Here is a 243,793-nt window from a genome sequence, read left to right as displayed (position 1 = left end):
CGGCCATTACCCACGGGAGGAGAGTTTGGAGGGAGACGAGCAGGTCTGGCTCCCCTGCTTTTATTTTCTATTTGCGTCTGTCTGAGAACTGTCGCCTCCGCCAGAGTCATTGTTTACCAAGGGAGGTTCCCAGCTTCCCCACCCCTCACCCCTGCCCGGGACTCTCAGCCCTGTGGGAGGGAGGCAGAGAGGACAGATGGATCTGGACAGCTCTACAGAGGCCAATTTATGGCTTCCATCCTGGCCATGTGCTGACCAGCAGTTGGGAAGTTCTTCCTTTGGTCTGACCACAGTATGCCACTTGGAGACAGCAGTGGGCCGAGGTCTCCACTGAGTCAGTCTGACTCAGCCGCAAGTTCCCATGAGGGTCTTCACACCAGGATGCTCACCTCCCCGTCATGGGCAGGATGTGGGTATCTGCTGCCCCCCAGAACAGCTGCTCCCCAAAAGAAATGCTGCTTTCTGTTTCCTTTCTTCTCTCTGTCTGTACGCTCTGTCAACGCTCTCTCTCTCTCTCTTTCTCTCTCTCTCTCCTTTCTCTCTCTCTGCAGCATTGAGGGTGGAACTCAGGACTTCATTCTTGCTACCAAGAATGAAGCACTCTACCACTTGAGCCATACCCCCAGTACTGGGTCTTGAACTCAGGGCCTGGGTGCTGTCCCTTAGCTTTTTTCATTCAAGGCTGGCACCCTACCACGTGAGTCACAGCTTCATGCCTGGCTTTTTGGTAGTTCATTGGAGATTAGAGTCCTCTGAATTTGCTTCCCTGGCTGGCTTCAAACTCTGATCCTCAGCTCTCAGCCTCTTGTGTAGCTAGGATGACAGGCGTGATCCATGGGTGCCCTGCTTTCTCTTTTTCTTTTTTTTTTTCTTAAACTGAAATGTAGACAATTTACTATTGTTTAACAGAAGAAAATAACAACTTTCAACTTTAACAAAGAAAAACAAATCTAAAACCATCTTGTCACATCTAAACCGTGTATATAGCTGTGAACCAGGCATGTATTCGAGACCCAGGACAGAGACAAGGCCTCTGGGATCCAGGAGGACAGGGAAAGGGGCTGAACCCCTGTTTTTCCTTTTCTTTTTTGTGTGTGTGCCAGTCCTGGGGCTAGAACTCTTTGCCTGGGCAATGTCCCTGAGTCTCTTTGTGCTCAAGGCTAGCGCTCCACCACTTGAGCCACAGCACCACGTCCAGCTTTTTTGAGTAGTTTATTGGAAATGAGAGTCTCACAGACTTTCCTGCTCTGGCTGGCCTCAAACTACAATCCTCAGACCTCAGCCTCCTGAGTAGCGAGGATGGCAGACCTTGAGGTACCAGGACCCAGCTCTAAATTCTCCTTCGATCTCTGAGATTTCAGTCAACTCCTTGCCCCTTTCTGTGCTGGTTCCTTTAACTCTAAAACAGACACTATGATAACATAGTGTTCTGAGAGGGTTCAGGTGCTGGCTAAAGAAAGCCAAGCTGGTAAGCTGCTCAGGGTCCCCCAGGCATAGAAGATGGAGGATTTTGGTGTCTCCATTTCAGACAGCACTCCAGGCTCTCTTGGGTCAGTCCCAGCCTTCTGAAATATTCTCTGGTTTTGGCTTGGTTTGGTTTGGTTTTGCCAATCCTAGGGCTTGAATTCAGGGCCTGGGCGCTGTCCCTCAGCTCTTCAGCTCAAGGCTAGCACTCTACCACTTGAGCCACAGCGCCACTTCTGGCTTTTTCTGCCTATGTGGTGCTGAGGAATCAAACCCAGGGTCTCATGCATGCAAGGCAAACGCTCTTCCACTGAGCCACCTTCTCCGCCCCCCTTTGTTAAAGTAGTTTATTGTTGGGTGCCACTGGCTCACGCCTGTAATCCAGCTACTCAGGAGGCTGAGAGCTGAGGATCGCAGTTCAAAGCCAACCTGGGCAGGAAAGTCCTTGAGATTCTTATCTCCAGTGAACCACCAGAAAATGGGAAGTGGTGCTGTGGCTCAAGTGGTAGAGCACTTGCCTTGAGCTGAAGAGCTGAGGGACAGCGCCCAGACCCTGAGTTCAAGCCCCGTGACTGACAAAAAGAAAAGTCTCATGGACTTTCCTGCCCGGGCTGGCTTTGAACCCTGATCCTCAGAGCTCAGCCTCCTGAGTAAGCTAGGATGACAGGTGTGAACCTGTTCAGGATTCTACAGGAATCCTTCAGGCCTGGGATTACAGAAAAGCAGTGCATCCTGGGAAAGGCCAGAGGGGCCTGGGAAACGGGAGCAGCGGGGGTGGGTGAGGGACTTCTGGGGTCCCATGCAGACAGGCACAAGAACTTGTCACGGTGACCGTGACCGCGCCTCCCCAGGGGCCTCTCCTCCCAGAGGAGCCTTCCTGTCCCACCGTCCCTTTCCCTTGTGGGTACATTATTAGTCAGACTTCCTCCACAGAGTCTCACTGTGTGTTGGGGGGAGGCAGGGAGGGGAACCTGTCCCCAGCTGCCAGGTGGGGGTCGCAGAATGTGTCAGCAGGACCCCAAGGCAAGGCCACCCACATTTCCCATCCCCTCCTCCAGCCCCAGCCTTCTCTCTGAACTTGTAGCCAGTCTTGAGCAAGAAATGCTAAGCAAGAGCGTTCAGGCCCTGAGTTCAAGCCCCAGGACTGACATGTTTTTGTTTTTGTTTTTTGCCAGTCCTGGGGCTTGAACTCAGGGCCTGGGCGCTGTCCCTGAGCCTCGTTGTGCTCAAGGCTAGCGCTCTACCACTTGAGCCACAGCACTATTTCTGCCTTTTTCTGAGTGGTTAATTGGGGATAAGAGTCTCACGGTCTTTCCTGCCCAGGCTGGCTTGGAACCATGATCCTCAGAACTCAGCCTCCTGAGGAAGCTAGGATTACAGGTGTGAGCCACCAGTGTCCCACACATTAAAAGTTAAAATAGGCAGTTCTTCTTTGGCTCTTTCTTTTTTGCCAGTCCCTGGGCTTGAACTCAGGGCCTGGGCACTGTCCTTGAGCTTCTTTTGCTCAAGGCTAGCACTCTGACACTTGAGCCACAGCACCACTTCTGGCTTTTTCTGTGTATGTGGTACTGAGGGATTGAACCCAGGGCTTCATGCATGCTAGGCAAGCACTCTACCACTGAGCCACCTTCCCAGCCCTTCCTTGACTCTTAAGGTGCGGATGGTGGCTGTGTCCCCCAGACCTGAGAGGGGCAGCCAGCCCCCCACAGAGCTGGGCAGATGCAGCATACAACTCTAGGGCAGCCATGCATTAGGGCAGAACCAACCTGTGCCAAGCCTGGCCCCGCTCTCTGCCCTTCCCTAATGGATCACACTCTGCTCCCACGTGCTGAAGGCTAGTCCTGCTGCGTGCCTTTGCGTTGCACGTCTCCACTGCTGGGAGTGAGTCCTTGCTCACAGTTGTGTCTGCCTAGCTACCCTGCAAAAGCTAAATGGACAAACCCAGCACCGGTGCTCACACCTGTAATCCCAGACACTCTGAGGATCACGATTCAAAAACCAGTCCGGGCAAGGAAAGGCCGTGAGACTTTTTAGCCCCAAAGGAATGACTAAAAGGCTGGAAGTGGAGAGCTAGGTCAAGTGGTAGAGCACCAGCCTGCAGGGGAAAAGTTTTGAGATGGCACCCAGGCCTGGAGTTCAAACCCCAATAATGATGAGAGAAAGAAAGAAAAAGAAAGAAAGAAAGAAAGAAAGAAAGAAAGAAAGAAAGAAAGAAAGAAAGAAAGAAAGAAAGAAAGAAGGAAGGAAGGAAGGAAGAAAGGAAGAAAGAAGGAAGGAAAGGAAGAAAGAAGGAAGGAAAGGAAGAAAGAAGGAAGGGAAGGAAGGAAGGAAGGGAGGAAGAAAGGAAGGAAAGGAAGAAAGGAAGAAAGGAAGGAAGGAAAGGAAGGAAGGAAGGGAGGGAGGGAGGAGAGGGAGGAAAGGGAGGGAAGGGAGGGAGGGAAGGAAGGAAGGAAGGAAGGGAGGGAGGGAGGAAAGGGAAGGGAAGGAGGGAGGGAGGGAAGGAAGGAAGGAAGAAAGAAAGAAAGAAAGAAAGAAAGAAAGAAAGAAAGAAAGAAAGAAAGAAAGAAGGAAGAAAAGGAAGGAAGGAAGGAAAGGAAGGAAGGAAGGAAGGAAGGGAGGGAGGGAAGGAAGGAGGGAGGGAGGGAAAGGAGGGAGGGAGGGAGGGAGGGAAGGAAGGAAGGAAGGAAGGAAGGAAGGAAGGAAGGAAGGAAGGAAGGAAGGAAGGGAGGAAAGGGAAGGGAAGGAGGGAGGGAGGGAGGGAAGGAAGGAAGGAAGGAAGGAAGGAAGGAAGGAAGGAAGGAAGGAAGGAAGGAAGGAAGGAAGGGAGGAAGGAAGGAACTTAGTGAACCGAGCCTGCATGTAGAGGCCAGTGGGTCTGTTTGGGAGGGCAGAGGAGATGTCTGGCCCCCACAGAGCGCCGACTCGGGGTCCCCAGGGCTGAGAGGATGGGCTGGCGGCCGGGGCAGCTCTTGCAGGCAGGAGCTCGTGGGGGAGGCTGGCACTATTTTTAGGTTGCTGTTGCATTTGAGAGACAAGGACGCTTCAGGCTACGAGTCCTCTTCTTCCACTGCCATGTCACCGCCACCACGCACACCCCAGTTCCTGGTCTGGGGCGCCCCCTGGGTCCCCCAGGGGTCACAGGCAGGAACCAGGAAACAGAGCAGTGGCGTCTTCAGCTCCCCATATGCAAACATGGAGGAGAGGTCATTTCCATATCATTTGCACACGGCCCTGCTTCCCCAGAGAAGGAGGCCCCTTTCAGAAAACTCTAGAAGCAACGCGTTTATCCTCCTGGCAATCAGGGGATGAGGACCCAGTCAGAAAGCATGTGGGCCAGGTATAATGGTGCACACCTGTAGTCCCAGCTACTCTGGAGCTGAGATCTGAAGATGCTGTTTTAAAGCCAGCTAGGGCAGGAAAGTCCACGATATTCTTTTTTCTTTCTTTCTTTCTTTTTCTTTTTGGTCAGTCATGGGGCTTGACCTCTGGGCCTGGGCGCTGTCCCTGAGCTCTTTAGCTCAAGGCTAGAGCTCTACCACTGGAGCCACAGCGCCACTTCCAGTTTTCTGAGTGGTTAACTGGAGATAAGAGTCTCACAGACTTTTCTACCCGGGCTGCCTTTGAACCGTGATCCTCAGATCTCAGCCTCCTGAGTAGCTAGAATTTCAGGTGAGAGCCACCAACATACGGCTCTCAGTCCACAAGATTTTTATTTCCAATGAAACACACACACACACACACACACACACACACACACACACACACACACACACACACAAGCTGGAAGTGGAGCTGTGGCTCAAAGCACCAGCTTTGAATGAAAAATCTCAGGGACAGAACGCAGGCCCTGAGTTCAACCCCCAGGACTGGCACAGAAATGCATAAATAGGTAGAATTAAATTTCATAGTATATTCAGCACAATATATTCAAACTTTCCTCATTTCCATGTGTAGAACCATATAGTAAGCTGAGATAAATCCTTCTTTCCATGTTAGGTAGTGTGTGTGTGTGTGTGTGTGTGTGTGTGTGTGTGTGTGTGTGTGTGTGTGTGTGTGTGTGTACCTATTCTGGGGCTTGAACGCAGGGCCTGGGTGCTGTCCCTGAGCTTTTTCACTCAAGACCAGCCTTCCACCACTTGAGCCACAGCTCCACTGTGAACTTTTTTAGTGATTAATTGGAGATAATAGGTCTCACAAATTTTCCTGCCTGGGCTGGCTTTGAACTAGGATCCTCAGATCTCAGCCTCTGGAATTGCTGGGATGACAGGCGTGAGCCACCAGCACTCAGCTCTGTAGTACTTAGGCCCATTTCCTTTCAGGTCCTGAGGCCTGTCCTGGGACCCTGGCGAAAGGAGCTCTAGAAGAAAATGGTTCCCAGGGACACAGGAGAAGGTTCGGCAATTGATTAGTGGTGTCTTGAGCAGGCCGACAGGTGCATGGGGTGGCTATGGGTTTAGACAGGTGCATAGGGTGGCTATGCATTTAGACAGGTGCATGGGGGGCTATGCATTTAGACAGGTGCATGGGGTGGCTATGGGTTTAGACAGGTGCATAGGGTGGCTATGCGTTTGCCTGCAGCAGGTGTTCACCCCTACCCACACCCTTTCCAATCCTATTCACGTCACCCCACTTGGGAGTCACCACCTGTGCCAGGCTGTGTTCAGTGCTTTCCCTTCCCGTTTGGTCATGCCACTAGCAAGCTAGCAGGGCGGCTGTCCCTGGGGTGTAGCCCTGCGCCCTCCCCTCCCCTCCCCTCCCTGTGGAAACTGGCCTGTGTGGGTCATCCTGACCCTGAGACTGTGAACTTTGTTTGTGTTTTGTCCCAAGGTCTCTTTGTCCCAGAGCGAAACAATAACATGAAAGTACTTCCTGAGCCAGATTTAGCCCGGCCAGCCCCCCTGCGCCAGCCCACGCCCACAGAGCCTCCTGTCTGGACCAGGGCCTCCCCATTCTTGTCCAGACAATGAGAGGCTAAAATTAGGCCAAATAAGGAACTAGAAGTCAGGCACTGGTGCTCATGCCTGGAATCCTAGCTACTCTGGAGGCTGAGGATTAAGGATCAAAGTTCAAAGGGAGACAAACTGGAGAGACTCTTATCTCTAGTTAACCAGCTAAAAGCTGTGGCTCAAGTGGGTTGAGCTAAGGGGGAAAAAATGGGAGGCCCAATAATAATAATAGTACTAGTAATAATAATATGCTTGGTTCAGAATTTGTGAAAGAGGAACCAAGGCTGAAAAAATCACTAGAACAGTAAGAAATTGAACCAATTGTTCAAGAATAAACAGATCTGGCTGGGTGCCGGTGGCTCACGCCTGTAATCCTAGCTACTCAGCAGACTGAGACCTGAGGATCACAGTTCAAAGCCAGCCCAAGCATGAAAGTCTGGGAGACTCTTTTCTCCAATAAACCACTCAGAAAACTAGAAGAGGTGCTGTGGCTCCAGTGGTAGAGCGCTCGCCTTGAGCTGAAGAGCTGAGGGACAGCGCCCAGGCCCAGAGTTCAGGCCCCACGACTGACAAAAAGAAAAATAAAAGAATAAACAGATCTGAATTCCTCCCAAGGCCTAAATTCAAGCCCCTGGACTGGCACAAAAAGAAGAAAGAGAGGGCTGGGAAGTTGGCTCAGTGGTAGAAGTGCTTGCCTTGCTTGCTTGAGGCCCTGGGTTCGATTCCTCAGCACCACATAAGCAAAAAAGAAGAAAAGCTGGAAAGTGGCGCTGTGGCTCAAGTGGTAGAGCACTAGCCTTGAGCTGAAGAGCTGAGGGACAGCGCCCAGGCCCAGAGTTCAGGCCCCACGACCGGACCAAAAAAAAAAAAGAAGAAAGAGAAGGAGGAGGAGGAAGGGGAGAAGGGGAAAGAGGAGACAAAGGAGAAGGAGATCAAGGAGAGGAGAAGTTTGAGGAGGAAAAGAGGAGGAAGAGAAGAGGAAGAGGGAGAAGAGGAGAGGACAAGGAGGAACCCCACTGAAGAATTCCACGCCATCCTGACATCTCAGGTGGGAGCACCCTCCAGCACGCCCGGGGATCACGGTGTGCAGCAGGGCCAGGCTTTGGGCCTTCACCTCTCTGGCCCTCTGCTGTCCCAAGGAGAGCAAGCAGGGGTGAGAAGCAGAGGGACAGGCCCGGCTCCTGCCCTCGGCCCACACTGGCCCTGGGCATGTCACACGGCTGCCCTGCAGCTGATCTTCCCTGCCACCAGGACAGACACCTGCCCACCTCCAGCAGAGGCCCTGCGCCGGCCATCACACAGGAACCTTGTGAGTGTGTGTGTGTGGGGGGCGGAGGTGTAGGAGCTCCGTGAGGTCTCATTTACATGAGATTTACACGGGATTTACATGGGCTCATCTCATGCCTGGATGCACAGGGCTCTGGGTGGCTCCCGAGGGACAACAAAGGAGTGTACACTCCATGCTCACCACATGCCCCCAAAAAAGCTGTGGAGCCCCTGCAAGTCTCTTGGTCACCGTGGAAGGGGGCAGGGGGCGGGGGACGGGAAGTAAATGCTGGTGGCAGGGGTAAGCATGCATCATTCCAGCTCTGCCAGAACTGATCAGAAGCTGGGCTGGTGGTTGGATAAGAGGGGGGACTGTCCCAAGTGTCTTACACACACACACACACACACACACACACACACACCTCTTCCAGCAGTGGCTGCTACTAGTACAGAGAAGGCCTCTCAGGACCACATGGACTCCTTTTCTTGTGGCACGGTGGTTTGGGGTGCCCACCTCGATTAGGGCTCAGCCTCCTCCCCACCAGGGCGCCAGGACATTAGAGAAGGAAGGGGGCGGTACAGGCGCTAGGGGGGCTGGGGATGCATGGCTGGGGGGGGTCTGGTCCCCCAGCAACAGAAGCCACCCAGTGGTCACCCAGTCTCACCACGATCCGCCCCCCCCCCGGCCCGGGACAGCTGGCACGAAGGCAGAGAGCAGGCACAGGTAAATAAATAGCTTGTTTATTAGTAATATGTGACATTATTATTAAAGTGCATTGAGAAGATGCAGGGGCGGAGGCCCCCGACACAGCTGGACAAAGGCCTGGGACCGAGGGGCCTCCAGCCGCCCCCTGGACACGGGGCCCAGGCCAACCCCAGGAGAAGTTTTCACAGTTTAGCCTAAGTTACGGCATGTCCTGAGCTGAAGGGGGGTGGGGTGGGGGGAGGCGAGGAGCATGGAAGCACAGCCCCTGGGGAAGGGGGGCCCGAAGGGAAGGGAGGGGGGCCTCCCTGCCCCCCCAACCCCCAATGCCAGGGGCAGAGTCCTGGGACCTTCCCCAATGGACCCGGCTCCTTCCTTGAAATGACCACGGCCCAACTGAGGGCTTTAATTTCCCTGTCTCCCTTCCCCCCACCCCCACCCCTCCTCTATTCACCCCTACCCTAAGGGGGGGGGAGAGGGGAGGGCTTGCACCCTCAGACTGGATTCCCAGGACAGAGGCTGCTCACCCTGGCACCCTCCAGACCCGTGCCCTTTACGCCAGCCTGTGACCCGCCCCCCACCCTTCCCAGCCCCTTCCTCTCCTCCCCCCACCCCTACCCCCCCCACCTGTAGTTTTGGTATTTCATACAGATGCAATCGGAAGAAATAGCTATACGTGAAATAGGCCTAACGTAAAAATAGAGCTTTTTTTTTTTTTTCGTGGGTTTTCTTTTTTGCTTTTTTTCTCTCTCCCCCCACCCCACCCCACCCCCATCCTTCAATCCGGAAAGCAAAAACATCCTTCAATAAACATGCAAGGCGCTGTCTGGTGGCACCAAGCTGGGCACAAAGGCCAGGCGGGAGCTATTAGCCACCCAGAACCCAAAAAACCACGGGGGGCAAAGGAAAGGCGGCCTCAAACCTCAGCCCCCAAAGTCTAGATATGCTGAAGTGGGGGGCGGGGCTCCAGCTAGCCTTTCCCAAACCCCAGGTTGGGCAGGAGAATCATTGCATTCAGTTAAAGGGGAGGACTTCAGGGGAAAATAGCCTCCAGAAAATAAAAAGTCTTGGATCTCTGATGTCCCCAGCGCCTCCTGGGACACCCCCCACCCTCCCTCCCCCCAACCCCCCTCCCTGCCCTCACCCCACCTGGCCCAACAGCCGCCCGCGGCTGGACAGCTCCAGGCCTTTTGCCTCCTCTGGGCCATTCAGTCTCCGTGGAAGAGCTGATGGTTGGGCCTGTGGCTTCTGAGGCCAGCGGGCTATGAGCAGGAGATGTTTGGGGGACCCCCCCCCACACTCCGTGGGCTGTGGGAGTCTGGGCTCTGCCCAGCTCTTGCAGGCCTAGTGGAAGAGCAGGCCCAGAGTGAGCGTAGGCAGGATGCCCAGCCAGAGAGAGGCGGCCAGGACCCCTGCGCGGCCCATCAGCTGCTCGGCCAGGGCGCGGCCCTCGGGCAGCAGCTCCCAGTGCTGGGCTTCGCGGAGGTAGGAGCCCTCCTGGGCCTCGCAGCGGTAGTGGCCGTACTGCCGGGCCGTGAGGTTCTCGATGAACAGGATGCAGTTGGGGCTCTGGTGGCCCGGCTCACAGCTCTGCTCCACACTCTCCTCGTGACGCCAGGAGTAGGTGGCGTGGCGTGACTCCATGGGGCAGCTGAGGTAGTAGCGGGAGTTCTGGGCCAGTGATACCTTCTGCAGTGGAGCTTCGTCTGGGGTGGTAGGGAAGTGGGAGTGGGGGGAAGCAACTTGAAAAGGAGCTCAAGGCACCAAGGCTTCTTTTTTTTTTTTTTTCTGTTGTTGGTCGTGGGGCCTGAACTCTGGGCCTGGGCGCTGTCCCTCAGCTCTTCAGCTCAAGGCGAGCGCTCTACCACTTGAGCCACAGCGCCACTTCTGGCGTTTTTCTGCCTATGTGTGGTACTGAGGAATGGAACCCAGGGCCTCATGCATGCAAGGCAAGCGCTCTACCACGGAGCCACCTTCCCAGGCCCCTGGGCTCCTTGTTTTACTCAAGGCTAGCACTCTGCCACTTGAGCCACAGCATCATTTCTGACTTTTTTTTCTGGAGGTAAGAAGTCTCATGCACTTTCCTGCCCAGGCTGGCTTTGAACCACGATCCTCAGATCTCAGTCTTCTAAGTAACTAAGGTTAGAGGCATGAGCCACTGGCGCCCAGTTCCAAGGCTTCTAAATAAAGAGGAGGGCCTGTTTTACAACGTCATTCCCCGCATCTCCCTCCTCCTGACTGGCTGGGCACCGTAGCTCATGCCTGTAATTCCAGCTGAGATCTGATGATCATGGTTCAAACCCAGCCCTTTAGCATGAACAGTCCAGGAGACTCTTATGTTCAATTAACCAGAAAAAAAAAATAATAGTAAGGAAAAGTAGAACTGTAGCTCAGGGGGTAAAGCACTAACCTTGAGCAAAAAAAAAAAAAAAGCTAAGGGACAGCACCCAGGCCTTGAGTTCAAGCCCTGGCACTGGTACACGTACACACACACTACACGTACACACACATACACACACACACACACACACAGATCCTACACTTACCCTGTGGTTCCCTCAGCAGAACTGGGTCCCACCTCATCTGCCCAGGGTCCCCAGGTTGGGGCCAGATCAGCCTCAAACCAGCACAATCGGAGAGTATCTTCCCCCCCCCCCCAAGCTGAGGCCCAGAGGCAGGGCAGATACCTGGTTTGGGACTGGGACATTCTTTGTGTGGCTCAGCTGGGTTAATAGCCTGCAGCACTGGACTGAGGGTAGAAGCAGATGGTAAGACGATGTGCCCCCTTGCAGCTCCCCCCCCCTTCTCCCCCCCCCCTTCCGGGACACAAAGGGCCTGGGCAAGGTACCGGTGGGAGCTGTAGATGGATATACAGCGGTCCTGGTCCCAGCCGCAGTACGGGTCTCTGGACATGAGGCAGCCATGGCAGCCACCGCCGTACACGTCACACAGGTCCAGTGGCACCTGGCTCACCTCCCACTGGGAGCCCACGAACAGCTTCCGCTGCCCAGGAGAAAGAGCGAGTCCCTAGCATCAGGCCCTGCAGGGTTCCCAGTGCCCAGGCCACAGAGGACCTTGCTACCCAGCAGGCTCCGGGGCTCAGAGCCGGGCACTGGGGGCTCACACCTGTCACCTAGTTAGTTACTCAGGAGGCAGAGATGTGAGGATCATGGTTGGAAGCCAACCAGGGGAAGAGAAATCTGTGAGACTCTTTTTTTGGTTACATCGTGGGGCTTGAACTCTGGGCCTGGACGCTGTCCCCGAGCTCTTCATCTCAAGGTAAGTGCTCTACCACTTTGAGCCACAGCGCCACTTCTGGTTTTCTGGTGGCTCATTGGAGATAAGAGAGTCTCACAGACTTGCTTGTCCAGGCTGGCTTTGAACTGCGATCCTCCGATCTCAGCCTCCTGAATAGCTAGGATGACAGGTGTGAGCCAGCAGCCAGGCTTCTGTGAGACACTTTATCTCTTAACAAAACAGCCAAAAGCCAGAAATGGAGCTGCGGCTCAAGTGGTAGAACAAAGCTTTGAGTGAAAACGCTCAGGGACAGCATCCAGGCCCTGAGTTCAAAAGACAGGGCCGGGGGGGGGGGGGGGGGGGCGGGGCTGGTGGGGAGGCCCTGTGGGAGGAGGTGGGGGGGAGGGGGAGCTCACCCTGTCAGCATCCAGGGACATGGTTTGAATGGCGGCCGCCCGGCGGAAAGGCTGGATCTCCATGATGTTGAACACGAGTCTGTGTTCCTGTTCTCCTGCTTCTACCACCTTGTGGATGGTGCCTCTGTCTGTGGGTGGGTGGGTGGGGGGCAGAGGATCAGTGGGTGGGGGTGGGCCACTAGGGGAGTCCAACTCCAAACCAGGAGGTGCCTGTATCCTAGATACTTCAGGAGGCTGACATCTGAGGATCATGGTTCGAAGCCAGCGAGGGCAGGAAAGTCCCCAGGAGACTCTTATCTCCAATTCCCCACTCAAAAACCAGAAGTGGCGCTGTGGCTCAAGTGGTAGAGCGCTAGCCTTGAGCACGGAGAGGCTCAGGGACAGTGCCCAGGCCCCGAGTTCAAGCCCCACAGCCAACCAAAACAAAACACACCAAAAATACCAGAACCAGGCCTGGTCTCTTCCAGGCTGTGCCAGCAGGGGTAGATGCGGGGTGGGAAGGGCAAGAAAGACACAGGACTGGCGTAGAGTAGGAAGGAGGGCACGGAACCCAAGGGCAATCTAGAAGCTTCCGGTCTAGAGAAGAACCCTAATATGCCTGGGGCTGCAGCCTTAGGGACAAACCAAGACTGAGCACACCATCCGTGACCCCATTTACCTGTCCCCGGCCCTTCTTGGGGGGACAGGTATCTCCCCCACATCGCAGCTAAGGAAGGGAGGCTCAGCAAAGCCAAGCCATTCGCTCAAGGTCACACAGCTGGTGAAAGGCAAAGATGCCAACAAAACACAGATCGAGGGGCGGGGAGGGAGGGGACCCCCAGCCCTCAACTTCCTCCACCTGGCCCCGGCTTGCTTGCCGGCCCCTTTGGGGACACAGGCCCATGACGTCAACTGCTTACTTGGGAAGAATGTGGACATTTCCGGGGAAGTCGTGAAGATGGATCCCAGACAGGCTTCTCCTCGTTTCCCCTCATTGCTCTGCCTTATATAAGCGAGTGCATCTGTCACAGCAGAGCTGTGGACACGGGCCTCGCTTACTGGCTATGCTGCAGGCTTTGTCTGCATCGCCTAGGTTTGGGGTGTATGTGTGTGTGTGAGTGTATGTGTGTGTGTTTCCAGGATGGCCTTCTTTTGTTCTAAGATCCAATCCCCAGCACTTAAGTCTTGGGGGATATTTTAATTTCCACGGAATCTCACAGCTGAAAAGAACTTCAGATTCCATTTAAGTGCTCCCAAGGTCGTAGAACTGGGCTACTGCCTGCAAGAACGGTGCTCCCTGGAGCTACCTGCCCAAGGCTAATGGGGATCCTGACCCTCAGCTCTCCTAATCCCATATCACCTGCTGTCCCAGTTTCTAGAACCATCTTCCCTCTCTCCCTCCCTTCCTCTCTTCTTCCCCATTTCCCAGGGTGTCACCCGGGGCCCCTAAAAAAAGCAATCAGATGATCCACTTTGGAGCAGGTTCTAGAATGCCCACCTGCAGAGTCTTCCTGAACCTTGCCAAAGCCCCCAGCCTGGGTGCATGCGCACACAGAGGTGTACACGTTCACACATGCACATGTGCATGCACGTATGCCTGCACCTCCTTCCAATCAGCCTGGGGACATTATCCTTCCCCTCCCAGAGAACTTCCCAGTCTCCAGAGCCTCCGTTCCCGACGGAAGACTCCAGAGAATTTTATTTTATATCATTTTATGTAATGTGGCCTCACTATTTCCAAATGCTGCAGGCTCCAACATGATTCCTCTCCGTGGGCCTCAAGGAGGACAGAGACACTTTCCCTAATCCTGGAGCGTGCAGGAAGGGACTGCATGGGAGCCCTGGCCCTGAGCCCCATGGCTTTTCCTGGGGGGCTGCTGCCCTGAGCCCAGCCCCGTGGGATCCTGTCCTCCCCTGCTTCCCAATGCCCTATGGGAAATCCCTCTCCTAGAGGATTCCGGGAGCCACTCGATGGTCTTAGGGCCTGGGCTTACACTCAGGCCACCACAGGCCTGGGCCAGGCAACTTGGGAGGTAAAGGGACAATCCAGGGCCGAGGCCTGGGGTGCTCAGGTACCAGAGGTGTAAGGCCCCCTTCCAGTCTTCAAGAAGGCCTATGCCTGGGCACCCAGCTGGCTCTACCCAGCTCTGAGGCTTCTCTCTGTCTAGTGGCTGTGCAGAGGGCACCCAGGGGGTGAGGGGGGGGCGCCATCCGGAGCTCCTCTCTTCTGCTGCACTAAATCCTCTGCTCAAATTGACTCTAAAGGCTTTCCTCTTACTGGGCGCCAGTGGCTCACGCCTGTCATCCTAGCTACTCAGGAGGCTGAGATCTGAGGATCGTGATTTGAAGTCAGCCCAGGCGGTAAACAAGACTCTTTTATCCAAGTAATCAGCAAAAAGCTAGAAGTGTGTCTCAAAGGGTAGAGCACCAGCCTTGAGCAAAATAAAAACCTCAGGGACAGCGGCTGGGCATTGAGTTCAAACCCAGGTGGTGGACGTATACACACACACACACACACACACACACACACACACACACACACGCAAACACCAACACAATCCCAAATTCAGGCAGAAGTTCCAGGGCCCTCATTCTACTTGGAAGATCCTTCCAGAAGGCCTGAAGGCCAGAAGGCCAGGCCCTTGCACCTGGCTTCCAGATCTGTCTCCACTACCTTCTTCCCCAAGTCCAACATTGAGACCAAAGCCGCACCAGGCTTTGGCTCACTCACTCTGCTTCTGCCTCAAATCCCACGTCAGGCTCTCCTCCTATCCTAGCAGGTCTTTCCCATTTCCCTCTGCCCCACCTCCTCCAGGAAGTCCTCCAGGCCTGCTTCATCAACCACAGCCACACACACAGCCCAAGCAAATGCTACTTCCATGATCCTTTCCACCGCTCATCCTTTCTACTGGTCGTAAGCATCTTCACTAAGAAGCCAGAAGGCCCTAGGGCAGCCTCACCTGTGGTTAGGTAAAGCACGCGGAAGGTCTCCCCGTGGCTGGCTTGCATGCGGTGGACGACCACTTTCTGGTAATGGTACTTAGAGTGGAACAATGGCGTCTTTAGGGGTCCCATGGGCTCCACCCTCTGAGCCACCTCGGGGTGGCTGTCGGCCACCTGGAAGGTCTCGGTAGGGATGGGATGCTGGTCTGGGAGGCACTGGGAAGGAAAAGAGGCTCAGATCAGTGGGGGTGCCTGGGAGCTGGGGTGCAGGTGGGGCTGAGTGGGGCCTGAGCCCCGGCTCACCTTGCCAGGTCGAGGGTTAGGAAGGCCCGCGTGGTAGCCCTTGAGTGAGGACGTGCGGAAAACCCGGTCGATGTCACCGAGGGAATACACGCACACGGCCGAGTAGTTCCTGCAGGGACATGGGGACCGCCATCACTGGGGGAAAGGAGGGGCTCAGGATCCCCTACCTCCACGTCACAGGCCAGCCCAGGCCCCTGAGCAGAGACTATCCACGGCCCAGCCCCAGGGGCCTGGGATACATCGAAATGAGGGAGGGAAGCCGGGGGCCGGGTGGCTCCCGCCTGCCATCCCAGCTAGTCAGGAGGCTGAGAGATCTGAGGATTGCGGTTCGAAGCCAGCCCAGGAAGAAAGAAAATCAAGGACAGTGCCAGGCCCTGCGTTTAAGCCCCAAGGTCTGCACACAAAAATGAATAACTGAGCAAAGAAATAAATGAATAAATGGGGGGGGGGGGAGGGAAGGACAGACAGGAGGAAAGAGAGGGAAGAGTAGGAGGGAAGTTCAACCTAGTATCTCTCGGGCTAAAACCACGACCTTCAGTTCTGGGATGGCATTGCCCAGCTCCCAGGCCACCTGTTTTACCCAACCCAGTGTGGATGGGGGTACGGATATCCCAGAAGCCCTGATGCTCACCCCCTTCCCCCCCCCAGCGGCCGCCCCACCCACACAGGGGCCAGAACGAGACCTTCGTTCTCCTACCACACCTAGGACTTTTTTCGGTTTTCTTGCCTGCCTTGTTTTCAATCAATGAAAGTGATTAAGGAGTGTGAATTAGGGAGCAGGCTCAGCGCCTGAGCAGGTGTCATCGCACCCCGAAGAGTCCTGGGGGGCCATTCCCAGGGCCCAGCTCTGGCTCTGAGCACACGCAAGGCAGGACACACAGGTGTCCTGATGATCACACCCCACGGATTGACTCCTGAATGCAATTGAATACACATCACAGCTGTGGGGCTGAGGTGTGTGTGTGTTGGGGGGAGCATGTCTGTCATCCCAGCTACCCAGGAAGATGAGATCTGAGATTGAGGCTCCAAGTCCATGAGAGTCTTCTCTCCAGGGAACCAGCAAAAAGACAATAGAAATACTGATCAAACAAAACCCATGGCACTGACACCACACGCACACACGCACGCACGGCCTGGGCCTTGGCCAGCAGGGGCAGGCTGAGCGGGTGGGGATGGGCTCACCAGGGGTTGGAGAAGACGCCATAGACCCGGGTGTTTCTCCACTGGCCACTGGGGTCAGGGAGCAAGAAGACGTCCTGCAGCCGGTTGAAGTTCTTGTTGGTGGCGGCGTCGCTACACACCAGCATGGCTTTCAGGAACGTGTTCCATTTGGACACCGACAGGGAGCTCTCACCTCCCTGGTCCCCCTAGAAAGGCCGAGAGCAGAGAAGGCCCCTGAGCACCTGCCTGGGGCTCCAGTGCATGCTTGGGGCTCCAGTGCATGCGTGGGGCTACTGCACATGCGTGGGGCTACTGCGCATGCTTGAGGCAAACCTGCTGCTAGGCGTGCCGGCCTATGGCCCACAAGAAGATGGGCTGGGAGGACTGGGAGGGGGCTGAGGAAGAGGCATGGGCCTGGCTGATCCAGGCTCAGGGTGGATCAATGTGTTAAGAACCCTGATCCTCCCACCTCAGCCTCCTGAGTGGCTGGGATGACAGGCGTGTGCCACCAGCCCAGGCTAACTTTGCTTCCGTTGTGTACGGGCGGCCACCCATGGCCTGGCCGCTCACCCTGCACAACTGAGCCACGCGCGACACGTTGAGAGGAGCCTCGGGGTTCTTGTCCGGGTTGTCCTCTCGGAAGAAGTAGTAGATCTTGTCGTCGTAAGCCTGGTCTTGGTGCACCACCGTGGCCTTGATGAACTGGGGGTCTGCAGGGAGGGGCAGGTGGGGGTTCAGGAGTGGTTATAAGGACCAGGGGGACCCATCCCCCACCGACTCCCTCCTGCACCCCACCCACCATTCACCTAACACAAGCCCAGGGCAGCTGAGACTTAAGAGTCAGACTGGGGGCACCAGGCCCAGCACCCAAAGGACAGGGAAACTCTGTGGCCCCACCCACACCCGTGTGCTATGTTGCTCCCTTCTTACGGTGACATCATGGGCCCAGGAGCAATGACTTCATGCCTGGGGACTTGGGGCAGGGAGAGAGGGGGAGAAGGGCAATGTCCCTAGGGACACTTACGTCACTTTGTGACTAATTGGCAGAGCCTTAATGAACAGAGGGATAGGCTGTCCATCCGTGAGCTCAGCAGCGAGTTGAACCTGGGCTCTGGGCCCTCACTCTGGGAGAAGCCACCCTGTCTCCATGCCTTTTATTTGTGTGTGTGGTGGGGGGGGGGCTTGAACTCAGGGCCTGGGCACGGTCCCTGAGCTGCTTCTTTTGCTCAAGGCTAGCACTCTACCACTAGAGCTACAGCTCCACTTCTGGCTCTGTGTGTGCGTGCGTGCGTGCGTGCGTGCGTGCGTGCGTGCGTGTGTGTGTGTGTGTGTGTGTGTGTGTGTGTGTGTGTGTGTGTTTCACTGGAGATAAGTCTCAGACTTTCCTGCCCTGGCTGTCTTGGAAGCATGATCCTCAGAGCTCAGCCTCCTGACTAGCTGGGATTATAGGCGTGAGCCACCAGCCTCTCAGCATATGTTTATCTCAACAGCGTCTCTGCTCTTCTAACCCAAACCCCTCAGCCTGGGCCTGCCTTCTGGCTTTCCTGAACAGTTCAGAACACACCTGCAAGCTAGCTGCTGGTGGCTCACGCCTGTAATTCTAGCTATTCAAAAGGCTGAGATCTGAGGATCACAGTTCAAAGCCAGCCAGGGCAGGAAAGTCCATGAGACTCTTTACCTCCAATGAACGACTCAAAAAGCGGAAGTGGCGCTGTGGCTCAAGTGGTAGAGCGCTGGCCTTAAGCTGAAGAGCTCAGGGACAGCACCCAGGCCCAGAGTTCCAGCCCCACGACCAACACACACACAAAACACAAACACAAACCATGCCCCCCCCAAACCCCCCATCCAGATTCAGCCCAGCCCAGGGCTCCAACTCACTCTGCATGACCGTGTCGCTGGTGTACAGTTCGCTCTCGCCACGGATTCGGCGGAATCGGGGTATCTTCCCATTGTACTCCTGCTTCCGAATGGTGGAGTAGACCTCGTCCCCTGGGGGTGTGAGGGGCGTGGCCTCAGGACAGGGCTCCTCCCAGGCCTGGGCGTGGCCTTAGAACAGCCCCACCCACAACTGGGCATATCCCACGATCACTCCACCCAACCTGGGCGTGGCCTCTGGACAGGGCTCCGCCCAACCCCTCCCCTGCCCACCCTTTAGGACGGGGGCAGCAGCTCCCTCCCTGGGTCACCCTACCTTCAAACAGGACCAAGGAGTTTTCCTCTGGGCTGAACGGGGCGTAACCTCTCATCTCCCCAAGCGCCATCACAGAACCATTCACCTGGGGGACAATGGCCTTGTGATCTCCCGGACTCTGCCCACCAGGAGGACTAGTGTCTTCTGGGACATTCTGCCCAGGATGAGGCCCACCCAGGGGGGATCCCTGCACCCAGGAAAGCAGTGGCTTCTCTGGCAGAGGGGACCAGGGTGGGGTACAGAGGGGGTTATCTTGCTCACCAGGTTCCAGCAACTAGGGCGCCGCGCATTGGTGCCACAAATCAGCAGACCCTCACTCCGCCTTTCTATGAGTGTGATGTAGTTCTCGCAGTCCTGCATAGAGAAAGAGGGTGAACAAGGAGATGGGGGGGTTGGAGTGAAGAGGGACCAAGAGCCTCTAACTCAGAAAAGAAGACATCAGAAGGGCTGAACAAGCCAGGCACTGGCGGCTCACACCTGTCACCCTGGCTACTCAGGAGGCTGAAATCTGAGGATCGGGGTTCAAAGCCAGCCCAGGCAGGAAAGTCTGAGAGACTCTGATTTCCAATTAACCACCAGAAAACCTGAAGTGGTGCTGTGGCTCAAAGTGCTAGAGCACTAGCCTTGAGCAAAAAACTCAAGGACAGCACCTAAGCCCTGAGTTCAAGCCCCTCAACTGAAAGGAAAATAAAGGGGGTTGAACAAGCCAGGCACTGGTGGCTCACACCTGTAATCCTAGCTATCCAGGAGGCTGAGATCTGAGGATTGACGTTGGAAGCCAGCCCCAGCAGATACATCTAAGAGACTCATTGGAGAACAAACCAACCCCTGGGGGTGGGGGTGGGGGGGAACTGCAGGTGGAACTGTGGCTCAAGTAATACAGTGCTATGCAGCCTTGAGGATAAAAGCCAAGAGAAAGCTAAGCGCTGGTGGCTTACGCCTATAATGCTAGCTACTCGGGAGGCTGAGATCCGTTTAAAGTCAGCCCTGGCAGGAAAGTCTGAGAGACTCTTATCTCCAATTAACCGCCAGAAAACCGGAAGTTGGCGCTGTGGCTCAAGTGGTAGAGTGCTCGCCTTAAGCTGAAGAGCCGAGGGACAGCGCCCAGGCCCAGAGTTCAAGCCCCACAACTGATGGAAAAAAAAAAAAAAAAAGCCAACAGAAAGTTCCAGGCTCTGAGTTCAAGCCTCAGGACCAACACAAAACAAAACAAAAAGAAACAAAAACCTTTCCTATCAGTCTGGGGACTCAGGGCAGACTCTTCCTCCTCCTCCTTCAGATTCTCCTCTCGTCCCAAGGGATACTGACCCTGCCCATGCTGTGCCCACACTCACCCGCTTGTCCTGGCAGGACCCCTTGGTGGAGCCAATGTTCACCTAGGGGAAAGGGAGAGGAACATGAATTTACTCTTCTAGGGGGTGGCAAGACGCCCCTAAATGCTGTCCATGCCGCCTCAGGCCACCCCTGCATGAGACTCAAAGGGACAAGGAGATTTCCCATCATCCCATAGGCTGTCCAGTGTGGTACTGGGCACGGCTGTGTCAGAAGACCAGGAGCCAGGCACCGCCTGTAATCCCAGCTACTCGGGAGGCTGAGATCTGAGGCTCGAGGTTCAAAGCCAGCTCAGGCAGGAAAATCTGTGAGACTCTTATCTCCAAGGAACCAATAGAAAACCGGAAGTGGAGCTGTAGCTCCAAGGAGTAGAGCACTAGCCTTGAGCAAAAGAACTCAGGAGCAGCGCCCAGGCCTTGAGTTCCAGCCCCAAAAAGAATGCCCCAATCTGAACTATATTTGGGAACCATATGTGGGCTGTGGAGGTCAGGGTCCAGTTCAGGAAGAGGGGGTCAGCTCCTTCATAACCCCTCCCATGCCCGGTGGGGGTGGGGGTAAGAGGGGAAGCCGGGAAGGGAAGGGAAGGGGGGGAGGGGAAGGGGTGGGGGGGAGGGGAAGGGGGAGGGGAAGGGGCAGGGGGGGAGGGGAAGGGGCAGGGGGAAGGGAAGGGGGGAGGGGAAGGGACGGGGGAGGGGAAGGGGCGGGGGAGGGGAAGGGGCGGGGGAGGGGAAGGGGCGGGGGGGGGGGGGAAGGGGTGGGGGGGGAAGGGAAGGGGCAGGCTCACGGTGTGCACGGAGGCGTTCTTGCCCTCGGGAAAGTCGAAGAGGTAGATCTTGCTGCGCCCACCCACCCACACGGAGGTGCTGCCGGGTTCGTGGAAAAGCACGGTGTGGGGCTCAGCCTGGCCAAAATCCACCCGATCCTGCCCTGCATGGCGTGAAGAGGTAACAGGAAGAAAGCAACGTTGAGGTTGGGCCCTGAGCACCCCCGATTTAAGCGTCTTAAATTCCCAGGAATTAGTGAAGAACCCCACATTCTCCTCCTTTAAGATGCCCTGTAGGCTTGCCCCAGCCCTGCCATGGGTACAAGATCGGGGCTAGATCTGTAGGATAGAAATCCTCCATTCCCGCTGGGAAAGCACAGTCATGGGGTGGAAGCACGTGTGGAAGGCGGTGAGGAGGGGGTCCCTCTGAATCAGGGGCTTGGGACAGCACCTCCCAAGCCAGACTCCGGCACACCCCACCCCTATCCTAGCTTTGCCCACTGAGGTGCCCCTTCCGGGAGAGAGTCTGGAACACAGCACACAGACTGAGTTTTTCCATAGAAGGGCTGACCAGGACACAAATGTTTGTCCCCAAAAAAAGAAACTCGCAGCCACCACCTCCCTGGAGAACGCACTGTCTCATCTCCGGCGTGACATTGTTGCGGTTGTCCTGATTGCAGGGCTAAATGCCGGGGCTGGGCTAGCCTGGGGCTGTGCCCTCAGCAATCAGCCACCCCCAGCGGCTTCCCACCTCCGGAATTGGGTCTGACCAGTGTTTTTCCAGCTGCAGTAAACTCTAGAACAACAAGCCAGGACTTGGGACACCCACACAGGACGTGCCCGAAGCCCAGACAGAGAAAAGCTGCCATTTCCTCAACATCTTCCCCAGATCTTGTTGGTCGTGGGTGGGGCTTGAACTCGGCCTGGGCACTTGTCCCTCAGCTCTTCAGCTCAAGGCTAACGCTCTACCGCTTGAGCCACAGTGCCAGGAGTGCTGAGGAATCAAACCCAGGTATTCATGCGTGCTAGGCAATCACTCTACCACCAAGCCACCTTCCCAGCCCACTTCTGGCTTTTTCTGTGTAAGTGGTGCTGAGGATTCGAACCCAGGGCTTCATGCATGTGAGGCAAGCGCTCTACCACTGAGCCACCTTCAACAGCCCCTCCCCCGAGTCTTTCTTGCTGTCATTTGAACCACTCCTGACATCCTACTGTGTGGCTGGAACTGTCTGGGCTCTCTCCAGAGGATGGAAAGAAAGGACACAGACATGGCCCATGGGGGCGGGGGTGCCAAGTTTGCAGCCATCAGCTCAGCCCGGCTCTTCTGGTATATTCTGCAGACAGCTGACACAGCAGTTCAGGAGAAAACAGACACCATTACTCCCCTCCCCGCTGCCCAGCTACCAAAATTACCTCCAATTCACCTGAGACAGAAAGGTCAAGGGGTAGCCAGGCACTGATGGCTCACGCCTGCCATCCCAGCTACGCAGGGGGGCTCAGAGCTGAGGATCACGGTTCAAAGCCAGCCCAGGGCAGGAAAGTCTGGGAGACTCTTATCTCCATCGAACCATAAAAAGCCAGAGGTGGAGCTGTGGCTCAAAGTGGTAGAGCACCAGCCTTGAGCACAAAAGGTATGGGACAGCACCTAGGCTCTGAGTTTAAACCCCAGTATTAGGAGTGTGTACACACACACACACACACACACACACACACACACACACACACACACACACACACACACACACACAAGGCAAAGTGTTGAGCGTTCAGCATATGCTGTCATCGATGGCCCCAGCTGGATGCAGAGGGTGTACAATCTGCAGAAGCCCCGAGCCTCTCTCCCATCACCCTGCACAGCCAGCCTGGTGGAGCGGGGGAGAGGTTCACACGTGTGTCTTGCAGAGGTTGGCCCCAGGAGACCACCCCAGTCCCAGAGGGCCAGCATCTGCACCAGCCTCAGTGGAAAAGCCAGAGGAGGCCAATGTACAACTCTACCCATGAGGACCCTGGACAGCTCCTCTGGGGGGGAGGGGGATCACTGGACTGTCAAAGGGAGTGAGTCAAATCTGATGGAGGAAGTTGAGGGCGGGTGACTCAAGCCTGTCATCCTAGCTATTCAGGAGGCTGAGATCTGAGGCTCGAGATTAGAAGCCAGCCTGGGCAGGCAACTCCGTGAGACCCTCATGCCTAATAAATCACCAGAAAACCAGAAGTGGTGCTGTGGCTCAAGTGGTAGAGTGCTAGCCTTGAGCTAAAGAGCTCAGGGACAGTGCGCAGATCCAGAGTTCAAGCCCCATGACCGACAAAAAAAAAAAGAAGTGGAGCTGTGGCCCAAGTGGTAGGATGCCAGCCATAAGCCAAGAAAAAAAAAGCTCAGGGACAGTACCCTGGTCCTGAGTTCAAGCCCCGTGTCCAGCAGGTGAGCGCATGCACGTGCACGCACACACACGTGTGCACACACACACACACAAATCCTGGCTGCAAGATGGAGGAGAGGGGAGGCAGGGATGGGTGGCCCCATTTTGTAGAGAAATAAGCACCCCCAAGAAGTCACCTCTGGTGACCCCCGGGCTCCTGCCCTTGCCCACTCGGTGCCTGGCAATGGGTATGGAGAGAGGGTGATGGCGCAGCTCGGCCCCAGGACAAGACCTTGGCACAGTCTCTGGCGGCTCCTGCACTGCCTGAGACCCTCAAAGAGCCTGATTGTGCCCGGAAAGTGTCAAAGCCACAGCCGCGCCATGAATACATGAAAGGAACCTTTGTTCCGGTCAGCAGGAGCGGCTGGGGGTGGGGAGGGCTGGAAAGGGGGATCAGGGGGACAGGGGGGGCGGGAGGGCTGCCTGGAAGTGAGGACCAGGATCTGTGGCCCTTTTGGATCAAGGCTAAGAGGGCCGGGGCCGAGGGGGCTGAGCTTGGCCTTCCGGGCTATGTGTAGGCAGGGCCGGTGCAAGGCCAGGCCAAGGGAGTTAAGTGGCAGGCCCCCTTAAACTCTGCTCTTTTTATTGCCTAGTGGAGCCAAAAGGGACGGAGAGGCAGATAAAAGCTTCTATGGGCCAGGAATGGGGTGGGGGAGGGAGGCGCACGGAGGAGGGCCGAGCCACGTGCTACGCGCCTGCAGACCAGCCCGCCAGCGCCCTAAAGAGAAAAGGGAAGGTGGGCCGGGTGCGATCAGGGGAGGGGAGGCCCTCACCCACTGCCCAGTCCCCCAGCTCCCAGACTCCCCTGCTTCCTATCCTGCATATCTAAAAGGAGCACCGTCTGGCACCGGGCTCCCCCCCCCCCCAACACACACACACAGCCTGATGCATTAGTGACTAAGTGGTAGCTAAAAGCTCCCAGAATAACCAGGGGTTCGGGCAGGGGAGGGGGCGAGGGGGCACAGAAGGAGGACAAGGACCTGAGGCAGGGCCCCACCCCCGTGCGATGCTCACTCTACCGCATAGGGAACCAAAAAAAAAAAAAAAAAAAAAACCACAACACAGTCTAGAGACTCCCACAACCCCATCTCAACTCCGTGACCAGACCCTGAGGACTCAGCTTTAGCCCCCGCCAGATAGGAGAGATGGTGGGGTTATGACAAGCGTTCTGATGCTGTTGAAGAAAAGATGATCTGGTTTCTCTGGAGGGGCAGAAGGAAGGGGACACATCATCCTGCTATCCCAGACCAACGACAATTCTCCATCTCTGAGGGTGGGTTTCCCCCAAAGCAGGCCTGGCAGAGCCCCCCCGGCCTTCTCCATCCACTCCAGGTCTCTGGGTCACCCACTATCTGATCCTGCGGTCCCCAGTCGCTTGCAAGAGGAAGGAAGGAGGCGTAGAGGAGGAAGGGCCGAGCCCTGGGGGCGGGGCTGACAAAGCTGGACCTCCATCTGACCTAGTCACCCCAACAGGCTTTGAATGCCAGAGTCCCGGGGAGGCCGAGAATGGCAGGAATGTAGGGCAGCCTGGCAGCCAAGGCCTGGGGCCATCCAGGCCTAGGAGTTTGGCCAACCCCAAGATGGGGGACCAGTTATGTGGGGAAGAAGCCTCGATCCATGGTTTTGTGCCACAAGGCCACGCTGCCACATCCAGCCATGCCCTCACCCAATTGGTCACCCACTGGCAGCGCGAGGAGAGTGAATGGCCCCATGGGACCTGGGGACTTGCCCACAGACTCCGGAGGAAATCCAAACAGCCACCAGGCTGATGAGGCTCAGAGACCAGAGAGGCTACGACACTCTAGCCAAAGGCACGCAACACCACTTCACTGTGATTGTCCAGGGCCAGTGTGTGTGTGTGTGTGTGTGTGTGTGTGTGTGTTTGTGTGTGTGTGTGTGTGTGTGTGTGTGTGTGTGTGTGTGTGTGCGCACGCGCATGCGCGCACGCAGGACTGGGACTCAAACTGAAGGCCTGGAGCTCTTGTTAAGCTTTTTCACTCAAGACTGGCCACACTTGTAATCCTAGCCGTTCAGGAGGCTGAGATCTGAGGATCTGGGTTCGAAGCCACCCCAGAGAGTAAAGTCCATGAGACTCTTATCTCCAATGAGCCAGCAAAAAGCCAGAAGTGGAGGTGTGGCTCAAGTGGTAGAGCACTAGTTTTGTTGTGGTCATTGTTGTGGAAGTACTAGGGCTTGAACTCAGGACCTGGGCACTGTCCCTGAGCTTCTTTTGCTCAAGGCTGGCGCTCTACCACATAAGCCATATCTCTACTTCCAGCTTTTTTTCCCCCCTTTTTCTGGTTCATTGGGAAATAAGAGTCTCATGGGCTTTCCTGATTGGGCCAGTTTCAAACTGAAGATCCTCAGATCTCAGCTTCCTGAGTAGCCGGGATTACAGGCATGAGCCACCGGTGTGCTTGACTAGGAAAGCCAGCTTTGGGAGAGCAGAGTGGAACAGGATTCTGGACCTCAGGTGGGGAGACAATCCTGGCACGGAGCCCAGTGGAGAAAGAGAGGCTCCCAACACAAACCCAAGGAGGCTGGAAGCCACAGACAAACACCATGACTTTATCTTCCACCACAAAGTAGAGCCAAGGTCAGCTGGTGACTCCCTCAAACAGCGTGGGCAGAGATGCCAGGCCTGCTCTGCATCTGGGAGCCCGGGGCTAGGGTGGGGAGAAGGCAGAGGGTGGCCATACCAGCCAAGTAGGGAGGAAGGAGGCAGGTGCAAGATTGTGCAGAAACTCAAGGTTCCTGGTCTGAGTCTTGGCCAAGCCAGGAAGGCAGTATGGGCGTGGCCAGCCCACACAGCCCTGGACACAGCGCTGAGCCTGGGCTGGGCCAAAGGCCTCAAGCTCTAAGTAATCAGATCTGCCAGCGAAGTAGGAACGGGCGCAGGTGGCTCACGCCTGTCATCCTAGCTACTCGGGAGGCTGAGATCTAAGGATCACAGTTCAAAACCAGCCCAGGCAGGAAAGTCCATGAGACTCTTATCTCCAATGAACCACTAGAAAACCGGAAGTGGCTCAAAATGGTAGAGTGCTCTAAAGAGCTCAGGGACGGCGCCCAGGCCCTGAGTTCAAGCCCCACAAGTGACAAAACAAAAACAAAGCTGACTTCAGTGCTACCTACGCAGCCTGGCCAACAGTGAAGGTGAGCCTTCCCAGATCGCACAGCGTGTGTCTTCCACACTGTTCCCACCCAAGCCGGCCCTGGCCAAAACACGCCAACCCCTGGATCCTCAGCTCAGGAATCCACCATGACTCCTGACGGCCCATCCAAGCAGGACTCAACTCCCAGGAGCGGGGCCGTCCAGGCTTACCTTATCTCTGAGCACCTCTCACCCACCCCCTGCTCTCCTGCCTTCCTGGGCTGCCCCAGCCCCCCCCCCCCCTCCTCTGCAGACATGGTCTCTCCTGTTCTTGAAGATCTAGCCTCCATACACCTGCTGCGGGAAGCGATGCACACTCTCCCCCACTCATGCCTCCGTCCTGACCTTTTGCCATCTGCCATCTGCCAAGCCTGGAGCGTGGTGCTCTACCACAGAGACCTGGCCCCCCACTCACTCCACCACCAGTCCAGTTCCAGGGCTGGACGAGAAGGGGGCAGTTTGGCCAGGTGCCGGTAGCTCATGCCTGTCACCCTAGCTACTCAGGAGGCTTGAGACCTGAGGATCGTGGTTTGAAGCCAGCCTGGACAGGAAAGCCTGTGAGACTCTTATCTCCAATGCACCATCCAGAAAAGCCCGAAATGGAGAGCTGTGACTCAAGTGGTAGAGCACTAGCTTTGAGTGAGAAAGCTAAAGGACAGCGTCCAGACTGAGTTCAAGTCCCGAGACTGGCACGCGCGCACACACACACACACACACACACACACACACACACACACAGAGGTAAGGGTAAGCTTGGACAGTACGAAGGGTTAGCACAGGGTGGGCAGGGCCCCCTGGTTTGAGAAGTAGAGATCTTAGCCCTGCCCCTTCCCCTTTCTCTAGCCCGGCTTCTTTTCCACCTGTACTTCCGTGTACTGGCATCTTCTGATAACTCCTCACGGTCTGAGGCCTTACTCCCCACATCGTGTTGGCCTCCAACCTGAGAAGCAGGAGGCCTCCACCCCTCCAGCCTCCAGGGCCTCTACCATGGGCTCCCAGCAGGAGCTGACTGCAGGTTCAGGTGTGGGCTGGGGGCTTTCAGGCCTCCACGGGGAGGGTCCCCCGGAGACTGGCTCAAAGCCCCAAGGCCCTGATTAGTAGTGGGGTGGGTACAGGAGGCACTGAAGGATCTGCTTAATCCCAGGCTGCTGTGGCGGTTAAACCCAGATTAGCCTGAGCCGTGACACAGATCAATCTGCCCCTGAGACCCGCCTGCAGCCATCCCGAGGAGGGCCGGAGAGGTACATGGGAGCTGGTTCAATCCAGCTTTGAGGACAAGACTTTCCAGATGGGAGTAGCTGCTGGGTGCAGAAAGCTCAGGGCAGAAAGAATCTGGACTTAGTTGGGCACTGGTGGCTCACGCCTGTCATCCTAGCTACTCAGGAGGCTGAGATCTGAGGATCGCGGTTCAATGCCAGCCCAGGAAGGGAAGTCCGTAAGACTCTTATCTCCAGAGAAGAGAAAAAAACAGAAGTGGCGCTGTGGCTCAAGTGGTAGAGTGCTAGCCTGGAGCAAAAAGCTCAGGGACAGTGCCCAGGTCCTGAGTTCAAGCCCTAGGCTGACTATGAAAAAGGACACCAGGAGCCCCAATTTTCAGACAGGCACAAAGGTAGCCAGAATAACCTCTCCAAGGTCAAAAGGCTGGACCAGCCACAGACTCAGGGCAGAAAAATTCAGCCCTGACGCCAATCTTTATCATCCCCAGGCCTCAGTTTCCCCATCTGGGGACTGTGTGGTAGGACGAGGTGACCGGTGACATTTCTCTCCTGACACCCTCAGCTCGGCGTCACCAGCCTCGGTGGCTTGAGGTCACCCCAGAAAGCTCAGGGGGGAACTGAGAAAGAACACAGAGTTTCCACATCACAGAAAGGAGCAGGGGGGGGTGGTTGGGGTGCGCAGAGGGCCTCCCAACGGCTGTAATGGGGGGCTGGGGAGGTCAGGATGGTGGGAAGACACAGGGCCAGGCCACCATGAGGTGGTGTTCTAAGTGGGATAGCCTGGAGAAGAGACATTAGGGCCGGGAGGAGGAGCAGGCTATACCCTGCACAGTGCCTGAGGCGTAGGGAGCGAGGCCCCGCTTTTCTTTCTGGCCTGCCTGGGGTATGCTGGGGCACACCTGGCAGCTTCTTGGACAGGGCCAGAAAGGGGGGGGGCCCTTCCTCAGAAGGAGGAAGGTGGAGGGGGTGGGGGGGGGGAAACAGCCAGGGCCTGGCCAAAAAAGGAAAAGAAAAAAAAAACACAAAGCCAAAGGGGAAGTGGTGTCAGCCTCTTGTGACACAGCCAGCCAGGGGTGAAGTAAGAGGTGTGTGTGGGGGGAGGTGGGTGGCGGGGTGAGGGGGGGCGGGATCTGGGCTACGGACATCCATCCAAGGGGCCAAACACTCCCGCTACTCTGCTCCCTGGGCTCTGCTTCTCCTCCCCATCTAGCCTTGGATCCCCACAAAGAAGAGGTGCCTGGGATTCCCCGCCCCCCCTCAGCCCAGACAGTGGTCTACCCTCGCTGAGGGACCAGGAAGGGGGAGGTAGACATGGCAAAGGTGCCCCTCCCCCACCCAGGGTCAGTAAGGGGAGGGGCTGGGGCTAGAACCCCTCTCTAAGCAAAGCCGGGTCTCCCACCAGGAAAGAGGCCCTGCCACGGGGGCCTTCCCCTGGGGCCAGCAGCCTCTTTCCTACTGGGGGGCTAGCAGTGGGATGATAAATGGTCCAGCTCAGAAAACTTCTCCTAAACCAGGCACCAGTGGCTCACACCTGTAATCCCAGCTACTCAGGAGGCTGAGATCCAAGAAGCCAGGTTTGAAGGCAAATCCCACTTTGACAAATGTGAGAGACTCTTCTCTCCCATGTACCACCAAAAAGCCAGAAGCGGAGCCGTGGCTCAAGTGGTAGAGCGCTAGCCTCAAGTGAAAAAGCTCAGGGGCAGTGCCTGAGTTCAAGTTCCAAGTCGAAGATGAAGAAAAAAGAAAGAAAACTTCTTGTTTCCAGACCCAAGCTGACTCAACACCTTTCTGTCTGCCTCTCCCTCTTTCCATCTGTCTATTTCTGTCTGTCATTCTGTCTCTCTGAGACTCTCATATCTCCTCTCTGAATTCTTAACCACAAGATTTTTGTTGTTGTTATTGTTGATGATGATCGTAGGGCTCGAACTCAGGGCCTAGGCACTGTCCCTGACTCTTTCCAATCAAGGCTAGCACTCTATTACTTTAAGCCACAGCTCCACTGACAGTTTTCCGGTTGTTAACCAGAGATAAGAGTCTCATGGCTTTTCCTGTCCAGGCTGGCTTTTGAACTGCAATCCTCAGATCTCAGCCTCCTGAATAGCCAGGATGATGGGTGTGAGCCCTTGGCGCCTGGCTTAGCCACAAATTTTGGGGTGTGAAATACTGTCCTTCCTCCCACCCCCTTCCCTCCCCTAGTCAACTCACCCTCCTGGTCTCTCAGCTTTTCTAACCTGCCCCAGCCCTCACAGCCCAGCCACCAGGCCGGCCTGTAACATACCCGCCACATTGTACAAGTTTATGTACAAAAGTTTATCTGCTCAAGTCTCCCTCGCCACTCCCTCAGCACAAAGGGCACCAACGCAAATGGTTTCCCAGTCTGAAGCCCAGACCTAGAACCAGCACAAATTTGGCTACAGAAAATATCTGCTGAATGACTACGCCTACCCTCAGGCCACAAGCCAGTGCACTTCCCCCCAGTGATGCTGGTCTTCAAACCCATGAAATTATGACTCAAAGATTTCCCCTGACCTCCCAGGCTTCAATTACTCAGAAACTGCTAAGGTAGGGATGTGTGTGTGTGTGTGTGTGTGTGTGTGTGTGTGTGTGTGTGTGTGTGTCTTGAACCCAGGGCCTGGATACTGTTGATGCTCTACTACTTAAGCTCCAGCTCTACTTGTCTTTTTGGTGGTTAATTGGAGATAAACGTCTCACAGAGGGCTGGGAAGATGGCTCAGTGGTTGAATGCTTGCCTTGCATGCATGAGGCCCTGAGTTCGATTCCTCAGCACCACATAGAACAGAAAAAGCTGAAAGTGGCGCTGTGGCTCAAGTGGTAGAGCACTAGCCTTGAGCTGAAGAGCTGAGGGACAGCGCCCAGACCCAGAGTTGAAGCCCCATGACTGACCCAAAAAAAAAAAAAAAATCTCACAGACTTCCCAGCCTGCACTAGCTTTGAACCATGATCCTTAGATCTCAGCCTCCTGAGTAGTTGGGATGACAGCGTGAGCCATCAGCTTACCGGCTTAGAGCTTGGAATCTGCTAAGATTTGAACAGGCCACAGAGTCTGCCCAGCCCTTTTTACTCCTAAGTAATCCTAAACCTTATCCCAGTCTCTCTGGGTATTTGGGAAAAACTAAGGCTCAGAGTCACACAGCTGAATCAAGACAGAATTCAGTTTCTCATTACCCATTTCTTTCTATTCTCCATCCAGGATCCTCTGAGACCTATATGCAAGAATCTTTACTATAGGACAGAGCCATCACGGAGCTTGATAGGAAGCTTCTGGAAGCCAGGCTCTGTTGGCTTATGCCTATCTTCCTATCTACTCAGGAGGCTGAGATCTAAGGATTAAGGCTCAAAGCCAGGGAAATCTGAGAGACTCTGATCTCCCATTAACTAGCCAAAAAAAGCCAGAAGTGGAGTTGTAGCACAAGTGGTAGAGTGCCAGCTCTTGAGCAGAAAAACTTGGGGGGGTGCCCCAGGCCCTGAGACAAACCCCAGGACTGGCAGAAAAAGAAAGCAGGTTTCTGGAGCTATCACTAAACATCGCTTGAAGCTTAGGAAATTCCCCTTTTCCTCCTGGGAACTGCCCCCCTCCCTGCCTCTTTCTTCCAGGGGAGAAGTTCACCTTAAAGGTGATAAATACATCCCAGTCCCCCCCACCCCTCATGGGGCCAAGGATTTCCACTGGAAATGCTGATGCTTGGGGAGCCCCAGCTCTGACCTCATCCCCAGGAGAGGTGACAACCCCACACCCCCAGCCCCAGGGATTAGCTCCACAAATGGCTTCCCAGCAGCTACCAAATCAACAATAACATCCTGTTGTTTAATTGGATCAGAGAGGGCAGGGAGTGACTAGAGACTGTTTTTCCTCTGAGGTAAGGAAGAGGTGTGTGTGTGCTCCCTTCACCTCTGACCTCTGACCTGGGGAGGGGGTCAGGCTCTGCCTGCACTGTTCCATCTCCTCCAACCACCCAGCCATGCCAACCTCCCGTGGCCTTTGCTTCGTGGCCCAGCTGGAGGCCAAAGACAGCACCGTAACTGACATCTGTGTTTGCAATCACGCAGGGAGACCCTCAGATCATTCCTATTCTGGCAAGCTCTGAGGGGCAAGGACATGGGGTACAGCTCAAGGACACACCGGGCAGGTCTGTACTGACACCACCCTGGTTGCCAGGCCTTTGTCAGACTGCAGAGAACTGCGATCGCCCCAACCAAGACAGGAGGAGACTCCCCAGACCCCCAGCTCGAAATCTTTCCCCTAAAACTTAAGGATCAAAGTGGCAGAGAGTAAAAAACAGGTGCTGGGGGCTCACGCCTGTCATCCTAACTACTCAGGAGATCCCAGGATCTAAGTCCATGAGACTTTATCTCCAATAAAAACTACTCAGAAAAAGCCAGAAGTGGAGTTGTGGCTCAAGTAATAGAGCACTAGCTTTGAGTTAAAAAAAAAAAGCTTAGGGACAGCACCCAGGCCCCAAGTTCAAATCCTAGGACTGCGTGCATGCACACGTGTGTGCACGTGTACACACACACACACACACACAAGAACTTTCTATACCTATTTCAGGCCCTACACTTGTCCTGGTTCAAAACTAAAATTCTAGCTTACACCTTATAAAGAAACGGCTTTGGGAGGCTTGGTGGAGCCTGGGAAGTTCCCCACTCCTGGCTTTACCCTTCCCGAACTCAGTTCTGACCGACTGCCATGTGTCACCCTGCAGGAGACAGGAGACAGTTGTCAACCGGGCACATTGTCACCAGCTGGTGGCTGGGGGGAGGCGGGGGGGGGGGGAGGTGAATGGTGGAGTTTGTCTGGTCAGTTGGGACACCTGGAATTCTTGATCAGACGATTCTTCTATGGGATTGCTGAATGGCTGAGGGACCCAGGAGGGGTGGGGGGGGTGGACCCCGGGGGTGGGGGTGGGTTAACAGTCAACACCAGGGTGGACACTGCGGTGAACTGCGGGCAGCAGAAAGGGGACAGAGAGCTGGTTGGAAAAGTGGGTAAGACAGTTTGAAAGCAGCTGGAAATAGCCCCAGGGTGGAGACTAAGTGCCAGCGCTGCGGAGGTATGCATTAAATACTAAGCAGAGGGTGTGCATTAAGTGTGTGGGAGGGAGGGGGTCAAGGGAAGAGTTTAGGGGTGAGGTGAGTGCATACCCTAAAGGGAGGAGGATGCTTCCAGAACGCTGATTAAAAAACCATTTGTTCCCTTCCGGAGGGGAGGGAGGAAGACAGCTCGTATTTACACTGTGGCATCTGACATAATAGCCAAAGGAGAAGGAGGCAAGTTGGAAGATTCTGGGAGGGGCTGGCACCACTCAGAGCTGTGCGGGAGTCGCGGATGAGGGTCCGTCCGGCTCAGCTGCTGGACACCACGGCATTTACGGTTGGAGATCCACCTGCAGTCCCTTGTCCTGAGTGTGCCCCTGCGCCCAGGCCCGGTCCTGCGCGGCGGGGAGACCCCCCTGCAGCGGGTGGCCGCCGCTGCCCAGTGACCTTGGGCGAGTCTGGCTTCCTGGGCCACTGCGGCAGTCCGGGCCACTCTGGGGTTTTGTCTGTGTGTGTGTGTGGTTTTATTTTTTTCCCCTCTGCTAAGAATACCTGCCCCAGATTCGGCTCCCGCTCCCGCCCTCCCCGCACACGGCCGGAGGCGATCCAAAGGCTCCCGCAGCGGGTGAGGGGTAACAACCCGGGCCAGCACCCCGGGAGAGTCCCCCTCCACCCCGCAGAGGGGCCACGCCAGGATCCGGGGGGCGGGGGGACAGAGCTGGGAGTGGGGGGGGCGCTGGAACGCACTGCAGCTCTCCGTCCCATTCACCGTCCGGGGACCTAAACTGAGGCACGGGTCCCCCAGGTCCCCAGCGCGCGCGCCCCGGGGTCCCCACGGCCTCGCCGCCCCACCCCAGGGGACGACTGCCCCCCCCAGCCCGCGCCGACCTGGGGGGGGTGGCGAGTGCCACGTGCGGGCAGGGGGTGGGGCCGGTCCCGGCCCTGCGGGGACGGCGCGCGGGCTGCCCCCCCCACCCCGCCCCGCACCGGAGCGCGGCCCGCCCCGCGTCCCCCCCCTCCCGCCCGGGCCGCGCTCCGGGCCGGGGTGGGCGGCGGGGTCTTTGTTCCCGCAGCCCGGGAGCGCCGCGGCGGCGGGTCCGCCCCGCACCCCCAGCAGCCCGGCCTCCAGCCCAGCCCGCCAAGCGGAGAAAGCCAGCCAGGGTCCCGCGTGGACGATCCCGCCGCGGGGAGGCCGCTCCGGGCCCCGGGCTGCGGGCGCTGCGGCGGCGGCTCCGCACTTGGCGAGTCGGAGCCGGGCAGGGGCGGGGGCCGCGGGCCGACCGCGCGCTGCGGCGCCGCACACACGCGCGGGCACACGCGGGCACAGGTGCGCGCGCACCACACACCCACGTGCACACGCACTCCTCCTCCTCTCCCCCCACTCCGGGCGCGCTGGCACGCACCGTCCCGCACACACCCGCGCGTGCACACGTGCATACTCACACGCGCGCGCCCCGGACCCCTGGCGACCCCCGCGGGGGAGACCTCCCCCCAACCCCGGCCCCGCAGCGCCGCACGCGCGCGCGCGCGCTCACCCGGGATGAACCGCACACGCCCGTCCGCCCCGCGCCCGCCGGCCCCGCCTACCTCTCCAGACCGTGGCGATGCGGGGTCCGCTCCGCGGGTGGCCCCGGGCGGGGGTCTCCCCGAGCAGCAGCAGCAGCAGCAGCAGCACCGGCAGCGGCCGGGGCCCCGACCGAGGCGGCGCCGGGCTGGGGACGCGGGCGCGCGGCGCGCCGGGGGCGGCTGGTCCCGGAGGCGGCGGCGGCGGCGTCATCCCGCGGCCCCGGAGCCACCGCGGCCGGCGAGCAGCCGAGACTGAGCCGGCGCCCGGCCGCGGGCTGAACCAGGCGCCGGGGGGGGCGGAGCGAGGCCTGACCCCGCCCCGCCCCGCCCGCCCGCCCCGCCTTCCCCCGGCTCCGGGGCGCCCGCAGCCGAGCCCCCCGGTGCCACCTGGCCGCCCAGCCCGGCCGGCCGGCCGAGCCAGATCCCCGGTCCTCTGCGGGTCACCCCAGAGCGGCTCCTAGCTCCCCAACCTGCACCCGGGAAACGATCTTCAACCTGGGCACCCCAGAAAACCACCTTCAACCTGCGCCCCGGAAAGCCATCGGCCTTGCGAGTGCTTAGCTGGACCTTCTCTTAGAGTCCGTAGACCACCCGGCTCGGCCCAACTCCAGCTAAGTGATCTGTACTCTCAGAACTTCCCGGGTTGGGGAGATGGGTGGGGGAGAGGGAAAACAGCCCCTAAATGCCACTATCCCCCCCACATACACCTGGGGAGGGGGCAGGCCTATACAGCACCCCAAGATTGCTTCTGTGTGTTTGTGAGAACACTGGGATTTTTTTTTTTTTCATCCTTTTTTTTCCCCATCTTGGCCTGACTCCTTCCCCTCCCTCTCCTTTCTCCTCCTTTCCCCAGCCAGCAGCCTTCTGGGCTGCCTCCCCCCAGCCAGCTGGTGTACGCTCAGAAAAAAACCTAAACTCATTTCCATGTGAGCACAGGGGGATATAATTAGGAAGGCCCCTTCCCCAAGTAGAGAGAGAAAACATCCTTCATTCCCCCCCCCCAAAACACCTTCCTGTCAAGGAGACAGGGTCAGAACAGATCCAGGGCCTGGGCCTAACCCTTAGAAGTCCTTATGCAGGCCTTGCTGGAGATCTAGCCCCGAATGTACTGTTTTGAGAGGAGGCCAAGTGAAGAGGAGGCAGCTAGCGACAGGGAGGTTTGACCTTCAGAACCCACAGACCTAGACTTGATGCACGCACTGCAGACATCAGCAAAGATGCTGGGCAGGATGCCCTGGCCCCAGTGCAGTCGTCTGTCCAGCTCAATAGCCAAGAAAAGTTTTGCTTCCAGGAATTTTAGCTTCGCCATTCCGCATTTTGCTTCTAACTGTCCCCTCCTGCCTTCCTGAGGGTCCCTGCCACTCCCCCGCCCCCAACAAGGTACCCTAGAAGGTGAAATTAAATCCCCAGTCCTCCTGGAGCAAGAGGGAAGGAGGGAGGAAAGAAGAGAGAGAAAGAGAGAGAGAGAGAGAGAGAGAGAGAGAGAGAGAGAGAGAGAGAGAGAGAGAGAGAAAGAGAGAGAGAGAGAGAGAGAGTACAGGGCTAGCTCCCTGAGCTTTTCCAGATTCATGATGCCCAGGGAGGAAGCTGTGGGCAGACTGCTGAGGCCTGAAAGCAAACAGTAGCATAGTGGCTATGGGCGAGATTAGCCTGGGCTAGCCTCACAGAATACCATAGGATGCTCATGAATCCCCTACTGCACAAGCCTAGCCCCCAATGTCTTCCCTGGCTTTGAAAAGTTAAGACAAATTAAGAACTCCTTAGGCTGGGAATTGCTGGCTCAAACCTGTAACCCTAACTACCCAGGAGGCTGAAATCAGAGGACAGTGGTTCAAAGCCAGCCCAGGCAGACAGGTCCCCAATTAACCAGCAAAAAGTTGAAAGTGGCTGTACTTTTGCCTTGAATGAAAAGGCTAAAGGACAGTACCCAAACCCTGAGTTCAAGCCCCAGGACTGCTTCACCCCTAAAAAAAAAAAAGAAAGAAAGAAAGAAAAAATAAGTCCTTTATTTTAAGAACTAAGAATCAAGCCGGGCGCCAGTGGCTCACACCTGCAGTCTTAGCTACTCTATTCAGGAGGCTGAGATCTGGGGTTCAATGCCAGCCCCAGGGAAGCTAAGTCCATGAGACTTATCTCCAATTAACCACCAGAAAACTGGAAGTGGTGCTATGGTTCAAGTAGTAGAGTGCTAGCCCTGAGCAAAAAAGCTCAGGGACAGTGCCCAGGTCCTGAGTTCAAGCCCCAGGACTGACAAAAGAGAGAGAGAGAGAGAGAGAGAGAGAGAGCAAAAAAGCTCAGGGACAGTGCCCAGGTCCTGAGTTCAAGCCCCAGGACTGACAAAAGAGAGAGAGAGAGAGAGAGAGAGAGAGAGAGAGAGAGAGAGAGAGAGAGAGAGAGAGAGAGAGAGAGAGAGAGAGAGAGAGAACTGAGAAGCAAACATTCATAATAAAAACATTACCCACATGCACAGACTCAGAATGCAGCCCACACTCACCCACACCCTCCCTGCCATCCTACATTTTCTTCTCTCACTCAGGGAGGAGCAGAGCTCCAGTTTAGAGAAGCTGAGACACAAGGGGAGAGAGAGGGACCCGGACCCCAAGTCATATGGAGAATGCTGGAACCAAAATGCAAAGCCTGATCTTGTGCATGGGAGAAGGATTGCTAACGTTGCCATTTCTACAAGCTACATTTCTTTACATGCTGATTCTTCTTTTATTTTCACACTAACCAGGAGACGGGCGCTCTACTTCATTCCCACATGCAACACCATTTACAAACTAGGAAATTAAGGCACAGAAAGGAGATGGATATACCAGCATCACTAGGCTGCTCAGAGGCAGCGCTGGGACCCAAGCTCATCCTCGGTTGCTCTGATATCTTCTGTCTGTGGCTGCCGTCTAGGTCCAGGTGACCGTTAGAAGGACCCAGACAGGGCCCAAGTCACCAGGTCTGGGGTAGAAGGGCAGGCCTGCTCAGCCTTCTGAGCAACAGAACAATTAATGGAAATGAGGAGAGAAGCCAAGAAATTTCTTTTTTTCTAAGCTTGGTGTTGGTGTTAGTGGGTGGAGGGGAGGTAGTAGGGTGGTACCATCTTTTTCCCAGGCCAGCCAGCCTGGGCACAAAGGGCCAGGGATGGATGGGAGCCCACTCCCATTTGGCCATAAGCAGCAGCTCCATTGGAGAAAGGCAGCTAGACTATTGAGCAACACAAGGGAACAAGTACCATTACCAAATGTCTGGGCACGGAATTTTCTGCCCTAGGCAGAAAAGCTGATGCTTTTCTCTAGGTGCATTTTTATGTGATTGGCCATGGCCTAAATTGTGAAGACCTAAGTGTTTTCAACTATGTGAAGTTATAGCCAGGAAAGTAAAACTCCACAGGGCAAGCCAGGCACTGGTAGCTCATACCTGTCAATTCTAGCTACTCAGGAGGCTGAGATCTGAGGATCTGGATTCAAAGTTAGCCTGGGCAGGAAAGTCCTTGAGACTCTTCAATTAAGCACCAAAAGAAAAAAAAAAGGCAGGAAGTGGAGCTCTGACTCAGAAAGTTCAAGGATGGTTGGGTACTGGTGGCCCATGCCTATTATCCTAGCTATTCAGGAGGCTGAGATCTGAGGATCAAGGTTCAAAGCCAGCCTGGGCAGGGGAAAAAAAAAGCCTGTGAAACTTATCTCCAATTAACTACTAAGAAAAAACTGGAAGTAGCACTCTGGCTCAAGTGGTAGAGCACTAGCTTAAGAGAAAAAAGAGAAAGAAAAAAACCAAAAACTCAGGGACAGCACCCAAGCCCTGAGTTCAAGCCCCTGGACCAGCAAAAAAAAAAAAAAAAAATCCACAGGGGATTGGCAGAGAGAGATAGAGAAAGAGGGAGGGGGAAGAGAGAGAAAAAGAGAAGGGGAGGGGAGAGAAGCAGGAAGGGAAGAAGGGAGGAAGGGAGGAAGGGAGAGAGATTCAAGTTCATTATCAGTGTACTGGGCTCACCTAAAAACCGCAGGCTGGGGACTGCATGGCTTGGACTTGTGGCTAAAGCGCCACCTAGTGTCCGCTCCAGAGCAGTAGCGTATAACAGACTAGATACTAAATATTCCTACAGCTTTCTGGAGGTTTATAAATACCTCCCTCCACCCAACCTTTCAAGCCCCAAGCCCTTCTCTGAGCCTCCATTCTCAAGCCCAAGGCCTGGGGCAGAGCACATCCCATGAAAGTCACATGGAACCTGTCCTGGAGTCTAACAAACATCGCCTGACTAGATGAAGCTAGCACAAGACAAGGTCCCAGATTGGCCAGTAAGTGAAGTTTGGCAGGGCCCCGCCCCAGGCCAGGCCTCAGCTCTCTGGATTACAAAAAAAAAAAAAAAAGGAGGAGCCAAAGATTTCCTGATGCATCTACAACAGAGATGGACCATCCTACCTTCTGCATTTCCTTGGACTGTGAAACTGGGGGTTGTTCATTTGCAGAACCAAGAACTAGTGGCTCACACCGAGCATTCTGCCTACTCAGAAGGCTGAGAGTTGGTTCAAAGCCAACCCTGGCAGAAAAGTCCATGAGACTCTTATCTCCAATTAACTAGCTCCATAGAAGTGGAGCTGTGGCACAAGTAAGAACACCAGCTTGGGCTGAAAAAGATACCTAACCCGTGACTTCATGACCCAGGACCAGTACAACAACAACAAAAAAAAAAAGCCTGGCATTGGTGGCTCACGCCTGTCATGCTAGCTACTCAGGAGGCTGAGATCTGAGGATCTGGATTCAAAGACAGCCTGGGCAGGAAAGTCCATGAGACTCGTATCTCTAATAACTCAGAAAAAGCCAGAAGTGGCGCTGTGACTCAAGTGGTAGAGCACTAGCCTTGAACAAAAAGCTCAGGGACAAAGCTCAGGCCTAGAGTTCAAGCCCCAGTAACCAGCAAAATTAAAAAGCTGGGCATCAATGGCTCATGTCAGTATTCTAGCTACTCAGGAGGCTGAGATCTCAGGGTCACAGTTTGAAATCAGGAAAGTCCATGACAGGAAAGTCCATGAGAGTCTTACCTACAATACATTATCAAAAAAGCCAGAAGCAGAGCTGTGGCTCGAGGGATAGAGCCTAGCTTTGAGCAAAAGCCGCTCAGGGACAGCACCCAGGACCAGCACACACACACACACACACACACACACACACACACGTATCCAGTCCAGCCTAGGAGTCCCAGTAGAGGCCATTCACAGGGCACCCTGAGGTCTGACACAGCCTTCTTCCCTGGAAAGATGCCCAAATCATTTAGGAATCTCTAAATCGGCCCCCTAAGGCCACATTGTGTCTAACTCTTCTTTCATAAATACTGCCTGTCATGAGCCTAGAGTTCATCTCCTTTAAAATCTACTCTTTTGTCAGGACAAATAACCCTATCTCTAAATGGGTATTTCAAGAAGCTTTCATGGAAATCTCTCTAATCTCTGTTGATTTCTAGAATATGATCATTCACTCTCATTTAACGTGTGTGTGTGTGTGTGTGTGTGTGTGTGTGTGTGTGTGTGTGTGTGTGTGTATCAGTATAGGTGCTTGAACTCAGGGTCTGGGAACTGTCTCTTAGCTTTTTCACTCTATCACTTGAGCCACAGCTCTACTTCTGGCTCTTTGGTGGCTAATTGGAGATATGAGTCTCACGGACTTTCCTGCCCTAGCTTGGAACCCTGGTCCTCAGATCTCAGCTTCCTGAGCAGCTAGGATGACAAGCATGAGCCACCAGTGCCCGGCCTAGGCTCCTGGGTTTCTAAGACAGGCTCCTTCTAGCATATTCCCTAGCCGATCTTCAACAGCCTGGTATGTGATGCACACATTTTCAATCCTCACTTATATAAATGGGGGGAAAAAATCGAACAGGACCTGTCTGAGGCTCCCCGAAGTTCAGCGGTATGAGGACAAATGATTCAAACCTCTGGGCTGACTTCAGAGCTTCTTGGTTAAGCTGCCACTTCCAGAATGAGCGATTAGCCAACTCCACAGCTGAGGTAGATTGCATGATGCCAGGCCCCAGACCCGATGTGAGGGCATTAATTGGGCTCCTGGCTGGTACAGTTACCCAGGTTTGGGAAAGGCTGGATCCCATGACAGTCTCTACAAAGAAGTGATCTTCTGCCCCGGCTGTCAGAGAGAGCCATTGAAATGGTTCTGGAGGGTACTGAGGGTACTCAGCTTTTGCCAGGGTAGAGGAGACCAACATCCGGGTCATTGAGAAAGACATCTCAAGCATGGAGGAAGTTGAATTCCATCACTAGCAACGGCAGAGTCTTTTGGAGAAAGGTAAGGCTGGGCCTAAGGACGGAACCCAGACCAAGATCTCAGGGGAACCCCCAAACTGTTGGAGAGTCAGGAAAAAGCCAGCAGAGAAAAGCCTCGAATTAAAAAAAAACGCCCAACAGCCTCGCCAAACGTTCACTGCCAAGGCCTGCGGCAGAGGAAATAAAAAGCCACCTCAGGGCAGGGATCTGAGAGGTTGGTCTGCTGCCCAGGCCAGATGGGGTTGAGGTGAGGAGCAGAACTAGGGCCCGTGTGCCCAGCATTTGGGCCAGCCCAGCCCCATGTCAGCCCAGCCACATTTTGAGTTATATCAGGAGAAAGGATCTGTTCTGAAAGCTCGCCCATCTCTGCATATTTGCATATTCTATTTTGGGGTCTCTCTTCCTTTTTTTTTTTTCCCCTCCCCTTGAGCTTCCTAGACAAATTCTCGTGATCCATTCCAAGTTCACCTCTGCTGAACTTCAGAGACTCTCACATCCTGTTTGCCCCCTCAAACTGCCGCTTTCTCCCCCGTCAGCAAGCATCTCAGGGTTTTCTGCCCACCACACCCTCCCCCTGCCTGCCTGGTAGTCAGGCTTTTGACCTCTGGCTCCAAGGCATCCTGTCTCCAAGGTCACAGCTGCATCCATCAAGGTCAAAACCAGCCCTTTCCTTACTGGATTCATCTGTAGTAGCTGCCACTGACCTCACCCTCTTTTCCAGATCCTTCCATCCCTCTACTTTGATGACATCTCGGTGTGTGTGTGTTTCCAGAAACAGACCCTCCCTCCCCCTCTCTCTCTCTCCTCTCGAACAGTCATGCCTTCCTATAGTCTAACTCCTTAGTGGGCATCTTCTTTCCTCCATTTCCCTGAAGAGCTAGAATTACCTTAGCCAAGGAAATAGGACCAGCCTTGAACATAAAACTTCCTGAGCACTATCTCCACCCAAGGACACTCACCTGACTGGAAACCGTCCAGCCTGGCTGTCCCCTAACACCCCAGGTACCAAATGTCCAAAACGGGTCCTAGATCCCCCATCTCCCCACTCAGCACCCTCTCCCTGCTCACAGCCTGCCTCCTCCTCTCTCCCCCGCCCCCAGAACTGGGTCCATCCTGCTTCACACTTCTCACTCTCTCCCAACTCCTCCTTCCAGTCCCCCCCCCCTGCTGCTGCAGCTCCGGAGGTCCCCGCCATCTGGAGACGGCGAACCTTCTAAGTGGTCGCCCACCCTGCCGCACATCCCACTGACTCAGCCTCTACACAGCTGCCAGCTTGTATCTCACACACAAATCACGTCCCCACTGCCCTGCCTACAGCTATTCCAGGGGGACGTTGGCAGCGTGTGTGTGTGTGCATGCACGCGTGCGCATGCGTGCACACGTGCACCTGCGTGCTGGTCCTAGGGTTTGAACTCAGGGCTTGGAATGCTGTCCTGGCTTGAACTCAGGGCCTGGATGTGATCCTTAATGTTTCTTTGGCTCAAGGTTAGTGCTCTACCACTTGAGCCACAGGGCCACTGTGTGTGTGTGTGTGTGTGTGTGTGTGTGTGTGTGTGTGTGTGTGTGTGTGTGCTTAATTGGAGATCAGAGTCTCAAGGACTTTCCTGCCTGAGGGCTGACTTTGAACCTCAATCCACAGATCTCAGCCTCTTGAGTAGCTGGGATTACAGGCATGAGCCATCGGCGCCACATCCAGTGACTGCTCTAAAATCCACATTGGCTCTCTTCCCTGGTTGAAATTCTGGCTCCCTAACTGCCAACCCCCCCAGTTTTGAGGGTGAGTACCACTTCCTTACATGGCCCCTGTCACTGCAGGAACCATATCGCTCCCGACTCCCTTTGCACTCAGCACACAACCTCTGCCCCGATTCTCCTCCACCCTCCAGATCTCAGCTTTCTCCCAGCGCTTCTCCCAAGTTCCCTTTCCTGGAAGCCCTCCCCCGACTCCCACACCCCAAACAGCCCCTGGCCTTCCCTCGCCCAGTTCTCATCACATGCCATCCATGGAGCTCTGAGAGCTGGATGCCTTCCCATCTACCTGGCTCAAGGCCCCATCATGTTCATTCAGAGGCTAAAAGGGGCATAGGTAGGAGGGAGGCCCTTGGCCCTTGGCAAGCTCCATGTTCGCTGGGCCACTGTATCAGTCCCAGGATCCACGGTTTCAAATATGGCCACAGAGCCAGGCATCAGTGCTTCACGCCTGTCATGCTAGCTACTCAGGAGGCTGAGATCTGAGGATTGCAGTTCGAAGCCAACCCCAGGCAGGTAAGTCTATGAGATTCTTACGTCCAATGAAATACCAGAAAAACTGGAAGTGGAGGTGTGCCTCAAGTAGGAGGCAAAAAAAGCTCAGAAACAGTGCTCAGGCCCCAATTTCAAGCCCCAGTACAGGCACAAAAGGAGAGAAGGGGCGGGGGGGGGGGGAGAAAGCAACCATGGGGGCTGGGAAGGTGGCTCAGTGGTAGAGCACTTGCCTTGCAGGCATGAGGCCCTGGGTTCGATTCCTCAGCACTATATACACAGAAAAAGCCAGAAGTGGCACTGTGGCTCAAGTGGTAGAGCACTAGCCTTGAGCTGAAGAGCTAAGGGACAGCGCCCAGGCCCAGAGTTCAAGCTCCACGACCAGCAAAATACAACAAAAAAAAGCAACCACGGCCACAGGAAGCAAAGCCAATGTGCCAAGCCTCCAGAGGAAAGAACTGACAAAAGAGGGAAACTATGGGTTCGGCTCAGTTCCAAGAAGCCGTGTAACTGGCATCAGAAGTAGGTTTCATTGGAAGGGTAATAGGAAACACAGCAATGGAGGGACAAAGGGGAAGCTGATGCAGCAGTGGTGCTCACTGGACACGAAAATGAACCATACAACTTGTGGGAGGGAGGGAGACACTGGGAGAGAGGGAGAGAAGGCGTGATTGTCCAAAAAGAAATGTACTCATTACCTGACTGTCACCCCTCTGTCCATAATAATTTTAAAAATAATTTTTAAAAACATGTATGAAAGAAAAAAGGTGAGCTGGGCACCAGTGGCTCACGCCTGTCATCCTAGCTACTCAAGAGGCTGAGATCTGAGGATTGAGGTTCAAAGCCAGCCTGGGCAGGAAAGTCTATGAGACTCTTATCTCCAATGAACCACCAGAAAACCGGAAGTGTCGCTGTGGCACAAGTGGTAGAGCGCTCGCCTTGAGCTGAATTGCTGAGGGACAGCGCCCAGGCCCGGAGTTCAAGCCCCATGATGAAAAAAGAAAAATTGGTTTCAGCAATATTTTCCCAAATATTCCATAGCATCATGGGTCAGAGAACAGGGGTGAGGGGTGCAGAGTCATGTGCAATTCTGGGGCAGACTGCACACGAGGAAGGGAAGGGCTCTCCCAGCCCTCTCTTGCTACCTTGGGTCCATGAGGATACCACTGCCCGCATTCCTACCAATGAGCAGGAGGCATTAAGTTCGTGGACAGAGCCTCCTGACTTTGCTATTGACCGCTGAGGCCCCCAGGGTCAGGAAAGTTCTTCTGCCACTATACACAGCTTTCCATGCGAATCCTAGGACTGAGAAGAAAATGCAGACTTTGCAAATTCTGCCGAGGGGGTGAGGAATGGTGGGCTGCTGGATCATAGCTGACACACAGCGTTCTTCAAGGGCACTGATAAACTGGAGGTCATCCACAAAAAAGGACACGGGGCCATCAGGAGGGCAGGCCAGAGGCTCACCAATCATTGCTGGTCTCTGACTGAAATCCTTCCACCACCACCACTCCCCCCCCCCCCCCCCACACACACACACACACGACACAGGCCTGTTCTGCATGGCTCCTTAGAGCAGAAAGATTAAGGTCTGTTGTCCTAACTAATCAGGTAGGCTGAGATCTGAGGATCACAGTTCAAGGCCAACCAAGGCAGGAAAGTCCAGGAGAATCTCATCTCCAGTGAACCACCAAAAAGCTAGAAGTACAGCTGTGGCACAAGTGGTAGAGCATCAGCCTTGAGTGAAAAGCTAAGGGACAGTGCCCAGGCCCTGAGTTCAGGCTCCAAGGCTGGCACACGCCAATTATAATGATGATGATGATGATGATGATGAATAAGTAAGAGGTAGGTTTAGGGTAAGCTTTTTGTTCCAGGGGATAGCAGAGGCCAACCAATCATGACTGGAGATGGCGTGGATGGATTGGATTGGATTCCAAGTGCCTTTCCCCCCAGGTCTTGTCCCAAATGAACCCAAACATGTGAGAGACCAAGGAACCTGGGACATGGTACAGGGGACAGAGCGCACAGCCAGAGGCAAGGTGGTGGCCCTGGTCTTGCTGGCACTGTGGTTCGGGTTGTGGTTCGGATCTTCCACAGCTCTTGTACTGACACCTTCTGGACAGGGGAAGCCCTGCTGCTCATGACTGGCATTGGTACAAGAATAAGCAAAGCAACAGCCGGGCGCTGGTGGCTCACGCCTGTAATCCTAGCTACTCAGGAGGCTGAGATCTGAGGATCATGGTTCAAAGCCAGCCTGGGCATGAAAGTCTGTAAGACTCCTATCTCTTAAGGAGCCACCAAAAAGTTAGAAGGGGGAGCTATGGCTCAAGGGGTAGAGTGCTAGCTTTGAGTGAAAAGGCTCAGGGACAGTGCTCAGGCCGAGTTCAAGGCCCAGGACTGGCGTGTGCGCATGCGCGTGCGCACATACTAATAAGCATTGAAGAACATGGCATAGAGGAGATCAGGATAGAGACAAAGACCCTTTCAGAAGGCTTGGGGAAGCAGGGAGGTCATCTGCAGGGATAGCACCCCTGACCTCACATCCCCTGGCTGCTCCGAGTGGGGGACATCTCAGAAGCATGAGCCTCTCTTGGCAACAGAACAGCCACCCTAAAAAAATGGCAGCAGCATGGGTGGGTCCCCCCAAACCACCAGCATCTGGAGGGAAGGAGGGCTACTGGTAGAAACTTGCCCCCAAGGCCAACATGGCTACCACACAGCCTGCCAGGGATCCTCTGTTCTCTCTGTTCTCTGCCTAGACCCAGGGGCCGGCCCTGCTCCAATGGCACACGCCCTGCCTCCCCCCCCCCCCGCACCCCGCCTCTACCAGCTCACGCCAGCCAGCACCCCCAAGCACAGGACAAAGCTGGAGAGTTGAGAGTCAGGTGTATTTGGGGGAGGTGGGAGGGAGCTTTGTGAGCGCCTCTTGCTCAGGTCTTGCTCAGGCTGAGCCGGGGCTTCATCATGGGGTTCACGGGGCTCCCCCGGCAAAGATGAGCTCCAGGGCCGCCTGGATGTCGCCCCCAGTGGCCTGCAGGGCCCGCAGACTCAGCTCATCATCCTGGATGCCCATGTCACGCAGCTGCTGCAGCTGAGGCCGCCACTGGCTCTGTGGAAAGACCCAGAAGGCAGAAGGCAGTTAACAGCAAGGAAGGGAGGTAGGAGGCCCCAGGAATAGGGCTGGCTGAAAAGATAGGCTTGGGGAGCCGGGCGCTGGTGGCTCACGCCTGTAATCCTAGCTACTCAGGAGGCTGAGATCTGAGGATCGCAGTTCAAAGCCAGCCCGGGCAGGAGAGACCGTGAGACTCCTATCTCCAATAAACCACCAGAAAACCGGAAGTGGCGCTGTAGCTCAAGTGGTAGAGCGCTCGCCTTGAGCTGAAGAGCTAAGGGACAGCGCCCAGGCCCAGAGTTCAAGCCCCATGACCAACAAAAAAAAAAAAGATAGGCTTGGGGTTTAAGAGAGGAAACGCCATGTTTTTCAGCAAAAGAAATCAAGAGAGGGCTGGGGATGTGGCTCAAGTGATGGAGCGCCTGCTCCAGGTCCTGAGTTCAAGTCCCAGGACTACCAAAGGGGGCGAAAAATCAAACAGAAGGCACAAATTATTCAATGTTTAAATGGGAAAAGATTACTTTTTCTCCTCTATCTGCACATGCGTGTGCATACACACACACACACACACACACACAAATGAGAGGGAGATAATTCTGTCAGTCGTGGGGCTTGAACTCTGGGCCTGGGCGCTGTCCCTCAGCCCTTCAGCTCAAGGGGAGCACTCTACCACTTGAGCCACAGCGCCACCTCTTGTATTCTGGTGATTGAGTGGAGATAAGAGTCTACGGTCTTTGTCCTGCCCTGGCTGGCTTTGAACCTCGATCCTCAGATCTCAGCCTCCTGAGTAGCTAGGATTACAGGTGTGAGCCACCGGCACCCGCAAATGCATGAGATCTTATCTCCAGAAAAAGCTGGAAAAAGCTGAACGTGGTACTGTGGCTCAGTTGGTAGAGCACTTGCTTTGAACAAAAGATGTAAAGATGTTCAGGGACAGCACTCAAGCCCTACAACCAGAAAAAAAAAAAAAAAAAAGGAAAAAAGAAAGCTAAGGACGTGCTTCAAGTGGAAGAGCACCTGCCCAGCAAGCTAGAGTTCAAACCCTAGTACTGACAAAGAAACAAAAACCCAAACGAAACAAAGCCTCCCACTGAAACCAGAAAACAAATACAAATAACTAGTTGCATTTTCCAACACCCACTCCTACCCCAAGACAACCAATTTCACATCCTTTGAGAAAATACATTTATTCCTATGTTTATCCTTTTCTTATCCTGTTCTACATCCTCCCTTACCCCTTTGGGTTATGTTTTTGTTTTTGTTTTCCCCCCTCTTTCATGCGATCAATTTATCCCAGAGAAGTTCCCAGGCTGGCACACAGAGTGGCACTGGGGTTTGAACTCAGCCTCACCCTAGTTAGGCAGGAGCTCTAGTGCTGAGCCACACCTCCAGCCCTGTTTTCCCTCTGGTTATTTCTGAGATAGGGTCTCCCTTCCCATCTGGGTGTATGCCTGGACTTCAATTCGCCGACTGTAGGCTTCTTGTTATCTATAGGCTTCTTGTAATGTGCCGGGGTTCACAGGCATGTACAATCACATGCAGCTTCCCTCCCGTGACCTTTCTTTTTTTTTTTTTAATTTAATTTAATTTTATTTGTGAACATACTGTATAGAGGGGTTACAATTACATGGGCAGGATAATGCATACATTTCTTACCAAGCATTGCAGCCTCCTCCTTTGTTTACCCTTCACATCCCTTCCCAGCCTCCCCCCTCCTCCTGTGACCTTTCTGCCGTGACCTTTCTGCCTAGGTTGGCCTCAAACTGTCATCCTCTCGATCTCAGCCTCCTACACAGCTTGGGAGGACAATCACTATGCCCAGCTATGGGCTGAGAATGCGGGGTGGGGAGTGGAAGCTAGTGGAGGAGGGTCTCCTGAACTTTTCTTTCTTTTTGCCAGTCCTGGGGTTTGAACTCAGGGTCTGGGCACTGTCCCTGAGCTTCTTTTGCTCAAGGCTAGCACTCTACCACTTGAGCCACAGCACCACTTCTGGCTTTTTCTGTGTATGTGGTACTGAGGAATCCAACCCAGGGCTTCATGCATGCCAGGCAAGTACTCTACCACTGAGCCACCTTCCCAGCCCCTCTCCTGAACCTTTCTGCTCAGGCTGCCTTGAACTAAAATTCCCCCAATATTTTAGCCACCCCAGTAGTTGAGGGCTACAGGCATGAGTCAAACACCTTAGCCAGACTTTTGGGGGTTTTGTTTTTCTTTTACACAGGCTCTTACTATGTAGCTCAGATGGGCCTTGAACTTGACATCTTCCTGATTCAACTTCCCAGGTACTAAGATTAAAGGTATATGCCTCCATACCCAGCAACAGTCAGTCATGGGGCTTGGACTCTGGGCCTGGGCGCTGTCCCTCAGCTCTTCAGCTCAAGGCCAGTGCTCTACTACTTGAGCCACAGTGCCACTTTTGGTTTTCTGGTGGTTTATTGGAGATAACCGTTTAATGGACTTTCCTGCCTAGACTGGCTTTGAACCTCAATCCTCAGATCTCAGCCTCCTGAGTAGCTAGGATTACAGGCATGAGCCACCATGCCTGGCACAAAGAACTTATTTAATAATCATATAATATTCTTTTTTTTTTTTTTGGGTTCGGTTGTGGGGCCTGAACTCTGAGCCTGGGCACTGTCCCTCAGCTCTTCAGCTCAAGGCTAGCACTCTACCACTTGAGCCACAGCACCACTTCCGGCTTTTTTCTTTTTGCTTATGTGGTGGTGAGGAATCGAACCCAGGGCCTCATGCATGCAAGGCAAGCACTCTGCCACTGAGCCACCTTCCCAGCCCCATCATATAATATTCTAACTCAATCTTTTGGCATGGTAAGTAATGCCCCAGAGACGATGCAACTATCATTTTCTACACATGCACACATTTTCCTGGTCAAATTCTGAGAAATGGGACTGCTGGGAACTACACTGACCTTACAGATATCTGAACTTCCTTTTCAAGAACAGCTTGCTCATATCCTTTGCTCACTTTTCATTGGAATTACAGGGCTGAAATTTCTAGACCTCTATACATCAGGAAGACTTTGCAGCTTACCGTTGGCCTCTAGACTTGGCTGATGGGAATTGGTTTTGTTTTTCTATCTCTTTTTAGACTTTACTTTTTTGTACCAGTCCTGGGACTTGAACTCAAGGCCTGGGCTGGGCACTGTCCTTGAGCTTTTTTGCTCAAGGCCAGCACTCTTATCAGTTGAGCCACAGCTCCATTTTGGGCCTTTTGGTGGCTAATTGGAGACAGTCTCATGGACTTTCCTGTCCTGGACTAGGATCCTCAGATCTCAGCCTCCTGAGTTGCTAGGATTATAGGCATGAGCCACCAGTTTGTTTTCTGGACTTGCTTTGTCAGGCAGTTTTCAAATTCACAAACTCCAAGTGTATTCACTTTTATTTGTTGGCTCTTGGGATTCTAAGTTTCAGCCATGAAAGGCCTTCTCTACTGTAAGGATTTCAAGAGACCCACATTTCTTTCCAGTATCTTCCTGGCTTCATCAATAGCTACCTCATGAGCAGAGGGAAATGCATGCCCACATGTGGAGAGAGAAGGCAGGGAAGGCTCTGAGTGAGACCCAGCCAAGAAAGCAGGCATGGAACTCACTCTGAGCCCCAGAACCTGGATCCAGGGATGCAAGCCCAGAATAAATGTGTACAATGCTTAGTTGGTGCTCATTGAGTGAATGAATGAATGAATGAATGAATACTTGACTACAACAATGATTACCCAAGTCAAGAAATGAAGGGCTAGGTGCCGGTAGCTTAGGCCTGTCATCCTCGCTACTCAGGAGGCTGAGATCTAAGGATCTCAGTTCACAGTCAGCCCAGGCAGGAAAGTCTGTGGAGACTCTTATTCCTCATTAAATAGAAGAAAGACAGACATAGACCTGTGGCTCAAGTAGTAGAGTGCCGGCCTTGAACAAAAAAGGTAAGGGAGCTGGGTGCCAGTGGCTCACACATGTAATCCTAGCTACTCAGGAGGCTGTGATTTGAGGATTGCAATTCAAAGCCAGCCTGGGCAGGAAAGCCTGTGACACTTTTTCTTCTTGGGGGGTCCGGTCGTGGGGGCCTGAACTCTGGGCCTGGGCGCTGTCCCTCAGCTCTTCAGCTCAAGGCGAGCGCTCTACCACTTGAGCCACAGCACCACTTCTGGCTTTTTTCTTTTTGCTTATGTGGTGCTGAGGAATCGAACCCAGGGCCTCATGCATGCAAGGCAAGCGCTCTACCATCTTCCCAGCCCCAAGTCCGTGACACTTTTATCTCCAATAAACCACCAGAAAACTGGAAGTGGCGCTGTGGCTCAAGTAGTAGAGTGCTAGCCTTGAGCTGAAGAGCTCAGGGAGAGCGCCCAGGCCCAGAGTTCAAGTCCCATGACTGATTAAAAAAAAAAAAAAAAGAAAGAAAGAAAGCTAAGGGAACAACATCCTGTCTTGAGGTTAAGCCCTAAGACTGGCACAAAAACTAAACAGGGAGTAGAGGTATGGCTCGGGTGGCAGAATGCCAGCAGGAGCATTATGTGCTGAGTTTGAGTCCCAGTTTTGGGATAGGAGGGGGAGGGAACAAACCCAAAGAGTCTTCACGGAACCCAGGAAGTATGGCAGACTGACCTGGAGGCTGGGCTGCCCAGAGGCCTGCAGGGCATGCTGGAGGGCCTGGCTGAAGAGGTCGTTGGTAATGGGTGTCCCTGACTGGACACCAGAGGACATCGGAGAGGTCCCCGAGGAATGGCCCTGGAGACAAACGTGCAGTCAGAGTGGCCCTCAGAGCCAGCTCAGCCTCCCGAGTTACCACCGAGCTCACACGACCCACAATACTCCTGGGGAACTTCACTCCCATGGGGCCGCTGTAGCCCAAAAGCTACACAGGCAGGAAATGGGTCCATTCTCTTCTACTCCAGGGAAACAGACACGGAGCCCCCAAGCCCCAGACAAGACCCTAGGGCCTTAGGACTGGTGGGGGGCCAGCTGTGGAAGCAACGATGCCTAAACTCTACTAAGGATGAAGACACAGGGGCTGGCCAGGCCTGGGCTAAACCCTTTGGTGGCCCCGACTGCAGGGTTCTTTTGAGAGCAGATCTAGCACTAGGGTTAGCAAAGGCTCCCGGGGGGGGGGGGGCGGGGGAAAACACCCCCTTAAGGCCCGTCCTTGCCCTCACCAGGCCTCTCTCTTACCTGGGTGCCGGGGGTGGGTGTGTGGGAGCTGCTCTCGGGCGTGCTGGCCAGGGCCAGCGCGGTGGCTAGCTCGCTCTGGGTTATGGGCCGGGGCCCCGCTGCCCCGCTGTATCCCAGAGAGGCTGGACGGGAGCTGGGTGTGCTGCTAGAGGGCGTGGAGCGGGTGCTCTGGAAAAGATGGCACCCAAAATCAGGGGCGAGGCAGCGAGAAGGTCGCAAGAGAATGCCACCCCCACGTCAAAACAGCCGAGGCGATCCTCCAAGCCCCCAAAGGAATATTAGTATGGCATGAATATGACTCCCCACAGCCCCCCCCCACCCCAGGAGAGCCCAGTGCTACACTTCCCAGCCCTGGGAGTGCCGGATCCCAGGGAGAGCTCCCTTCTCCCCCCAAGGACCAGCAGTTGGCCACTCACGGGGTGGAAGTCATCCTCCTCGTCTGAGAGCCCTTCGAACAGGAAGCCACCTGGAGGAGAGGGAACAGACTCCAAGAGGGAGAACAGGAAGGCCCAGGCGCGGCTCCAGATCACAGCTCAAGCTCCTCTCCAAATTCCTACCTCCTCACTCCCGTTGGAAAATTACAGGACAGATGCACTTCCTGACTCAAACCGAGCGCTCCCAAGGAACGCCCTCTGCCAACGCTATACATAGCCGCCGAGGAAAGCGAATCCCTGGGCCTTTACCAGCTCCCTGGGGGCCTCACCTGGCATCTCCCGGTACGAGCTGGATGGCACGCTCCGGGAAGAGGAGTCAGCTCCCGGCATCGGGGTGCTGCCTGCTACCGAGTGCAGAACCAAGATGATGGCATTGACCAATGCTGGGTGAGCGGGCACCAACCTAGATTGGGGGGGGAAGGGGAAGAACAAGCACTTTGGCTCAGGTCACATGACTCAGAAGCGAAGAACAAGCCAAGTGCGGTGGCTCATGCCTGCCATCCAAGCTATTCCAGAGGTTGAGATCTGAGGATCGTGGCTTAAAACCAGCCCAGACAGGACAGTCCATGAGACTCTCTTGAACTCTGGGCCTGGGAGCTGTCCCTGAGCTCTTCAGCTCAAGGTGAGTGCTCTACCACTTGAGCCACAACTCCACTTCCGGTTTTCTGGTGGTTCAACGGAGGTAAGAGTCTCACGGACTTTCCTGCCCGGGCTGGCTTTGAACTGAGATTCTCAGATCTCAGCTTCCTGAGTAGCTAGGATTACAGGCGTGAGCCACTGGCCCCTGGCTGAGGTAGAAGCTCAAGTGGTAGAGCTCTAGCCTTGAGTTAAAAAGCTAAAGGAGTTCAAGCCCAAGGGTCAGCGCCCCCCAAAAAAGAGAAAAGAAAAGAAACAAAGAACATCCTTGTTTAGAATCATCCAGCTTTTGAGATCTGCTATAGATCTGTCACGTCTGCTTCAAGCAAGGCATGATGGGAAACAGACAGGTAGGCCCAAGGTGCAGTATTCATGTCTATGGTTGCCTGGTGCAACCATAGACAGTACCCCACCCCCTTTTTTTTTTGATTGACAGGAAAAGTTCATTGGGGTACACTCCCAGGTGAACTCCCTGGTCAGGATCAGATAGGGTACACAGAGTCTGGTTGTAGCAGGGTTTAATAAAGGGCCAGGGTCAGCAGGAACTTTTAGCACGTAACTTGTTTTGCAAGTCTGAATGGTTTTGGACCAGTACCCCCGAAGAATGACTGGGACAGTGATGTATAAGGAAATGGCTTTTCTCGGCTGCCTCTGCCCTCCAGCAGCCTGATGACAGCCCCTTTTTTATCCTAGGGGACAGAGCCTCTGCTGTCCCTTCCACACCTAACACTCGATTTCTTTTCCTAGCTTAAAATCTGTGAAAGGTTCCTATTAGTTGGGTGTGGTAGCTCATACCTGTAATCTGAGAAACTCAAGAGGCTGAGAAAGCCAGCCACGAAACTCTTATCTAAAAAAGCCGTAGGTGGAGATGTGGCTCAAGTGGTAGAGTGCCGGCCTTGACCACAATACCTCAGGGACAGCACCCAGGCTGTCCCTGGGTGCAGGACCCCCAGATCTCCCCAAAGAGGGGAAGGAATGTGGAGACCAGAATGCACGAGGGCTGATGCTGAAACAATGATGGCCAATCCATGCCTAGGCAGCGATCAGCTCTGGGCTCTAGAGCCTGACTTCCACAGAATGAAGCCTCGCAGCTCCTGGCACATGGATCCCTCCCCTTGAACGAATGTGGCTGTGTGCTGGCCCTCCACACAGCTTTGCCACATTCATAGTCAGAAGGCAGACTAGACACGGACAGGGTGAGCACCACTCCCAGAGCAGAATCTAGCGACAATGAGGCGGAAGTGATACTTACGTATCCAGCATGTTGGGGTCAGCGAAGACAGAGAAGAGGTCTTTGTCCTGGAGGACCCCTGAAAATGAGCAGAGAGCCCCTCAGACAGAGGGATGGATCCAAGAGGGATGCCCATCTTATTTTTGGTGCTGGTCTTATTTTTGGTCAAGGCCTGGGCACTATCACTGAGCTCTTTTGCTCAAGGCTAGCGCTCTATCACTTGAGCCACAGGGCCACTTGCAGTTTTCTGGTAGTTCACTGGAGGTAAGAGTCTCAGAATTTCCTGCCCTGAGATGGCTTTGAACCCCAATCCTCAAATCTCAGCCTCCTGAGTAGCTAGGATAACAGGCATAAACCACTGGAGCATGACTACCCACTTTTTTATACAGTGTACACTGGTTATAATGACTGCATTTCCATCCTTCTTCTCTCTGTTTCTGTGTCCCCTCTTGTCCTCTCTACTACATGATGAAGCACATCTTGATGATTCCATCTTTCTCCAAGACCAGTGAGATTCCCACCCCGCTCCAAAAAAAAGGGTAGTCAGAATCTCTTTAGGGCCAATGCCTTCTCATTTTGTTTCCCTGGATCTTCGCCTGTGCTTACCCAGAGCAATGGGGTCACTGCTGAGGCCTGGGGTCGCCACAATGATCTGATCCAGCGATTCCTTATTGCTGAGCATCTTAAAAACCTGCAAGAAAAATGGGTGTGTGGGGGGGGGAGTGGTTTACTCTTCCAACTAGCCTACCTTTCATCAAATGCCCACTGCTAAAGAACTTCCTCAAGGCAGGCCTTGTGGCTCAAGCCTATAATCCAAGCTACTCAGGAGGCTAAGATCTGAGAAGGAAAGTCTGAAGCCAATGGGGCAAAAGAGTCCAGGAAGCTGGGCACCGGTGGTTCATGCCTGTCATCCTAGCTACTCAGGAGACTGAGATCTGGGGATCATGGTCCAAAGCCAGTCTGGGCAGGAAAGTCTGTGAGACTCTTTATCTCCAATTAATCACCAGAAAATCGGAAGTGGCACTGTGGTTCGAGTAGTAGAGCCCTAGCCTCGAGCTGAATTGCTCAGGGACAGTGTTCAGGCCCAGAGTTCAAGCCTACAACCACCACCAACAACAATGAAAAAAGGAAAAAGAAAAAAGAAAAAAGAAGTCTATGAGGCTCTTATTTCCAATTAAGTACCCCAAAAGCCAGATATGGAGCTGTGGCTCAAAATGGTAGACCATTAGCCTTGAGCACAAAAATTCAGGAACAGTGCCCAGGCCGAGTTCAAGCCTCAGAATTGGCACAAAAAGAAAGAAAAAAAGAGGACAGGAAGGAGGGAGAAAAGAAGGGAGAGAGGGAGTTAAAGAGGGAGGGGGGAAAAAGGGAGGGGGAACAGAAAAAGATGAGAGAGAGAGGGAAAGAGAGAGGGAGAGAAGGAAGGAGGGAGAGGGAGGGAAAGAGGAAGTAGGAGGGTGACAGAGGGAGGGAAGGAAAAGAGAGGAAGGGAGAGGGGAGGGGGGGGGCCGGGGTAAGAGGAGAGGGAAAGGAAGGAAGCAAATCCACAGTAAACCTCCTCCACCCCATATTCCCAATACTTCTAAAATAAAATCTTGCACGAGAAGGCCAATAACAAAAGCTCCCCTAAGCCCTCCCCCATCTGTACACAATTACATCTGTTGGTGGGAAGTTCACGCTGTACTAATGCTGGGTTAATTCGGCCCGTCAATTCTCCCACAGAGAGACAGCAGCCCATTTCCCCAGGGAGGAATTGCACACTAAAGAGCCACAGGCGGGCAGATCAGCCACGGTCCCAGCACGGGGGCCCTTCAGAAATTACCTAGGACCCTCTGCCTCACTATATTCAGCCCACCAGGCCAGTCTGAGGAGGGAGTGTATCATTATCATTGGAGAGAACTAACAGCCATCGCCTGGCTGAGACCCGCTCTTTGGGGCGGGGCGGGGAAACACAGGGCTCCAGGGAGGCCCACAGCCGTGGCAGAAACTCCCAGAGGAACTCTGAGTTGCCATGGAAATGGGCTGCCAGCTCCCACTCCCGACCACTCGCCAGCACACCCTCATGCTCTCCTGCAATCCAGGCTCATACTCACCGCCTCCCGGTAGGAGGAGCTGCTGTGCAAGGCAGTGTGCAGGACCCGGAACTCCCTCTGGGCGGCGACTTTGTCCACAGGTTCTGGAGGAGAAGACATTCATTGACCCTACAGGCCCGGACCCTGTCCCCCTCAGGGCTGGAGGAACATCATGGCAGCCTACGTCTTGGTGCGGCCTGGCCTACACATTCCCTTCCCTCCTCACAGTGGCTCACGCCTGTCATCCTAGCTATTCAGGAGGCTCAGTGGTTCAATCCCAGCCCCAGGCAGGAAAGTCCATGAGACTCTTATCTCCAATGAAACACCAGCAAAAAGCCAGAAGTACAGCTGAGGCTCAAGTGGTAGAATATCAGCTTTGAGTGAAAAAGCTCAGGGAAAGCACCAGCACTGAGTTCAAGCCCAGTACCAGCACCAAAAAAAAAAGGGAAAAACTTGGTTGGTGACAGTGATATGAAAAATGCAATGTTTTTTTCAGAGATAGCCAGTAGAGAAACAAATCCAAGTTCCAGCAGTGAGAAGTCTTGTCACTCCCCGCTTACAGTTGAAAAAAAAAGGAAGAATATATAATCAACTCAGAAGACTTATGCAGAAATTTGAAAAAAAAAAGTATACTGCAATCTTGACAACATAGCACTCTGCTGACACAATATGTTAAGAGAAAGAAATAGAATGCAAAGTGGTATGCGCATTCTCTGAACTATAAAATGTGTCAGTGTGCATATGGTCCAAGGCTGGTGAGGACAAGAAGAGCAGTATTCAGCAAGCATTAGTCCGGGGAAACTATGTCCTCGTCCATATTTCCATGTTTCTTTAAGTCTTAAAAAAAAAAAAAAAAGAAGGAAGGGGCACTGTGGCTCAAGTGGTAGAGAGCTCACCTTGAACTGAAGAGTTCAGGGACAGTGCCCAGGCCCAGAGTTCAAGCCCCATGAGTGACAAAAAAGAAAGAAAGAAAGAAGGAAAGAAGGAAAGGAAGAAAGAAAGAAAGAAAGAAAGAAAGAAAGAAAGAAAGAAAGAAAGAAAGAAGGAAAGAAAGAGATAGAAAGAAAGAAAGAAAGGAAGGAAGGAAGGAAGGAAGGAAGGAATTGATCCACTAGGAAGTGGTGCTATGGCTCAAGTGGTAGAGAGCTCACCTTGAACTGAAGAGCTCAGGGACAGAGCCCAGGCCCCGAGTTCAAGCCCATGACTGACAAAAGCAAAACAGAACAAAACAACAACAAAACCCTAAACTTTCTTAGGGGGCCCCAATGGCTCATGCCTGTCATCCTAGCTACTCAGGAGGTTGAGATCTGAGGATCAAGGTTCAAAGCCAGTCCAGGCAGGAAAAGCTGTGAAACTCTTATCTCCAATGACCAGAAAACCAGAAGTGGCGCTGTGGCTCAGTCTTGAGCTGAAGAGCTGAGGGACAGTGCTCGGGCCCATGACCGACCAAAAAAAAAAGAAGAAAAAGAAAAAGAAAATACAAGAAGCCAGGAGCCCATGGTTCACACCTGTCATCCCTGCTACATAGGAGGCAAGATCTGAGGATCACAGTTTGAAGCAAGCCCTGGCAGAAAAGTCCTTCTGAGACTCTCATCCCAAAAAAGCTGGAAATGGGGGCTGGGAAGGTGTCTCAATGGTACAGTGCTTGCTTTGTATACATGAGGCCCTGGGTTCGATTCCTCAGCACCACATAAGCAGAAAAAGCCAGAAGTGGATCTGTGGCTCAAGTAGTAGAGCACTAGCCTTGAACTGAAGAGCTGAAGGATAGCGCCCAGGCCTAGAGTTCAGGCCCCATGAAAAAAAAGCTGGAAATGGTGCTTTGGCTCAAGTGGAAAAGCACTAGCCTTGGGCCTACAGAGGCTCAGGGATATCACCTAGGCCAAATTCATACTCTAGGACCAGCCAAAAAACAAAAAACAAAACAAAAGAGAGTCAACCACCAGGCTGTTTGTAATTCAGTAAGCAATTTAAGTATCACATAATACCATAATACCATTTCAATAAATCACCCCTTTGTTTTACCCAGGCTTAGGCTTTAAGAACACTCCACCCTTCCCTTTGGAGATATTCTAGAAGCTCTGCCCATCTGACTAAGGGCCAGCCCTGACTTACCTGGTTTCTGATCGGGCTCAGGCCAGGACTTGCGCAGAACGTGCACTGTGGACCCTGGCTGAATGCCATAGAAGTCGAGCGTCTGGTCATCTTTCAGCTTACGGCCACAGTAGATTAGGTCTGAAAAACAAAAAAGATGTCTGCTTCCATTTTGCTGATGGAGAATGTATACTCTTTAAAAGGAGATACTTGGGCTGGGAAGGTGGCTCAGTGGTAGAGTGCTTGCCTTGCATGACTGAGGCCCTGGGTTCGATTCCTCAGCACCACATAAGCAAAAAGAAAAAAGCCGGAAGTGGCGCTGTGGCTCCAGTGGTAGAGCACTAACCTTGGGCTGAAGAGCTGAGGGACAGCGCCCAGGCCCAGAGTTCAGGCCCCACGACCGGACCCCTCCCCCCCCCCAAAAAAAAAAAAATAAAATAAAAAGAGATACCTTTTGTAGGTGCTGGTGGCTCACACCTGACATCCTAGCTACTCAGGAGGCTGAGATTTGCGGATCTCAGTTCTAAGCCAGCCTGGGCAGGAAAGTCCGAGAAACTCTTATCTCCAATTAATTGCAAAAAAAGAACAAAAACCAGAAGTGAGGTGTGGCTCAAGTGGTAGTATGCCAGCCTTGATCAGAAAAGCCAAGCAAGATCACTAGGCCCTGGGTTCAAGCCTCAGTACCAGCACACAAAAAAGTTTGTAGTTGATAATAAGTGTTAATATGCTCATTAATAGGAGTATCCGTGTGTGTGTGTGTGTGCGCGCGTGCGTGCGTGCGAGCGTGCATGTGTTTGTGTGTGTGTGTGCGCATGCATGCGTGCGTGCGTGCATGTGTTTGTGTGTGTGTGTGTGTGTGTGTGTGTGTGTGTGTGTGTGTGTGTGTGTGTGTTGGTCCTGGGACTTGAATTCAGAACCTAGGCACTGTCTCTTAGCTTTTTGGCCAAAGCTGGTACTCTACTACTTGAGTCACAGTTCCACTTCTGGCTTTTTGGTGAGTAATTGAAGAATGTCACAGACTTTTTTTGATCGTCTAGCTTCAAATTTTGATCCTCAGCTCTCAGCCTCCTGCGTCACTAGGTCTATAGGTGTGAACCACCAGCACTTGCCTTTCATTTCCTTTTCCTGCTGTGTTCCTTTCTCATCAACCAAACGAACAAAAACCCATCTAACCATCCCTCAAGATTTAAGGAATACAGTTAGGAACCTCCCTTGATTAAAAATTTCTTCCCTAGACCCAGCCCAAACTTGGACATTAAAAAAAAGAAAAAAGAAAGAGGTGGGTGCCAGTGGCTCACGCCTGTCATCCTAGCTACTCAGGAGGCTGAGATCTGAGGATCGCAGTTCAAAGCCAGCCAGAAAAGTCTGAGTCTCTTATCTCCAATTAACCACCAGAAAACTGGAAGTGTCGCTGTGGCTCAAGTGGTAGAGTGCTAGCTTTGAGCCTAAGAGCTGAGGGACAGCGCCCAGGCCAGAGTTCAAGACCCACAACTGACAACAAAAAACAAACACTATGTTGATAACAACTTGGAGGGGGGGAGGAAGGAGTTGAGGTGGGGAGGGAAGGGATGGTAGGGAAAAACAAAGTAGGAGGTAACAATGCTCGGTAGGAAATGTACTCATTACCTTACTGGTGTAACTGTAACCCCTCTGTACAGTATGTTTACAATAAAAAACATAAAAACAGAAATGGAGCTGTGACACAAGTGTTAGGACACTAGTGTTTAGCAAAAGGAGCTAAGAGACAGCACCAAGGTCCTGATTTCAAGTCAAATGACCAATCAAAACCATACATATGCCAGGCGCTGGTGGCTCACGCCTGTAATCCTAGCTACTCAGGAGGTTGAGACCTGAGGATCTCGATTCAAAGACAGCCCGGGCAGGAAAGACCGTGAGACTCCTATTTCCAATAAATCACCAGAAAAAACCAAGTGGCGCTGTAGCTCAAGTGGTAGAGCACTCGCCTTGAGCTGAAGGGCTGAGGGACAGCACCCAGGCCCAGAGTTCAAGACCCACAACCAACAAAAAAAAAAACAAAAAACAACAACCATACACACACACACACTAGCCCACACCTAGTCTCCCAGGCACTGGTGGCTTATACCTGTAATCCTAGCTCCTTGGGAGGCTGAGATCAGAGGATCCTGATTCAAAGCCAGCCTGGGCAGGAAAGTCCATGAGACTTTTAATCTCCAAAACATTTTTGTTGCTGTTGTTGTTGGCTGTGGAGCTTGAACTCTGGGCCTGGGCGCTGTCCCTCAGCCCTTCAGCTCAAGGCAAGCACTACTTACAGTTTGCTGAATGGTTTATTGGAGATAAGAGTCTCACTGACTTTCCTGCCCCAGCCCCGGCTGGCTTTGAACTGTGATCATCACATCTCAGCCTCCTGAGTAGCTGGGATTACAGGCATGAGCCACCGGCGGATCCCAGATTCCAATACATTTTTTAAAAGTGGGGTACCAGTTGTTCATGCCTGTAATTCTAGCTACTCAGGAGGCTGAGATCTGAGGATCATGGTTCAAAGCCAGCGCTGGCAGGAAAATGTGTGAGACTCTTTTTGTTTGTTTGTTTGTTTGTTTTTTTGCCGGTTGTGGACCTGAACTCTGGGCCTAGGCGCTGTCCCTCAGCTCTTCAGCTCAAAGCAAGCACTCTACCGCTTGAGCCACAGCGCCAAGTCTTTTTCTGTTTATGTGGTGCTGAGGAATTGAACCCAGGGCCTCATGCATGCAAGGCAAGCACTCTACCACTGAGCCACCTTCCCAGCCCATGTGTGAGACTCTTATCTCCAATTAGCCATCAGAAAACCAGAAGTAGCATTGTGGCTCAAGTGGTAGAGCACTCGCCTTGAGCTGAAGAGCGCAGGGACAGTGCCCAGGCCCAGAGTTCAAGCCCCACAACCAACCGACCAACAGCAACCAGAAAAAGCCAGGAAGAAAAAGACATTAAAGGGATCCGCATAGGGAAAGAAGAAGTTAAATTATCCCTTTTTGCAGATGACATGATACTATACTTTCATGATCCCCAAAATTCCATCCCCAGAAGGTGGCTCAGTGGTAGAGTACTTGCCTTGCATGCCTGAGGCCCTGGGTTCGATTCCTCAGCACCACATAAGAAAAAAGCCAGAAATGGCACTGTGGCTCAAGTGGTAGAGCGTTAGCCTTGAGCTGAAGAGCTGAGGGACAGCACACAGGCCCAGAGTTCAGACCCCACAACTGGACCCAAAAAACAAAACAAAACAAAAAAAAAACAAAAAACAAAAACTCCATCCCCAAACTCCTAGAAATTATAAATCACTTCGGCAAAGTAGCAGGATACAAAATCAACCCACAAAAATCAGTCACCATCCTGTACACTGACAATGTACAAGCAGAGAGGGAAATAAAGGAAGCAACCCCATTCACAATAACCCCCCCAAAAATAAAATATTTAGGAATTAACCTAACCAAAGATGTAAACAGACTATTTAATGAGAACTATAAAAAGTTAAAGAAAGAAATTGCAGAAGACACTAGGAAATGGAAAGACCTCCCATGCTCTTGGATAGGCAGACTTAATATAGTGAAAATGGCAATACTGCCAAAATTAATATACAAATCCAATGCAAATCCTATTAAAACCCCAATGACGTACATTTCTGAAATACAGAAAACAGTCCAAAAATTCATATGGAGCAACAAAAGACCTAGAATAGCCAAGACAAATTCTAGGGGAAAAAAAGACAACATGGGAGGGATCTCGATGCTGAACTTCAAAACTCTACTATAGAGCATAATAACAAAGACAGCATGGTACTGGCACCAAAACAGACCCGAAGACCAATGGAATAGAATAGAAGATCCAGAAATAAAACCACATACCTACAGTCAGCTGATATTTGACAAAGGAGCCAAAGACATACAATGGAAGAAACACAGCCTCTTCAACCACTGGTGCTGAGAAAACTGGGCGGCCACAAGCAGAAGACTAAAAGTGGACCCCAGCCTATCACCATGCACCAACATCAATTCAAAATGAATTAAAGACCTTAATATCAAACCTGAATCTCTGAAACTACTGCAGGACAGAGTAGGAGAGACACTTGAGCTTATAAGCACAGGGCTGGGAAGGTGGCTCAGTGGTAGAGTGCTTGCCTTGCATGACTGAGGCCCTGGGTTCAATTCCTCAGCACCACATAAGCAAAAAGAAAAAAGCCGTAAGTGGCGCTGTTGCTCAAGCAGTAGAGTGCTAGCCTTGAGCTGAAGAGCTGAGGGACAGCGTTCAGGCCCCACAACTGGACCCCCCCCCCCAAAAAAAGAGTCCCAGGTTCACAACAAATTGGAGAGACTCGACAAATGGGACTACCTTAAAATAAAAAGTTTCTGCACAGCTAAAACTATAGCAACCAAGCTAGAAAGACAACCAACTAATTGGAAAAAAATATTTACCAGCAGTATATCAGACAAGGGGTTAATATCCAGTATATACAGGGAACTCAAGAAACTAATCCCTCCCAAACCTAACAAACCAATTACTAAATGGGCAAGGGAACTAAAGAGAGACTTCTCAGAAGAAGAGATAAAAATGGCAAGAAATACATGAGGAAATGTTCACCATCCCTGGTTGTGAAGGAAATGCAAATAAAGACAACCCTGAGATACCACCTTACCCCAGTCAGAATGGCCCACATCCTCAAGTCAGCCAACGACAAATGCTGGAGGGGATGCGGAGAAAGAGGAACGCTATTACACTGCTGGTGGGAATGTACACTTATACAACCACTTTGGAAAGCAGTCTGGAGGGTCCTCAGAAAGCGAAATATTGACCTCCCTTATGACCCAGTCATACCACTTCTAGGCATCTATCCTGAACAACAGGAACCAGTATACAAGAACACATGTACCTCCATGTTTATTGCAGCACTGTTCACAATAGCTAGGATATGGAAACAACCCAGATGTCCCACCACAGATGAATGGATCCAAAAATTATGATATCTATACACAATGGAATATTATGCAGCCATTAGAAACGACAAAATAATGGCATTTGCAGGGAAATGGATGGAGCTAGAAGAAATCATGTTGAGCGAGGTAAGCCAAGTGCAAAGAGACAAATGGCACATGGTCTCCTGATAAGTGGATGTTAAATCCAAAACGTAAGGCGATATGACAAAATTAACAGGACTTAAGAAACCAAGGACTTCCATTCATCTGGTCCCATCACTACTAAATAACCCCATGCTACTGATCACATGTATGGTATATATGTGCACACTGGAGGGAAACCAGGAAGACAACACAGAACTAGAGGGAATCAGGGAAAAAGATACAACAGCGGGACCCATCAACTGCACTGGACATTGACCAAAATGAACTAAACAACTCAAGGGCAGCGATGGGAGGGAGGGAACAAGTGGGAAAGAGGGAACAGCTGATGCTATGCAAAACAAAAATGTACATACCACCCAATGTGGAAGAAATAACTATCACAAAGCTCATAGAACCCATAAATGTTATAGACCATGATAGACAATTTGTTCTATGAAAGTTAGAATGTGTTTGTCACTTTAACTAAGCTTCACTATCCCACAATACTGTGAAATTTGGGAAATTATGTAACCACTTAATCACAATAAAAAATTTGAAAAAAAAAAAAAAGAAATAAGATCATAGTGACAAATTGCAAAAAAAAAAAAAAAAAAAAAAAAAAAGCAAGGAGTTGCAGCTGGGAATGTGGCTTTCTGGCAGAATGCTTGCCTAGCATGTATGAAACCCTGAGTTTGATTCTTTAGTACCATACTAACAGAAAAAGCTGGAAGTGGTATTGTGGCTCAAGTGGTAGAGTGCTAGCCTTGACCAAAAAGAGCTCAGGGACAGTGCCCAGGTCTGGAGTTCAAGTCCCAGGGCTAGCAAAATAAATAAATAAATAAGCTCAACAATATCATAATTAAGGAATTCTGTTATGATGTAACTCATAACAGCCCATAACTGAAATGGTGGCCAATAGTTTAGCTCTGTCTGGGGTTCTGTGTCTCTCCTTACATAAAACAATACATTAATTTTGAAACATCAAATTCCAGTCCCTTAATTCACCCCTCCTCAGACAAGGTCTCTTATGTAGGCAGTTGGTCTCCAATCATGAGTCTCCTGCCTCAGTTTCCCCAATGCCAAGATCACCACCATACCCAGCCACTCTTATACTCCAGAAGTATCCTCTCCTAAGAAGAGAGCAGAGCCATAGCCTGACACCAGTCCACAGAGACTTACCAATCAGCTCAGGGTCTGGCACAGATTCCTGGAGTTTGCCAGCAATCAGCTGCTTTAGAAACGAAATACTATAGCCGCCTAGCGAATATTCGCCCAGTTCTGCCTCCGGCAACTGCAGAATTGACTTTGGAGCAAGTGGCTGGTCAGCCAGCTTCACTGCCAGATGCCAGTCTGAGAGAGACATCCTCTCTCTTTCTCGCTCTCTCTTTCTCCCTGTAAAAGAATAAATCTTTAGTGATTAAAGGATGGACCACCCCATCCCACTTCTCGTGCAAATAGACTGAGACAAGAAGTACTGAGACACTGAGAAACCTGGGATTTCAACTCTCCAGGACTCTGTTTCTTCATCTTGAAAGAAGGCATAAAATACCATTCAATTCAATAAGGGTGTTTGCCTGTTGGCTCATGCCTGTAATCCTAGCTACTCAGGAGGTTGAGATCTGAGGATCTCGGTTGAAAGCCAGCTTGGGCAAGAAAGTCCGTGAGACTCTTTTTTTTTTTTTTTTTTTTTTTTGGTCGGTCGTGGGGCTTGAACTCTGGGCCTGGGCGTTGTCCCTTAGCTCTTCAGCTCAAGGCGAGCGCTCTACCACTTGAGCTACAGCGCCACTTCCGGTTTTCTGGTGGTTTTATTGGAGATAGGAGTCTCACGGTCTCTCCTGCCCGGGCTGGCTTTGAACCACGATCCTCAGATCTCAGCCTCCTGAGTAGCTAGGATTACAGGCGTGAGCCACCAGCGCCCGGCTAAATTTTTTTCTTATTTTCTTTTTGGGTCCGGTCGTGGGGCCTGAACTCTGGGCCTGGGCGCTGTCCCTCAGCTTTTCAGCTTAAGGCTAGCGCTCTACCACTTGAGCCACAGCACCACTTCTGGCTTTTTTCTTTTTGCTTATGTGGTGCTGGGGAATCGAACCCAGGGCCTCATGCATGCAAGGCAAGCACTCTACCACTGAGCCACCTCCCCAGCCCTCCGTGAGACTCTTATCTCCAATAAAGCACCAGAAAACCAGAAGTGGTGCTGTGGCTCAAGTGGTAGAGCACTCATCTTGAGCTGAAGAGATGAGGGACAGCGCCCAGGCCCAGAGTTCAAGCTCCACAATCAACCAAAAGAAAAAAGAAAAAAAGAATAACAGCTAGCTATTCAGGAGGCTGAGATCTGAGGATCATGTTTCAAAGCCAGTGGGGGCAGGAAAGTATAGGAGACTCTTATCTCCAGTGAACCACCAGAATACTGAAAGTGGAGCTGTGTCTCAAAGTGGTAGAGTGCTAGCCTTGAGCAAAAGAACTCAGGGTCAGCACCCAGGCCCTGAGTTCAAGCCCCATGACTGACCAAAAAAAAAAAAAAATTGGGGTGTTGTGAGGTTTAAGGGAGATCATTTAACTGCCTCCCCTCACTATATTCCTTATTTCTGATCTTTCTGTTCAATTTTTGCTTTACCTATTCAAACAGATTTATTACAGTTCTGTGCCTTGCCTGCCATTTCCTTTCAAAGATCTATGCTAAGAAAGGTGCTGGTGCTCATACCTGTAATCCTAACTACTCAAGGTTGAGATATGAGGATCAAGATTGAAGCCAGCCCAGGCTGGAAAGTTGGTGAGACTCTCTATCTCCAATGAACCAGCAAAAAAGCCGGAAGTGGAGCTGTGGTTTAAGTGAAAAGAGTACCAAGCAGCCCTGAGCACAAAAACCAAGCTAGAGTGCAAGGCCCTGAGTTTAAGCCCTAATACCCACACAAAATATATTAATTAAATAAACAAAAGTATCTTTATAACAAGTTCTTGCCTCTCCCCACCAAAGATCTCTATTTTCCCTCAACACATTACTTTATTTTGTGCCAGTATCAGGGCTTCAATTCAGAGACCCTAGGTCTGGTGCAAGTTTCTTTTTTTGGGTCTGGTCGTGGGCCTGAACTCTGGGCCTGGGTGCTGTCCCTCAGCAATTCAGCTCAAGGCTAGTGCTCTACCACTTGAGCCACAGCGCCACTTCCGGCTTTTTTCTTTTTGCTTATGTGGTGCTGAGGAATCGAACCCAGGGCCTCAGGCATGCAAGGCAAGCGCTCTACCACTGAGCCACCTTCCCAGCCCCTGGTGCAAGTTTCTTATGCTCAGCAGCTGGCACTTAATCATTTGAGCCATGCCCTCCAGTTTGGCTTTTTGCAAGTTAATTAGATTCTCTCAACTTGTTCTGCTCAGTTGACTTTGAATCTCCATCCTCTATGTCTCAGCCTCCTGAATAGTCAGGATTACAGGCATTGAGCCACAATACACCTAGTTTTCGTTTCATCATGGGAATTGAATGCAGGGCCTGGGTGCTGTCCCTGAGCTTTTGTGCTCAAGGCTAGCACTCTACCACTTTGAGCCACAGTTTCACTTCAGGCTTTTTGCTGGTTCATTGGAGATCCAGAGTCACACAGTCTTTCCTGCTGGGGCTGGCTTCAAACCTGACCCTCAGACCTTAGCCTCCTCAGTAGCCAGGATGACAGATGTGAGCCACCAGCGCCCTACCACAACACATCCCTTTAAAACAGATCTGAGTCTTCTCTTTGGTTGTAGGGCCTGAACTCTGGGCCTGGGCGCTGTCCCTCAGCTCTTCAGCTCAAGGCTAGCACTCTACCAATTGAACCACAGCGCCACTTCCAGCTTTTTCTGCTTATGTGGTGCTGAGGAATTGAACTCAGGGCCTCATGCATGCAAGCAATCTACCACTGAGTTACCTTCCCCACCCCTTAACTTCAGATCTTGGGTTCCAAATCCATTCACTCTGTCCACCATCAGTTTTCCTCCCCAACACATAAGCTCTTTTCCTAACAATGCTCTACTTTCCATGGAAGTATCTCTCTCTCATCTGCCTTAGCAATATACAACTACTGAGACCCACACAAATGCAACCTCTTTAAGATATCCTCTCTTCTTACCCGTTCCCCCTACATTTCCTACTCCTCCAAGGCTAAAGATGGATGCACACAGACCTATTTACTCACCAAGTCTCCCCCTTCCTGTGCCCCACACCCTCTCAATCTTTTTTTTTGTCGGTTGTGGGGCTTGAACTCTGGACCTGGGCGCTGTCCCTCAGCTCTTTAGCTCTTCAGCTCAAGGCCAGCACTCTACCACTTGAGTTACAGCACCACTTCTGGTATTCTGGTGGTTAACTGGAGACAAGAGTCTCACGGACTTTACTGCCCAGGCTGGTTTTGAACCATGATCCTGAGATCTCAGCCTCTTAAGTAACTAGGATTACAGACGTGAGCAACTGGCACCCTTAAAAGCCCTTCTAGGAAGCCGGAGGCTAGTGCTCACACCAGTCATCCTAGCTAATCAGGAGGCTAAGATCTGAGGATCATGGTTCGAAGCCATCCCAGGCAGGAAAGTCCGTAAGACTCTCCTCTCCAATGAACCATCAAAAAGCCAGAAATGGAGCTGCACGTGTGGCCCAAGTGGTAGAGCACCACCTGAGGTGAACAGCTCAGGGACAGTGGCTCAGGGCCTTGAGTTCAAGACCCAGGACCGGCACCATGTTTGGGTTGAAGCCTCTGAAGGCAGACTAGATACGTTAATATCCTCCCCCAGGCCTGGCACACAGGTCTGCCTGGAAAATCAGTCCACAGCTCGGTGAGTGGAAGAGAAGTCGTAGTTACAGACACGATGGCTTCCAAAGAGACCGCGGGCCCCAGGGAGGAGGAAGGGCAGGTTCAAGACGAAGAAGGCCGAGGCCCCTTCGTGTACCGATCTCATAGCAATAACGTCCCCACTTTACAGCTTCTCAGTCCCTCAGAAAGGTGAAGCCGCCCGGCCCCAGGTCCCGAGGTCGTAATGGGGAGACGCGACCCCACCTCTCCCCGCAGAGCTAGTCACGTAGCGACCCCACGTAACACGCGCGCGCGACCCCGACGGCAGGGCCCTCTCACCCGTCCCGCGGAAGGAACCCGGCCGCAGAGTCGCCGGCGTAAACACTCGCTCAGACCCCTGTGGCCGGAAACCGGCGGCTCGCGCTGCATTCTGGGACTTGTAGTTTCTCCAAAACCACCACCGCCACCACCGCTGTGGCCCCGCCCCCTGCGGCGAGTTGGCTGGCTGGGGATGCTACGTCATGGGGTTTCCGGTTCCCGGTAGGCGTGGTCTCTGAGTTCTCTACTAGCGCGGGCTTTGCAGCCTTCGCGCGCGTCCGCGGTGGGGAGAGTCGGCTTCCCGGAGTAGGCTGACGGGGCGCCGGTGGAGGTAGGGGGGGATCTTGAGGTGTGGGTTCCTCGGAGGAGGTGAACGGGAAGGAGGGGAGGGATACCCGCCGTTAAGGTTGCTTTTCCCCCCCGCGGGCTTCGCGCCGCCCGGTGTGCGCGCGCCTCGTTGCTGATTTCCTGCAGGGGATTCACCTTTGGGGGGGGCTCACCCGCACCCCCAAAAACGCGGGAGCCGGTGGGAGGGTTGCGATTTCTTGCAGGGGATCCACCCGGGGTGGGAGGGGGGTCTCACCCGTGAAAGGGAGGCGACTGGGCTGAAGGGGAAGGGAGGGGGGAGAGGGGAGGAAGGAGAGGGGGAAGGGGGAGGGGGGAAGGGGGAGCGGGGGAGGGGAAAAGCGCTTGTCTCTCTGAGGAGGGGTTTTCATCATCTAGAGGGGCACAAGGCGGGAAGTTGTGTGGATTGGACAGACTGACTCATGTTGTTTGTTGCGCCCAGATAAGGATCCCCATGTTGTTTGTTGCGCCCAGATAAGGATCCCCAAAGACCACCAAGGAGCCGATTCCGCTGCAAGCACACGACAATCGTTTATTGCAAGCTCGAGCCTGGACTCACAACCGTCCCCCACGCAGCGGGTGGAGAGCCCCGACTTCCAGTTTAGCAAGGGTAAGTAAGTTATTGGCTAGCGAGCGCGGGCTAAGCAGCAAACTATGTCAACTATGCGATCTTAAGAGACATCTGGGCCTGGGAAGGTGGCTCCGTGGTAGAGTGCTTGCCTTGCTTGCATGAGGCCCTGGGTTCGATTCCTCAGCACCACATAAGCAGAAAAAGCCGCAAGTCGCGCTGTGGCTCAAGTGGTAGAGCGCTAAGCCCTTGAGCTAAAGAGCTGAGGGACAGTGCGCAGGCCCAGAGTTCAGGCTCTACGACCAACCACAACAACAAAAAGGAAACATGGGAGTTATAGGTACTTTCCTGTTGGTTACTGATTGGCTGTTGCTAGGGAGTTACCAGTCAGTGGGCTTTCAGTCAGAACGACCTGCGGCTTGAAACCGGAACAGCTCATATTTTTCGGTAAAGGCTTTCCAATGGGTGCTTTTGGCAAGGGCCTTCAAGGTGGGGTCTGAATCTGAAATGGCTGGGCTTTGACTAAGGCTTCTCAAAGGCAGCCGCCCAAACAGAAGATAAGGGGGTCTGCAGTTTCCATTTGTGGCTGTAACTGACCTAATGGAATGTTGCTTCAAGGTGAGAGGGAGGAGACTGGTTCCTCCTAGTTGCCTAAATCGAAAGGGCCCTTTGTTGGCCAATGGTGGGGGGGGGGGGGAGCCTGTTAGGCTAACATCTGCACCTCTAAAAGTGGGAACAGGTGGAAGGGTTGCTATCCTTTTTTTATTTTTATTTTTTTGCTGGTCGTAGGGCCTAAACTCTGGGCCTAGGCACTGTCCCTCAGCTCTTCAGCTCAAGGCGAGTGCTCTACCACTTGAGCCACAATGCCACTTCAGTTTTCTGGTGGTTTATTGGAGATAAGAGTCTAACGGAGTTTCCTGCCTGGGCTGGCTTTGAACCGGGATCCTCAGATCTCAGCCTCCTGGGTAGCTAGGATTACCACCAGCACCTGGCTTCCTAACTTTTTTTTTTTGCCAGTGCTGGGGCTTGAACTCGGGGCCTGGGCACTGTCCCTGAGCTTCTTTTGCTCAAGGCTAGTGCTCTCATCACTTGCACTGTGGCTCAAAGTGTAGAGGGCTAGCTATCCTAGATTGAAAGCACAGTGCCCAAGCTGGGCACTGGTGACTCACACCTGTTAATCCTAGCTACTTAGGAGACTGAGATCTGAGGATCACAGTTCAAAGCTAAGGGCAGTCTCTGTGAGACCCTTATCTCCCAATTAACTACCAGAAAACCAGAAGTGGCACTGTGGCTCAAATGGTAGAGCACTGGCCTTGAGTTGAAGAGCTCAGGAATAGCGCCCAGGCCCAGAGTTCAAGACCCACAATCAACACTCCCCCCCACCCCCCAAAAAAAAAAAAAAACCCACACACAGTGCTCTGGCCCTGAATTCAGGCCCCACAACAGACAAAAAAAAAAAAAAAAAAAGACCTTGAGAAGTTTGTTTTGCAGAGTTAGTCTTGATAACACAGGAATTTAGCAACACTTGTGATTAAACCACCAGACTGCATAACTGACCACCTGGCAAGCATAAAACCACAAAGCTGTAAAACTATGGCTAGCTGGCAAACTGAGAGATGTTTTTGCTTTTATTTATTTATTTTTTTTACTAAAGGGAGACGCTGAGGCAAATTCCAGATCTCAGTAAATTTGATCTTTCAGACATTGCAACAAGATTCCAACCCTTCTGGGCCCTTAGGGGTGGCCTCCCCTCATCCCCCCATCAACCAACGGCAGAACAGCATTGGAGCACAAATGGACTCAGGACTGAATGAGACAGCATACTACCCAGTAGTATTCTAGGACTTCCTTGGCTCTGGAGTTCCGGCCCTCTTGACAGACTTGCCCCAGGCAGCTCCAAGGAGAAGTGGACTAAACTTATTCAGACTCGGTAAGCCCCTCATAAGAACCCAGGCGTTAGTTATCATTCCTTGGGAACAGAAGGGGAGTGTCTCAGGGTTGAGCTTGTGGCTATGGAGTCCACGCGGGTCTGTGGTGATCCTCGTTTGGCTTACGGCAGCATCAGGTTAGAGGCACCTGAGCTCCTTGGGGACCCAGCCAGGCAGACATCTTGTAACATGTGAAATCAGAAACAGAAGAAAATTATTATTAAAAATGGGGCCAAATATTAAAGGCAGCACTCCTCTGTAGAGAGACGCTCTAGGTCACATGGCCAGTAGTCAGCTTAAGCCTTTTCCATCCTTGCAAAAGAATATCTCTCCCTCACTCAAGTTTACCAAGCTGGCAGCTTTGCAGGTCACCATAAACTTTGCTGAAGGCCACTGACAACCTTAAGGCTGATCACCAGCTATAACTGAGTTACTGTATTAGTCAGGAGCTTATAATAAAAATCATTTCTGTAAAGTAGACTACCCTTAACCAAGGTTTGTAATCCAAGCATATGTTTTGATGTTCTGTAATCAAGTATCAATAGTATCAGTAGCATTGATAGTATCAGTCATGACGATCAAGTCAAGATTATGTTTTGCCTGTGCTTTTTGAGACTCAGGCTATGTTTTGCTTGCTTGCCTTGGCAAACATCACCTAGGTGTAACCCCTTCCTTAAAAAAAAAAAAGCCTCCGTGAAAAGTAAACGGGGCTATATTCCGAAGCTCTGCAAGTTGAAGATAAACACCATGTGGCTCATAAAGGCTTCCAACCAGATTGAGTGCTGGTGACTCCTTTCGCAGATCGTGGGTTCGAGTCCCCACCAGCCCGGGGAAGTTGGGATATTTGAGTCTGATTGGTCCCTTCTTTGAGAGGGGCATCGAACCTTTGCTTGTCTTGGCGCCACCAACACAGGGAGAGAAAGACAGAGGGAGTCTGAGAGTACTTTTGACTGCCATGGGTGGAAGGTCTTCCCACCTTCACCCCTAGAGTGTATGCTTAAAAGTTTCAAAAAAGGATTCTCGGGGTATTATGGGATCAAAATGTCTCCAACAAAATTGCAGCTGCTGTGTGAATTAGATTGGTCTGCTTTTGGGGTCAGCTGGCCCTCTGAAGGCACCCTAGATTTACCTACTGTCAAGGCCGTCTGTTGGATTGTAATAGGAACCCCTGGGCACCCAGATTAGTTCCACTATATTAATTTCTGGTTCCAGATAGCCCAGACCCTCTCCTCCTGGGTCTGGCCCTGCACTCACAGAAAGGGCTAGAGCAGAGATGTCAAGGCTCAGACTAAGAAGCCCAAAGACCATTAGCTAACTAAGCCTGTGCCACAAGAGGACACAGGACAAACCACATGCGACTCTATCACATGCCTCCTCCATGCCTCTGCCTTCAGTGAGCTCCCCTCAACCCTCTCAGCTGCAGCCTGCCCCAGCCCAGCGCTCAAGTCCGCAGACCATGAGCCATTCACCAGCCTTCCAAATACTGCCCCAGGAAACTCAGGGTCCACAACAGATCAGTGTTATTAGCATGTCCTCATTTTGACTTAACAGCCACCTCCATCTCAGGTCCTCAGCTCTTTCCCAACATCAGGTGACCAGACCAGGCCTGACCACAATTGTTAACCCCCACCCCAGTCCTGAAGCTACATGTATCTCTAGCCTCCCAACTGTATTGGTGGAATGCTGTCCACCCAGGCCTGACCACAATTGTTGACCTGCGCTGGCTACTTGCTATCTTCAGCGTCAAGCTGCAGCTGCAGAGTACTCCCCACCCATAGTAGAATTCTCCACCCCTAGCCCCTTAGCCATATAAGATGCTCAAGGACAAGTGCTGTTCTCTATTCTGGGAGGGACAGCCTTGTGGGCTTGCTGACCAAGTCTCTATGTGACTTGGTGTCCTTGTGGACTTCTGTGCTTGTGCTTTCATTGGGGATGTGATCGAGGCTCCTCCAATGATTTTGTTCTTCCCTCCAGGAATTCGAGCTGCTCCAGGGACCTTTGCGCCTATCTCTAGCCCACCTAGAGGACTGCCGAGTCAATTTCACTTGACCAAGCAAGCGCTCTCTTTGCATCTACCAATCAGAAGGCTGATCAGACCTTCCCGAATGAGTGACCATTTCCCTTTGTCAGGAGCTCGGAGTTCCTTTACCACTTTTCAGGGAGAAAAATCTTGCCGCTGAGTTCTGAGCACTCTCCTCCCCCGGCCCCCTGTCATAGGCCACCAGGCTAAGGTAAGCCAAGGGACCCAGCAGTTGTCTGGTGATGACCCCTCTTGCTGTGTCTGTCCATGTTAGTTGACCAGAGACCCTCTGGGACACCTGTGGATCTCTAGCATCGACTCCATTGGTTGCTCATCATGGGAGGGGCCCAGTCTCAAATTCCTGAGAACTCCCCTCTAGACTGCCTTTTGCACAACCTAGAGTCCCTCAAGCTCCTGCCTGCTCTCAAGCCTCATAAGCTGAAAAGATTATGTAATCAAGTTTGGCCCCACTATTCGCTGGACAATGAGTCCACGTGGCCTCTCCATGGCACATTGGACCCCAATATTTTACGGGACTTACACAACTTCTGCAAGCGCTCGGGCAAGCAGAAGGAACTGCCCTACGTAGCGGCTTTTAGTATCCTGCGCTCTAAGCCATCGCTTTGCTCCTCGTGCTCGCCTGCTCAAGTCCTGCTAGCCAGTGAGCCGTCCTTTGACCTCGCAGAGAACCCGCTGTCCTGTGGTTCGCAGGTGAGAGCAGCTCCTCCTGCTCAGGCAGAGATGGCTCTTTCTTCTACTCCTTCTCCGGCAGCCCCACCATATCATTCTAAAGCAAGAGCAGCTCCTCCTCCCACATCCACGCCAGCGGCCCCTTCACATCGTTCGAAGGCTAGAGCTCCTCCTCCTCCCACCTCTACTCCAGCAGCCTCTCTTCCTTCTGCTCTAGCAGCCCCATCACGTACTAAGGCTAGAGCAGCTCCTCCTCCTCCTCCCACTCCTGCTCCTCCAGCAGCTCCTCCTCATCCGGCTCCTGCAGAGGTGGCTCCGCCATCCACTTCCGCTCCAGCAGCCCCTCCTCCTCTTTCTGCTTCTGCTCCTGCTCTGGTGACCCTCACCACGGTGAGCCACACACCAGACAGCGATCTCGGTGGTGCCCCGGCTCAGGAGCCCACTCCAGCCCCCCTTCCCACTGCAGCTCAGCATTCTGCCCTACTCCTCCCTTTGCGCGAGGTGGAGGACGCAGAGGGTAGTATAAAAGCCAATATGTGTTTTTCTCTCACTGACCTATCCCAGATAGCGGAACGCCTGGGGTCTTTTACCTCTGATCCTTCTACCTATATTAAGCAATTCAAGTGTTTGATGTCTTCCTATGATGTAACTTGGGATGATATTCATAAAATTCTAACTGATACACTCCTGCCGGAGGAGCGGCAAGAGGTCTGGGCTAAGGCTTGTACTTACGCAGACGAGATCCATCTGCTTACTGCTGCCCACCCTCTTGGGATAGTGGCTGTCCCTGAAAAGGATCCCCTCTGGGACTACAACTCCCAGGCCGGCCGTCAGCATCGGGACCACTTTATCATCTGCATATTTGAGGGTCTCAAGCAGGCAGCCCACAAAGCCGTCAACTATGACAAAATGGCCAGAGTGTTCCAAGACAAAAATGAAAACCCGTCTGCCTTTTGGACCAGACTAAACGAGGCTCTTATTCAGTTTACTGACCTGGACCCTGAGTCCATTCCTGGACAATGCATCTTAATGACACATTTTATGAATCAGGCAGCTCCGGACATCCGAGCCAAGTTAAAACAACTAGACAAAGGAGCGCTGACACCCCGGGCTCAAGCCTTGGAGGTTGCCTGTAAGGTATACCATGGCAGGGAGGACAAGGCCAGAAGGCTCAAGTATCAGATGCCGGCAAAGATCCGTCAACCTCAGGTCTTGCAACCGACCCCTTCCCGACGGAGACCACCTAGGTTCTTTTATAGATGTGGTCAGAAGGGTCATGGGAAGGGATCCCGCCCCCAAAAAGAAAAAAGAAAGGTCTGTAAGCCGTGCTACCGGTGTGGCCAGCATGACCATAGAGGTGCAGCCTGCCCACAGCCGAAGAAGCCGACCAGGCCATGCCCCAGGTGCCATGAGCGGGGGCACTGGGCCGTGGACTGTCCATCATCCTCTCGAGGGCAGCCATCCACCAAGTCTCCATCACCCTCCTTCAATCTTCCTGGACTGGCAACTGAAGACTTAGGAGGCCCTGGATGCCCAACCTCGACTACTCATATCATCACCCCGGAGTCCAGGGTAACAATCACGGTTGCAGGTAGGCCTGTTTCCTTTCTGGTGGAAACAGGTGCTATGTATTCTGTTCTTCCTGAGTTCTGGGGCCAGACCTTCCTCGCTGAGACCTCCATTGAGGTGGAAGGTAAATCTTACAAGCCCCAACAAACTCCCCCCGTTACCTGCCTTCTTTCTAAGTCAGTCTTTTGTCACTCCTTCCTTGTCATTCCCCACGTTCCTAGCCCATTGCTAGGCAGAGACCTTCTCACCAAATTCGATGCCTCCATTACTTCATGCCCCTCCCAACTGTGCGAACGTGATGACAAATCAGCTGCTTCTACGATTTCTTCCTTGGTGGCTTTAGTGGACCCGCCTGGAGACTCCTCAGGTTTTCCTTTCCCACCCTCCGAAGTTGACCCCTTGGTTTGGGACACCCACAACCCTTCCACTGCCAAAAACCATGCTCCTGTTCATATCTCCTTAAGGGGGGACCCCCAGCACGTTCTATGGCGACCTCAGTATTCCCTCCCTCGCCGAATACTTTTAGGATTACAGCCAATCGTTAAGGATTTGCTAAGAAAAGGGCTGCTGCGCCCCGTGACCTCCCCTTACAACAGCCCCATCTTTGCGGCAACCAAGCCCAATGGCTCATTCCGCCTGATACAGGACCTTCACCTTATAAATGCAGCTGTTGAGCCTCTACACCTACCTCCCTCTCTTGTACCCAATCCAAATACTCTGCTCTGCACAATTCCTTCCACAGTTACTTTCTATTCTGTGGTGGATATAAAGGATGCCTGTTTCACTATTCCTCTGTCTCCTTCCTCTCAGGATCTGTTTGCCTTCACGTGGACTGACCCCATTACCCAAACCTCAACGCAGCTCACTTGGACGGTGCTGCCTCAGGGCTTCAGGGACAGCCAAAAGTTGTTTAGCCAGGCCTTGGCACAGGACTTAGAGGACCTAGATTTACATCCGTCCACTCTTATTCAGTATGTGGATGACCTCCTCCTCTGCAGTCCCACCAAGCAACTGTGCCACACCCACACAGTGGCACTTCTTAATTTTCTTGCCTCTCGGGGGTATCGGGTCTCGCCCAGTAAGGTACAGGCCATCCAGCAGTCTGTGACTTACCTGGGTGTTGAGCTTACCCCCACTCACAAGGCCATTACCACTGCCAGAAAGAATTTAATTGCCGATTACCCTGTTCCCACCACTAAAGCTAAGCTGCTTTCTTTTCTGGGTGTAGCCAACTACCTGAGGTCCTGGATCCCTAACTATTCCCTCCTCACCCGCCCCCTATATGAGGCATCTAAGAGGCCAAAGGAGAAACCCTTTTTATCTCCTTCCTCTCTCTCTTCTTCCTTCAAAAGAGTTCAACAGGCCCTGTTACAGGCCCCAGCCCTTAGACTACCAGACCTTTCACGCCCCTTTCTCTTGTACGTAACTGAAAATCAGGGTTTTGCATTGGGGGTCTTGGGCCAACAGGTGGAATCTTCATTTGCGCCAGTTGCTTATCTGTCAAAACGCCTAAGCCCCACCGTTAAGGGATGGGCTCCTTGCCTCCGCACCCTAGATGCAGCTTCTGTCCTGATCCAGGAATCGAAGAAGCTGACGTTTGGTGCAGCCCTGATCATTCTTTCTCACCACCACCTGTCTGAGTTGCTGACTCACAAGGGGCTACAGACGAAGTCTCCCTCTCGTCTTCTCTCCCTTCAGGGGTCACTGCGACAGGACTCTACCTTAACTTTCCAGCCCTGTCCCCCACTAAACCCCTCCACCCTATTGCCTATTCCACACACGGGGGCCTTGCCTCCCCATGCATGTGTGGATGTTCTGGAGAATTTGATGCCCTCCCCCCGCCCGCATTAGTGAAGGATTCCCATTTCACCCGGTTTACTGATGGCAGTTCTTTCCTCTGGGAAGGGTCATGGGTGGTTGGGTATGCTGTGGTATCGATCTCTGGTGTTGTCGAATCTGGGCCTCTACCATTCCAAACCACCCAGTAACAAGCTGAGCTAGTGGCCCTAACAGGCATTTCACCAAGCTGTGGGCAGTTCCCTGACGTATACATGGACTCTCAAGGAACCTCAATTACAAACGGCCCCTATATTACCAAGCTCCTGGAGGCCTCTCTCCTCCCCCTCAGCCATTGGCATAGTTCACTGTAATTCCCGTGGTTCTGATGGCTCAGTCTTCCACAGAAAGGGAATAGCCTGGCCAATGGGACTGCCAAGAGGGCTACAATGTCCTCAGAGGAGCCCGCATTAACACTGCCCCTAGCAAAAAGCGCAGCCCCTCCCTCCAGGCAGGATATTCTTAAGGATTTGCATCACCTTTCTCACCCTGATAGGGGACCTTTAGGAAAGTACCTTAAGCAAAGCCTTCCTTTAACCTTAGCCAATTCACAATATCTTACACGGCTCTCACAGACCTGTGAAGTGTGCCAAAAGGCCAAGCTCAACAAGAATGTGGGGCCACCTCCCTTTCCAATCCACCATGCTTGGTATCCCCTCCCAGGTTTGGACTGGCAAGTGAATTTTACCCGCATGCCAACGGTCCACAAGTCCAAGTACCTGCTGGTCTTCATGGACACCTTTACAGGATGGATAGAGGCATTTCCCACCCCCAATAAGGGAGCTTCCTCTGTGTCCCAGCTTCTACTAGAGGAAATAATTCCCCGTTTTGGCCTACCAGCCTCAATCCAGACAGACAGGCCTAGAATGTGTTACCTCTGTAAGTCAGCTGTTGCCCGAGTCCTGGAACTTTTATATTCCCTCTCAACCTCCATCCTCAGGAAAAGTAGAGCATACCAATCACTCCCTTAAACAAATCCTAACCAAGCTATCCCTTGAACTACACCTGGACTGGGTAAAGCTTTTACCTTTGGCTCTTTTTCACTTACAAGTTTTGCAAAAAAAACCTTTGATGCTTAGCCCTTTTGAGTTATATATGGCTGCCCATGTTGCCTTCTCTGTTTCAGCCCTCGGATTCTCCTTCACCTTCCCTCCTTCAGCACCTGCATACCTTTCTTTGGAAGTATGCTTACGAGCTCCGCCCTCTGCCCCATCTGCACCCTCCATAAATGCTAGGGACCTGGTATACATTCCCAAAACTTATTTGCCACAGGTAATGGGTGTCACCAAGTTTAATGTGTGGGAAGGATCTTATCTAGTAATCCTATACCCGCGGCTGTACAGGTTCAGGGCCATCCCCACTGGATTCATCTACTCTGTCAGACGTCATCTGCCTGATGAACCTGTATTCATCTCTGAGCCTATCTACAGAATCTGTCCTTACAGAGATAAAGCAGCCTGACTCAAACCTTCCAGAAGTTGAGGAACCAGAGGGCCTCTGGATAAGTAATGCCTTGATGACAGCCATGGTTTTGGTTGGCCTTATCATTATGACAGCCTGCCTTCTCCTGTGTATGGGCCTGGGAGCAGTAGCCCCACAGGATTGGCAGAAGTGAGCCCTCCTTCCCCTAACTTCCAACAACTAGGTATGTAAAGCTTTATAGTGCTCAACCAAAGAAACCACAGAGGGCCTTAACTTGTTACAAACTCAGGTAAACTCTGGCTGACATGGCCTTCCAAAACAGAAGAGCCCTGGATCTACTAACCCAAGAAAGGGGGGACTTACCTTTTCTTGGGAGAGGAGTGCTGCTACTATGTTCTCATGAGTAGTGGAGGAGAACAAAACATCAAAGCTTTTTTTAAAAAAAGACAATTACAAGCTTAAGGCCCAACAAGGACTCAGCTATTTGGCAGCCCCTTCTGGGGACCAATCACCACCTGGCTTATGCCTTTTTTGGTTCCACCAGCAGCAGTGTTTTGACTTTTTATTAACTGTACCTTGCCTATTCAGGTATTTCCAGAACATTCTCATGGGGAGGATGAGGACCTTTACCAGACTCAACCAGATGCTTCTTGGACGGTACCAGGCCCAATCAGGAAAAACCCACATTGATTGCTTCGCCCTTTCTCAGCAGGAAGTAGCTTCAGAAGAAATGACCTTCGCCCACAGTCCTGGCCTGGTATCTGTACCTCTTAAACAACAAAGGGGGGGATGTTAGCATGTCTTCCTCCATTTTGACTTAACCTCCATCTTAAGGTCCTCAGCCCTTTCCTCTGAAATCAGGTGACTACACATATCTAGCTTCCAGCTGCAGAGAACTCCTTGCCCCTTGGGGAATTTTCTACCTTTAACCCCCTAGCCATATAAGATACCCACTTGGCTCTAGGACAGGTGCAACTCTCGATTCCAGGAGGGATATAGCCTTGTCAGCTTGCTAATAATAAACTCTGCTCTATATGATTTGTTGTCTGTGTGGTCTTCTGGGCTGGTGTTTTCACTGACTCTGTGGTCCAGCCTTCAACACTGACCTGCAGTAGACAAGCCTGAGCATGCCTTATTCGGAGAAAGACCAGGTGTTATCCACTGTGTAGAGATCATATTTGAGATCTACCAACTGATGGAACAACTGCCACTTGGTTCTGTTGATGATGCTCAGCCTGGAAGTGGCAAAGAGTCCTGACAGAAGCTCAGCACTGGCTCCTAGAGAGGACCCTTAAAGGCAGAAGCTGGCTGCAGTGGCAGCTCCCAATACTCAATCTGCCTGGGACCTCTGTATAGCAGATGGACAAAGGGCCCTCCTACACATGCTCAGAGAGGTAGGTAAGAGGCCAGCCAACATAAACCAAACCCTAAGAGTTGTCTAGGAACAAGAGGAGGCACCAGCTGGCTTCTACATTAGGCTCTTCCAAGCGTGCACTACCTTTGACCCAGCAGCGCCAGAAAGCCAGGCAACAGTCATCACAGTGTATGTCACCCAGCTGATAAAAGTGGCAAACAAGGTCTTCAATCCAGAGCAGGAGGCCAAATGGGAACCTAACAAATGAAAGAATTATCTTGGCTTCCTCATTGTCGGGAAGATGATCTGATGGAGCAGCTGGCCCCACTGCGCAGGTGGAGTCCCACTAGAAGTTACGCTCTGACATGACCTTGGTGCCTATTTCAAGAAGATAGGCCACTGCAAGAATGAGCTCTAACTGCAAGGGAGCTACACAAAGACCCAATGAGATTGCTTCAGGGAGAAGACTGGCAACTCAAACCAGAGGCTTGGGACCTCTGGTCCTAGTGGAAGGCAGATTATGGAACCTAGAGCTCCATAGTCAAAATGGAAATGGTAGTGGGGACCAATCAATGACTTCCATGACAAATATGGGTGCTGAATGCTCCTTGATCAGCAGGCCTGTGGCTCCCCCCACTGAGTGCAGGATACAATAGTCTGCTAGCATTCATTCTTCCTGGTGGTTCTGTTGGTACCATCATGGCAGCTAGGACACATGGCAATTCATGAATTCTTGTACCTGCTCAAATTCTCTTCCTCTGCTGGGAATCAACTCAAAGCTCGGAGTCCAAATCACCACTCAAGCCTCACACTGGGAGAATCAAACGCTCTATTCATGGCAGTGACAGTGCTTAGAGGATGAATGGCAGTTTTACTACCAGGAGAAGGAGAACTGGATGAAGCCCACCTGCCTGTTGAAAGTGTTTCCTGATGTCTGGTCTGGCAGAGTGTAGTTGTGTGGCTTCAACTCTGGCCTGGGTGTTGTCTCAGCTGCTTTGCTCAAGGCTAATGCTCTACCAATTTCAGCTCTACTTCTTGATTTTGAGTACTTAATTGGAGATGAATCACATGGGACTTTTCTGCCTGAGCTGGCTTTGAACTATGATCCTTAGATCTCAACCTCCTTTGTAACATGAGCTACCAGCACCTTACTCCATGAGACTTTTTTTTGGTCGGTCATGGGGCTTGAACTCTGGGTCTGGGCACTGTCCCTCAGTTCTTCAGCTCAAGGTTAGCACTCTACCACTTGAGCCACTGCGCCACTTCTGGTTTTGAGTGGTTTATTGGAGATAAGAGTCGCAGACTTTCCTACCTGGGCTGGCTTTGAACTGCGATCCTCAGATCTCAGCCTCCTGAGTAGCTAGGATTACAGGCCTGAGCCATCGGCACCCAGCTTCCATAAGACTCTATCTCCACTTAAGTACTAAAACCAGCAATGGAGCTGTGGCTCAAGTGGTACAGTACTAGCCTTTAGCAAAAAAGCCAAGGGACAGCATCTAAGCCCTGAGTTGAATTCCCAAGATTGGCACCCAAAAAAAGGAAAAAAGAAAAAATACTCAACTCCCCTCCCAAGCTAGAATGGACTGCCAAGCTCTTTCTGGCTGCAGAGTTAATTCCACCCCAAATTACACCAAGAAGTGGAGCAATGGGCAAAGGATGAGAGGTATAAAGGAGGAGGGGCGGGGTGGGGAGGGGGTGGCTGATGGAAGTCGCCTTTTGTCTCCACTGCTATAGCAGTCCCTCTGGTCAAACAGCATCATGAGCTAACTTACCTAGGGAAGATGGCTGACCAATACTACTTCATCAGGCCCTGGGCACAGTGCCTTTTGAGGACCTGGAGGTGGGCTTAATGGAGGTCAGCCTCTGCCGTGGTCCTTGTCCACACCTACCCAGGGTGGGCTGAAGCTTAACCTCACATGCATAGACAAGGTTTGAGAAGTAGTGAAGGACCTTTTGAGAGAAGATACCCCCAGATAGGGCCTTCTCCTTTCCATCGGATCAGAGAGCCAACAGGCTTTCATAGCTGAAATAGTCCAGGGCTTAGCCAAAAATTTCAGAAATAAAATGGCAACTCCATAGGGCATACAGGCCTCAAAGCTCAAAGAAAGTGGAGCTCATGAATAGGACTCAAAACCATTTTAGCCAAGCTCTGCCAGGAGCTTGGGTCCCCTTGGGTGCTAATAGTGCTGCCATTGGCCCTGCTCAGCCTTTGAGATTCTCTGTAGAAGACCCCTGCCCACAGTAGACAGGCTCAAGGGAGACCTCAGGCAGATCAAGGACTTAGATTCCATCACTACCAAGCTGTGGGAAAGCCCTACACCACGTTTCCTGGGAAATGTTGGAAAGGATCCCGTCTCTGTGGGTAACTGTGCTCACCCCACCAGCCAGGAGACACAGTAGGAGTAAAGCATTGGAAGAAGGAACCACACTGACCCATGTGGATGGGCCCAACGTGCTCATCTGGACGGCTCCCTGCAGCTGGAGTTGCAGGTGTCACTCCCTGGCTTATCACTGCTGAACAGAGAGGGTGACAGTTCCTGGAGGTGCTGACGATTGGCTGACAGCCTGGGACCCAGCAGCCCCCAGGCACCGGAAAAGACTCCAGCCTTGCTCCAGCCACACCCCAGAAGCTGGTTGGTCAACACAGGGCAGAAGCTTGAGGATTCACCTACCAAGATGTGAACAAAGTCCCTCTGTCACCCCTCCTCCTGCCTGCTAATCACAACTATTGCTATATAGAGGAGATGGGAAGGCACTGTACCCCAAGATTAGAACCTAGGCCAGAGGTTGCTGTTAGCATTCTTGTACCTCTTCATGGTATGGAGTTGAGCTGCTGTGAGTTGAGTGCTGTTGAGCGCCCCGGCTCCTCTTAGTTTTAAGATAAAACTCCAGATTCTGAGAACTACTGTGTGTTATACAGGGGGGCACCAGGTGCCCACGAGCCTCCTGCACTTGATGGTGTATGGCTTCCCCACGTGGGGCACCCAGCTTGATAGGTATTCAAAGCCCTCCTGTTTTTTGAGGGGCAGAGCTACATAACTTTGCCACCACCAGAATGCTACAGTTGTACCCCTGTCTCTCCTACCCTGACTCTAGGTCCCCCCCACCCTGATAACCAGAATCCTGGTCACCATGTTTGTATACCGATGCTATGAGTGGGAACAGAACCTTCACCATTACACAGATGGAGGAAAGCACCTGACTAGAAACACACAAACTAAATGCCCCAGCTGCCTCAGGAGACAGGTGATGCCTGCTGGATCTTGAACCCAGACTGGCCCCCATTAAGACTTCCTCTCCTGGCACAGCCTTCAGTGTAAATGAGTCTGAGAATCCCTAGCTCCCCAGACATGTGTCCCAAACAGCTCCTCACCTTGTCCAGGTGCCCAGCACAGAAGAGTGTGGGAAAGAGTTGCAAGGCCATTAAACCCCGGTGTTCCCGGAGCCCAGGTACTGCCTTTGTATGCAGAACAAAGGCTTGCCTATGCTTGCTAGCCACTTGCACAGGCTATATTTTTTGTCAGTTGTGGGGCCTGAACTCTGGGCCTGGGCGCTGTCCCTGAGCGCTTTAGCTCAAGGCTAGCACTCTACCACTTAAGCCACAGTGCCACTTCCAGCTTTTTCTGCTCATGTAGTACTGAGGAATCGAACCTAGGGCCTCATGCATGCAAGACAAGCACTCTACCACTGAGCCACCTTCCCAGGCCCTAGTATACAGTTCTTTCTCACCCCTCTGATGGCCATACTAGCTAATGCCCAAACCTCCTCACACCATTGGCAGCCCACCTACATCATTCCATCACCCAGTGGGTTGGACATGGCGGCCAGAGGAGGTGCAGGAATAGGAGGGATTGCCCATCATCTTTCAGCAGTTGTCTGCAGATGTCACAGATAATAGGAGCTAGGTGGCTGAGTCTATAACCACCCTACAAAACCAGATGGACTCCTTAGCGGCAGTGTTCCTATAGAACCTGAGGGGCCTGGACCTGCTCACTGCTGAGAAATAGGGTCCAACAACTAAAAGATTGAGTTGAGTGGGGAGAGACAGGAAATTAGCAAGCTCCTGGCTCCCCCCCTTGGCCACCCTTCTCCTTGTGACTTCTAGCACTGCCCTTGGGTCCTTACATCTTCAGTCTCCTCACCGGCTTTGTCAGTTCACAGAGTCAGTCAAGCTAGAATGATCAGTAACTCAGTAGAGGCTCCTGGGCCAGGAGGAACTAATGTGAATAAGGTCAATGCTTAATCACTCACTGCAAAAGCATCAAAAGGAGAGAATTAACCCAAAAACTGCTCATAGCAGGCCTAGGCTGGTGGGACCCCCAAAATGAAAATTATTAGTTTGCACCAGAGGTAAGTTCAGGATTCGTACTGAAAACCCTGCCTGTACAAGAGAAAGCCAGCTACTTCTTCTGAAAACATGCCCAAAGAGTTCACTGCCCTAACACTTCCCTCTTAGACCCCACCCCCCAATTTGAACTCACCTATCAGCAGCCAGCACAGCCCTTGTAACCTGACCCCCTGCACTGCCCTATAAACAACCTGTAACCCTGCAGTCTGTGGCTCGGAATTTTCAGTGTAAGCTCCTCTGGCTCCACCGGTGTAAAAATAAACCTGCAGATTTTTATTTATTTGTCTGTCATGGGGTTTGGACTCTGGGTCTGGGTGCTGTCCCTCAGCTCTTCAGCTCAAGGTTAGCATTCTACCACTTGAGCCACATCGCCACTTCTGGTTTTCTGGTGGTAAATTGGAGACAAGCATCTCAAGGACTTTCCTACCCAGGCTGGCTTTGAACCGAGATCCTCAGATCTCAGTCTCCTGAGTAGCTAGGATTATAGGCGTGAGCCACCAGTGCCTGACACCTGCAGACTTTTTTTTTTTGTCGGTCATGAGGCCTGAACTCTAGCCCCAGAAAAAAAAAATTTAATAGCAATTTTTTTTATTGTGATTGTGATTACATAAATTTCACAGTATTGTGAGATAGTGATACTTAAAAGTCACAAACACATTCTTGGGGCTGGGAAGGTGGCTCAGTGGTAGAGCGCTTGCCTTGCATGCATGAGGCCCTGGGTTCGATTCCTCAGCACCACATAAACAAAAAGAAAAAAGCCGGAAGTGGTGCTGTGGCTCAAGTGGTAGAGCGCTAGCCTTGAGCTGAAGAGCTGAGGGACAGCACCCAGGCCCAGAGTTCCGGCCCCACGACCGGACTCCCCCCCCCCCAAACAAAAAGTCACAAACACATTCTAACCCTCATGTCTTTATCATGGTCTATAAAGTTTATGAACTCTGTGATCTTTGACAATACAGTTATTTTTTCCATATCAGCTGATAGTACATTTCTTTCCTTTTGCTTAGTGTCAGCTGTTCCCTCTTTCCTGCTCAATTCCTTCCCTCCAATCGCTGCCATTGAGTTGCTTAGTTCATTTTTGATCAATGACCAGTGCAGCTGATGGGTCCTGCTGTTGTATGTTTTCCCTCTTTCTGTGTCCTCCTCCTAGTTTCCCTCAAATGACCTGCAGATTTATTTTTTTTTTTTGTCAGTCATGGAGCCTGAACTCTGGGGGCTGTCCCTCAGCTCTTCAGCTCAAGGTTAGCGCTCTACCACTTGAGCCACAGAACAACTTCCAGTTTTCTCAGTGGTTTACTGGAGATAAGAGTTTCACAGACTTTCCTGCCCAGGCTGACTTGAACCACAACCCTGAGGTCTCAGCCTTCTGAGTAGGATTACAGGCATGAGCCACCGGCACCCAGCAGCCTGCAGAAATTTTTTTTTTGGGGGGGGGGTCCGGTCGTGGGGCCTGAACTCTGGGCCTGGGCGCTGTCCCTCAGCTCTTCAGCTCAAGGCTAGCGCTCTACCACTTGAGCCACAGCGCCACCTCTGGCTTTTTTCTTTTTGCTTGTGTGGTGCTGAGGAATCGAACCCAGTGCCTCATGCATGCAAGGCAAGCGCTCTACCACTAAGCCACCTTCCCAGCCCCAGCCTGCAGAAATTTTTAAAAATAAAATGAACCTGCATTCTCCATACTCTTCCTCTCAGTCAGTCTGTCCACAACAGTAGGAAGGTCCAGGAAGCAAACAGGCCAATCAGAATCCACTTCACCACCTCCACCATCCTGCAAACCTCCCTTTTTTACCAGAAAGAGCATGTGTACATGTTTGTGTCTGTGCTTTAACTTGGCTTTGTGCTTTTTTTGTTGCTGGTTGTGGGGCTTGAACTTGGGGCTTTGGCACTGTCCCTGAGTTTTTTCACTCAAGGCTAGTGCTCCACCACTTTGAGACAGCTCCACTTCTGGTTTTCTGGTGGTTAATTGGACCTAAGAGTCTCATGTCCATTCCTGCCCCGGCTGACTTTGAAACAAACCTCAGCTCTCAATCTTCTGAGTAACTAGGATTTAGGCATAAGCCACCAGTGCCTGGCTGGCCTTGTGCTCTTAATTTACTTTTTTAAATCAAGGCTGGTGCTCTACTGCTAGGGCCACACCCCACTTCCAGCTTTTTGCTAGTTAATTAGAGCTCAAATTTGGGATTTTTCTTCTGCCCAGGCTGGCTTTGAACCTTGATCCTCAGCTCTCAGCCTCCTGAGTAGCTGGAATTACAGGTGTGAGTCACCAGGACCCAACCACTGGCAGATCGCTTTTTCAAGTGGTCAGTCCCTGTTCACTTAAGAGCATGAGACGAGGATCCCATGCTGTCTTCAACAGCACTTAAGCACTCACTCAATTTCCATCATTCTGGCTGGTATCCAACAGCATCTCCCTGTAGTTTCTGCTTGCATCTCTGGATGACCACAGGTCTACAGACATCTCTTTGGTGGAGTAGTTGTTGTCCTTTTCCCTTAACATAACTGTTCATTTTTTTTCCATGTGGACTCATGGTATTATAGTGTGGTTAGGTTGTGTTTCTGACAGTGACCCTCTGCTGTAGGTGGCATAGCTTTGTCCCAAACCTACAGACCCTCCTGGGTCTTGCTACAAGCTACCCAATACATCATGTCCTGTGTCCTACACAAATGTGTGTGCCTTCTTGGTAAGGGGACAGTTGGTGGCTGCATACATGGTAAATATAGTCTCCTCTGTGGCTTTGCCTTTTTGCACTCTCTTTTTTTTTTTTGGTCGGCCGTGGGGCTTGAACTCTGGGCCTGGGCGCTGTCCCTCAGCTCTTCAGCTCAAGGCGAGCGCTCTACCACTTGAGCTACAGCGTCACTTCCGGTTTTCTGATGGTTTATTGGAGATAGGAGTCTCACGGTCTCTCCTGCCCGGGCTGGCTTTGAACCGCGATCCTCAGATCTCAGCCTCCTGAGTAGCTAGGATTCCAGGCGTGAGCCACCGGCGCCCGGCCTTGCCTTTTTGCTCTCTTAATGAAGAGTTCTTTTGATAAACAGTAGTTCATTTTAATAAAGTCAAATTATTGTTAAAATTACCAGTCTTACACTAGGAGCCCGTGGCTCACACCTGTAATCCTAGCTACTTAAGAGGCTGAGAGCTGAAGATTGTGGTTCAAAATCAGTCTGGGCAGGAAAGTCTTTAAGACTCTTATCTCTAATAAACCACTCAGAAAAAACTGCAAGTGGAGCTGTGGTTCAAGTGGTAGAGTGCCAGCTCTAAGCAAAACAGACAGGGACAGCACCTAGACCCTGAGGTCAAGCCCCAAGACTGGCACCAAAAAAAAAAAAAAAAGCTAGAAGTGGAGGTATGGCTCAAGCGGTGGAGTGCCAGATTTGAGCCAAAAGCTAAGAGAGTTCACGTCCCAGTACCAGGTACAAAAACAATAAAATTAAGTCTGGCCTCTAATTTGGCCTTGTGAGTAGCTTAAAGGTACCTGTTGTTAAGCCAGTTCCCAAACAATGAGCATTTAACTTGTTACTAATTTTTCCCATTGTCTAGTGTTTAAGTTCTTTCTGTTGTACTCTGCGGTCACAAGGGCCAATGTGCTCAATGATCCATGTTCCACAGTGTCATGTTCTAGTCATGAAGTTAGGGCTTGCCTGCATTTGTGGCCAAATTACAAAGCTAACACGCACCCATTATGGCCCTGTGGTTCACTACTGTAAAACATACACTGAAAAATAAACTCAAGTGGTGGCAGTCAAATATTTACACTGGTCTGAGTAAAGCAGAGTGAGTTCACAGCATCAATGACAGCATCGCTGCGTCAGACCCCAGCTCTATCATCTCTAGCATAAATGAAACTTAAGCCAGTTTTCACTCACTTGAAAAGTAGGAATCATTGTGAAAACTTAAATGGTAACTAGGGGTTCATCATGTGAGAATATCCACTTAAAAAATACTGAGATGGGGGCTGGGAAGGTGGCTCAGTGGTAGAGCGCTTGCCTTGCATGCATGAGGCCCTGGGTTCGATTCCTCAGCTCCACATAAGCAAAAAGAAAAAAAAGCCGGAAGTGGCGCTGTGGCTCAAGTGGTAGAGGGCTAGCTTTGAGCTGAACAGCGCCCAGGCCCAGAGTTCAGGTCCCATGACTGGACCCCCCCAAAAAAAACAAAAAAATACTGAGATGTAGTTTTTCCCTTAATTTGTTAAAAATATTTCCATAGCTGTACTGGGGCTTGAACTCAGGGCCTGAGTGCTGTCCTTTACTTTTTTTGCTCAAGTCTGGTACTCTGCTACTTGAGCCACACCTCTATTTCTGGCTTTTTGTGTGTTAATTGGAAATAAGATTCTGATGGATTTTCCACCCTCGACGGGCCTACCATGATCCTCATGGTCTCAGCCCCCAGAGTAGCTAGTATTACAGGCATGATTCACCGGCACCCAGCTGAAGCCCCAGATTATTATTATTATTCTTTTTTACCAGTCCTGGGGCTTGAACTCAGGGTCCAGGCACTGTCCCTGAGCCTCTCTGTGCTCAAGGCTAGCACTCTACCACTTGAGCCACAGCATCACTTCAGCTTTTTTTTTTTTTTTTTTTCTGTGTATATGGTACTGAGGAATCAAACCCAGGGCTTCATGCATGCTAAGCAAGCATGCTACACTAAGCCACATTTCCAGCCCTGAAGTCCCAAAGGTAAGGTTTCTGAATCAGATTCCCAAATGGGAGCTTGCATGGTGGCATACACCTGTAATCCCAGCCCCTCAGCCCTAGGCCTCAATGACCAGGCACTGGCCTTTCACCAATGTTGGGTGGTTGCCTTACCACAGAAACCAAAAATTCCCTATAGAGCCCACTGTGGCCCTTAACTCCATCTCCCCTTCCCTCAACTTTCCCAGTGCAGGGCTTAAAGAAGGTGACTACCATGCCCAACACCACCCCATTTGTCTGAATTTAAATCCAGACAATTAGGTGAAGAGGGGATCCAGCAGGCAGATCCGTAGGATATCCCCTTGCAATAGGAAGATCAGTAAGGTAACAGATAACATTTCAAGGGTGCCCACCCCCCCCACCCCCACCCCATCACACAGGCCTCCCAAGGAACATGTTAACTTGACACACCTCCTTCAGTGACCCCTGTCACATTCTTTCTCAGCACAAGGTTACTATTTTATACCAGTTACTCAGCAGAGGATTTACACATGCAAATATAGACGCTCTGAGAATACCCCTGTAGCTCAGGACAAGAAGAAACCCATGGGCTGGGAATGGGGATTAGTGGTGGAGTGCTTGCCTAGCATGCATGGAGCCCTGGGTTCGGTTCCTTAGTACCACATAAATAGAAAAGGCCAGAAGTAGCACTGTGGCTCAAATGGTAGAGTCCTCAGGGACAGTGCCCAGGCCCTGAGTTCAAGCCCCAGGACTGGCAAAAAAAAAAAAAAAAAAGTAGAAGAAGAAGAAGCCCACACCATTGCTGGCTCAGAAGCTAATGCCTGCAATCCCAGCAACTCAAGAGATAGAGACAGGGAGGACTGCAATTCAAGGCTAGCTCAGACAAAAAGTGAGCCCTCCCTCCATCTCAACAAACAAGCCAGCATGGTGGTACTGTCTGCAACTCCAGTTACTGGAATTGCAAGAGGTAGGTAGATTATAGATCCCAGCTGACAGTAGGAGAGAAAAAAAAGAAAACATTAAAGACCTCCTTATCTAAAAAAATAACCCCCCAAAAAGGCTGAAAATGTGGTATATATGGTAGAGTACCTGTCTCCCAAGCATGAAGCCCTGAGTTCAAATCCTAGTATCATCAAAAAGAAAGAAATTTAATGGGAGACCTTACAGTAACGTAACAAAACAAAGGCCAACTACATAAAGATAAATAATGAAGTCTTCCTTCTTCAGCAGCTCTGAGTATGAAATCAAAACCATCCCAGTGAATGAAAAGAAAAAAATCCCTGTATACTAGTTTTCTTCTTTTTTTGTCAGTCCTGGGACTTGAACTCTGGGCCTGGGTGCTGTCCCTCAGCTCTTCAGCTCAAAGCTAGCGCTTTACCACTTGAGCCACAGCACCATTTCCTGTGTTTTGAGTGGTTCATTGGAGATGAGGCTCACGGACTTTTGTGCCCGGGCTGGCTTTGAACCTCGATCCTCAGATCTCAGCTTCCTGAGTAGCTAGGATTACAGGTGAGAGCCACCAGTGCCTGGCACCAGTTTTCTTTTATTGTAAAGAAGACCACTGGGTGCTGGTGACTCACACCTATAATCCTAGCTACTCAGGAGACTGAGGCCTGAGAATTGTGGTTCAAAGCCAGCCCTGGCAGGAAAGTCTGTGAGACTCTTATCTCCAATAAAGCACCAGAAAACCCAGAAGTGGCACTGTGGTTCAAGTGGTACAGAGCTCACCTTGAGCTTTTGAGCTGAGGGACAGCAGCCAGGCCCAGAGTTCCAGCCCCGCAACCAACAAAAAAAGAAAAGAAAACCATCTTAAAACTTACTGATGCTGAGTGTGTTATTACACACTTGTAATCCTAGCACTCAAAGGAGATTGGAGGAGGCAGATAATGAGTTTGCTCTTAATCTGAGCTATCTAGCAAGACCCTATCAACAACAAAGCACCCCTGCCTGGCAATTCACACCTGTAATCCCAGCTACTCAGGAGCAGAGATCAGAAGGATTGTGGTTCGGGCAAAAAGTTAATGATACCCTTTCTCAACCAACAAGCCAGGCATGGTGGTGCACACTTGTCATTCTAGCTATGTAGGAGGCTTAGGTAAGAGAACTGAAGACTGAAGCTTGCCTCAGGATAAAGTACCAGACCTTATTTGGAAAATTAAAAAAAGGGCTGGAGGAATGGTTCAAGTGGTACAGCATCTGTCTAGCAACCACAAGACCATGAACTTAAACCCCATTACCACCTCAAAAAAAAAAAAGGAAAGCACACACAAACAACTATAAGCCAAACATTTTTCATCATTTTGTGGGTTTGCTGGGGAGCTGTAGTGTCAGCTCAGTAGAAATTGGATATTCTAGAAGGGTCTGATTCATATCTGATGACTGACAGGTTAATTGGTCTAAAAAGATCATACTTGTAATGCCTGGCAATTAGCTAGATGTCAAATGGCATAATGACCAAGCTAAAAAAAAAAAAAAAAAAGAAAGAAAAAAGCAGCTTCAAACATTGGCAGGAAGCATGGCTCAAATAGTAGGTTAGGGCACCTACTTAGCAAATACAAGATCTTAAATTCAAGTGCCAGTATCAGCAAGAAAAAGGGAGCTTTTTTTTTTTTTTTTTTTGTCCCTTGTGGTGCCTGAACTCTGGGCCTGGGGGCTGTCCCTCAGCTCTTCAGCTCAATGCTAGCACTCTACAACTTGAGTCACAGCACCACTTCTGACTTTTTCTGCTTATGTGGTGCTGAGGAATCGAACCCAGGGCCTCATGTATACAAGGCAAGCATTCTACTACTGAGCCACCTTCCCGGCCCTGGAAGGGTGATTTTATACAGTAAGATAGCTAGCATTATAGCTGTCAGCCACCGGCACCCTGCTTCAAAGCTACTTTTTAAAAAAAATTTTGGTTGGCTGTGGGGCTTGAACTCTGGGCCTGGGTGCTGTCCCTGAGCTCTTCAGCTCAAGGCAAGAACTCTACCACTTGACCCACAGCGCCACTTCCAGTTTGCTGGAGATAAAGAATCTCAGGGAGGGCTGGGAAGGTGGCTCAGTGGTAGAGTGCTTGCCTTGCATGCCTGAGGCCCTGGGTTCGATTCCTCAGCACCACATAAACAAAAAGAAAAAAGCCGGAAGTGGCGCTGTGGCTCAAGTGGTAGAGTGCTTGCCTTGAGCTGAAGAGCTGAGGGACAGCGCCCAGGCCCAGAGTTCAGGCCCCACGACCAGACCCAAAAAAATAAAATTAGATTAAATAAAAATTAAAAAATAAGGGCTGGGAAGGTAGCTCAGTGGTAGAGCGCTTGCCTTGCATGCCTGAGGCCCTGGGTTCGATTCCTCAGCACCACATAAGCAAAAAAAGAAAAAAGCCGGAAGTGGCGCTGTGGCTCAAGTGGTAGAGTGCTAGCCTTGAGCTGAAGAGCTGAGGGACAGCGCCCAGGCCCAGAGTACAGGCCTCACGACCGGACCCAAAAAAAAAAAAAAAAAAATTAAAAAATAAGAATCTCAGGGACTTTCCTGCCTGGGCTGGCTTTGAATCATGATCCTCAGATCAGCCTACTGAGTGGCTAGGATACAGGCATGAGCCACAGGCACCCATCAAAGCTACTCTTCTCTAAAATAAATTCTCTATAGTAAACAGAGGTTTTGGTGGTGATTGGCATCGTTGTTTCCCCTAAGGTCCCACATGATTGGTGCCTTGGTACTGCTCTAATCTCATCTTCCAGCCCCTATCCCATATACAGTAGGGATCTCCTTTCTATTCCTGCCTTGGGGAATTTAAATTTGGTCTCCTCAACAGAGACACTTTATAGTATAAAGTCATTCCCAGCTTCTGTTTGAAAGCTCCTTCCTTATCAGAGTTCTCTAACATCTAAAAATATCTGCTACCCCATACCTCAGGTCAATCCCCTCAATCCCCACCCTCCTTTGTTCTTCATGGGTATCCCTTACACTCATTTGTTTTCCTGTACCCCAAACTAGTAAAGACCCTTGAGGGCACTGGGTGCTGTCCCTCAGCTTTTCCATTCAAGGCTGATGTGCTAACATATGACCCACACTTCCACTTCCACCCTTTTGCTGGTTAAGGGAGAAATCCTTTGCGCTTGCTTGCTTCAACTGCCTACAAACCTGTGATCATCAGATCTCAGCCTCCAGAATGGCTAAGATTACCGTCAGGAGTCCCCACACCCAGCCTGCCCCAGTGAGTGCTGAGATTGCAGGCAGGTACTGTCAGGCCTGACTACAGGACCATTTTCTATGACAAGGTGCAAGTATGGAGAGGTCTGTTGGTCCTTGTAGGGTTGTGGGGGCTTAGTTAGAGACATGGGGAGTGTTAGGGCATGAGTCCAAGTGGGATTATAATCAGAATTATGTATCCTTAAATGAGTGGGGGAGGTTAACAGAAAAAGTAGGGGCTCTGGCAGATTAGAGGTTCTGATAAGGTTGAAAGAGTTATGTACGGCTGCATGCCGGTGGCCCAGGAGGCTGAGACCTGAGGATCAAGGTTCAAAGCCAGCCCGGGCAGAAATGTTCCCGTGAGACTCTAATCTCCAACCTCAAAAATGGGGCAGTGGTGCTACCTAGAGCGTTAGCTCTGAGCACAAAGAGGATCAGGGACGGCGCCCAGGCTGAGTTCAAGCCTCGCAACCGATCAAAGCAAAGAGAAGACGGCAGCGAAGCCCGGAGGATCAGCAGGCTGTGCGTGGCCGTACGAACCGATTCACGACGAGCCCGAGGTTCAGGGGACCAGGCCCGGGGTTTAGTCAGAGACGAGGCCCGCCGTGGCATGGCTTCTCCACCCGAGCTCCGACACGGCCGGCACGGGCGGCAGGTGCACAGCCGCCAGCGGCCCTCACGTCTGCCAGGGGGCGCTGGGGACCCGATGGTCAGGACACAGATCCCGGGAGGTCCGGGGGGGGGGGCGCGGCACCCGAGGGGACGATCCGGGCTCCGCCCTAGACGCGCAGGCGTCCCGGGAAAAGCCGCCACGCCGGAGAAAGGCCGGCCTCGCGGCAGAAACCCGGGGAGGATCGCCAGCCCCGTCTGCGACCGCAAGTCCCCAGAACGCGCGACCGCGCGCGCGCACCCCGCCGAGCGCCTCCCGACTCCCCGCGGAGGAGCCTCCCCCCCCACCCCCGGAAGTCCTTTTTATTCCGCCTCCCTACTGGCTGAGCCTTCCGCCCGCCTCAAGCCACTTCCGCTCTCCACTGGGTGGGCGGGGCCGTCCCTGGGCGGAGCTTCCGTCTCGCCCCGCCCCCCGCTCCATTTTTAGCGTCTTCCGGTACCGAGCCACACCCCTTCCTGGAGCCCCGCCCCGGGCCGGCGGCCCCTCAGGCCCCGCGGCGCCGCTTCCGGTGAGGGCCCCGCCCCGGCTGTGGCTCCCGGCTGCTGAGGAGTCGGCGACGTCGCTGAGGCGCCGGGGCCTGAGCGGCCGCCTCCTCCCCGCTAGCTGACCGGGCCCGGGGCGCCCCGCGCAGGTAAGCCGCGCGGAAACACCTTCCGCGCCGCCGGCGGGCACCGAGACGCGGCAGGTGGCGGGGACCGGGGAGGGCGGAGGGGGCAGGTGTGTCCCGGAGGCGCCGGTACCGCTGAGGAAAAGTGAGGCTGGCGAGGGGCGGGGGGGGGGGGAGGGCCCGGGGCGCGGGGAGGGCCCGGGGGGGGCGGTGGGAAAGGTGAGGGCCGCCGGGACCGAGGAGTGGGGTGAGGAGAGGAGGGGGCGGGAGGCGTGAGGGACCCCCCCCGAAACCGAGGACCGGGGGGGGGAATGGGCCCTGGAGTAGGGGAGAGGGGGCTGGAGGACGGGAAGGGGGTCCTAGGGGATGGGAAGAGGGGACTGGGGGATACGAAAGGGTCCTGGGTGTTGGGAAGGGGGTCCTGGAGCATGAAAAGGGGGACTAGAGGATGAGAAGGGGGTCCTGGAGGGTGGGAAGGGGAGACCTGGAGCGGGGGGAGATATGGCGGGACCTGGGAACCGAGGCTGGGAGGGGCCCCGGGCCTGAAGATCTACCAAACTGCAAGCAGTAGAAAGCCCGGGGTTTATAGAGGTCCAGGAACTTGAGGAGGAATGAGGGGTGAAGTGGTTCAGATTTCTGAGAATTTCTGCAAATGTAGTCAGGTGGTATTCTTGGGGACCCCCCCCCCCTCCTGCCTGCTGCAGTACTTAGGCACTGAGTTGTAGGCTTGGGTCGTCCCGGCTTCACTGAAGAGGCCCTGGCCCATCTCCCCTCTGCTGGGGACAGCATGCTGAGCCGATGGTGTCACTGGAAAAGAAGCAGTTGTTCAGTGTGATTGGCAGGAATTCGTTGAAAAATTATTGCGATTGTGATTGATCAGCTGTAATAATTACAATTGACCACTGAATTGTTTCCATTATTCTAATTTTCTTAGCCCCATATCGTTTTTTTTTTTTTCCTCCCTTTAAATGACCACTTTCACCAACTAGATTTAATGTCAGTATGATTCTTTTTAGGCCTTGTTAAGCTCATACTTTCTAAACTGCGGGAACTGAAATTTGAATATTTAGCAGAATACAAAGGCACAACCAGGGCTGCTAAGATAAAACAGAAAATGAGAATATACTTCCTTTCTACTTTTTTCTCTTTTTTTGCCTAGTGCTAGAAATTGAACTTTTTTAACACAGAAAAAATTAATAAATCCAAGCTGTTTTTGTTGCTAGGGTAATGATTACTTCCCCCCCACCAAAGAAATTTTGAAAGGTGCTAAACACAGTCAAACACACACATGCACACACACACACACACATGCACACACTTCCAACCCATTCCTAAAACATTGGAATGATACAGTTATCAAGTCCGAACCTGTGAAATGCAGGTTCTTCTTTCATGTGATGACAAAAATTGCATACCAGGTTGCTAGCCTGTTCACCCTAAAATTTGCTTTGCATGGTAATCTATTCACTTGTGGAAAACTTGCAGAGAAAACAACCAAAGTTGGGGGGTGAGGGGGAGTGGCTGGAGAGGTGGTAGGAGGTGGAGAGGGTGTGAAAGGGGTAGGTGTTTGGAGACTGATGGGTAAGAATGCAGATAAACCTGCCCCCAGATTATTTTTGACCTGAAAAGCCGTTTTTGTATTCCTGGAAGAATATAAAGAAGTGAATCCTCAAGAAATGGGATGTGGGGAGATTTACGTAGTCATTTCTGTTTAAAAAGAAAAGAAGCATTAACTTGTTTAGACAGTGTTGATACCTGTTTCAAATTAATTAACTTTAAAATCTCTAGAGGAATTCCCCCCCTCCACCCCCATTTGTTTTTGAGCAAGGATTGCAATTTGAAACTCTGGCCTCCTTAAGTGTTTCTTTCATGTTGTTGAAATTGGATGCTTTTTTTTTTTTTTTTTTTTTGAGGCTATAATGTCCAGTTAGCCTGGTTCAGTCCACTCAGCAAACAGGCTGGCAATTTGATCTGGGAAATTTACAGAGTTTAAACCCAGGAGTCATTCACTCCATTTTGCTTTTCCTGTAAGAAGTCATTCTGGCCTCCGGTGGCTGTAGGTCTAGCTTGGGTGGTAAAATCTTTCTAATGGTCCTGGGAATAGAAACATTTTCCAGGCAGGCCCTTTTTTTCCTTTGTTAATGTGGTTTTCATAGGTACAATTCCTGTCGCAACACATAGTGCAGTCCCAGTTAACTTTTCAGTAACAAGCTTATGAATATTTGATAATGTAAAGGGAGAAAAAGAGATCAGCACATATGTCAGCAGACTATCTAGATTTGCTTCTTCAAAAGGCATCCATAGTCTAGGCATCCATAGTCTACCGCTACTGAGGATCTCCCTATTTTCCCCTCTTCAATCCTGTGCCTCTTCTTTGCATCTTTCCTTACTCACTTCCAACCCCTACCAGCTCAGGATTAGAAGAGGTGTTCAGAACCCATAATCTTTACTGGAGAAAAGAAAGCTTTTTGTAACTGTTTTACCTAGTTGTGTGTTTTCTTTTTAATTCCTCCTTCCTCCTTTGTAGTTGACTGATTGCTTCAATTAAGACCCAGTGTGCCTGCTAAGCTGTGCCCAGGTTCAGAGCCATGCCAGTCTGTGGGTGAAGCTTAAGGTAGTAATGGAGCCACTGCATCAGCAGCAGAAGCCACAGAAGCTGCCACACTCGGCTCCTTTGCAGATGGATGCCAGAGAGAAGCAGGGAACACAGATGAGAGAGGCCCCATTCCTGTATGCCCAAAAGCTAGCCACACAGCCACCTGTCCTTTCTGCCATGCCTGGAAGACCTCCTGGCAGTCCTGCCCTGGGTCCTTTAGCCAGAGTTCCACCAGTCACACCAGTGGCCCGAGGTTTTGAACAGAGCAGTGTGAACTCAGAGCCTGAGGAAGAAGAAGGTGGTTTGGAGGATGAGGATGGGGATGATGATGTGGCAGAGACGGCTGAAAAAGAGGCCCAGGCTGCTGCCAAGTATTTCCACGTGCAGAAAGCAACTCGCCAAGATCCCCGAGCACCCCCTGTGCTCAGTCTGCTTCCAGCTCCAGGGCTCCCAACACCGGTACCCCAAGCTAAAGAAGACCCTACCAAAGATGCGTCCACGGCACCACCTTCCGTCTCCACGGGTGGGCAGCCACGCTGGAGCCTGGATGAGCAGCTTAAGCAGGTCAGTCTGTGCGCTGTGGGAGGCTATCCTTTCTGAAGCATGTGCTATTCTGAGTCTTCCCACCCGACTTCACTCATCCACAGCCAAGATTTTCTCAATATTTGTTTGCTTGGGCTAGAGGTATGTATAGCTCAGTGGTGGTGATGCTCACTAGTAAGCATAGTATGCACAAGGCCTGGGTTCAGTCCTCAGCACCAAAAAGAATTTTTATCATTACAATCTTTTTTTTTTTTTGTGCCTGTATTAAGGAGTGAACTCAGGGCCTGGGCACTGTCCCTGAGCTTTTTTTGTTCAAGTCTAGTGCTCTGCCACTAGACTTTGTTTCTGGCTTTTTGCTGGTTCATTGGAGATAAGAGTCTCACACACTTTCCTGCCTGGGCTGGCTTCAAATCACAATCCTCAGATCTCAGCCTCCTTAGTAGCTAGGATTACAGGCATGAACCACAAGCTCTCAGCTCAAGATCATACTTTTTTTTTTTTTTAAATTTTATTTGTGAACATATTGTACAGAGGGGTTACAATTACATGGGAAGATCATACTTTTAATGACAATTTGTTGTTTTGTAGCTGAGCATAACTGATCAGAAATACTCTTATATTTCCTAAGAAAGTCTTGTAGACATGGGTCCATCTCACACTTACAGATACTGCTTAGAAAGAGGGAAGGACAGACCTAAAGATTCCCTTTTTAGCCAAGGAAAGCTGAGTGACTTTAAATATGGCATAGCGTTAGCATCAGCATTGGAGTTTTCTTTTGTCGTTTTGTGATGCTAAGGGTCCAACCTCTCATGTATTCTAGAAGGGAATGCTATGGGGGAGATACTGGGGCTTGAACTCAGGGCTTTCTTTGCTCAAGGTTAGCTCTCTATCACTTGAGCCACAGCTCTACTTCTGGCTTTTTGCTGGTTAATTGGAGATAAGAGTCTCAAGGAATTTCCTGCCTGGGCTGGCTTCAAGCCATCATCCTCAGATCTCAGCCTCCTGAATAGATAGAATTACAGGTGTGAGCTACCAGTGCCCAGCTATTAGAGAGCTTTAACTACTAGAGAGCTTTATTTATAAAGGCAGACTATAGCCAGTCATGGCAATACATATAATGGTACTCGGGAGGTAGAATCTAAAGGATTATTGAGTTGGAAGTCAGTCTGGACTACATAGTGAGATCCTGTCTCAGAACAAAAAGACAGGCTGGGATATAGTTCAGTGGCAAAGAACTTGCCTAGCAAGTGCAACATCTTAGAACTAGTCCCAGTACCAAAAAAGACAAGGAAAAAAAAAAGTTTAAAAGGAAAAAAAAGAGGGGCTGGGAAGGTGGCTCAGTGGTAGAATGGTTGCATTGCATGCATGAGGCCCTGGGTTCAATTCCTCAGCACCACATAAGCAGAAAAAGCCAGAAGTGGTGCTGTGGCTCAAGTGGTAGAGCACTATCCTTGAGCTGAAGAGCTCAGAAATAGCACCCAGGCCCAGAGTTCAGGCCCACGATCGACAAAAGAATAAAAAAGAGCCGGGCACCGGTGTCTCATGCCTGTAATCCTAGCTACTCAGGAGGCTGAGATCTGAGGATCTCGGTTCAAAGCCAGCCCAGGCAGGAAAGTCCGTGAGACTCTTATCTCCAATAAACCACTAGAAAACCGGAGCCACCGGCGGTGTGGCTCAAGCAGTAGAGTGCTGGTCTTGAGCTGAAGAGCTGAGGGACAGTGGCCAAGCCCAGAGTTCAAGCCCCACGACCAACAACAACAACAAAAAAGAATAAAAAAGAAAGCAGACTGCAGAGCTGAAGAGTCCTAATGAATTATTTGGAGGAGGGAAGCCTAGGAAGCTGTTCTCAGCCAAGCCTTTGGCTCTTTTCTTTTCTCTTTCTTTCTCTTTCCTTCCTTCCTTCCTTCCTTCCTTCCTTCCTTCCTTCCTTCCTTCCTTCCTTCCTTCTTTCTCCTTCCTTCCTTCCTTCCTTCCTTCCTTCCTTCCTTCCTTCCTTCCTTCCTTCCTTTCTTTCTTTCTTTCTTTCTTTCTTTCTTTCTTTCTTTCTTTCTTTCTTTCTTTCTTTCTTTCTTTCTTTCTTTCTTTCTTTCTTTCTTTGTCATGGGGCTTGAACCCAGGGTCTCAGTGCTGTTTCCTGAGCTTTTTCACTCACCACTAGCATGTTACCACTTTGAGCCACAGTACCACTTCTGGTTTTCTGGTGGTTCATTGGAAATAAGAGTCTTATGGTCTTTCCTGCCCTGGCTGGCTTTGAACTACAATCTTCAGATCTGTCTCCTGAATAGCTAGGATTACAGATGTGAGCCACCAGTGCCAGGCTTGACTTCTCTTTTCTTAGTGACCTACAGTGCAGTTTTTCCTTAGTGTGAGGACAGTAAGTTGACTTGTTATGGGTCAGTTGGTATTTCCAGCAGGGAATCCAAGGCAAGCCGTTCATGTGTGGGAACTCTGAATAACACACTCCGTGTGTGTGGTCCAATGATATGTAGAAACAAACCATTTGTGAAGAGCCATAGCCTTCACAGGCGACTGAGAAGCCATGAGATCTGAAGGTCGTGGTTTGAAGCTTGCTAGGGCAGGAGAGACCATCAGACTATTATATCCAATTAACTAGCGAAAAAACCTGAAGTAGAGCTGTGGCTGAAGTGGTAGAGCACTAGCCTTGAGCAGAAAAAGCTCAGTGACAGAGCCCAGGACTGGAGTTCAAGTTCCAGGTCCAACACCTTTTAGAACCTGAAAAGTGGAACATGTCTGCTGTTGGTTTAGTTTTCAACAGCAGAGTTTGTTGTAGGTGCTTCAGTGAGTGAACAATAGGGTTCAAACCCCACCCCTATGTGTCTTTCCTTTATGATCTTTTGGTAGCATTATGAATTGCCCTGAGCCCCTGCCTTCACTGCAGAACAAAATTTATGAAAGTTCCTCCCGGGACACGAGGGTTAAGAGCTAGTCTTGGGGCAGGAGCTGCCTGTGCCCACAGTATCATCCTTTGCTGCCTCTTCCTCTGAAGCAGGGCGAGTACTGAGATGGATGCTCAGAGGGTTCCCTGCCCTCGGTCACCCAGGGAGACTGTGGTGGAGGGAGGCCTGGAATAAGAATCTAGCTTCCAGGACCAGAGCTCCTTGGCTGTCAGCCTGAACCCCACCTCCTGGCTGATTTCTTTGGTTTAGCAAAACATCTGTGAGCTGCTGGCAGCCCCCACCACGGCTGTGCAGCTGGCACAGTGCCACGTTGGTGGCTGAGTCAGCTCATAGCGGGATCCCGCCCTGCCGCCACTGGGAAAGTTCAGGCCTGAGGCAGCTGGGCTGCCCCCGCCTTGGCAGCTAGCCAGCCTCTGTGTGTGCATGTGCACACATGCGGTTGTTCCTAGAAAGTACAGCAGCACGCCCCAGAGCCCGTCTGTCTTCCGGAAGTGCAGCAGGTGTTGAGGTCAAGCCTTTAGAGATTTGAAAAAAAGACTTTGCAGAACTGGCGTGTGCGCTGTGGCAGGGCGCCCAGCCCTGACTGGCCACTCTGCACTCTGTCCTCCGTGCTGTTGCTGGGCACTGTCTGTTGGCACCTGAAACCCTTTGAGTTCATTTAAGTTTTTGAGGCGTACTTGCTAATTATAGACTACGTGGCAGAGCACCTGCCAGAATGTGTTCATAAATGTTAGAGTAACTGAGGCCTAATTCCTCACCCTGAATGTACCTTCCCCCCTCAATTTGGTGATCAAGAACCAGGCCAGGGAGGCAGTGCAACAGACTTAAATCTTTCTCTGGGCATCCCCTGTTTCCTTGTGTATTTAAATTTTCAAAATAAATTTGATCTATGTTTTTTCTCTTGCTTTGAAGGAGTAAATAATGTGGGGATTAAAGCTATTTCATGTTTTTGTTTTTTGTGTTGGTCCTGGGGCTTGAACTCAGGGCCTGAGGGCTGTCCCTGAGTGTTTTCACTCAAGGCTGGTACTCTACCACTTGAGCCACAGCTCCATTTCTACCTTTCTGGTGGTTAGTTGGAGATAAGAATTTCACAGACTTTCCTGACTGGGCTGGATTTGAACCCCAATTCTCAGATCTCAGCCTCTTGGGTAGCTAGGATTTCAGGAATGATACAGCTGGTGCCTAATAAAATGGTTTTTAGTTATGCTAAAACGAATCTTCCAGGAGAGCCTAGAAACCATCTAAACCATGAGACTTACTATTCAGTCCTTTGTTTCTTTATGGAACTGCCAGTGGGGGGTAGAAAGAATAGCCCTTGCTTCAAAGACCTCTACAGTTGACACAGACCCTACTGTTAATGGGTTACTTTTTGTTTTAAACAATAAACTTGGCTGGAGTCCTCTTTGTGCCAGGATTGTACTCAGTAGACTGGCTTCTCTCCCTCAAGGAGTGCAGGGCTCTGCAGAGGTACTGTGGGAATCTCAAGGTGGGCTGGAGTTGGGGGTGTAATAACTAGGTTTGCTGAAGCCCAGGCCCCAGTCTGCACTGTGGTGGAGCTGTTTTAAAACTTGGTTTATACCTGTAAGATCGGCCTATAGACATTATTATTGTTGTTGTTGTTGTTATTATTATTTCCTGCAACATAGTATAGCTTGGCAAGCCAACAAGAAAGTTGTTTTCAAGATTTGGTGTGGGGGCAGGGAGTAGGCGAACATCCACAAACTAAAAAGCAAAAGTGGGACTGCCTAAGGGCACCACAGATTAGACTTACGTGTCTGAAATCCCTTTCCTAAAGCAAGTAATGTTGAAATTGTCTCATGGGTTTTCTCTGGAGAACTTCTTAGAAAATACTTGCTTCTCAAAGTGGAGACAATTGGAGTGTCATGTCACCTGCCTCTCTGGGGAAGAGAGTTAGTCCAGCACTGTAAAACCAATCCGTGTGCAGGGGCAGAGTAAACCATGATGAAGCAAGACAACAAAAGACCTGATGTCCTTTCTCTCAAAGGATATCACACAGCCAGCTTGGGCGGAGGGTTGCTGGCCTTTTAGGGTGGTCTTGGATAGAGGGTTGTTAAGCAATACAGGCTTTGTCTGTCTGGAGCCCATTAATGGAGCTAGGTCCCCCTGCATAGAAGAGGAAGATGAGTGATGGTGGATCGGCCCTTGGGGCCAGAGTGTGTGTGACTGGTCTTCTGCATACTTTACTGATCACTTTGGTTACTGTGTGTGGCTTTGCATAGCCAGCTCCCTGAAAAGCACTAGAGACATTGCTCAATAAATGTTGCTCCCCCCCTCCCTTCCCCTCTTTTTCAACCCCTCTTCCCAGCAAGCTCAACGATTGCCTTCCAGGGTGGAGGAGTCTTATTTCAGAAAACTTGTAATTAAAGAATTCCTAACATTTCCTAAAGCTAGCCAGCCACACGTGTTAATGAAGACAGGGTACTACCGATTGAGAACAGCTGGAAGCTGTTAGGCGCGCCCTCAGCTTCTGCCCACTGTGTGGCCTCTTTCTAAATTTGGGGTTCGGCACCTCTGCAGGATGAGAGCAGAGACTGCCTAGGCAGACAGGAAGAATCATCTAGTTAGATGTGCACTAAGAGTCAGGGAACAAGATTTAACAAGAGGAAATGCTTGTCCCCCTCCCCCCGCCAAATGATTGTAATTAGTGAAGTTCCTATTAGCTGCATACAGAATAAAAATCATTCTTATCTTACTATGCAAAAATAATTGGGCAATTAACTGGGTAATTATCTAACTAAGGCTTGAACTCAGGGCCTCATGCTCTTACTTTTCCATCAAGGCTGGTGCTCTACCACTTAAGCCACACCTTGCACTTCTGCCTTTTTTTCTGGTTAATTAAAGATAAGAGTCCCACAGATTTGTCTGCTTTGGTTTGTTTGGAACCTATATCTCAGCCTCCTGAGTAGCTGGGATTATAGGTGCTAGCCACCATCACCCTGTCCCCCCACTTTCTTTTTTATGTCTGTCTTCCTGCAATCACAGGGGAGCCTGCCTTGATAAGTGGTTCTCAGTTGGAGGCCACCCTCCTCTTCTCTCCTTAGGGGTACGGTTGCCAATCAGGGGGCATTTTGAGTTGTGCCTGGGGCAGATGTTTTCTCCCAGCCCTTCGTGCTTCCAGTGTCCTCCAGCATACAGCGACAGTCTCCTCCCCCAACAAGAAATCCTCCAAAGTACCAACGTGGAGAAACCCTACTCTAGATGGTGTTTGGAGAAAGAACATATGCTGTGCTTTGTGTAGATGTGCACGTGTTCTAGGCTAGACACTGCCCAAACCTGTCCTCTGCAACCCTGAATTCTCTTCACTTGTTTTGTGTTTTTGCTTTGTTTTACTTTGTTGTATTGAGACAAGGTTCTCTCTATAAAGCTGGTCTCAAACTTGAGATTCTTCTGCCTTAGCCTTCTAAGTACTGGAATTTCAGGCATGCACACCCAGGCCTGGCTTTCTGTTCTCTTTTCAGTGTCCATGTGGAGTTTGTAGCCTCCATTTGTAATGATCTCAGTGGACACTCACCTAGGAGATGACTGGGACCTAGAACTTCGAGGTCTCGTAAATGGTCCATTATACAGATAGCTATGTGTGACCGAAGGTGGCCGTCCTTCTGGACACTTAACTCCAAAAGATGAAAAGACAGATACTTGGCAGCCTTGTTACTTAGTAACAGACTTAATCTGAACCAGCCTTGGATTGGGAGCTACCAGTGGGATTAGGTCCCAGCTCTACTACTGTTTTTCTATAGTATTTTGCCGTGTCCTAACCTCCTCTCAACCCACACATATAGTAGTTCCAAGGCATGCAAATTCTCTTCCCCAACCTGAGGATAATGCAAAAGTGGAGGAAATATAGGAGGGTGGAAGGGGGAGATCATTGTAAAATGTGTACACTGTACAAATACTGTTTTTGAGCTGGGATCCTGGGGCTTGAACTCAGGGCCTGGGTGCTGTCCTTGAGCTTTTATGCTCAAGGCTCCACAGTGGCTCTTTGGTGGTTAATTGGAGATGAAAAGTCTCACAAACTTTTCTGCTGAGATTCTTAGATTTCAGCCTCCTGAGTAAGCTAGGATTACAGGTGTGAGCCACTGCCACCGAGTTCCCTAAATACTTCCTTTTTGTGTATGCTGATTCTGGGGCTTGGACTTGGGTCTGCATCGCTGTCCTTGAGCTTTTTTTTTTTTTTCCTTAGGGCTGGTGCTTTACCACTTGGACTACAGCCATACTTTTGGCTTTTTTGGTGTAGTTGGAGATACAAGTCACATGGACTTTTGTGCCTGGGCTGGCTTCATTCCTCGATCCTCAGGTCTTAGCCTCCTGAGTAGCTAGGATGATAGGCATGAACCACCAGCATTCCAGCTGCTACTTTTTTAAAACTCTGATTTTCCAATCTTCACTACTTTATAGGAAGATGCTCCAGAAATGCTAGACATGACTACAGAACTTCTCTTCAGTTTTCTAGAGCTGTGCTCCAGAGTTCTCAGAAACTTTTCAGGGTTTGTGGGAACAAAATCATGGCAATTTGGTAGCTTTCTGTGTTAGCATAGAGTTATAAGCATGTTTTCTGTTCAGGTAGAAGTGAGCTTTATCAGTATTCAGTCCTTATAGATGTGTGATCACTGACCTAGCTTGGTTTTATCTCTTTCACCAGACTAATCTCTCCACGAGATCCCACCCCCTCCTAGACCTTCAGGAACTTGCCCCACTCGTGAGTCTTTTCCTGATTCTTTGGTCTTACATTCTTCTAAAACCCTCTCTATATTCACTCATCTTCCAGCTCACACACACACACGCACACAAAACAAACAAACAAACACCTTTAGTCTTAAGATCTACCTTATTTGGTGGTTAATAAGAAGAGGAGCTGTAGCTGCGCACTGGTGGCTCACGCCTGTAATCCTAGCTGCTCCAGAGGCTGAGCTTTGAGGATTATGGTTCAAAGCCAGCCTGGGCAGGAAAGTCCCTGAGACTCTCATCTCCAATTAACCACCAGAAAACTGGAAGTAGTGCTGTGGCTCAAGTGGTAGAGCACTTGCCTTGATCTGAGTCCAGGCCCGGAGTTCAAGCCCATGACCGACCAAAAAAACAAACTACAACAACAACAAAACAGAAGAGGAGCTGGGTACCAGTGGATCACTCTTGTAATCCCAGCAATTTGGGAGCCTGAGATGAAAATCTTGATTTGAAGCCAGCCAGGCAGTAAAGTCCCATGAGACTCATATCTCCAATTTACCACTAAAAAGCCAGAAATGGAGATGTAGCTTAAGTGGTAGATCCTAGCCTTGAGCACAAAAGTTCAGGGACACATCCAGGCCCTAAGTTCAAACCCCAGGATAGGCACAAAAGCCAAAAAAAGAAGAAAAAGAGAAGTCATTTTAAATAATTTTTCCTGGGTTATGCATTCCTTCCAGCTTTTCTTGTATTTCTAGCTTCTCCCCTCCCCCTAACAAGGGTCTTAGAATTGCTTATACTCATTACGTCCATTCTGTCACCTCCTGGGCTATCCTCCACATGCTCCATCCTGAACCCTGATCCTTTATGTTCTTGGTTTCCTCCTCCCCCCCTCCCCTTCTCCCCCTTTTCCCTCTCCCTCTCCCTTTCCCTCTCTTGGGAGTAGTCTCATAGACTTCCTGCCCAGACTAGCTTTAAGCCTTGATCCTCAGATCTCAGGCTCCTGAGTAGCTAGGATGACAGGCATGAGCCACTGATGCTTGGCTTGGTAGGTTGTCTAATGACCACCATGTTGTTGAGCCCAGGCTGGCCTGACCATTCCCTGTTTGAAACTTGCTCTTCTTACTTTTTATTTACCTTAATCTCTGTAACACTCTCTGCCAGCAGCCCCAAACACTTCTACTTTAGGTGCAGTCCTGAGCCTAGCACTACTATCAATGCTTTCTTTGCATAATCTCTACCTTCATATTTCATTTTATGATTTATTTTATTTTATTGCCAGTCCTGTGGCTTGAACTCAGGGCCCAGGCACTGTCCCTGAGCTGCTTTTTGCTCAAGGCTAACACTCTACCACTTGAACTGCACTTGTGGCTTTTTCTGTTTATGTGGTATTGAGGAATCGAACCCAGGGCTTCATGATTGCTAGGCAAGCACTCTACCACTGAGCCACCTTCCCAGCCCCCTCGTATTTTAAATAAATAGTGTCTATAGGCCAGGGACTCATAGATACTATTTGAGCACATTTTTCTAGTGTGACCTCAGGGCTTTAATCCTCAACCACCTGCTGAGCATTTCCATTTAGACATCCCTCGTGACAAGTTTAATACATGCAAAACTGAACTTTTGATTTCTATCCAAGTCACATTTCCTCCTTCACTTTCCTTCTCAACTAATGGCATTTTCCTTCCCTTTAGAATCTTGGGGTTGACTCATTACTACCTGTGTCCTTCCTCTGTTCTTCTCTGTCCTCTTCTGCTGTTCCATGTCTAGCCCTCACTAGGTCTCATCAATCCTTTCCTTTTTAGCCTCTCCTCTTCGCCATTACCCCCATTACCCCAGCAGCTTTCCAGCTCTAACAGGTTTCTGTGCTCCTCCCCTTGTAATCCATTTCTGCACAGCAGCTAGAATGATCTAAACACAAATCAGATGATGTCACTCCTGTAATGCCCTCTAAGTGTGATGCCAGTTACTCTAATTATAAAATCCAAATCTGGGTGATCTGACACCCTGCCTGCTTCTCAAGCCTTACCCCTCTTCTAGGACCTGGACTCAGGGCTGCCCAGTCACTTGGTTTATTTGCTCCCATGTTGGCACTCTACTACTTGAGCCATGCCTCCGGTCTGCCTTTCTGATGGTTAATTGAGGATGAATTCTCCCAGATTTTTCTGCCCTGATTGGCTTCTAGCCATGATCCCTTAGATCTTACCCAAGTAGCTTGGGTTACAGGCCTGAGCCACTGCTGCATAGCTTAGCCTTATGTCTGACAGTTTCCTGGCCTTTGTATATTCTGGTCACTTAGTGCCCAACCATTATGTTTCCTGGTATCTGGAATACCGGCAAATGCCCATTCATGGATTCAGAAGTCTCACAACTTTTTATGCCTGGTTACCTTTGAACTCGAGCCACCATTCCTGGGTTGATCAGGCTGTGACCTTCAGTTCCTGTCTTACCTTAACCATCACTGCCTCAGAAACCTTGTCCTCATCCTCAGTGTGGATGAAGCTCTTGATTCTTTTTTTTTTTTTGAGGGACACCTGTCCCTCAGCTCTTCAGCTCAAGGCTAGCGCTCTACCACTTGAGCCACAGCGCCACTTCTGGCTTACTTCTTTTTGCTGAGGAATCGAACCCAGGGCCTCAGGCATGCAAGGCAAGCGCTCTACCACAGCCACCTTCCCAGCCCCAGCTCGTGATTCTTTTTTGTGTGTGTGTGCTAATCATGGGACTTGAACTCAGGGCTTGGGCACTGTCCCTGTACTTCATGTGCTCAAGGCTAATGCTCTACCACTTGAGTCACTGCTCCACTTCTGGATTTTTGGTAGTTAATTGGAGATGAATCTCATAGACTTTTCCTGCCTGGGTTGGCTTTAAACCCCAATCCTTAGACCTCAGCCTTCTGAGTAGCTAGGATGACACTTGTGAGCCAAGTTCTGATTTCTTATGTGCTACCAAGCATTGTAACTTTAACAGTGTGAAAACTGGGACCCCATTCTTTCTTGTCCTGTTCTCCAGCCAACAGTACAGTGTTGTATGGGAGGCACTCTGTATTCTGTTTCCCCCATTTTCTCATGTTGCCTGCCCCCTCTTTTTACGTGATAGCTCCATTTCTTTTATTGTTATTGTTCCTTACCTGGATGGTGGTAGTGTAAGGCTAAAAGCCCAATTCCCAGATTCTGGCAGGAAGGACAGAAAATTCACTCTGGCCCTTCCCCCTAGTTTTAACTGATTCCAGGAGGTGATGAGGCATCCACAAGGGGGGAATGGGTAGGATTACGGAGAATCCTAAAGGGAGCGGAGAGCCCCAGGAAGTAAAACAGAGACTGTTAGGAGCCACACAGTTGGAACTACAAAAAAAAAAAAAAAAAAAAAAGTTCTGATAAAATCAGGATTACGGCTTTTAATCACTCAGGCCTCGGATGGACACACTGGAGTTATAATTATCAGATGCACACCTTCCGCTGTGGGACCACTTTAGTAAGAACCAAAAAGAGTCTTCCTACCTCCCACCAGCCACAGAGATCAATTCAAACTCGCTGGCTTGGAAAAAGAGCTAAGGACACTTTTGTGAAGAAGCAGTAGAAAGGGGCCAGGCCAGGGAGGGAGAGAGGGAAGACCTTCCCACCTGGGTATAGGAAGACTCAGTGCAATCAAGAAGATGAGCCAGAAAAGGGGTGTTCCTACTGAAGGAGGTAAAGAGACTAAAATGCAGTGTGGTGGTGAGGATACACAGGACACCATGGGATGAAATAGCAAGCAGGGTCCAGTCAGAGCCAAGGGGGAAAGGCCCCAGGAGGAACCAGGATCTGGGCCTTGAACTCAGGGCCTGGGTGCTTTCCCTGAGCTTTTCCTCAAGGGAAAGCACTCTACCACTCTACCACTTGAGCCACACCACCACTTCTGGCTTTTACGGATAGTTTTTAGTGAAGAAAAGAGTCTCACAGACTTTTATGCCTGGGTTGGCTTCTAACTGTAATCTTTAGAACTCCGCTTTCTGAGTAGCTAGGATTATAGTTATGAGCTACCAGTGCCTGACTGATTTTATTTTTTATTTTTATTTTTAATTTTCTCGGTCATGAGGCTTAAACTCAGGGCTCTGTCCTTGAGCTCTTTTGCTGAAGACTAACACTCTACCACTTTGAGCCACAGTTCTATTTTCAATTTTCTGGTGGCTCATTGAAGATAAGAGTCTCACACACTTTCCTGCCCAGGCTGGCTCTGAACCACAATCCTTAGATCTCAGCCTCCTGAGTAACTAGGATTCCAGGCATGAGCCACTGGTATCCATATATATATATATATGTAGTTTAAGGATTCTGGGAATTGGGCCTTTAGCATTACACAACCACCATCCAGGTCCACTGTTGAGCAGTCAAGTAATTGTTACATATGAAAATAGGTGGAGAGTGGTGGATCTGGCCAAAGATAAGGTAGATTATATATTGTGTGGTTTTGGTTTTTGTTGGTTGTAGGGCCTGAACTCTGGGCCTGGGCGCTGTCCCTACCACTTGAGCCATAGCACCGCTTCCGGCTTTTTCTGTTTATGTGGTACTGAGGAATTAAACCCAGGGCCTCATGCATGCAAGGCAAGCTCTCTTACCACTGAGCTACCTTCCTAGCCTAGTGTTGTTGTTTTTGAGACAAGAAGTACTGAAAGGACTGGGAAGGTGGCTCAGTGGTAGAGCGCTTGCCTTGCATGCCTCAGGCCCTGGGTTGGATTCCTCAGCACCACATAAGCAAAAAGAAAAAAAGCCGGAAGTGGCACTGTGGCTCAGGTGGTAGAGCGCTAGCCTTGAGCTGAAGAGCTGAGGGATAGTGCCCAGGCCCAGAGTTCAGGCCCCACGACCGGACCCCCAAAAAAAAAAAAAAAAAAAAAAAAGAAGTACTGAGAACAAAAGCTGTACTCAGCCTAAATACTTTCGTTAGGCTCCATATTGCAGAGCAATAAATTGATATCCAGGAGCCTGGGGATCAGCCCCTTTGAAGCCTAGTGATTTGGCTAATGACTACTTTGAGGTTCAGGTCCTAGGAATTTGCCTAGATCCTTGCCCTTGGGGCTCATATCTGTTCGATTACAGAGAGCAAACACAGGAAGCACATTACCATCTGTGTCTTTGAAAATACTCCCTGTTTCCCTGAGAGCTTTCAGTTTCCTTAGTGGTATTTTAGGGCAGGACCATTTCTTGTAGGTGTCAGAATGTGAGGAACCCCAGTGAAGTTGGTAGCTTCACCCCTAGGAAAGGGTTAACTTGAGTGTGGCATGGGGGGGGGGTGAGAAATGGGAACTAAAATTGCTTTGGACATCTGAGCTGGGCTTTAATAAGATATTCCAGGTGGTCAAGAAGTAATCCTAAAATAGCCTAGATACTTAATTGCTTTTAAAGTCAGTCTCCTTCTCTGGGGAGGTACAGCCCTAAGGAATGCAGTGCTGGCTCCTAAGCTCTTAGAAGGGTGGTCTGGTCGGGTTGTTTCACCCCTCCCCACCACCCAGTAAACAGAAAGGCCCAAGTAGCCTTCTTGGGTCAGGTGACATTTGCTAAATTTTCCCCTTCACAATAGAAGATTGGCCCTAAGCCTTTGGCTCCTGCCAGCTGCCATAACCTGGCTGGCTTTCTTCGTGCTGCATTATTGGTCTTGTCACCCTGTCCCCTCAACGGTGGCTTATTTTCATTAGTGCTCCCAGATTTCCTGGTTGACCCCCTCCCAGCTTCTGTTTGCACAGGAGCAGATTTTTCTCACTGTAGGAATTCAAAGCCATCCTTCTTTCTCTCTTTTACCGCAGTCCTGGTCCAGCTGACTTCCAATTTGGCTGCCTCTTCCAACAGCCATTTCTCCCCAGTTCAGCTCCCCTCTCTCCCTAAACCTAGATTCTCTGCTACATAGTCAGCTACCCTGGCCAGGGCTGCCTTGCCCTATAAGACTTCAGAGCCTCTTACAAAAGCAGTAATGCAAATCTCCAGTGAGAGGTATCATGAAAGTATATTAAATAAAGAGGGTGACCAGTGTCTTATTTGAAAGATTAAATAAGCTGGACACATTTGGTTCATGCCTGTCATCTAATTACTTAAAAGACTGGGATCTGAGGATCGTAGTTCAAAGCCAACCCAGGCAGGAAAGTCTGAGACTGTCTCCAACGAACCACCAGAAAACAGAAGTGGAGCTGTGGCTCAAAGTGGTAGAGCCCTAGCCTTGAGCAAAAAAGCACAGGGACAGCATCCAGGTCCCTAGCTCAAACCCCACAACTGACCAAAAAAAAAAAAAAAAAGCTGAAAGTGGAGCTGTGAGTGGTAGAGCACCAGCCTTGAGCAAAAAAGCCAAGGGAGAGCATGATGAGGTCAAGCCCTAGTATTTGCACACACGTTAAAAAAAAAATTAATCTAGAAAAAAATCTCAGCAATTAAAAAAAATTTAATGGAATAAATACAATTGTATTGGTGTTGTTTGCTTTTCCCCTATGGTACTGGATTTGAGCCCAGATCCTTGAATATCCTCCACTGAGCTACAACCCCAGCCCCAGTAATTAGTTATGTGTATTCCATGAAGCTCTTCTCTGTCCTTTCCCCTTAGAACCTTCTGTAGTGTCTGATAGATCTCAGAATACATGCATTGTTATACATGCATGAACAAAAAAACATTGAAATAGGAAACCTTAGTTCCAACCCTGGTAGGCATCTACATACATTTACGTAAGTATATTTTTTCAACAAAAATGGGTTGTCAAAATCCAGAATGGTGCTGTAATCATTTGTTTTTCTGTTCATAAAACATCCACTCCTCCCCCCTGTTCACAGTTCAGAGTTTAACTTTCCTCCTGGCATTCAAGGCATTTCACAGCCCGTTTCCCTCCCTGCTAAACCTCCCTGCCAAAACATGTCTTGTTTATCCTCCACTCAGTGCTCATTTAAACTGTAAATCTCCCCTAGCCCAGCCTTTGCATCTACCTTGGGGCACTTTTAGCCTGGTACTGTTAAATGTGTATGTGTGTGCTCAGCTTACTTTCCAACTGGGAAGTGAGGCATTGTGGGAGAGCTGCTTGAACAGCGCCCTTTCTACCTGTGATGGCTTCTCTAGAAATCTATGCTTCTCAGGAGCGAAAGGGCCCCTCGAGTCCATGTGGTCCAGCCTTTTCTCATGTGGAATTCCGTATCCCTTACAGATGATCTTCCAAAGACAGAAAGCTGCCTAACCCCAGAGAAGGCTCACTTGATTATGTGTATTAAGACTGAACCCGAAGTCTTTCTCCTGATCAGTTTTTTCCAGTATCCTCAGTTTTTTGCCCACTTTAAAGAGAAGGGCTGCCCTGCTCCTCTTCCACAGGTAGCCTTTCAGGGTTTCCATCATAGTGAATCTCTTCATTTCCCTTCCGCCTTGTTGTTCTTCCAGGGCTGTTAGATGTTAGTTTCTTTAGAGGCCTTCTATGTACATGGCACAGTGCTAGATGCCAAATTCCTTTGATTCCTCAGAGATATAATCCTCTCTTTCTACCTCCATTTCCATCTCACTCTCCTGGTCCACTGTCCCCTGGGGGCTAAAGATAGGGGCTCATCTAGTGTGGATGGCCTTGGAGACAGGAATAAAGGTTGCCCCTTTCAGTACCGCCAGATGACTCTCCAGGGCAAGTGTTTTCTGAGGGCTAGTTTGTGTGTGGCTCAAGGACCTAAATGAAGTTCATGAGATGAATCAAGGAATAAAAGAATCTCCCTGCTGGCTCACACTTGTTATCCTAGCTATTCGAGAGGCTGAGAGCTGAGAATCAAAGTTCAAAGCCAACCAAGTTAGGAAGACTCTTACCTCCAGTTAGTCATCAAAAAGCTGGAAAGAGAGCTGTGGCTCAAGTGGTAGAGTTCTGGGTTTGAGTAAAAAGAAAGTTAAGGGACAGTGCACAGGCCCAGAGTTCAGTTCTAGTTCTGTCTCTCTCTCTCTCTCTCTCTCTCTCCTCTCTCTCTCTCTCCCTTCATAAACAAAGCATGCTGGACAGTCCTGGGCCTGAGCTCTGGTGCAAGTTGCTTGAGTTCCCTGAGCCATCATTTCCCCAACTCCAAAATAACCACTTCTGCATTGTAGAGTTAGTTGAGAGAGCTCTCTAAGGCTCCTGACATAAGGCAAACAGCAGCTTCCTTTCCTGCCCCCCTTTTTCCTCCCTACCCTCTCACTGCCATTTTGGAGGGATTTAAAGACAAAACACTTGAGCTTCCATGGTGAAAACTGGAGCTGGATGCGAGCATAGTTGCCAAAGCTCATCTTGGGTGGGTATTTGGGAACAAACTGTTGGTTTCCTGTGAGCTCCTGGTGAGATCAAAGGTTTAGAGAAGGCTGAGGAGGTGGTTAATGGCTATGTGAACCAGCTTTCCACACATCTCTGGGCTGTTTAATACTGTTGTCTTGTGCCTAGTAAGTGATCCTTTTGCATTAAAAGAAAAAAAAATGGGGCTGGAGGGCTGGGAATGTGGCTTAGTGGTAGAGTGCTTGCCTACTTGCATGAAACCAGGGTTTAATTCCTCAGTATCACATAAACAGAAAAAGCCAGAAGTAGCACTGTGGCTCAAATGGTAGAGCACTTGCCTTGAGCAAAAGAAGCTCAGGGACAGTGCTCAGGCCCTAAGTTCAAGCCCCAGGACTGCCTCCCCCACCAAAAAAAAAAAAAATGTTAAGAGAAAGGTATGCTGCTCATTGGGTTACAAAGCTGGTCCCAGTAGGGGACACTTTCCATACCACCACACTTTCCTCATGGACCCCTCTTGATCCTGAAAGGCTGTATGTGTTTTGCCCCTGTTTATAATCTCTACCACTGTAGCCTTTTATTTGTTAGTCATTCTCTCTCTCTCTCTCTCTCTCTCTCTCTCTCTCTCTCTCTCTCTCTCTCTCTCTCTCTCTCTGTGTGTGTGTGTGTGTGTGTGTGTGTGTGTGTGCGCGCGCGTGCGTGCGTGCGCGCACATATGCGCTGTTACTGGGGCTGAGACTCAGGGTCTGAGCACTGTCTTTTAGTGTTTTTGCTTAAGCCTGGGGCTCTACCACTTAGGCCACACCTTTACTTCTGTCTTTTTGCTGGTTTCCAATTAGATCTTTGGATCTCATCCTCCTGTGTAGCTAGGATTACAGGCCTGAGTCACCAGGACCCAACTGGGCCTGCTAAGTGTTGATAGGCAGAGACATCTGCTGAACTGCATAAGTGACCTATGTTTGATTTTATTTGATTAGAGTTGAGAACCAACTAAATAACTTCTTTTTTTTTTTTTTTTTTGGGTCCGATCGTGGGGCCTGAACTCTGGGCCTGGGCGCTGTCCCTCAGCTCTTCAGCTTAAGGCTAGTGCTCTACCACTTGAGCCACAGCACCACTTCCGGCTTTTTTCTTTTTGCTTATGTGGTGCTGAGAAATCGAACTCAGAGCCTCATGCATGCAAAGCAAGCGCTCTACCACTGAGCCACCTTCCCAGCCCCACTAAATAACTTCTTTTTTTTTTTTTTTTTTTTTTTTGTCGGTCGTGGGGCTTGAACTCTGGGCCTGGGCGTTGTCCCTCAGCTCTTCAGCTCAAGGTGAGCGCTCTACCACTTGAGCTACAGCGCCACTTCCAGTTTTCTGGTGGTTTATTGGAGATAGGAGTCTCACGGTCTTTCTTGCCCGGGCTGGCTTTGAACCGTGATCCTCAGATCTCAGCCTCCTGAGTAGCTAGGATTACAGGCGTGAGCCACCAGCGCCCGGCTCTAAATAACTTCTTAATCCTGTGAAAGAGAGAAGAGAGGCAGTGGATATAGAGGGTCCTGGGAGACATCCCTGTCTCTTGGCAGGTGTGTCTGAGCTGGGGTGTGTCAGTGCAGGAGCACAAATCATCAGAATATGACCAGGAGGCTTCATGAAGGAGATAGTATTACAGATTGGCTCGGAAGGACTGGTGGGTTCAGGAATTCTAGTTTAACTGCCTCAGGCAAAGTAATGAGTCTTAGACATTTGCCCATCATCCTCACTGAATATTTTAAGTTAAATAATGGACAAAAAGAGCCAGGTAAGCCGAGCACCTGTAATCTTAGCTCAGGCCTGTAATCCTAGCTACTCAGGAGACTGAGATCTGAGAATCAAGGTTCAAAGCCATCTTGGGCAGGAAATGTCCGTGAGACTCTCCAATAAACGACTAGATAACTGGAAGTGGCACTGTGGCTCAAGTGGTAGAGTACTCGCCTTGAGCTGAAGAGCGCAAGGACAGTGCCCAAGCCCAGAGTTCAAGCCCCACCACTGGCAAAAAGAAAAAAAAAAAAAAAGAGCTAGGCACTGTTGGCTCAAACCTATAATCCTAGCTATTCAAGGGGCTGAGATCTGAAGATTGTGATTCTAAGCCAGCCCAGGCAGATAAGTTTGTGACATTCTTATTTCCGTTTGTGACACTCTTATTTCCAATGAACATCTGAAAAGTTGAAAGTGGAACTGTGGATCAAGTTAGTGCCAGCCTTGAGCACAAAAGCTCAAGGACAATGCCCAGGCCCTGCGTTCAAGCTCCAGGACCAGCACAAAAAGAAAGAGAGAGAGAGAGAAAAGATAGATGCTGGGACAACTTATTTTCTCTACATTTTCTTTGTTCTTTTCAAATTTCTTGTATGCCAGTACTAGAGCTTGAACTCAGAGCCTGGGTGCTGTCCTTGAGCTTTTTCACTCAAGGCTGGTGCTCTACCACTTGAGCCACAGCCTCACTTCCGGGTTTTGGATGTTGAATTGGATATAAGAGTTTCATGGGGCTGGGAAGGTGGCTCAGTGGTAGAGCACTTGCCTTGCATGCTTGAGGCCCTGGGTTCGATTCCTCAGCACCACATAAGCAAAAAGAAAAAAGCCAGAAGTGGTGCTATGGCTCAGGTGGTAGAGCGCTAGTCTTGAGCTGAAGAGCTGAAGGACAGTGCTCAGGTCCAGAGTTCAGGCCCACTGCCGGACCCCAAAAAAAAAAGAGTTTCATGGACTTTTTTGCCTAGGCTGGCTTCAAACTGCAATCCTCAGAGCTCAGCCTCCTGAGTATCTAGGATTACAGGAATGAACTACTGGCACTCAGCTTCCAATTTTTTTTTTTTTTTTTAAAGCTGACAGTTCCTTTCTGTGGAATGGCTGAAATAGTGCAGTTTGTAGAACTCAGTGTTGTATTTCCATCATCTTCTAGCTGGCACCCTGACCTCTGTGGGAAACTGAGTCTGAGTTGTTAGTGATTAAAATCTTGTCCACAAGCAGATAGATTTCTAAGCAGAGTGCTTCTCAATTCCTGGCAACAACTGCTCTGAGCCTCCCCCAGCCCCCAGGCATTCTCTCCCTGGAGCCCAGCTCACACTTGGGTGTTTATTTTCACATACAGTCCCGTGGCTATACTGGCATTGGTGGCTTGTTCTCATCCCCTCCCCCTTGCTGGAAGAGCCCTGGCCTGGCTGATTGGAGCTTGTGGATTTGTTTTCTCCACCTGAGTGTTGCATAGTTTCCAAGTGAGATTTCAGAATGCCTGCAAACCACTGTAATTAGTAAAACACACACACACACACTTAAACACACACACACACCTTGTTTTCATCTCTGAATGACATAGAGAAAGGACCTTCTTGTGACCAGCATTGAGCTGCCACAGTAAAGAGCTGACAAAACAGAAGCCGTAGCACTGATCGCCCATTAAACAGGGCTCCAGGGTAATCGACTGTCCAGCAGGAATTACTGGCTCAAACAAAACCCCTGGGCATTAGGACCTACTGCAGTCTTTGTTGGGGGGAAGGGCAGGAGAATGGAACTCTGTCTGGTTTTGCTGACCCGACAGACATCATTCATCTTGATTATTCATTGTGCTACTTGCTGCCAGATGACACTAGATTTCTGGTGACTATAATTACATTGTAGGGTTGAACTGAACAAAACCCCACGCCCTTCCTCCTGCTTGGTTGTTTATTTCCCTGGGCTGATGGTTCCATAAGACAGGACATAAGGAGAGCCTGGTGTAGGCACTGTCAGATGGCATTTACAGAACAGAGTGCTTCCTTACACACTTGCTTCCTTACACACTCGCCTTGTACTAGATAAGCAGGGAAAACATTTGGTGTAGCTGTTTTATTTCAACTGACAGGGCATCACTTCTCCCTGAGCCCTGCCTCACTGTTGTGAATTGGTGCTGTGAGGAGGAGGGCCTGCTCTCAGAGCCCACTTTGAGTAATGGAAGCCAACTGTGGGTCCCCAATATAGCTGAATAATGTTGCAGTTGGGTGCTGGTGGCTCATGCCTATAATCCCAGCTACTGAGGAAGCTAAGATCTGAGAATTGTGGTTCAAAGCCAGAGTAGTCTGAGAAAGTCTGTGAGATTCTTACCTCAAATTAATCACCGGAATATCAGGAAATGGAGGTATAGCTCAAGTGGTAGAGCACTAGCCTTAAGTGAAAGAGCCAAGGAACAGCACCCAGGCCCTCACTGTAAGCTCTATGACTGGCACAAAATAAATAAAAAAGAACAGAAGTATAAGCATGTTTTTGCCCTCACCTTAGTCCATTGGACAGTTTTAATTAGACCTAACCAATTAAATAAAATCTAGGATTATTTTATGATGAAAATGAACTCTTGGCTTAGGGGCTCCTAGTCTGTACCCCAGAAACAGTCTCAGGCTGTGGCAGCTCTTATAGCACTGAAGTGTTCATCGTGAAGCTTAGGGCTTCTGGTTGAGGCTTGGCTGAGACAGACCATGGCTTTGGAATCCTTGTCCCCTCTGTCCTCACTCCGTGTCACATGGGGAACCAGGCTTGCATCTTCATACCTGTTGCACAGTGCTCTTATTTCATGATGGCTCTTGGAAAGTCAGCACCATGAGGGTCTTAGAACCCAGAACCCTGGGTTTTGTTGTCCTATGACCACAGAGTTATTAAGCAGGAGGGGTATCCTTATATTTCCTCAACAAAAGGACCCCCTGTTGTTTTGGAAACATTACTGACAGCAGCAATGTCTCTGGAATTAGAGGTAGTCATCTGATGCCCAGGTATAGCACAAATGCTGAGGTCATTGCCTCCCCCGACGTGGAGCCCTGGCCTTCTACTCATTCTCTTCCCCTGCCCCTCTCAGCATTGTGTTCTGTTCCCTTCAGAACGGTGGTTTGGCCTGGAGTGATGATGCTGACGGAGGCCGAGGAAGAGAGATCTCACGAGATTTTGCCAAGGTCTGTAACGAGCATCTTGTGGGGTAAAGATGGGGAGCATTTGTGCAGCGGGTTCTGTCTGGCACCCAGGGAGAGGACGTGAGTGGCCAGTGAGTCACATTCATAACTATTTGAATGGTTGTACAATCTCTGGTCTGAGCCTTTGTGCTGCAAGATGCAATGTTCACTGTGGTTTTGTTTTGTTTTGTTTTTATCCCTGCTTGGGGTCTTGATTGCAGCTATATGAACTGGACAGTGATCCTGAAAGGAAAGAGTTCCTGGATGACCTCTTCATCTTCATGCAGAAGAGGGGTGAGTGTGCACTTTCCTCATGGTTCAGTTCCCTGGGTGTTTGAGTGCCTACTGCATGAGCTCCCCACCCACCCTGGTCCACCATGGCATGACTGCTGATTATCCAAATACTCGAGCACCAGACTGAAGAGGGCAGAGAGAATCTAGGCAAAACATAGATTTGGTCTTGCCTTATTTTTGCCTCTCTTCAAATTAATTGGCCTGTGGAGCCACTTCAATTTGAATACACTTATTAAATCTTAGCCATACAACTGCTTTGTGAATGACAGGACACAGGCCCTCAGGTAGTTTTGGAAAGTCTGAAATCCATAGAAAAGAAGGGAGTACTGGTGCTTAAACTCAGGACCTGGGCACTATTCCTGAGGTTTTGTGCTCAAGGCTGGTACTCTGCCACTTAACTCACACTTAAGTCGTCTGCTTCTGACTTTTTGTTAGCTAATTGGAGATAAAGAGTCTCAAATCCCTGCCTAGGGATGGCTTCAAACCATGAACCTCAGTTCTCAGCCTCCTGAGTAGCTAGGATAACAGATGTGAGCCACCAGTGTCCAGCTCCAACTTTGTTTTCTTATCCACTAGCTCTTTGACTGTTGCATTCACTGACTTGTTTGGAACATTCTTGTAGTTTAAGTGTACGGTACTGGCCATCTGCTTTATCATGAACCTTCCCAGTTCTCTTCTTTTTTCCCCACTTGACCCCCAATAGCCATCTCCATCCTAGACCACAGCATGACCAAAGTGAGCCCAGCAGCTCAGCTCCGTGGCCTTGGATACCGCTTAGCAGTGGGTCAGCCCTCAGGAAGCTTGGCCAGGTCCCCAGACTCCCTACAAGGTCCAGTCCACATGACTTCACCTTCATCACCCCATGACACAGAGAGCTGTTCCCCCAGCTTTCTCCCCAATATGGGATTGAGTTTCAATAACTTGATTGAGAGACCTGGGAATGAAGTTCTCTTTCTTTTAGGCTCAGCTATATATGGCAGCTAAATATTTGGAGATCCCTCACTCTCCACACATTCTCACCCACCCCTTCCCCCCGCAGTGTCTTCTCCGCCCTCTCCCCCTTCCTTTCCTCCTACCCCTTACCCCTTCCGAAGCCTTCTTGGTGGTGGGGCTATTACTGCCAGCTTGTGTTCCCCCTTATATCCCTCCCAGCCTCCAAGCCTATCAAAGCAGTTTAACTGGCCCTAATTAGTTTACTCCAATGGCTATCTGGAGCTGCATGTGTTAGTATAAAAGAAAACAAGAATAGAATCCTGAAAGATAATGTGACTGGCAGCAGAGAAACTCCCTGGTTGTTGAGAGAGAGAAATCCACTTAATACCTTGGTCTCCCCTTCCAATTACCTTTTAATTATTTACAAGCTTCACCAGCCCAGCTGGTGCAAACTCAGGCGCTGATCCCTCTCAAAGGGACTTCCATAGCAATATAGATTTTAATCAGCAGTGGAGCTCCGTTGCTTTACTTTCTGCTTTATTGTTTTCTTCCCTTCCCAGAAGGAGTTTTAAAGGAAAGTAGAAGTTAGATCAGCCTGGCCAGCAGTGAAGATCAGTAATTGTTTTCTCCTCCTGGAGGAAAGCTGCTTGGTCCCCCACTGCTAGCACCTCCCCAGGCAGGGAGGTGCTCTGGTTGGTGTTCCTGACACTGTTTGCCAGGCAAGGAGGCCGAGCTGCTTTGAGCTTTGGGTACATCTGCCTCATTGCTCCAGTTCAAAGACAGGTGGCTCTGTTGAAAGACAGCCACCCTGGGCTTGGAAGTCAGCAGCAGAGAGCCTTCGTTGCATCCTGACCAGAATCCTGGAGCTTCCAGGTTGCCATCTAGTGTGTGCTCCCACACCCACACCAGTGCTGGGGCCTGAACTCAGTGTCTGGGCGCTACTTTATCTTTTTCTGCTCAAGGCTCATGCTCTACCACTTGAGCCACACCTCCACTTCCAGAGTTTTGCTGGTTAATTGGAGATAAGAGTCTCTTGGACTTTCCTGCAGGGACTGGCTTCTCACCATGATCCTCAGATCTCGTCTCCTTAGTAGCTAGGCTTATAGGTGTGAACACCAGCATCTGACTTTGTAGCATAGTTCTGAGTAAACCCAGAGCAGCAATAAGTGACTCCCTTGGGTTAAGTCAACTTACAGCACTCAAATCAGATATTTCACTGTTTGCTGGCATTGCCGAGGAGAGGAAGAGGTCATCTGCCACCTCCTCCACTGCAAAGCTTCCTGCTCTTAGCACTCTGCTCAGCCCTTCCCTACAAGGTTTCCTGCTGTCAGCAGTCTGCTAGATACTCTGCTGTGTCCTCCCCTACAAGGCTTCCAGGTCTCAGCACTGTCAACATTGGGACTGGATGATCCTTTGTTCTGGGTGCACTCCTGTGCAAGGATGTTAGTGGTATCTTTGGCTTTCTCCACCAATTGTCAATAGTGATGCTCAGAAATACATATTGTAAATGGCCCCCGAGAGCCAAAATGCTGTCTGGGGAGAGGGTTAGAAAGGGGAACAAGAAACAAACTTTTGTCCTGAGGGGAAAAGAAAAATGCAAATCATTCTACCTCAGTTTAGAGTGGGCTTGTATGGAGAGAGGCGGTGTCTTCTGGCTCCCTCACTGGGACATGGGACTAAGTGCTAGGGGATGGGGGCTGGGCCCTGTGTGTCCCAGGCCTGAGATCACCTTCCTGAACACTCTTATCTGCTAGTCTAAATTGGAGTGGTGGTTCAGGCCAACTGGGAGCAGATTATACTTTTAATTATGTGACTCTGCTCTCCTCACAGAATGATGAGGCCAGGGGCCCTCAGACAGGTGTGATTTGCCATTCCCAAAGTAGAGTGTCTGGACCCTTATTTTTGTGCCAGTACAGGGCATTGAACTCAGGGCCTAAGCACTGTCCCTTAGCCTTTTCACTCAAGGCTAGTACTCTGACTTCTGGCTTTTTGGCAGAGATAAGAATTTCCTGGACTTTCCTGCCCAGGCTGACTTGGGATTCACAAACCTCAGATCTCAGCCTCCTGGGTAGCCAGGATTACAGGTGTGAGTTTCAGCCAGCACATTGGTAAGATGGGCACCCAGCTTGTGGAAGATCTTGTTAGCAGAGACCAAGGAAAAGCCTCATAGACCTCAGAAGTAGATTGGGATTCTCAGTTCGAAAGGCCTGGTAATGCTGGCCTGGGCCGGGAGTGAGGCGAGGCAGGGCAGCTGTGACACTGAGATCAAGGAAGGCAGCACACAGCAGGCTGCCGGGATGACTGCAGCTGCAGGCGATAAAACAGCTGTGTGGTGGAGCCGGGCATAGGCAGTAACTGCTGCTTTGTGCATGCCTCTGGCTTGTTAACACATTTGGGTGAATTGAACAGATGGGCCTTTCAGCCTCTGCCCTGCTTTGCAGGCCTCCCGGGTGACCCTAGCCCAGCCCACAGTGCCGCCTACCCGCAGAGAAGCCTGAGAAGAATGGAGTGGGTGGAGGCAATGCCCGTTCTACCCCGTCTCCTGCTGCCCTGGGGCTCAGGCTGCCGTGGGCTGGGTGTAGAGGCTTGTGGTGTTAGACAGGGCTCTGAGCTGAAGGCAGACAGGCCCTTCTCCACAGTCTGTCTTTTTTTTTTTTTTTGCCAGTCCAGGGGCTTGAACTCAGAGCCTAGTCACTGTCCCTGACCTTCTTTTGCTCAAAGCTAGCACTCTATCACTTGAGCCACAGCATCACTTCCGGCTTTTTGTATTTATGTGGTACTGAGGAGTCTAACCCAGGGCTTCATGCATGCTAGGCAAACACGCTACCACTAAGCCACATTCCTAGCTCCCTCTCAACAATTTCAAGCATATCCTCCTATTCTGATGACTATACTCTCCTTGTCTATAAAAAGAGAAGGTAGCTGGGTACCAGTGGCTCAAGCCTGTATCTGTATCCTCACTACTCAGTATGCTTGAGATCTGAGGATCATGGTTCAAAGCCAGTCTGGGCAGGGAAGTCCTTGGGACTATTTATCTCCAATTAACTATCAAAAAGCTGGAAATGGAAAAAGCTAAGGGACAGTGCGCCCGGCCCCCAGTTCAAGCCCCAGTAGCAGGAGAGAGAGAAAGAGAAGGTTCCTCACTTAGAGCCAACTTGGAAGCTTTTGTGTTCTCTCTCACATGCTCCTGATTGCTCTGTTCACGTAAACCACCCTAGAGGAACAAGAAACAGAAGAAATGCTTCTTTACCAGTGCCCTATCAAAATAATCATGCGAAAATACCCCAAGACTCTAAAAGAAAATATTTCTTTTCTTACTTTGCCGAATAATGAATTTCCTCTTGTTGACTGAAGCCACATGGAGTCACATGGTGCCCCAGAGTCTCATTTCCCCCAGAGCCATGGGGGGCACTGGTAGATCCCAGTTTTCATTCTCTCTCTGCTTACCTTTTGATGCTGCACAATACTAAATCAAATTTTACCCTGATTTTTTAACTCACTGTGGGTGGCTCCTAAGACCTCATTCCTTCTTAAAATTTCCATTTAGTTTTCCAGGGCCCAAAGGGGAGGGACTGCTCTCTAAGTCTGATGAGCAAAGGCTATATATAAACAGTGGCATTTTTCCTTCCTGGGTGAGAAAACAAAGTGAATCTCCCTGATACAGAAGAGTGATGATGGTGACTTTGTAGCTGTTTTTCACTTGCCAGTACTGGGGCTTGAAACCTCATGCTCTCATTTGGCCTCTTTGCTCAAGGCTGCCACTCTATCCCTTGAGCCAAAGCTCCACTTCCAGCTTTTATGCTGGTTGGTTGGAGATAAAGAGTCTCCTGGACTTTGCTACCTAGCTAGCTTCGAAATGTGATTCTCTCTGTTCTCAGCTACCTGAGTAGTTGGGATGACAGGCAATGAGCCATCAGCTACTTGTAGTTATTTTTATCATTAACCCATACACTTTACAGGATAGAGCAAAGGTTATCACTGGCCATGAAGAGTCAGCCCTGAGGTTAAGGGACTTCCTAAAACCAGAGATTGGACTTAGCACAGGGGTCTCCTGACTCCCTCCCTGCTCTGTGCCTTGGAGAAGTCCCTGTGAAGCTCCCTTACTTCCTCTTGAGCAGTGTACAAGACCCTCCCGTCCTGTACCATTTCCTGCCCCTTCTGTACAATTGCCCCGCACCTCCTGCAGCTTCTTTTGACAGTTGTGGGGCCTGAATTCTGGGCCTGGGCACTGTCCCTCAGCTCTTCAACTTAAGGCTAGTGCTCTACCACTTGAGCCACAGCGCCACTTCTGGCTTTTTCTGCTTATGTGGTGCTGAGGAATCAAACCCAGGACCTCATGCATGCACAGCAAGCACTCTACCACTGAGCCACCTTCCCAGACTGCCTTCTGCAGCTTTTGAGCCATGATGGTCTGGTTAAACTGCATCTAACTGATCCACCCAGGGTAGATCTACCTTGTCTGCAAGAGGAGTCCTCCCCTCAGAATCAGGATTATTTCATGAGAAGGGAGTTGCGACAACTTATTGGGACAAGGAGATGGCCACCTGTCAAGGCAGGATGGCAAAGGGGACAAACTCAGAATTCCACAGCAAGGCTATTTTCCTGCCTTTACCCCCACCTGGGACTAAGGAACTGAGGACAAGTTTTGTCAAGATGTGGATGGTAGTTCTTCCCTCCCACCCCCACCCCCACCCCCCACAGTTCTGGTCAAGGCTACACATGACCTTGGATTTCCCCAGTGGATTGTTGGATCTGTTTTTGATGTGTATATACAAAGAATTTACTGTGGGAAAAGGGCTTGGTCTCCTCACAGTGCCTTTTGAGTGTTTTTCCTTCTGTTGTGTGCTTATCTGTCCATCTCGGGCAAGGAAGTGTTTGGGACGGTACTGCTTGCCTCTTGGAGTGGGGGAGCAGGTTTCTTCTATATTCTTTTAATCTTGCAGTAAATAGCCCAGGGCCCCGGAATCCCTTCCTGATCCAATAAAATATGTTGTATTTGCCAGGTAAAGTAGGTTTGGAGGCTTTATTTTCTAACTTTATCCATAAGTGAAAATCTAAAATGAAAAGTGTGTGTGTATTGGTCCTGGGGCTTGAACTGAGGGCCTGGGTACTGTTGTTCCTGATCTTTTTGCTCAAGGTAGCATTCTATCACTTGAGCCGGTTTTACTTCAAACTTTTTTGGTGCTTAATTGGAGATAGGAGTCTCACAGACTTCCCTGCCCAGGCTGGCTTCTTTGAACTAGATCTCAGCCTCCTGACTATCTAGGATTACAGGTGTGAGCCATCGGCACCTTTGCTTGCGTGCATGCGTGCATGCATGTGTGTATGTATGTGTGTGCATGTGTGTGTGTGTGCGTGTGTGCGTGTGTGTGTGTGTGTGTGTGTGTGTGTGTGTGTGTGCGTGTGTGTTAGTCCTGGGGCTTGAACTAAAGGCCTGGGTGGGTGCTAGAGCCCAAGACTAGGTCTCTACTATTTGAGCCACAGCTCCACTTTCTTACCTGGGCTGCCTTCAGACCTTGATCTTCAGATCTCAGCCTCCTGAGCAGCTAGGATTACAGGCTTAGGCCGCCAATACCAGGTTTAAAATTTAGATTTTTAAGATCAAGGATTAGCTCTTGGTCTGAAGCAGATCCTTTTCTCCAGGTCAGGTGACCCATCAGCTACTGCTAATGTTGTTCTTCCTTCCATCTTTGGTACTCATTTAATGCCCTGTATGTATCCAATTATCCACAGTTATCCATTGGGAAGGGAGATGGGTTTTTGAAAGATACAATTAATTTGAGAGGCCCACTTTCAGTTCAGCTTCTTCCCTTCAAAATATTGTGTTTGTTTCTCTAGCATGTGGGAAAATTGAGTGATTTAAGAGAGTTACCTCTCTTTTCTTTTCTTCCCTCCCTCCCTCCCTCCCTCCTTCCCTCCCTCCCTCCCTTCTTTCCTTCCCTCCTTCCTAGACTGGGACTCGAACTCTGTACCTTATGATTTCTCTCATCAGCTAGCATTCTACCAACTGAACCATGCCTCTGACCCCATATTTTGCCTCTTTATCCCAGTACGAGCCAGTATATAGTAAATTCCTTGAGGGCTAAGTAAGCTAAGGAAGAGTCAGAGAGGGTTTGGGACACTGGGCCCGAGTCCAGTGGCAGGGGTGACAAGCATGCATGCCCAGGCCACAGGTGCTCTCGGAGCCTCCTCACGGGGCTGCCCTCCCTCTTCTGCAAAGGGCAGCGGGTGTGGTCAGGCCACGATGACTACAGGAGGCCGGCCACCTGTGGGTTTGTGCCTGAAATCCTACTCAGGAGGCTGAAATCGGAGGATTGAAGTTCAAGGCCAACCAGTGCAGAAAAGTTTGTGAAACACTTAACTCCAGTTAACCACTGGGGGCGGGGAGGGGGGGGAGCCAGAAGGTGTGTAGCTCACGTGGTTGAGTTCTGGCCTTGAGCAAAAGGACAGCACCCAAGCCCTGAGCTCAAGACCTAATACCAGCACACAAAAAAGTAATTTAAAACTAGCCTTTCTGGGTAGTCATAAGGAGTGTGTATGGAATAATAAATTTGTGGCTCAGTGCTGTAGAGCAGTACAAGAACAGACTGCTGCTGGGCATACCTGGGACAAATTCAGGCAAAAGCTAGCAAAAAAAGAGTCGGGCGCTGGTGGTTCACACCTGTCATCCTAGCTACTCAGGAGGCTGAGATCTGGGGATCGAGATTCAAAGCCAGCCTGGGCAAGAAAGTCTGTGAGACTCTTAGCTCCAATAAACCACCAAAAAACTGGAAGTGGTGCTGTGGCTCAAGTGGTAGAATGCTCACCTTGAGCTGAAAAGCTAAGGGACAGCACCCAGGTCCAGAGTTCAAGCCCCATGACTGACCAAAAAAAAAAAAAAAGCTACAAACTTGAAGGAATATATGTCAGAATAAAGGTCACCTTCAGGACCGGTGGGCTAGGAGAATTGGTATGGACTGAGCAGGACCATGACCAAGCTGGGATGGTCTCTGAGATATGCCAGTGGCTCTGGTGTGCCCTGGTATCCACCCTGCCTGTGGACTAGGGCAGTTCAAACTGTGCTGTAGACCTCAGGACACTGACACCAAGCTTCCTAGTAGGAAGCATTTTCTACATAAACAGCTCAGGGGCCTCGCCAGTCACTTCTCTTCTTGTTCCTGGGTAGCAGGACCAGAGCAGGGTGAGAAATAATGTATAAGGAGTCAGCAAGCCTGTTCAACCTAGGCTTAATGCTTCCAAGTTCCTGGTTGGCTGTCTTGACAGTAGGCTATGGAAATGATTAATGACCTTTTTCAAAGCCAGAAAAAAAGCCGAAAGGGTCCCTGGCTGCCCTAGACTCTGGGTCCTCTCCCTTGACCAGTAGGCAGGATTACTGGCAGCTTTGGCCTGATTGCTGCTCATCTTCACTGCCATGGACTGTTCTCTGCCATGGGACGTAGCTTTCCCTTCAGCACTCTGGCATCTCTCGTCTCTTTCTTCTCTTGTCCTTGCCCCTACCCTAGCTGTGTCATCAGAGTGTAGTGATTTTAGTTTTGCCGTATCTGCTGTGGACCACTAGTGCCAGTGCCCTGTGGCATTCCCACCAACAAGGGTTAAAGCCCAGGAGTCTGCAGGCTTCATGGGGTTCCTCCCTGGTGCTCATAAAAGCTTTTTACATCCGTCCCTGGACTGCTGCAGGCTCCCTGGCTGGAATCTGATAAGGGGCCTCTTTGTTGCAACTGTCAGTCTCCTTTATTGAGGAGGGAACTGGAGACCAGTGGCATTTCTTGGGGTGCAGATAAGGCCCTGGATCCCTGTCAAAGAGCGTGATTAATTACCCTCAGTCCTCACTCAGGCTTTGATCGCAGTGACGGACAGTCTGCAGGCTTCCTCATTGGGGCTCCTGCACACACACCCTGGGGTGGAGATCCACGGCTTGTTGGCCAGCACCAGTGCCCCACTGAGAGCTGTCTTAGTGGGGCATTTGCTTCTGCTCTGCAGGTTGCTTTTGCACTGAGACACAGGGTTGTCCTTGTCAGGAGGAAACAGGAAGGCCTTGTTACAGCCTTTCTTCAAAAGGCTGGTAAGGAAGCCACTGTGGACTTGAACTTCATGCACTTCAGACCCTTCAGAGGTCTTGTGCAGCCCCCTTGGGAGAAAATCCAGCTCATCCAGCATTGCTTGGCAACAGTACTCCCTAATTCAGGCAGCTTTCTAAAACCAAGTCACCTTTTTATTTACTTATTTATTTATTTTGGTGCTGGTTCTGGGGCTTAAACTCAGGGCCTGCCTCCTCGGAGCTTCTTTTTTTTTTTTTTTTGTCGGTCGTGGGGCTTGAACTCTGGGCCTGGGCGTTGTCCCTCAGCTCTTCAGCTCAAGGCGAGCGCTCTACCACTTGAGCTACAGCGCCACTTCCGGTTTTCTGGTGGTTTATTGGAGATAGGAGTCTCACGGTCTTTCTTGCCCGGGCTGGCTTTGAACCGCGATCCTCAGATCTCAGCCTCCTGAGTAGCTAGGATTACAGGCGTGAGCAACCAGCGCCCGGCTCGGAGCTTCTTTTTGCTCAAGGAGGTAAGAGTCTCCTAGACATTCCTGGCCAGGCTAGTTTGAACCACAGTCCTCAGATCCCAACCTCCTGAGTAATTAGGATGACAGGCATGAGCTGCCAGCACCTGACTAGCTCCCTTTGGTAATAATGACAGTTATATGTATTCTTACTTTTTTTTTTTTTTGGGTCCGGTCGTGGGGCCTGAACTCTGGGCCTGGGCGTTGTCCCTCAGCTCTTCAGCTCAAAGCTAGTGCTCTACCACTTGAGCCACAGCACCGCTTCCGGCTTTTTTCTTTTTGCTTATGTGGTGCTGAGGAATCGAACCTAGGGCCTCAGGCATGCAAGGCAAGCGCTCTACCACTGAGCCATCTTCCCAGCCCCCATTTTTTTTTTTTTTAACGTACACGGTTTCATAGGTCACTTGAACTGAAAGTTGAGTCGTGCAAATTATGATTTCACAGATGGGGAAGCAGCGTCCCAGACCGCTTATCTCCCAGGTCCATCCCTACTCTAGGCAGCCCTGATCTATTATAGGTTAATTCTGTGTGGCTATCCAGAAATTCCTGCATCTGTGACAGTGTTGCCTCTGTGCGTGCGTGCATGCGTGCGTGTGCGCACGCACGCCTGTGTGCCTTTAATGGGGCTTGAATTCAAAGTTTAGGCACTGTCCCTTAGCTCTTTCACTCAAGGCTGGTATTCTATCAGCTCCACTTCTGGCATTCTGGTGGTTGATTGGAGATAGGAGTCTCATGGACTTTCTTGCCTGGGCTAGCTTCAAACTGAAATCCTCAGATGTCAGCCTCCTGAGTAGCTAAGATGACAGGAGTGAGCCACCAGCACCCAGCTTGACAGTGTAGCCTCTGACCTAAGCCACATGTCTGCGGGACGTGGGAAGTTCCCCTCTGGAGAACTGCATCCTCACTATTGGCTCAGTCATGGCTGTGCCCACACACCACCCTCAGTTAAGACAGTCCCTTCATCCTGTTCATCCAACTTGCCTCCAAACAGTGATCATTTCTCAATCCTAGCTACCCAAAAGGAAGGTTGCAGTTCAAAGCCAGCACGAGCAGGAAAGTCCACGAGACTTTTATCTCCAGTGAACCACCAAAAAGCCAGAATTAGAGCTGTGACTCAAGTGGTAGAGGGTAGAGTGCCAGCCTTGAGCAGGAAAGCTTAGGGACTGCAGTGTGAGCAGGTCACCTGTGTGGACAGAAGCTGCCATGGGTGTGTAATGGGGAGCTCGTGAGAGCCTGGTCCTGGGTGGTGGCTGCAAGCCCCAGAGGAAGATGCCTGTGAGAGGTGAGGCACCTCTGGGAGCCTCCTCAACTTTAAAGGGGAGAAGGAGGAGGGAGGAGCCAGGGCTGACTCTGAGCTTCCTGCCTCAGTCGGAAAAACGAGAGGGGAGCCATGCAGAGGGAGCCAGTTAGGGATGCAGTAAGGGCACATTCTGATCAGGTGACACGTTACGCTGCCCAGGGAAAGCATGAAGGGTGTCCCCCCCAACCCCCGCCCCGATTCTTCAGGTGGTGCCTGGCAGGTATGGCCTCACCATGCATGTTTGCACTGAGACAGACTAACATAATGTTACCGTGTCCTGCCAGGGAGCAAGGGCCGCTGTCCACAACACCACAGGAAGACATTGACCCAAATGTAAGCTCTGATAATTTACATAGGAATTTGGGGGGTTCATTTCCTTGAGCTCAAGGCCTTTCTGCCTGAGCTCCCCAGGTGCTAAGGTTACAGACATTCACCACAACCAACAGCTTATTTTAGGACTTCTTTCTTGGTACTGGGATTTGAACTCAGAGCTTCAGCCTTGCTTGGGACTTGATTGCTAGCTAGTACTCTTACTACTTGAGCTATTTTTCCAGCCCTGTTGATTGCTGGTAATTTTGGAAATGGAGGCTAGTGAATTTTTCTTCCTGAGCTGGCCTCTTAACTGCAGCCCATTGGATCTCAGCCTCTCCTGAGCAGCTAGGATTATAGGAGTAAGCCACCAGCACTCAGTTTACTTATGGATTTTTTTTTTTTTTGTCTGTCTCATGGCTTGAATTCTGTGCTTGGGCACTGTCCCTGGACTCTTCAGCTCAAGGCAAATGCTCTATCACTTGAGCCACAGTGCTACTTCCGGTTTTTTAGTGGTTTGTTGGAGAGAAGAGTCTCACAGACTTTCCTGCCTGGACTGGCTACTCAGCCTCCTGAGTAGCTAAGATGGATTTTTTTTTTTTTTTTTTTTTTTTTTTTTTTTTGTCGGCCGTGGGGCTTGAACTCTGGGCCTGGGCGCTGTCGCTCAGCTCTTCAGCTCAAGGCGAGCGCTCTACCACTTGAGCTATAGCGCCACTTCCGGTTTTCTGGTGGTTTATTGGAGATAGGAGTCTCACGGTCTCCCCTGCCCGGGCTGGCTTTGAACCACGATCCTCAGATCTCAGCCTCCTGAGTAGCTAGGATTACAGGCATGAGCCACCAGTGCCCAGCTCTAAGATGGATTTTTTAAGTCAAACTGGATGGCCTTTGTATCCTGACCCTCCAGACAGTAGCTGGTCAAGACAGGGGTAGGGGTCTTTGAAGTCCTCAGGACCCCTCTTAGAAGAGGCCTTGGCCTCACCGTGTCATATTGCTGCCTTCTTAGAAATGTGGGGAGCACTTTGCACCATTCTTTGACTTGAGTCACCCTGAAAAGTTGGTGAGCTCACCTGTGAGCCCATCATGGGAAGATGGGCAGAAGGGGTGCACATTTGAGGCCAGCCTGGGATACATAGCAAGACCCTGTCTCAAAAAAAAAGCCAACAACAAGCCGGGATCCGGTGGCTCACGCCTGTAATCCTAGGTACTCAGGAGGCTGAGATCTGAGGATCGTGCTTCAAAGCCAGCCCAGGCACAAAAGTCTGTGAGGCTCTTATTTCCAATAAAACCACTCAGAAAACTGGAAGTGGCACAGTGGCTCAAGTGGTAGAGCACTCGCCTTGGGCTGAAGAGCTGAGGGACAGCGCCCAGGCCCAGAGTCCAAGCCCCATGACCGACTCCCCCCCCCCCCCCAAAAAAAAAAAAAGCCAACAACAAAAATAGCCGACAAGGCTGATGTTGAGCTGAGAACACTGGCATCACTTTAGGAGAGAATCGGAAGCAAGAGCTCAAGCTGGCCTAAACCCATCAGGCAGCTTAGAGAGTCCTAGTGAGGTGGGGGCAGGGCAGGGAGGAGAGGATCAAATGGGCAGCCTGCGTACAGTAGGAGTTTCCATTAAAAGGCAACAAGTCTTCAGCCCTGCCCCGGACGGTGACCCTTCCCTGTGGAATTCTCCCCTCTGACCTCCAGATCATTAATCCCGAGGCTGCCAAATGACAGTCATCCATCACGCCTCCTGACGAGCCCTGCCCGCCCTCCCTGCCGTCCCCTGGTGCTCATTAGTAGCCCTTCCTGCCCGGTGCCAGGTTTCCTAATCAAGTCTCTGGCTCCTCTCACTTCCCCTGGGGCTGAGGGGCGGAAGCTGCTCTGACCCTCCCTCTTTTAGAGGCCAGTGCAGGGGGAGGGGCAAACGATTAGTGGGGAGAGAATTGTTGAGTGGCTTTTCATTCCCCTGGAGACCTGTGTGTCCAGCAGTGCCTTTGACATGGCAAGGCACAGGGGAGGGAGAACAAGAAGCCCTATCTCCATGCTGCAGAAAGCAGGCTGTAAGTGAAGGAGCACTCAGGTTGCCAGTTCATAGTGAAGTAATGTGGAATTGTACTGCTCGCAAAACCCAAATAACATCTGGGGCTGGTGGTTCACACCTGTCAACCTAGCTACTCAGGAGGCTGAGATCTAAGGATCATGGTTCAAAACTAGCCTGGGCAGGAAAGTCTGTGAGACTCCTATCTCCAGTTAACCATTAGAAAACCAGAAGTGGAGCTATGGCCCAAAGCAGTAGAGCCAAAGCTGGGCACTGGTGGCTCACACCTATAACTACTCATGAGGCTGAGATCTGAAGATCGTGGTTCAAAGCTAGCCCGTGCAGAAAAGTCTTGAGACTCTTCTCTCCAATGAACTACCAGAAAACCAGAAGTGGTGCTGTGGCTCAAGTGGTAGAGTGCTTGCCTTGAACTGAAGGACAGTGCCCAGGCCCAGAGTTCAAGCCCCACTACCGACCAAAAAAAAAAAAAAAAAAAAAGTGGTAGAGCCATAGGCTTGAACAAAAAAGCTCAAGGACAATGCCCAGGCCCTTATTTCAAGCCCTATGAACAACAGAAAAAGGAAGGAAAGATTACACACACCTTAAGTTGGTCTGGGCCAAGCCGTGCTTCTATTTGTGGATAGTAAGCAGATCCAGAGAGTTTCTAGAAATTGGGCCCTGGTCATCCCAAAGAAAAGAACTGGTAGCTGGATGCTATTGGCTCATGCTTATAATCCTAGCTACTCAGGAGGCTGAGATATGAGGATCGTTCAAAGACAGCCTGGGCAGGGAAGTCCATGCAACTCTGATCTCCAATAAACCATCAGAAAACTGGAAGTGGCACTATAGCTCAAGTGATAGAATACTTGCCTTGAGCTGAAGAGCTGAGGAGCAGCTCCCAGGCCCAGAGTTCAAGCCCCACAACTGACCAAAAAAAAAAAGAAAGAACTGGAAGACAGTCTGGTAGCATTCAGGTTTGAGGAGTTTGAGTCAAATAACACGAGGTAGATCCATGAGCACTATTCCTGACTTAACTAAAGGTAGCTGGGCACGAGTGGTTCAACTATAACCCCACTTACTTGTGAGACTGAGATCTGACAATCACGTTCAAAGCCAGTTTGGGAAGCTAAAGTCTTTTTTTTTTTTTGGTCGGTCGTGGGACCTGAACTCTGGGCCTGGGCGCTGTCCCTCAGCTCTTCAGCTCAAGGCTAGCGCTCTACCACTTGAGCCACAGAGCCACTTCCGGCTTTTTCTGTTTATGTGGTGCTGAGGAATGGAACCCAGGGCCTCATGCATGCAAGGCAAGCACTCTACCAATGAGCCACCTTCCCAGCCCTGGAAAGGAGAGTCTTATCTCCAGTTAACCACCAAAAAGCTGTGAGTATAACTGTAGCTCAAGTGGTAGAGCACCAGCCTTCAGTGAAAAAGCTCAGGGACAATGTACAACAAAAGTGAAAATTTTAAAAAGTGAGCATGTGTGATGCCTTCTCTCTCAGACTGTTGATGACACGGCCCTCTGTCTCTCGTTGGACTACCACAGGGACCCCCATCAACCGGATCCCCATCATGGCCAAGCAGATCCTGGACCTGTACACACTCTATAAGCTGGTAACAGAGAAGGGGGGCCTGGTGGAGGTCATCAACAAGAAGATCTGGAGGGAAATCACCAAGGGCCTGAGCCTGCCCACCTCCATCACCAGTGCCGCCTTTACCCTCAGGACCCAGTGAGTACGCTGGGTGTTGTACCAGGATGTGGAAACACAGGGCCCATGAAGAGGAGGCCTTCGGCTCCCCCGGGTGCTTGTTTCACTTAGGCCTCACTCAGTCCTGGCAGAGACACATCCTGCATCCCCATTTTCTAGTTTCTAGTCAGGCACTGGTAGCTCACACCTGTAATCCTGGCTACTCAGGAGGCTGAGATCTGAGAATCAAAGTTCAAAGCCAGCCTGAGCCAAAAAGTCTGTGAGTTTCCAGTTAACCAGCAAAAATCCAGAAGTGTAGCTGTGGCACAAGTGGCAGAGCACCAGGCAACTGACACCCAGCTCCATCAGATGGCTGCCTTGTCTTAACCACCATTTGACTCAGTCTGGAGGAAGGTATAGAAATAGTAAAGGCAAGTGTGGCACTAGAGCGCATAGGCCAGAGGGGCTTGTTCTTGTGGAATGTTCTAGGAAGTTGTTCGTGAAGAACAGGGGAGTGAGCAGCTGACATATCAGGTATCATGCTGTGTGGCCTTGTTGAAAAGATGAAGGTTTTTATCTGCTGGGGCTGCCCTGCAGAAGCCGGGGGCTGAGCTGAGATGGCAAGGTTCTTACAGGGGAGAAACTGTGTCCTGGAACAGGTGTCAGACTTGCACAGGGCAGGGGCTTCGCCTGGTGCCTGATGAGAAGCTTTCCTATCTGAGCAGCCTGGCCCAGCGACCAGATCAAGGAGTTACATGACATGGGTCCTCTTGTCTAAGGCCATGAAAACCGTTAGCTAAGATGTTACTTAGCTCCCTATGTGAGCCACACTGCCCTTTGGAGCAGTATGTAGAGGTGGCAGAGGGGCCTGGGGCCCTGAGGCCCCCAGTCGAGGGCACCAACCTCCCCTCCCCCCTCCAACCTCCCGACCACAGCTCCTTGGTGAGCCCCATCTTATGTCCATGTGGTGCTGTGTTGGAGATGTTTCTCCTGCCTTCTTCCCCTGCAGGTACATGAAGTACCTGTATGCCTACGAATGTGAGAAGAAAGCCCTGAGCTCCCCGGCCGAGCTCCAGGCAGCCATCGACGGCAACCGGCGGGAGGGCCGGCGGCCCAGCTATAGCTCCTCCCTCTTTGGCTACTCCACCACCGCCACTGCTGCCCCCAGCACCCCTGCCCTTCTCTCACCACCCAAGATCCGTTTCCCCCTCCTGGGGCTTGGCTCCAGCAGTGGCACCAGTGCCAGTAGCCCTCGGATGTCCCCAGCCACCACTCTCAGGAAAGGTGCGTGGGGGGCTGGGAGGGAGACCAGTTTGCCAGGGTCTGAGCTGAGATGGGGTTTCGGGTCGACTGTGTCTGGGGACTGGTCTAGCTCATCCTTCACAGGCGATGGAGTCCCAGTGACCACAGTACCCGTGCCAAATCGCCTGGCTGTGCCTGTGAGCATGGCAGGACAGCAGGCTGGCACCCGCACTGCCACGCTGGAGCAGCTGCGGGAGCGGCTCGAGTCGGGGGAGCCCGCTGAGAAGAAGGCATCCAGGCTGTCGGAAGAGGAGCAGCGGCTGGTCCAGCAGGCCTTCCAGCGCAACTTCCTAAGCATGGCCAGGCAGCTCCCCATGAAAGTCAGGATCAACGGCAGGGGTGAGCACCAGCTCGGGGCTCCACACTCCTCTCCTGGCCTAAAAGGGGTGGCCATGGCAGCATACCACCTGGAGGACTTCTAAGGGGCCAGGAGTTGCCTCAGGCGGAGCTTTGTTCCCTGGCTGAAAGGAAAAGCAGCTGTTAGAGAAGGGGCCCAGGGCAGCTTCAGTGACCCTCCCTCCACCCGCCTTTGATCTGTCCAAATTACAGGGCAGGGCTTGCTACACCCTTCCAGAGCTCCTGTTTGGGAGGAAGATGTGACATCCTTGTCATGCTGGAGGCTCGGCCAGGGCAGGGAAGTGGCAGGGCTGCCAGCTGCTCTCAGCAATAAGAAGTAGGAAATAGGCTAGATGCTGGGGGCTCACGCCTATCATCCTGACTACTCAGGAGGCTGAGATCTTGAGGGCCGAAGTCCAGTGCCAGTCTGGGCAAAAGTCTGTAAGACTTATCCCCAGATGGCCAGCAAAAAGCCAGAAATGGAGAGGCAGCTCAAGTGGTAGGGCACTATCCTTGAGTGAGAAAGATAAATGATAGTGCCCAGGCCCTGAGTTCAAGCCCCAGTACCAACACACACACACACACACACACACTAAAGTAGGAAATACAAGGTTGCCAGTGTAATTGCCAGTTTTTCCTTTTCCCTCATTTTCCATACCACACATTCCATTTCCCTCCTCTTCCTCCTCTCCTCTCCTTATACAGCTTTTCAGTGCCATTCTTTTTTCTTCTTCTTCCTCTTTTTTGGTACTGGGGATCCTGCCCTAGAAGGGGAGGCAGGTGTGAGGTGAGTGACAGATGCCCACACGACCCCTCCCTGCCCACTGTTTCCTGAAGGAGATAGAGGGAGAGCAGGAGCTTGCCCCGCTCGAGGCCAGGTGCCCCGGTGTGTCACCCAGGGCAGAATCTGGAGTGATTCAGGCCAGATTCTTTGTGCCATTTGCCCAGATGGCCCTGAGGAGCTGAGTGCTACAGACATAACCCCCTCTCCATGAAGGAGGAGGTCCTCAGAGCCACAGCTGAATTTCTTGGGCCTAATAGGCTCTCAGAAGGACAGGTGCCCAGCCTGGCCAGCCTGCTGTCCCTATGCTGAGAGCAGTTGGGGGAGAGAGTTGGCCCTCTAGAGAAAGCCAGCAACAGGAAGTTGGCAAGACAGGCCCTCCTGGCATGCCATGTGCCCAGGAGCTGGTGAGCAGATGCTTTCTACGTGAGGTCTCCATCCGAGGTGGCCACGGCAGCAGCCGGGAGAACAGCAGGAGGCCTGAGCAGCCTGCTTTCTGTCTGTCCCCTGCAGAAGACAGAGCTGAGGCCTCAGCTGCAGCACTCAACCTGACCACAAGCAGCATCGGGAGCATTAACATGTCCGTGGACATCGATGGTACCACCTATGCAGGTAGGGGGGGCCCTGAGCTCCTGGGAGGACAGGAGGGGAAGCAGCCATGCCAGATTGGCTTGCCCATGCTGCATTGGCAGGCCACAGTCCTTGAGCCTGGGGCCTTATGGGACTGTTGTGGCTTAAGATACTTGGAGGTGGGCCTGAGTCTGTCAAAGGGCTTGGTCTCTGTATCTTCTTGTCTTCTTGCCAGGAGAAGGGAGGGTGATGGAGAAGGTGAGGAGTTTAAGGCTCCCCACAACCCTGTAATCCTAGCTACAGGAGACAGATCTGAGGACATGGTAAAAAGCCAGGCCAGGGAGGCAAGTCCATAAAACTCTTATCTCCAATTAAGCGGGGTGTGGGGGGGGGAGGGGGGAGCTAAATATGGAGCTGTGGCTCACATGGTAGAGTACCAGCTTTGGGCAAAAAAGCTAAGGTACAGTACCCAGACTTTGAGTTCAAGTCCCAGGACTAGCACAGAAAGAAAAGAGTGTGCCAGAGAGAGCCAGTTACCTGCCCCCTGCCTTAATCCTGTCCAGCCCAGGAGGCTGGAGGACATTGTGGAGAGCTTGCTGCCCATCACACCCACCCAGAGCTCCTCTCCTACCCATCCTTGCTGTAGCTGATGCAGCTCCCCGCAGGCCCCTGTTCTCCTCTCTCTCTCCCCACTCCCCCCAGAGCATCCTGAGACCTATGAGCTCATGGTGTTCCTCCTAGGCTTCCAACTTCCAGGGCTTCACAGCCCCTACCGTCCATACGCAAGTATTCTACAAGATGCTCAGGGCCCCGCCTGGCACTGGAGTCAGTGTCAGGCACCCAGGCTTGTTGAAACGAACTGCACCTGTTCCCTCAGGTGTACTGTTTGCCCAGAAACCTGTGGTGCACCTCATCGCAGGCTCTGCTCCCCAGAGCCTGGGCAGCGGCGCCAGCAGCAGTAGCAGCTCCCACTGCTCTCCAAGTCCTACCTCATCCAGGGGCACCCCCAGCGCAGAGCCCTCCACCAGCTGGTCCCTCTGACGGGCAGCACCCAGCACCAACTCCTCTTCTGCCTAGAGTGGAGGAAGCTGATGCACAGAATTTACCTCATCTCATGGAGCCACGTGAGAGTCTGGATTTCTCCAGGCTCCATTCAGGTCCTGCTGTACTCTGGGGGCAGGGAGGGGTTGAAGGGGCGGGGCAGAGCAGCGTTGTCCAATCAGGGATCACTCTGGGGACTGGGCGGGGTCTGGGTGTCCAGCTTCCTGGAGGGTTCCCTGGCCACCTCCCACCCCAGGGCAGTGTATTGACAATCTGTAAGCTGACGCAGGGCTGGATGCCCTCTCATTTCCCTTCCTCCTTAATTTATTTCCCTCTTCCACCTCCTGCCCTGACCCCACGCCCATTGGTCTCTGCCTCCGCCCAGTCCCACAACTCAGAATACCACTTGGGGCTGCCAAGAGCCTTGGGGCTGCCAAGAGCCAGGCGCCTGCCTTCATGGCCTGTCTGCTGAGTGTGGGATGGTGCCCTCCCAGCCCTTCTCGCCTACTGTTTGATTTCTGGGGTGTGGGTCCCTCCTAGCCAAGTCTTGAATCAGCACTCGCGGGCAGGTTCCAGTTCAGGGTCCTGTTCTGACTCCCCCACACCTCAGGTCCCCCCTTCACCCTTGTTAGCCAGCTCCCCAGAAAGCTGCTTCTCCCTGGCCCCCCTCCCGGGGCTTTCCGCCCCAGCCCCGCCGAAGTCAGGCTCACTGAAATACCTCAGATTTGTAATTGCTGATGCATGATCCTTCAGGAAGTATTTGCATCTCTGAAAACCCTTTTTATAAGTGTTTTTGCTGACTTTTGTTTTTTTTTATTTTTTAAATTGTTATTATTGCTGTTGTAGCACCAAAGAATTAAGAGCAGCTCGCCCCCCTGGGTGGGGATGACAGCCAGCCTGCCACGCCCCGGCCAGCGGGCCGGGCCACTCAGGGATCGATGGGGGGGGGGGAGCCGGAGAGGCCCCAGCTTGCTGGTGGCTCCTGCCGCCCTAACCCCACTGCTAGGGTGGGCAGGTAGCTCCCCTCCCCGGCACTCCCACCTCAGGACACTGGAGGGCCTGCACCTGCCAGAGACCACACTGCCCAGGATGAAACGTTGGCCTAACTCGCCTGTGTGGCCAAGAAATGGTGATACTTAACCAGACTCAGCCTGCGCCATTCTGTAGACCACCCCGCACTGTGACTCCTGGTTGCAGTGGCCGAAACCCTGGCCCGCCCCATTTAGTTCCAGGTGGGACAAGAAAGGGAAAGGGAAAACTTGTGCACAGACATACCTCAGCTCTGGGAGCAGCCTATCTGCCAGCTGCCTCCTCCTTCCTCCCTGCTCCATCTCTGCCAGGGCAGCTGCTGGCTGCTGCCTCTGTCTCTGCCAGGGCATGAAAGTACTCACACACACGCGTGCGCACACACACACACACTCACACACACACACACTCACACACACACACATACACACACACACAGCCCATCTACCTTTTGGGGCCTGGAAGCCTTACGTACCAGGCATGGGCAGGCAAGGGCAGGGAAGTTGCAAGGAGCACAGGACACAGCCCCAGGCCTGCCCGAGTCTCAGCCATTCCCCCAGTGTCTTTCTCAGGAGATGTCAGGAAGGATGGTCTCTTCCCACCCGGAGGACACGGGATGGTATACTGAGTGCTCATCTAACCCGCCTCCTTTCCCTGGGCCGTTTGCCCACCTCTCCCTCTTGGTGCCCTTTGCTGCTCTCCAGGCCAGCAGGAGTTCATCCAACCCTGGCTTTCCCAAAGGTTCTCTCCTGGAGGCCAGGAGGTGGGTAGCCACGCAGGGCAGCGGGGTCCTTTCTCCCTTTCCATCTTGTTCGTATTCTAACCAGGAAAAATGTGATAGCACATGGTAGCCTAGGCCGAGAATAAATAAATACCTCAGACATCCCCTTGCAGCAAGTGTCTGTATATGTTGTGATTTTCTATCTTACATGTTCTCGAATGTTTATATTCCAATAAACCTCTACCTCTTCACATGAGCAGGCCTCTCGAGTGTTTTGAGTGACTTCCACTGGCCATGTCCTCCAGAACGGATGGGGACCTCGAGAGTGCCTCCTATCTTCTGTGTGGACAGGGTCCTCTGGCATTGCCTGGTCACCAAGCTGACTCTTCATGGGGTCACCGCCACATCGGGCAGGCCAGGGACCAAGAGAGTGCCCCCCTGGCTTAGCAAGCCCAGGCCTAGCTTCCACTGGGGCAGACAAGAGTGGAAAAGACATGGCTTCCAGATGCAGACCCAACATCTTAGATACGAGGTAGCTGGGACTCCACATAGCAGTTGACCTGTGGGCAGGTAGAAGCTGAGCAGCTCACTTGGGAGCCTGGAACCCTCCTCAGAGGTGATGACAAAGCTGAGAGAGCCAGCTGAAGCTGGGAAGGAAGAGCCTGGCCAGCAGCGGGACTGGTCCACATGGAGACACGTTGGCATCAAGGGCCTGCGGGGGGGGGGGGGGGCGGCTATGCCAGCCGTAAGGTGGGGTAGGGTTGCCACTGGGGCCAGGATGGACCCTAAGCCACGGGACTTGGGTGCCATCTGTGCATTAGAGAACATGTTTGAACCAGGTCAGTTTCCCACAAGGGCAGCTTGGAACCAGGGGCTGTGTTGGCTGTGGACCGCCAGATGTTACCAGTGGAGCCCAAACCAGGCCCAGGATGCTGCCCACTCCTGTGGCACAACCTGAAGACACGCGTGGGGCCGAGGCCTGTCTGCATGGGCTGCGGGTAAGCTACCAGAGACACCCCCCCCAATGAGGGACATTGGACCATCTTGAGCCCCTTCTCACTGATCTTTTTTTTCTTTTTTTTGTCGGTCGTGGGGCTTGAACTCTGAGCCTGGGCGCTGTCCCTCAGCTCTTCAGCTCAAGGCGAGCGCTCTACCACTTGAGCCACAGCGCCACTTACAGTTTTCTAGTGGTTAATTGGAGATGAGAGTTTCACGGACTTTCCTGCTCAGACTGGCTTTGAACTGAGATGCTCAGATCTCAGCCTCCTGAGTAGCTAGGATTACAGGTGTGAGCCACCAGTGCCTGGCTTCACCGATCTTTAAAACCTTTTGAAAAAGCCAGGTGCCATTGGCTTGTACCTGTAATCTTTCTAGGTACTCAAGAGGCTGAGATCTGAGGATGACAGTTCAAAGCCAACCTGGAGAGAACTCTTATTTCCAATTAAACACCAAAAAGCCAGAAGTAGAGGTACAGCTTATGGAACAGGGTGCCAGCCTTGAGCTTTTAGAAAACTAAGGTAGAAGACCCAGGCCCTGAGATCGAGCACAGTATGGACACAAACATACCTTTCAAAAGAAATGGAACAGTGAATGCTTTCGTACATCAGTCACTAGTCATGGATCCTGAGCTGCAGCTCTTGACTTCCTGTGCCACCGGAAGACACCTCGTGGGCCTGGGGGTGGGCTCAGAGCTGAGAAGCAGGAGGGGTCTGAGTCTGCGGGCTCAGAGCTGAGAAGCAGGAGGGGTCTGAGTCTGCGGACATTTAAGGTGCTGCTTGTAGTGATTGCAGGATGGGTTAGGACAGCAGAGAAAGGGTCCCTGTTGCCAGGGCAGAATCTGAGGAGCAGAACGGCCTTGAGCTGCAGGGCCGGGCAGCTCCCAGCTGTCCCCAGTGCTGCTCTCCGCTGGGCTCCAGGGCCCTGAACTGTCATCTTCAGATCTCCGCCTCCTGAGTAGCTAGGATGACAGGTATGAGCCACCCTGGCACCCAGCAACTGACTTCTTTGCACCTGACTCCCTAAGCAATTGTGAGTGACCATCCTTCAGTGTTCCCGGGAGCCCCCAAGGGCAGATGCAGTCTCCAAAAATGTCCTCTTATCTCCCCATCCTCCCTATTTCCCTGCATGGGTGCCTGGGCAGCAGGCTGGGCCCACACTGCCTTGGTCCCCCATGCATTTCTTTCGTGGGCAGAGTAGTCTGCAGCCTCTGATAAAGCAAATTCCCAGCTAGGGGCCCAGCTGACTATACACCAGGACTCCCAGCCTTGCTTGTCCACAGGGACTGGTGCCTGCAGTGGGGGAGGGGGAGGGGCCCTCTGCTGTTATCTATTATTGCAGGCTCCAGTTGGACCAATCTCCACCACCACCACCCCAGCTGACCTGAGACACCGCCTTGTACCAAAGATGCTTTGTGGGGTGCAGGGGGGTAGAAAGGCCCAAGGAGATGGTTGTCAACAGGGTCTTGAGGAGTTTCTCCAGGCTGGGCAGGGGGCGATGCATCCCAGAGAGCTGATTACAGGCTGAGGGACTGGGTCACTTGAACGTTGGCTGGGCACTAGTGGCTCACGCCTGTAATCCTAGCTACCCAGGAGGCTGAGATCTGAGGATCAGGATTCAAAGCCAGCCTGGGTAGGAGAAGTCTGTGAGACTTCTGTCCAGTGAACCACCAAAAAGCTGTAAGTAGAGCTGTGGTTCAAGCAGTAAAGCACTAGCCTTGAGCCAGAAAGATCAAGAACAGTGCCTAGGCTCTGAGTTCAAGTCCCACGTGAACTGTTGTGCACAGGCGCGTGTATATGCGCGCGCGTGCACACACACCACAGAGGAACTGAGGCTCTGGGGGTAAGTTAGATGGCCTGAGTCATGCCAGGAGTCCAGGGAGGCCCTGGGATCCCTGCCTAGCATTTCCCTGCACCAAAGCGCACCGTCCCCACCTTCTCCCCCTTTCCTCCCCCTCTCCCCACGCTCCCAATGTGGGACTCTGGAATTGGCAGAAGCCACTATAGTGAGCTACTGTGTGCAGCCAGAAGTCTCACATGCTGTCACCTCTGGGTCCTGTTCCTTCAATTGTGGGATGGGGCCCTCACCCCAAAGGCCACCAACTTTGGTGAAGGAACTCATGCGGTAGACAGAGGTGCCAACCACTCCTCTCCACTACCCAGCTCTGGATTCTGGTCCTACCACTGCCCCTCCTCCCCTCAATCCTGGGCTCCAACCCCTGCCCTGCCTGCTCCAGGAAGGCCCCAGAATCCTATATCCATCTAAGCAGGGGGGGGGGCATCTCCCCACACCCTTTACATGGCTAGATGGTCTCCCTCTATGAGCCGCTCTGTTCCCACACTGAAAACCAGAGCTCTGCCTGGAGTGCTTCGCAGAGGTCCAGGGGGTGGGCACGAGCAGGAAGGCAGGGCGTGGAGAAGTACCGAGGGGAGGGAGAATCCTAACTGGCCCAGGGAGGCTTTCAAGCGAGATCTAGGGTTTGAGGTTCAAAGGTAAACCGTTCCCGAGAAAACAAGGCTGGTAGCTGGGGCCTGTCATCCTAGCTACTCAGGAGGCTGAGATCTGAGGATTGTGGCTGGAAGCCAGCCCTAGGCAGGAAAGTCTTCTCTTTCACCTCCAGTCAACCACTCAGCAAAAGCTGGAAGCAGCGCTGCGGCTCAAGTGGCAGAGCGTTAGCCTTGAGCAAAAGAAGTCCAGGGACAGCGCCCAGGTCCTGAGTTCAAGCCCTAGGACTGGCAAAAAAAAAAAAAAAAAAAAAAAAAAAGCAAAGCTGGGCCAGGACTAGCCTGGGGCGGGGGAATCGGGAGGCCAGAAGGGGTAAAAGGAAGGTTGGGGAAGAGAGGCTTTGGGGGGTCTTTGGATGCAGGGCCGGCTTCTCCTGGAGGCTTCTGCATCCCCTGCGGACAGCTAAATGACTGGCAGGCAGCAGGGGTGGGGACCAAGGGCCTGGGGGTACAGTGGGCATGGAACAAGCTTCCTGGGGTGCTCCAGCGAGATCCCTTCAGCCCTGGAGGATTGAGGTGGGGGTGGGAAGAGAGTTACCCCAACTTCCCTTTCCCAAGGGCCTGACAGATGTTTTTCTAGAAAGACACCAGGGAGGTGAGATAGGGAGGTCCCCAAGCAGGGGTGGAAAGGGAGGGGCTGGCAGGGGGGGCCTCCACCTCGGGTGAGGGCTGCGTGTGCGTGCGCGTGTGCAAATCCTGGGTCTTGAACTGAGGGCCTGAGTGCTGTCCCTCAGCTTTTGGGCTCCACGTCCGGCTATTTTGGTGGTTCATTAGAGATTAAGAGTCCCGGACTTCGTTTTCACACTTGGATCCTCAGACCTCAGCCTCCTGAGTAGCTGGGGTTACAGGTGTGCGCGCCGGTGCCTAGCACCGAGCTGGAGACACCGCCTGCGCCAGGACCGGGTCCGAAGCTGCAGGTGCGTCTGGGTGGAAAGGCTGGGCCGGGCGCCTCACCTCCTCCCAGAGGCTGACGTCCCAACGCGGGGCCCCACGCGAGGCGAGGGGCGCCGGGCCCGCGTGTGGGGACAAGGAGCTCACCGCCCAGCTTCGGGGGGTGGACGTGGACGCGGCCACAGGCCTCCCCGGCCCTGGCGGGCACCCCGCGGCGCACCCCACCGAGCCGGTTCCCTGCCCAGCCCGCCACGCGGCGTGGGGTGATTAGAGGCTTCCCGACGCCCCGCCGCCCGCGGGGGAAGCAGCTGCCGGGGACCCCGCGTCGTGACCCCAATCCGGGGAGCGGAGCGCCCGTCCCCGGTCCTCCCCGGCCCCAGATCTCCCGCGGCGTCCGCCCCCTCCGCGCGGGCCGGGACGCGGGACCACAAACGCCGGGCCTCCGCGGGCCAGCGCCGCCGGGTGGAGGCGGCGGAGCGGGCACCATCCCGCGGCTCCCAGCGCCCGCGGCGGCTGGGGACGCGCCTCGGCCCGCTGCCGGGCCCCGGCGATGGCGGGCGGGGGCCGCGCACGTCCGCCCGGACCGCGGCGAGGCCTCCCGAGCGCCGCTTCGGGGCCGGTCCCCCAGAGCATTCGAGTCGCGGGCTAGAGCGGCAGGGCCTCGGGGCCCGGGCGAGCTGGGGCCACCGGCCGCTGCGTCACGCGAGGGGCGGGGCCGCCGCGGGCGGAGGCCGGAAGCGGAAGCGGCGCTCGGAGCGGGGAGCGGGGCCTAGCCGCAGCCGGAGCCTGGGCGACGGTGAGTGAGGCCGGGGCCCGCGGCGGCGGCGGCGGCGGCGGCGGCGCGGCGGCGGCGGCTGGGGTGAGTGGACGGGGCGGGCCGGCGGGCGCGGGAGCCCCGGCGTCCGGCCGGCTCTCGGGTTCCCCCGTTCCTTTCACTTCTTGGCCCAGGCCGCGGCCCCGACCTCTCACCCCTGACCCGCCGCTCGTCCGCCCGAGGGCGGCGGCTGCAGCCCCCGGCCCGGGTCCCGCCCGCGGGGTCGGAGGCGGAGCCGGGGCGGCGGCGGGGCCGGGGGCCGGCCGGAAAGGCGTCCCCGGGCCCGGCTTCCTCGGGCCCGGCCCGCGCCGGGGCCTCGCGGGCCACCTGGAGTTGGATTCCAGCCCGGGCCGGCCTCTGCCCGGCGGGTCCGGCCTGGGCGCCGCGGGCGGCGGTTACGGGGAGCGGGGGGCTCCGGGGCCCGCGGCGGCGGCGGCCGGGGGAGGCGGCGCCGGCGAGGCCCGCGGGCCCCCTCGGGGCGCTGTGTGCCGCGGATGGAGCCGCCCGGGCCGCGGACCCCGGCCAGGCCGCGCCCCCCGCGCCGGCGCCCGGGCGGCCCGGCGGGGTAGCGCCCGGCGAGGCGGCGGCGGCGGCGGCGGGCGGCCTGCGAGGCGGCAGGTCCGCGGGGTGGCGGTGGCTGCGGCTCGGCTCGCCAAAAATAACCGTGGGGCGCCGGGGCGGCAGGAACCCGGGAGGGCGGCCGCGGGCTCGGGTTGGCAGCCCAGTTCCGTCGCCGGAAACGGCCGAGGAGAAGCCGGTGCCCGCTGGAGAGCCCGAGTCCCCGGCTCGGCGGCGTTCCCTTCGCATTGCCTTTTCTTTCTCGCCCGTCTTTGGTGTGTGTGCGCATGTGCGCCCATACCGGGTCTTGAACTCAGCACCTTGGCGCCGGCCCCGAGCCTTTTTTTTTTCACCCTACCCCCTGAGCCAGAGCTCCACTTGCAGCTTTCTGTTGGTTGATGAGAGAGAAAGAGTCTCACAGACTTTTCTTCCCGGATCTTCGGATCTTATTAGCCTCCTCAGCTAGGATGACAGGCAGGCGGGAGCCGGCGGCGGCCGGGGCCTTTTTCTTCACTGTGCAGAAGAGAGCCTCCGGAAGCAATAGTTATGACTCTTAGCTTTAAACTATCTGTTGGGTACGGGTTCTAGGATAGTGATCCTAATTGCTGTGTGGGAGAGGAGGTTGGGAGGACACTTGATGGCTTGTATTCTTACCATCATCTGTCACCTTGCCTAGCTGGTTTTCCAGGCATGTAATCAGAACCTAGAGTGACTTGAATAAAAACCAGTGGCAGGGGGCTGGGAACGTGGCTTGGCAGTAGAGCGCTGGCCTGGCATGCATGAAGCCCTGGGTTAGATTCCTCAGTACCACATACACAGAAAAAACCAGAAGTGGTGCTATGGCTCAAGTGCTAGAGTGCTAGCCTTGACAAAAGCAGCTCAGGGACAGTGCCCAGGCCCTGAGTTCAAGCACCAGGACTGACAGAAAACAACAACAGTGGCAGGGTCTGAGAATGTGGCTTAGTGGTAGAGTGCTTGCCTAGCATGCATGAAGCCATGGGTTCGATTCCTCAGTACCACGTTCATAGAAAAAGTCGGAAGTGGCGCTGTGGCGCAAGTGGTAGAGCAAAAAGGAGCTCAGGGACAGTGTCCAGGCCCTGAGTTCAAATCCCAGGAATGGCAGCACTGGGATTGGGCTCAGAGTTTGCTACCTTTAATAACCCATGTGGGCCCAGCCGTGTGCTAAGCATGACTTAAGATGGCAGACATGTCTAATTCTCATAGAACCTTGAGATTCTCATTTCCTAATTGTAAGGGGTTAAAGGTCAGAATAGTTTAATAACCTGTTCAGAGACAAACAGCTGTAGGTGGCCTCTACTTACATTGAAACCTGACTCTGAACTGTGTCCACGCATGTGAACATGTGGACATGAGAATCTAGGTCCTAGAAAGGGGAGGGTCTTTGGCCTGGCATGAGCTACACAATGCCTTCCAGATCTGGTGCTTTGTTTACACGGGGAGGAGGGGCAGGGCCACACTTGGATTGTGGGAAGGTGTGTGCGCTGGCTAGGAGGATGTGTTCTGGGCCAGTTAGTATATGGTGAGTTACAGCTTTCAGGCCATAGCGTGGGCACCTGAGCCAGAGTAATTGCAGGAAAGCTGTGAAACATTAGTCAGCTGATCATCAAAACAAATGGAAGCTCCTGGGGAAGCTGTCACTGATTTTGCTTAGTGTTTATTTATCTCCAAGGATTGCTGGCAAGGAGGTGTCCCACGTCGGGGTCTGCTGGTGAGAGACGAGGGTACTTTTCCTGGGACCCTGAAGCTCCCAAGGCTGTGGGCAGCTCAGGCTTCCTAACCTGCTCTTCCTGGGGGCCATTTCTTCCTGCTGCACTGGACTGGACTGGACCCATCTGAGGGGACAGTCTCTTTGGGTTGTCTAAAATGTGCATGGTCAGGCAAGTCCAGGACTGTTCATAACTGAAGGTTGTCTCTGAACAAGGGAAGGCTTGGAGAGGCTAGGTGCCTGGCCTAGCCACCCATGGAGGTGCTGTCAGGGGTTCTGATGTGGGAGGAAGAGGGAACAGGCCCTGACTGATCTTTGTTGTTGCTTTTTGTTTTCCTTCGGCTCTGGGGCTTGAACTCAAAGCCTGGGCTCTATCCCTGAGCTTTTTCACTCAAAGTTAGCACTCTACCACTTGAGCCACAGCTCCACTTGTAGCATTTTAGTGGTTTGTTGGAGATAAGAGTCTCAAAGACTTTCCTGCCCAGGCTGGCTTCAAACCATAACCCTCAGATCTCAGCCTGCTGAGTAGCTAGGGTTACAGTTGTGAGCCATCAGCGCCTGGCTGGCCTTCACATCTCTTTCAGTGGATGGCTAATCCAGCCTGGCCGTCTCCTCTGGTGACCTCAGTACCTGCTGGACAGGGCTGGGGGGGGGGAGCCTTTAATGCTGCCTCCCCGTGCAGACAGCTCTGCAGTCACGGACCTGGCTGCCTGAGATGGGGCGCTGCAGAAGCTGGAGGCGGGCAGTGATGGTGCTTCTAGAGAAAGCACGGCCCTGACATGGCTCTTCAGACGGTCTGGGAGGTGCCAGAGGCAGGCACTTAGATACGCTGAGGATGCCGGCCTCCTCCTGGTGGGCCCAGGGGCCCACTTGACTGTATCCCCAGGGACACAGCCAGGGAGTGTGGGTCAGGCCCTTGCAGCTCTCTCCAGGGGCTGGCTGCCTCGTGTCCGCTGCCGCTCCACACGTGACTTCGTGGGCCTGGCTTCTTTTCTGAGAGGGCCCAGTTCAAGGCTCTGCCAGGCAACGCTCAGCCTCCGCCAGCCTCTCTCTCCTGTGGCTTGGCTCCAGGCCTCCCGGGGCTCCGAGGTCCTGGGACTCTGCAGACAGAGCCCTGTGACAGGGCTCACCCCACCCTGCATTTCCACCTTGACCCCTGAGCCTGACCCCCACTCCCAAGCGCCCACTCACGGCCGTGCCGGGGAGCTGCTTGTTCACTGGAGAAAGGGGGTTACCATTGTCTTCTGTGGGGCCAGTGTGACCTCAGAGTTCTTCTCCACTTCACAAACCCCTGGGAGGGGCCACCCCCAACCAGAACAATGGGCCTCTTCTCCGGGGGGCCTGGCTACCCCCCGCAGCCCTGTGGTGGAGGGCCGGCGGTGTTGAGCGGGGCTGTCTCTCGTGTTCCAGATGCATCACTGTAAGCGCTACCGGTCCCCTGAGCCAGACCCCTACCTGAGCTACCGCTGGAAGAGGCGGCGGTCCTACAGCCGGGAGCACGGGGGCCGCCTGCGGTACCCGTCCCGCCGGGAGCCTCCGCCTCGGAGGTCCAGGTCCAGAAGGTGAGTGGGTGCTACGGGGGGCGGAAGCACCTCCCCCCACCTTCTGCTTCTGCCTGGAGTGCCCCTCTCTTCCCCTTCTGAGGGGTTGCATTTTCTGGGCCGGGGAGAATTAGAAAGCGAGCCTCCACTTGCAAGATCCGTCAGTCCCTGGGCCTGTCTCAGGCCCCAGGCCAAAGTTCCAGTAGCAGCTGGCACCCTGCGAGGCCCTGCAGTGCTGAGGCTCACGGTCCCCGTCCCCCCCCCCCCCCCAGTGGCAGTGGAGGGGTGCTGTCACCAAACTGGGTTCTGGAGGACCGGTGTGCCTTTGCGTCTTCCTTCCTCTGACGCTGGGCTCTCCCCAGGGCCTCTTGCCCCTGGGACCAGGCTGGTCCCCCCTGACCATTGTCCCATCCTCCTCTTGGCAGCCATGACCGCCTGCCCTACCAGAGGAGATACCGGGAGCATCAGGACAGCGCCACGTACCGGTGTGAGGAGCGGAGCTCGTCCTTCGGGGACGACTGCTACGGGACTTCCCGGTCTCGGCATCGGCGGCGTTCGCGGGAGAGGGCCCCGTACCGGGCTCGCAAGCACGCGCATCACTGCCACAAGCGGCGCACCAGGTCTTGTAGCAGCGCCTCCTCGGTGAGTGGCAGCCAGAGTGCGCCGGCTGGGCCCACAGGCCCCGCCTCTTCCTGTGACCTCAGCTGGCTGGTCCCAGTGAGTGTGCCAGCCCTGTCCACACTGTGCATGCGCACTGGTGTGCGTGCGTGTGTGTGTGTGTGTGCGCGCGTGTGTGTGCGCGTGCCGTCCGTGCAGGGGGCTTGGCCCCCTGGCTTCTGGCCCTTTGCCTGTGGCAGGCACAGGGGCTTTGGCGCCGGCGCTGGCTGGTCCCCAGCCTGTCTATGTCTAATACTTGCTTGAGACACAGAGCGTGTGGTCCACACGGCCAGGAAGGCCCTTCCGTGTTCCTCAGGGGGTTGGCCGTGTGGCCGGGTCCCTCCATGTGAGATCACCGCACACGCAGGCTGAGAGCTTCCCACGTGGACTGGGATCATCTCCGCAGCCTCTCCCTAGAGACCATGGGTGCGTGCCATTTACCTACCAGTCAGCTTAGCTTCTTTTTCTTTTAAAAGTTGTTTGTTTGTTTTTTTTCCCTGCTGCATTGCCTGGGAATCCAACCCCGGGCCTCATGTACACTAGGCGTACCTCTGAACTGTGTCCCCAAGACAAGGTCTTATTATGCGATCCAGGCTGACCTTGAACTCATGATCCTGCTGCCTCAGCCTCCTAAGTGCCGGGTACCACCGCTGGATTTTCCAGCCCTCCCTTGTTTTTGGTACGGAGTTTTACTGTAGTGTCCAAAGTGGTCTTGAACTCCTGGGCTCATCCTTCCAAGTATCTGGGACTATAGCTGTGTGCCATCACGCCCAGTCAGTCAGCTCAGGTCGGAACTGCCTCTTGTGACGTCCTCAGCGTCGCTGCTTTGTAGAAGGGTCAGCTGCCTGTGTACCGGCTCACCAGAAGAAATGGCACAAGGGGCCTCGTCTTGTTGCGGGCCCTGTGCGAAGCGAGGCCTGGTGGAGAGCCCTGAGCCCATGCTGCACTCGGCCCCCAGGAGGAGAGCCAGGGGGTGTTTCTGAGGTTAGATGCTGTGTTCTTTTCTCCTGGCCCTTGTCCTGCCCAAAGCGGCGGAGGGTCCAGCTGGGTCTCTGCCCAGCTCTGTCTGTGACTTCTTGGGCCACGGGTAGCAGGTTGACTTGTGTGGGTGAGTGTACAGTACCACGCTTGGCCACAGGGTGGCAGTACAAGTCTGTGACTGCAGCTTCTTTATGGTGCCCTCTGTCGCCGTGGGATGGGCCTGGCCTGTGAGCAGCGTGGCCGGGAGCTGGCCCGGGGCCTGTGTGGGCCATCGTGGTAGGAGGCCTGGAAAGAGCCTGGCCAGGCTGGCGTCCTGCGAGACTGGTGGCAGGAGGGCCACTGCTGGTGGCCGTTCGTGGAAGTTAGTGGCAATCTGGCCAGGGGTGCCATCTGGGGCAGGTGGCAGTTTGGCAGCTGTCAGGCAAGTGCCGGGCCATGTGGGCGAGCGGAAGCGGGCAGGGACAGGCTGGATGGATGGGCTGCTGCCGAGCCGGGAGGAGCTGCGACCGCTCTGCGCCGCTGGCCGGGTGCGGGGCCCAGCGGAGCCAGCTGCCTTCTTGCGCCGTTCCCTCTCTCTCACTGTGTCTTCGGTGCTGGCCCTGGGCTCCAGGAGAGGCCTGCGGTGGGGACATACGGGAGAGAGCAGAGCAGAGCAGAGCAGAGCAGAGCAGAGGCAGGGCTGCAGCCGTTCTGAGGACCTGGCCCTCGGCTGCAGAGGCCAGACATCTTTCTGAGCACTTGCGACGTTCCTCTTATAGCTAATGTCCGAGTTTTCTTTACATACCTGTAGCTGTTTTTACTTTTCTGTTTTGAAGTCAGTTTGTGTCTTGACGTGTCCCTTGCAATATCCCTATCGTTATATATGCTGTGTGCCTTATGAAATGCTGGGATCTGGAAAATCCAACCAACCAACCCACCGGCTCCTCACCGTCTCCACCTCTGCCTTTGACTGACACCTCATTCTGTCAATCGGAACCGCCCACCATGCGATTGGTCGGATGGCGTTTCGGGGGGCGGTGCATGCAGAGAAGCCAACAGAGCAGTAAGCGCAGCAGCCGGAGTGTTGAAGATGACAAGGAGGGCCACCTGGTGTGCCGGATCGGCGATTGGCTCCAAGAGCGATGTACAGCCACCTTTCGTAAACTTTACCTCTACTTCCTACCCCCTTGTTAGACGAGACCGCTCCTGCGTGGAGGGGCCCTAGTGCGCGTGGTGCCCTAGCGGGGCCACCCGTAATTGCCTGAATGGCTCAGACGCTAGCAACTTCTGTTTAAGAGTGTAGCAGGGAGAGAGAAACCTTAATTTGTGTTTGAGAATTTGAATGCTGTGAACTTGCAGGAGCTGCCAGCCTCCCGCCCTCCGGACGCTCACGCCCAGCCTCTTCTCTCTTGTAGATGAGATCGTGGGGAACCTGGGCGAAGGCACCTTTGGCAAGGTGGTGGAGTGCCTGGACCACGCCAGGTGAGCGAGCCGGCCAGCGCGCCGGCTGCAGCGGGATCCTTCTGGGGAGCGCCAGCGGGAGGCCCGGGCTCGTGTGAGCTCCTGAAATATGGAGGAAACCAAGGGGTTCAGCAGGCCTGGGGCCTCCACCCTCCACGCCGGCCCACACCTCTGCCCAGCTCCCCTTCACCAGCCCAGGCCCTGGGCCCTCTGTGGCCAGGAGCCGATTGCTGGAGCTCCTCAGGGTCTTGGCTGGGCAGGGTTGGGTGCGCTGCTAGCCCCAGCCTGCCTGAGGCCGAGCAGGTCCCAGCCCGGAAGATTCGGCCATTTCACTGCCGCCTTCCAGTCCCAGGACTTGAACTCATGGTCTGGGCACTTGTCCCTGAGCTTTTTTGCTCCAGGCTGCTGTTGTGCCACTTGAGCCACAGCTCCACGTCCATCTTTGTGTGTGTGGTTCATTGGGGATAAAAGAGTCTCACAGACATTTCTGCCTTGGCATCTTGGAGCCGCCATCCTCAGATCTCAGCCTCCCCAGTAGCTAGGCTTACAGGCGTGAGCCGCTAATGCCTGGTTTTGTGCGATCCCTTCTAAGTGTGCAGAGCGACGCTGCGCACTGTGCCCAGGCCCTGCCCCTCCCGAGTCTGGCTCCCCGTTTATAGCCTCTCCTTGTGGTGGCTCTGCAGCTCTGTCGCTGGGCGTCGTGTGCGCCCCTGCTTGCCCTTGGCCCTTTCGAGCTTCCTGCCTGGCCTCAGTGGCAGAGCCGGCCCGCCAGTGCGGCTGGCACGGCGCGTTCATTGATAGACTTCCCGGACGGACACCTCCTCCAGGCTCCCGCCTGAGCCCCGCTCCTCAGGCCCCCAAGTGGCAGGGAGGGGTGGATCTGACAGCCGCCACAGAGCAGCCACACCATCCCGGCTGAACCCCCAGAGCCGCTCCCGGGCAGACACCGGGTCAGCAAGGTGGGGGACGTGCGCGGGAGGCCCTTGTCCGGAGGAGGTTAGAGTAGAGGCTCCCCAGAAGTCCGTGGCTGCCCTGAGAATGGGGCCGGGGAGGGTGCACGGTCCGTCCCGGCACCGGCGCCAAGGCAGTGCCGTCTCCCACGCCCTGCCGGCCTCTGGACGAGCGCTGCAGGAGGCCGGGCCTGCGGGCGAGCTTCAAGCGTGCCCTTTACGACTCTGGCGTGGGGTGCAGAGTTACTGGGCCCCGATCATCTTAACTGGAGGCTGTGGTGCGGGGGGGGGGGGGGGGAGCCTGGTCTCCGTGAGCACCCCCTGCTGAGGCCTTGCCCCAGGGGCCGCGGCTGCCGCAGCGGGTTTGTGCGGGGCGTGTGCTCGGTGCCAGCGCCACACTCCGCAGCGCTGGAAGTTGCAAGCAGCCCAGAACAAGAAGGCCAAGGCTCGCGTTGCAGGGCTTACGGGGGGACCGTGGTGCAGGCAGGAGTTTGGGGGGACCCATGCGGCTGCTAACGGGGGTTTCCTTCTGCCCCAGAGGGAAGTCCCAGGTCGCCCTGAAGATCATCCGCAATGTGGGCAAGTACCGCGAGGCCGCGCGCCTGGAGATCAACGTGCTCAAGAAGATCAAGGAGAAGGACAAGGAGAACAAGTTGTGAGTGTGGCCTCCGGCCGGGAGGCTGGCGGAGCAGCTCCGCGCCCCTGCGCCCCCGCGCCGCCCTGCCCTGGGCCTTGCGGCCCGCGCCCGGTCCGCGATGCTGGGTCGGCGGCCGGGTGTCTGCGTGGGAGCCCTCAGTGGCGCCCGGTTCTCTTCAGAGCCCACTCGGGGATGCAGCTGGGGAGCCCCGCACAGAGCCTGAGTCCCCCGTGCTCTCCTAGCCTGTGCGTCCTCATGTCGGACTGGTTCAACTTCCACGGGCACATGTGCATCGCCTTCGAGCTCCTGGGCAAGAACACCTTCGAGTTCCTGAAGGAGAACAACTTCCAGCCCTACCCGCTGCCCCACGTGCGCCACATGGCCTACCAGCTGTGCCACGCCCTGCGCTGTGAGTGCCGCCCGCAAGCTGGGGCTGGGGCCTTCAGGTCCTGCTGGGAACTGGCCGGCGGCCATCCCGCCTCCTTCCCCGAGGGAAGAGGTGGAAGGCGACTGCACAGTCCGCCTGCCATCTTGCGCCTGTCCGGATAGGGGGAGGTGTGGGGAGGTGTGGGGAGGTGGCAGATCGGGGCGGCGAGCAGGGCAGGTCAGCAACGGTCTGGTGGGCCTGGCTGAGTCCTGAGCTCTGTGCCACCTTTGCCAGGCCGAGGAGGGGGATTGGCGGTCGCAGCCATGGATGCCAAATGACCGCCACAGCCCCCCTGCCCGCGGGCCGCTCCGCTCCGTGCTTGGTGCCGGCCTTGCGGCTGTCCGTCAGCCTCTGGGCAGGCCACCGGGTCTCCATGCCATGGGCCTTGCAAAGGCGGTGCTGGGGGCCAGGACAGGAGTGGGCGGGAGACCCTGCGAAGAGGGGGCCCAGGTCTCAGTGCCCGCCCTCCGCACCCCCTGCAGTTCTGCACGAGAACCAGCTGACACACACCGACCTGAAGCCGGAGAACATCCTGTTTGTGAACTCAGAGTTTGAAACGCTCTACAACGAGCACAAGGTGCGGCGCAGGGGCAGGGGGGAGCGGAGGGGCGTGGTGCCGGTGGCAGGGGGCGTGGCGCCGGGTGGCTTCGGTGGCAGGGGGCGTGGTGCCGGTGGCAGGGGGCGTGGTGCCGGGTGGCGCCGGTGGCAGGGGGCGTGGCGCTGACTGGCTGTCACCGCAGAGCTGCGAGGAGAAGTCTGTGAAGAACACCAGCATCCGCGTGGCCGACTTTGGCAGTGCCACCTTTGACCACGAGCACCACACCACCATTGTAGCCACCCGCCACTACCGGCCACCCGAGGTGATCCTTGGTGAGTGACAGGATGGCGTGCCTGGGCGTCTGCAGCCCGCGCCGGGCAGCACCACGTCACCAGGCACAGGCGGCTGCCCTGCCCTTGCGGTCGGGTCCGCCTCGGCCAGAGCCCTGCCAGCCGCGCCGCACCCAGGCCCCGGGGCCCGCTAGCCACGCCCCGTGTCCACTTGCAGAGCTGGGGTGGTCGCAGCCCTGTGACGTGTGGAGCATCGGCTGCATCCTCTTTGAGTACTACCGCGGCTTCACGCTCTTCCAGGTGCGTCCCCCGGCGGGGCGGCGGGGGGGGGGGGGGGTGGGAGGGGGCCGGAGGCTGAAGTCTAGACGCTGGGGTTGGAGGACTGGGCAAGGCCCGGAGACGGGCGGGCAGACCCCTCACCCCTGCGCGCTGTCTCCACTGCAGACCCACGAGAACCGCGAGCACCTGGTGATGATGGAGAAGATCCTGGGGCCCATCCCCTCGCACATGATCCACCGCACCAGGTATCTGGGCTGCAGGGAGGGGGAGCCCTTGCCACACACCGTGGTGGCCTCAGGGCTCCTCCCCGGGCGCCCCCCTGACCCGTGCGGCCCTTGCTGGCAGGAAGCAGAAGTACTTCTACAAGGGCGGCCTGGTGTGGGACGAGGACAGCTCGGACGGGCGCTACGTGAAGGAGAACTGCAAGCCGCTCAAGGTGAGTGTGGGCCCTGCCCCCCCCCAGGGGCTGTAGACAGAGGGGCCGCCGGGAGACCCCCCGACCGGGCAGGGCTGAAGGGGGGACCGGGGCCCCTGCACTTGCGCCCAGACACAGGCTTCAGGGTTGCTCTGCTCAGCCGTGGGCCTGCATGGATGGAGAGGATCTGCTGCCCGTGTGCTGAGGCTCTGCCTTTGCCTGCAGAGCTACATGCTGCAGGACTCCCCGGAACACGTGCTGCTGTTCGACCTCATGCGGCGCATGCTCGAGTTCGACCCTGCCCAGCGCATCACCCTGGCCGAGGCCCTGCTGCACCCCTTCTTCGCCGGCCTGACCCCCGAGGAGCGATCCTTACACAGTAGCCGCAACCCCAGCAGATGACAGGCGCGGGCCGGTGCTGACACGGAGCGGGACTGCGGCCTTCCTCCAGCCTCCCCCTAGGTCTCGGCTGGTGCTGCAATGGGCAGCGGCCACCGCAGGACACCACGGCGGGACAGCGCGGCGCGGGCTGAGGGGGCCCGTGGGGGCGGGGCCAGCGGCCAGAAAGCACAGATTTGACCCCAGCTATTTATATGTTGTAAAGTTATAATAAAGTGTTTCTTACTGTTTGTAACTTTGGCACATGCATCCATCTCAAGGCTCGCCCCCGCCCCCCCCCCCCCCCGCCCCCAATAAAGACACATAGCAGCTCAGCCTGTGGAAACCCAAGCGAGCCTGTGGGCGGGGCAGCTTGGCGGAATCTACCTTACGCGCCCCGCCAGCCGCCGTCTATGGGGCGGGGCTTGGGCCGGGGAGTCTGGACACCGTGGCCTACTGAGCGCGCGCACACACACCGACAGAGGTCCTGATCACAGCTTTATTGGGGTGCTAGTTATGGTTCCCCAAGAGCTGCAGGGCTTCACCACCTGATCTGGACCCCAGGGGGCCGTCTCCAGGCAGGGCAAATGTGGGCACAAATCCCCGCAGCTATGCACTGACAGCAGGTTCCAGTTCTGGTTTTTTCCCTGGCCCAGTGTGGCAGGCAGTGCCCATGGGCATGTGCCCCGCTTCTTCCCCCCCTCCCCCCACGCTGGGGCCGTGAGGCGCTGATACTAAACAGGCCCTCCCTCGCTGACACCCTCGGGTGGAGACCAGCCCTTGCCCCACCAACTCCTCCAAGTCCACGGTGCCAGGGCCACCCCCGTGCCTGCACCCCTCAAGAAGCCGGCCTGTCCTTCGTGGGCACAGCACAAGGACACCTAATCCTGAATAAGGCTTTAAGCACAAGCCCCAGGTCCTTTGCAGGGCGGGGCCAGAACAGCTGGCGCTTCTGGCGCAGCTGGGTGGGCCAGGGCCCCTCGGTGGCCCCACAGGCAAGCTGGGTGGAGCCAGCCACCTTTTGGCATCTGCCTGATGACCGAAGTTCAGATCCTGGTGAGAGAAGTGGAACAGCGCGGGTGACAGGGCAGCGCGGGTGGGCGGGAGTGGGGTGGGACCACAGGGGCAGTGGGCAAAAGCACCAGGCTCCCCTGGCCTCCCCCCCCAAGACTGCTATATAAAAGCTGCACCCGAGCATCTGGGCCCAGCCCAGCGGAAGCTGCAGGCAAGCGCACACTGGCTCGACCACTGTCACCTGTCACCTGTGCTGCAGTCCTCTCCCCTGCCCCAACGCCAGCTGCCCGCGCGGCCTGTGATGGAATGCAAAGACGAGAACGCCCAGTCCTGCAGAGGCGAGGCCAAGCGCCAGTCCAGCGACGGAGGGGCTGGGAGGGCCGCGGGGGCCGGGGCGGTGCCCCTGGTGGCCAGTCAAGTGTCTGGTTCAAGGAGGGGGGGGAGGGGGACACAGAGTCACCACTGAGGTGTGGGCCATGTCACCAGACCCCAAAGGCGCGAGCTGGAGCCGGGGCTGTAAACCTGAAACAGTCTGAGAGCTGCCTGTTCTGTAAACAAAGGCCCACAAGTGTGGGCACAGAGCGCGGTGGGGCCTGGGGCCCTAGGCCGAGTGTAGCGGGATGACGAACTTGCAGCCGAAGGGCGAGTGGTAGCTGATGCCCGCCTCCTGGAACACCTGCTGCGGGATGCCGATGTCGCACAGGTAGACGCGGCCGGCGCGCTCCCCCAGGGGCAGCGGCAGCCCCAGCGCCAGGGACCACTTGGCGTCGATGCCCTGCTCCAGCTCGTGCACCGGCGGGTCAATGCTCAGCACCGGAGCCCGGTTCTGGTTGGCCCAGGCCACAGCCGCCTTGTACCAGGGCTGGTCCCGCAGGAAGGCGTTCTCGGGGCAGTCCAGGCAGTTGATGACCAGGTCCACGGGGCTGGTGGGCAGATCTGGGGGTGCAGAGAGAGCGTGGGGAAGGAGCTAGAACAGAGCTCCACCAGGGCGGGGCCAGTGGTCCGAGCGGGGGGGGGGGGGGAAGGGGGTCACTCCATGGCCCCTGACGCAGTGTCTCGGGGCCCTGTGCTCCCAGCACACGGAACATGAGATCAGCCTCTACTGACTCCCAAGGGCCTCTCCCCTTCTCAAGCCCAGACCTGTGACCCACAAACACCACGAACGCCCCATCTCCTGACCCCTCCCAGCGTAAGCACCACAGAAAGCCAAGCCACAAGTGAACCTAGCGCAGCAGCAGCTGTCCCAGAGGCGGGGAAAGGTGAGGCTCAGGGAGGAGGCGGCCAAGGGACTCGCAAGCACATTTGCTTTCCTGCCTGTCACCCCTGGGGGCGCTGCTGGACAGGAAACATGGTCTGCACCCAGGCCTCCCGAGGGGGCGCCAGCCCCCGCGCTCACCTTTGAGGCTGGACACCTGCTGGCCTTGGGTCTTGCTGAAGAGGGACAGCTCGTTGGTGATGGACTCCAGCATCTTGACGAAGTTGGGCAGGAAGAGGATGACCTGCACGTCGTGGTTGGCGAGGTGCCGCCCGCAGCTGATGCCCTGAGCGCCCTTCACGTGCGGCCCACACAGCACGGCCACCGCCGGCCTCTGGTGCACGTTCTTAGGGTTCAACCTGGAGTGGGGGACAGAGGCCATGACTGGCTGGGCACTGGTGGCTCAGATCTGAGGTCAAGGTTCAAAGCCAGCCTGGGCAGAAAAGTCCACGAGACTTTTTTTTTCCTGTGCCAGTCCTGAGCTTTTTTGCTCAAGACAAATGCTTGACCACTTGAGCCACAGCACCACTTCCAGCTTTTTTGAGTAGTTTACTAGACATAAGAGTCTCAGGCTGGGAAGGTGGTTCAGTGGTAGAGCGCTTTGCCTTGCATGCATGAAGCCCTGAGTTCAATTCCTCAGCACCACATCAGCAGAAAAAGCTGCAGGTGGCGCTGTGGCTCAAGTGGTAGAGTGCTAGCTTTGAGGTGAGCTGAGGGACAGCGCCCAGGCCCTGAGTTCAGGCCCCACGACCAGACAAAAAAAGTCTCAGGGACTTTCCTGCCCAGCTGGCTTCGAACCATGATCCTCAGATCTCAGCCTCCTGAGTAAACTAGATTATAGGCATGAGCCACTAGCGCCCAGCTGCATGAGACTATTATCTCCAATAAATCAGCAAAAAGCCAGAAGTAGAGCTATAGAAGTTGTAGAACACCAGCCCTTAGCAAAAAAATTCAGGGACAGTGCCCAGATACTGAGTTCAAGCTCCAGGATAGGTAGCAGAAAGAGAGAAAAGAAAATAAAGCAGGGGCTGGGAAGGTGGCTCAGTGGTAGAGCGCTTGCCTTGCATGCCTGAGGCCCTGGGTTTGATTCCTCAGCACCACATAAGCAAAAAGAAAAAAGCCGGAAGTGGCGCTGTGGCTCAAGTGGTAGAGCGCTAGCCTTGAGCTGAAGAGCTGAGGGACAGCGCCCAGGCCCAGAGTTCGGGCCCCACGACTGGACCCCCCCAAAAAAAGAAAAGCAAACAGAGGCGCCTGCGGTTCTCGCACTGGAACTGGGCTCTCGGAGGGCTCGGGCCGCACTCCCCATCCACTCAAGGCCGCTTCCGAGCCAGCGCTCCGGGACCGCAGCGGGACTGTGTGAAGGCCACGGGAAAAGCTGCCCGGCCTGCGGCACGCGCCAAGCCGCAAGATTCGCACTGGGTTCCATTCACGCGGTGAGGAGCCCGTGGCGAGGCCGCGGCACGCGCACGGGAGGGGCTCACCTGTTGGGGCCCCCAAGGAGGGTGAGCGCCATCTGGCTGGCGCACACGCCGGTCATCTCCAGCCTCCGCTCCAGCGTCAGCCCGTGCTTCTCAGCCACTGATAGCAGCTTCTTGTGCAGCTCGTACGAGACGCTGGGCACCACCAGGCCCGAGTCTGTGGTGAGAGAGCAGCAAGGCATGGGCGTGGCCATGTACACTGCACCCCACACCACCCGCGCCGCCGGCCATCATGAAGGCGCTGCCCCACCCGTCCCTCCAGACCCCAGCCTGAGTGGCTGGGATTGCAGGCGGAGCTGCTGGCGCCCGGCTGGCAGAATCACCATGTGAGCATGAGTGATCACAGCAGCCGCTGCGGCGGGTGGCGCCATGCTGGGCACCGGGTCTGTTTTGGGCAGTGGCCACACTTTCCAAACCACCAATCACGGCCGGCTGCAGACTGAGCTGCTGCTGCTGCACCTTGTGCGCCAGCAACTGGTATCGGCGGACCCTGCGACCTGCCCCAGCCACCGACGCCCCCAGACCGCACACATGCCCACATACACCCCCAGAACACGCCCAGAGTGCTTCCTAGATGTGCACATTCATCCCCAGATCCACCCGAACTCTCTCTCTCTCTCTCTCTCTCTCTCTCTCTCTCTCTCTCTCTCTCTGGGCCAGTATGGGGCTTGGATCAAGGGCTTTGCCGGGCTCAGCCTGCTTGCTCTGCCGGCGCTCTACCCCTGGAGCCACGCCGCCAGCCTAGCTTTTTTGTTGCTTCATTGGAAATGGAGTCTCACCTTCCTGCAGCGCTTAAGGTGGAGCCCACAGCTTGATGCACACTAGCCAAGCACGCCACCACGCCACGCTGCCGCACCACCATGCAGGCCACCACCCGCGCGACACGCCAGTCATGCATCACAGACGCAGCGGCGCCGCCCCGCCCCGCCCCGAGCTGTCCCTAAGCACTGCGTTTGGAATTTGAAGTCATGAGTGGAAATTCTTGGGAAGCCTCCCGCCCTCTTGTGTTCTCCGGGCCCCTCACTGAGTGCACAGCGCTCACACTGAGGACACACGCGTGTGCACACGCACATCTGTCTCCACAGAATTTCGAGGTCCAAGTCCGGATCCTGGGAGCCTGATCGGTAGGGGAGCGCGCAGGGGAAGCGGACACTGTCCGCAGGGGAGGCGCGCACAGGGCGGCCGCGGCCTGTGGCTGCGGACACAGCCGCCCCGTCCAAGGACCCAAGAGCGTTGCACAGATCCGCGTCTGCCTCCGGAGCGGCCTGCGCCGGCGGCCAGCAGCCCGCGCGCGCGCAGCAGCCTCCACGGGCCACTGCTGGAGGACGAGGTGCGATCAGAGTCACCCAGCTCCGCCTCGAGCCCAGCCCGCCCTGGACGTACTCGCAGCGGCCAGGGAAAGCCTTGGCCACCCCAGGCTTCACAGCCTCATCAGGAAAAATGAATGGAGAATGGCGCTTGAGCCACAGCGCCTCGCCTGGCTCTTTTGTGCTTGGTTAGAGATGAGTCCCACAGACTTTCCTATCAGGGCTGGCTCTGAACTGTGATCCTCAGCTCTCAGCTCCTGAGGAGCTGCGGTTTTATCTTCTATTGTAACCTGCCGAGGCTGGAGCCTGCAGCCGGGCAGCCACGCACGCCACGCACAGAAGGAATCCCTGGGAAAGACAGAAGTCGCTCCATCCACTCCAAGCAGTGCAGGAAGGGCCTTGGGCATCAGCCTCTCCACTGGTGACACAGGAAGCCACACTGCCCAGCGCTGCTGGGCTTCCATCCCCTGGCTGTTCCTACAGCGTGTCACAGGCCACACACAAGGGCCAAGGACAAGGACCACCGCATGTGCTCTGAGCTGTGTCAGCAGCCGTTACAGGACAGGAGTCCCATGAGAAGAGAACTTCCACTTCCATCATGAAAATCCGGCCAGGCAGGATGGCTCACGCCTGTAATCCTACTCAAGAGCCCAAGATCACAAGAAGCATGTTTGATGTGAACCTGGTCAAAAGTGCATGAGAGCCGGGCGCCGGTGGCTCACGCCTGTCATCCTAGCCACTCAGGAGGCTAGACCTGAAGATCGCAGTTCAAAGCCAGTCTGGGCAGGAAAGTCCATGAGACTCTTATCTCCAATAAAGCATTAGAAAACCAGAAGTGGCGCTGCGGCTCAAGTGGTAGAGCGCTCACCTTGAGCTGAAGAGCTGAGGGACAGCGCCCGGCCCAGAGTTCAAGCCCCATGACCAAAAAAAAAAAAGTGCATGAGACCCCGTGTCAACAGACAGTGGTATGTGCCTGTCAGGCCAGCTAAGAAAGCCAAGTATAAATAAGAGGACTGCAGTCCAGGCTGACCTGAGCACACAGCTAGATCCTAGCTCAAAAATAAGCAAAGGAAAAAGGGCTGGGGCTGGAAGCATGGCTCAACTGAAAGATGCCTATCCAGCAGAAGACGCTCTGGGTTCAAACCTAGTGCCACACTCACACTCAGAACAGCAGGGTGGCTCCCACCTGCCATCCCAGCTACTCAGGCAACTGAGACCCGAGGATGATGGTTTGAAGCCAGCCCAGGCAGCAAAGTCCATGGGGCTATCTCCAATTAACTAGCAAAAAGCCAGAAGTGGAGGTGTGGCTCCAGTGGCAGAGCACTGGCCTTTAACACAAAAGTTCAGGGACAGGGCCCAGGCCCTGAACTCTAGCCTAGGACTGACCCACAAACACACGAAGCACGGAGGAAACAGAAATCAACTGTCATTACATTCCCAGACCTCCGTGACTACCGACACACTACCGTGCCACCTCGTGACGCTAGCCAGCCAAACGCTCGGCCATCCTGCGCGGCCTCAAGGAGACCAGGACAACCGGGGAAACCGAGCCTCCGTCTCCATCATCCCTTCTGGGTAGCACGCAGAGGCGGCGGCAGGAAGGCGGCGTGAGCCCATCCAACGACCTGACCTGGGCATCCGTGCTCCCTACAGATCCGACCACCGGCTCGAGGCGTCAGCCATCCCTGCGGATCCCACACCTGATCTGGGAGTCTGTGTGTCTACTCCTCGTAACTGGGCAAATGCTAAGAACACGAAGGCCGGCGGGGCCAGCGCTCACCGGTGCAGAACTCCTTGCTGCCGTTGTGGGGCACAGTGATGCGGCGGTAGACGATGGGCTCGGCCTCCAGGATGTTCTCGTCGTGCCGGTACCGCGCGGGCCTCTCGCTCGGGACGCCCCGGGCGCGGGCGCCCCCCCGCCGCTCGTACGTGTCGATCTCCTCGAACACAGCCGCCTTGTCGAAGAGGGCCAGGTTGCCCTCGAAGTCGAAGTCCGTGTCAGGGATCTCGTCGATGTCGTCCCCGAAGCACTCATCGTCCTTGCTCTTCATCTGGCCATTCTTCAGGCCGCTTTTCTTTGGCGTGGCCTGGCTCGGGTGTCGGCTACTAGATGACCCTGGAGGAGGATCCCGTGGGTCAGTGCCAGGCACAAGTGGAAAATGGGGACAGTGCAGTAATAATCACAGAAAGGGAAGCGGTTCTGAAACCTGCAAGTAGCAAAACCCACCACAAACCCTGTAAGCTGGCAGATGTCAGACATCGTCCAATCACCGCCAAGGAACACAGAATGGACAGCCTGTGGCCCTGGCTGGGCACCATGGCTCATCCCTGGAATCCTCGCTGCTCAAGAGGATAAAACCTGGAGATCAGCTCAAAGCCAGCCTAGCCAGACAGGTCTGTGACTCTTCTCTCCAACCAACCAGCAAAATGCTGAATGGGAGGCACGGCTCAGATGGTAGAATGTCAGCCTCAACTGGCAGTGTCAGCCATGAGCAATCAACTAAGGGAGAGGGAATAAGAGGCCCTGAGTTCAAGCCTCAATGCCAGCACACAAGACAAAAAAACCGTACTGTTTCCTAGCAAGGGAGCATCTTCTCATCGTATGACGGAGCTCTCCAAATACCTCTCTCTCTATGGCTGCGCAGCCTCAGCCTCCTGATGCACGCTTCCGCCTCACACTGGCACAGCCGCCAGCACGTGCCTCTCACCACACTGCCCTGTTTAGGAAGCCAAGTTCTTGTTCTCACCCTAAGGAGCTTCTATACCCACAGATAGCAGAGTCCACGCCATTCACACCTCTCACCCACGTCTAGCCTGGTAGACCACAAGTCTCTGCTAAATTTGGAGATCCAAACAGATGCATCAAAAAACAAGATGAGGGGCTGGGAAGGTGGCTCCGTGGTAGAGTGCTTGCCTTGCATGCATGAGGCCCTGGGTTTGATTGCTCAGCACCACATAAGCTGAAAAAGCTGGAAGTGGCGCTGTGGCTCAAGTGGTAGAGCTCTAGCCTTGAGCTGAAGAGCTGAGGGACAGCGCCCAGACCCAGAGTTCAGGCCCCAGACCAACAACAACAACAACAAAATGCCAGCAAGTTGCAGAGCACTGGTGCTCACGCCTGTAATCCCAGCTGCTCAGGAAGCTAAGATCTGAAGATCATGGTCCAAAAGCCAGCCTGGGCAGAAAAACCCCCATGAAACTCTTATCTCCAATTAACCACTCAAAAACTGGAAGTGGTGCTGTGCTCAAAGTTGTAGAGCGCTAGCCTTGATCACAAAGAGGCTCAGGGACAGCGCCCAGCCCAAGTTCAAGCCCCACAACTGACAAAAACAAAAACAAAAAAGTGCTGGCAAATTTGTGTGCTAGAAAAGGGCAGCAAAGCCAGGTGCTGGTGGCTCACACCTGTCATCCCAGCTACTCAGGAGGCTGAGATCTGAGGATCACGGTTCAAACCCAGCCCAGGCAGAAAAGTCCGTGAGACTCTTACCTCCAATAAACCCCTCGAAAACCAGAAGTGGCACTGGGGCTCAAGCAGTAGAGCGCTTGCCTTGAGCTGAAAATCAGTGCCCAAGCCCAGAGTTCTAGCCCCACAACCATCAAAAAAAAAAAAAAATAGGGCAGCAGGAAAAGGTGGACAACAACAATGCAGGTGGACACTGGGTGCCAATGGCTCACGCCTGTCATCCTAGCTACTCAGGAGGCTGAGATCTGAGTATCGTGGTTCAAAGCCAGTCCAGGCAGGAAAGTCCATGAGATACTCATCTAATTATCTACCAGAAAACCAGAAGTGGTGCTGTGGCTCAGGTGGTAGAGTGCTCACCTTGAGCAGAAGAGCTCAGGGACAATGCCTAAGGCCCAGGGTTCAAGCCCCACAACCGACAAAAAAAGAATGCAGGTGAGCATTGGGGGCTAGGGTTTCAAGGCAGGTGGACATGCGCAACACCAACACACATGAAGTAACCACAACTACATGGGGAGACGAAACACATAATCACTGCACACCACCACACACAGAAGAAAGGGCCGGGGGGGGGGGAGGGGGGAAGCGATCCCGCTCACAGGAAACCCAGCTCCACAGGCCAGGAGACAGATCCACAAGGACGCTCACGTCTGTCAGTGCAGCGACTTGGCGGGGCTGAGATCTGAGGGTGATGGTTCAAAGCCAGCCTGGGCAAGAAAGTCCATGAGACTCTTACCTCCAATAAGCTAGCAAAAACAAAAAGCCAAAAATGGAGCTGTGGCTCAAGTGGTAGAGCACTAGCCTTGAGCAAGAGCAGCTCAGAACCAGCACACAGGCCCTGAGTTCAAATGCTATTCCCCCCTCAAAAAATACAAATAAGGAAAGATCCCAGAATAAAGAGCCGAGCACCGCAGGCCCTGAGTTCCAGCTCTCCCCGGTCTCCTGACATCCGCCCTGCCAAGCCGCCACCCGCTCTGGCAAGCTCACAGCTGTCAGCACCAGGCCGATGGCAATGTGCAGCACTGATTGCTGCAGAGAATGTGAATGCACGGTGCACAATCTCTGAAGGTGGAAGAAGAAAAGCGGGTAGCTGGTGACACCTTTGCGCCACGCCATACAAATGAACGGCTATTGGGGGGAGAGAGGAAAAAATAAAACACTCCTTGGGAATTTCAAGTGCAGAGAAAAGCAGAGGAGACATGTACAAGGGCAGGGAAAGATGGAGGACAGCAGGCTAGACGCTCGGCTGTGCTGATCCACTTGCACACACACACAGACACACTAGAGCCGAGTGAGCAAGCTGGCCGTGGCGGTTGGAGGGCGAAGGCTCTGGGGATGATGGAGCCAGCATGCCGCCACGGGTGGGGGCTGGGCGCTTCCTGTGCCACTTTCCTGCCAGCTCTGGCAGAGGCTTTGGAGCAGGGCGTCTGGTACTAGCCCATCGTTGTGCAACCCTCATGTGCTTATTCATGGATTTGCCACATGTGTTGTAACGGAGACCTCTGTCCTGCACTCTGCATGCGACAGGGCGCACTGCACACGTGTCCCACACAGTCTAGCGACCCCAGGCCTCCAGAGGGCACCTGTGCACACAACACTCACCGATGACCTCCCACGTTCCAGGAAGCACACCCAGAGAAACAAAGTCAGGAGGGCCACATGACATTAGATGGGGGATCCCCAAAGCCAGGTACGCTCGCTCTGCCCCTTCCGCCATGAAGGCGGAACTGCACCCCTTTCCATCTCCTGGAGGGGCAGCCGAAAGGGAAATCTGTGGACAGAACCCTGCCTACATCCAAATGTGTTCCACGCCAGCCTCCACCTTCCATGTTCTTCAGGGCAGTTCACGGCAACCCCAGTCACGCATCTTAGTCGCGTGATCCCACAAGGGTCGCCTCTCAGCTGCCCCGGCGCCAGGTTTAGCTCCGACACAGGATTTAAGCCTGCTTTGCCCTCACACAGGGATCTACGCTCTTTTCTGACTTTTTGGTGGCACTGAGAGGGTTTGACCACGCCTCCAGTCCTCTTCTGCACTTGGCATTTAAAACGGGGTCTTGCTTTCTGCACAGGTCTTTGCCTGGATTACGATCCTCCTATTTTATACTTCTAGCTGCAGCTGGGATGGCAAAGCATGTGCCACCATGCCCAGCTTCTTCCATTGAGATGGGAGTCTCAAAAACATTTTTGCCTAGACCTAAAATTGCAACCCTTTTGATCTCAGCCTCCTGTATAGCAGTGGGATTATCTGTGTGAGCCACCGTGCCCAAGCCACAAACCCATAGTCTTTCTTCTTTTTGTTAGTCCTGGGTCTTGAACACAAGGCACCGTTCTTTCACTCTACCACTTGAGCCACCACACCACTTGCAGCTTTTTCTGTTTATGTGGTATTGACAAACCCATGGTTTCATGCATGCTAAGCAAGCACTCCACCACTAAGCCCCAGCCCCAGCCCCAATAGTCTTTTTGTTGGGCTAGCACTCTACCACTTGAGCCACAGCTGAACTTCCAGCTTTTGGGTAGTTAACTGGAGATAAGAGTCTCAGATTTGCCGGGCGCTGGTGGCTCACGCCTGTAATCCTAGCTACTCAGGAGGCTGAGATCTGAGGATCGCGGTTCAAAGCCAGCCCGGGCAGGAGAGACCGTGAGACTCCTATCTCCAATAAACCATCAGAAAACCGGAAGTGGCGCTGTAGCTCAAGTGGTAGAGCGCTCGCCTTGAGCTGAAGAGCAGAGGGACAGCGCCCAGGCCCAGAGTTCAAGCCCTACGACCGACAAAAAAAAAAAAAAAAAGAGTCTCAGATTTTCCTACCTGGGCTGGCTTTGAACCGTGATCCTCAGATCTCAAGTCTCCTGCGCAGCTAAGATTATAACTGAGAGCTACCAGTGTCTGGTAGGTGGTACTGGGTTTTGAACTTGGAGCCTTGTACTTATTGGCAGGTGCTCTACCATCTGAGCCATGCCGAGCTAGCAATAACTTTTTCCTTTCCCACTGGTTGTTCATTAGCTGCTATCAGTTCTGGAAGGGGCAGATTTCACAGTTACCTTTCCATATATTTACAATGTATTTTAAGGAATGTCACCTCCTCTATCACTCTCCCCACTCCCTTCAACTAAGAATTTTTTCAAAGTACAATCCTATTCATTTAAGGAGCACAACAGCAAGTCTGTCCTGCTTCACAACGAGCACACAACCAAACACGTCACAAAGATCACAAAGCCTAGCCAGTCCTGGCAGACCCCTGATGACTCCACGTGGGCACACAGCAATCAGCAAGCCGTGACGCTTGCGTGGGGACAGCAGTGCACACCACCTCGCGGCCTAGTGAAGAAGGAAACACAGGACACTGGAACGAAAGCAAATTCCTCCCCAGGCACTTGCTCTCTGAAAGGATGGGGTCAGGTAACAGGCAAAAGACACTCAAGAGTTCCCTGAAGAACTCCAGGGCGCACTCAGCCACACATCACTGCCATCACTGGTTAGACTTAAACAACACTACAGTGGGTGATGAGTCAATGAACATTAGATGGCTGACATTTCCTGAAGAAGGGAGGGGAGGTCCGGGCATGCTCATGTAACCTCTAACAGCCCAGCATCCCGAGGATGCCCTGGAGTGACTGAACCATGCTATCTTTGTACCCTTTTACTTTCTTTTTTTCTTTGGCAGTCCTGGGGCTTGAACTCTGGGCCTAGGCACTGTCCCTGAGCTGCTTCTGCTCAAGTCTAGTGCTCTATCACTTAAGTCACAGCACCACTTCCGGCCTTTTCTGAGTTTACTGGAGATCATAGTTTCCCGGACTTTCCTGCCCGGGCTGGCTTCAAACTGCAAACTTCAGTCCTTAAATCTTAGCCTCCTGAATCGCTAGGATGACAGACATGAGCCACCGGAGCCGGGCTCCTTGTCCCCTTTTTATAACTCGAGCGCTAGTGGTAAAGGATGTGCAGCCTGAGAGGTGAGATGAAGCAAGGAGTGGCTCACACGAGTTGTGCCGGCGGCGGAAGCTCTTGGCCTGGCTCAGGGACTCCACGTGCCGGTCCACGTAGCTCCTGGAGCACTGCTGCTGAGGGGAGACGGCCACGTCCTGGCTCCTGGCGTCTGTCCTCTTTGGGATGTTCTGGGGCGCACTGCAGGAAGAGGCTGGCTTCTTGACCAACTTGCCTGGGCCATTCTGGCTGATACCCATTTGGTATCCAACACCAGAGAGGCCTGATTCTGTCTGATGAAGGTCCCCAAAATGGTGGTTGTCTCCAGGACCCGGTATCTCCAAGATTTTTAATTCTGTAATGTCACCTGCCCTAAAATACACAAAAGAGTCCAAGTCTCCAAACAGTGATAAAAAGAAAGCCACTGGGGCCAGTGACACACGGCCGTCCCTTAGCAGAACAGCATTCCAGTGATACCACAAGCAGAACTCAGGAAAAGTGGCAGAGCTCGTAGAGACACCCATGTTCAATTCGTACAGCATGGACTTGTTTTCAAGAGTCTGCTGTTCATTATGATCACATTATCCCCTCAGACTTCCATAATGTGTACTGGCTTCTGCTTTTTGTTGTAGTTGCTGCACCAGTCCTGGGGCTTGAATTCAACGCCTGGGCACTGTCCCTGAGTTTCTTTTGTTCAAGGCTAGCGCTCTACCACTTGAGCCACAGCGCCACACCTGGCTTTTTTGTTTATGTGGTACTGACGAGTGGAACCCAGGGGCTCATGCATGCTAGGCGATCACATCACTGAGCCACACTCCCATCCTGGCTTCTGCTTTATCCATTGAGTCTCTCAGTCGCTCAGTCAACAAACTGTGAGCATACTATGTCTGCCTATGGCAGGACAGCCATGCAAAGAGACAAAAGGCTGCCGGTGCCCGCAGACCCATAAACACGAATACACAATCTGTGCAATGGCAGAAGGATGCGCAGGTAAAAGGATGCACTAGAAAACCTAAAAGCAGCCGGGCACCGGTAGCTCACACCTGTCATCCTAGCTACTCAGGAGGCTGAGATCTGAGGATCACAATTCAAAGCCAGCCCATTCAGGAAAGGCCATGAGACTCTGATCTCCAATAAACCACTAGAAAATCGGAAGTGGTGCTGTGGCTCAAGTGGTAGAGTGCTTGCCTTGAGCTGAAGAGCTGAGGGACAGCCCAGGCCCAGAGTTCAAGCCTCATGACCGACAAAAAAATAAAACAAGAAAAGAAAACTTAAAAGCAGTGGGGCATGGGTAGCTCAGGAAGCTGTGACCTAAAGACTGTGGTTTGAAGCCAACCCCCAGGCAGAAATAGTCTATGAGTTGTTGTTGTTGTTGTTGTTTTTTGGGGGGAGGTCATGGGGCTCAAACTCAGGGCCTGGGTGCTAGCTAGGATTACCGGCATGAGCCATCAGAACCCAACAATCCCTGAGTTTTTTTTGCTGGAGGCTAGCACTCTACCACTTTGAGCCTCAGTTCCATTTCTAATTTCTGGTGGTTAATTGGAGATAAGAGTCCCATGGCCTTTCCTGCCTGGGCTGGCTTTGAACCGTGATCCTCAAATTGCAGCCTTCTGAGTAGCCAGGATGACAGGCATGAGGCACCACGAGACTCTTATCTCTCAATTAGCCACCAAAAATGCTGCAAGCAGAGCTGTGCCTCAAGTGATAAGAGCACTAGCCTTCAGCAAAAAAATTCAGGGATTGCTGGGTGCAGGTGGCTGATGTCCATAATCCTAGCTACTCAGGAGGCTGAGGCTGAGGACCTAAGGATCACAGTTCAAAGCCAACTAGGGTAGGAAAGTTTATGAGATTTATCTTCAATAAATTACCAAAAAAGCCAGACTGTGACTCAAGTGGTGGAGCACTACTCTTAAGCCTAGGCCCTGAGTTCAAACTCCAGGACCAGCAAAAAGAAAAAAAAAAGCTTACGGACAGCGACCAAGTCATGATTTTAAATCCAGTACTGGCGTGCAAGCATGCTTATGTATACACACCACACACACACACACACACACACACACACACACACACACACACACACACACACACACACACACAGGCACACATAAACTATTATACCATTCTACAAAGAGATACTTTTATGCTGGGGAAGAAAATTGATAAGGATGTTTGATGTGAGAAAAATAATGCAAAATTTAGACTAAAAAACAAAAACTCTGAAAGCATAAAACCAAGGTTATGCTGAATTTAAATAACATCAGGTTGGGCTGGGAAGGTGGCTCAGTGGTAGAGCGCTTGCCTTGCATGCCTGAGGCCCTGGGTTCGATTCCTCAGCACCACATAAGCAAAAAGAAAAAAGCCGGAAGTGGCACTGTGGCTCAAGTGGTAGAGCGCTAGCCTTGAGCTGAAGAGCTGAGGGACAGCGCCCAGGCCCAGAGTTCAGGCCCCACGACTGGACCCCCCCCCCAAAAAAATAAATAAATAAATAAAAAATAACATAAGGTTGCGTGCCAGTCAGAGATGAGAGTGAGGAAATAAAAACAAGGGTGAGGAACTCCTGGCTGCTCAGCCGAGCTGGTGGTCAGCCGGTGTCTGTGCCAGGTGTGCGTGGGAGACAGCGGCCGAGCTCACACCCGTGCCTCCGGAGCTCACTGTCAACTACTCCTGCCACACCAGCCCCACCACACAGCCCGGGAGCGGAGCAGGCTGCCCCGCCCCATGCAGGGGCTCCATGGGGACTCACCTGAAGGTGACCTCTGGCACCAGACACTTTACTCCATTGTGGAAAGGCCTGGTGAGGGAAATGGTCTGGCTGACCTGGTCCACCGCTGACACTCTGCCCTGATAGACGCCCAAGCTGTCCCCGCAGTTGATGGACACGATACTGCCCAGCCAGTCTGTAGCCATGGTTCCCATGAGACCGTGGAGAGGACAAGGAACCACTCCTGACACCTGGGGGAACAGACACAGCCCTGGTTAAATGAACAAATATTACATCAGGCTCTGGACCATCAGCTCCTGCACATCATTAGGTTATGAAGCATAAAAACCACAAAATTTTTTGGCAAGAATATGTACATTAATATTGCTAAACATAGCTGGGCGCCGGTGGCTCAATCCTAGCTACTGAGGAGGCTAAGATCTGAGGATCGAGGTTCAAAGCCAGCCCGGGCAGGAAAGTCCGTGAAACTCTTATCTCCAATACACCACTAGAAAACCGGAAGTGGCACTGTGGCTCAAGTGGTAGAGAGCTCGCCTTGAGCTGAAGAGCGCAAGGACAGCGCCCAAGCCCAGAGTTCAAGCCGCACAACCAACAAAAACAACAACAACAACAAAAATATATATGTATATATTACTAAACGTGTTCAAAGATGCAGTAATTGCTTTAAAGTGCATGCACTAAAGATAATATTGACCAGACAGCATTTCACTGAGACTATACTGAGGCTATAACCCACTTGTATTTCAAAAAAACCTATTATCAAAATACTTTGGGGCTGGGAAGGTGGCTCAGTGGTAGAGAGCTTGCCTTGCATGCCTGAGGCCCTGGGTTTGATTCCTCAGCACCACATTAGCAAAAAGAAAAAAGCCAGAAGTGGCGCTGTGGCTCAAGTGGTAGAGCGCTAGCCTTGAGCTGAAGAGCTGAGGGGCAGCGCCCAGGCCCAGAGTTCAGGCCCCACGACCGGACCCCCCCCAAAAAAAAAATACTTTCAAAGAGCCAGTGGCTATATATCTTAGCTACTCAAAAGGCTGAAATCTGAGAATCATAGTTCGAAGCCAGCTGGACAGATAAAACTACAAGACTCAGCTGCTGGTTGCTAGTAACTCACATCTGTCATCCTAGCTACTTAGAAGGCTGAGATCTGAGGACAACGGTTTGAAGCTAGCCCAGGAAAGTCTATAAGGCTTCTTACCTCCACATCAAAAACCTTGGCAGAGGAGCTGTGGCTCAAGTGGTAGAGCACCAGCATTGAGCAACAAAACTTAATGACAGCCCTCTGGCCATGACTTCAATCCCCAAGACCAGCACCAAAAATAAATAAATGCTAAAGAATCACAACCATACACAGTATATTTTCTGTCTACAACAGAAACTTAGCTGAGAGTAAGATATTTATAAAATATTCTCAAATATTTGGATAAAATTAAGCAAGATATTGCTGTTAACCATGCCACTCTGGTGGTTGGGATTCAAATACAGGGTGTTGTGCAAGCTAGACATGTACTCTACCAGTAAGCTAAAACCCATATGCAGCAAGACATATGTAGTGGGGCTTGAACTCTGGGCCTGGACGCTGTCCCTCAGCTCTTCAGCTCAAGGCTAGCACACTACTACTCGAGCAACAGAGCCACTTCTGGTTTTCTGGTGGTTAACTGGAGATAAAAGAGTCTCAAGGACATTCCTGCCCAGTCTGGCTTTGAACTGCGATCCTCAGATCTCAACCTCCTGAGTAACTAGGATTACAGACATGAGCCACTGGCACCGGGCTCCTTTAGCTTTTTTACTCAAGGCTGGAACTCTGCCAGTTGAAGCACAACTCCACGTAAGGCTCTTCAGTGGTAAACTGGAGATAAGTCTCATAGACATTTCATGCCCACGATGACTTCATACTGTAATCCTCAGATCTCAGCATTCTGAGTAGTTGGGACTACAGGCATGAGCACCAGCACCTGGTAACAGCCACTCAAACAAACTGGCATATACATGCCATGGGAGAAAAAAAGTACAAAGACCTTCCAATGATCAGACTGTATGTATATAATGACATTTGTGTAATTTTCTTGTAATTTCTTAAAACAGTATGTGAGGGGGCTGAGAATGTGGCTTACTGGCAGAGTGCTTGCCTAGCATGCATGAACCCTGGGTTCGATTCCTCAGTACCACATAAACAGAAAAAGGCAGAAGTGGTACTGTAGCTGAAGTAGTAGAGTGCTGGCCTTGAGCAAAAGAAGCTCAGAGACAGGGACTGGGAAGGTAGCTCAGTGGTAGAGCGCTTGCCTTGCATGCATGAAACCCTGGGTTCGATTCCTCAGTACCACATAAGCAAAAGGAAAAAAGCCGGAAGTGGCGCTGTGGCTCAAGTGATAGAGTGCTAGCCTTGAGCTGAAGAGCTGAGGGACAGCGCCCAGGCCCAGAGTTCGGCCCCATGACCGGACCTCCCCCCCCCCAAAAAAAAAAAAAAACACACAAAAAAAAGAAGCTCAGAGACAGTGCCCAGACCCTGAATTCAAGCCCTAGGACTGGAGGGAAAAAAACAAAACAAAAACTGCATATGATCTACAACTAACCTGAAATAAAAGTTTAAAACAAGTATGCCAAACAGGATGTTGGTGGCTAACACTTGTAATCCTACCAACTCAAGAGACTGAGATCTGAGGATTGTGCTTCAAAGCCAGCCTGGACAAGAAACCACCAAAAAAAAAAAAAAAAAAAAAAAAAAAAAAAGCTGGGAGTTCAGCTGCGGCTCAAGTGGTAACATTAGCATTGAGGAAAAAAAAAAAAAAAGTTGGGGGATAGGGCCAGGCCCGAAGTGAAGTCCCAGGTTCATTACCAATAAAGAAAGAAAAGTGGAAGATATGAGAGGGTTTCATTAGTAGACACTACTGTCTACAAACCATGGTGAGAAGCCACCAGTGCCTGGTTGTGTCTGTGTGCGTGCGCGCGCACACACACACACACGCACAGGCCAGTCCTAGAACTGGTGCTCTACCACTTGGGCCACAGCTCTACTTCCTCCATTTCTAATAAGTAGCCAATCATCAATACCTCACAAAAGGTTCTGACGATGAGAACTAGCAGACTTGCAAGGGCGCCGAGATGATTCCACAGCTGTGCCCGGGCAGGTGATTTCTCAGCCACCTCCCCGTCTCCCCCTCACCGCCCCCCCCAGCTCACCCCGCCCCCTCCTCCAGCTTCCAGCCGCGCCAAGGGGCGGTCCGCGCTCTTCCCAGACACTGTGCATCATTCAAAAGGGAAAGGCGAACGGAGAGCCGGGCGCCGGTGCTCACACCTGTAATCCTAGCTCCTCAGGAGCCTGAGATCTGAGGACTGAGACTCGATGACAGCCGGGGCGGGAAAACCCGCCAGACTCTCCTTTCCAATTAGCCAAAAGGGGTGGGGGTGGGGGAAAGAGCTGGAAATGGAGCTGCGGCCCAAGTGGTGCGGTAGCAGCTCCGAACGCTCAGCCAGAGAGCCACGCCCGGAGCCCAAGTCCCAGCACAGGCACCAAAACCAGGGGAAACTGAGGCAGGGAACGACGTCAGTCCCCCCCCCCCGACCACGGGTGTGCGAGGACCCGGGGGCCGCCTCCGCTCCCAGGACCCCGGTACCAGGCCCGGGACCCGCGCGCTCCGAGGCCCCCGGCTCCCGTCAGGGCCCACCAGGCCCGGCCTCCCCAGACGGCTGAACGCGAGCCCGCGGGAGCCCGGAAGCCCGCAGGGCCGCCGCCGCCGCGCTGGGCGTCCCGCTCGGCGCCGCCCGGCCGGGGGCTCCCCCGCGCACCTCACCGAGCCGACCTTGACGCGCGAAAACACCCACGGAGGGGCTCTTCGCACCCAGCCCACGGACGACGCCGCCGGAAACGCCCCCGCGCCCCACGCCGGCGCGCTCGCCGTCTGAGGTCACTTCCGCTGCGATTCGAGGGGCGGGGCGCGTGAGCGGAGGCAGGAGGGGGCGTGGCTATTGGGAGGGGGCGAGGCTCAAAGACACGCTCTAGTGGGCGGGGCTGGGACAGGGCGGAGCGCGTTGTGGGGGCGGAGCTTTCCCGGGGGCGGGGCGCGAGATGGGGCCGAGGTGGGCGGGGCGCGCGGGAAATTTGAGCAGCCGGAAGCAGGCGGCGGCGAGGGCGGAGCGCCGGAAGCCCACCAAGTCCGCTGGGGTCGCTAGGTCCTGAGCCTGCTCCACGGAGTCTGCGCAGTAGGTCGCGTCCCATCTCGCATCCTTTCCTGCAAATCCGGGGCAAAGCTGCTTTCTGAGTCTGAGGACGCGACTCACGCCTGTCATCCCAGCTACTCGGGAGGCTGAGGTCTGAGGATCGCAGTTCAAAGCCAACTCGGGCAGGAAAGTCCCTGAGATGCTTAGTTCCAAGGAACCAGCAAAAAGCCAGCAGTGGAGCTTGTGGTTCAAGTGGTAGAGCACCAAGCCTTGAGCAAAAAGAGCTCAGGGACAGCCCCAGGTCCTGAGAGCCACCCACCAGTCATTTTCCTTTGCGTCTTTATATGCCTTCATAGTTAAAGTACTTGTTTGCTTGTTGGTGGTTGGTGCCACTACTGGGGTTTGAACTCAGGGCCTGGTTTAGTCTATCCTGAACCCTAAGAGCTACTGCGCAGCAGACACTGGTGGAATCAGACTTGCAGTGCAACTAAAGAAGAAGAGGTTCATTCTGGTTCAGGGGATGCTACCTCAGTCAGCCCCAGGTTGGCATCTGTGAAAGCTGGAATAAAATGGATGCCTGTCCTCAGCCCTAACCTGATCCTTGCTCAGAAAGTGAACCGAGGAAGATCTGTGATCACAGCGAATCAGACCATGTATGTTCAGATCCGAGACTGTGATTCCCTTCCTCTCTGCCGACAGCAGTGTGGGAGGAAGGGCAGCAGTGAAATGACATTACCTCTCCTCCAGACTCACTGCCAGGCAGCAAGGACCTCACCCCTTGATTGACAGCTCTCTTCTCCCCACCAGGAAGCCCCTCCCAAAACTGGACACCCCTCCCCCAGGTACACATACAGATGAGCGATGAGTTCATTTAAGATTCAAAAACTCCAGTTTTTGCAGTTTCCAGATAATGTTTTTATTTAGCTTATGTAAAAGTTTCCTGCACATTTCTGTTTTTCTTTTTCTTTTCAGTGTGTGTGTGTGTGTGTGTGTGTGTGTGTGTGTGTGTGTGTGTGTGTGTGTGCCAGTCCTGGGGCTTGAACTCAGAACCTAGATGCTGTCCCTGACCTTTCCTACAAGTGCCTTCATGATTGGGTTAGAGTTCACTATTGCACTAAGGAAGTGGTTTCAAAGCACTTAGGCAGGATATATGAAAGCATGCAAACACACTACAGGTCAGAATTCTAAAAACCAGCCCTGTGTACAAACATTTTGTTTAAGTATAGACATTTTAGCTGGATGCCAATGGCTCACACTTATAATCCTAGTTACTTAAGAGGCTGAGAACTGAGAATCACAATTCAAAGCCAGCCCAAGCAAGAAAGCCCACCAGACTCTTATCTCCAATGAACCACCGGAAAACTGGAAGTGGTGCTGTGGCACAAAGTGATAGAGCTCTAGTCTTGAGTGAAAAAGCACCCAGAAGAGACAGTACCCAGGCCCTGAGTTCAAGCTCCCATGACTGACAAAATTTGTTTTTAAAAATGCTATCCTTGAGTGGAAAAGTTAAGGGGGAACACCCAGGCCCAGTGTTCAAGGTCCAAGACAGGTGCACAAAATAAAATGAAGACATTTTATATAGATCACTTCATTCTAGCCTTGGACCTAGTACCTCTGTCCTCACCTCTTCCTGAGCAAGAACCGGGGGCCTTACAAAAGTCAGGACATAGCCCTGTTGGGTCTGTCTGGAATTAGGGAAGATAGAGGTGGTACCCCATACCCAAACATGGCATCCCAGACCTGTGTGGTCAGGGACTCAGCCTTCTAGAAGTGACATGGTAAGGTCTCCTCAGTGCCAGTATCCTGGGCTGTCTCCTCCTTCGGGGCCTGCCAGCTCATGCACTACTCCAGAAGTTTCTGTCCGTTTCAGGGAGCAGGGAGGAATGTCTCCGCTCTGTTCACTATCTGTGCTCAGCTTGCAGAGGGTTTAGTCAGAAGAGAAGCCAGATCTAGGCTCTCCCTGTGTGTCAGTTTCAGGCTGAAGTTAAACCAGTCTGAACCAGTCTCTTGGGCTGCCCAGACTGGCCAGGTGGACAAGAGTCTAGGCATCAGGGCTCCCGGACCCAGAAGAGCGCAGCTGTATTTGGAAATGCTCGCAGCGACGATGTTTCATGGTCAGCCCATAGATGGGGGTCATGTCTACCTTCTTCCCAGGTGACACGCTGAATTCCACCTGCTGGACCAGAATGGCCAGAAAGAGGAAGACCTCCCAGCGGCCGATGACCTCCCCAAGGCATTTCCGTTTGCCGAGGCCAAAGAGGATGACCTTGTCACTCAGGACCTTGTCCACAGTGCCATCAGGGGAAAGGAACCGCTCAGGCCTGAACTCAGATGGGTCACCCCACAGCTTCCTGTCACCAGAGGGAGAAGGCAGGTGAATAATAACAGCATTGGGAGTTCAAGAGGATCGAGTAAACCAACTAGATGCTGGTGGCTCACGCCTGTCATCCCAGCTACTCAGGAGCCTGAGATCTGACGATCAAGGTTCAAAGCCAGTCCAGGGAGAAGAGTTTATGAAACCCTTATCTCCATTAACCAGCAAAACAAACAAGCAAACAATGCTGGAAGTAGAGAGTTGTGATTCAAGTGACAGAGTGCTAGCATTGAGCAAAAAATCTCAAGGACAGTGCCCAGACCCTGGGTTCAAGCCCTACAACCTACTAAAAGAATTTTTTTTTAATTTATAGGGGCTAGGAAGGTGGCTTAGTGGTAGAGTGCTTGCCTAGCATGCATGAAGCCCTGGGTTCAATTCTTCAGTACCACATAAGCAGAAAAAGCTGGAAATTGCGCTGTGGCTCAAGTGGGAAAGTGCTAGCCTTGAGCAAAAGAAACTCAAGGACAGTGCTCAAACTCTGAGTTCAAGTCCCAGGACTGGCAAAAAAAAAAAATTCATGCCAGGTACTAGTGGCTCATGTCTATCATCTTAGTAACTCAGGAGGCTGAGATCTGAGTTCAAACCCAGCCAGCCTGGGCAGAAAGTACATGAAGTGGAACTATAGCTCAAGTAGTAACATATTAGCCTTGAGCAGAAAATCTTAGGGACAGCACCCAGGCTCTGAGTTCAAGTCTCAGGACCAGCACCAAGAAAAAGGAAAAAAAAATAGGTTAATCTCCCTTCCCCTCGAGGACAGAAAGTTCTGAAACCCAAGGAAGGTAGGCCCAGCTCCAGAAGTTTCCATTACCCCTTTCAACTTACTGGTCGTGGTTGATCTGCCATTGATTCACAAAGATGCATCGCCCCTTGGGGATATAAAAGCCATTCAGACTTGTGTGTTTTGTGGTGCTAAGAAGAAAGGAAGTTTTCAGTCAGGCTGCTGGTCACAGAGGAATCTCCTTGCTCCCTTCCGCCAGCCCTGGTGGCATGTGTGTGGGTTAGAGTGAGGTGCCACCCACCCACTCATGCTGAGACTAAAGGAGGTCTCACCTGTGGGGGATGGTGAAGGGGACGAAGGAGCTGTGTCTGAACATCTCCAGGATGAAGGCCTCCAGGTAGGGCAGCTGGGGTCGGTCAGAGAGCCGGGGCCGCCGCTCCCGGCCCACCACTGCGTCTGCAAATCACAAAGCCCCAAATGGACTCAACAGGGCTGCCCTGACTTCCCGAAGACCCCTGCCTAGGGCACTGAATACGGCCACCACCTACCCAGCTCCTTCTGGATCTTTCTCTGGATCCCTGGGTTCTTCACCAAGTACATGAGGCACCAGGAGATGGCAGTTGTAACAGTGTCAAATCCTAGGCCAGAAGAAAAGTAAATAAATAATAAAGGAGAAGTCGCACAGGTGCCAAAGGGCAGAAGGTTGGGGCGCCGGAGGGGCACAGGGAGCAAGCACAGACCTGCTCCAAAGAGGTCCACCACAATGGCGATTATTTCCTCGTCTGACAGTTGAATATTGGCATTCTCATCCAGCTTCTTATCCTGACAGTGCTCGATGAGGCTGTCTGTGATGTCCCGGATATGGCCCTGGAAAAAGTGGGGCGAGGGACATAGCGCTGAGCCAGACCCCAAAGCCACGCAGCCACCTCTTCTCCCCTGCCCAAGCCTGCCCCTCACTATTTGTTTAAGAAGTGAGCACCTATGGGTGCCTGTCATCCCAGCTACTCAGGGGGCTGAGAGCTAAGGATCACAGTTCAAAGCCAGCCCAGGGAGGATAGTCCCCGCAAGACTCTGATCATCAATGAACCACCAGAAAATGGGGAGTGGCATTGTGGCTCAAGTGGTAGAGCACCAACCTTGAGCAAAAAGAGCTCAGGGACAGCGCCCCAGCCCTGAGTTCAAGTCCCACGACTGACCAAAACCAAATATGAGGCTCTCCCTCCACTACTGATTTCAAGCTTGTTTCTGGGACTCTGGCTCTCCTGCATGCTGCCAGTCTCTACCTTCTGGAATGTTCTATAGTGTTCCTGGACCAGGGTTTGCATGAAGACATAGAACTTCTTATTCTGCTCCTTGAAGACCCTGAGGGCGCGGCTGGGCAGGTAGCGGAGGATGGGGATGAAGTCCACAGGGTGTCCTGAGGCTAACACCTCTCCAAATTCATTATTCAGGTTCACCAGACTCAGCAGCAGCTCATCATCGTGATCGTAGCGCCGGCCAAAGCATATGGCGCAGATGACATTGGCCACGGATATTACCACATACCTATAGGCATCGAAGTGCCCAACTTCCGCCATGAGCTCCTGGAACTTGTGGATGAGGTACTCGGCCTCTTTGCTCACATGTTCTTCCAGATAACAGGAAGAGGCGGAGGTGGGGTCAGTGGCCACGGAGAAATTCTTCAGGGCATTCTGAGCCAGGCGCCGGCGGGCAGCCCACGTGGGGCCAGAGTCTGAGTTGAAGGTCATGCTTTGACCATTATTGATGAATGCAAAGCTGTGGAAATCTGGCCGGCCCTTGAAATCATCGCCTTGTTTCACCAGGGCCTGGCGGATGGTGTCCAGGCCGCTCAGCACCACCACGGGGGTGGACCCCAGGCGGATCTGCAGGACATCCCCGTACTGCTGGCTCAGCCTGGTCAGCGCCAGGTGGGGGTTCTTCCCCAGGGTCAGCACGTGGCCGATCAGGGGCCACCCCCAGGGCCCTGGTGGACTCTTCAGGCCTTTAGGGACCTGGGATTTTGATATCTTGACCAGCCAGAAGACCACGCAGAAGATAGTGGCCACTAGAAGCAGCCCAGAGGCTGAGATGGGGACCAGGGAGCCACACACAGAAAGCATGGTCAGTGTGGAGATCACTGATACCAGCTGCTGAGAAACAGCAAGAAGAAAAAGTCAATAAATGAGATAGACTGGCAGGGGCGGGGGGGGGAGTAGGAGAGGGTAGAGGGGGGTGGTGGGGGTGGGCAGGGAGTGAGGGGGAGCCAAAGTGTCACCCTGCTACTCAAAATTTCCAGCCCTTTCTTTTTTTCTTTTGGGTCCAGTTGTGGGGCCTAAACTCTGGGCCTGGGCACTGTCCCTCAGCTCTTCAGCTCAAGGCTAGCGCTCTACCACTTGAGCCACAGAGCCACTTCTGGCTTTTTCTTTTTGCTTATGTGGTGCTGAGGAATCGAACCCAGGGCCTCAGGCATGCAAGGCAAGCGCTCAACCACTGAGCCACCTTCCCAGCCCCAAATTTCCAGCCCTGTACCAGTAGCTCACACCTGTAATCCCTACTAGCTACTCAGGAGGCTGAGATCTGAGGATAACAGTTTGAAGCCAACCTAGGCAGGAAAGCCCATGGGACGCTTATCTCCCATTAACTACCTCCCAAAAAAGTTGGAAGTGGAGCTGCAGTTCGTGATAGAGCGCTAGCCTTGAGCAAAGGAAGCTCAAGGACAGTGCCCAGGTCCTGAGTTCAGGTCCCAGAACTTCCTCCCCACCCCACCCCACCCCACCCCCAAAAAAGGAAAAGAACCCAAATCAGGCTTTTCATTGAGCTCAATTTTTGTTTTCGTCAGTCCAGGGGCACTGTCCCTGAGTTTCTTTTTGCTCAAGGCTAGCAGTCTACAACTTGAGCCTACAGCACCACTTCTGGCTTTTTCTGTGTATGTGGTGCTGAGGAATTGAACCCAGGGCTTCATGCATGCTAGGCAAGCACTCTACCACTAATCACTTTCACAGCCCTGAGCTTAATTCTTAATGAATGAACTCCTTTCCCTTCCACGGATCTGCAGAAAGCAGAGAATAAATGAAATATTACACACACACACCATGATTGTAAGAAAATTCCAGTCTGGAATCAGGGAAATTAGGAATGGATCTGAATTGAACAGCGGCTGAGCAAAGACTTTCTAGGGTTGGTCAAAAAAAAAATCAAATAATCAGATTATCATGAGCTCTGTCAGGAGCATCTCCTGAATGCACTAGAAATCAAGACAACCTGTTTCTGGTCCAAGTGGCCTTGGATTGCTTATTTTAGACTTCTGGGTTCCAGTGACATAATCTAAGAAGGAGTGGGAAACAGTCACCCAGTACTTCTCTCAGAAGAACCACACAAGACAAGATGCATGGTTCACGGTGGCTTAGAGTGCTTGCCTACCATGCATGAAGCCCTGGGTTCCATTCCTCAGCACCACATACACAGAAAAGGCCAGAAGTGGCTCAAGTGGTAGTGTGCTAGCCTGGAGCAAAAGAAGCTCAGGAACAGTGCCCAGGCACTGAATTCAAGCCCCAGACCTGGCAGGAAAACAAAAAAGGAAGAAAGCTTCTTGGAAGAGCTGAATCCCAAAACATACTAGATCCAGTAGTATCCTGGGTCAGCCTCAGTGTCCCTTTCCACACAATGGGTGCCACTCCCTGCAGGAGCACTACTCTGTGTAAGATGGTAGGAGGTCCAGGGAAAGGTGCTTGGAGAATTTCCAGCTGTCAGTGCTAGCTCTGTGCAGCTAGCAATCTGTCATACCAACTTATCCCAGTGAAGGATGAAGAAGTCTGCGGTAGAAATGTCTCTGGGGGTGCTGGGTGCAGATGGCTCACACCTGTCATCCTAGCTACTCAAGAGGCTGAGATCTGAGGATCATGGTTCCAAGCCAGTCCTGACAAAAAATGTCCCTGAGAGATTCTTATTTCCAATGAACCACTCAAAAACCGGAAGTGGTAGAGGGCAAACCTTGAGCACAAAGAACTTTGGGTGGGCACCCAGGCTCTGAGTTCAAGCCTCACAATCAAGAAAAAGAAAAGAAAAGTCTGGGGAGTGTTGAAGCTCCTGCCCACATTAGCGTGTGTGTGTGTGTGTGTGTGTGTGTGTGTGTGTGTCTGAGACCAGAACTTGAGCTCCATACATGATGCGTTCACTCATTGGTGCCCTGCCAACTGAACCACACCGCTAGCCTCCCAGATACACTCCTTTTATTCCAGCCAAGACCTTGAAACTCCAACAAGCTATCCTTTGGGAAGGCAGAGGTCATAAGAAACAGTTTTGATTTGATTTTTCTGTGTGTGTGCCAGTACTGGGGCTTGAACTCAGGGTCTGAGCACACTCCCCTTTAGCTTTTTTACTCAAGGCTAGCCACTCTACCACTTGAGCCATAGCTCCATGTTCATCTTTTTGTTGACTAATTGGAGAGAAGAGTCTCATGGCCAGGTACCGGTGCCTCACACCTGTCATCCTAGCTACTCAGGAGGCTGAGATCTCAGGATCTCAGTTTGAAGCCAGCCCAGGCAGAAAAGTCCCCCTGAGACTCTCCAATGAGCCACTCAAAAGATGGAAATGGTACTATGGCTCAAGTGGTAGAATTCTAGCCTTGAGCACAAAGAGTCTCAGGGATAGCACTCAGGCCCTGAGTTCAAGCCCCTGGAAGAAAAAGTAAAAAGAAAAAAGAGTCTCGTGGATTTTTCCTGTCCCACGCTGCCTTCAAATCTCAATCTTCAGATCTCAGCCTCCTGAGTAGCTAAAATGTCAGATGTGAGCCACCAGTGCCTGGCTCAGGAGCAGCTTTTAGATAGGAAAGAACACAGCTAATAAGAATCTGGCCCATCCCCCATCCACCTTGCCCACCAGGGTTAGTCCCCACCCATCAGCCAGAGGGAGAGGCTGTGCCCCCTCCCCAGGTGGCTCTGAGAGGGAACCCCAAGTGTCTGGGGGTTGGAGGTGGAGCCTGGGCCCCAAAAGAGTGGCTGTGGGGCTTCTATATGTAGAGCTATGAGCAATGTCGGGCAAATTCTGCTCTTCCTCTGGCCTCAGTTTCCCCCCTGTGCTGACTAGTCATTAAAGATGCTCCCAGGCTTTTTCTCTTTTCTTTTTCCTTCTTTCTTCTTCTTTTTTCTTTTTGCTTATGTGGTGCTGAGGAATCGAACCCAGGACCTGGAGCATGCAAGGCAAGCACTCTACCACTGAGCCACCTTCCCAGCCCTTTCTTCTTTTCTTTTAAGAGTTGCTAGACCAATGAGTGGCTGCCCTAAGGAAACCTAGAGGCACCCCAGAATTCCAGACCGGAAGGGGAGGAGCACTAGGAAGCCCCCAGCACTCACCTGGGTCTGTGAGAAGCCGCTGAGCTGTGGACAATGGTCTCTGGGGCCAGGGACGTCCCCCAAGGATGGCCAGGGAAGGTCCTGAGGAATTGTCACCTTCAGATGGAGGAGGGCAAAGCCACCTTTATACTGGCCATGTGTGGGGCCACGCCCCCTTCCCTGGAGCTGGGGAGGAGAGGGAAGGGGGGGCGGCCTGGCTGAGGGCTGGGGGGGGGGCTTCTGCTCTTCCAGGAAGGAGAAGGGGCATTTGGTAAGAACCCACCATAGGGTCACCTTACTTAGGTGCTAGTGGGTAAAAGGGTGGGGGCAGGGACACTGGGACTCCCTTACTTCAGAGAGAAGTCCCCAGACAGCCAGGAGACAGGGTATGGGGTTCCTCACCCTAGAGCACAGGGACCCCCATTTTTGTGCCCACCAGAACTTAACAGGTACCTGCACCATCTCCCCCCCTCCCCCGGCCCCACTACAAGGCAGTGGGTCCAGTCTCAAGCAAGCTTGCCGACAGTGACCTCCTGACTCCTGACCCTCCCCCACCTTGCGTGCAAAGCCCAGCAACCCTGGGACCAGGGTCACAGCCTGTCCGGAAGGTGCCGCCTGGTCCCATGTCCCAGGGCAGGAACAGGGTGGGGGAGGGGCAGGCAGAGGAGGGGGGAGAGGGTGTTGGTGCTGCTCCTGGGGTTTCTTGGACTGGCTGCTGCCTGGGAGAAACTCCAGACACCCCCCCACCAGTTCCCTTGGGGGGGCTGCCAGCATTCTAAGGGGTGGGAGACATGCAGCCTGGCTGGGCGCCTGTGCTCACACCTGTAATCTCAGCCACCCAGGAAGCTGAGATCTGAGGCTTGAGGTTCAAAACCAGCCTGGGCAGGAAAATGTGAGACTCAACTCCAATGAACCACCAAAAAGCCTCACGTGGAGCTGTGGCTCAAGCAGGAGAGCTCCATCCTTGAGTACAAAAGCCCAGGTTCAAAAGCACTGAGTTTGACCCCCAGGACCTGGACACCCCCTCCAAACAAATCAGGCCTGGGACTGGAGTGTGGGTAGCTGTGGGGGTGGGGAGAGGGAATGAGGTCCTGGGAGGGGGGAGGTCGAGGCAGGGGGGGGGAAGGTAAGGGGGATGGGGAGGCCTTAGGGGGGAGGTTGAAAAGGGAGGGGGGAGGTTCAGGACCAGCTTGCGTGTGGCCAATCTCCATTCTGGCAGGGGCAGAGGTCAGTGCCCATCCCCGCCCTGCATGGCCAGGGCGCGGTGCCCAAGGTTGCGTGAGAATGAGCCAAGAGGCCCATGCCAACCCAGCTACCCAGCACAGCCCAGGGCGGTGGGTCAGGTTCAGTCAGGCAAAGGGGGGCGGGGAGGGAAGAGAGAGGAGGGTGGGGAGAGAAGGGGAGGAGGAGGATCAGGCACTTAAAAGAGCCAGGTTCCAATATACAAGGACACGTGCACCTCCATGTTTATTGCAGCACTGTTCGCAATAGCTAGGATATGGAAACAACCTAGATGCCCCACCACAGATGAATGGATCCAAAAATTATGATATCTATACACAATGGAATATTATGCAGCCATTAGAAATGACAAAATAATGGCATTTGCAGGGAAATGGATGGAGCTAGAAGGAATCATGTTGAGCGAGGTAAGCCAAGAACGAAGAGACAAACAGTACATGGTCTCCCTGATAAGTGGATGATAAATCCAAAATGTTAGGTGATAAAACAAAACTAACAGGACTTAAGAAACAAAGAACTCCCACTCATCTGGTTGAACCACTACTAAATATCCCCATGCTGCTGATCACATATATGGTATATAACATGTGAGCACCGTTATATATTACAGACTGTGATAGACAATTTGCTCCAGGAAAGTTAGAATGAACTTGTGACTTTAAATGAGCATCATTATTCCACAATACTGTGAATTTCCGGAAATTAAGTAATCACTTAATCACAATCAAAAAAAAAAAAAAAAAAAGAACCTTGGGGAAGGGAGGGAGGGAGAGGATGGTAGGGGGAAAACAATGGAGGGGGTAACAATGTTCAAGAGGAAGTGTACTCATTACCTCACTCATGTAACTGTAACCCTCTGTATAGTATCTTTACAATAAAAAAATTAAAAAAAAAAAAAGAGCCAGGTTCCCCTGGCCTGGGGTGAGGGTCGAGACAGGATGGTGGTCCCCCCCTCCCCGTTTGGTTTGCGTGCCAGGACATTTCCGGTGCCCATGGTTTTGACCCCCGCCTGTCCCGCCTGTCCGGCTGCCCCCAAGCTGTCTCTTCCCTGGACTTGGCAAGGTCCAGAGAGAAAAGATGAATTTGCTTGTCTAGTTCAACCCAGTTCCCCTCATCATCCACCCCCTGCTCTCCTCCCAGCTCCTGAACTCAGCACACAGCACCTGGCAAGGCACAGCCCCAGCAGAAAACAACTCTGCCCCTACTCAGAACCCGGCAAGCCGGGGCATTGTGCTGCTCAAGGGCATCTTGACCCCAGAGACATATATCAGCTAATTAAACCAAGTCTGCTTTTCAGAAAGGAAATGCAACCCCCACCCCATGATAGGTAATCAATGAAAGCAGAGCCTGGCATCCTAGCTACTCAGGGGGCAGAGCTCCGAAGATCATGGCTCATAGCCAAACTGGGCAGATAAATCCAAGAGACTCTTCTCTCCAACTAACCAGGAAAAAACTAGAACTGGAGGTGTGATTCAAATGGTAGAGCATCAGCCTTGAACAACGACAAAAAAACTAAGCAAGAATACAAGATCAAGCTGGGTGCCAATGGTTCACACCTATCATCCTAGCTAAAAAAAAAAAAAGCCCAAGGACAGCACCCAGGCCCTGAGTTCAAGCCCCAGCACTGACAGAGAAAAAAAATGAGATCTAAGGACTTCAGTTTAAAGCCAGCCCAAGCAGGAAAATCTGTGAAACTTTTTTTTTTCAGTCATGAAACTTGAACTCAGGGCCTGGGCACTGTCCCTGAGCTTTTGCTCAAGGCTAGCACTCTACCACTTGAGCAACAGTGTCACTTGGGATTTTGAGTGGTTAACTGGAGACAAGAGCCTCATGAAGATTTTTCTGTCTGTCTGGCTTCAAACTACAATCCTCAGATCTCAGCCTCCTGAGTAGTTGGAATTACAGGCATAAGCAACTGGCACCTAATTTGTGAAACTCTTTTCTTTCTTTCTTTTTTTTTTTTTTGCCAGTTCCAGGGCTTGAACTCAGGGCCTGGGCACTGTCCCTGAGCTTCTTTTGCTCAAGGCTAGCACTTTACCACTAAGCCACAATGTCATTTCTGGCTTTTTCTGTTTATGTGGCACTGAGGAATTGAACCCAAGGCTACATATATGCTAGGCAAGCACTCTACCACTAAGCCACATTCCCAGCCTGTAAGACTATTTTTTTTTTTTTTTGGCCAGTCGTGGGGCCTGAACTCTGGGCCTGGGCGCTGTCCCTCAGCTCTTCAGCTCAAGGCTAGTGCTCTACCACTTGAGCCACAGCGCCACTTCCAGCTTTTTCCGCTTATGTGGTGCTGAGGAATCAAACCCAGGGCCTCATGCATGCAAGGCAAGCATTCTACGACTGAGCCACCGTCCCAGCCCCTCCTATGAGACTTTTATCTCCAATAAACTAGTCCAAAAACCCACCAGACACGGAAGTACAATTCAAATGGTAGGCCACCAGCCTGGAACAGCGCCCAGACCCTTAGTTTAAGCTCCAAGATCTATACACACACACACACGCACGCACGCACGCACGCACGCACGCACGCGTGCGCACTTGGTTTGCTGTCCATACCAGAAAGAAGGTACCAGAGGACAGACAACAGCTTGAGCCACTGGGATTACTCATCACCAACTATGCTGGGCTGATGGCCACACAACTGGAAGGGTCGAGGGGCTCACTGATCTCAGGGCAGAGAAGGAGGCTGACAGGCTCAGGAGGTTTGAGGACCTTGGCCTGGAGATGAACACTCAATCCTGGGTCAAAGTTTGCATGCCTTTGCGTGAGAAACTCTTTGGCTAGGATTCCTTTAGTGATCCTGATCAATACCAGGAGCTCAAGGACAGGGGACACAGAGCAGAGGGGAGGGGAGAGGGCTCAGGGGCCAGGGGCAGAGGGGAGGGGCTTCTTACTTGGAAGATGATGGCTCACACCTGTCATCCTAGCTACTCCGGAGGCTAAAATCTGAGGATCAGAGTTCAGAGCCAGCCCAGGTAGGAAAGTCTGTGAGACTACTATCTCCACAACAAAGCAAGAACAAAAGCCCCCAGAACTGGCACAAAACAAAAAGAAAAGAAAGCCAGAGGTGGAGCTATAGACCAAGTGGTAGAGTGCCAGCTTTGAGTGAAAAAGCAAAGAGACAGATCCCAGGTGCTGAGTTCAAGTCCCAGGACCTCGCGCGCGCGCGCGCGCGCGCGCACACACACACACACACACACACACACACACACACATTTTTTTTGGCCTGTCTGGAGCCTGAACTCTGGGCCTGGGCCCTGTCCCTCAGTTCTTCAGCTCAAGGCTAGCACTCTACCATTTGAACCACAGCGCCACTTCTGGCTTTTTCTGCTTATGTGGTGCTGAGGAATCTAACCCATGGCCTCCTGCATGAAGGCAATCACTGAGCCACTTTCCCAGCCCAACACACAATTTTTTTTTCTTCTGCCAAATTCCCAGCCCACGCTATATTTTTCTTCTTTTGTTGGTCATGGGGCTTGAACCCTGGGCCTGGGCGCTGTCCCTCAGCTCTTCAGCTCAAGGCCAGCGTTCTACCACTTGAGCTACAGCACCACTTCCTGTTTTCTGGTGGTTTCCTGGAGATAAGAGTTTCACGGACTTTCTTGCCCAGGCTGGCTTTGAACCGAGATCCTCAGATCTCAGCCTCCTGAGTAGCTAGGATTATAGGCGTGAGCCACAGGCGCCGGCTTTTTTTTTTTTAACCTGGATTTTCCTCCGACCACAATCCCCTGATCTCCACCAATCAAAGAGCTAGGGTTGTGGGCTTCAGATGACAAGCCCAGCTTGCACTGCACTTAATTTTTTATTTTATTTTACTGTCAAGGTGATGTGAAGACAGGTCATAGTTACATAAGTAGTGATTACATTTCTTGTCTAACTTCTCACCCCCTCTCATTTTTCTCCCTCTTTCCCTCCTTCCCCAATCCCAACCTCCAAGTTGTACAGATAATTTCCAACATATTTTCTCGTGAGTATCACTGTTTACACTGCACTTTTATTTTTTAATAGAACCCCATGGAAGGAGGTCACAGGCCTTTTAAATGAAACCTCATACCAAAATAACAGCACTAATCCTCTAAGAACAAAAATCCATGCCCACATATACATAATGATAGGTAATACTGTTCACACGTCAAGAATGTAACTTAATCTCCAGTCACATTCAAATCTTCTACTTACCTACCCAGACATCTCTTCTACATTAAAAACATTTGTTGTTGTTAAATCCAGGATCCAATCAAATTCACATATTGCATATCCCTTTTTGGGGGGAAGGGGAGGGTTAATGTGAGGTTTCTAAGGCTTGAACTCAGGGTCCTGGGCTCTTGCTTAAATTTTCTTATTCTGGGCTGGCACTCTATCACTTGAACCACAACTGTGTTTCCAGCTTTTTGGTGGTTCATTGAAGCTAAGCGTCTCACAGACCTGCTGGGAAGGTGGCTCAGTGGTAGAGTGCTTGCCTTGCATACATGAGGCCCTAGGTTCGATTCCTCAGCACCATATAAGCAGAAAAAGCTAGAAATGGCCTTGAGGTTGAAGCCGTAGCGTGCTAGCCTTGACCTGAAAACCTATGGAACAGCACCAGACCCAGAGTTCAGGCCTCATGACCGACAAAAACAAAAACAAAAAATTCAATCTCACAGGCTTTCCTGCCCAGGCTGTCTTTGAACTGCAATCCTCAGATCTCAGCCTCCTGAGTAGCTAGGGTAACAGGCATGAGCCACTAGCCCATGGCTATGGCACCAGTCTTTTTCTTTTTTTTTCTTTTGTCGGTTGTGTGGCCTGAACTCTGAGCCTGGGCACTGTCCCTCAGCTCTTCAGCTCAAGGCTAGCACTCTACCACTTGAGCTACAGCAACACTTCCAGCTTTTTCAGTTTATGTGGTGCTGAGGAATCAAACCCAGGGCCTCATGCATGCAAGGCAAGCACTCTGCCATTGAGCCACCTTCCCAGCCCCAGAGAGCAACAATCTTGAATGAAAAAAATCCAAGAGAGGGCAAGGTGCTGAGTACCATCACACATGTGTAAGTGTGCACACACAGGCATACACACACATATCTGGATCCGACCAGCCTAACTTACACCCTCAGCACCTTGTCCTGACAACTAGCCTGGTCCCTGAGAAACCGGACATTCATCCCCAGGGACCCACAGTGCCCTGTGGACCTCTTTTCAAGGAGCTGAAGGTAGCTGCGGTACAGCTGAGAGAGGATGGCCCAAAGCCAAGGATTGACCCTTGCAACGTTGATGTCAGCTGACCACAGAGCTGGGCCAAACCAAGAGGGGGCGGGATCTATAAAAGGCTTCTGCATCCAAGAGCCAGAAGAGCCAGACCAACCCGCAGCCCTGCTGATCTCGGTGCACCTGTTTTCCACAGGTACCTTTCTAGGCCTGCTCTTCTGTCCCTGGGATTTCCTGTTTATATCCTAAGAACTAAGAAGAATGGAAGGATTAGGGGAGGAAAGGGAGGGAGAGGTGCTGATTTCTCATTCTTTGTCAGCATCTCTAGCTTTAGTTAAACAGTTTCAATTAGGTAGGTTTCCCCCACCCCACCTCTCGCTTCTTTTTGGGGGGGGGGCAGACCAGGGGCTTGAACTCATGGCCATGGCCCAACCCCTCAGCATATATACTGAAGGCATGCACTCTACCACCAGAGTCACAGGTCCACTTCTGGCTTCTGGGTAGTTCACTGAAAATAAGAATCACTTGGATCAGCTGGCTTTGAACCCCAATCCTTAGATCTCAGCCTCTTGAGTAGCTGGGATGTTAGGCATGAGCCACCAGCACCTGGCTCAAGCAGGTGTGTTTCTAAGACCCGGAGTGGAGAGAGGGGGAGAAAGGCCTACCTGGAACTAGAAAAATCCATAACCGGGCTGGGAATGTGGCTTAGTGGCAGAGTGCTTGAAAACTCCCTGGCCCTGGGCACATCCTACTTCAGCTTCCAAGACGCAGAGAACCAGGCACTGGTGGTGGCTCCCGCCTGTCACCTCAGCTACTCAGGAGGCTGAGATCTGAGGATCATGGTTTGAAGCCAGCTGGAGCAAGAAAGTCCATGTGGCAACAACAACCACAAAAATCATTTATTTCCACTCCAGCTTCAGAGTTAGAAACTGAGGAGGAGTTCTGAACGGGTGTCCGTGTCTAGTGAATGAATGAATGCACAAATGAATGATGACCCCCCTCCTTCTCTGCCTCTCTCCTTGCCCCCTGCACTCAGCACCCATGGCGCAGGCGCTGGGCATCTCCTTTGCAGCCACTGAGCTGTTGCTGGTGACCGCCATCTTCGGCCTGGTCTTCTGGGCCATCAGAACCTCCACATCTCGGGTGCCCAAAGGCCTGAAGAGTCCTCCAGGGCCCTGGGGGTGGCCAGTGCTGGGGCACATTTTGACCCTGGGGAAGAACCCGCACCTGGCGCTGACCAGGCTGAGCCAGCAGTACGGGGATGTCCTGCAGATCCGCCTGGGGTCCACCCCCGTGGTGGTGCTGAGCGGCCTGGACACCATCCGCCAGGCCCTGGTGAAGCAAGGCGATGATTTCAAAGGCCGGCCAGACCTGTACAGCTTCTCTCTAGTGACCAATGGCAAGAGCATGTCCTTTAACCCTGACTCTGGGCCTGTGTGGGCTGCCCGCCGGCGCCTGGCCCAAGATGCCCTGAAGAGCTTTTCCATAGCCTCAGACCCAGCCTCCACATCTTGCTATCTGGAGGACCATGCAAGCAGACAGGCCAAGAGCCTTGCAGACACTTTCCAGAAGCTCACGGAAGAGTCCGGGTGCTTCGATCCCTATGAGCATCTGGTGCTGTCGGTGGCCCGCGTCATCGGTGGCATGTGCTTCGGGGGGAACTTCCCGCAGAACAGTGAGATGGTCACCGTGGTGACCAGCAGCCAGGACTTCGTGGAGGGAGCCTCTTCTGGGAATGCCGTGGATTTCTTCCCCATCCTCCGCTACCTGCCCAACCCCTCCCTGCAGAGGTTTAAAGACTTCAACCAGAAGTTCATCACGTTTCTGCAGAAAACAGTCCAAGAGCATTACCAGGACTTTGACAAGGTGAGCCAGGGATGCAGGTGATAAAGGAAGCAGCCACAGAGCCCGATGTGTGTGGGGAGGATGGTGGGGGGCTGGGGCGGGGAAGCCCCGAGGCCTGTCTCCAAGACAGTGCACACAATTCATGTTCTATACAGATCTAGAAAGAGCTGGGTGCCTGTGGCTCAGAACTGGCATCCTAGCTACTCAGGAGGCTGATTCTGAGTACTGGAGTTCAAAGCCAGCCTGGGCAGAAAAGTCTGTGAGACTCTTCTCTCCAATGAACCAACAAAAAGCCAGTTGTGGAGCTATGGTTCAAGTGGCAGAATGCCAGCCTTGAGCACTAACGCTCAAAGACAGCACCTAGGTCCTGAGTTCAAGTCCCAGGACCAGCTAACACATACACACAAAGCTTAGGAAGACTCTAGGATGCTCGGAGAAGCTGTATATTACCCTCCCCCGCAGTTTCCTGGGGCCTCAGTTTCCTCATCCTTACAGCCTTTCTCTCTCAAGTTTACTCAAAATCTGCAAAAGGAAAGGCCTATCAGCTTCGCACTGGGGACTCACACCTGTCATTCTGAGATCTGAACATCACAGTTCAAAGCCAGCCCAAGCAGGAAAGTCTGTGAGACTCATATGTAATTAAGCACACAGAAGAGGCGCTGTGGCTCAAGTTGTAGAGCACTTGCCCTGAGCTGAAGAGCTGAGGGACAGTGCCCAGGCCAAGAGTTCAAGTCCCACGACCTCCAAGAAAAAAAAAAAAGAAAAAAAGAAAAAGATGTAATTAAGCATGCAAAAACCAGAAATGGTACTATGGCTCAAAGTGGTAGAGCACTAGCCTTGAACAAAAGAGCTCAAGGACAGAGAGAGCCCAGGCCCCGAGTTCAAGCCTCATGACTGACAGAAAAAAAGAAAGGAAGGAAGGAAGGAAGGAAGGAAGGAAGGAAGGAAGGAAGGAAGGAAGAAAAAAAGAAAGAAAGAAAGAAAGGGAAAAGGGAAAAGAAAGGCCTATAAGTGCCTATAGAAGACGGCATATTTCTGCCATGGAGGGGGGTGTTTCATTGTGAATGAAAAGGCCTTTATCCTGCCAGAACCTGAGCCCAGCATGGGGCTAATCCCCGGGTCACCTTTCCTTCCTGGATCCAGGCAGGAACTCTTCCTCCTAGGGAAACTGGACTTCTGGGGTCTGGGCTGGGGGGAGAGGTCAATGGGATAAGACATGAAAGGCGATGCCCTCCTTACCTGAGGCTATGGTACCAGCCAGGCTTGCCAGACTCTGCAGGCTGGGGTGGGCGGTGGGTACTGAAGGTGCCAAGCCGGGTGGGCTGGGGCAAGGACCTGGCATGGGTGCCCTGAAGCTCATCCTTCTCAGAACAACGTGCGGGACATCACGAGCGCACTGTTCATGCACGCGGAGAAGGAGTCCACGGCCAAGGGTGTCCCGATCCCCCGGGAGAAGATCATCAACATCATCAACGACATCTTTGGAGCCGGTAGGACTCAATTCCCCCCCCACACAAACATCACACACACCCCTCCAACCACAGCAGTCACCCCTTCCCCCGTACCCCCCTTCCCAGTCCCTGATCCCCAAGGAACCTGCTGATTGCATGCAAGGTACAACCAAAGGGGACTCAGAGGCCCTCTCTTCTGGGCCTCAACTTCCCCATCCAAACCCTGGCAAGCTCTCAGACCTGTAAATCCAGGTGCTATATCATACCAGCAGCTAAGGAAGAAACAGGCGTCTCAGTGGCTCACGCCTGTCATCGTAGCAACTTAGGAGGTCCAGATCTGAGGATCACTGTTCAAAGCCAGCCCAGGCAGGAAAAGTCCATCAGACTCCTATCTCCAATGAACTGCCCAAAGTGCCACAAGTGGCCCTGTGGCTCAAAGTGGCTGAATACTAGCCTTGAGGAGAAAAAAGGCTCAGGGACAGGGCCCAGGTCCTGAGCTCAATCCCCAGGATCCCCAAGAGAAAAAAGAAACAGACATATTGCCCAGCCTCCATGGCTCACATCTGTGATCCTAACCCACTCAGGAGGCTGAGAGATCTGAGAATCATGGTTCAAAGCCAGCACCAGCAGCCAAAGTTGAGAGATTCTTCTCTCCAATTAGCCGGCAAAAAGCTGGAAGGAGAGCAGTGGCTTAAGGGGGAGAGCGCCAGCCTTGAGTAGAAAATGCTAAGAAGAGTATGAGGCTCTGAGTTCAAGCTCCAGTATTGACACCTCCCAGAGAGAGACACAGAGAGACACAGAGAGAGAGAAAGAGAGAGACAGACAGACAGACAGAGACAGAGAGACAGAGGGAGAAAGAATTTGCTCCATTCATGGCTGTGCTCTGGTCAATGATGGCATCTTGGCTGCTGTCTCTCTTTTTCCTCCTCCCCATCCACACCAACCAGGGTTTGACACCATCACCACAGCCATTTCCTGGGCCCTCATGTACCTGGTGACCAGGCCTGACGTCCAGAGGAAGATCCACAAGGAGCTGGGTATGTGGCGGCTCGGGTTCTCCAACCAGGAAAGGGGAGACTGCAGCCCTGGTTCATGGATCAATCCACGAACACCTGTTATGTGTTTCTGGGACCCACCACCCTTGGATGCTTGGTATTCCCTCTCACCTAGAAGATGGAAGGGAAAGGCTGTTATTGTTGTGGTTTTGGTGTTGATCCTGGGGTTTGAACGCAGGGCCTGGGTGCTGTCCCTGAGCTCTTTCACTCAAGGCTAGCACTCTACCACTTTGCACCATAGCACCACTTCCGGTTTTCTGAAGGTTCATTGGAGAGAAGTCTCATGAAGCCAGGTGCCGGTGGCTTACCACTGTCATCCTAGCTACTCAGGACACTGAGATCTGAGGATCATGATCTGAAGGAAGCCCAGGCAGAAAAGCCCCCATGAGACTTTTATCTCCAATGAACTACTCAAAAACTGGAAGTGGGACTGTTGTAGAACACTAGCCTTGAGTAAAAAGAGATCAGAGACATCACCCAGGTCCTGAGTTCAAGCCCCACAACCAACAAAAACAAAAACAAAAAAAATAGAGTCTCATGGACTTTTCCTGCATGGGTTGGCTTTGAACCGTGATGCTCAGATCTCAGCCTCCTGAGTAGCTAGGATGACAGGCGTGAGCCACATTGCTCAGCCTGGCTTTTTGTTTTGAAGGAGCGGGTTGGTATATGTGAGGACATGGTCCCACAGAGAGTCAGGTGAGGAGACACAGGGGTGGGGAGCATAGAGACACCCGCAAAACTGTCCTGTGTGCTTGCAGACGCAGTGGTGGGCCGGGAGCGGCGGCCCCGGCTCTCTGACCGACCCCAGCTGCCCTACCTGGAGGCCTTCATCCTGGAGACGTTCAGACACAGCTCCTTCGTGCCCTTCACCATCCCCCACAGGTGCCTCCTCTGCCCTCTTTGTGTTCTTTTGTGTGTGTGTGTGTGTGTGTTGGGTGTGTGTGTGTACGCACGCTCACGCGCGCATTGGTGCTTATGCATACCCATGTCTGGGGCTTGAACTCAGGGCCTGGGCGCTGTCCCTGAGCTTTTTTACTCAAGGCTAGCGCTCTACCACTTGAGTCCCAGGTTCACTTCCGGCTTTTTGTAGATTCATTGAAATTAAGAGTCTCAGAGGAATTTTCTGCCCAAGCTGGCCTCCAAAAGATGATCCTCAGATCCTAGCCTCCTGAGTAGAAAAGATTATAAGAATGAGCACTGGTGCCCAGCGTTGCTGTTGAATCTTCTACCTAGAATTTGTAGGCCCTCAGAATCGAACCCTTGTCCAAATAAATCCTGGCACACTCCATTCCCTCGGAAGTTTTTTGTTTTTGTTTATCCACCTGGCAGAACTTACCCTTCAATATTTTCTAGAATTTGAAGCCCTGAGACCTTGATTTTGAGTTAGGCAACATTTACTTAATCCTGCATGTTGATATAGTAATTCCTAGAATAAAAAGCTTCCAATTCCCAGTGGCTCCAAGTATCAGCACAAAACAAAAACAAGCCAGGTCCCATGATACTAGTGGCTCACACCTGTAATCCCTGCTGCTCAGGAAGCTGAAATCTGAGCACTGTGCCTCTGAGGCAGTCCTGGCAAGAAAGTCCACGTGACTCTTATCTCCAGTGAACCACCACAAAAGCTGGAAGTGGAGTTGTAGTTCACGTAGTAGAGTGCTGGCCTTGAACACAAAAGCCCAGGAGCAGTCGGGAGCAGGTGGATCACGCCTGTCATCCTAACAACTCAGGAGGCTGAGCTCTGAGGATCATGGCTCAAAGCCAGCCAGGCAGGAAAGTCTCCGTGAGATTTTTATCACCAGTGGACCACTCAAAAACCAGAAGTGGTGCTGTGGTTCCATTGGTAGAGCACCAGCCTTGAGCACAAAGAGGCGCAGGAACAGCACCCTGAGTTCAAGCCCCAGGACCAGCACAAAAAATAAATAAATAAATAAGTAAGTAAGTAAGTAAGTAACTGCAAGGCTGGTCTGGCCCTGGCCACCCACCTGCTCCTTGCCTGCACAGCAGGGCCCAGTGCCCAGCTGGGCACCCAGCAGAGTGGGCACATGCTGACACTGAGGACCAGGGGCTGAGGAAAGGGCTCCCCTGTGCCCCTCCTCCCAGCTCCCATCTCTCCCCCCTCCCCACTCAGGTGGTGGGAAGGTACTGGGGTGTGGTGGTGAGCGGAGCAGGTGCACCCAGCTCTTCCAGCCCCCGAGGCTGACAGATCCTCCTTCCTTCCCCAGCACAACGAAGGACACCACGCTGAACGGATTCTACATTCCCAAAGAGCGGTGTGTCTTCATCAACCAGTGGCAGGTCAACCATGACCCGTGAGTACGCAGCGCGCATGCACTGTCAGGGCTGCGCTGTGGCTCACACCGGTGGCTCACACCTGTCATCTCTGCTGCTCAGGGGGCTGAGGTCTGAGGATCCGGGTTTGAAGCCAGCGCAGGCAGGAAAGTCTGTGGGACTCTCATCTCCAATTAAATCACAGAAAAAGCTGGAAGTGGTGCTGTGGCTCAAGTGGTAGAGCAGTAGCCTTGAACAAAAGCAGCTCGGGGACAGTGCCCAGGCCGTGAGGGAACACTGCAGAATTGGGGAGCAAAAAAAAAAGAGGTGAAGGTTGAGCTGTGAATCAAATGGTAACTCACTAGTCTTAAGTAAAAAAAGCAAATGTGAGGCCCTGAGTTCAAGCCCTAGTGCCAACACAGAATATAGAACTTAAAATATACAATATGAGATATTATATATGATTATGACACAGAACAATAAAATAGATTACATATGATTATGATATAGAATACATGGTAAAGTACCAGCCTTGAGCAAAAGAAGCTCAGGGAGTGTCCAGAACACACAAAATATTGTGCCTGAGCACTGGTTGCTCACACCTGTCATCCTAACTATCAGGAAACTGAGATCTGGGGATCATAGTTCAAAGCCAGCCCAGGCAGGAAAGTCCATAAGACTCTTATCTCCAATAAATCATCAAAGAGCCAGAAGTGGCGCTGTGGCTCAAGTGGTAGAGTGCCAGCCTTCAGTGAAAAGCTCTGGGACAGTGCACAGGCCCTGAGTTCAAGCTCCAGGATTGGCATTCATGCACACACACACACACAGAGGCACATGTACACACATACACACACTGTATAGGACATCTGTATATAATATGTACATATATCTGACGATATAGGACATCGATAATATAATGTATATACATACGTGTTCTAACCCTTGGGTTCTCAGCAGAAATCCATGTCAGCATCTTCCCTCAGCTGGGATTCTCCATCTCCTCTTCCCTTCCATGTCAGCATCTTCCCTCAGCTGGGATTCTCCATCTCCTCTTCCCTTGCAGGGAGACATGGGGGGACCCCTTTGAGTTTCGCCCAGAGCGCTTCCTCACCGATGGGGAGACCACCTTGAACAAGCCCCTGAGCGAGAAGGTCTTGCTGTTTGGCCTGGGCAAGCGCCGGTGCATTGGGGAGATTCCTGCCAAATGGGAGCTGTTCCTCTTCCTGTCCACGCTCCTGCACCAGCTGGAGTTCAGCCTGACGCCCGGCGTGGAGCCCGACCTCACCCCCACCTATGGGCTCACCATGAAATATGCCCGCTGCCCGCATTTCCGGGCGCATTCCCGCTCGGCCAAATGAACAAGGCCCTGCGGTGCCAGGGAAAAGGGGGCACCTGTGGGGCTTGGGTTTGATTGCTTTCCATTGTTGATTTTATGCAGATATAATGCTTTTCCCATAGGTCACATCGCCTGTAGGATATTCATAAAGTAGTGTAAGCATCTCCCTGTAAGCCCAGCACCCCCAGATTCGTGTGCATGTCATGACTGTCCCCACTGAACTTGCCACCCCATGCCCTCCACTCCCAGCTACGAATCTACTTCCTGTCCCTACTGCCTTGTGTTGCCTGGGGTAAAGAATTCATGTCCACGGAATGGGACAACACATAGTCTGCACCTGGCTAGTTTCCCTCAGCATACTTCTTTCAAAGTTTTTTTCCATTGGTAGCTGCTGTCACAATGTCCTGGTCTTTGATTTTAGTTGTGTTTCTTTTTTTTTGGGGGGGGGCAGGATTTGAACTCAGGGCCTACTCATAGCCAGGTGCTGGTAGTCACACCTGTCATCCAGATACACAAGAAGATAAAATTTGAGGATCACAGTTCAAAGCAGGCCTGGGCAGGAAAGTTCATGAGACTCTTATCTCCAATGAACCACCAGAAAACCAGAAGTGTTCTATGGCTCAAAGTGGTAGAGTGCTAGCCTTGAGCAAAAGAGCTCAGGGACAGTGCGCAGGCCCTGAGTTCAAGCCTCAGGCAGGTCTGGTATCTCTCTCTCTCTCTCTCTCTCTCTCTCTCTCTCTCTCTCTCTCTCTCACACACACACACACACACACACACACACACATATTAAACTTGTAGCTCACACCTGTAATCCTAGTTACTCAGGAAGCTGAGATCCAGAGAATCATCACACTTCAAGGCCAGATCAGCCAGCAAAGTTCACCAAACTCCATCTCTAAAACTAGCTACTCAGCAGGCTGAGATTTGAGGATCACGTTTCAAAGCCAGCATAGCATGAAAATCTAGGAGAATCTTATCTCCAATGAACTACCGATAAGCTAGAAGTAGAGCTGTGGCTCAAGTGGTGGAGTGCCAGCCTTGAGGAAAATAAAAAAGGCAAAGGAGAGTTCAAGGCTCTCAGTTTAAGCTCCAGTACACACACACACACACACACACACACACACACACACACACACGCATACACACACACACGCATACACACACACACACGCATACACACACACACGCACACACACACACACGCACACACACACACACACACACACACACTCACTTCTGGGAAAGGTGTTCCCAGGTTCTCAAGGCCTGGACAAAGCTACGGTGCGTGCAACTGTTTGCAAACATACCAGGCCGAGCCTGCGCCCACTTCCTCTCATTCCTTCCCCCACCCAAAGCTGGGTAGGGTGTGGGGGTGCTAGCGTGCCAGGGAACAATGAGAAGCTCTCAGAAGGAAATTCTCCTGGTGGACAGGCCACTGTTACCCCCCCCCCCCTTCCACCAACACCAGGCCTGGACAGCTAGTGTTCAGGCCTCTGTCTGTCTGTCTCTCTCTCTCTCTGTCCTTCAGCAACTACATTGTCATACTGGTGGCTCATAACTGTAATCCTAGCTACTCAGGAGGCTGAGATCTGAGGATCACAGTTTAAAGCCAGCCTGGGCAGGAAAGTCTTAGAGACTCTTTGGGGTTTGTTTATTTTTTTTGCCACTCGTGGGGCTTGAACTCTGGGCCTGGGCGCTGTCCCTCAGCTCTTCAGCTCAAGGCTAGCACCCTACTACTTGAGCCACAGTGCCACTTGCGGCTTTTCTGCTTATGTGGTGCAGGGCCTCATGCACGGGAAGCAAGCACTCTACCAAAAGCCTTCTGGCTTTTTGGCTGGTTTATTGGAGAAATACATCTCACAGACTTTCCTGCCCCAGGATGGCTTCAAATCTTGTCCTCAGATCTCAGCCTCCTGAGAAGCTAGGATTACAGGCAGGAGCCACCAGTGCCCTGCCAGTTTAACTTGTAAAACCTTGTCAAATTTACTGTGATTTTAATGCATCTATGTCCTGCTAGATGGATCCTTGAATGGTACAGGGAAAACTCATTAATTTCCTCAATATGCAAAGAGTTCCCACTAATACACACACACACACACACACACACACACACACACACACACACACACACACACAATGTAAACGTGCAAATAAATATGCAGGGCTAAGGATGTGTCTCAGTGGTAGAATTCTTATCTGGTATGCACAATCCCCAGCCTTGCAAAAATAAATAATAATTAGATATGTCTATCTAGGATAGTCCTAGAAGAGGATCACAATAGCTCAATAGCTATGTACATATGACCATATAAGATGATGCTAAGCAAAATAAACGCTAAGATATGGAAATTTAAAACAAACTGGATATGTCATTACAAATAGCAGTAACTGCCACTGAGAAGGAGCAAGGCTGGTGTGAGACAGGTCTGGGCTGGGCACCAGCTGGGCAGAGTCTGGCACCTGTTATCAAGCCACATGGGAGGTGGAGACTTGATAGGATGGCAGCTGGATACCAGACCATGGCAAAAAAAAAAAGTAAGAGATTCTATCCAAAACATAACTAAAGGAGGTTGGGTGCCGGTGGCTCATGCCTGTCATCCTAGCTACTCAGGAGGCTGAGGTTTAAGGGCTGGGAATGCGGCTTAGTGGTAGAGTGCTTGCCTAGAATGCATGAAGCCTTGGATTCAATTCCTCAGTACCACATACACAGAAAAAGACAGAAGAGGTACTATGGCTCAAGTGTAGAGCACTAGCCTTGAGCAAAAAAAGTTCAGGGGACAGTGCACAGGCCACGTTCGAATCCCAAAAGTGCCTCCCCCCCAAAAAAGTCTCAGAGACATACATTCCTGCTGGGCTGGCTTCAAATCATGACCTCAGGAGTAGCTAGGATTACAAAGTGAGCCACCAGTGCCTGGCTTGAATTTTGTTTTGTTTTCTTTTTTGGAGGGTGGGGGAGAAGGGTGCAGAAAGGAGGAAGAATGAACAAATGCAACCATGCTATTTAGTAGTCACTATGTGGAAAGTGAACCATGTAACTTATGAGTAAGGACAAGAGAGGAAAACTGGGGGAAAACAAAGAGAGGGGTGGCATTGTCCCTGCAAAAAGAAATGTCTTCATGGGGTTGGGAAGGTGGCTCAGTGGTAGAGCGCTTGCCTTGCATGCCTGAGGCCCTGGGTTCGATTCCTCAGCACCACATAAAGAAAAAAGCCCGAAGTGGCGCTGTGGCTCAAGTGGTAGAGCATTGGCCTTGAGCTGAAGAGCTGAGGGACAGCGCCCAGGCTCAGAGTTCAGGCCCCACGACCAGACCCAAAAGAAAGAAAGAAAGAAAGAAAGAAAGAAAGAAATGTATTCATTACCTGACTTAATGAAATGGTAACCCTCTCTGTACAACACTTTAATAACAACAATAAAATGACATAAAAAAATAGGTAATTTGCAGCATCCTGAAGGTGCCCAGACTCCAGCTACTTATTGGATTCCACTTGAAAATGAGCTACAGTTCCTTGAGCGGGTGCTCAGGGTTTCTTGGTGTTTGGCCCAGCTTGGTCCACACAGGCCTGGCTTGTGCTTCCTGGGTGGTCGGGCTGCTTACAGGGTGACAGACATCCCCTGTTATTTGAAGATTGGGATCTGACCTCAGGCCTGCTAGCAGTGTGTGTGTGTGTGTGTGTGTGTGTGTGTGTGTGTTGTGTGTGTTGTGTGTGTGTGTGTGTACACATGCCAGTTTGGGGGCTTGATCTCAAGATTGGGTGTTGCCTCTTAGCTTTTTCCATTCCAGGCTATGCTCTAGCATCTGAGCTATACCTCCACTTCTGGCTTTGTCTTTGGTTGTTTCCCTTTTTTTCTGGTTAAATGAAGATTAGACTCTCAGATTTATTGGCCTGGACTGGCTTTGAGCCACAATCCTCCCATCTCAGCCTCCAGAGTAGCTAGGATGACAAGCATGAGCCACCAACATCTGGCTGAGGCAGAAGTTTTGAGTTCCCTCCTAGCCTTCCTTCCTGGCCCTGCCTCCCCTCCATCCCCTCCCCATCCAACCAGACCCTGCTGCCTTGATCCAGCCGAATGCCCTGCACCTGTGGTTCCCAAATGCCAGATGGAGGGTGGACAGGCAGAGGGCAAATCTCCCTTGCTCCAAACTTCACAGCCCTTTTCTGCCCAGCAAACCCAGCACCTGGGACCCTGGCTGCCACTCAGGTACCAGCACAAGAGAGACAACTCTTTTGGGGGGGATGTTTCTGCAAATCAGCCTTAATGAACAGATAAGACCTAGAAGCTTCTGTCTTCTTTGCAGGGTAATGATCAAAAGAGAGCTCCTGTAGACACACCCCCACATGCTCAGGATAGCCCTGGGCCCCACAAAAGCGTCCTTCCTGCCCTCCTCGTCCATCCAGTGCCAGCATGGTGGTGGCCTTCGAATCAGAACAGCTTGGCAGCCACGTGCCCAGCAGCTGCCTGCAGCTCCTCGGGGCAGGAAAACCCGTCAGACTCTCCTTTCCAACTAGCCAAAAGGGAAAAAGAAAAAAAAGGCTGGAAACGGAGCTGTGGCCCAAGTGGTGCGGTAGCAGCTTCGAACGAAAACGCCCAGCCAGAGAGCCACGCCCGGAGCCCAAGTCCCAGCACAGGCACCAAAAAAGGGGGAAACTGAGGCAGGGAACGACGTCAGTCCCTCCCCTCCCCCAACCACTGGTGTGCGAGGACCCGGAGGCCGCCTCCACTTCCAGGGCCCCAGTACCAGGACCCCAGCTCAGTACCCCACACTAGGCCCCAGCAGCAGGAGGGACCCCGGCTCAGTACCCCACACTAGGCCCCAGCAGCAGGAGGGACCCCGGCTCCGTACCCCACACTAGGCCCCAGCAGCAGGAGGGACCCCGGCTCAGTACCCCACACTAGGCCCCAGCAGCACCAGGGACCCCGGCTCCGTACCCCACACTAGGCCCCAGCAGCAGGAGGGACCCCGGCTCCGTACCCCACACTAGGCCCCACCCCGCGCGCTCCGAGCCCCACCAGGCCCGGAATCTCCAGGCAGCCGAACGCGAGCCCGCAGGCTGCTCCCGCGAGGCCCACACAGCCGCCTGCTCGGCGCCGCCCGGCCGGGGGCTCCTCCGCGTACCAAGCCGAGCCGACCCCGACGTGCGAAAACCCTCAGCGAGGAGCTCTTCGCGCCCAGCCCACGGACGACGCCTGCGCGCTCGCCCTCCGAGGTCACTTCCGCTGTGATTCAAGGGGCGGGGCTATGTCGGAGGAGGCGAGGCTCAAGCACGATCGGGGCGGGGCCAGCTATGATGGGTGGGGCTCTCTGCTGGGGGGTGGGGCTCTCCTTCGGGAGGCGGGGCGCGACGTGAGGGGCGGAGCTTTCCCGGGGGCGGGGCGCGAGATGGGGCCGAGGTGGGCGGGGCACGCGGGAAATTTGAGCAGCCGGAAGCAGGCGGCGAGGGCGGAGCGCCGGAAGCCCACCAAGTCCGCTGGGGTCGCTAGGTCCTGAGCCTGCTCCACGGAGTCTGCGCAGTAGCTCGCGTCCCATCTTGCATCCTCTCCTGCAAATCAGGTGAAAAGCTGCTTTCTGAGCATGAGGACGCGACTCACGCCTGTCATCCCAGCTACTCGGGAGGCTGATGTCTGAGGATCGCAGGAAAGTCCCTGAGATGCTTAGTTCCAAGGAACCAGCAAAAAGCCAGCAGTGGAGCTTGTGGTTCAAGTGGTAGAGCACCAAGCCTTGAGCAAAAAGAGCTCAGGGACAGCCCCAAGTCCTGAGAGTCACCCCGCCAGGCATTTTCCTTTGCGTCTTTATATGCTTTCATATTTTTTTAAGAATTCTTTTATTGTGATTAAGTGAGTACATAATTTCCCAAATTTCACAGTATTATGGAATAATGATGCTCATTTAAAGTCACAAGCTCATTCTAACTTTCCTGGAGGGAATTGTCTATCACAGGCTACAACATATAATGGTGTAAACATATACACCGTACATGTGATCAGCAGCATGGGGATGTTCAACCAGATGAGTGGAAGTTCTTTGTTTCTTAAGTCCTATTAATTTTTGGTATCACCTAACATTTTAGATTTAACATCCACTTAACAGGGAGACCATGTACCGATATGCCTTCATAGTTAAAGTACTTGTTTGCTTGTTGGTGGTTGGTGCCACTACTGGGGTTTGAACTCAGGGCCTGGTTTAGTCTATCCTGAACCCTAAGAGCTACTGCGCAGCAGACACTGGTGGAATCAGACTCGCAGTTCAACTGAAGAAGAAGAGGTTCATTCTGGTTCAGGGGATGCTACCTCAATCAGCCCCATGTTGGCATCTGTGAAAGCTGGAATAAAATGGATGCATGTCCTCAGCCCTAACCTGATCCTTGCTCAGAAAGTGAATGGAGGAAGATCTGTGATCACAGCGAATCAGACCATGTATGCTCAGATCCGAGGCTGTGATTCCCTTCCTCTCTGCAGACAGCAGTGTGGGAGGAAGGGCAGCAGTGAAGTGACATTACCTGTCCTCCAGACTCACTGCCAGGCAGCAAGGACTTCACCCCTTGATTGACACCTCTCTTCTCACCACCAGGAAGCCCCGCCCAAAACTGGACACCCCTCCCCCAGGTACACACAGATGAGCGATGAGTTCGTTTAAGATTCAAAAACTCCAGTTTTTGCACAGTTTCCAGATAATGTTTTTATTTAATTTATGTAAAAGTTTTCTGCACATTTTTGTTTTCTTTTTCTTTTCTTTTTTTTTTTTTTGCATACAAGGCAAATGCTCTACCACTGAGCACCTTCCCAGCCCCTCTTTTTCGTGTGTGTGTGTGTGTGTGTGTGTGTGTGTGTGTGTGTGTGTATGTCTTGGGGCTTGAAATCAGGACCTGGATACTGTCTCTGAGCTTTCCTGCAAATGTCTTGATGATTGAGTCAGAGTTTTCTCTACTGCACTAAGGAAGTGATCTCAAAGTACTTAGGCAGGATATATGAAAGCATGCAAACACACTACAGACCAAAATTTTTAAACGGTTATGTGTACAAATTTTTTTTAACATAGACATTTTAGCTGGGTGCCAATGGCTCACAATTATAACCTAGCTCCTTAAGAGGTTGAGACCTGAGAACCACAGTTCAAAGCCAGCCCAGTGTTTTATCTCCATTGAACCACCAGAAAACTGGAAGTGGTGTTGTGGCTTAAAATGGTAGAGCACTAGCCTTGAGTGAAAAAGCTCAGAGAAAGGGCCTAAGCCCCGAGTTCAAGCCATATGTCTGACAAAAAAAAGAAAGAAAGAAAGCAAAGAAAAAAGAAAGAGAGATTTCCATCCTTGAGTGGAAAGGGGGAAACAAAGCCCAGGATATGTGGGCAAAATAAAATATTATTATAATATGATATATTATTATTATATATTTTATAATCATATTTTGTTTTTGTTTATCTGTTTATTATTTTGCCAGTCCTGGGCACTGTCCTTGAGTCTCTCTGCGCTTAAGTATAGCACTCTACCACTTGAGCCACAGCACCACATCCAGCTTTCACTGTGTATATGGTGCTGAAGAATCAAACCAGGGCTTCTTGCATGCTAGGCAAGCACTCTACCACTAAGCCATATTCCCAGATCTGAGTGCAATTGTTTCTTTTTTTGTTGATATTGTTTTTTGCCAGTTGTGGGGCCTGAACTCTGGGCCTGGGCACTGTCCCTCAGCTCTTCAGCTCAAGGCTTGCGCCCTACCACTTGAGCCACAGTGCCACTTCCAGCTTTTTCTGCTAATGTGGTGCTGAGGAATGGAACCTAGGCCTCAGGCATGCAAGACAAGCACTCTACCACGGAGTCCCAGCCTCCCCCCACTTTTTTTTAAGAGTTGCTAGAGTAGTGAGTGACTACCCTAAGGAAACCTAGAGGCACCCCACAATTCCAGAGACTGGAAAGGGAGGAGCACTAGGAAGCCCCCAGCACTCACCTCTGTCTGTGAGGAGCGGCTGAGCTGTGGACACAGGTCTCTGGGGCCTGGGATGCCCCCCCCAAGGATGGCCAGGGAAGGTCCTGAGGAATTGTCACCTTCAGATGGAGGAGGGCAAAGCCACCTTTATACAGGCCATGTGGGGGCCACGCCCCCTTCCCTGGAGCTGGGGAGGGCAGAGGAGGGGAAGGGGGGGCGGCCTGGCTGGAAGGAGAAGGGGCTTTTGGTAAGAACCCACCATGGAGTCGCCTTACTTATGTGCTGGTGGGTAAAAGGGTTGGGACAGGGACACTGGGACCCCCCTCCACCCCACTTCAGAGAGAATTCCCCAGGACAGCCAGGAGACAGAGTATGGGAGCCCCAATCCAGGGCAGGAGACCCCCATTTTTATGCCAGGAGAGAGCGTATCGGGGCCCAGCCCAGAGCCCAGGGGCCATTTTTGTGCCCACCAGAACTCAACAGGTACCTGTCCCCACCCCCACCCCACTACAAGGCAATGAGTCCAGGATGGAGCAAGTTTGCTGGCTGTGAACTTCTGAACACCCCTTCACCCCACTCCTACCTATCTAGGCTTGTGTGTGAAGCCCAGTCACCCTAGGACCAGGGTCACAGCCTGTCCAGAAGCTTCTGCCTGGCCCCATGTCCCAGGGCAGGAACGGGAATAGGGTGCGGGGGGATTTGGGGGAACAGTGTTGGTGCTGCTCCTGGGTTCTTTTAGACTGGCTACAACCCAGGGGACCCTCCAGGGACCCCCCACCCCATTCCCTTGTGGAGCTGCCAGCAATCTGGCTGGCTGGGTGCCTGTGCTCACACCTGTAACAACAGCCAACCAGGAAGCTGAGATCTGAGGATCGAGGTTCAAAACCAGCCAGGGCAGGAAAATGTGAGACGCATCTCCAATGAACCACCAAAGAGCCTCACATAGAGCTATGGCTCAAGCAGGAGAGCTCCATCCTTGAGTATAAAAGCCCAAGAACAGCACTGAATTTGAAGCCCAGGACCTGGACACCCTCTCCAAACAAATCAGGCCTGGGACTGGGCTGGGCAAGTAGCTGTGGGGGAGGGTGATAAGCTCCTGGGAGCAGGGAGGTTGAGGCAGGGGGGAGAAAGGGGCAGGGGAAAGCTTAAGGAGGGAAGTTGTGTGTGTGTATGGGGGTGTTGTTCAGGACCAGCTTGCATGTGGCCAGTCTCCATCCTGGCAGGGGCAGAGGTCAGTGGCCATCCTTGCCCTGCCTGGCCGCGGTGCCCATGGTTGCGTGCGAACAGGCCCAGAGGCTCATGCCAACCCAGATGCCCAGCATGGCCCAGGGCGGTGGATCAGGTTCAGTAAACACAAGGGGTGGAGGTGCGAGGAGAGGAAAGGGAGGGGAGGGAGGGCAGAACAGGGGGAGCAGAGAAGGGGAGGGGGAGGGTCAGGCTCTCAAAAGACAGGCTCCCCTGGCCTTGGGTCTGGGGTAGAAGGGGGATGGAGGGCCCTACCGCGCCCCCTTTGGTTTGCATGCCAGAACATTTCCTGTGCCCACAGTTTGACCCATACCTGCAGCTGGACACCCATGAGCCACACCTGACCCGCCTGGCCACCTGCCCTTCCAAGCTGGGTCCAGAGAGAAAGGTGAATTTGCATGTCTAGTTCAACCCAGTTCTCCTCCCCATCCGCCCTCTCCTCTCCTCCTGGCTCCTGAACTCAGCACACAGCACTCCACAAGGCCATGGCTCCCAGGGTCCCAGCCAGAAAACATCTCTGCCCCAACTCAGAGCCAGGCAATTCCTGGCATTGTGCTGTTCAAGGGCCTCTTGACTCCGGGAGAAATATACTAGCTAATTAAACCAATTCTGCTCCTCAGCTAGAAAGAGTGAGGATAGTAAAGAAATGCCACACACACCCCCAACCCCCACCCCAGGACAGGTAACAAATGAAAGCAGAGCCTGGCTGTAGAGGTAGCTCAAGCCTGTCATCCTAGCTACTCAGGAGGCAGAGATCTGAGGATCATGGTTCAAAGCCAAGCTGGGCAGACAGATCCAAGAGGGCTAGAAATAGAGGTGTGACTCAAGTAGTAGAGCATCAACCTTGAACAACAACAACAACAAAAAAAAAACTAAGCAAGAATGCAAGGCCAGGCATGGTGCCAGTGGTTCACAACTGTCATCCTAGCTAAAAAAAAAAAAGCCGAAGAACAAAGCCCAGGCCCTGAGTTCAAGCCCCAGGAATGACAGAAAAAAAAAGTAGCTGAGATCTAAGGATCATAGTTCAAAGCCAGCCCAAGCAGGAAAATCTAGAAGCTTTTTTTTTCCAGTCATGGGGCTTGAACTCGGGGCTTAGGCGCTGACCCTGAGCTCTTTTGCTCAAGAGTAGCACTCTACCACTTTGAGCCACAGTGACACTTTGGGATTTTGAGGGAGTAACTGGAGAGAAGAGTCTCAGAAGCCTAGTGCTGGTGGCTCACGCCTGCAATCCTAGCTACTCAGGAGGCTGAGATCTGAGGATCACGGTTCAAAGCCAGCCCGGGAAGGAAAGGCCATGAGACCCAGTTCTGGGGCTTAAACTCAGGGCTGGGTGAAGAACTTGCCTCTCCTCTCTTGGCCCAATCAGTTTATGTATCTAAAGATGGAATAGGAAGGATTGACCCCAGCCTCATCCAGAAGCCAGGCAAAATCCCAGGGCTGTGTGAACTTGTCTGAGATGCAGGTTGGGAAATCCACCTAAGCCCAGCTGTAAACATCCCATTGTGGGCCCTACTGAACGTCCCCACCTTCCTTGACCTAGTGGCTTTTTCATGAACCTCCTTGCTTGGACCTCCTATAAAAACCCAGCTCCTGTCCCAACTCTTGGGCACAACCTCCAAACCCGTGGGAAGGTCTGCGCCCCTGCTGCTCCTCAGTGAACAGCCCTGGCAAGTCCAGCCTCTTCCTTCTCCGTTCTCCTCCATTTTCCTAAGACTGGGCGCTGTCCCTGAGCTTCTTTTGCTCAAGGCAAGCATTCTACCACTTGAGCCACAGTGTCACTTCTGTTTACGTAGCACTGAGGAATCGAACCCAGGGCTTCATGCATGCTAGCAAGCACCCTACCACTAAGCCACCTTCCCAGCCTATGAGACTCATCTCTAAAAACCGGCCAGACATGGAAGTACAATTCAAATGGTAGGCTACCAGCCTGGGACAGCACCCAGACCCTCAGTTTAAGCTTCAAGATCTGCACACACACACACACACACACACACACACACACACACACACACACACACACACACACACACACACACACACACACACACACACACACACAGCAGAAGAAGAAATCAAGTATGTTGCTTGGTTTGCTGTCCACAATGGAAGGAAGGTACCAGAGGACAGACAACAGCTTAGGCCTCTGTCTCCAGCCTCTAGGACAGAAGGCAGGAACACTGGGATTACTCATCACCAACTATGCTGGGCTGATGGCCACACAACTTCAAGGGTCCAGGGGCTCACTAATCTCAGGGCAGAGAAGGAACTGACAGGCTCACGAGGTTTGAGGACCTTGGCCTGGAGTTGAACACTCAATCCTGGGTCAAAGTTTGCATGTCTTTGCGTGAGAAACTCTTTGGCTAGGATTCCTTTAGTGATCCTGATCAATACCAGGAGCTCAAGGACAGGGACACAGAGCAGAGGGGAGGAGAAGAGGGCTCAGGGGCCAGGGGCAGAGGAGAGGGGCTTCTTAGTTGAGAGCTGGTGGTTCACACCTGTCATCCTAGCTACTCCGGAGGCTAAGATCTGAGGATCAGAGTTCAGAGCCAGCCCAGGTAGGAAAGTCTCCACAAAGCAAGTGTGTCTCAAGTTGTAAACTGCTAGCCTTGAGCACAAGAGCTCAGAGACAGCACTCAGGCCCTGAGTTCAAGGACACACACAGACATACACACACAGAGAGACACACACACACACAGACACACACACACATACACACACACCCTGAGCCACCTTCCCAGCCCTCTGTATTTTTTTTTTAACCAGGATTTTCCCCTAAACACAATCCCCCCCCCCATCTCCACCAATCAAAGAGCTAGGGTTGTGGGCTTCAGATGACAAGCCCAGCTTGCATTGCACTTATTTATTCTATTGTCAAGGTTATGTGCAGAGGGGTCACAGTTACATTAGTAATGTAGTGATTTCATTTCTTGTCTAACTTGTTACCCCCTTCCGCCCTCATTTTTCTCTCCCTTTCCCACCTTCCCCAATCGCCCTTCCCCCTAGTTGTACAGATCATTTCCACTTGTGATTATCCATGTCTGCATTGCACTTTTTTTTTTGATCACTCGTGGGGCTTGAACTCTGGGCCTGGGCACTGTCCTTCAGCTTTTCAGCTCAAGGCTAGCACTCTACCATTTGAGCCACAGCACCACTTCCAGCTTTTTCTGCTTATATGGTGCTGAGCAATGGAACCCAGGGCCTCAAGCATGCAAGGTAAGCACTTTACCATTGAGCCACCTTCCCAGACCTGCATTTCCTTTTTCCTTGAGGGACAGGGAGTGTGGGGGGGTAGAAGGCTTGAACTCAGGGTCCTGGGCTCTTGCTTAACTTGTCCATTTCAGGGCTAGCACTCTACCCTTCAGCCACACCTGTACTTCTGCCTTTTGGTGGCTTATTGAATAAGAGTCTTACAGGGTTGGGAAGGTGGCTCAGTGGTAGAGTGCTAGCCTTGAGCTGAAGAGCTGAAGGACAGCGCCCAGGCCCAGAGTTCAGACCCCACAATCAACAACAACAAAAAAACAGTCTCACAGGCTTTCGTGCTCCGGCTGTCTTTGAACTACAATCCTCAGATCTCAGCCTCCTAAGTAGCTAGGATGACAGGCATGAGCCACCAGCTTCCGGCCACAGCACAAATCTTTGTTTATTTTTATTTTTTGTGGTTCGTGGGGCCTGAACTCTGGGCCTGGGCGCTGTCCCTCAGCTCTTCAGCTCAAGGCTAGCGCTCTACCACTTGAGCCACAGCGCCACTTCTGGCCTTTTCTGTGTATGTGGTGCTGAGGAATCGAACCCAGGGCCTCATGCATGCAAGGCAAGCGCTCTAGCACTGAGCCACCTTCCCAGCCCCAGAGAGCAACAATCTTGAATGAAAAAGTCCAAGAGAGGGCAAGGTGCTGAGTACCATCACACATGTGTAAGTGTGCACACGCAGGCATACACACACATATCTGGATCAGCCCACAGGCCTAACTTACACACCCTCAGCACCCTGTCCTGATACCTAGCCTGGTCCCTGAGAAACTGGACATTCATCCCCAGGGACCCACAGTGCCCTCTGGACCTCTTGCCGAGGAGCTGAGAGTAGCTGAGGTTCAGCTGAGAGAGGATGGCCCAAAGCCAAGGACTGACCTTGCCAGGTTGACATCAGCTGACCACAGAGCTGGGCCAAACCAAGAGGGGGCAAGATCTATAAAAGGCTTCTGCATCCAAGAGCCAGAAGAGCCAGACCAACCCGCAGCCCTGCTGATCTCGGTGCACCTGTTTTCCACAGGTACCTTTCTAGGCCTGCTCTTCTGTCCCTGGGATTTTCTGTTTATATCCTAAGAACTAAGGAAGATGGAAGGCTTGGGGAGTGAGGTGACTGGGGGGGAGGTGGGACGCTGACTTCTCATTCCTGGTCAGCATCTCTAGCTTTAGTTGAGCAGTTTCAAATAGGTAGGTTTTAGTTTTAGCCTCCCTCTGTCTCTCTCTCTGTCAATCGTGGGGCCTGAACTCTGGGCCTGGGCGCTGTCCCTCAGCTCTTCAGCTCAAGGCTAGGGCTCTACCACTCAAGCCACAGTGCCATGTCCTGCATTTTCTGCTTATGTGGTGTTGAGGAATCCAACTCAGGGTTTCATTCATGTGAGGCAAGCATCTACCACTAAGCCACCTTCCCAGCCTTTTTTTTTGCCTGTCCTGGGGCTTGAACTCAGAGCCAGAGGTTTGTCCCTGAGCCTTACTGCTCAAGGTTAGCACTCTTCCACATTGAGCACAACTCTACTTTTGGTTCATTGGAGCCCAGACGTTCTTGACTGGGCTGTCTGTGAACCTCGATCCTCAGTTCTCAGCTCCTGAGTAGCTGGGCCACCAGCACCTGGCTCAAGCAGGTGTGTTTCTAGGACCTAGAGTGGAGAGATGGGGAGAAAGGCCTACCTGGAACTAGAAAAATCCATAACCGGGCTGGGAATGTGGCTTAGTGGCAGAGTGCTTGAAAACTCCCTGGCCCTGGGCACATCCTACTTCAGCTTCCAAGACGCAGAGAACCAGGCACTGGTGGTGGCTCCTGCCTGTCACCCCAGCCACTCAGGAGGCTGAGATCTGAGGATCATGGTTTGAAGCCAGCTGGAGCAAGAAAGTCCATGTGGCAACAACAACCACAAAAATCATTTATTTCCACTCCAGCTTCAGAGTTAGAAACTGAGGTGGAGTTCTGAACGGGTGTCCGTGTCTAGTGAATGAATGAATGCACAAATGAATGATGACCCCCCTCCTTCTCTGCCTCTCTCCTTGCCCCCTGCACTCAGCACCCATGGCGCAGGCGCTGGACATCTCCTTTGCAGCCACTGAGCTGTTGCTGGTGACCGCCATCTTCGGCCTGGTCTTCTGGGCCATCAGAACCTCCACATCTCGGGTGCCCAAAGGCCTGAAGAGTCCGCCAGGGCCCTGGGGGTGGCCAGTGCTGGGGCACATTTTGACCCTGGGGAAGAACCCGCACCTGGCGCTGACCAGGCTGAGCCAGCAGTACGGGGATGTCCTGCAGATCCGCCTGGGGTCCACCCCCGTGGTGGTGCTGAGCGGCCTGGACACCATCCGCCAGGCCCTGGTGAAGCAAGGCGATGATTTCAAAGGCCGGCCAGACCTCTACAGCTTCTCTCTAGTGACCAATGGCCAGAGCATGTCCTTTACCCCTGACTCTGGGCCTGTGTGGGCTGCCCGCCGGCGCCTGGCCCAAGATGCCCTGAAGAGCTTTTCCATAGCCTCAGACCCAGCCTCCACATCTTGCTATCTGGAGGACCATGCAAGCAGACAGGCCAAGAGCCTTGCAGACACTTTCCAGAAGCTCACGGAAGAGTCCGGGTGCTTCGATCCCTATGAGCATCTGGTGCTGTCGGTGGCCCGCGTCATTGGTGGCATGTGCTTCGGGGGGAACTTTCCTCAGAACAGCGAGATGGTCACCGTGGTGACCAGCAGCCAGGACTTCGTGGAGGGAGCCTCTTCTGGGAATGCCGTGGATTTCTTCCCCATCCTCCGCTACCTGCCCAACCCCTCCCTGCAGAGGTTTAAAGACTTCAACCAGAAGTTCATCACGTTTCTGGAGAAAACAGTCCAAGAGCATTACCAGGACTTTGACAAGGTGAGCCAGGGATGCAGGTGATAAAGGAAGCAGCCACAGAGCCCGATGTGTGTGGGGAGGATGGTGGGGGGCTGGGGCGGGGAAGCCCTGAGGCCTTTCTCCAAGATGTACACACAGGGCTGGGAAGGTGGCTCAGTGGTAGAGCGCTTGCCTTGCATGCATGAGGCCCTGGGATCGATTCCTCAGCACCACATAAGCAAAAAGAAAAAAGCCGGAAGTGGTGCTTTGGCTCAAGTGGTAGAGCGCTAGCCTTGAACTTCAGAGCTGAGGGACAGCGCCCAGGCCCAGAGTTCAGGCCCCACGACCAAAGGAAAAAAAAACAATCTGAGAAAGGAAGTACCTATCAGCTGGGCAAGGGGACTCCCAGCTGTCATTCTAGCTACTCCGGTGGCTGAGATCTGAAGATCACAGTTCAAAGCCAGCCCAAGCAGGAAAGTCTGTGAGACTATTTATTATGTGTAATTAAGCACACAGAAGAGGCGCTGTGGCTCAAGTTGTAGAGAGCTTGCCCTGAGCTGAAGAGCTGAGGGACAGTGCCCAGGCCCAGAGTTCAAGTCCCACAACCTCCAAGAAAAAAAAGAAAAAAGAAAAAAAGAAAATGATGTTGTAATTAAGCATGCAAAAACCAGAAATGCTACTGTGGCTCAAAGTGGTAGAGCGCTAGCCTTGAGCAAAAGAGCTCAAGGACACAGAGAACCCAGACCCCAAGTTCAAGCCTCATGACTGAGAGAAAAAAGAAAAAAAGAAAGAAAGAAGAAAAGGAAAAGAAAGGCCTATAAAGGAGAGGATGGCATATTTCTGCCATGGGGGGGGGGGCTTCATTGTGAATGAAAAGGTCTTTATCCTGCCAGAACCTGAGCCCAGCATGGGGCTAATCCCCAGGTTACCTTTCCTTCCTGGATCCAGGCAGGAACTCTTCCTCCTAGGGAAACTGGACTTCTGGGGTCTGGGCTGGGGGGAGAGGTCAATGGGATACGGCATGAAAGGCGATGCCCTCCTTACCTGAGGCTATGGTACCAGCCAGGCTTGCCAGACTCTGCAGGCTGGGGTGGGCGGTGGGTACTGAAGGTGCCAAGCCGGGTGGGATGGGGCAAGGACCTGGCATGGGTGCCCTGAAGCTCGTCCTTCTCAGAACAACGTGCGGGACATCACAAGCGCACTGTTCATGCACGCGGAGAAGGAGTCCACGGCCAAGGGCGTCCCGATCCCCCGGGAGAAGATCATCAACATCATCAACGACATCTTTGGCGCCGGTAGGACTCAATTCCCCCCCACACACACACATCACACACACCCCTCAAAGGCTGAATGCTAGTCTTGAGGGGAAAAAAAGCTCAGGAACAGAGTCTAGGCCCTGAGTTCAAGCCCCTGGGTCTCCAAAAGAAAAAAGAAACAGACATATTGCCCAGCCTCCATGGCTCACATCTGTGATCCTAACCCACTCAGGAGGCTGAGAGATCTGAGGATCATGGTTCAAAGCCAGCACCAGCAGCCAAAGTTGAGAGATTCTTCTCTCCAATTAGCCGGCAAAAAGCTGGAAGGAGAGCAGTGGCTTAAGGGGGAGAGCGCCAGCCTTGAGTAGAAAATGCTAAGAAGAGTATGAGGCTCTGAGTTCAAGCTCCAGTATTGACACCCCACAGAGAGAGACACAGAGAGAGAGAGAGACAGAGAGTGACAGAGACAGAGAGCCAGAGGGAGAAAGAATTTGCTCCATTCATGGCTGTGCTCTGGTCAATGATGGCATCTTGGCTGCTGTCTCTCTTTCTCCTCCTTCCCCTCATCCACACCAACCAGGGTTTGACACCATCACCACGGCCATTTCCTGGGCCCTCATGTACCTGGTGGCCAGGCCTGACGTCCAGAGGAAGATCCACAAGGAGCTGGGTATGTGGCGTCTCCGGTTCTCCAACCAGGAAAGGGGAGACCTGGAGCCCCGGGTCATGGTTCAATCCATGAACACCTGTCATGTGTGTTTCCGATGCACCACCCTTGGATGCTTGGTGTTCCCTCTCACCTAGAAGATGGAAGGGAAAGTCTGTTATTGTTTTGGTTTTGATCCTGGGGTTTGAACGCAGGGCCTGGGTGCTGTCCCTGAGCTCTTTCACTCAAGGCTAGCGCTCTACCACTTTGCACCATAGCACCACTTCCGGTTTTCTGACGGTTCATTGGAGAGAAGAGTCTCATGAAGCCAGGTGCCGGTGGCTCATGCCTGTAATCCTAGCTACTCAGGAGGCTGAGATCTGAGAATCATGATTTGAAGGAAGCCCAGGCAGAAAAGCCCCCATGAGACTTTTATCTCCAATGAACCACTCAAAAACTGGAAGTGGGGCTGTTGTAGAACACTAGCCTTGAGTAAAAAGAGATCAGAGACATCACCCAGGTCCTGAGTTCAAGACCCACCACTGACAAAAAAAAAATAGAGTCTCATGGACTTTTCCTGCATGGGTTGGCTTTGAACCATGATGCTCAGATCTCAGCCTCCTGAGTAGCTAGGAGGACAGGCGTGAGCCACATTGCTCAGCCTGGCTTTTTGTTTTGAAGGAACGGGTTGGTACATGTGAGGACATGGGCCCACAGAGAGTCAGGTGAGGAGACACGGGTGTGGGGAGCATAGAGACACCCCCAAAACTGTCCTGTGTGCTTGCAGACGCAGTGGTGGGCAGGGAGCGGCAGCCCCGGCTCTCTGACCGACCCCAGCTGCCCTACCTGGAGGCCTTCATCCTGGAGACGTTCAGACACAGCTCCTTTGTCCCCTTCACCATTCCCCACAGGTGCCTCCTCTGCCCTTTTTGTGTTCTTTTGTGTGCGTGTGTGTGTGTGCACGAACGCGTGCATTAGTGCGTGTGCATGCATGCATTTGTGCATGCACATGCCCATGTCTGGGGCTTGAACTCAGGGCCTGGGAGCTGTCCCTGAGCTTTTTTACTCAAGGCTAGTGCTCTACCACTTGAGTCCCAGCTCCACTTGTAGATTCATTGAAATTAAGAGTCTCAGAGGACTTTCTTGCCCAAGCTGGCCTCCAAAGGATGATCCTCAGATCCTAGTCTCCTGAGTAGAAAAGATTACAAGAGTGAGTATTAGTGCCTGGCTATGCTGTTGAATCTTCTACCTAGAATTTGTAGGCCCTCAGAATCGAACCCTTGTCCAAATAAATCCTGGCACACTCTATTCCCTCAGAAATATTTTGTTTTTCTTGTATCCACCTGGCACAGCTTCAGCCTTGAATATGTTCTAGAATTTGAAGCCCTCAGACCTTGATTTTGAGAGTTAGTCAACATTTACTTCCTCCCAAATGTTGATCTAGTAATTCCTAGAATAAGCTTCAAACTCCCAGTGGCTCACACCTGTCATCCCAGCTACTCAGGAGGCTGAGATCTGAGGGTTCTAGTTTGAAGTCAGCCTGGGCAGACAAATCCCAGAGACTCTTACCTCCAGTTAACTAGCAAAAAGCTGGAAGTGGAGCTGTGGTTCAAGTGACAGAGCACCAATCTGGAGTGGAAAAGTGAAAGGCCTGGAGTCCAAGCCCGAGTATCAGCACAAAACCAAAAACAAGCCAGGTCCCATGATACTGGTGGCTCACACCTGTAATCCCTGCTGCTCAGGAAGCTGAAATCTGAGCACTGTAGCTCTGTGGCAGTCCTGGCAAGAAAGTCCATGAGACTCTTATCACCAGTGGACCACTCAAAGACCAGAAGTGGTGCTGTGGCTCCACTGGCAGAGCGCTAGCCTTGAGCACAAAGAGGCTCAGGGATAGCTCCCTGAGTTCAAGCCCCAGGACCAGCACAAAAATAAATAAATAAATAAGTAACTGCAAGGCTGGTCTGGCCCTGGCCACCCACCTGCTCCTTGCCTGCACAGCAGGGCCCAGTGCCCAGCTGGGCACCCAGCAGAGTGGGCACATGCTGACGCTGAGGACAAGGGGCTGAGGAAAGGGCTCCCTGTTGCCCCTCCTCCCAGCTCCCATCTCTCCCCCCTCCCCACTCAGGTGGTGGGAAGGTACTGGGGTGTGGTGGTGAGCGGAGCAGGTGCACCCAGCTCTTCCAGCCCCCGAGGCTGACAGATCCTCCTTCCTTCCCCAGCACAACGAAGGACACCACGCTGAACGGATTCTACATTCCCAAAGAGCGGTGCGTCTTCATCAACCAGTGGCAGGTCAACCATGACCCGTGAGTACGCAGCGCGCATGTGCTGTCAGGGCTGCCCTGTGGCTCACACGGGTGGCTCACACCTGTCATCTCTGCTGCTCAGGGGGCTGAGGTCTGAGGATCCGGGTTTGAAGCCAGCGCAGGCAGGAAAGTCTGTGGGACTCTTATCCCCAATTAAATCACAGAAAAAGCCAGAAGTGGCTCTGTGACTCAAGGCAATAGCTTTGAACAAAAGCAGCTCAGGGACAGTGCCCAGGCCATGAGTTATAGCTTCAGGACCGGGAAAACAAACAAACAGAACACTTGATAGTGGAGCTGTGACTCAAGTGATAACACACTAGTCTTAAGTAAAAAAAAAGCAAAAATGTAGCCGGGTGCCTGGGGTTCAGGCCTGTCAGCTACTCAGGAGGCTGAGATCTGAGGATTATGGTTCAAAGCCAGCCCAGGCAGGAATGTCTGTGAGATTTATCTACAATAAAATACATCAGAAAACCAGAAATGGATCCATGGCTCAAGTGGTAGAGCACTCACCTTGAGCTGAAGAGCTGAGGGCCAGCGCCCAGGCCCAGAGGTGAAGCCCCACATGTGACAAAAAAATAAATAAATAAAAGTGTGAGGCCCTGAATTCAAGCCCTAGTGCCAACACAAAATGTATAACTTAAAATATACAATATAAATTACACAATATATGATTATGACACGTAATATAATATTTATGATATATAATACATAGTAAAGTGCTAGCCTTGAGCAAAAGAAGCTCAGGGACAGTGTCTAGATCCTGAGCTCAAGCCCCAGGACTGGCACACACATACACAAAATATTGTGCCTGGGCACTGGTGCTCACACCTGTCATCCTAGCTATCAGGAAACTGAGCTTGAAGGATCACAGTTCAAAGCTAGCCTGGGCAGGAAAGTCCATAAGACTCTCATCTCCAATAAACCACCAAAGAGCTAAAAGTGGAGTTGTGGCTCAAGTGGTAGAGCACCAGCCTTCAGTGAAAAAGCTCTGGGACAGTGCACAGGCCCTATGTTCACACACACAAACACAAACATACAAATATACTGTGTATTATATAACATTTATATTTAATATGTACATATGCTGTTTGATATAGGACATTGATAATATAATGCATATACATACGTGTTCTAACCCTTGGGTTCTCAGCAGAAATCCATGTCAGCATCTTCCCTCAGCTGGGACTCTCCATCTCCTCTTCCCTTGCAGGGAGACATGGGGGGACCCCTTTGAGTTCCGCCCAGAGCGCTTCCTCACCGATGGGGAGACCACCTTGAACAAGCCCCTGAGCGAGAAGGTCTTGCTGTTTGGCCTGGGCAAGCGCCGGTGCATTGGGGAGATTCCTGCCAAATGGGAGGTGTTCCTCTTCCTGTCCACGCTCCTGCACCAGCTGGAGTTCAGCCTGACGCCCGGTGTGGAGCCCGACCTCACCCCTATCTATGGGCTCACCATGAACTATGCCCGCTGCTCGCATTTCCGGGCACATCCCCGCTCGGCCAAATGAACAAGGCCCTGCGGTGCCAGGGAAAAGGGGTCACCTGTGGGGCTTGGGTTTGATTGCTTTCCACTTGTTGATTTTATGCAGATATAATGCTTTTCCCATAGGTCACATTGCCTGTAGGATATTCATAAAGTAGTGTAAGCATCTCCCTGTAAGCCCAGCACCCCCAGGACCATTTGCATGTCATGACTGTCCCCACTGATCTGCCATCCCCCGCCCCCCACCCCCAGCTACGAATCTTCTTCCTGTCCCTATTGCCAAGCTTTTGAAGCAGGGAAGAAATTATCTAGACCAAACCCAGACGCCTCAATAAACAACAAGCAGACACTGCCGTGTTTGTCAATCTACATTGCACCAAGGCTAGCTCCTTGGGGACTGGAACTCAGGGCCCGGGCACTGTCTCTGAACTTCTTTTGCTCAAGGCTAGCACTCTACCACTTGAGCCACAGCACATCTTCCGGCTTTTTCTGTGTATGTGGTGACTTGGTACATGCTAGGCAAGCACTTTACCACTAAGCCACCTTCCCAGCCCACTTTGTTGTTGTTGTTCAGGACCTGGGACTTGAACTCAGGGCCTGGGCACTGTCCCTGAGCTTTTTCTTTTTTTTTTTCTCAGCATCAGTGCTCTACCATTTGAGCCACAGCCATATTCCTGGCTTTTTGCTAGTTCTTTGGAGATAAGAGTCTCCCAGGGCTGGGAAGGTGGCTCAGTGGTAGAGTGCTTGCCTTGTATGCATGAGGTCCTGGGTTCGATTCCTCAGCACCACATAAGCAGAACAAGCCAGAAGTGGCACTGTGGCTCAAGTGGTAGAGCACCAGCCTTGAGCTGAAGAGCTGAGGGACAGCGCCCAGGCCCAGAGTTCAGGCCCCACGACCAACAAAACAAAACAAAACAAAACAAAAGTCTCCCAAACTATTCTGCCGGGCCTGCCTTTGAACCATGTCCCTCAACTCTCTGCCTCCTGGGTAGCTAGGATTTCAGGCCTGAGCCACTGCCTCCTACCTCCCTAGAAGGGCAGGATAGTCCTGAGGGGGTTCCCCAAACTGACCTTGCAGGAACCAGAGGCGGCCATTGGTTCTCGCGCATGCCCAGGTGGCTCAGGGTTGCTAGAATTGGACACATACCTTGTTCTTCTGCACACCCATTCTGTTCCCTACAGCAAACTGTAGGTAGACCAGGCCAGTTCTGCCCTTCCCAATCACCCGGAATGTTCTCCCAGTTCTAGGAGACAGTCACCATTGTATTCACTTGAGCCGGGTGCTGGTAGCTCTCTCCTGTTGTCCTAAAGACTCAGGAGGCTGAGCTCCTTGGATCCTCCGTCAAAACCAGCCCCGGCAGGAAAGTCTGTGAGACTCTGATCTCCAATGAACCACCAGAAAACCGGAAGTGGCGCTGTGACTCAAGTGGTAGAGCGCTAGCCTTGAGCAAAAGAGCTCAGGGACAGTGTCCAGGCCCTGAGTTCAAGCCTCAGGTCTGGTATCACACACACACACACACACACACACACACACACATCAAACTTGTACTCACACCTGTAATCCTAGTTACTTAGGAAGCTGAGATCCAGAGAAACTGAATCTCAGTTCAAGGCCAAATCAGCCAGCGAAGTCCACCAATCTCCATCTCCAAAACTAGCTACTCAGGAGATTGAGATCTGAGGATCACGTTCCAAAGTCAGCCTGGGCAGGAAATTCCAGAAGAGCCTTTTGTTGTTGTTGTTGTTGTTTTGTCCATTGTGGGGCCTGAACTCTGGGCCTGGGCACAGTTCCTCAGCTCTTCAGCTCAAGGCTAGGACTCTACCACTTGACCACAGCCCCATTTCAGGCTTTTTCTGTGTATGTGGTACTGAGGAATCGAACCCAGGGCATGCATGCAAGGCAAGCGCTCTACCACTGAGCCACCTTCCCAGCCCCAGGAGAGTTTTATCTCCAATGAACTACTGATAAGCTAGAAGTGGAGCTGTGGCTCAAGTGGTAGAGTACCAGACTTGGGGGGGGGCGGGAAGCCAAAGGAGCGTTCAAGGCTCTGAGTTTAAGCTCCAGTACACACACACACACACACACACACACACACACACACACACACACAATTCTGGGAAAGGTGTTCCCAGGTTCTCAAGGCCTGGACAAAGCTACCGTGCGTGCAACTGTTTGCAAACATACCAGGCTGAGCCTGCGCCCACTTCCTCTCATTCCTTCCCCCACCCAAAGCTGGGTAGGGTGTGGGGGTGCTAGCGTGCCAGGAAACAATGAGAAGCTCTCAGAAGGAAATTCTCCTGGTGGACTGGCCACTGCTACCCACCCCCCTTCCACCAACACCAGGCCTGGACAGCTAGTGTTCAGGCCTCTGTCTCTCTCTCTCTCTCTCTCTCTCTCTCTCTCTCTCTCTCTCTCTCTCTCTCTCTCTCTCTCTCTCTCTCTCTCTCTCTCTGTCTCTTTCTCTCCTCCAGCAACTCCACTGTCAGACTAGTGGCTCACGCCTGTCATCCTAGCTGTTCAGGAGGCTGAGATATAAGGATCACGGTTCAAAGCCAGCCTGGGCAGGAAAGTCCTGAGACTCTAATCTCCAACGACTCACTCAAAAAGCAGAAGTGGAGCTGCGGCTCCACATGGTAGAGGAGTAGCCTTGAGTGGAAAGAGCTCAGGGACAGCACCCAGGTCCTGAGTTCAAGCGCTAGGACCGCCGCCTCCACCCCCAATGTTTGTGAATTGAGCTGCTCATTTTCCTTCCTATGTACCCCAAAACCTCTGGGCCCAGGCTCAGCCCTCTCCATCCATGGGAGAGGCAGCTCCAGATCCGATCTCCTGCCTTTCCTTGTGACCAGGAAGCTGGAACAGCAGAGGGCACCCCCCAACATGGCCACTCACCAGCCTGCTGCGTCCCCATGCCAACCCCACCTGGCAGGAATGCTGTCCTGACACATGAGAGACACGCCAGCAGACACGTACCTGGCTGGTGAGCTCATCCACCCCAGCTCAGACCCGGGGCCCACCCACGCAGGCGCACACCTGACCACACCTGGCATCTCCTGTAGCTGTGCACACATGTTGGGGACCAGCACGCCCCGTGCATGCCCTCCCTGTACCCTTGGTACTCTTGTTTTGTGTGTGCTAGTCCTGGGACTTGAACTCAGGGCCTGGGTGCTGTCTCTTGGCTTTTCCCATCCAAGGCTAGAGCTCTACTATGTGAGCCTCAGCTCCTCTTCTGGCTTTTTGGGTTTTTCTGTTTCTTTGTTTGTTTTTTTTTGTTAGTTGTGGGGCCTGAACTCTGGGCCTGGGCGCTGTCCCTCAGCTCTTCAGCTCAAGGCTAGCGCTCTACCACTTGAGCCACAGTGCCACTTGTGGCTTTTCTGCTTATGTGGTGCAGGGCCTCATGCACTCTACCACTGAACCACCTTCTCAGCCTTCTGGATTTTTTGGCTGGTTTATTGGAGAAATATGTCTTACAGACTTTCCTGCCCCTGGATAGCTTCAAATCATGATCCTCAGATCTCAGACTCCTGAGAAGCTAGGATTACAGGCAGGAGCCACCAGTGCCCTGCCAGTTTAACTATGTTAAACCTTGTCAAATTTACTGTGATTTTAGTGCACCATCTCTGTCCTGCTAGATGGATCCTTGAATGGTATACAGATAAATCGTTAATTTCCTCAATATACAAAGAGTTCCTACTAATATATACACACATATATATGTGTGTATATATGTATATATACACATATATGGATATATGTGTATATATGTATATATACATGTATATATGTATGTGTGTATATGTGTGTATGTATGTGTATATAAGTATATATACATGTATAAATATATACATATATATACAAGCCCAGTGCTGGTGGCTCACTCCTGTAATCCTATTAGAAGTCTGTTATCTGGGGATGGAGGTTCAAAGCCAACCTCAGGAGACCAATCAGAGAAACTCCTATCTCCAATTAACCAACAAGAAGCTGGAGGTGGAGCTGTAGCTCAAGTGGTACAAGCATCAGCCTTGAGTGAAAAAGCTAAGGGATCAGCAACCAGGCCCTGAATTCAATTCCCAGTACACACACACACACACACACACACACACACACACACACACACACACACACACACACACACACACACACACACAAATAAATATGCAGGGCCAAAGATGTGTCTCAGTGATAGAGTTCTTATCTAGTATGCACAAGGCCCAAGGTTCAATCTCCAGCCCTGAAAAAATAAATAAAAAATAGATATGTCATTCCAAGTGGCACTAAATGCTATTGAGAAGGAGCAAGGCTGGTATACGAGACAGCCTGGGCTGGGCACCTGTCATCCAGCCGCATGGGAGGCGGAGACTTGACAGAATGGCAGCTGGATGCCGGACCATGGCAAAAAAAAGTACAAGACTCTATCCAAAAGATCACTGAAGCAGGGCTGGGAAGGTGGCTCAGTGGTAGAGCGCTTGCCTTGCATGCCTGAGGCCCTGAGTTCGACTCCTCAGCACCACATAAGCAAAAAGAAAAAAGCCAAAAGTGGCGCTGTGGCTCAAGTGGTAGAGCGCTAGCCTTGAGTTGAAGAGCTGAGGGACAGCGCCCAGGCCCAGAGTTCAGGCCCCAAGACTGACTAACTAAAGCAGGTTAGGTGCAGGTGGCTCACACCTGTCATCCTAGCTACTTGGGAGGCTGATATCTAAGGATCATGGTTCAAAGCCAGCCCCAGCAGGAAACTGGGAAGTGGCGCTGCGGCTCAAAGTGGTAAAGTGCTAGCCTTGAGCAAAAAAGCTCAGGGACAGTGCCCAGACCTTGCATTCAAGCCCCATGACTGACACCCCCATGACTGACTGGGTGCTGTAGGTGTCCCCCAACCCCAGTTGCCAGTTTTACCCCCTTTCTCCTGTCCAGATCTGCCCTCACCCTTTGTGCTGGGGACGAACCCTACACTGCCCCCGTGTGGTCATTTGGACAAATTCAGGCTCCAGCAACAAATATAAGGAAAGTAAATATATTTGTTTTATTAAATGGCAGCTCCAAGACAAATTTCATATCTTTCCTTGGCCTGTTTTTTTTCTTTTTTCTTTTTGTTTTGTTGGTCATGGGGCTTGAATTCTGGGCCTGGATGTTGTGCCTGAGCTTTATCGCTCAAGGCTAGTGCCCTACCACTTTGAACCACAGGACCTTTTCTAGTTTTCTCAGGGTTCATAGGAGATAAGAGACTCATGGGGGCTGAGAATGTGGATTCATGGTAGAGTGTTGGCCTAGCATGCACGAAGCCCTGGGTTTGATTCTTCAGTGCCACATATACAGGAAAAGCTGGAAGTGGTGCTGTGGTAGAGTGCTATCCTTGAGCCAAAGAAGCTCAGGGACAGTGCCCAGGCCCTGAGTTCAAGCCCCAAGAGTGGCCACACACACACAAAAGAGTCCCATGGACTTACTTTCCTGCTCAGGCTGGCTTCAAATTATGATCCTCAGATCTCAGCCTCCTGAATAGCTAGGATGACAGGCGTGAGCCACCAGCACCTGGCTTGAATTTTGTTTTGTTTTGTTTTGAGAGGGAGGAACAAAAAAGGAGGCGCAGAAAGGGAGGGAGGAAGAGTGAACAAATGCAGTCATGCTATTCAGTAGACACTATGTGGTAAATGAACTATATAACTAACGGGTAAGGATGAGAGAGGAAAACTGGGGGAAAGCCAAGGGAGGGTGACATTGTCCCTGCAAAAAGAAATGAATCCATTACCTGACTTATGAAATGGTAACCCTCTCTGTACAACACCTTCATAACAATAAAATGACATTAAAACATAAAATAGGTAATTTGCAGCATCCTGAAGGTGCCCAGACTCCAGTTACTTATTGGATTCCACTGGAAAATGAGCTACAGTTCCTTGCGCGGGTGCTCAGGGTTTCTTGGTGTTTGGCCCAGCTTGGTCCACACAGGCCTGGCTTGTGCTTCCTGGGTGGGCGGGGGTCGGGGTGGAGTGGGCGGGGCCGGGTGGGTGGGCGGGGCCGGGGTGGGTGGGCGGGGCCGGGTGGGTGGGCGGGGCCGGGTGAAGTGGGCGGGACCCCTTGCAGGGTGACATATTTCCTGTTATTTGAAGATTGGGTTTGGACCTCAGGCCTGCTAAGAGAGAGAGAGAGAGAGTGTGTGTGTGTGTGTGTGTGTGTGTGTGTGTGTGTGTGTGTGTGTGTGTGTGTGTGTGTCTGTGTGTATGTGTGTGTCTGTGTGTGTCTGTGTCTGTGTCTGTGTGTGTGCGTACATGCCAGTTTTGGGGCTTGATCTCAAGATTGGGTGTTGCCTCTTAAATTTTTTCCATTCCAGGCTATGCTCTAGCATCTGAGCTATACCTCCACTTCTGGTTTTGGTTTTGGTTGTTTCCTTTTTTTTCTGGTTAAATGAAGATTAGACTCTCAGATTTATTGGCCTGGATTGGCTTTGAGCCACAATCCTCCCATCTCAGCCTCCAGAGTAGCTAGGATGACAAGCACGAGCCACCAACATCTGGCTGAAGGCAGAAGTTTTGGGTTCCTTCTTTGCCTACCTTCCTGGCCCTGCCTCCCCTCCGTCCTCTCCCCATCCAACCAGACCCTGCTGCCTTGATCCAGCCGAATGCCCTGCACCTGTGGTTCCCAAATGCCAGATGGAGGGTGGACAGGCAGAGGGCAAATCTCCCTTGCCCCAAACTTCACAGCCCTTCTCTGCCCAGCAATCCCAGCGCCTGGAACCCTGGCTGCCACCCAGGTACCAGCCCAAGAGAGACAGCTCAGGTTTGGGGGATGTTTCTGCAAATCAGCCTTAACGAACAGATAAGATCTAGAAGCTTCTGTCTTCTTTGAAGGGTAATGATCAAAAGAGAGCTCCTGTAGACACACCCTCCACACGCTCTCGGCAGCCCTGGGCCCCACAAGGGCGGCCTTCCTGCCCTCCTCGCCCATCCAGTGCCAGCATGGTGGTGGCCTGTGAATCAGAAAAGCTTGGCAGCCACATGCCCAGCTGCCTGCTGATCCCCTTTGCCACATCTCTTGCCCAGGACCCTTCCAGAGAAGTCCTTCCCAAAGCAGACAGGGATCCTGGGGTGATTTCCAGAAGGCTGGTTCCTGCAACTCGGTGAACAGATGATCAATCATGCTTTTTCTGGAAGTGGACTTACCCCAGCGCATACCAGGCCATCCCTGGCCAGCAGTAGCCCTGGGTGCTCTCAGATGGGAACTGGCCCCGCTGACCCTCGAACAGGGTCTTCTCCAGGCTCTATCACAGTCAGGCCTGGGGTCTGTATGTGTCCACTGGGTCTGGGGCTTGGGGATTTTGCTCAGATTCAGGTGATCTGGGATGTGCCCACTAGGGGGCACCACTCCCCCTCAGATCTGCCCAAACAGGCAATGACAAGACCAAACCAACACTGTGTGTGTGTGTGTGTGTGTGTGTGTGTGTGTGTGTGTGTGTGTGTGTGTGTGTGTGTGTGGTACGTCCACCACCAGTCCTGGGACTTGAACTCAGGGTCTGGGCACTGTCCCTTAGCTTTTCCACTCAAGGATGGTTCTCTACCACTTGAACCACAGTTCCACTTCCAGCTTTTTGCTGGTTAATGAGAGATAAAGAGTCTCACGGACTTCCCTGCCAGAGCCGACTTTGAAACACAATCCTCAGATCCCAGCTTCCTGAGGAGTTAGGATGTCAGGTGGGGGCCACCAGCACCAGGCAAGAACAAACCCAGTTTTCATGAGTGGCTGGGAGCTGGTACCCTTTCTCCAAGTTCTTCTTCTCCCCCAGCCTTGCTTCCATGGATGGGGCCAGGGTGCCCACTTAGGGACTCTGTATCCCATCCAGGCTGGCATCAGCTAGAGATCAATGGAGTTGTAAGAAGCCGGCACCGGTGATCACGCCTGTCATCCTAACTACTCAGGAGGCTGAGATGTGAGGATCACGATTCAAAGCCAGCTGGGGGAAGAAAAGTCTGTGAGACTCTTGTCTCCAAGGAACCACCAAAAACTTACCAGTGTAGCTGTTGCTCACGTGGTAGAGTGCCACCCTTGAGCAAAAAAAAACAAACAAACAAAAACAAAAACAAACCAAAAACACAGGGACAAACACCCAGGCCCTGAGTTCAAGTCCCAGGACTGGCACAAAAACAAAAAAACCAAAACCCAGAAAAGAGAAAACCACCGTGGGGCGATGGCAGTTGGCTGAGGAAGTGGAGGCCTTTCCCGTGCGGTTTGAACCGGATGCAGCCCCCGTGTGCATGCCACCTTCTTCTCCCCTATCCGCTGCCTCCTGCCACCCTGTGCCCTGGTACCCCCGGCCCAGTGCAGCCAGCACCCAATGTCAATCCTTCACCCCAGAGGCTGACAGCTGGGGATCGGAGGTTCAAAGCCAGCCCAGGCAGGAAAGTCTGTGAGACTCTGGTCTCCAATGAACCACCAGAAAACCGGAAGTGGCGCTATAGCTCAAGTGGTAGAGCACCAGCCTTAAGTGGAAAAGCTATAGGGTAGTGATCAGGCCTTGAGTTTGAGCCCCACCACCAGACTCTCCTAAAAAAAAAAAAAAAAGAAAAGGGCTGGGCTGGGAAGGTGGCTCAGTGGTAGAGTGCTTGCCTAGCATGCATGAAGCCCTGGGTTCAAGTCCTTAGTACCACATACACAGAAAAAGCCAGAAGTGATGCTGTGGCTCAAGTGGTAGAGTGCTAGCCTTGAGCAAAAGGAGCTCAGGGACAGTGTCTAGGCCCCGAGTTCAAGCCCCAGGACTGACAAAAAGAAAGAAAAGAAAGGAGAAATGCTGAGTCCCTAGCATCAACCTGGCCTTTTCTTCCACGAGTGACCCCCTTTCTACCACCCCCATGGCTCCGTGAGATCCCATAACAGGGAGATGATCCAAATCCATGCCCTTTCCTCTTGATCCTGCCAGACCCCCGGAGAACGCGAACGCGCAACTCAGCCAAAGCAGGCGGATTGAGGTGCTGGGGTGGGGGGGGGGGAAGAGGGCGGCCGCTGTGGTCTGTCCCCTCCCCAGTGTGGCCCAGGCACCTGTCCCCAGGGAAATACACGGGGACTTTGCTGGAAATCAGCCTCTAATCTTGGGCTTCCTGTTTTCTGCCCTGGGGGCCTGCCCAGAGCAGTGTCAAACTACAGTTTCTCTAAATTGTCATCTTGTACCCAAGACAGGGAGGGGGAAGGGAGGAGGGAGGAGGCCAAGGAGGGAGGCTGAGGGCAGGAGGCCAGGGAGGAGGCCCAGAGGGACCCCCCCTCCCCCATACTGCTAGGGAACCCAGGGAGGGGGGGTCCACAGTTCTCCCAGAGTTGCTTTAGACTCTTGGACCCCACCAGACTCCAGGTCTAGCCTGAAGGCCTGGCTCCCCACCGGGCTCTCCACACCCCACTTCCTCTTCCCCCACATTGGGGGACCAGCAGCCCAGCCTGGGGAAGTCCAGGCTCCCTGGGACTTGAACTCAGGGTGCTGTCCCTGTGCTTTCCCCTTCCCTCAAGGCTGATGCTCTACCACTGGAGCCACAGCGCCATTTCTGGCTCTTTCTGTGTATGGGGTATTGAGGAATCGAACCCAGGGCTTCACGCATGCTAGGCAAACACTCTACCACTGAGCCACACTCCCAGCCTCCAATGAGACTCTTATCTCCAATGAACCACCAAAAAATAAAGCCAGAAGTGGAGCTCTGGCTCAAGGGATCGAGTGCTACTTGAGCCACACAAGGCCCTGAGTTCAAGCCCCAGTACGGACACCAACACCAAACCAAACCAAGATGATGTTAGTTTCCATCGGAGAAGAGGTGGAGCCTGGATGCAAATTCAGCTTTATTTGACTCCAAAGTTCACACTTGGGGGTGGAGGGGGAGAGCACACCCAGGGAAAAAGAGGTGAAGGTTGAAGGTAACATTGACAACAGAGATGGTTTGCACCAAACCCCCACTCGGCCCAGCTCAGACAGCCAGAGCAAGAAGGAGAGTGTCAGTTCCTCCCTTCCAGAAGCATCTGCTGGGGTTGCTGAGACAAGGCAGCCCCGCCCCCCATGCAGGGAGGGGGGGGGCTGTTTTATCATTTCATCTTGACGTCAGAGGAGGGAGAAGAGCGAACATGGCCAGACAGTTCCCCCACCCCCCTCCAGGCCTTGATCTGTCTGGATGGCGAAATGTGTGTTCACTGTTCCCAAACTCATCTCTCAAAGAAGAAATTGCCCTCAGAGACCTTAGGTCATTAGCCCAAAGCCACACAGCTTGTTCGCCAGCCAGCCCAGATCTGAACCTGAGATTGGAACCCAAATCCCACTCCCTCCCCCTACTTTTATTTTTATTTTTTCATCATGCCACATCTATTGCTGAGATCTTCTAGAAGCTTCTTCAAGGGACATCTTTTTTTTGGGGGGGGGTCCAGTCGTGGGGCCCGAACTCTGGGCCTGGGCGCTGTCCCTCAGCTCTTCAGCTCAAGGCTAGCACTCTACCTCTTGAGCCACAGTGCCACTTCCAGCTTTTTTCTTTTTGCTTATGTGGTGCTGAGGAATCGAACCCAGGGCCTCAGGCATGCAAGGCAAACGCTTTACCACTGAGCCACCTTCCCAGGCCCTCAAAGGACATCTTAGTTCTCCATATACCCCCTCCTCTCCCCCCCTCATTGTACCAAGGTTGGCTCCTTGCTAGAACACTGTTCCCAAGATTTTCTGGGTCAGAGGGCCAGCCCCTGCCCATCTCCTGGTACTCAAGAAGGTATGTGTGCGTGCGTGTGCCTGTGTGTGCCTGTGTGTGTTGTGTACATGCACACACCTGTACATGCTGTAGTTTAGACTAAGGGCTTCGTTTATATTTTGGTTGGTTGTGGGGCTTGAACTCTGGGCCTGGCCGCTGTCTGTGAGCTCTTCAGCTAGTGCTGAATCTCATGGCCTTTCCTGCCCAGGCTGGCTTTGAACCACGATCCTCAGATCTCAGCCCCCTGAGTAGCTGGGATGAGCCACCAGCCCCCGGCTAACTCAGGGCTTCTTGATGGCTAGGCAAGCAGGCAATGTTTGCTTTTGTTATGTTTTGGCTAACGTCTCCAGTTTTTGCCTGAGCCCAGCCTCAGATCAAGATCTTCCTGTCTGTGGCTCCTGGACAGCTGGATGGCAGGTGCACACTTCCTTGTTCATCGGTTGACATGGGTCTCAATAACTTTTTTCCTGGACTTCCTGCTATCCTGACAATGTCCAACTTCCAAGAAGCTGGGATTACAGGCATGTACCACAGCACTAGCCCCCCCCTTTTGTTTTTGGTGCCAGTACTGGGGTTTGAACTGAAGTTTGTTCAAGGTGAGCACTCTACCACTTTGAGCCACAACTCCACTTCTGGATGTTTGGGGGTGATTCATTGGAGATAAGAGTCTCACTGACTTTTTCCTGCCCAGGCTGACTTCAAACCACAATCATCAGATCTCAGCCTCCTGAGCAACTGGGATGACAGGCGTGAGCCACCGGTACAGGGCCATGGTGCTGTTTTTATAACTGAGAGCTGATGACCCAGGCAGGAAGCGGAATCCTCATTAACAATGAGATATAATAACAGCCCGTGTTTAATTGAAGACTTCAACGCGTGGCAGCCACTGCACGGTTAGCACTTGGAACCTCTTGACTCATTTCCTCTAAGCAAAATGCAGTGATAAGTCGGTGTTATCCTTTTCCTCCATTTGAGCAAGTGGAAAAACCAGGGAGCCCAGAAAAGTCAGGTAACCAGCCCAAGGTGACACAGCAACTAAGTTCCTCCAGGATGAAAAAGAAAGGAAGGAAAAAGGAATGTCCTTGTGAGTTCCCAGTGCTACTCACCACCTGGCCACAGTGAAGGTCCAGCAATAATGAAAGCCTTCCCTGGGGGGGGCCCTGGGCAGGAAGGCCTGGAAGTTGTGCTGAATGAATGAATGAGTGAATGAATGAATGCTTACTGCAGAATGGAGTTCCACAGGCCTGAGGGCGGGCTGCAGGGAGGCCCAGGGCTGGGCCCCAGGCGGGGCCGGGACCCCAGGCCGTGCAGGGACCCCCAGGCCCCGCCCCGCCCCCGGCCCCCTCGCGGGCGGCCCGGCCACGCCCCCTGCAGTTCCGCGAGCGCCCGGCAGGCGGCGCCGCCCCGCCCCCTCCCCGCGCAGGCGCAGTGCGGCGGGCGGAGGATCCGGGCCGCGCTTCCTCCCCGCCGGGCCTGCGAGTTTCCTCCCCGCCGAGCCCGGGGCGAGCGGCGCGGACGCCGGGGAGGTGCGGCCGCCGAGCCCCGCGCCGCCGAGCGGAGCCGAGCCGCCCTCCGCCCGGCCGATCGCCGCCGGGGCGGGGTCGCAGCGCGGCGCCGCCGTCGGGCCGTGCGCGCCCGCGGGGCGGGGACCTCGGGGACCCCCGGAGCCGGGGCCCCGCCAGGCCCGGCCCGCCGCCCGGGCTCGGATCGGAGCCCTCCGCGCCGCGCGCAGACATTGTTCCCGCCGCCCGCCCCGTGCCCGCGGCCGGGCCGGGCAGGCCGCGCCACGGGGCGCGTCCTCGGTGCTCCGCGCCCGGCGCTCGGCGCCCCCCCCCGGCCGCATGGGCCGCCCCGCAGGCCGCTGATGCCGCCCGGACCGCGGTGCCCCGACCGAGGTGAGCGCGGGGGGGGGGGGGCGGGGCGGGGGGGGTCCCCGCCGGGGAGGGAGGACCGGGCGTGGAGGCCGGCCTCCGCCCCCTCCCCGCCCCCACCCCGCCGCCGCCGCGGGTTCGAATTCTCCCGGGACTCCCGGCAGGACCCGGGCCCGGAGGGGGAGGGGCAGGGGGAGGGGGGGAGGAAGAGGGGGGGCACTGACCCCGAGTGTCCCCAGGAGCCCCCGGGGTCAGCACACAGACACACACACACACACACAGAGGCGTGCACACATGTACACACGCACACGCATGCACACGCAGCTGGACCCAGACACATGCAACCCGCCTGCAGACACACACACACACTTGCATGCACACATACGGATACACTCACTTGCACACACATACGGACATGCACAACACACGCACACCTGGTGTGGAGCTCGCTCGCCGTGGAGGACCCCCCGGAGTTCTGCCCTTTCCAGCCCCAGCATCCCTGCTGGCCCGGCCAGTCCCTTGTCCTGAGTCTGAACCTGTGCTCAGAGCGCCAGGCCCGAGCCAAGGGAACTCTGACCCCTGGGTGGGGACAGGGGGCAGGGCTGTGGGCTTGGGTGGAAGTGACCCTGGGCATTATTTAGAACTGCTTAGCGCCTGAGCAGTCCATTCTGCCCAGGCTTCTTAGCGTCCAAGACCAAGGGTTAGGTACGGAAGTGCCCAGCCACTGGATCAGTGGAGTTAAAGTAGGAGTTCCCTGCCCTGCCCAGGTTGTACACTGAGAAGCTGAAGGGTGGGTCTGGGGTGATTTCAATCCCAGCTCTGCACAGCTGGACAGCTCTGAGTCAAGGAGAACCAGGGACTAGCTCCCCCAGCCTGGCCCAGCAGGGAGCTTGTGGGGAGCACGTGGGCCCCCTGCACAGGGTTGGAGAGGAGGAAGAGGACTTCCGGCCTCACTCTGCATCGGGGAGTCTGCCTAGGGGAGGTTTGATGCTTGTGGCTGGGGATCCTGGGGAGGGAGGCTCCTGAGATCCTGACCGTGGCCCCCTCGACCACATGTTACCACAGCTGGCTCAGGAGCAAACCAGCCAAGTGCAGAGCACCAACGAGATGAGGACAGGCAAGGTAGGACCCTGGGTGTATTGGCAGCTTCCTCCAGCCTTGGCAGACAAGCACGGGCCTACATGCCTGTCATGGTTGGGTGCTTCTTTACCAGCTCTGAGCTTCCAGGGTGCAGTGCTGAGTCCCAGTGCTGAGTCTCAGGCCGCCATGCAAATGGAGGGTGTTTTTTATTTGGTGAACTGAGTGCTTTCCTCTCTCTCTCTCTCTCTCCCAGAAGTGGCTGTTCTTTCTGTCTCGTGTTGAGTCTGGGGTACGGGAAGCCCAGAATATGATTGTTGTCCCCGCATTGTCAGAGCCTCAAAAGGCTGAGCCCACAAATGTTGGAGAGGAAATAGAGTTCAGCCACCCCTGAATGGTACAGATAGAGGCAGAGGCCCAGAATGCACAGCGTGACCCAGGATATCTCCGCATGGGCAGATGGGTCAGGCCGTGCACCCACTGGGCTTCGTTTTTTTTTTTTTTCTTTTCGTGCTGGTACTAGAACTTGAACTCAGGGCTTGGGTGCTGTCCCTTCACTTTCTTCGCTCAAGGTTGGCACTCTACTGCTTGAACCACACCTCCACTCCCAGATTTTTTTGGGGGGGAGAGTAGTTAATTGGAGATAAAAGTCTCACAGACTTTTCTTGCCCTAGGTGGCTTTGAATGTCAATCCTCAGATCTCAGCCTCCTGAGTAGCTGGGATGACAGGTGTGAGTCACTGGTGTCTGGCCATTGGTTTTATCTTTTGAGGAGCAGAGGTGCTGAGTCACAGGAAGAAGACAGTGTAGAGAGAGCCATGCCCACCAGCAAGAAGGCCTGTCCCCTACAGAAATATGGATCTGAAAGCTATGGGGCCATGTTCTCTGGGGCTGGGCACTCACCTACCCTTTCCAAAGCCCTGAGTTTAATTCCCCATGCCACAAAAGGAAAGGAAAAGAGAAAATGTTGTTTCTTTAGTGCCGGTACAGGGGCTTGAACTCAGGCCCTTAAGCTGTTTTGTGTTTTGGTTTTGGTTTTGCATAAGGCTGATGCTCTATTACTGGAACCACAGCTCTCCTTCTGAGAAAATGTCACTCAGAAAAGTAATGCCAACCAGTCACAGTGGTATTCCCAGAATCCTGCCAGTCTAGAGACTAACAGGAGGATCTGGAAGTTTCCTCCCTCCCCCAGGCTCTATAGTAAAACCTATCTCCAAAAAAAAAAAAAAAAAGACAAGAAAAAGAAAGCCAGATAACTTAGAAGACAAAACTAAAGTAGCCCATCTGTCTCTCGGGCAGCTGGCACTTGGTTAGCGCTGCCTGCCTCTTCCCAATCACATCCTTTCTTGGTCACCGTGGCCACCGTAGTGCTGTGTGCTGGTGGTGTCATTCTGAGCGAATGCAGCCACACCTTCCTGGGGCATCAGGCATCTCTTCTTCCCCTGCTGCTCTTCCCAGGAGCCTCCACTACTTACTGAGCAAGCACATCCTTCCCATCTGTCGCTGTTGTGGGGGCTGTTACTACGAACCCCTAAAACAACCCGAAGCACGCAGGCAGTTTGGCATCCAGCCCTCCAGAGTACCATAGCACTGAGCTGGGGTGTGGGTAGGTGTGTGTGTGGTGTGGCGGGGGGAAGGACGGACTCTGAGCCCAAGGGTACCCCAAGCCACCCTCGGGTGGCTTCAAGGGACAGTGTGATCCAACCAAGAAGGAGCTGGAAAGTACCTGATGTTGGCTCACGCCTCTCATCCCAGCTACTCAGGAGGCTGAGTGCTGAGGATCCCTGTGACTTTGTATCTCCAATGAACCACCAGAAAACCGGAAGTGGAGCTGTAGCTCAAAGTGCTACAACATTCATCTTGAACATCAATAAGTAGCCAAGCAGAGCAAAAGGCCCTGAGTTCAAGTCCCACCACTGACACACACACAAAGAAAGTGCCAGGCTCTGACCCTCCCCACTCCTCCCCCAGGACCAGTGCTTGTACCACACGGGGTAGTCCTTGTCCCAACCCCTCCAAAACCTTCCCCTCCTGAAGCTCTGGGCTGCCCCTCTTCCTCTTCAAGGACTCCCTGCCCCTTCCTTCCTCCTTCTACCCTCTCTCTCCATCACCATGTGGGTGACTGGCAGGGGCCTTGGTGTCCAGGGCCTGATTCTACCCATTTTCCCTTTCAGAAGAGAGAGAGAGAGAGAGAGAGAGAGAGAGAGAGAGAGAGAGAGAGAGAGAGAGAGAGAGTGTTGCATGTGTCTTTGCAGTTCCTGGGGCTTTCACTGAGGGCCTGAGTGCTGAACCTGAGCTGGTGCTTCACCACTTGAGCCACAGCACCACTTCAGCCTTTTTATTCCCCCTGGTTAATTGGGCATAAGAGTCTCACAGACTTTCCAGTTCTGGCTTTGAAACTGTGATCCTCAGATCTCAGCCTCCTGAGTAGCTAGGATGACAGGCGTGAGCCACCGGCGCCTAGTTACTTTTTTGTTCTTTTGAGACGGGGTCTCTGTGTGTAGCCCGCGCTGGTGTCATAACTCAGCCTTCTGTAGGCTGGGATTCTAGGTGTAGGCTATACACACCAGGCTTGAGAAGCCCCTTCCAAGAGTGTCGCCACGCTGCCCCTCCCACTTCGGGAAAGCTGGCCCCGCCCCATTCGTCCCAGTGGGAATTGAAGTCTCAGGAGCCAGCCTCAAATTCCCATCCTTCCCTGTAGCCTAGGAAGGGAGAGAAGGCTGGAGGTGGAGAGGGGGTGGGAGGACTCTAGGGCCTCCCACCTGTGAGCTGGATGGAACCCAGATGGGTGGCAAGGCCCCCCGAGGAGTGGGGTGTGTTAGCATCCTCCTCCCGCAGGTCTAACCTGAGTGTCTGCTGCTGCGCCTCTCCCTGCTTCCCTCTCGCCTTCTCGCACACTTGAGTAACCGGGAGTGCCACCCCGAGGGCAGTGGGAAGGAGCCCGTCTCTGCCCGCCACTCCCTGTTTCTCCGAGAGGCCTGAGCCCCGGGTGACCCTGGATGAGTTGGGACTAACTAGGCACGGGGCTGTGTGACCTGAGACCCTAGCCGCCAGCCGCTGGTCTCTGTTGCTGCGGTCTGGGGAGATGGGCACTCATTACAGCCGCCCTCCTGCCCCGAAGCTCTGGCCAGGATGAGGTCACAGGGCGGGGCCATCCCCCAAGGTTCTGGCCCCATGGCCTGGCTGGGGCGAGCCCTTGGCTGGGGACAGGATGGGTGGAGGAGGAGGGGGGAGCACGGTTTCCCTCCTCCCCTGCTAGGCTCCTTCATCCAAGGACTGGAAATAGAATCCACTAAGTAACGATTAAAGTCAAATTCAGACCTAAAAATAAAGAAGCTCTGCGGGTCCCCTGCTGGCTGAGCCCCTGCCCCCCACTCCCCCCCCTCGTGATCGGGTGGGGGGCAGCTCTGGGAGTCCTCGGGGTGCCCACGGCATCCGTTCAGTACAGAACAGCACAGAAGGCCCCGAGGATCTCCCTTTGCATGGGGAAACTGAGGCCCAGAGCGTGGCGTGGCCCGCCCAGCCCCCTCTGCAGGCCCCCAGCACCCCCACCCACCCTTTCTCAGGCTCAGTTTCTCTTCCTGGTTCTGGGGCGCCGTGCTGAGGCCGCCGCTCAGCGCCGCCCACACCGGCCGCCCCGCCCTCCAACCGCAGCTTGCCTCCGCCTCCCCTCCCCTTCTGTGGTCTAGAACCAGCGGAGGAGGGCTGTGCCCGCCCCCCCCCCCCACGGCCCAGTGATCCCAGCGCTGAGTGCTGGGGAGGTCTGTGGTTCATCTGACCCTCTACAACCTGCCTGCTGCTCGCCAGCCTGGCTCTGGGCTCCACCCAGCCAGTCCACAGCCAGTATTCTGTGCATGCTGGGAGGGCAGGGGAGGGGCGGAGAGGGGAGGAGCGGGCTGGCCACTGGGCTGGCCAGGGTGGGATCAGACCATCATTGGTCTCAGGAGGGCCTATGAGTCCCTCTTCTCCATGAGATGCTCAGGTTTGCATGGGCTGGCAGAGTCTTAGAGGACTTCCTGGAAGAGGCGGAAGGACAGAAACCTTAAGGAAGAGGCCTAGTGGGGCAGAGACCCTTGTTTGAAGCTTCTGTGGTGAAACCCTGTAGGAGCTCTGTGTGTGTGTGTGTGTGTGTGTGTGTGTGCGTGCGTGCGTGCGCGCGCGCTAATCCTGGGGCTTGAACTTGGGGACCACAGTTATCCTGAGCTTTTTTTTTTTTTTTGCTCAGGTTTGGGGCTCTACCACTCTTCTGGCTTTTCTGGTAGTTTAGTGGAGCTAAGAGACCTCATAGACCGTTACGCCCAGGCTGGCCTTGAGCCATGATCCTCAGCTCTCAGCCTCCTGAGTAGCTGGGATGACAGGTGTGAGCTCTTAACATCTCTGTGCTGGCCCACCCGGAGAGTGGTGTGGGGGGGGGGGGAGGCAGAGCGGAGCCTAAGTCCTTCTTGTAGCCTTGAAAGCCAGGTGGTTCCAGGCCAGTCCCCCTAATTAGCCTCCTTCCTCCTATCCAGTAGCCATGACCGTATTTGGTGTTTCTGGAGGTTTTCCAGGCCCAAACCAGAGTCTGTTGGAATACGTCTGGCTTTTGAACTGCGATCCTCAGCTCTCAGCCTCAGTAGCTAGGATGACAGGCCCGAGCCCCAGGTGCCAGCCCTGGGCTGTTCTTCACCATTGGCCCTGTAGGGGGCAGCACTGGCCGCCTCCAGTAGCCCAGTCTGCGTCCTCTGTGTCGCCCTCAGCGCCTGACCTCTGTCTGGGGCTGGTGTGTCCTTCCATCCCACTTCTGAAATGAAACTTCTGTACGTCTGCCCCATGGGCCTCAGTCTCCCTTCCGGTCACAGGGCTGGGTGACTTACAGGAGCGGTTAGAGGCTGTGTGCAAATGCATGCAAATGAGATGCAAATACAGTGGCCTGGGGCAGGGGACTCTGGGGAGGCCATGTCCCTGGGCCCTGTGGCCGGTGCCAGTGTGTGTCGGTAATTAGGCCCGTGAGCGGTAATTAGAAACCTTTCTGGGCCAGGAGCGGCTGCTGCAGCCGCAGTGCACCCCGGGGAGGGGGGGGGGCTCCCTGCCCAGCCCCCACCTCCCCAACCGCCAGACAGGATTTCCGGTCCCCTGCAGGGGGGGGGGCGGGCAGAGTGACAGGACAGGGAGTCGCTGTCATTCTGTCACTTCTGCTCATCACCCCCCTCCCGTCCCTTAGTGCGGCGTGGGGGTGGGGTAGGGCAGAATGCTGTGGAGCCCAAGCCTGGATCTTTCCGCTGTAAGCATCTCTAAGCACCCCGCTTGGGGGGCTGGGGTCAGCCCGGGTGCCTGGCCAGGGTGGCACGGTGCCCTAAGCCTGGCACCCTCTGCAGAGCCAGCATGGGGCGGGTATTTCTGCTGCCAAACCAGCCCAACTGCTGCAGCCTCGCCCTCCTCAGGTGTTGGGGCGGGGGGTTCCCGGATCTGAAACCCAATTCTGCCTCTGCACCATGGGAACGGCTTCCGTCTTCATGAACTCTGTTCCCATCTGGGGGAGTCGCAACCTGAGTCTCCTGAGTCTTCCCCGCCCCCCGTCCAGGGCCAGCCCTCCCCCACCCCCATCCCTACTCCCATAGGACCACTGTCTTCACTGCTTGCTTGCTTTCAGCTCTGGGGAGGGAAACTTGGGGTGTGGAGCCTGCTAAGCAGGTGCTGTACACACTAAACTACACCAGGCCGTGACCAAACAGACTGCAGTCAGGAGGGTAGGAGCCCGGCCTGCATTGGGTGTGGGGGTCCTCACCACCCCAGGCTGGACACAGAAAGAGTTGGGGAGTTCTTGGGACCCTCCTGCTGGCCTAGCATGGCCTGGCTCTGGACATGGGAATGCTCCCAGAGGCTGCCTCAAAGAATAAGGCAGCCAGATGCCCGTGCCTCACGCCTGGAATCCCAGCTTCTCAGGAAGCTGGGATCTGAGGAACAAGGTTTGAAGCCAAGCATCCTGGGTAAAAAAGTTAATCAGACTCTTTTTATCCTCAAAATAGCCCGCAAAAAGCAAGGGCTGAAGGTATAGCTCAAGTGATAGAGTGCCAGCTCAGTGAGCCCAGCACAAAGCCCTGAATTCAAACCCCGGTACCAAGCACAAAACAGGAACGAGAAGCAGCCAGGTGCCAGTGGCTCCTGCCTATAATCCCGGCTACTCAGGGGGCTTGAGATCTGAGGACAGAGGTGTGAAGCGAGCCTGGGCAGGAAAAGTCCGTGAGGCTCTTCTCTCCAATGAACCACCCAAAACGCTGGAAGCCGAGCTGTGGGACAACACACACCCAGGCCCTGAGTTCAAGGCCCAGGATCTGCACAAAACAAAACCAAAAGGATAAGAAAGCCAAGGGACAGCCCTGTTCCCTAATTGTCCCTCCCCCTGGGACCCAGCTTAGTCCCTGCAGGACCTGAGTCTCTGGGGGCCCGGCTTTTGCCCCCAGCCTCTGCCCCACTTCCCCTTTTAGGGGGTATTTTTAGCTGGGTGTAAACAGCTCCCATGCCACGCCCGCCAGTAAGTAAGCAGGGCAGTTTCGGCAAGGGGGGGAGGGCTGCTGGCCTTTGACCTTCCCTGCCCCCCCCCGCCCACAAGCCTGCCTTTGGGGGTTCCAGCTGCCTCCAGGGCCAGCCTCTGGACCCCCAGTCCCTCCTCAGCCCACCTCCCCGACCGCCTGGACTCCGAGAAAGGCCAGCCTGCCGCCACGGCCACTGACCTCAGCGCCTGGGCACCGTGCCCAGCCGTGCCCCGGACCCCAGCGCAAGGGCTGCTGGGAGCATGGTTAGGGCAGGAAGTCAGGGACTGTGGGTCCCGTGGGGATGGGTGACAGTTGATGTCCCTGGGGAGGAGGGGGTCGTGAAACCTAGCCCTGCCCCCTGTGGATGCATTGCAGCCTGCCTTCCCCGCCTCTTCTGGTTTCACTCATTCGTTCACTCATTCATTCGCTCACTCAGCAGCTGGCATTATGGGCCCGTGGGGGGGGGCTGGGCTGGACTTTAGATACCCCCACCCTCCGCCAGAGGCCAGGCCAGCGGGGTCCTGGGAGCACTTTGCTGAGCATACCCTGAGGCCGGGCAGCCGGGTGCACAGCTCGGGGACCAAGGAGGAAATGAGCCAAAACTGTGCCTGGTGTTCAGTTTTATTTTCAGGGGGAAGGTAATAAATAGAAGCATGTGGCTTTTAAAAAGGAATAAAAAAAAGTGGGGAGGGGCTGGGGCTGCTGAAGACTCTTTTCTCCAACTGACCAGCAAAAGCTGAAAGTGGAGCTGTGGCTCAAGTGGTAGAGCTCCAGCCTTGAGTTCGAGTCCTAGTACTGACACCACAAAGGGGTGGGAATAGGGTCAAAGAAGGACCAATTAGCAGATATGAGGTAAAAAATACATGCTCCTTGAACTCGATTCCTCTCTTCCTCAGCCGAGCACACTCTGCCAGCCTCTTGCTGTGTCTTTCCAGAGATAATCGGGCATACTGGTGGAATTGGGGTTGTGTTACATGTTGTATTGCTTGCTGAGGGCTGTCGCTCTACCACTTGAGCCACACCTCCACTTCTGGTTTTTGGTAGATTAGAGATAAAAGCCTCACAAACTTTCCTGCCTGAGCTGGCTTTGAACAGCGATCCTCAGATCTCAGCCTCCTGGGTAGCTGGGATGACAGGGGTGAGGCGCGGTGCCCTGGGCATCCTTCGTTGTTGCTTAAAGTGTTGATGTTTGGCGTTCTGGCCAGTTGTTTTGGACGCTGTTGTGTTTCCTGGTGGGAGAGGGGCGGAGCGGCTCCTGGGAGCCCTCCCCGCCTGAGCCACGCCCCCTGCTCTGGTTCTAATGGGGTCTTGACTGCCTTTTGCTTCAGGCCTCTCCAGCAGAATTATAGAATTATAGGCGTGTGTGTAAAGCCTCTGCTAACCTAGCTCCAGGTACCCCACCCCAGCTGTTCTTCAGTTTTTGGGCTTCTGTGATCCGCCTCTTAGGCCGTCGGTCATGGCTGGGACCATCGTCACACACTGTGGTGTCCGGTGGCCGGCTGCACTGTGGAGATGAGTTCGCCAGGCTAGCCTGGCTGGGTGATCCTCTGAGCTCAGCCTCCAGCAGAGCGACAGGTTCGTGCCCTGGCGCCCAGCTGTGGATTGGGAAGAGGACCCCCGCTGATCTCAGACTCTGAGTCCCATTCTCTGTTGCCCAAGTAGCTGGGATTCCAGGCATGAGTCACCATGCATGCCCAGGCCTTGGATTGATTCACTGATTGACTGACTGATTAACAAGATATCACTATATAGTCTAAGCTGGGCTGAAACTCATGATCTTCCTGCCTTGACCTCCCAAGTCCTGGGATCACAGGGGTCTCCGGCCCTGCTCCACCAGCAGCCATCTTCCAGTGACTTGGCTGGGGTTTTGCTGCTTTATTTACTGTGTGGTGGGAGTTCCCTGCAATCTGTTCAGGCCCTGTCTAAGCTGGGGGCTGGGCTGTTCTCTTTTGGGGGTGGGCGAGCAGGTATCTGGTGATAGGTGTGTCCGTCCCCCCTCGAATGGACCAGGAGTCTGTCCCCCATCTCTTGTTACTGAAAACAGTCCTGCAGGGACTTGAAAGAGCCCCAGCTACACCCACAGATCGCCGAGTGGGAATTACTGGGCTGGGGAGGGAAGGAATGACAAGGCGGGGCGGGGGGGGGGGGGGGGGCGGGGCTGGGCCAGAGAAAAGCAAGAGGTACCAAAAGCCAGCAGATGGTGACAGTCAGGGCCAGGGCCAGATCCCGGTGAAGGGCCCAGACTGGTGTATGGAGGCCAGCTCTCAGTATGTGTGTGTGTGTGTACATGTGTACGTGTGCGTGTGCATGGTGCATGCGTATGGGTATGTGTGCATGCAGGCACTAGTACTGGGGCTTGAACTCAGGGTTTCATGTTATTACTTCAAGCACACCTCCATTTCCCACATTTTGGTTGTTAAGAGTCAGGACTGGCTTTGAGTCTCGATCCTCAGCTCTCAGCCTCCCGACTAGCCGGGATTACAGGTGTGAGCCACCAGCAGCACTGGAAGAAGTGGACACTTGTGGTGTTGCTGGGCAGCGCAAGCAGAGGACTCAAGGTTCCCTGGAAAGCGGAACAGCTCAGTGGCTCAGACCTGTCATCCCGGCTACTCGGGACGCCAAGATCTCAGGATCACAGATCAAAGCCAGCCTGGGTGGCAAGGTCCATGAGGGTTTTTGGTTGTTGTTTTTGTTGTGTTGGTTTTTTGTTTTGTTTTGTTTTTTGGCTTGAACTCAGGGCCTGGGCACTATCCCTAAGCTTCTTTTGCTCAAGGCTAGCACTCTACCACTTGAGCCACAGCCCCACTTTGGGCTTGTTCTGTGTATGTGGTACTGAAGAATCCAACCCAGGATTCATGCATGCTGCACAAACACTCTACCACTAAACCACATTCCCAGCCCCAGACCATGGGACTATCTCCAGTTAACCACCAAAAAACCAGCAGTGGAACTGTGTTAGAGCACTAGCCTTGAATGAAGAAAGCTCAAGGACAGTCCCCAGGCCCTAACCTCAAGCCCCAGGGCACACACACACACACACACACACACACACACAGCCTCCTTGCCGTGTAGCCGGGGGTTTGGCCCCCAGGTCTCCGCCAGCAGCACGGGATAATAGTACCCTGTCCCCCATCGGTGTGATGCGCCAAGGACAGGGCCTGGCACCGAGTGCGTGCTCAGAAACCCGGCCTGTGATTATTTTCATTATTGCCATCACGGCGGTGGGAGGCGGCGGCGGCAGCTGCAGGCCGAGGAGTGTTTGCAAACTGACAGCTGGAAGGATGATTCACAGTAGGTCTGCCTCCGCGCCTCCCGAGGAGCTTCGAGTGTGGAAGGGGCCGGGGAGGCAGGGGGGGATGGAGAGCGGAGAGCGGGCAGAGCCCCCGGGCTGCAAGGGCGTGGAAGACGGGCCCCGCCAAACACAGAGGACCCCTCAACTCAAGCCCAGGCTGTGTGACCAAAGTGTTCAGGTCTATAAAAGTGGGGTAGAGGGCTGGGAAGGTGGCTCAGTGGTAGAGAGCTTGCCTTGCATGCATGAGGCCCTGGGTTCGATTCCTCCGCATGAGGCCCTGGGTTCGATTCCTCCGCACCACATAAGTGGTGCTGTGGCTCAAGTGGTAGAGCGCTAGCCTTGAGCTGAAGGGCTGAGGGACAGCGCCCAGGCCCAGAGTTCAGGCCCCACCACCAACCAAAACTAAAACAAAATCGGGGTAGAGCTAGGCACCAGTGGCTCACGCCTAAAATCCTAGCTACTCAGGAGACTGAGATCTGAAGGTCATGGTTCAAAGCCAGCCCAGGCAAGAAAGTCAGTGAGACTCTTATCTCCAGTGAACCACCAGAAAACTGGAAAGTGGCACTGTGGTTCAAGTGGTAGAGCGCTAGCCTTGAGCTGAAGAGCTGAGGGACAGTGCCAAGGCCAAGTTCAAGCCCCATGACCAACCAAAATAAAACGGGGGTGGGGGGGTGGGGAGGGGTAGTCCTGGTGGCTCACGCCTGTCATCGTAGCTACTCTGGAGGCTGAGATCTGAGGATTGCTATTTGAAGCCAGCCTTGGCAGGAAAGGCCATGACACTCTGGAGGTGTGGTTCAAGTGGTAGAGCACCACCCTTGAGTGGAAAAGCTCAAGGATGGTGCCTAGGCATTGAGTTCAAATCCCAGGACTGGCACACACACAAAAGGAGCGGGTAGGGAGAGCTCCGGAGCCCCGCCGTGGGCTGCTCGGTGGGCTGGCTTCTGGAATCACGCTCCTGGGCTGGTCCAGTACCAGGCAGCTCTAGAGTTGGGGTCTCCGTCTCCCCCACAGCCTGGCCTCAGGGCTCTCTCTGCCCCTGTCAGGACGGGTGGCGTGAGGCTCCAAAGCTTCAGTCGGTGACGCAGGGCTTTGAAGCCCAGGTCTGCCGGTCGGCTAGAAGTGTGTGTCAGAGGTGGTGGCCCTGGCCACGCTCCCAGCCGAGCCCCCCAGGCCACTCTGACTCAGAGTCCAGTCCTGGGCCGTTGCAGGGGCAGTGGGATCCACAGTGCGCATGTCCTGTGTACACAGTGTCCGCCAGGCTCAGCGCTCCTCCTCCCCCCCCACCCCCCGGGCTTGGCACTGCCCGCCGGGCGCTGGTCCTCCAGTCACCATACAGTATGGACCCTGGAAGGCCTCGGCCCTCCAGCTCGGCCCTGACCTGGGACGGGGTACACAACCCCGATCCCAAGGCCCCCCTGGACAGCACGGCCTGGTGTGTGGGAGCTCTCCCCTCACCCTTCCTTCTCCCCACAGCTCTGATGGTACCAAGTGGCCGGTGGGCCTTCCTCTGAGCCGGGGACCCCAGATCTCCTACGAGGATGTCAGCAATACAGGTACCACAGGGAGGGAGAACGGGGGGCCTGCTCCCCCTCTCCCAGACCTCTGGCCCAGCCCAGGTTTTCTTTTTCTATTTTTTGTTCTCTTGTGCCAGTCTGGGGGCTCGAACTCCCAGCCTGGATGCCATCCTTAAGCTTTTTACCCTCAAGGCCGGCGCTCTACCGCTTGAGCCACACCTCCACTTCTGGCTTTTTGCTGGTTCATTAGAGATAAGAATCGCAAACTTTCCTGCCTGGGCTTTGAACCTCGATCCCCAGTCTCAGCCTCCTGAGCAGCTGGGGTGACAGTTGTATGAATCCAGTGGGATTCCTGCACTCGGGGCTGGGAGGGCGGGTGGGTGGGTGGAGCCTTCTCAAAGGCCACGCCCACCCTCCTGCCCCCTGTCCCCCCGCAGGCCGTCTGGCCGTCTGGTACGGAGTGTATAGCGAAGTACAACTTCCACGGCACCGCGGAGCAGGACCTGCCTTTCTGCAAGGGAGATGTGCTCACCATCGTGGCCGTCACTAAGGTACAGGCATCGGGACTCGACCTCCCCACCCCACCCCAGATGCCCTGGGTGTGGCTCCCTGCAGGGGGGCCAGAGCCTGACAGTGACCCCGGCTGCCCGCTCCCCAGGACCCCAACTGGTACAAAGCCAAGAACAAAGTGGGCCGTGAGGGCATCATACCAGCCAACTACGTCCAGAAGCGGGAGGGCGTGAAGGCGGGCACCAAACTCAGCCTCATGCCGTAAGTACCCGGAAGAGGGCGGAGTCTCCCAGCACACGGGGAGAAAAGAGAAAGCGGTCTGCCTAGAAGAGCATCAGGAAAGCCAGGTTCAGAAGGAGCGCCTGGCCCGTAGGCGTGGGCTTTTCAGGGCCCGGGATGCGCAGGCTGCAGCTCAGAGCAGGCGCCGGGCAGCAGCCTCATGGAGCAAGGGGGCCCCATGGGAAGGACTGAACCGAGGGCCCCTGGGGAGGCTGGCGCAGGGCCGAGCCTTCCAGCCACGGTGGAACCCGGCCCTGCCCTGCTGCAGCTGGTTCCACGGCAAGATCACGCGAGAGCAGGCGGAGCGGCTTCTGTACCCGCCGGAGACAGGCCTGTTCCTGGTGCGGGAGAGCACCAACTACCCAGGGGACTACACGCTGTGCGTGAGCTGCGAGGGCAAGGTGGAGCACTACCGCATCATGTACCACGCCAGCAAGCTCAGCATCGACGAGGAGGTGTACTTCGAGAACCTCATGCAGCTGGTGGAGGTGAGTGGGGGCAGCCCAGTGGCCACACCCCTGCATCCCCAGAACTGGACCTCCCCCCCCCGCCCCCCTCCCTCCGGGACGCTGGCATCTGATCCTGGATTCCAGCTCTGGTCACCCCAGGCAGAGCACA

General features: G+C 53.0%; 10 protein-coding genes and 2 long non-coding RNA genes across 25 annotated transcripts in view; 6 read left to right on the top strand and 6 right to left on the bottom strand.

Annotated features, from left to right (window-relative positions):
* Positions 1-9,519: 9,519 nt before the first annotated feature.
* Sema7a (semaphorin 7A (JohnMiltonHagen blood group)) lies at positions 9,520-34,335 on the bottom strand. Its single transcript, XM_070042903.1, has 14 exons — positions 34,132-34,335; positions 20,726-20,868; positions 19,944-19,985; positions 18,871-18,963; positions 18,610-18,694; positions 18,297-18,407; positions 16,989-17,128; positions 16,440-16,624; positions 15,258-15,366; positions 14,972-15,170; positions 12,033-12,160; positions 11,228-11,382; positions 11,067-11,128; positions 9,520-10,085 (listed from the first exon to the last, which is right to left on the bottom strand). Exons 1-14 carry the CDS (start codon positions 34,319-34,321, stop codon positions 9,724-9,726), a joined length of 2,004 nt encoding a protein of 667 aa, XP_069899004.1. The 5' UTR covers positions 34,322-34,335; the 3' UTR covers positions 9,520-9,723.
* An 11,148-nt stretch (positions 34,336-45,483) lies between these two features.
* Positions 45,484-67,610, bottom strand: Ubl7 (ubiquitin like 7). 2 transcript variants are annotated; one of them, XM_070042902.1, is made up of 11 exons: positions 67,508-67,610; positions 63,609-63,821; positions 57,385-57,504; positions 55,294-55,376; positions 53,807-53,891; positions 53,222-53,279; positions 51,603-51,736; positions 51,316-51,365; positions 50,900-51,067; positions 50,336-50,458; positions 45,484-45,723 (listed from the first exon to the last, which is right to left on the bottom strand). In XM_070042902.1, exons 2-11 carry the CDS (start codon positions 63,790-63,792, stop codon positions 45,586-45,588), a joined length of 1,143 nt encoding a protein of 380 aa, XP_069899003.1. In that variant the 5' UTR covers positions 63,793-63,821; positions 67,508-67,610; the 3' UTR covers positions 45,484-45,585. The 2 variants fall into 2 exon arrangements, with proteins under 2 accessions (XP_069899003.1, XP_069899002.1); XM_070042901.1 differs by lacking the exon at positions 67,508-67,610 and adding an exon at positions 67,433-67,507.
* A 128-nt stretch (positions 67,611-67,738) lies between these two features.
* LOC138841920 (uncharacterized) lies at positions 67,739-78,902 on the top strand. Of its 4 annotated transcripts, none has more exons than XM_070042896.1 (4): positions 67,739-67,817; positions 68,306-68,441; positions 70,101-70,329; positions 72,302-78,902. In XM_070042896.1, exon 4 carries the CDS (start codon positions 72,684-72,686, stop codon positions 76,455-76,457), a length of 3,774 nt encoding a protein of 1,257 aa, XP_069898997.1. In that variant the 5' UTR covers positions 67,739-67,817; positions 68,306-68,441; positions 70,101-70,329; positions 72,302-72,683; the 3' UTR covers positions 76,458-78,902. The 4 variants fall into 4 exon arrangements, with proteins under 4 accessions (XP_069898997.1, XP_069899001.1, XP_069898998.1 ...); XM_070042900.1 differs by having other exon boundaries at positions 70,054-70,329; XM_070042897.1 differs by having other exon boundaries at positions 67,768-67,817; positions 68,274-68,441.
* Positions 78,903-93,582: 14,680 nt separating this feature from the next.
* Arid3b (AT-rich interaction domain 3B) lies at positions 93,583-138,644 on the top strand. Of its 2 annotated transcripts, none has more exons than XM_070042894.1 (9): positions 93,583-93,675; positions 96,179-96,811; positions 117,460-117,531; positions 117,750-117,822; positions 132,470-132,653; positions 133,621-133,895; positions 133,998-134,252; positions 135,544-135,642; positions 136,478-138,644. In XM_070042894.1, exons 2-9 carry the CDS (start codon positions 96,272-96,274, stop codon positions 136,639-136,641), a joined length of 1,662 nt encoding a protein of 553 aa, XP_069898995.1. In that variant the 5' UTR covers positions 93,583-93,675; positions 96,179-96,271; the 3' UTR covers positions 136,642-138,644. The 2 variants fall into 2 exon arrangements, with proteins under 2 accessions (XP_069898995.1, XP_069898996.1); XM_070042895.1 differs by having other exon boundaries at positions 136,534-136,638.
* Positions 138,645-143,393: 4,749 nt separating this feature from the next.
* On the top strand, positions 143,394-154,666 carry Clk3 (CDC like kinase 3). 3 transcript variants are annotated; one of them, XM_070042886.1, is made up of 13 exons: positions 143,394-143,575; positions 147,288-147,439; positions 147,844-148,060; positions 150,083-150,179; positions 150,451-150,517; positions 151,985-152,101; positions 152,326-152,492; positions 152,993-153,087; positions 153,251-153,380; positions 153,556-153,638; positions 153,783-153,862; positions 153,963-154,053; positions 154,258-154,666. In XM_070042886.1, exons 2-13 carry the CDS (start codon positions 147,288-147,290, stop codon positions 154,432-154,434), a joined length of 1,473 nt encoding a protein of 490 aa, XP_069898987.1. In that variant the 5' UTR covers positions 143,394-143,575; the 3' UTR covers positions 154,435-154,666. The 3 variants fall into 3 exon arrangements, with proteins under 3 accessions (XP_069898987.1, XP_069898989.1, XP_069898988.1); XM_070042887.1 differs by having other exon boundaries at positions 143,548-143,638; XM_070042888.1 differs by lacking the exon at positions 150,083-150,179 and having other exon boundaries at positions 143,537-143,575.
* Positions 154,667-154,895: 229 nt separating this feature from the next.
* On the bottom strand, positions 154,896-173,437 carry Edc3 (enhancer of mRNA decapping 3). Of its 3 annotated transcripts, none has more exons than XM_070042884.1 (7): positions 173,360-173,437; positions 169,587-169,795; positions 166,899-167,215; positions 161,245-161,580; positions 158,161-158,314; positions 156,821-157,038; positions 154,896-156,360 (listed from the first exon to the last, which is right to left on the bottom strand). In XM_070042884.1, exons 2-7 carry the CDS (start codon positions 169,757-169,759, stop codon positions 156,026-156,028), a joined length of 1,533 nt encoding a protein of 510 aa, XP_069898985.1. In that variant the 5' UTR covers positions 169,760-169,795; positions 173,360-173,437; the 3' UTR covers positions 154,896-156,025. The 3 variants fall into 3 exon arrangements, with proteins under 3 accessions (XP_069898985.1, XP_069898984.1, XP_069898986.1); XM_070042883.1 differs by having other exon boundaries at positions 173,346-173,424; XM_070042885.1 differs by having other exon boundaries at positions 173,351-173,409.
* A 1,253-nt stretch (positions 173,438-174,690) lies between these two features.
* On the bottom strand, positions 174,691-186,024 carry LOC138841911 (cytochrome P450 1A1-like). Of its 2 annotated transcripts, none has more exons than XM_070042878.1 (8): positions 185,944-186,024; positions 182,161-182,256; positions 178,093-178,959; positions 177,550-177,676; positions 177,358-177,447; positions 177,142-177,265; positions 176,914-177,000; positions 174,691-176,068 (listed from the first exon to the last, which is right to left on the bottom strand). In XM_070042878.1, exons 1-8 carry the CDS (start codon positions 185,995-185,997, stop codon positions 175,759-175,761), a joined length of 1,755 nt encoding a protein of 584 aa, XP_069898979.1. In that variant the 5' UTR covers positions 185,998-186,024; the 3' UTR covers positions 174,691-175,758. The 2 variants fall into 2 exon arrangements, with proteins under 2 accessions (XP_069898979.1, XP_069898980.1); XM_070042879.1 differs by having other exon boundaries at positions 178,093-178,956.
* A 2,666-nt stretch (positions 186,025-188,690) lies between these two features.
* On the top strand, positions 188,691-197,314 carry LOC138841912 (cytochrome P450 1A2-like). 2 transcript variants are annotated; one of them, XM_070042880.1, is made up of 7 exons: positions 188,691-188,764; positions 189,605-190,434; positions 191,783-191,903; positions 192,812-192,901; positions 193,678-193,801; positions 195,142-195,228; positions 196,251-197,314. In XM_070042880.1, the coding sequence occupies exons 2-7, from the start codon at positions 189,610-189,612 to the stop codon at positions 196,543-196,545; spliced, it is 1,542 nt and encodes a 513-aa protein (XP_069898981.1). In that variant the 5' UTR covers positions 188,691-188,764; positions 189,605-189,609; the 3' UTR covers positions 196,546-197,314. The 2 variants fall into 2 exon arrangements, with proteins under 2 accessions (XP_069898981.1, XP_069898983.1); XM_070042882.1 differs by lacking the exon at positions 188,691-188,764 and having other exon boundaries at positions 189,504-190,434.
* Positions 192,007-201,723, bottom strand: LOC138841913 (uncharacterized). 2 transcript variants are annotated; one of them, XR_011376526.1, is made up of 4 exons: positions 201,638-201,723; positions 196,118-196,243; positions 195,291-195,484; positions 192,007-193,030 (listed from the first exon to the last, which is right to left on the bottom strand). It is a non-coding gene; the product is annotated as an uncharacterized lncRNA (long non-coding RNA). The 2 variants fall into 2 exon arrangements; XR_011376525.1 differs by lacking the exon at positions 201,638-201,723 and having other exon boundaries at positions 196,118-196,309.
* An 8,154-nt stretch (positions 201,724-209,877) lies between these two features.
* On the top strand, positions 209,878-217,787 carry LOC138841908 (cytochrome P450 1A2-like). Its single transcript, XM_070042877.1, has 7 exons — positions 209,878-209,950; positions 210,963-211,792; positions 212,925-213,045; positions 213,587-213,676; positions 214,440-214,563; positions 215,872-215,958; positions 217,169-217,787. The coding sequence occupies exons 2-7, from the start codon at positions 210,968-210,970 to the stop codon at positions 217,461-217,463; spliced, it is 1,542 nt and encodes a 513-aa protein (XP_069898978.1). The 5' UTR covers positions 209,878-209,950; positions 210,963-210,967; the 3' UTR covers positions 217,464-217,787.
* LOC138841910 (uncharacterized) lies at positions 212,679-217,203 on the bottom strand. Its single transcript, XR_011376524.1, has 3 exons — positions 217,085-217,203; positions 213,631-213,806; positions 212,679-212,743 (listed from the first exon to the last, which is right to left on the bottom strand). It is a non-coding gene; the product is annotated as an uncharacterized lncRNA (long non-coding RNA).
* An 11,993-nt stretch (positions 217,788-229,780) lies between the features above and the next one.
* The window catches only part of Csk (C-terminal Src kinase), a 17,572-nt gene continuing 3,559 nt past the window's right edge, over positions 229,781-243,793 (top strand). Inside the window, exons 1-5 of one of the 2 annotated variants that reach the window (XM_070042875.1) lie at positions 229,781-230,016; positions 242,346-242,425; positions 242,824-242,937; positions 243,045-243,157; positions 243,444-243,663. In XM_070042875.1, the coding sequence (XP_069898976.1) occupies positions 242,411-242,425; positions 242,824-242,937; positions 243,045-243,157; positions 243,444-243,663 (462 nt within the window). In that variant the 5' untranslated portion in view covers positions 229,781-230,016; positions 242,346-242,410. Of the gene's footprint in view, positions 230,017-231,021; positions 231,115-242,345; positions 242,426-242,823; positions 242,938-243,044; positions 243,158-243,443; positions 243,664-243,793 lie in introns of those variants that run through there. The other variant, XM_070042876.1, reaches the window with a different exon arrangement.

Source organism: Dipodomys merriami, unplaced genomic scaffold, assembly GCF_024711535.1.
Source record: "Dipodomys merriami isolate MVZ:Mamm:240054 unplaced genomic scaffold, mDipMer1.0.p SCAF_33, whole genome shotgun sequence".
NCBI lineage: Eukaryota > Metazoa > Chordata > Mammalia > Rodentia > Heteromyidae > Dipodomys > Dipodomys merriami.
This window is presented reverse-complemented; position numbering and strand designations above follow the sequence as displayed.

Bases quoted from the DNA above. Each gene is read 5' to 3' on its own strand.
- Sema7a (XM_070042903.1), bottom strand. From the start codon at position 34,321: ATGACGCCGCCGCCGCCGCCTCCGGGACCAGCCGCCCCCGGCGCGCCG. The intron at 18,695-18,870 runs GTGAGCAAGATA...ATTGTCCCCCAG, and splicing joins GCCCTAGTTGCTGGAACCTG to GTGAATGGTTCTGTGATGGC. The intron at 15,367-16,439 runs GTGAGCCCATCC...ATGTCCCTGCAG, and splicing joins GGCGTCTTCTCCAACCCCTG to GAACTACTCGGCCGTGTGCG.
- Arid3b (XM_070042894.1), top strand. From the start codon at position 96,272: ATGGAGCCACTGCATCAGCAGCAGAAGCCACAGAAGCTGCCACACTCG. The intron at 133,896-133,997 runs GTGCGTGGGGGG...CATCCTTCACAG, and splicing joins AGCCACCACTCTCAGGAAAG to GCGATGGAGTCCCAGTGACC. The intron at 135,643-136,477 runs GTAGGGGGGGCC...CTGTTCCCTCAG, and splicing joins CGATGGTACCACCTATGCAG to GTGTACTGTTTGCCCAGAAA.
- LOC138841920 (XM_070042896.1), top strand. From the start codon at position 72,684: ATGGGAGGGGCCCAGTCTCAAATTCCTGAGAACTCCCCTCTAGACTGC.
- LOC138841908 (XM_070042877.1), top strand. From the start codon at position 210,968: ATGGCGCAGGCGCTGGACATCTCCTTTGCAGCCACTGAGCTGTTGCTG. The intron at 214,564-215,871 runs GTGCCTCCTCTG...TTCCTTCCCCAG, and splicing joins CCCTTCACCATTCCCCACAG to CACAACGAAGGACACCACGC. The intron at 215,959-217,168 runs GTGAGTACGCAG...CTTCCCTTGCAG, and splicing joins TGGCAGGTCAACCATGACCC to GGAGACATGGGGGGACCCCT.
- Edc3 (XM_070042884.1), bottom strand. From the start codon at position 169,759: ATGGGAACCATGGCTACAGACTGGCTGGGCAGTATCGTGTCCATCAAC. The intron at 157,039-158,160 runs GTGAGCCCCTCC...CCCCCACTCCAG, and splicing joins CTCCTTGGGGGCCCCAACAG to GTTGAACCCTAAGAACGTGC. The intron at 156,361-156,820 runs GTGAGCGCGGGG...CTGCACCCCCAG, and splicing joins GCAGGTGTCCAGCCTCAAAG to ATCTGCCCACCAGCCCCGTG.
- LOC138841912 (XM_070042882.1), top strand. From the start codon at position 189,556: ATGATGACCCCCCTCCTTCTCTGCCTCTCTCCTTGCCCCCTGCACTCA. The intron at 190,435-191,782 runs GTGAGCCAGGGA...CATCCTTCTCAG, and splicing joins ATTACCAGGACTTTGACAAG to AACAACGTGCGGGACATCAC. The intron at 191,904-192,811 runs GTAGGACTCAAT...CACACCAACCAG, and splicing joins CAACGACATCTTTGGAGCCG to GGTTTGACACCATCACCACA.
- LOC138841911 (XM_070042878.1), bottom strand. From the start codon at position 185,997: ATGAGTAATCCCAGTGGCTCAAGCTGTTGTCTGTCCTCTGGTACCTTC. The intron at 178,960-182,160 runs GTGAGTGCTGGG...GCTGTTTCTCAG, and splicing joins GCGGCTTCTCACAGACCCAG to CAGCTGGTATCAGTGATCTC. The intron at 177,266-177,357 runs GTAGGTGGTGGC...TGTGATTTGCAG, and splicing joins AAAGATCCAGAAGGAGCTGG to ACGCAGTGGTGGGCCGGGAG.
- Ubl7 (XM_070042902.1), bottom strand. From the start codon at position 63,792: ATGTCTCTCTCAGACTGGCATCTGGCAGTGAAGCTGGCTGACCAGCCA. The intron at 57,505-63,608 runs GTAAGTCTCTGT...TTTGTTTTTCAG, and splicing joins GCCAGACCCTGAGCTGATTG to ACCTAATCTACTGTGGCCGT. The intron at 45,724-50,335 runs GTCAGTCTGCCA...GTCTTTCCACAG, and splicing joins CTGGGCAGCCCAGCCTCCAG to AGCCAGTGGCGGCCTCAGCT.
- Clk3 (XM_070042886.1), top strand. From the start codon at position 147,288: ATGCATCACTGTAAGCGCTACCGGTCCCCTGAGCCAGACCCCTACCTG. The intron at 148,061-150,082 runs GTGAGTGGCAGC...CGGTGCATGCAG, and splicing joins CTTGTAGCAGCGCCTCCTCG to AGAAGCCAACAGAGCAGTAA. The intron at 153,863-153,962 runs GTATCTGGGCTG...CCTTGCTGGCAG, and splicing joins CACATGATCCACCGCACCAG to GAAGCAGAAGTACTTCTACA.